Raw genomic sequence first — 202,818 nt, 5'->3', positions numbered from 1 at the left:
AATCTTTCCCAGTGTCTTATAAGCAGTAAATTTTAAGTTAGCATAACTTTTGTTTGTGAACTTTTACAGTTTTGAAATTTTAGTATTTTGTTTATTATCAGATTGTGTTTTCATTCTTCTATTTACAACATTTAATTATCACTAATTACTAATTAGTAGGTGTTTATTTATTAAAATTGAAAATTTGTTTTTTATTTTTTAAATCTTGGCCATTTGTATATCATGATATTAGTAACTCAAAATTGAATTAAAATTTTAATTTTTGTCACTAAATACTAATTCATAGGTGTTTGTTTGTTCAAATTTAAAGATTGTTATTAGGTTTTTAAATTTTGGTCGGTTATATATGTAGCGAATTATTAATTTTAATTTTTAAAAACTGTCCTTAGTTGTTGGTTGATACAAAAATATAAAATTCTGGCTAAATCTTACGGAAATAAACTCTGAATTTAAGTAATGTCTAAATCCATGTTTATTAAGTGGCGTCCGTTCAGCAGAACGAAATTGCCTAACTGTTTTTAAAACGAACATTTGCACTTAATAAAAAGAGGAAATGAATCGTTGAAAAAATGATTCAATACTAGAAAAACGAGGTTAGAGTTCCCATGTGATAAGAGTTGTTAAATAACCCGCAAATTCGATAAACAAGTTATAGTTAAAAGCATTGGAACTCATTGTTAAAATAGGGAGGAAAAATACGCCAAAGCTTGACAGCAAATAAATAACAATTTCATTTCAAATCAACATCAAAAACTGTTTGTTTATAAAATTAAAAGTTAGCTTATGTGGATTTATCCAAAATAAGCTACAACCCAACTCTTTGTAGGGAATTGGATCAGGAGTGTAACAGAAAGGTCCAGCAGTGTATTAAAATACTTAACTAGAATTCTGGCTAACATACTTTATTGATAACAATATATATACAAAAATGGGGGCGATAATATTACAATATTACATTACGTTAAATCATTTCTAAACTGACATCATTATCATATAAAATACACTAACTTCTTTCTCCACAATCACAATTATCAAAAAAACACAACACACTCACAACTTCGCCTTCCACGTAAAGCGACACATTAATCGAAAGGTACATAATAGACACAAACTAAATTATTCTGCGATGCGAAAATAAATAATATACTGGGTTAAATAATACAAAACTACATTACATGGCTGTACGTTTCACTGTCAATTAAAAATGGATGGTAATTCTATATCAAATTAATCAATTATCACAAGATTAAGGAAAAATATATTCAGTAAAAATCTGACGCATACATAGAAAAACTATGTCACTATTGATAATGTTTTTTTTTAGGTTTTTACTATATAGTAAAAACTGAACAACAACAGGAAATGTTATCGAGATATAACCTAAATTCAAAATTAGGGCGATGCGTATATACAATGTTTAACTATTTCAATATAATGACGCAATAAATTTGGTAATTCTAATTACCTTATGGGTAATTAGATCTGTCCTTGAATAAAAAGGTATTTCTTAGTTTTTATACCTCTTCGAGTAACTAATACATATAAATATTGCTTCTTTGCAATTCTCTTATTGTTAATAAATTTGTACGGCTTTTAACCGCATAGAATGGTAGCGAGTTTACACAGTTATTTGGGTTCACAGAACGAAAGTTATTATTTTGCCTGAGAAGGGGTTCTTTTATATTCTTTTTTTGTATTTTATAATGGGTTGGTTCTGGTTGATAGTGTTGATAAAGTTTGTAAATATTTTTGTTTTTGATACCCCCAGTTTTGCGGCGGAAATTACATCACGGCTGTCAATGCAGGTGATTTTGGCCATTTCTTGCCGTTCTTTGTGAACCAGCATCACAGCTGTTTTAAGGCTAGGAAAGCCTTTGCAGCGTAATTGATTGCGATGCTAAGTGCTTTTCCTACATATATAAGATTAACATTTGCTCAAAGTTAATGTTAAATTTTTCCTCACAAACATTATAATAAAACTATCTTGATTGTAAAAAACATTCACACAGTAGGGTCATGTGTGTTTGAGTCCACTACTCATATCATCATCTAAGCTAGGTAGTCTTCCTATGAAAGAAGTCTCGAACGTTTGCAAAAATCTGACAAAGAAGATTAAAAATTTCATTCTGGCTAAATTTTCACCAATACACAACTTAGGTCCAATAGAAAATGGAAGAGTTTTATTAGTGGAAGGCACATATTTTCCTTCTTTTAAATGTCAACTTGGCAAAAACAGTTCAGGATTACTAACCTTAAAACTATTTTAATTTCAAATATTTTTATTTTAAATAAATTTTTAACCACGCAGAGAAAACAAATAGAACTGTAAACAATACAAATTTAATAAATCATTTTTTTGTATTTAATCATCCTCAATGTGGAATGGACAACTTTACGGCCTAAACATAGAGTAACATGTATTACACTAACCCAGTCTCAAGTTGACTCTGACAGTTTAGAATAATATTGATTCTAATTGCCAATAATTTTACTGGGTGTAAGATGTTGGCTTAGCAAAAGTTACCGTTTATGGTGCCCTACTCAAGAGCATAACAGCATTAAAAATCGAACCCAAAACCTTATGTAGTAAAGCCGTTTTTAGCCAGTGGTAACATCGAACTAGTAAAGGAATTTTATTTACGTACAAACCCTTTTATTAGACAAATAAAAAATCTTATGAAAATAAATCTTACTCATGTAGATAATCTTTAATTTAAAACTTACAAACTGCAACCAAGAGCTAATTGTTGGGTAAAGGACGTGATGCATAAACAAGAAATAAAATTGTGAGCAAGTTAAACTATTGAAACGTTAAATCTAAATAATTTCCTCAATGCTGAAGTGTATTCATGTATTCCAAGATAAACTAAAGCACCCAGGCAAAACCCAACCGAAATATAAAAGGTTTAAAAAAGAGGAAATTCAACTAATAATAAATTACACAATGCTGTTGTTAAAAATAAAAAAGTTATACGCTTTAATACAATAAGCATCACAATTCTTTGAGCTTAAACAACCAGTAGCGTAAATAAAAGAGGAATATTAAATTTATCCCCACTACTCTACTGTACTTATCTACTTTAAAAGCAGTAACGTTATAACCCGATTACGTCACTAAATAGGTTTATGTCATTAAAAAAAGGATATGAAATTTTGTTAAACAAAATTTATTAATAATATCAAAATAAAGGAAAAAAATAAGTCTAAAAACATAAATAATATCGACAACAGAAAAGAATACGTGAAAATAAGGCTAAAAACATAAATAATATCGACAACAGAAAGAAATATGAAATAAATAACGCTAAGAACATAAATAATATCGACAACAAAAAGAAATATGAAAAAAATAAGGCTAAAAACATAAAAATTATCGACAACAAAAAAAAATACGAAATAAATAAGGCTAAGAACATAAATAATATCGACAACAGAAAGAAATAGAAAAAAAATAAGGCTTAGAACACAAATAATATCGATAACAGAAAAGAGTACGTGAAATTAAGTCTAAAAACATAAATAATATCGACAACAGAAAGAAATACAAAAAAAAATAAGGCTGAGAACACAAATAATATCGATAACAGAAAAGAGTACGTGAAATTAAGGCTAAAAACATAAATAATATCGACAACAGACAAGAATACATAAAAAATAAGGCATAGAACACAATTAATATTAATAACATGAAAAGTACGTGAAATTAAGTCTAAAAACATAAATAATATCGACATCAGAAAGAAATACGAAATAAATAAGGCTAAAAACATAAATAATATCGACAATAGAAAGAAATAGAAAAAAATAAGGCTGAGAACATAAATAATATCAATAACAAAAAAAAAAACGTAAAATTAAGGCTAAAAACACAAATAATATCAATAACAGAAAAAAATAGATGAAATTAAGGCTAAGAACATAAATAATATCGACAACAGAAAAGAATGTGTAAAATTAAGGCTAAAAACATAAATAATATCGACAACAAAAAGAAATACGAAAAAAATAAGGCTAAAAACATAAACAATATAAAAATTATAAGGCTAAAAACATAAATAATATCGACAACAGAAAGAAATTTCAAAAAAATATTGCTAAAAACATAATTAATATTGACAATAAAAAAGAATAAAAAAAGAGACTAAAAATGTAAAAATGATCGACAAAAAAAATCAGGAAAATAAGGCTTAAATATAAATAATATTGACCACAGATACGAAAAAAACAATATTAATAAATAAATAATTCGTATAATATAACCCCAATATAGCTCTAGTAGAAAAGCACGAACTGGTCACATTATTGAACGAAAGTCTCAACTTGGCAAACATCATTGGGAAGTTGTAGCAACATCATCAGAAAGTGGTGACAACATCATAATGGGTAGCAACATTATCAGAAAATGGTTGCAACATCATCAAAAAGTTGTAGCAACATCATCAGAAAGTGGTGACAACATCATAATGGGTAGCAACATTATCAGAAAATGGTTGCAACATCATCAAAAAGTTGTAGCATTATCATTGGAAAGTGGTAGCAACATCATTGGGGGGGTAGTGACTTTATCGGAAAGTGGTAGCAACATTATCAGAAAGTTGTATCAACATCATCGGGACGCGGGGGGTAGCAACATCATTGGAAAGTAAAAATTTCTGGAAGGTAACAACATCATCATTTACAACATCATCAAAAGGCATCATCTGGGGTAGCAACATCATCGGAAGGTAGTAGCAACATCATTAAAGGCAGCAACAATATTGGTAGGTAGCAACATAACCATAAGGTGGTAACAACATTTTCAGGGGAAAGCGACATTATTTGAGGGCAACAACATCATTGGAAAGTGAAAGAAAAATTATCGGGGGGTAACAACATTATTGGGGGGTAGCGGCATCGTTTAGGGTAACAACATCATCAGGTAGGGGTAGCAACATCATCGAGGGGTAGGAAAATCATCGGCGGGTAACAACATCATCAGAAGGCAACAACATCATCTGGGGTAGCAACATCAATAGAGGCAGCAACAATATCGGTAGGTAGCAACATAACCATAAGGTGGTAACAACATTTTCAGGGGGTAGCGACATTATGTGAGGGCAACAACATCATTGAAAAGTGGAAGAAAAATTATCAGGGGGTAACAACATTATTGGGGGGTAGCGGCATCATTTGGGGTAACAACATCATCAGGTAGGGGTAGCAACATCATCAGGTAGGGGTAGCAACATCATCAGGTAGGGGTAGCAACATCATCAGGAAGGGGTTGCAACATCATCAGGTAGGGGTAGCAACATTATCAGGTAGGGGTAGCAACATCATCAGGTAGGGGTAGCAACATCATCAGGTAGGGGTAGCAACATCATCAGGTAGGGGTAGCAACATCATCAGGTAGGGGTAGCAACATCATCAGGTAGGGGTAGCAACATCATCAGGTAGGGATAGCAACATTATCAGGTAGGGGTAGCAACATCATCAGTTTGGAGTAGCAACATCATCAGGTAGGAGTAGCAACATCATCAGGTAGGGGTAGCAACATTATTGGGGGGGTAGCAACATCATTGGCGGGCAACAACATCATCAGCAAGCAACAACATCATTATCATCAGAAGGCAACAACATCATTATAGGTAGTAGCAACATCATTAAAGGTAACATCATAACCATAAGGTGGTAACAACATTTTCAGGGGGTAGCGACATTATGCGAGGGCAAAAACATCATTGGAAAGTGGAAGAAAAATTATCGGGCGGTAGCAACATAACCGGAAAGTGGTAGCAACAGAATTGGGGGGTAGCAACATCACCATGGAGGGGTAGAGCAACATCATCAGAAAGTGGTAGCAACATTATTGGAACACAGGAGGATAGCAACATCATTAGAAGGTGGTAGTAACATTATTAGAGGTAGCAACATTCTCTCTACGTGGGTGGGGAGCGTAGCAACATCATTAGAAAATGGAAGAAAAATTATCAAGGGGTGGCAACATCATCGGAAAGTGGTTGCAAAGGTATTAGGGGGTAGCGGCATCATTGGGGGTAACAACATCATCAGCGAGGGGTAGCAACATCATTAGAAAGTGTTATCAACATCATCGAGACACAGGGGGGTAACAGCGTCATTGGAAAGTGAAAGAAAAATTTTCTGGAGGGTAACAACATCATCAAAAGGCAACAACATTATCTGGGGTATGAACATCAATAGAGGCAGCAACAATATTTTTGGTAGCAACATAACCATAAGGTGTTAACAACATTTTCAGGGGGTAGCGACATTATGTAAGGGCAACAACATCATTGAAAAGTGGAAGAAAAATTATCAGGGGGTAACAACATTATTGGGGGGTAGCGGCATCGTTTAGGGTAACAACATCATCAGGTAGGGGTAGCAACATCATCAGGTAAGGGTAGCAACATCATCAGGTAGGGGTAGCAACATCATCAGGTAGGGGTAGCAACATCATCAGGACGCAGGGGGGGGGGGGTTGGGGTTAGCAACATCATTAGAAAGTGGAAGAAAAATTATCGTCGGGTAGCAACATCTTCGGAAAGTGGTAGCAAAGGTATTAGGGGGGTAACGGCATCATTTGGGGTAACAACATCATTAGTAAGGGGTAGCAACAACATCAGAAAGTGGTATCAACGTCATCGGGACACAAGGGGTAGCAACATCATTAGAAGGTAGTAGCAACATCGTCATCTGAAACCTTAAAAAAAAGCTGGAAAGCAGTTATCTATTTCTAATTACAAAAAAAAAATAGTGAACATATTACCTTGTCGTTTAGAAGACTATATGTTACCTATCTTTCTCGATTCAAAAGGTGACATCATCAGAGGGTGACATCATCGAAGTGTAACCTAATCCGAAACACTAAATTGCATTAAACCTATGTAGACAAAATGACCTCGAAAAAAATTGATAAGAATTAAATATGTTATTTGGTACGGTTGTTTAATTTAATTAAAAATATACAAAATGAATAATTTAGTTATACGTATTTACTGCATGAATACCAAACTTTTATTAAAAAAAAAGGATAATATTAGAAAATAATTGAAAAAAATTATTAAAATAAACAAACAAATTGTAAGGTCATTAAAATAAAATTAAAACACCAACCAACAAGTCATTAAACAAATACAATACACAAAATAGTAGCCTACTTATCAATAGTAGGTAACTGATAAACAAATAGCTAACAAATCAAATAGCAGGCATGTAGATCCCAGCTGCTCGCACTCTAGTACGCCAACTAGCGGTCGACTTTGACGTCTACAGATCTCCATCTAGCGGATAGTAATATAGCTACGACAACTAAAGAGACGCAAACTGACGTGTAAACTGAAGCGGCGTAAACTGACGTTTAAGTCGAAGCGAACGACGAAAGCGACGAACAACGAACGAGAAAAAGCGACGAACGACGTAAGCGACGAACAACGAACGCGACGCAAACTAAAGCGACCAACGAAGCGTATGTTGCAACACGCGCACGAATTAGATTGAACGCAAGATTGACGACCCGCCTAACACAACTAGGCTGATCCTAATAATTGGTAATTTTTAGTATATATCTGTAATCAACAACACCTCAAATTTGACAAGCTGAGGCCTTTGCCTTTAGAGTTAGGGTGTAGGACTTTTATTAGGGAAAATGCATATAGAAAGATGTACACTCAAAAATTATAACTAATGTTATTATTAATTTAATATACATATATATTTATTAAAAAACAAATATCTTACTGTATGTTAAAGAAATCACCTTTTTGTTCTTCTTTTCACAACTTATTAAAACCTCAATTAACAACTACCTCTCTTATCAGATCATCATCAGATCCTCCAGATGTTCCTCTATTCTTCATCAAATTATTATCAGATCCTCCAGATGTTCTTTTATTCCTTATTGCATTCTCCAGGTTCACGAGATCGTCATCTAAAATCTAAAACCTTAAAAAGAAAGCTAAAAAGCAGTTATCTAAGTCTAATTAAAAATTAAAATTAGTTAAAATATTACCTTGTTGTTCAGAAGACTACATGTTACCTATCTTTCTCGATTCCTCATTAGCTCCTACAGATGTTCCTTCATTTTTCATGAATTCATCATCATATTCTCTAGATGTTCCTCTATTCCTCATCAGATCCTCCAGGTTCACGAGATCGTCATCTGAAATCTAAAACCTTAAAAAGAAAGCTAAAAAGCAGTTATATATGTCTAATTAAAAATTAAAATTGGTTAACATATTACCTTGTTGTTCAGAAGTCTTTATGTTACCTATCTTTCTCGATCCCTCATTAGATCCTGCAGATGTTCCTTTATTCCTTATGAAATCATCATCAGATCCTCCAGATGTTCCTCTATTCCTCATCAGATCCTCCAGGTTCACGATATCGTCATCTGAAATCTAAAACCTTAAAAAGAAAGCTAAAAAGCAGTTATATATTTCTAATTAAAAATTAAAATTAGTTAAAATATTACCTTGTTGTTCAGAAGACTACATGTTACCTATCTTTCTTGATTCCTCATTAGATCCTGCAGATGTTCCTTTATTCCTTATGAAATCATCATCAGATCCTCCAGATGTTCCTCTATTCCTCATCAGATCCTCCAGGTTCACGATATCGTCATCTGAAATCTAAAACCTTAAAAAGAAAGCTAAAAAGCAGTTATATATTTCTAATTAAAAATTAAAATTAGTTAAAATATTACCTTGTTGTTCAGAAGACTACATGTTACCTATCTTTCTTGATTCCTCATTAGATCCTGCAGATGTTCCTTTATTCCTTATGAAATCATCATCAGATCCTCCAGATGTTCCTCTATTCCTCATCAGATCCTCCAGGTTCACAATATCGTCATCTGAAATCTAAAACCTTAAAAAAAAGCTAAAAAGCAGTTATTTATGTCTAATTAAAAAATAAAATTAGTTAAAATATTACCTTGTTGTTCAGAAGACTACATGTTACCTATCTTTCTCGATTCCTCATTAGATCCTTCAGATGTTTGCTCATTCTTCATGAATTCATCATCAGATCCTCCAGATGTTCCTCTATTCCTCAACAGATCCTCCAGGTTCACGAGATCGCCATCTGAAATCTGAAACCTTAAAATGAAAGCTAAAAAGCAGTTATCTATATGTCTAATTAAAAATTAAAATTGGTTAACAGATTACCTTGTTGGTCGGAAGACTACATTTTACTTATCTTTCTTAACTCCTCATTAGATCCTCGAGATGTTCCTTCATTTTTCATGAAATCATCATTAAATCCTCTATGTGTTCCTTTATTCCTCATCAAATCCGCCAGGTTCACAAAGTCGTCATCTGAAATCTAAAACCTTAAAAAAAAAGCTAAAAAGCAGTTATGTATGTCTAATTAAAAATTAAAATTAGTTAAAATATTACCTTGTTGTTCAGAAGACTACATGTTACCTATCTTTCTCGATTCCTCATTAGCTCCTACAGATGTTCCTTCATTTTTCATGAATTCATCATTAAATCCTCTATGTGTTCCTTTATTCCTCATCAAATCCGCCAGGTTCACAAAGTCGTCATCTGAAATCCAAAACCTTAAAAAAAAAGCTAAAAAGCAGTTATGTATGTCTAATTAAAAATTAAAATTAGTTAAAATATTACCTTGTTGTTCAGAAGACTACATGTTACCTATCATTCTCGATTCCTTATTACATCCTCCAGATGTTCCTTCATTTTTCATGAATTCATCATCAGATCCTCTAGATGTTCCTCTATTCCACATCAGATCCTCCAGGTTCACGAGATCGTCATCTGGAATCTAAAACCTTAAAAAGAAAGCTAAAAAGCAGTTATTTATGTCTAATTAAAAATTAGAATTAGTTAAAATATTACCTTGTTGTTCAGAAGACTACATGTTACCTATCTTTCTCGATTCCTTATTACATCCTCCAGATGTTCCTTCATTCTTCATGAAATCATCATTAAATCCTCCATGTTTTCCTCTATTCCTCATCAGGTCCGCCAGGTTCACAAGGTCGTCATCTGAAATCTAAAACCTTAAAGAAAATGCTAAAAAGCAGTTATATATGTCTAATTAAAAATAAAAATAAGTTAAAATATTACCTTGTTGTTCAGAAGACTACATGTTACCTATCTTTCTTGATTCCTCATTAGATCCTGCAAATGTTCCTTTATTCCTTATGAAATCATCATCAGATCCTCCAGATGTTCCTCTATTCCTCATCAGATCCTCCAGGTTCACGATATCGTCATCTGAAATCTAAAACCTTAAAAAGAAAGCTAAAAAGCAGTTATATATGTCTAATTAAAAAATAAAATTAGTTAAAATATTACCTTGTTGTTCAGAAGACTACATGTTACCTATCTTTCTCGATTCCTCATTAGTTCCTCCAGATGTTCATTCATTCTTCATGAAATCATCATCAGATCCTCCAGATGTTCCTCTATTTCTCAACAGATCCTCCAGGTTCACGAGATCGCCATCTGAAATCTGAAACCTTAAAAAAAAGCTAAAAACCAATTACCTATGTCTAATTAAAAATTAAAATTGGTTAACAGATTACCTTGTTGGTCGGAAGACTACATTTTACTTATCTTTCTTAACTCCTCATTAGATCCTCGAGATGTTCCTTCATTTTTCATGAAATCATCATTAAATCCTCCATGTGTTCCTCTATTCCTCATCAGATCTGCCAGGTTCACGAGGTCGTCATCTGAAATCTAAAACCTTAAAAAAAAGCTAAAAAGCAGCTATATATGTCTAATTAAAAATTAAAATTAGTTAAAATATTACCTTGTTGTTCAGAAGACTACATGTTACCTATCTTTCTCGATTCCTCATTAGATCCTCCAGATGTTCATTCATTCTTCATGAAATCATCATCAGATCCTCCAGATGTTCCTCTATTCCTCATCAGATCCTTCAGGTTCACGAGATCGCCATCTGAAATCTAAAACCTCAAAAAAAAAAGCCAAAAAGCAGTTATGTATGTCTAATTAAAAATTAAAATTGGTTAAAATATTACCTTGTTGTTCAGAAGACTACATGTTACCTATCTTTCTCGATTCCTCATTAGATCCTCCAGATGTTCATTCATTCTTCATGAAATCATCATCAGATCCTCCAGATGTTCCTCTATTCTTTTTCAGATCCTCCAGGTTCACGGGATCGCCATCTGAAATCTGAAACCTTAAAAAAAAGCTAAAAAGCAGTTACCTATGTCTAATTAAAAATTAAAATTAGTTAACAGATTAGATTACCTTGTTGTTCGGAAGACTACATTTTACTTATCTCTCTTAATTCCTCATTAGATCCTCGAGATGTTCCTTCATTTTTCATGAAATCATCATTAAATCCTCCATGTGTTCCTCTACTCCTCATCAGATCCGCCAGGTTCACGAGTTCGTCATCTGAAATCTAAAACCTTAAAAAGAAAGCTAAAAAGCAGTTATATATGTCTAATTAAAAATTAAAATTAGTTAAAATATTACCTTGTTGTTCAGAAGACTACATGTTACCTATCTTTCTCGATTCCTCTTTACATCCTCTAGATGTTCCTTCATTTTTCATGAATTCATCCTCAGATCCTCTAGATGTTTCTCTATTCCTCATCAGACCCTCCAGGTTCACGAGATCGCCATCTGAAATCTGAAACCTTAAAAAAAAGCTAAAAAGCAGTTACCTATGTCTAATTAAAAATTAAAATTGGTTAACATATTACCTTGTTGTTTAGAAGACTACATGCTACTTATCTTTCTCGATTTCTCATTAGATCCTCCAGATGTTCCTTCATTTATCATGAAATCATCATCAGATCCTCTAGATGTTCCTCCTTTCCTCATCAGATCCTCTAGGTTCACGAGATCGTCATCTGAAATCTAAAACCTTAAAAAAAAGCTAAAAAGCAGTTATTTATGTCTAATTAAAAATCAAAATTGGTTAACATATTACCTTGTTGTTTAGAAGACTACATGTTACCTATCTTTCTAGATTCCTCATTAGATCCTCCAGATGCTCCTTCATTTTTCATGAAATCATCATTAAATCCTCCTTGTGTTCCTCTATTCCTCATCAAATCCGCCAGGTTCACGAGGTCGTCATCTGAAATCTAAAACTTTAAAAAGAAAGCTAAAAAGCAGTTATATATGTCTAATTAAAAATTAAAATTAGTTAAAATATTACCTTGTTGTTCAGAAAACTACATGTTACCTATCTTTCTCGATTCCTCATGACATCCTTCAGATGTTCCTTCATTTTTTATGAATTCATCATCAGATCCTCTAAATGTTCCTCTATTCCTCATCAGATCCTCCAGGTTCACGAGATCATCATCTGAAATCTAAAACCTTAAAAAGAAAGCTAAAAAGCAGTTATTTATGTCTAATTAAAAATTAAAATTGGTTAACATATTACCTTGTTGTTCAGAAGACTACATGTTACTTATCTTTCTCGATTCCTCATTAGATCCTCAAGATGTTCCTTTATTTCTTATGAAATCACCTTTAGATCCTCCAGATGTTCCTCTATTCCTCATCAGATCCTTCAGGTTCACGAGATCGTCATCTGAAACCTAAAACCTTAAAAAGAAAGCTAAAAAGCAGTTATTTATGTCTAATTAAAAATTAAAATTGGTAAACATATTACCTTGTTGTTCAGAAGACTACATGTTACCTATCTTTCTCGATTCCTTATTACATCCTCCAGATGTTCCTTTATTTTTCATGAAATAATCATCAAATCCTCCAGATGTTCCTCTGTTCCTCATCAGATCCTCCAGGTTCACGAAATCGTCATCTGAAATCTGAAACCTTAAAAAGAAAGCTAAAAAGCAGTTATATATGTCTAATTAAAAATTAAAATTATTTAAAATATTACCTTGTTGTTCAAAAGACTACATGTTACTTATCTTTCTCGATTCCTCATTAGATCCTCCAGATGTTCCTTTATTTCTTATGAAATTACCATTAGATCCTTCAGATGTTCCTCTATTCCTCATCAGCTCCTCCAGGTTCACGAGATCGTCATCTGAAATCTAAAACCTTAAAAAGAAAGCTAAAAAGCAGTTATTTATGTCTAATTAAAAATTAAAATTGGTTAACATATTACCTTGTTGTTCAGAAGACTTTATGTTACCTATCTTTCTCGATTCCTCATTAGATCCTGCAGATGCTCCTTTATTCTTCATGAAATAATCATCAGATCCTCCAGATGTTCCTCTATTCCTCAACAGATCCTTCAGGTTCACAAGATCGTCATCTGAAATCTGAAACCTTAAAATGAAAGCTAAAAAGCAGTTATCTATATGTCTAATTAAAAATTAAAATTGGTTAACAGATTACCTTGTTTTTCAGAAGACTACATGTTATCTATCTTTCTCGATTCCTCATTAGATCCTCCAAAAGTTTCTTTATTTTTCATGAAATCATCATCAGATCCTCCAGATGTTGTTCTTTATTCCTCATTAAATCCTTCAGCTTCACAAAATCGTCGTCTGAAACCTTAATAAGAATGCTGGAAAGCAGTTATATATGTCAAAATAGAAAAAATATTAATTAATTAGTTAACATTTTACCTGGTTGGTCAAGGGACTATAGGTTTCCTATTTTCTCTTTACCCCATTTTATCATCATCATCAGATCCGTCGGCTCCACGAAGTTGTCATCTAAAACCTTAGAAAAGAAACAACTAAACCGACGCAAACTGACAACTTTACAGCCAAAGCGACTCAAATCGACGCACGCAAACTGACAATGTTACAATTAAAGCGACGGAAGCGACGAACAACGAAATTGACGCAAACTGGCGTAACAACTGAAGCGATCGACGAAAGCGGCGAAGAACGGAAGCGACGATTGCGGCGAACAACGAAAGCGACGATTGCGGCGAACAACGAAAGCGTCGAAAGCGGCGAACAACGAAAGCGGCGATCAACGGGAGCGACGAACAACGAAAGCGACGCAAACTGAAGCGACGAACGGAGCAATGTGTTGCAACACGCGCACGAAATCAATTTAAAGCAAGACTGACGACCCGCCTAATCCAACTAGGCTGATCTTAGTCTTAGGTCATTTTTAGTATAATATCTATAATCATTAATATCTTAAAACTTTACAAGTTGGACCATAGCCTTCAAAGCTAGGGTGTAGGCCTTAGGTTATGAGGGAAACATGTAAAAGTTGAACAATGATAAATAAATTTAATATCTATTTAATATATATTTTTTTCGAAAAACAAGAATCTTACCGGGATGCTTAAGAAATCACCTTTTTGGTCTTTTCCTCACAGCTCATCAAAGCCTAAATTTACAACTACCCGAGGCCCACATCACACTATTCAATTTCTCTTTAAATCACCGTAGAATCGCCTAAATAGTACCTATTCCTCAGATCATCATCAGACACTCCCTTTCTGCGAGATCGTCATCTACAACTGCAAATATAAACTGGGGGCAGTTAAAATGTCTAGTTAGGTATTATTTATTGATACGCTTTTAAATAGTGTTGTTTAATAAATACGCGGACTGTTAAACGCAATACGCCAAACATTAAAACAACGAATGTATCGATACGCGCACGATCCTACCCCTAACGCACTGCATAACCAATTAAACAACACCATATACACTAAAAAAAAAAACTACTAAAAATTATAAAATAATCACTTAACTTGATTTGTTAAAGAAAAAGATGGCTTCGTCCTAAAGACGCTTTCGACATGGCTTAAACTCTCAACTTAGCTAAAACATAAAACAAACATCCTGAACACAGACTAACTTAAACTTAACGGCGGACAAGCCGATCCAAGAAGTCAAGTTGTGACGTCAGTTGTGACGTCAGTTGTATTCATCCGCAACGCATTATGCTAAAGGCGTATAAAGAAATAGTTTCTTAACTAATCAAAATATAAAAAACTAACAACGTCGTTATCTTACGAAACAATTTAAAATAGAAAACTTTATTAATTTTAAATATTTAATTAAATATTAGCTTTATAAACTTACTATTAAACTATATACCACATGTTTTAACACAAAACCTAAAAGCGCTTCTCTTAAATTCTGCGCTTCGCTAACTTCGGCGCTGATTGCCTGAAACGAATTACGCTTTTCTTCGGTAACATTTCAAATTTTCTTTACCACGACCTTACTAGTCGGGATTATTTTTGTTGTAATAATTATTATGCTTCGAATCTTAGATTTCAAAACGTGTTGTTATTGTGAATATTTTTATTATTATGTTTTAAATTATAAAACATAATAAATAGTTTTATATTATAAACGTAACAGTTTTATATTATAATATTAATTACTTAAAAAGGACTTTTTTTTTAAAAAACATTTAAAATAATTTTGTTTTGAAATTTTTTTAGTACAATCATTTAATATGATTTAAGTTTTATAACTAAATACGTAATATTTGATTTATTAATTTAGTTAATATTTATAATTAAGTAATGTTTATGCGTAACTTTATTTATTAATAGTTTTTAAAAATAATCAAATAATTTCGAACCATATTTTATTTATTAAATAAATCTAGTTTGTTTTATAATTTTATCCTAAAGTTTCAATAGTTTAAGTTATATTTTATTATATTTTGGGCAGGGTTCATATATCGTGATATAATCCAAATACTTATTGCAAATTTGTAGTAATATATATTTTGTTTATTTTACATTAGAGTTAAAACAAACACAATGTTAGAACTGTACGAAAAGTAAAGCAACGTTTAAAGAAGCCAGGAATTTGTTATGGATTAAACAAAAAAAAATTCGGTAAGTTTTGTAAATGATCTAATACTTAATAAAAATTGTGGTAATTAAATGTGCATGTTAACTAAATTTTCAAGTTTTCAAGTAATGTAAAAAATTAACAAAAAATTGTTTATAAATTTAATGATCCCAGTGAGCTCTTTTTGGTCTTTCTATAGCACCTTGATTGACTGTAGCAAAATGTACTTTGACTGAACCACTATTGTATTCCCCCTCGTAAGCCCCACTACCAGTACGTTCATTAAACTCTAGTTCATGGTAAAGTTTTGCCGCTGTTTTAATAATGTCAAGTAAAACGCTTCGACCACTGCTCCCCGACGCCCTCTCCTGTTTAATTAAAGAATAATAGCGCGCCTCTAGTTTGCTTAGATTTGTCTTATTAGAGGGTAGAGTTGGTGTTATTATTTGGTGTGTTGTCAGCGCTGCTGTTGGTCGAATAGAAGTCAAGCTTCTTTCCGTTGTTGAAGTTGTTGAGTTAATCACATTGTTCTAAATGGCAAAAAATTAAAAGATTTATTTATAAATGCTTTCAAATTTTTGCCTAATTTTTTTAAATTTTAACTGGTCAGATTTTAATGTCAAGTTTGTTAGTAGACGTTATGCGTAGCGACGCTAACTTGAAATTTTAAAAGTCAAATTTAAATTCTTGTTATTCTAAGGTCGGCAAGTTTTTGTTTTCAAAACAAATCTGACATTTAGATTTGAAGGTTTAAGAATTTTATCTTTGTTTTGGACAATTACGTTAAAAAATTTAAAATTAATTAAAAATTCCTTGCACGATGAGTAAAAACGCATGTTTATTTATAATCTTATTTTTAGATCAGAATGACAATTTGTTTGTTATATCTAAGATAATGCGGTTTTTGCACAAAATATTCTGCGTAGTCAAATGCATTTTGACAAGGTTACTGAGAGATTACATAATTACCGAAAACTTTTTTACTTAATAAAGGTTTACTGACAATCATATAATTTTATATGTCATTGACCAAAATACGTTTTCTTTTTACCACTTACTACCGCAACCCCTTGCTTGATAATACACTACATTTCTGAAAAAGGCTTGATCATAATTTTGATAAAAGGTCATTCTAAAAAGTTTGGTTTCGGTAAAATAATATGGAAGTCTATATATGGATATCGTTACCGGCGTTTTCTAATTTGAAACAACGTCCTATTGTGTGCAAATCACACATCAGCTTTCACAAATATTTTGCCACAAATATTGACTACATTATTTTGTTCTTCCCTAGTGAAGTTCAACCAAGATATCAGCCCGAGGGCACACAACAACAAAATTCTGCTAATGTCGTGTACAACAATTAACAGAACCTGACAAACAAATAACAACCCTAAATCTTTTAAACCAATATAGATTAAGGCAATATGAGTCAACTTTATGATAGATATTTCCAGGAATTTAATAACGAAATTCTTAGGGTTAATTTCATTTCCCACCTTCCTAAACAGAGTTATAGGATTAAAAATGATTTGCTAACTTACATTTGAAGATTTAGACTTGTTTTTTCCCTTCTTTCTGTTTCTTCGGCGACCTAAAACTAATCGCTGTCTGGAGTTCATGGTATGTCCAGGAAGATCACAAAATCTAAACAAAAAATTAAATTTTCATTTTTTTATTTTTTACGAAACTATTATTATTTGTCATGAATATATTATCAAGTCTTTCAAGGGTTCACCAAAATTTTGACAACTTCGTGGAATTGAATTTAATATAATAATTAATAAAGTTTTTCGAAAGCTGGTTACTTGTAAATTGCTTTTAGAAAATTATTTAACATCATATAAGAGTAAAAATTGTTAAACTCAACTGTTCAAGTTGTTTCAAGGAGCATCCTTGATTGCAGCAAATTTCGGTGATGTAAGGTCGATGTGAATTGTGCGGAGTCCACAACCCAAATCTTCCTTCTTGGAGGACTAAGACAAAAATAAACACCTTTATATAATCCATATATATATATATATATCATAAAGCTTAACAAAATGTATTATGTTTTAAGGGAATTTTAATTAGGTTACAATCATATTGCGACAAGTGATGTAGTAAAATCTATTTAAATGGGTAAAAGTGCAAAACCATCGGCCATTTACCAAATTTATATTACTCTGTTTACATTTATAACTTTAGTTTTAACATACATACAAAAAATTTTAAATTTGCAATGTATGTAAATACCTTAAATGAAATTTTAAAAATAAATTTATGCATACATATTATATTAAACAAGATATTACCTGGAGAATTAAAACCTCTTGCTCCGCATAAAAATCTTAAACCATCGATTAACCTTGAACCACATAAATGTCTTTTCTTACAGTTTGCCTCTTTCACTCCGTTACATAACACAAGTAAAATAATTATTGGTATTACAGTTCTTAGTGATGCAAATTTACATATTTTATTGGTGGTTAAAATAGCATGGTGCTTGTTTGAAGAATTTTTTCGAATAAAAGTTTGTCGGATTTGGTTTGGTTTGTATGGTGACTTGACCGTTGAAGAAATAAGCATTTTTTGTGTGTTTATTTTTGCCAGATTTAAAATGTTTTCTTTCATTTGATTTCATGTACTAATTGCGGCAAAAACTATACCTAAAACTTAAATAAATATTGTGTAAATATATTTTTTGTAACTACTTCTTTTTAGCAAATGTTTGCAAAACTGTCTAACATAAATGGCATCTATTTTCCCTTTAGCATTCGCCCATATATAAATTACATAACGTTTTTTTTCAAAGCACCAACAATATTGTTTAAAAAAAATAATTTTCCAAAAATTTAAATATTTTCAACAAAATTATTACATCAGATCACTTTGTTTACGAAGCACATCGCCAAGGCTACGTTTTTTCTTCTCTATCCTTACGTATATGAATGTCACGCACACGTTTTTGTAGTTTTATAGGCGGGATTAAAAGTTTAAGAAAAAGGACAATAAGGTGCTCTATAACAGACATCATCAACATATATAGCCGCCAAATCAGAATTAAATGAGGCACGCGCGGCACGCTTTTGTCGTGTATTAAATATCTTAAACTTGTTGTCATACTGGTCTTGTTTTGGCTTTTCATATTGCCAAAACTCGATGGTTTGAAAGTTAATCGGGTTATCGGGGAGTTGTTGTCGGAAAGCCCCATACATATCAACTTTATTAAAAATTTGGGACCAAAATAATATCATTGTGGGTATTAATGTAATGTCATATTAGTTTCGTAGAGGTCACGCTAAACTTGCTTCGTAGACGTTTTTTACAACGCGGCATGGTTTTGTTAAACTTTAACGCTATGCCAATTTCATGTTGTTCATAACAAACAAATACGGGAAGAAAAAATTTATCCTAGCCGCGTTATTTTAAATATTCTTGTTAATTTAACACGTCATCTTACGCTTATTTATGAGGCCTAGGGGGGAATAGTTAATGAATCACGCACATGTTTGTGTTAGTTTAAGATTGACTAATTTATTTATTGCATTGCTAAATTCCCTTATTCGGTCGCTCAGGTATGAGAGATTTGACTTCTGGTTCATTAAAATATTTAAAGAATTATATAAGAAATTTTCAACCTCATAATTCAAGGAAAATCGTAGCCTTAAGGATGGAGGACTTAAGAGCCCTTTCATTTAAACATGTCAATCTTTAAAGCCGATAATAAGGTATTAAACTTGTCCATCAATTTCATTTAGGGTCTTAGGCTACATTCACTTGTCGTATAAAGCCTCAAATAATTATTTTTTATGCAGCATCGATAGTAAGAAAAGGTCAATTTTTTATATAAATCGACTTAATCTGTCTCTACTTTTTCATCTTAATCCTATATCTCGTGCGAAGAAATGATTTAATGAACAATATAAATTTCCTTTTCTGTTGCGGTTCCGAAAAAAAAATTTCCTTTTGTTTTATCAACATGAAATTTTGGGAATTATGAAAATTAAATGAATTTAGGTCAACAACCAAACAACAAAACAATTCAAGGCAAACGCGTCAGGCGCAGTTACATCATGTGTTTTTTGCAGCTGAATCTTGGTTGTTTTTAAAATTTGCACCGTTATGGACTGTATCATGATGCTACAAAATAAATAATAAGTCTTACGATAAATGTTAGTCTAAAATTACTTGAAGCTTTTGATGAATCTACAAAATGTTCAATGCTTTTGTGAAGTTATAAATTTTAATCTTAAAAATTTTTTTCTCTATATTTAAAATGTGTTTTTTAAAAAAAAAAACTGTATTTAACATATCATTTTAGTCACCAATTCGACTTTTTATAACTTTAAAAATAATTTGCGATATCCAACAAGTGCTTACCTTGGCACAAAGAAAAGTGCTTACTTAGGTGTTTCCCCATTATTTTTCTATTGATTTTTGACGTCACACGGTTTTTGCAAAAAATATAATTTTGTTTAATGATTTAATGTATTTTATGTAACAGGAAGTGCTTTTAAGTGTAAACAAGGATATAGTTAACAGTTTACCAATGTTATATAATGTAAAATATTGCTATTTTTGAAATTGACATAGGATTTAAGTTCGAACTCTAAAAGCTAAACTCCGCCAAATATAATTCTATATGTTGAGAATAAATATTTCAATTCTTTTAGAGTTCGTCGAATTGTAACAGTAGAAAAAACATGTAAGTATGAAGCATTAGACTGCTAGGAACAGAAGCAAAACCTAAACATGGAACTTGATTCATGTGATCAGATCTTGCCTGGCGTTGGCGTCTTTGGAACAGGAATGACCACGAAGATATTAATTTGCGTTCTCAGATCGGCTGGATTTCAAATTGAAGCTTTATGGGGCAGGACAGAAGATGAAGCAAATCAAGTAGCCCAGGCTTTAAATATTCCTTTTTCAACAAGTAGAATAGATGATTTATTGTTAAACTCTCGAGTTGATTTGGTATGTATTAACAGTCCACCTTTTTTGCATTCCCAAATTGCGGTTAAAACTTTGGGGATTGGTAAAAATGTTTTGTGTGAGCGCCCTGCTGGTCTAGGTTATGATGATACATTAAGAATGCTTAACGCAGCAAGGTATTACCCTTCCCTAATGTCTCTAATGACATATCATTTTCGATTCTTGCCCACATTTCAGGAGATGAAACGACAAATTACTGACGACTACATTGGTGAGATTCTTGTCATTGAAGTTCGGGTTCATTGCGGTTTTTCATTAGACACATTTTATAATTGGACTAATGATAGTCGCATGGGAGGTGGTATTCTTACTCTTTTTGGTCATCATATTATCGATATTATCAACTACATAAGTGGACAGAAGGCTGTTAAAGTGCATGGTTTTATAACTACTTTTAAGAAGCAAAACAACAACATCCAGGGATTTCGGGAAATTACAAGCGATGATTTTTGTAACTTTCAAATGAAGTTGGACAAGGGAGCATGTTGTACTTGTGTTTTAAATAACAATGTTCCAGGTAAGTTTACATACGAGGTATTAGCAATAGGTACAAAGGCATGTCTCCTTGCAAAAGATGGGGTTCTATATGGGCAGCATAAATCCAGTGATGGAACGATTGAACAGGAGATTTTAGAACAAGATGGAAAGGATATTCCTAAAGGTTTCGAAGCCCTAATGCCGACTGAGGTATTACAGAATGCCCCTATTCCCCTTTACCAAGGAATGTTTAAGTTTGTTGATCGGTTAAAGCAGTCTTTTGTTAAGAAAAATGACCAAAAACATTGGGATAAAAATGTTTTAAACACTGCAGCAACTTTTGAGGATGCTCTTTACGTTCAAACTGTTCTTGAAAGCATTCGACGTTCAAGTAAAACAAGCGACTGGGAACAGGTAAATATTTAAAAATTTTATTTTATAAATTTATATTCATGTTATTCATGTTTTTTTACCTTTGTTAAGGTTACGGTTTCTACTGATGGGCTCTCTAAAGAAAACACTGGAAATTTATGACAGATAAAAGTAAAATAAGATCTGTTATATTGTCTTCCTTATGAATTCGAGTTTAATCAGGCCAACCAACAATTTTCGTGATTTTATGCCACATTGGTTGACCAAATTCATTTTACCAGATTCCCAATTGATATGAGATCCAAGAATTAAAGTGTGGCTATGTACCAGCATAATTATAACCACAAAACCACATTAAGAATGCCACAAGTGAAATTATGATTAGCTTAGTGTTATGCTTGCTAATTATTACACATTAAATATACTTGCCCAATTTCTCAATCTATCAGGTTAATTTAGAGCTTTGATTGTAGCAAATGTTTTAATTTATTGACACTTATTTTCCTAGCTTTTATAACATATATATCTGGAATAAATCTACTAGTTGCTGTAGTTCTAATTAATGTAGAATATTTATCTTTTATATCTTAACTGATGTTTTGTTTGTTGAAAATAGTTATGTAGATTTTATTAAGAGTTGTAACAAATTTGTTGCTTAATTTTTGAAACGTTTTTCTGTTTTAGAAGAATTTTATTTTTGAGTTGATTTGAAGCAGTCGAATTTTAAAGTTCTATGCAAAAAATGATGTAAAATTTTTTTAAAAAAAGGTTCTTAGTGATTTAGTTTATAAGTTTAGATGCGAGTGTATAACCTTGTTGATAAAGCGATGATGGTGTTAGGCTAATTGTTTTTTGCTTTAACTGGTAGATTGTTAATAATACCTCTGTTTTAGACATAGAACAGTACAATATGTTTGTACAAATATGCATACCCCTGATTGAAGTAGCTTATTTTAATTAAATTTTAATCAAATTTGAAAGATTTTATTGATATGTCTGTAAATACAATAAATTATATTCCATTTTAGTTGCAAAAATTATTTTATTTTGTTTAGTTTTTTGGGAAGAAATTTTAGTTTAAATAATAATTCGGATTTAAATTCAATATGTAAGAGTTTCATCTTAAAATACATTAAATTTTTATGGGTATCAGCAAACAAAGAGTTCATTGTCTACAACAACTTAAAACATTGTTTAACTTTCAAAGAGCTTATGATTGAAAAAAGTAAACTAAAGCTTCACCAAACATCTGTTACCTTTATTTTAAGTTATTGCGTTCCTTCAAATCCTTTATAGTCAGATTATAAGCTTCCCTTATTTGTTTAAAAGCGTACATGTCATAATATGGTATTTTTGTAAGCGGATCCACGTATCTTGCAAGTTTTTTAGTAACAGGACACAACATTTTTGGTGGGGGGCGAGATTTTTTTTGATTAAAACAATCTTCCAAAACAGTTTCATCGGAAAAAACTAAAAAGTTTCTTGATACAAATGTGGTTTCATTGGCAGTGCTTTTACTCGAAGGGTCTCTAAAAAAAGAGTATAAAATTAGTATTAGTTTATGTGAAGCAACATTTTTTTTGTATATATCTTTATCCTCGATGTGGGAAAGTCGAATGCGCGACTTAAACATAAAGTAAAATAAGTTACTCCGACCCAGTCTCGAGTTGCCTGTGGCAGTTTGGGATATTATATAGACTATAATTGCCCGGTAATTATGCTGCTGATTAAGTGCTGGCTTAGCAGGAGTTCATACCAATTATAGCTCCTTACTCAAGGGCACTACAGCATGAGATCAGTGGGGATTGAACCCACGACCTCATGTGTGGTGTAGCAAGAGTTCTTACCACTACGTCACGCAACATTTTACTTTTATTATTTAAATAACTACAAATTTACCCTTCCACATCTACAGTATCATCTCTTCTATTTGTGTTTGGCATTGATGTAGAAAAGAACTTGATAGTGGGCACATCAAAATGTCTTTTCTTCACCATCGTCTTTTTTCTACTTGCCTCCAACTTTTGAAAGTTTTCTAAATTACATAAAGGCAACACTTACAGTATTTATGCACCCTTTATGTTATCAAAGGTCAATTTAACTCACCTAAAGATTTTAAATTCTTTCTTTCAGTTTTTTCAGCCTCTGCCAATAATTCCTCTTGAGTTAATCGTCGGATCTAAAAAATAATTTAAAAAATAACTACCATTGAAGCTAAGAGTATTAAGTATTCATTTGTTTACCCCAGTTACAGCTTTCTTAGGTACATCCTTCTTCTTTTTATCAATTTCTTTTCGTTCCTTCTGGCGAAGATTGGTCATAAGAGAGTTAGTTGCTGTTGCTTTACGAGATGATTTTCGGCCTTCAATAAAAATTAATTTTAAGTCAGACTTTGCAGAAGATTTAGTTTTTTTAAGCCTAACTTTTATTAATACTTTCACATACTTGGGCCCTCGGCAGCTTGGTCTGCTGGTCTTTTTAAATCAACTGAATCTTTTTCTTTTGGTTGTTCATTAACTTCCATGCTTTTTGGTTTTGGTTCTGATGGTTTCTTCAGAGTTGGTTTTTTAACAACTGGTTCTTTGTATGCCTTTGTGCTCACTCCTTTTCGCTTCCGTTTTGGTTTTGTTTCATCATCGTCACTCACTAGTTCGTCATTCTCTGACCGATCAAAATCAGAGTCTACTTCATCTGCTGATTCCTCCTGATCAGAATGGAAGTCATTGTCAACTTCCTCCTAAAAATAAAAGCAAATTTGTAAAAAAATAAATAATGTTTATGCAAATATTACATTAAATTGTAACTTTATTATTATCTACCTCTCCAAATCCTCCATAAGTGGTTTTATAAAAGTCATCTTCTCCGAGTTCCTCATCTAAAACTCTTGACATCCGATTCCCAGCATTTCTTCTTTGATCTCTGGATGCTGCCATCTTTAAAATTTATCTATTTGTGTTTTTTTAAGTCCTAAACATACATTAATAAATTTAAAAAAAGTGGGTCAATGATTACATTATTGCACAACATCACAGCTTATATATATGTGAACACTATTCAATAAAGAGATGATTACATAGTTAAAAATACAACACGAAAACACTAATTAATAAATTCATTGAAGAAAGTTATTACAGCACATTCTTTCAGACATGTCATATTAACAATAAACTCTAGTTTTGAACTGCCAGGGCTTAAGTCTATGGGCTTAATTGTATCTTGAACAGAGGTTAAAACTTCATGTTGAACAGCACCAATTAAGTGTATATTTGAACAAGTGCAATTAATTGTCATGTAACCAGTAGTCAGAGCCTTTTTATCATGATATGACACATCTGCTTTTTTCAGAACTATGTTGGAGGTCATTTTTATATCACATCTGTTTAAAGACTGACAATGATCCAACCGATCCATGTAAAATAAACTTGAGCCACTGTTTGAAGGACCATGTCTTTCAGTGATAAAAGCCCATGCATTTAAAACTTCATCGGGACTCCAACTTATCCCATGTTTTAATCGCTTTTTTACAAACCATTGCTTTAAGAAAGAAGCATGTAATCTTGTTCTCCTTGAAAGATAAAGAACTTCTTCCGGTTGTGGGTAGGGAAACTGAAAGTAACTTCCCAAGAGCATAAAAATATGGACTGGATGACAATTCTCATCTGTGACATTGTTGTTTAGCATTGTTACCATACCTTCACTGGCAAGATTTAAATAGGGCATTGAAAAGATTGGCGATGAACACCGACGCCATTTTATGCCAGAATTCATTGGTGAAACATCAAAATTTATAGTAGCTATGTCCAAAGTATTGTCAGCATTAACCTCAGTAGCATTACTTGGAGTTCCACTAGTTGTTGGTGTTGGACGTTCTGGGATAACATAAACATTAGTTTGTGTGTTGATTGGCATTTCGAGGGCTATCTGATTATCACCTGCATAAGAAAAGTCTGTTTCTTTCTGTGGAAAACTATTACTAGGATTTTGAACATGTTCTGTTTTCAGACTTTGTACAATGCTTTCTAGTCTGGATGCAGTAGAACATTTTAGCTTCTTAGTCGATGTTTTCGTTAAAGTTATTTTGGCAGGAGGTTTTTTTTTAATTTGGGATTCAGAAACTTGCATTTCTCGTTTCTTTTTTACAGGTTCATCAACTGACAATTTATAAGGATCATGTGTGTTATTGTGTTCACCAGTAGACAGACTTACTGTCGACAATATTTGTAAGCCAAAGTTATCATCAATCTGATCGTCACTAATGCTTAATTTTTCCTGTTTAATGGCAATGAGATTTATGCTTTCAATGTTGTTTGCTTGTGTTTCAGTTAGGTCAACTTGATCAAAACATTCTGAATTTCCTGATGAATCTATGGCAAGAGAAATACTTTCTACAGATCCAGGCACAATCTTTGGAGAAGTACAGGCTGAATTGTTACCTGTATTTTTGTCAGAAATCTCGACCACGTTGTCTTCAGCAATGTTTATCTTGTCTAGGTTTAGATATGAAAGTAACTCATAGGAGTTTTCATTGTTTATGTCATTTGATTCTTTAGCTTTTTGGTCAACGTTTATTTCCAGATTTTCTTTTTTAACTTGGCCCAAATCTGGTAAAGTTTTATTGCTTGAATCTGAATTTTCTTCCACAAACATATCACTATCAGAACATCCTGGTGTAGTATTATTGGTTGGCAAAACTTCTTTATCTTCTGTAGAACACTGTTCAGTTTCAATAATTATATTAACATTTGTTAGTTCTGAAACATTAAGTTCACCACTGTGATCTACAGTTTCCGAAGTTTGAGTTTCTTTTAATTCTTGGTTTTTTGTAGGTTCAACACTTTTTGATGAAGTGTTATTCTTTGTTTCAGTGACTGCAGGTTCAAATGCTTCTTGTTTTTTAATATTTAAATCAGTAGAAATTATAGATTGTTTGTTATTATCAGTCTGAGTTAATTCCTCATCTTCATTTTTCTTGTAATGTTCTTCTTTGACATGACAAAGAAATTTTAAAAGAGTATCAGTCTCAAATCCACAAACTACACAATCAAATGGAATATCAATCTTTTTTTCTTTGGCATTATTGTGATATTCGATTCTCTTTTGTCGAGCTAACCTTCTCTCATGTTGCTTCCGCTGAAATTTGCTCTCGATCCTTCGTCGAGCAGCTTTACTTTTTAAGGATTTGAGAATTTGATTTCCATCTTTGGTTTTAATAGTTGCAGGAATATTATTGACAGACATTCTTTAAAAATTATAACCACATAGTTACTCTAAAACAAAATACTAAGGAAGTTAAATTATAATTATTATTTAGAAGTAATTAGCACATAATAGTAATATTAATATTAAGAATCAATTATCTCATTTATTTCATCACAGAAGTCCATATAAACTTGAATTTTATCGACCAAAGTCTTACGCTGCCTCTTGGCATCAGTAAATTTTGTGTCAACAATAAGTCCATCAATAGTCTCGAGATTTTTCATTAACAAAGCGGAATTTGACAAAACGTTTTTACGAATATCATCACGCGATTTTTCTTTCAAATTTTCTTGTATAAAACCATTCATTATACTTTTAGCATGCGTTTTTATTTCTTCTATGGTTTTACGAGTTTTTTCAACAGCAGAGTCAATCTTTTCAAATTTTTTTAATAGCATTTCTTCTTCTTCATCATATCTTTTACCGATTACCATTATTTTGCCGCTATTTTTAACTTTTAAATCTTTCAATTTTTGGTCGGAATTTTTTGATATTTCCACACCCTTGTAAATGAGTTTTTGGTTTACAATATTAATTTTTGTGTTTTCAAATACGAGTTCCATAAGAGAACGAACAGTAGATTCGTCGTCAACTGTTATTTTTGTTCTTTTTGCGCCAACACATAACATCAATTCCATTTTCAGATATTTTAGAATTAAGTCTGTTTTAAATCCAGATATTTTTTTAATTTTTAAAACAAATTTAAGCTTATACAAGATTTAAACAGTTAAAGGTATATATTTATAAAAACCATGCAATATTTCTGCTATTAAGCCTAAAACAGTTACAAAAATAACAAAAAAAAACAACAACAAAAATTAAAAACAAAATCCCCTTATCTGTCCGCAATCATGCGTCCCATGTTTATATTAATTATTTAATTATCCTCGTTTATCTCTATAAAATTTAAAAAGAAAAAGAAAAGGTTTGTGAATTTGTTTATTAATATACTTTTTTACAAAAAATACGATGAAGTTCATAAAACAATTTTTAATTGTCACTTTTAGTTAAAAAGGAATAAAATTATTGCAATATGCAAGATGTAACCAACCATGGTGGAATTGATGGCTTAAGTATATTAACAGTTTAACAGTATGTATTGTAAATACTGTGTTTAAACAAACAGCTTAGTAATACTATTAAAAATTCCACAAACAGCTAAAATAATTACAACGTTAGGCATGCAGCTATATGCTCTTATACGAAAATAATTTACGTTTCATAAATTGTTATTTCAAAGAGGTATCTACAGCAATAAGTAAATGTTAACAAAATTAACATTAGGATTGCAAACCTATTTCATTATTAACTTTGTTTTGGTTGTAAAAATTATTGTTATTATTGGTAATTCTTTCCAAATCGCTGTTCTGTTTTTTTAATATAAGAGGGGACTTTTTGTTATCTTTTCTGTTGGATCTGGGCTTTGGAATAGGTCTGTTACCACTAGAATCACACGAACCAACGGAAAAATCGCTTACATTTGATTCAGTGCGTCTGCTAAGGCTGCATGGACCTTCAAAAATAGAACCTTCGCGAGAGACAGGTTTCGAGGTTTCACCACCGTTTATCATGTTTAAATTTGTGGAATCTGCTTGCGAATATTCGTACGGATCTTGCCCAGCGATAGAAACCCTTTGTGATGGAACAACATCATCATAGGAGGATCGTTGGTTTGTCCGGTTTTGTTTTAATCCTGAAAAAGATTTTATGTAAGAAATATTAAGTGGCATATATATATATATATATATATATATATATATATATATATATATACACGTTTAAGAGGGTTTGTTTGTTCATCAAGTTTTATAAGAAAAAGTTTGTAAGAATTTTTTCCTTTTTATCTAGTCTACCAAAAAAGTGTATCAAAATTTATTTAAAATATACCCACAAAAGCTTACCTTTGTTGTTTTTATCTGTGACGGAATAAATAGGTGGGTTACGTGTGTTATACTGCTGACTGGCCTCGTAGTTGGGCAGCCTATTAACTGGGCTCACCGACTTGATATCTTCTTGCTTGTAGACAGTAACGCCCTCCTGCTTTAAAAGAAAACTATTTGTAAAAAATCACCGAGCTCTCATGTATTTAATTTTTGTTGTGTTTTTTTGCTTCCATGGCAACGGTTTTTGATGACGTTTGTAATTTATATGTTTAGACGTGTTGCTATAGCAATAGGTTCACGCTAGAAATACGATAGCAGTAATTTTGATTAACGTTTAAAAATACCTCGCATTGTTGAGGACTTGTTTGATCGGAATTTGTCTTTCTTTTCATTGCTTCTTGCAAGTCGGTGACGTCACATCCCGACAACTAAAATTAAAATGCTAAATCGTCACAACAAAACACTTACACAGGCAATCAAGTGAACACCTAAGCAAGGCCTTATCATGCCTAAGTTTTCCCAAAATACATTAAAATCTTGTATAAAAAATTATCATTTTCTAATTCACCCACCAAGCCTAACCCCGATTGTTGTATTTCTAAGACTTTCTTGTTGGAAGAGTCAACTTTAATACAATAAACATTATAATAGAGCAGTGATAACAAAATATTAGTATCAATATTTTGATTTGAAACATAGCCTACACTTTTTTCAATGGCTTCAAAACATGTAAGTAATAATATTGTCGCCAAATTGAGTTTAAGTTAAACACTTACCATTTCCACACAGGGAAGTTTTTGAAACCTATTTGCATAATTCTTTACAGGATAAGCTTCTACCCCTTGGTCGTCGGTATTATACTTTGTCGGAATATTACGTAACAATAACGACCCCCTGTTCAATGCTAGTTCCAAAAACATGTCCCTCCCTTTGATGACGTCATTGGTTTTTGAAACCATTTCGACTACGATTGTCGTTTCTAAATAAAATAAAATATTAAATGTTAATAGCTTTAAAATGGTTCCTCGCTTTAGCCTTTTTAAAGCATGATTTAAATACACCAAGCTTTGGATCTTTACAGTAATTAGTTCAAATAAAGGCAGACTTACAAATCCTATTTACCTGTTATAAACTGCTTGGCGACTATTCTCTTCTTACTAAGCATTGGGTCATAACCCAGTGTTGGATCAGCTTCATCAACGCAGAAAGTAAAAGGCAAAGTTTTCTTGAAGATTTCACCAACTTGGTAGCAAGTGTCTTTTTCGTCAACGATTTGTAAGAATTGGCCGCGTAAATTCATTGGGTAAATTGCTGATTTTTGTGCACCCCCTAACGTTCGAGATACTAGGCAATGAACAACCTGTGAGATAAATTTCAAATTAGTTTATGATATTTTAAACTTTAATCATTTAAAGTAAAAAGAAATTTCTTATTTAGCATTTGCCTATATATAAATATTTAAAAGATATATGTAAATTTTTAAAGGTGTTTTATTACACTGCCTTATAAAAATAAATTTGGAGTTTTGTTACAAATTATTTTTTGCATCATTGCCTACCACAAAAGACAAAAGATAAAAATGTGTTTTTGTACGTCAATATATCACGTGCGTACTGACGTCATTACGATTTTAAAAACGTATTTTAAGCCAATTTTGAAGTGCGTGTCAACCAAGAAATATATGGAAATTTTTGTTATTCATTTTAACTTGAAAATAGGTACAGTATGTAAATGAGGTTAATTGAAATTGTTCATAACTCTGAGCATAACGAACTTAAACTTACCAATCAACCTTAAAGAGAGAAGCAAGCGAAATAGTTATCCGCTTAAACAATTTTTTTGTTATCCATCAAAAAATAAAATGCAAATTAACCTGAATCGTTCGCGTTGAGCTTATCCGAAAATCGCTTTTCTTGAGAAATTGCACATACTCCCCCACGTGGCAGGAATCAAGTTGTTTTAGGACAGGATGTGACGTCATTTGTACAAGGTAAGTGACGTTGCTGTCGGTTGGTACCTCGCCTGCTTGCTCAAATATGTTTGGAAGTCTGCAAAAAGTTTTTTTTTTGCTAAAAAGTTTGTTTTTGGCACACATTGAAGCCTTTAATTATGATTGGGAAATCATATTTTATGTTTAAAACTCTCAATCCTAATTTAAATAGTATTTGGTTCATTAGAAATGCAAGAGTTATGTGTATTCAGAGCAACATTCATTATAATTAATCTTTTGATACAATGGTTTAAATATAAACTTTAAAATATTGAAGTGAATAGAAAACGCTTCGTAATACACTTTGCGTGGGTGGGATTCGATCTATTTTAAATCCTAGATTCATTCAAGTGACCCCAACGTTTAAATAACACATTTGTTATTAATAGGTGGGGGAATTCTTAAACACTTTATTCTGGTATTTATCGCGCAACTGTATACACAACCTTTTTATAACTTCGTTAATATATGTAAAATTTCTTACGTTGTAATATTGCCTTGGTAACATGCTGATACCAAGAAGTTTGAACCTTTACCAGATTCCACAAGTAACTTGTTTGTTTTACATATTCCGTGCAAAGCAATCATGTGTCCAAACGCCAAAATTCCCTAAAAACAAAAATGAAAAATTTAATAAATCAAGTTAATTAGGCGTAACTGAATAATATAGGTTTTCTTTTTGACAGAAACACACTTAAACAAAAGGTTGACACTTTATTTTATTAGTAGGGGATTTCAAGTTAATTCAGTATGACAATATTTACAAGAATTACTTTTCGTTTATGTCTAGTCTTATACAGTTTTAAAAAAAGTCAAAGAAATAATTGAATTATGCAAATATTTAATAGCGGTTTTACTTTGTTTTTGTGTCGTAATTTCTGTGAACCCGGTAATTTAAAACCCCTATCACGAGTTTAAGCAAATGCCCTCATAATTTAAACTTTGGTAATTATTTAATTTTTGAAGGAAACTTAGAATGGTTTCCGTTGACCTTTGGTCTAAAGAACTACAACTTGGGGAATGCTTTAACTTAATTAAATTGTTAGCTTAGACATGTCTTGTGGATACAAATGGCCCGTTTGACAAAACCCATGTATTTCGTATTCTTTTTGCTCTCTAAACTTATATCTAATTGGGCAAAAACTTTCACAAAACATTGACAATATAAGCTTGATTTTGACCAAACTTTTTCGCCGTTTTATTTAGCAGCAGGTTAGCGTCTGAAACTACAAACCTGTTGTCTAGATGATGATTGGGAGCCCCCACTCATCACAACAGCAACGATTGCGTTGTTCTGACCTTTCATGAAATAATCTTCGATGCTCAGTTTTTTTAGAGGAATCGAAGGTCGATGTTTGTCAAGTTTATCTTTGACGTCATCAATTGTTTTTTCTTCTACGTGGTTTTCGTGTAAAGCTTGAACGACAACCTAAAATATATTTAAATCAAGTAAAACCTTGAAATTACATCTTTATATAACAAGTTATCTTTTGTGATTTTTAACAATTATAAATATAGGTTATTCAACATATTGAAGTCATTTAAACTTGTTATTTGTTTTTTTTAATTACCTTGATGTTTAAATTTCCGTTTAAGTTAAAAGAATGTTGTGGGTCCATTGGATTTGTAACATTAGCGATCAGAACAGGTTCAAGTAAAAGAACTTTGTGCCACCATCGTTTCGGGAATATTGCGTAACTTGGATCAATAGGTTTCTTCTCGCTATAAAATCATTGAAAGTTATTCGACCAACGTTACACACATTTTGATATTTTGGTTAGTTCCCGCCCACTAGCTCTATTTTTAACTAGTAGGCTGGGTTACCATTACATTGCTTGTTGTAATATTGTCTCAAGAAATATTTTTTCGGGGTAATTTACATCACAAAGTACAGTTTTTTTTAAATCCCATGTACATCATAAGTTATACTTTAAAATCCCATGTACATTAAAATCCCATGTACATTACATTAAAATATTAAAATTAAAATCCATTAAAATCCCATGTACATTAAAATCCCATGTACATTAAAATCCCATGTACATCATAAGTTATATTTATTTAGCAAAAGAACAATATGTAAATCAATTAACCTCCATTTTTTAAATGTAATAAGACTTACACTACTGGTGGACGTTGTTCATTTTTAGATTTTTTGAGTTTGTGAATAAGTTTTTTGCAAATTCTTTGAGGTGGTTTGTGAGATTCCACTTTTTCTTCTTCCTCTTCTTCTATGATCAGTTGTACCCTAAAAATATAAGTTGTTAAAAAACTAGTTGATATTTTTAATATATTTGTTTACTAAGTAGGTTATCCACGTGATTCGTTTGCAGTGTTTTTTATTCGTTGAAAGCTTTCACCATATTTAATTTGTTTACCAAGTTTAACAGATGAGTCATCTTGTTTTTAAGTTTATCAAAAAACAGATTTAAAATATCAATATTTTCAAGTTTAAAATTTATGGTTGGTCACATTATTTTACAAGTGTTATTGGTTTTAGCACGTAGTACTTTTTTTAAAAACACATACGTAACAAAACCAAGAACTTTGTTGAATGCAAATAAAGCGGTAAAGTGGTGAACAACAAGTTACGTTCGCGATTATATTTATGGGATTATAGGGGCTTTCACAAATTTCGCAATTGTCTACCAACTGCTTCAGACAAGTTACACCATGCGTGAAATTCTTTAACTTAATTTGAGCGTTCAACTCTTTTATTATCTTTAACTTAATGATAAATCATAACTATTTCTAAATGCACCAACGAACGATTACAATATAATACATAACATTTTTGTGCAATTTATAAAAATAGAAAATTTAATTTAAAAATATATTAAATTGTGTTTTGGCAATGTTACCAAATATAGTTACTTACTTCATTGGGGTGGTGGCAGCAGTTTGGTAGTTAAGCAATTCTGCAATCGAGTAACCGCGTTTGCTTGGAGATATCAGGCCCTTGACTGGATCTAAAATTGAAGTAAAAATAAGTTTATATTATAAAATATCTAAAGTTAGGCGGTTGTAAGAAAAATGCAAATAAATTCTTAAAATTAATAAAGTATTATGCCAAGTGGTTTATTGGTAATACTACACGTTTATTATTTAATATATTGCGTCAGCCATTTCATGTCCTTTAATATATATAAATACGTAATCAATTTAAGTCACGATTTCCAAATCAAAATTTTAATTTCCTGATTAATATTTTTATATATTAATTAACAGAGATCAAGTAATGTCATGCAATTAAGTTGAAGGTTATTTTTATTGCACAATGAATAGTAATACCGCGATATAGTTTAAAAAGTTATTAATTATAGAATAGCATGATGTTTATACAGCTTATAAATTCGTGGTGAAATAGTGGTGTGATTTAATTTTATTTTATTTAATGATTCATATGTTGAATTGTATTTCAAGATAATTCTTTTATTAAACGTGATTGAATAAGTTTTGACATTTATTTTACAAATGTCAAAATAATGCCAATAAATTTTAGATTACGATTTTAATTCTTTTGGTTAATATTACTAAAATCAACTTCTGGTAATTGTTAAGTTTTTTTGCTGTCGTGTTTTATCAAATTAATTTCCTCTTTGTAGGAAATAGAGTTTAGTCTGTTTTCTCAGAACGTTGTTCAGACAATTCATTTAATAATTTAAAAACTTAGCAAAAAAAATGTCTGTTTCTAGGATTACCAAAAAAAAATTGTCCAAGTTCCAAATACTGATTTTGTTACTTGCCATTTTATAAAAATACATACGTATTAAAATTATTTTATAAATTCTCATTGGTTCATTATGGCTGGTTTTATATATATTTTTAAGTTGAAATATACAAATATGTTACCGTTCTCGACTTGCATGAATTCAACTTTACAGTCGTCTGGGATGATTACTTTTCGTTTGTTTCTTAAAACCAAAACTTCCAAAGCTTCAGTATGAGTTGTGACAATCTAAAACCAAAGATTAATATTTGGCTATAGGTACAAATAATACACGATATATATTTTTATAAAACTTGTACATTTTCAAAAATACTTGTTCATGTGTCATGAATTCCAAAGTTTAAGTTTTTATCTTATCTTTAAATTACCTTTCTGATTACTTGCAACCTTTCCCAATCCCCTATCATGACGTTATCGACTTTAAGAGCGCTTGTTGGAAATATGAGGTCTCCAACGAACGGAAATATGTCTAAAATGTTTTTAACTGACTTGAACACGTGATCGGAGGTGTAGTAGGGACACGTTCGAAGTTTTCCAGGGAAATTCTGCGGCAGGGAAATAAATTCATCCGCTCGATATTGCGAAAACGCTAAAACAAATGTTGCAAAATGGTTGATTTAAAAACCGAATTTTTTTTCAAAGTTTTATGTTTTAGATTACCTTAAGTAATTCTTTTTTTTAAATGCGTTGGATACGTCATTATAGTCATATGATTGTGGTAATGTGATAAGAAAAGCGTTACGTATTGTGCTTTGTGATTATAACGAAAACAGAACGTGGTTTATTTTAGTTTGTTCCCTTTTTCGAAACATTTTGGGGAATTTACTTACCACCGTTATCATATGGGGAAGCACATAGTTTGATTTCGTCAACTGTTACATCATTAACTAATAGTTGATCGCCTTTTGATATTCTAGAAAGATCGTTGGTGTTTACCGAGTCTACCTCAACCAGCGCCGGCAACTCAATTTTTCTTTCGTAAATGTCGAAAACCTACAAAATAAAATGAATAATTTTCTAATTTCACAGATATTCTTCGAGATTTAAGGTTCGTTTTATTACGGTTCAAATGGTTTAAATATAAGGGCGTTGAATTGCCTTACGCCCATACCGTCTCACAAAACTTTAGCCTACATTACATTGTGGGCAAATGAACTGTAGCGAAATTGGAATGTGGTTGATTTTTTCACATCATTAACTTTTGTTGATATTGTTAATGGTAAGAGGCGGACTTGGGTTAAAATATTTTTAATGGGTGGATTTTTAATGGGTAATAAATTTACTTTTGGTGCAATGTAAATAAAACAAATAGGTTTCTATTGACATATATATACGTGGTGCAATTATACTTCGAACTGGGAAAGTAAAACAATCAGAACTACATATAAAGCAAATATTTAAACTTGTTAATTATTAATGTTCTAACCTTAAGGTTTTAAATTTTATTTATTATATTAATTATATTAGAATACTTTTGATTATTTTTAAAAATTTATTTACCACATCGCTCCATTTCTGGCAGTTCGGGGATTCCATTTCGCTGTCCTTAAACGAAAATCTTGATACTTTAAAACTATAACAAAACGTTTAAATAAAACTATAACAAATGGTTATACACTACTTTATAATAACCGAAATCTAAATACAATAAATTTTTTGTTTTTACTATTTCCAGGTAAAGTTACAAATTAAATGAACACATTTCGATATTTTAAACGATTTCTTGTAAAAAAGAATTTCGCTTCACGTTTTTTTACGCTTACGTGACACTATCCACATTGATAAATAAATGATAAAATTTACAAAGCAAAACTATATAAGAAAAATTTTTGAGCACAAAAACTTAATAAATGTTACTAGTTTTTATGTCCGAATGTTTGCTGCATTCTAAATGACTATAATTTACTAAAAAAGTTGCTTTAAACTATAACTTTTTTAGAAATATACTTTTTAACTTTATTAGTCGATGAATATTAATTTAAAAAAATTGAACACACAAATATTATTTTTTATAATCGTAACAATTAAATGATGAAACATCGATTCAATTTAACAACACTATCAAAGTTAAATGACTCATCATTTGGTCATTATGTTTATCTAACGCTTGTATAGCTCACCCTTCGCTTTTTGGTGCGTTGTATTCTCACCGGTACTTATATATAGCCATTTGGGGCAGTCCCGCGTCGTTTTTCCCATTCAAAACAACACCGTTTTAAACGCTTGTACATGCTTCAGTAGTCCTATATGACGTCAAGTTAGTTTTTGCGTAATAATGTTGCCATACCCGTCACGTAGACAACCCACCGAAACTAAAAATTTTCCAAAAAAAACCTGGGAACAAAAGAACCCATAAAAATTGTTTTTTTTTAATTTAAATTGAGTTTTTAGGTAGGAAACCAATAAAAAAAATATATCAATCTAATAAATGATAGCACTTACATTTTATTTTTTTTTAATTAAAACAACCAAAAAATTTAGGCTTTAAAAATTATTTTTTTGATAGTTTAAATTACAGCAGCATTATCTTTTAAATGATTGTTACTAAGCAATATTTGATAAATTTATGACAAATTTGTAATAACGTTTTTTGATTATTTGTGTCGTTATGTCGTGCATATTATTTGTAGTAATTTTTTACAACTTTACACGATTTTTTACTACCTAGAATAAATGGACTTTCAGACAAATTTCATTGAAAATATTAAAATGTGATTAATTTATTTTAAATTCAAATATTTTGCTTTTATTAAATATTTGTATAGGCATTTAAAAAAATCTTAATGTGTACTTTTATTGAAAAAAAACTAGAATGTAAAGCAAGTAAATTTTTTTGAAAGATTTCCATTGAAATTGTAATATGGTAAAATTCCAAAAATGATTTTTCTTTTTTTGAAATGTTAAACTACGAAAGGTAATTCATTTATTTTTTACAATTTCTAAGTATGCAAATAAGCAAATTCCCGCGCAGGTAAATCATAGAGCTATGTAAATTAAGAGTAAATATTTTTTGAATGTTTATTTTTACAGCTATTTATACGAATTGGAAATTTTCAATTGAAATTGTGTTGATTTAAGAAAAATTAAAAGTAATTTAATAAAAGACAACGCCCTGCTAAAAAGCTTTTTATTTGAAGTGATTCACTTTTTTAACCCAAAACAACTTTTATGGTAATATTTACGACTAAATACAATTCCCTATATTTTTGCAAGGGATTATATCAGAGAATTTTAATAATAAATTTGTACCTGTGCTGTCTTTTTTAGGGTATAAAATTAAGCTTGGTTGGAACACCAGTTTTTGTTTGCTACTGCAAGTTTCGAAAGTATTGTTTGACGTTTAGTCATCTCTTATAAAGATTGAAATAAAAAATCAGTTACACCTAGTTACATAGTTAGCGCGTATCGCAAGACAAAGTCTTATGTTGTCCTTTAGTTAACCTTAAACCATTCTCATTATTTTGAAAGAGGAAAATGTGAAAATATAGCACCTATTGCGGTAACACCTGTTATGTCTATTTATCAACCAGGCCTAAATTACATCATTAACATTTGTTACCATACATAGTCTTATGTGTTAGCCTTAAAATAACCTAACACTATTTTTAACTTGATATAAAGAATGAAAAATGAGTAAATGTTGCACCTATCGCGGTCATACCTTTTATGTTCTTGTTTAAATAGATATTAACTTTTTTACATAGTTTATAAAGATTAACAACTTTATATAGAATTGTCGACATTAGCAAGTCCATTAGGGGAATATAATTCAATTGAAGGTCTTAAAGCCCACTTTGAACTGTCGATCCAAATTTTCAGTCTGGAAATTTTTGTATTATTTTGAGAAATTTAAATCACAATTTAATTAAATTTTGATCAAATGGAAAGTTTTATCTTACTTAAAAAGATTGCAGCATCATGCTGGCTTTTAAATCCCAATATAGCTTATTAAATGATATTATTAAAATAATGTAGTTTCGATACGTTTTTGCTAATATTAACTTTTATTATATGGCGAAATTATTAAACACGTTTTATGTTATTTTCATGTATTTAAGTCATAACTTTACATTGTGAATTGTTCGATATTACATTGTAAATTGTTCGATGTTACTCACAATTTTTTTAAATTTGATTAAATTTAAAACAAAAAGCCACCAGTGAGAATCGAACTCACGACCCCTGGTTTACAAGACCAGTGCTCTAACCCCTGAGCTATGGCGGCACATTACTGAAGTGCCTTAGATTTTTACTTAATCGAGATTTAGGATATTTGAGAGAATAACGAAAAAAGGAAATTGAGAGAATAACATGAATAAGAGAATTACAAAAAAAGTAAATAAATGAGAGAATTACGAAAAAAAGGGAAAACAATTTTAAACCTCAGTCGGTAAACAGCGTTAAGAGGGTAAGGATCTCTACTTTTGTTCAGCTTATAGCATTTTTATTGCAAGTTTAACCTTTAAATCTGGAACAAAATGCAAAAATACGACAAAAAAGTGGACGTAGTTATAATTGGAGCTGGAATTTCTGGATTATCAGCGGCATATCGATTAAAAAATGCGTCAAATAACTCTTTAAACGTGGTTATGCTGGAAGCAAAAGGTAGGACCGATTTATCTATTATAATAGTACGATTAGTTAAATACTTTAACGTGTTTAAACAGCACCTGACTTAATGTATTGTGGGTATATGGTGTTTGTTATAATGGTGGAAATGACCTTTATTTAGATAGAATAGGAGGAAGGGTGTACCATGAATCCCTGCCTGCAGCATCAGGTCAGGATGATTGGGATCTAGGAGGTCAATGGGTGTCAAGGTAAACATGAACATTATTTAGGATTTTTTTTGTACACTATAAGTGTCAGATAGTTGCACTATAAGTGTCAGATTAGGGCCTATAATATTGCCTATACTTTTCACACCGTGTTTATACTCTATGCATTGTTTGGTATTTAATTGATATATAACTATAAAACCTATTTAATAGTTAGTAAAATTATAGGATATTGTAATTGATGATTATTTCTTTAAATTAGCTCTCAAACATATGTGATGAACCTTTTAGAAGAGTTTGGTATGGGTATTTATCCACAATACTCAGAAGGAAGAAAAACAATGATCATGAAAAGTTTTGACGATGTTCGAACCTACGCCGGACTCTATCCTGCGCTTAGTATTTTTGAGCTGGTTGATCTTGATCGAACTGTAAAAAAGGTTTTTTGATTTAGTTATAAAGATTTAATTAACAATGTATTAATGCTGTCAAAAAAACTAAATCACAGCTTATAATGAGCACTAATGTTTTACTTTTTACCTTTGCTTAATGCACTAATATTTAATATGATTGTTTTATTTTCTTTTTTTGTTTACTTTTTAAAGATGGAATCACTTATTACTGAAATAATTCCCGGCAATCCGCTCCAATGTAAAAATGCTGCCAAGTGGGATAGAATGACTATTTTAAATTTTTTTGATGAATTTTGCATGTTCAATGGTAAGGCTCACAAAGTAAATTGAATCCCCTTTAAGTATAGAAACATGTTTATATGACAGATTACATATTGAATGGTTTTTAGCTACAAAGGAGGTGCTAGCCTGTGCAATGCGAACTGTATTTGGAGTTGAATTACATCAATTGTCGTTCTTTTATTTTCTGTATTACTGTTCACTTGCCGGTGGTATTACAAGATTAATTGACTCAAGCAAAGGGGATGCTCAGGAATTTAAAGTCGTGGTAGTTATATTTAATTTTTTACGACATTTCATCATTTATGTTTTATGCAATTTGTATTATCTAATTGTTTTATTAATTGAAAATAATAGGGTGCTGCTAGCCATCTTGTATATAAACTTAAAGATCATCTTGGGGCTGATGCAATTATCAAAGGAGATCCAGTAGTTTCTATAGACCAGGTTACAACATTTTTTAAAACGTAAACAAAACTAAAAACTGTCTTATTCCAATTTCTGTAAAGTTTGCAACTTTTATATAGAGTGGTGATAATGAAGTAATAGTAACGACCAAAGGGGGAATGAATTTTTCTACAAGAGTTGTTATTTGTGCAATTCCAATACATCTTGTGAATCAAATTCAATTTAATCCACAACTGCCTTCCGATAGATATCAACTAGGACTTAGGTCTCCTGTTGGTTATATGATCAAATGCATTGCAACTTATCAGACTTGTTTTTGGAAGGTAAGTTTGTTAAAAAGGTAAACATGTTATTACAATAATAAAAGGCATAACACACTTATATTACATGTTTTTTAGATTTGACATTCTAAGTACTTGTAGTAAAATGTTAACATCATGTTTTAAGTCAATTTTTATATTGAATGATTTCAATTATATTTATTAACTTTTAATTGTACTTTTGACTTTGTTTTAAAACTTAAAGGCTTTTCTTATATTGCTTGCAATTAACAAAACAATCTGCAAATAACCAGGAAGTCGTTCAGTTTATGGTATGAGTAATGGCGGAATTTAAACCTTATGAAAGTCCTGTTTGTTTTGCATTAATGATTAACAATAATGTTGTTTCAGCATGTTTAAGTCAATACATTAAAATATTATCACGTATATATTTACAGTTTTAGTTGACTAATAGATTGACAAATACATATGTAAATCGCTTTTACACAAAGGTGGGCACTAAACCGTTAATGCGTTAATCGTTAATTAACGAAGTTAAATTTTTCGATAAAATTTAACTTTTAAGTTAACTTTAAAAATCGTTAACGAACCTGTTAGCTTTCGTTAAATTGTGCTTCCGTTAATTTAAGTCCGTTAATTTAATATTTTTACAAGTTCACCATGGTAATATAAAAATATATATGTTTTATTTTGCCGTTTATTGGGTTTAATCGTTTCAATTTTAAACAAGTATGCGACTACCATCCAGCCGTTGTTATGTGGGCATTCTTTCAGTTTTTAAAACGTCATCTAAACTTACGTTCGTGTAGTTAAAATATCAACTAAGATAAAAACTGCTTTTTTTTAAATACGGTCGTTTCTTTATTTGTTTTATTTAAATTTTAACGTTAACGGTTATCGATAACTACCGTTACATTTTGTTTAATTTAACTTATTAACGTTAACGAAGTTAATGTACTATGTAACGAATTATCACTTAACGAAGTTACTTTCTCGGTTAACTGTGCCCACCTATGCTTTTACAACAGTATTTTGTTATCTATTGTTAATGTAATATAGCTGCAAATGTTTGCATTTTTGTAGAATACCTTGTATGTTATACCTCTTATGTTGTTATTTACAAACATTTTAAATAATCAAAACAATTTTCTTTTTTTAAGACTAATGGAAAATCTGGTGAAGCAACTATGACTTCAGAGAACAGCTGTGTTGGGCCACTTAGTTTTACTTGTGATGCAACAACATCAAAAGGAAATCCAGCTCTGGTGGCTTTTATTGGAGGGGAGCATGCATTATACTGGACAGAAAAAACCGTAACAAATTGAATATTATTATTTTTTTAAATATATATCTTTATCCTTGGTGTGAAAAGATGGAATGCGTGCCCTAAACATAGAGTAACATCAGTTACTCCGACCCAGTCTGAAGTTGCCTTTAACAGTTTGGGATATTATATAGATTATAATTGCTGGTAATTATGCTGCTAATTAAGTGCTGGGCGCTACAGCATAAGAGCAGTGGGGATTGAAGCCTCAACCTCATGCTGGTGAAGTAAGTGTTCTTACCACCACACCACGCTGCCGGTCATTATATTTGTAATCAATGTGTCATTTAAGCTTATAGAAGTATATATATGCATTAACATTTTTTATAGCAAGAGGAAAGAAGGGAGGCTGTTTTAAAAACTTTTGTTGCCATGTTTGGAGAACAAAGCAGAACTGAATTGATTCATTATACTGATAAGGATTGGTGTAAGGAGCCTTACAATGGTGGTTGTCCAGTTGATGTTATGCAACCAGGCTGTCTTTCTTATTACCACGAAGCAATGAGAAGGCCTTTTGACAGGTATATTTATTCAACTTAATGAATTTTGAAATCATTGGGAATCGAACCAAGAAATCATTGGGAATCGAACCGAGAACCTTGTGAAGTAAGATTGTAAATTCTTATCCATAATACCAGGATTTTATTATAACAAAAACATTTTAAAGTTAAACTTAAACACTATGCGCTAAAAAACATTTTAGCATACTCATTTAGAGCATAAATGTGAAAAAATTCTCTTTCAATATTATTATATATTTTTTTACTAAGGGTACATTGGGCTGGGACCGAAACAGCACAGAAGTGGATGGGTTACATTGACGGTGGAATAGAATCAGGATACAGGGAAGCAGACAAAGTTTATACTAGGTTAAGTTTAGAAAAAGGTGCTGTAAAATCTTTATCATTTACCAACGAGCCATCGAGTGTTTTCATTACAAAATTAAGTTCATCTTCAAAATATTCTTCTGTAATATATGTAACTAAAAGAGTAGTGCTTGTGAGTGCATTAATAGGATGTGGTTATTTTGCCTATCGTCATTTTGCGAAGAAAACCTGCTAATAATATTTCATATAATTTAATTTTGTAAATTCGCGATCAGTGTGATTTTTCAACGTACTTTATTCAGGATATTTGCTACTATAAGATTTTAAAACAGTTTTTGATTTTAAAGATGTATTTTTATACAATGCTGTTAGATATTTAAATTTCGTTTAACGTTTTATTTTTTAATTCACTGTAGATACTCTAATTTTAGTAATTTTAAATTATTTTTTAATTATTATTTAGTTTATATTGTACTATCTATGCTGTAAAGTTCTCGGTTACTCGCGCAATGGCTGTAGATATTTATAGAGATTGTTATTTTACTAATTCATTTTTAATTAAATCTTAATTTATAAATTTTTTTATTTTCTGCAGTTTGTTTTAGATCAGTTTAAATATATACAGCTCAGTCGTTCTATATATATTAAAGGTAGCCTATAACGTTGATCCCAAAAGGTTAATGGTAGAATAAACTCAAATTTTTATTCAATCCAGTTTCAGTTTCAAGGCAAAGCAGGTCAGAACATGTAAGTAAGAAATTAAATACAATCTAACATGACTTTAAAGTGGTTTGGTACTAAGCAGACTTAATAAAATTATATGTAAATTTTTATGTCAAAGTTTAACTTATATTTGCAGAGTGTAATATCTTTATAATTAAGGCAAAGCAGGATGATTCTTTTAAAGCAACTCTCATAGATATTATAACATATAAAATTTATGTATTTTAAGCCCTTATTTTTGGGTAATAAAACTCCAATTAAATATGATAAAATCACGATGACGATTGAGAGTGTTCCTTAAATAGTAAGTAAATAGCCTTAAGCTAAATCCTAACGTGTTCATACCTAGTTTTATTAACACTTGTTCGATTCAGATCAAACTACTAACAACTGCTTGAATATTGGAAAAAAGATTACAAAGTTAATGTATTAAAGAATATCAATTTAGAAGAAATGAATTTTTCAGTTATACTTCTTACTGCAGGAATAATAACAGCTTTATTAACAGAAACATTTGCACAAGGTTAGCATTTTTTTAACTTTAAAGTTTTATTGGGTAAATATGGATAATAAAGTTAAGTAAGTAACATATACTTAGCTTATCAATATAACCCAGTATTGAATGTTTATTATTTATTACCAACTTTATGTTAAAGCCAAAATGTGGTTTACAGTCCATTAGTTTAGTATATAAACATCACCAAGCTGAGTATTAACATCAAATAAAGCTTAATTTTATCGACTTTGCACGTTTAGGTAGTTGTCGCTTATTAACAACTCCTAGGAATGGTGTAATATCAGGTTGTACAAGAGGTAGCAGGAAGGGATCAATTTGTACAACGTCGTGTAAAGAAGGCTACACGCAAAACTCCTCATCGCGGCAATGCAGATGTTTTAACGACCTATGTATTTGGACGGGAAGAAATGCAATTTGTAACAGTAAGTTACTTACAAAACTAATGTTTTAAAATCGTTTAAACCGCCCTGTAACTTGTAGTATTTTATTTGTTATAGACCCCTTTGGTAAGCTATCTTATTATTACCCACTTAACGACATAAAACATTTTATAGAGCCAACACAAAACAAATTAAGGCTCGTTCTACCAAGTTTATTTTAAAATTAAACACTTTTTTAGAGAAAATCTGCACAAGACCTGATTTCGACGACGCAAAATTAACGATTGTTGACGAGTGGCCCAGAGGTTTTGCGGGATTGGTGCAGTTTAGAAATGTTCCGACCAAAATCATTGATGGTTGGTCCATAGTCCTTGTGTTTGATCGTGGACTTGGACCTGTGAGTTGCCAGTTCAATTCCACCCAACCCCCCTATTTATTACTAAAAAAAATACTAATTACGCCATGTTATTGCTTTTATAGGCTAGCCTGTAACTTACCTAACTTATTAATTATAGAATGCACAGTTATCATCTTGGGGTATGGAGCCCACCACAGTCTCTGTTACTCGACATGCATTTACGATCAACAACTTACCTCACAACAACAACCTTACTGCACAAGGATCACAGTTTTCTGCTTTATTTGTGGTGGACCAAGTCGAAGGAGGGAATCCTGAACGAGGTAAGTGTTTTTAAATGAGTTATTTCATATTTTGTATTATGATATAGTAAGTCTGTCAGGTATACTGTTTGCCTGTTGCTGTTGGATCCCATGTACTTTAATAAATACAATTGGAATGTTTTAAAGGGTACGTCGGTATGTATGATCATCGCATAGGCGACGCTACCTGCTATGTACCGCCCGATCCAATGCCGTTATTAAAAGAATTCCCCCCTTTTACAACACCCCCTCCAACAACTACAACCACCACCACACCTGAACCTACTACCACAACTCAACCTGCTATCGTGAGACGGGTAACCGTTCCTGAAGTACCAACAACTACTGATCCAGTCACAACTTCCATTCAACAATCTGAAAACGGACCTGCCAAGATTCTGATAAATTTTCAATTTAAAGCTCCAACTGAGTCTACCACAACTGTATCTACAATAACAACTGATGAAGTTACTACAACCAATTCCACTACGGTTGCCAGTACCTTAAATCCAGTTACAGTTTTAACCACGGAACCAGCTTCTGTTGAAACCTCAAGTGTTTCATTAGACGATGCACAAGTATCTAACAAAACTCAACTAATGGAAATAGATGGAAGGCGTTGCAAAAGTAAGTTTTTTTTACATGTAACTACTTTAACCTTGTTTAGATAAGGTTTAATTTTAAATTTTTCCATACTGCATTCTTAAGTAGTTATTTAAATGATGTACTATTAAGCCATAGTCAAGTTGTTTTATCATAGTCGCAAAACAAGTAACATGTGTTTACTTAATTGTTGTTTTTTAAGTGCAAACACATGAAAAGAAATACAGAACTCAGCAAGGATGGGTGGATGAGGGAAAATCGTTGTTTAGTGGCAATGCTGTGGTGGAAATAACTGAAGTGGTTGAGGATTGGCTTGTGGTTGTTGTTTTCGAAAAACAAGTTGACGAAGTACAGGTACACTCAAGTTGCATTGGTATAAACACTTTACCATCAACTTTTTTGCAACTATTTTCTTTTTATAAAATATTTTCTTTGGGATTTATTAAAAACTATTTTTGCCTTATTATCAAGAATAATGACAAAAAATTGACGTAACAAAATTTAACAAGGTAAAATTATGTAAACAAATTTTTGCTTATAGCAACAAGAAGATTGTTACTAATTATACATTTAAACGTTTGCTGCATAATGACTTAATTCACCAACAACAAATTTTGTGGAAGCATGATTACCAAACCAATACAAATTTTATTTGTCAATATTACTGCACTTACGTTTTAGGTTTGGAACACTATTGTGGATGGTTATGAGGAAGGTGGATTTATGTGGAAGTTTGGTCCTCATACATGGAACGATGAACTTCATCCTGGGATGTTGGACGTCAATTTTATTGCAAAGCTTCACACGATTAGTGAAGTTAACCCCGAAGGTTTGTAAGCAAGTTGGTATCAGCTTTATAAATGCATCTATGCCAAGTCTGTATAATGTTTACATTAAAGTAGCAGACTTAAACTTTGCCATATCATTTTGTTAGTGTATATATGTTAAGACTGTAAGATAAATGTATTAAAAGATTTACATTAAATGCCTTCAATTATTATATTATTTAACTTGCTTTGTTATACTCAACATAGCTTACGTTTACCTTTGCGCATCCCAATTTGAGAAAGGGGATCCTATTCACTGGTTCAATGGATTAGTTCCTAGTCTAATGACAAATTCAACGTCATCTCTATCAGCAAATGAACAGTCTGATGATGATGTGGAAGAGACAAATGAAGAAGAGGAAGAAGAAGGTAATTTATATTTTCTATCTTTCAAAGAATAAAGTTGATTTATCAGCATTTGCAATACAATTTTTGATGATGAAAGTGTGGACATTATTTAGAAATAAAACTATTTATCTTTTTACAGATAATTTAGTTAAAACACCTACAACCAGGGCACCAATTGGAACAACTTCTCGGCCTACTAATCTCGCAAGATGTAAAGGATCAGCTCCAAGTGGAAGAAAACCAATTAAACCTGGTCAAGTCAAGTTAAAGTGGAAACGTGGCAAAGGTTGTAGATGTTGAATGTATTGTCGTCTTACAAACACTATAAGTTATCTTTACACATGCTGTACAGATGTTAATATGTTAAAACAAATTTGTCATTATAGTTCTGGACAAGACGCCGTACGATTACAATGAAGTGCTGTATAAATCAATTCTCTTTTACGAAGCCCAACGAGCCGGTGCATTACCTCCCAATTATAACAGAATCCCATGGCGGGGAGATTCTTGTTTAAAAGATGGTTGTATTATTGGTACCGATTTAAGCGGCGGTTGGTTTGATGGTAAGTTTAAGTGCTTGAAATTTTGTTAATTATTTTACCCTGTTAGAGTCTCGACTTGCCATTTCCTGCGATTTTTATCATACTGAAAGTTAACGACCAGTAAATCTACCTTATATCTTTATTTTTGTAGCTGGTGATTACATCAAGTTTACCTTTCCAATGGCATTCTCCGTTACCACGTTAGCTTGGGGCGGTATAATGTTTCGCGATGCTTACACAGAGTCAGGAAATTTAAACAGGTTTCTCGGAGGTGTTAAGTGGCCTGTTAACTATCTTATGAATGCACATGTCTCTAAATATGAGCTAGTTGGCCAGGTTGGTTAAACAACATCAAAAGTGTATTTTTTCTACTGTAAAATATATTAAATTTAATGTAAATTATTGGCCAGGTTTTTATCGGCTTAGAGCCGTTGTAGTATATCGATTTTGGCATCAGTTTAGTGCCATAATGCTTTGTGTTCGATTCCCATTAGTTCGATTCCCATCACACTATTTTTTCTTGAGCCCGTCGTTAACTCAAATACGTAGCACATCTTTCCTGATAAACCCAATCAATATAAGAAAATCAAAGGAAAAAACGTACTCAGGCTTGTTTTCCTTTAAATGTAGCAGAATATTTGTTAATATAATTATAATTTTACTCATCATGATTTTTTACTATAAAGGTTGGAAACGGGCGAGCTGAGCATCGCTCTTGGAGCAGACCTGAAAAACTCAGCCCTAATAGACCAGTTTATACAATCAATCGTCAAAGTCCTGGTAGTGAGTTGGCTGGAGAGACTGCTGCCGCTCTAGCTTCAGCTTATATTTTATTGAAAAAGACCCATCGACCTGTTGCTAATGAAGCGCTGAGACATGCTAAAGAGCTTTACGAATTTGCTGATAAATACAGGTTAGATGTTTTGCTTTTAACAGAACATGTTTTGCTATTAAATTGACTTTAAGACATTTATTACTGGAGATAAATTTAAACCTAGTTAGTACAGGCAATTTGTTAATTTAAACTGATATAAATACAACTTCTTTCTATACAATTTTAACTTAAAAAATATATTTCAGAGGAGACTATCACAAATCCATTCCACAAGTCGCCGAGTTTTATTCATCCTTTAGCGGTTACAACGATGAGTTAATATGGGCTGCAGCATGGTTATACAAAGCTACAAAAAATGCGACTTACTTAAGTGATGCTGAAGCATTGTACTTGCTATCCGGTGGACAACACATTGTTGCCGGTGATTTTTCTTGGGATAATAAAATGGTTGGATGTCAGGTAATAATATAATTTACAACTGAATGTTTTTTAAACCAATGTTTTGTAGCATGATGTAATGATTAATACACTTGGCATTTTACTACATAAGGTTTTGTGTTTGATCTTTGTTGCTCCTTTGTTGTAGCGTCCTTAAAAATCAACAGGTCAACCTTAGGCAAAATTATTATTTTAAAATGTCAGGCTTGCTTCATTGATAATAAGTAGACACGAAAAAATATACAAATCCCCGAAAGAGCTAACTATTGTATAAATATATGATTTTAGGCATTGCTTGCTAATCTGACAGGAAAGGATATATATCGATTTGGTGTAGAAAGGTATATGAACAGAGTCATGACGCAAATGCCAAAAACACCAAAGGGAATGCTTTGGTCTTCCGAATGGTCACCAAATCGATATGCTGGTAAATTTTAAATTAATCTTTAATCTAATTTTTTGATTTATCTTAAATTGAAATGTATCTTTAGCTAATGCTGCGTTGATTGGACTTGCTGCTTCGCAATTAGAGCCTCCTTTACCTGGTCGTGATGTTTATATATCTTGGTCTCGTAAACAAATTCATTTACTGTTGGGTGATGATGGTAGAAGTTATGTTGTTGGATTTGGCAAAAATCCTCCCAAAAGACCGCATCATAGATCAAGGTAAAATAAACAAATTTGTTTTAAATATATTTTTAACTTAGGTGTTATTTACCTATCACCCAATAGTTCATCTACCGATTAGAAGACGGTATGTTCTTACCATTGAAAGCGTCTTATACAGTGCGCTGCAGTATGGAAGCAATGGTCTAACCAAGTACCTCCTGCTATGATATTAACATTTATTATGTTGTAATAAAAGACTATGTTATTTTAACAGCTTTATAATTTTAAAACCTTTAGTTCATGTCGTCCTGCGCCAGCTTCTTGTAGTTGGGTTGATTTCCATACTTCAAAACCAAATCCCTTTACATTGTACGGGGCATTGATTGGAGGGCCTGATATTAAAGGCAGATTCAGAGACAATCGTCAAAATATTCAGCAAAATGAAGTTGCTATTGACTACAACGCAGGTTTTCAATCTGCTGTAGCGGGTAAGTAGGTTTTTGTCAATTACGGATGTTCTAAATAAAACTACAATATAGATCATTATGGTCTTACCAATATATGTTTTTAGTTATTTAAATAAACAATTAAACATTAGTACAATACATCAATTTAGGTCTTAAGCATCTTGTTTTAAAAAAACGAAAATCAAAACCAACACCGGCCCAACAACGCAGAAGACGACCTACGAATCCTCCTAAAAGAAAACCAACAGCTAAACCAAAACGTCCTACTCCTACTAAGCCCCAAACTAGTTAGAATTTAATATGCCTAGAGTTATTATTGTATATTATTTATTTAAATACGTTGTGTCATGTTTTTATGTTATTGGAAATAAAGTTTTTGTCGTTTAATTCGATTACGCTTTTGTAAACGCCCTGTAAGAACGACCATTTATGCGTATGCTGCAACAAGAAATTGTGGTCCTTTAAAAATGAATTTATTAAATGTATTAGGGTAGTATTAGTAGTGTTAAAATACTTACAAATAAAAAAAAATTCGCAAAATAATGTTACAAAAATGCATACTGTCAAAAAAACGGGCGTGGGAAAATTTCCGTGATCACGTGACCCCTCTTAAAATTTGCTGTGTTCATATTACTCAGCATATATTTAATGTTGACATATTGCCACATGTTGTTTCAGTGACTTTTCTCAGGTATTAGGTAATGACATCATCAAAGAGTTTATATGTAAGGTTTAAAGAGTTCTTAACTGCATTTCCATTTGGATGTTTCGTGTTAATAACCACGCTTTTAGTATGTTATTATTTGCAACATATTTACCAAGTTTCGTCCTTGGAAGTTTGTTTGATTCCACATAGCATCTTATACAGTGGCGAAGGTAAGTGTTTATGGTTAGGTTAAAATGCGTTATGTTGTCTAATATGGTCTTACAATGTTAATTTGTGTATGAATGTGTCAAATCTGTCTGTTTGTGAAATATAATAGCTATTAGAGCCGTCTTAAAGTTTGGCATACCGAAAACGACAGACCGATATGTAATGTTCATTTTGAATGTCAAAACGTAGCTTACGTAAATACTAGAACTACTTTAATGTAGATAGTATAGGTAAAAGATGTTTTCTTTTAAAAGATTTAGATAGCCTATGCAATAAAAGATGTTTTATTTTAGTCTCTAGACTGCTGCTGTATGTTTTCTTTCATGGAAATGTATTTTCTTTGATTCTTTCCATATTTTTATTGCTGATGTTTGGTACTTTATCAGAGAAGCAAGCTGGCACTTTACGTTTACTGTATATTATATTCATCTTATCTTTTATCACTGCCATTTTATCAGTTTTAATTACACATGTTTTGTCTTTAATGGATTTTTATGCTGCTGGAACCAGAACGTAAGTCGATATTTTTTATATTAAAAGTATATTTGCATATGTCATTTTGTTTAAATTACTTTAGGTTTTATGCTGGTGTTGGTATGTATTCTCCTTTATTTGGGTTAATGGTAATTTTGTTTAAAAATACACAAATGAAGAAAATTGTCCTTTTATTCTGTATTGTACAAACACACTGGGTACCATGGATTGGTCTCGTACTCTCATTACTTTTGGTCCCAAGATTTAATCTGTTGTTTGGGGTGTGTGGATGCATTTCTGGAATTCTATGTAAGTTTAAGTTGCTTGGGTTATGGTTTTTATTTTAAAGAAACATTTTTATTCTGCAAGAAAATGCATTAATGGTTATTTTGTTTATATTTTTGTATTTTAGATTCTCGATGGCTTGGAAATTGGATTGGTTTACCCACTGCAATAATAACTAAAGTTGATCGATTTTTCTCCCCAATTTTTCAAAGGATACCTTGCGTTAAATATATAAGTGGAACTTCAGATAAATTACCCTTTTATCAGAGGGATATTGTGTAAGTAAATTACAATTAAAAGTTTAAAAAAAATTCAAGACAAGTTTTGCATGATGATATGTAGTTTAAAAAATCCAAAATAGTCAAAATGATTTTTTAATTGTTTTTTTATTTTTAGAAAAGAAAGACCACATTTGCACTTAGGTCAATTTCAGGAATCACCAATTATTTCACAGGCATCAGTTTCTCAATATAAACTACAAAAACTTCATAAAATGGGTTTTCCATTTGAAAATAGCGTAGTGGCCTTGGAGGCAGCTAATGGAAATATAGACCAAGCCGTTTCTATTTTAACAAATGGTCAAGTTGGGTCACACACAGTTGTAATTCCTAATGTTATCTCAAATGGTTCAGCAATCAAAAACTCATAAAATAAAAAACCTTTGTTAAGGCTGTTTTCTGTAGAACAAAACAGTTGTTTTATATTTTCCTAACTTAGTAGATTTTATTTTTATTAAAATACAAAATATGTAAAGCCTAAATGCAGTAGTATATTAAAGTACTTGTACATCATTGTTATAATTGTTTATTTTGTTTTTATTGATTGCATTGCCTTCTGTTTTTAATATTTAACGGGTGATTTGTATTACTTTTTTAATCACAAAGAATTTGATTTAGGTACCAAGTTGTATTTTAAAGTTTTTATAAAAGTGTAAAAATCGTGTTGCATATTTGGTGAATATGGAAAAGTTTTTAGAAAAACCTGAAGTTAAAGAATTGTTAGAAGTGCTTTCAACAAAACGGTTTCACATTGGCCCAGATCGTGTAGTGAATGGTAATTTTTAAAGCCACTTTTATATAAATTATGTGATTTTTTATGGCTAACAATGTATTTGTTTAGAAATAACAGTGTTTAACGATGTTAAAGACATTGGTCCTTTTGAAGCTCAATTTGCTAAATATGCATTTGAAACCTGGAACCCAAAAGCTGGGGATGTAATAGTTGCTACTTATCCAAAGTGTGGTAAGTATATTATTGGGTTATGCTCCGTCCTTATACTTTTTAGTGCTAAAATTTATATAAACAATTTTTTGTAAAAAATATGCTTACTATGAATGCAGATGCATGTTTGGACGATTTATATCATTGGGCTATTTAAAAAACTTTTGTTTTCCTATAAAGCATGGTGTAGACTAAAATTTGTAAACTTTGTTTAATCAAGGCACGCACTGGATGATGGAAATAGTTAAAAGACTTTTATACACTGAAGAACAATACAAATTTATGAAGGAATATTCTATTTTGGATCAAGGCCCTGGTACTTATATATTTTTTTCTTTTTATTTGTGCTGCTATTTAACTTATGTTGGATGTAGGTGTGTGATATTTTTGTTTGCAATTCAATTCCTATTTAAATTACTTTACATTTTGATTAGGAGTACAAGGTACAACTAAATACACTTTTTTGTTTGCATACCACCATTCAAGTTGTGTCTAACACAATGATTTTGCATTTTATTGTAGTGGAAAGGTTTAAACTTTTTGACCAGTTCGACTTTCCTAGTGTGTTATTTACCCACCAACCTGATTTTAACGTAAACATTGACAGATATGAAAAGCTTGGGGCTAAAGTAAGTAAATGTTACGTTACAGGATTTTAAATTTTTTGCTGTAATTTAAACTTTAGTGACATGTAATATTTTAAATTAAATGCTTTTCATTTAAACGTGTTGATCCAACTTTACAGCTGTAAGTCATAATTTTAAATTGGATATTTACTTGATTTTTATTATGTATAGGTTATCTATGTTTACCGTAACCCAAAAGATGTGGCAGTTTCCTTTTATCACTTTCATAAAAACTTCCCCAAAGGTTTGGTAAAAGATGAAAAACTTTTTAACATGGATTGGGATGCACTTTTTGCAAGCTTTATGGATGGTAAAAATATTTGTAGAAACTTGATTTTTTTGATTGATTTGAAAATTAAGGAATTAAGGATAATAAATTAGCGATATTAAAATTCAACAAAAAACGCAGATTTAACTTACTTTTAGGCACCATGAGTGGAATGGTTAGACCTGGCCAAATGTATTTCGATCACTTGTTGGGATATTACAATCAACGTCATAAGTCAAATGTTTTGTTCCTTTCATATGAAAGCATGAAACAGGTTCAAAAATTTATAAAAAATTTAAAATATCTGCAGTTAGTGCATTATCATACGTTATAAACTTAATATATTACCATTCAATGAAACATTATGTTGTTTTATTATTGGTTTAAATGTATTAAAAGGACGCTGAAGCTGCTGTCAGAAAAGTTGCCAACTTCTTGGGCTTAGAGAAAACTGACGATGAAATTCAGTTTGTGTTGGAAAAATCTTCAATGAAAAGTATGAAGAAAGCGCAAGAAAACAGTGCCTTGTTGAAATCTGTTAACATGATGCGAAAAGGTTTGTAGTTTATATCTAAAACTTTTTCGTTTGAACTTACATTTGTATATAAATAGAATTAAGATATGTTTAAAGTATGTTTACAAAAAGATTGTTGTACTAAAAAATTAAAATATAATATCCAACATTTAAAATAATTTTAAGATTTTGCAGAATCTGTATTATAAGCCTTCTAACAAACTGTTGTTATGTGTTTAAGGTATTGTAGGAGATTGGAAAAATCACTTTACCGTTGCTCAATCAGAAGAATTGGATCAACTTGCAAAAGAAAAACTTCAAGGAACAGATATTGAATTTGTGTACAGTCAATAAGATCAAGTAACATTTACATAATATGTTATGGTTGCTGGACATATTGTAATATTTTAAATAGTACTTTACTTAAATTTACCTGTTTTCTAAATTATCTGTAAAAAAGCTTACCTCATTCAAATTAAATATAGAAAAAATTAATCGAAATAGTTTTTATGTCTGCCTTTCGTGTAAATTTTTAAACTCATATAACTGTAGATTTGTACTTAGTATAATCAATTTATTTTTAACTTGTATAGTTTTACGTGGTAACTATGTAGTTTTAATAGTAGTAAATAATTAGAAAAGTAAATTGATTTTTATACCCTATCTTACATAATAATAAAATGAATAAGCTGGATAGCTTTAAATATTTCTAACCTCTGTTTTAACTTTTATATTTAACTCATATACTTGTAAATATGTACTTATTATATACTTTTTAATATTTGTCAAGTACTTGAATGTCAACTTGTAGTTGTACTTAAATCCTTGTAGTACAAATTTTCTCAATATAACTTACAAAAATTTTATAAAATTGTTTTTTCGTTTAAAAAAACAAGGTAGCTTTGGGGACAGCTAAGGAAAATATAGTACAAGCTGTTTCTATTTTAACAATTGGTCAAGTTGGGTCGAAAACAGTTGTAATGAGAACCTTGAAGACTTTTATTTTTAATAAAATTAAAAACCATGTGAAGCGTAAAATCAGAATTATATCAATGTACTTGTATATTATTGTTATTTTTTTTATTTTGCTTTTATTGTTTGCATTGCCTTTTGTTTTTAATATTTTAATGGTGTTTTGAATTATGTTTAATTACTAACAAATCTATTTAGGTTTCTAAGTCGTATTTTTAAGCTTTTTTGTAAAAGTGATTTTGTGTTGCTTATATGGTGAATATGGAGAAGTTTTTAGAAAAACCTGAAGTAAAAGATTTGCTGGAAGTGCTTTCAAAGAAAAAATTTTTTACTAACCTGGATCATGTACCTAATGGTAAGTTTGATGGCCAATATTCTTTAATAAATTTGTGATTTTTGTATGGTAATATTGTATTTTTTTAGAAATATCAGAGTTTAACAATGTAAAAGACTATGGTCCTTTTAAAGCACAATACGCTAAATATGCATATGAAAATTGGAACCCAAAAGCTGGTGATGTAATCATTGCAACTTATCCTAAATGTGGTAAGTGCTTTATGCTTGAACTTAATCAATTCTTGTATTAAAAAATATGCTTACTATGAATACAAATACCTGTTCGAATAATAACGATTATGTAGAAGGTAACTTAAAACACTGAAAATTGTCAATTAAATTTATTAAAGGCACGCATTGGATGATGCAAATAGTTAGAAGTCTATTATACACTGAAGAACAATACAAGTTTATGATGAATTATGCTGTATTGGATCAAGGCCCAGGTACCCTTTTCTTTTTTTGTACCACCATTTTAGGCACTTTAATTTTAGGTACAACTAAAATTTTACACTTGTTTGTTTGAATACCAACATTTAAGTTGTGTTTAACGCAATGATATTACAATTGTAGTGGAAATGTTTAAACTTTTTGACCAGCTTGAATTTCCCACCGTACTATGTACTCATCAACCTGATTTTAACTTGAACATTGACAGATATGGAGAGCTTGGAGCTAAAGTGAGTAAATATTATGTTACAGGATTTCAGATTTTAAGCTGTATTTTAAATTACGGTAACATGTACAATTTTTAACCAAACCTTGTGGACTGTATATTATAATATGGTAGTAGCAAATATCTGCCTGTTACAGTATTCTCACTCATATAAAGAGGTTTTTTCTAAGGGCTTTTAAATAAGATGTCATTATTAATCATCACATATATTAACATCAACTTATTTTTTAGGTTATCTATGTTTACCGTAACCCAAAAGATGTGGCAGTCTCCTTTTATCACTTTCATAAAAACTTCCCCAAAGGTTTAGTGAAAGATGAAAAACTTTTTAACATGGATTGGGAAACTCTTTTTGCTAGTTTTATGGACGGTAAATACATTTGTATTTAACAGTTATTTTTAACAAAACTAAATGCATTACTTGCTAAATTGTTTAATTACTTGGCCCAATACTATTAAATAGGTTGTCATAATACGTTTACATCCAAATTTTCCTAAAGTTATTCTAATCTAACTTACTTTTAGGCACCATGAGTGGAATGGTTAGACCTGGCCAAATGTATTTCGATCACTTGTTGGGATATTACAATCAACGTCACAAGTCGAATGTTTTGTTCCTTTCATATGAAAGCATGAAACAGGTTCAAAAATTTATAGAAAAAATTTAAAGAATCTGCTTTTGGTGGATTTGAATAAGTTTCGAATTAAATAGATTACCATTCTATGCAGCAGACCAGCAGCGTGGTGTAGTGGTCAAAACACTTGTCCTCACTACATGAGGTCCTTGATTCGATCCCCACTGCCCTCATGCTGTAGCACTCTTGAGTAAGATACTATTAATCGTATGAACTACTGCTAAGTCAACCTTTAATTGACAGTTTATAAATATCAAATAATAATTAATATTATCCCGAACTGCCAAAGTCAACTCGAGACCGGGCCGGGGTAACTGATGTTACTTTTTGTTTGGGTTGTAAAGTCAACCTTCCCATATCAAAGATAAATATAGATATATAAAAAAATAATTCTGATTTGTTATATTGTATTAAAGGACACTGAAGCTGCAATTAGAAAGATTGTTAGTTTCTTGGAGTTAGAAAAAACTGACGATGAAATTAAATTTGTGTTGGAAAAGTCTTCAATGAAAAGCATGAAGAAATTGCAAGAAGACACTGCTATGTTCAAATCTGTTAACATGATGCGAAAAGGTTCGTAATTTTATGTCTTTTTTAAAGTACATTTACTTTTAAGATAAGTTCTTTTTTGCCAGATTTTTTTGTAAGGTTAATTTACACACTATTACTATTTGTTTAAGGCATTGTGGGAGATTGGAAAAATTATTTTACAGTTGCTCAATCTGAAGCAGTGGACGCACTTGCAAAGAAAAAACTTCAAGGAACAGATATTAAATTTGTGTACAGTCAATAAGATCAAGTAACAATTATTTATTATATTATGGTTACAAAAAGTAATTTAATATTTTAAAAGATGTTATAACCAAATCTACCTGCCTTCAAAATTATTTTAAAAACCTACCTTATTCAATAGGCAATAAATTAGTTGAAATAGTTTCTATGCCTCCCTTTTGTTTCTGAAATTTTCTAAATTCATATCACTGTAGATTTGTAGTAGTAAATTAATTTATTTTAACTTTTATCTTATGTACTAATAAATTAGGTTAGGTGCTAGCTTAAATTATGTCTAACCACTGTTTTTAATTTTTATTTTAACTCATAATTTTTATTTTTAACTGTAATGTACTAATTAGATTAATGCTTAGTGATGCTTATTTGTAATTGTACTCTAATCATATCAGTATTAATTAATCATCTTATCACCTATAACACTAAACTATTAGATAATAAACAAACTACCTTAATAAAATACTCTATCGTATTTTTTTTAGTAATATTATCACATTAAAATGATTTTTTTAGCATTTTTAGGTCTTTTTAAGTGCACTTTTATTTGCATACTCTAGATAATCTTTACTATGCGTTAGTTGCTTCCTCACGAAGCAAATAAAAAGCATTTTCCAAAGTTCTTTTTATCCATGGATAGTAGTATCGTAAATCTGTGTATATCTCGATATTGTGACCTATTCTATAACTGGTTACTCCGGCCGAATACCAATTGCTGTTAAAAAGACATTGAATAAGAAACCCTTCTTCAGTTGTTCTTCGGTTTGTTTGTTGTTGAAAAGATTTCATTCTTGCGCATCCAACTATGGTTGGGTTGGTTTCAGTGTCTGTGCTGCTATAGCCTGGTGTTATTCTTCGTTTACAATCAGAATCTGATAAAATATCAAGATCGTAAACGTTTGTGAATCTCCACTGTGATGCTACTTTTGTTAACATATCAGAAGACCATTGCACAGCCCAACAGTTTGTTAGTTTATGCATAGTATTATCCCCAACACAAATTGGTTGCATTAGGTTCTGAACTGGCATTTCATTCCTCGACATTACAAGAGCAATGTCGTTTTTTAACGAGTAAGGATCGAATTCAGGATGTGTGAAAATAGTTCGAACTTTGGTGAACGATCGTGTTTTAATTTTATCAAACAATTCTGTCTGTTTTGTAAATCTGTAGATAATCATTGGATCTTCGGCTCCTTTGTTGCTTTCGTTCATAAAATTGTAAACACAATGTGCTGATGTAACCACGAATCGTTCGTTTATCAAGAAAGCATTGCAAGTCCTTCTTGTTGATTGCATCACCATGGTTTGCCATAACGAAGCAGTTGGTTTTATTCCTAAATATTTATGTACGGGAAAGTCAAACCTAGGATCTCCGCAATTCTCTTTAACAGCTGGCCATGGAACTGAGTTCCAATGCACTGAAAATCCGTTATTTCGATGTTGAGTCTTTGAAGAAGTAGAAAACGTTACTTGAACAACTCCTGTCATACTGTTAATAGAAAACCCAGAATCAGTTGATTTACATATTCTTATTGTTTGATCGCCCTCAATTAAAAGATTGTCGTGGCACTTGTATTCTGTACTTGAATTGCCTAACTTAATTTTGGAGAAGCCAATCCTTAATTTGTGCTTAGCCAAATTGGTTTTTATAGTCCATTTGCATTTCACAAAAGGTGGATAAATCATCGGGAAATTTGGAGAAGCAAAGTCGCCAGAATTTGCTGTTAACTTTCCACCGCACATGCAGTTACACACAGTTGTTTCCATAACATAAGTAAAGTTCGTATTGACCAGCCTTGGTTTTTCAAAATTATAAACCTTAACAACCCATTGAACTTTTGCTACTTGAGAATGCCACTGTTTACCGTTAAGATCTGGGCCTAGATAAAAGTCACCAACTTTGATATGATATTTAGATGAAGGGGATGTGTTATCTGCGCATGTTACAGCTTGTTCCGTGTCATTTGTTAAGCATGTATCTAAAGTAAGACGTTGGCCGTCCATTTTTAAACACAGTTCATTGGCAATGTTTTGAATGTTCCCACCACTATACCAATTCCACAGTTGAAATGGATTCTCGTTTTTACATTTTTGTAAAATCGGGTAAACTGTATTTTTTGTCGACTCGAGACATGTTTCGTTGATGTTTTCCCCCCTTAAGAGCATTTGGAATGTAATAAAATATGATTCTGAATGGGCGTCATTACATTGTGGTACTTCGTTATGTAACCATTCGCCACTTTCAGGACATTTAACCGAGTTTGGCCCCGACAATATATAACCTTCATTACAAGAAAAATAACAAGATTCTCCAGGTACTAGTCCACCATTTTCGTTGGTGCAATCTGCTGGGTTAACTGTGCCATGATACAGTTCATTTAAAGGGGGACACTTTTTTAGAACACAAGTTTCGTTTCCCCCTTCCCATTTTCCATTATCAAGACACATTCTTTGTTTTGAACCAAATATGTCATAACCAGGTTGACATTCTATGATTATTATCGAATTTACCACGATCGCACCATTTGTAAGACCAATGTAAGTAATTTCACTATGTTGCGAAGATGTTATTCTCATGCAAAAATCAACCGAACAAATTGGCTTAAAATGATTCCATTTTCCGTTTTTGCAAATCACTTTGTTGGTTCCATGTAATGCAAAACCATGATTACACTCGACTGTACAAGTATCTCCATGATTGCTAGCTTCTTGCAAACATTTTTCTGGGTAAACGTTTCCGTTTAATATATCACCAAATGGTTGACATTTTGGTACACACTGAGCTCGCTCGCCAGACCATATACCATCTTCTATGCAGGTTCTAGTTTGTGACCCAATAAGAACAAATTCAGCATCACACGAAGTGTTACAGTTAAAATTTAGAGGCAAATTGCCGTCTTCGCATGTGACAGGGATTGTTCTTCCATTTTGCGGTGGTATAATTGCTGGGCATATCACATCACAACTCGGTAAAGTACCGTTCCAAATACCACCTGTGCTGCATGTTATTTGACTATCGCCGACTAAGAAAGCATTATCTTTGCACTGCATGTTACAAACAATTCCCTCAGCAACAAAGCTATGTTCACAGGATTGTGGAAATACGCGCAAGTTTTTATTCTTTGGCAATTTTACGCATTGCTCCGTTCCAATGCATACTGGTATTTCTTCAGACCATTTTCCATTAGCCTGGCATACTGCATAACTACTTCCTTTTAATGAAAAATTGCTTTGACAAACAAACTGGCATCTCGTCCCTTCTATTATTAAATCCGATAAACATAAAGGTGGAAAGGTTTTACCTCCGTAGATGTTTTTAAGTGGGTGACATACGCCAGTTTTTCGAAATCCACAAATACCACGTACACCTGTATAATGTTCCCCCTTCCATAACGTCGACTTGTAATTTTCTTTCCGTATGTTTAAGCCAGTGCGAAATATGGGACCAGCGTCTAAATACGAATTGGTGTCAATTTGTTGGATGGAAGTAAATTGTGATTGAAAATTATCTCCGCATCGCCATTGCTGAAGTGGGTTGGTTGAATCACATTTATACGTCATCACTTTGCTTTTCGAGCCTACGTCGTCGATAAAATTAATCTCGTTTGTGTTGTTTGTACCAATGTTGTTAATTCTTCCACTTAAGTTGAATGCTAAAACCTCTTTTTCATCGAAAGTTAGACATTTTTCGTACATCACATTTTCCAAAGAAGAATGCGAACTCCAACGCCAGAGTTGATGTTTATAGTTGGCCTTACACGGTCTTTTAAAAACTAAAGAATTAGAGTTTGCCTCCAAACACAGTTTTTTTCCTTTAAACTCATTTACACTAAAAATGCTGAACTGAACATCAGGAATACAAGTAAATTTTGAACCTGACCATATTCCAATATTATCACAAATTCGATTTTTTGAGCCTTGTACTCGATATCCAGCATTACAGTTAACAGTGCACATTTCTTGGGTACATATTTTTGGCTTCAAATATCCATTTTCTACCGAAGTTATTTTCTCGCAGGGTTGATTGCATCTATACTGTGTTAAAGAGGTCCAATTAAGTTGTGTAGTGCATGTTGTTGTTACAGGTCTTGAGATTACTTTACCTTCAGTACAACTTAACGTGCATATAGTACCCATTGGCACTAACGAGTTAAGACATTGAGGCTCCAGAAATGTTAGATCGTTTTTCGATGGGTATTGTGAACAAAAAGGTTTGCATACGGATTGACTATCTGGGACCCATGCTCCGGAAAAATCACAAATTATGTTAATGATGTCGCTATTTTCTTTAAGACATCTTACACCACAAACTGTCCCTGCCTTTGACTCGTTTTTGCCACAACTTAAAGGCACCGCTTGGGCATAAAATGGAAGCCAAAGCATGGGACATTTTGAGCCTTGCCTCATTGAACATATTGATCCTATTTGTGTATCACTGTTTGGGTTAAATGAATACATAAGACTTCTTTTAGAGATTGCATTGCGTAACACTGCACCATCCCCATTTTCTGTATTAACTGTTAAAGAAAAATTACGGAGTTTTAGAGTGGTGACCAGTTCAACATCACAATCCCATTGTTGCAGAATATTCGTTCCGTTACATATCTCAGTTGTTAGATAAACACCTTCAGCAGGTTCTGAAACTGACATACACTTTCCTGATCTTGTATTTTTTATTAAATATTTGCCGTACCACATCCATTTAATATTTTGCGATGAAGAGAAATCTTCCCAATCGATCAAAACAACTTTTGATTCCTCTTCGCCTAAGCATAATGCACTGAATTCTACACGGTTAAAAATAATCATTGAATCTGGTTGATATACACAAGAAGCTAACCCAGGGCTCCAAGTAGTCAAGTTTTTGTTTAATGTACATAATGATGATTCGACTCCACTTATTCCGTAGTTATCATTACATGTCAAGGTACAAATCGTTCCTTCTGTGTATAAATTGGTGAATTTGCCTTCGTTATCAATACATGAAAATGTCCCATGTTCTCTTATGGGTTTGTTACAAGTTTGAATACAATTCTGAATTGGTTCTTGGTCCCATTCTCCATTTTCTCCACAAACTAGTGTTTTTGATATGTCCCCGTTTTTAGAAGTAAATGTATCTGGACATGAAACTACACATTCCGTTCCTGGAACTTGGAGTGAACTACTACATGTACCAGGCTGGTACTTAACGCTTTTATCGAGATTTAATATTGGACAAGAACGCTGACAAGTAAATTCGCCTTTCGACCATTGCCCGTCTTCTTGGCATAATTTAACACTTTGCCCCTTACCAATGAACTGTTCTTGACAAGAAAAAACGCATTCGCTACCTTGAATTATATCATCACCCAAACAAAATGAAGGTTGTAAAATACTATTTAGAGAGCGTGCTAGTTTTGGGCACCTTTTAACACAGTCACCAAACTGTCCAGACCAAGTTCCGTTTTTTTTGCATGTTATGCTTTGTTTTCCACGCCGTTCATATCCTGGCAAACATGATATACTGCAAGAAAATCCTATGGGGATTTTTGCTGATAAACACACAACATCATTCAGCATTGAATTTTCTGGAATATTTTCTGGCTGTTTGCATGGTGTTAGGCATTTAGTTGCCGTGCCCGACCATGTACCATTCGACAAACACACTCTGTATTGAGAACCAGTTTGTATCATATTTTCATCACAAGAAAAGGCACAAACTGTATCAGCTAAACAATCTTTAGATAAACAAGACGCTGGAATAACTTTTCTCTGATTACTGAAAGTGAACGCTGGACATGGTTTTTGGCAAGTCGGCTCAGGATTTGACCATTTTTCAGTTGATAAACACTCGCGATACGAAGGCCCACTTAACTTAAGCTCCTCCTGATGACAAGAGTAATAACATCTTGTGCCTGCAACCGGCCTGGTTCCAAAGTCAGTACATATTTCGGGCTCCACAGTTCCTCTGTCAAGTGGACTACCTGGCGGGCATGTTATTTTACACATCGGTGTCTGAGAGGTCCATTTGCTGTTATTCATACAAGTTATCATAGACGACCCCAGCAACTTGTAACCTGTCGAACATGTAAACTTACAGGTTGAACTTTCAGGGTGATTTACTGCTTTTAGACATTTTGTAGGAGATGGCTTCAAATGCTTGGTAATATGCTTACTTATAGAAGGACAAGCTGCAACACATTTAGGTACGTTTTCACTCCAGGATCCGTGCTTTAAACAAGTTGTACTTCTTATATCTGGGCTCACCATTTGTTTGTGAGGGCAAGAAAAATGACATTCAGCACCTAATAAAACTGTTTGCAAGGCACACGTTACTGGGCTTACCATAAGACCTTGTGTGGCTTGTAATGGCGCACATTCGCTTTCACTTATGGCTGTACATACACCAGTTCGATTAAATTGTAAAGTTTTTGCGTACCATTGAGTATGGATTGATATTGTATTTTGTTCGAAATTGTGTATAAACTTTAAATTTTCGTTGCTAAATAGCAAAACTTCGGTTTTTGATAGCAAAGAAAATAAGGGAAAAAGTTTGGAAATTGTGAGCCGAATAAACCAAGAACGATCTGGATCGTTGCAATCCCATCTCTGATTAGGATCTGTATCATCACATGGTTTTATAATTAAATGGCTTTCCATTTGCTGTATTTTTCCTGAAAGGCATGTACGGTAATAACCATTTCTTATCATTTTCTTATGATACCATTCCCATCTGTCCTCTGGGTTGTTAAGGTCGCAAAATTGATAGAGTTTCATGTTTACGCTTGTGGAGCTGATTCCACTAAGACACCAAAGTTTATTTGGTGGGGAACTTTGAAGAAGTAAAAATTGAAAACTTCGCGCGCAAATCGGTTGAGAATGACTCCAAAAACCATTTTCTAAGCAAGTTCGTTCATTTGTTTCCCCGTCTAATACATAATTTGGTAAGCATGTGTAAACACATTTACTTCCAACAACGCCTGGTGTTTTTTCACATGTTATTTTACCATTAACTGGTGCGTTAGGTGTTTTACATGTTCGCTTACATTTAGGCTGGATACTGCTCCAAATACCTTCTGCAGTACATACTCGAATTTTATTTGCAGTGAGGCTGTATATACTGTTGCAAGCATAAACACATGTTTCAGATATTACTTTACTTGTACCCACACAATTTAAAGGAAGGATTCTTCCGTTGGTCAATGAAGACAGCGAAGGACAAGAACGAATACACGTTGCCTTATTCCCTGTCCAAATACCTTCACTGAGGCAAGTTCTTGTTCTAGAGCCAACTAAATTGTAACCCGTTGGGCAATTAAAAGAACAAGTAAACCCTGGTTCCTGATTGGATTTAGAACAGTCTTCTGGTGACATAATTAAATTTTCTACACTTGTAATAGGTGGACAGTTTTTGATGCAAATAGGATTTACTCCCGACCATTTACCATCTGCTCTACATACCCTTGGAGTTGAACCCGATAATATAAACGAATCTTTACAGTTGTAGTTACATATTGAACCCTCCGTCTGTTGTTGAATGATGTCACAAGACGAAGGCGTTAATACACTATTAGGAGGTGGTGTAAGCGCTGGGCAAAGTTTGTGGCATGATCCAACGTTAGTATTTGACCACACGCCGTTTGCAGTACATACTGTTTTGAAGCCTCCAATCATTTCATATCCAGAGTTACAGTAGTATCTACACTGAGTTCCTATTAAAATGTTATTTTGGGAGTGACAGCCAGCTCGTAAGTAACCATGATCCATTGCAGGAAGCGAGGCACAATTCCCATGATTTTTAAACAAACAAATTGATCCTTCGTTGGTTTCGTTTCTGGCATTTATATCCCATGTAGAAGGAACTAATGATGTATTAAACGTATCTTTCTTGATAGAGAATGCCCTTGGTGTAGTACTTGGCATAAATAGCAATATATTATTATCGTAGGAGAATTGTTGTTGGAAGTTGATATTAAAACTACAATGCCATGGATGTGATATTGAGTTACATTTTTTTAAAACAATCGGTGAAAATCGATGAAGGTTTTCTGGTGCAAGGCATTTTTGCGTAGCAACGTTTCGAATTTTAGTGTTTTCAAGCCATTCCCATTTCAATTTGGTGTCACCAATCAAGTTACAATCTGATTTTGTTACCCAATCACTTTCCATGTCAACTGCGGATAAACACGTCAGCGAGGCCTTAAATTCGATAAGAAATTGATTTTTCTTGCTACACTGCATCATGGGTTCATCCCATTGACCGTTACTTAAACACGTAATTGTCCGAGAGTAACCCAATGCGTATCCAGGATCGCAAATGACTGTGCATTCGTCACCTTTCGTGTTGTGGCCTTGTGAACAACGTGGGGGTTCAATTGTAGCATGTCTAGGCGGGGCTAATCTTGGGCAAAGTTTTCTACATTCTGCTAAAGGTCTACTCCAAGCTCCGTTAGCTTGACAAATTGAAGCCTCCAAATCTTGTGGAACAGCAATAAACCCTACATCACATGATGCTGTGCAAGACGTGTCAAATCTTACACTGCTAAAGGAGCATTCTAATGGAACAATACGCCCATAATCAGGTGCTGACATAGGCGAACAGACGTTAGGTCCAGAAATTTGATTACAAGTTGGAGCCGAAATATCCCAAGATCCTGAATTGCAAGTTGCCTTTGAATCACCTGTTAAGTAGTAGTGAGTGTTGCATTTAAAATGGCAAGTTTCTCCGTGAATTCTTCCCTTTGCAATTGTGCAATTACTAGGATATAACACGCCGTTGTTTGGTGCGTTTAGCGGCGGGCAGTATTCCAAACATTCAGGCACTTCTTCGCTCCAAACTCCATCGTCAAGGCAATAAAGAGTTCCTGTCGCACCCTTGGCAAGTGTACGAAATACGCCAGGTGAACAAGTAACTTCACATGCAGTACTTGACCATGCTGCTGTACTATTGTTAATGCATTTCAAATCAGATACCAAACCGTGTGCTGAAAGTGTTAATTTTGGACACGTTGTTCTTCTACAATTAACATCTAAATGGCTCCATACACCGAGGTTTAAACATGTAACTTCAGTTGAATTTTTTCCAGAATTTAGTGTGTAACCTTCATCGCATATGGTATCACAAGTGGTGCCTATGTCTACGGAGGTATGGCACAGATAAGGTGACAAATTTGAACCAGTTGATGTTACAAGCTCAGGGCATTGGCCCAACGGTGTTAGCATACCGCATACAGAGCCCTCGTTCCCTATTGAATTAATCGAAATCCAATTGACCGAATTCGACAACTCAATTTTTTGAATATCAATTGATGTGTGTAGGTTGTTTTGGTGCAAATAAAAATTTGTATTTCGAACCTTTAAAACTGAAAACCCGTTTACTATTTCACATTCAAACCTTTGTTTATCATCAGCTGGATTGCATTCCGTTAATTGTAATTCTGCGTTAGCTTCAATCTTCTCAACACCAAGACACCAATAAGTACCAACATGACGAATCAAACCAGTGCTTTCTTTCGACCACCTATCCATTGAATTATTGAACGCACAATTTTGTTGAGACTTTTTCACAGCAAAATATGAATTTTGGTGCTTGTAGTATGCTACAGATATGCAGTTATTTTCGTCACCTTTCTTGGTTGTTAGAAGAAATTGTTCCTCAATCACACATGTAGGAAGCGCATTACTCCATTGACCATTCGATAAACACACCGCTTCGTTTTTGCCGACAAGTCGTTTGTTGACATCACATTCAAAAATACATTTTTGTAGGTTAGGTAAACCATCTGATTGAAGGCATGCTGATGGGTTTATTGTACCATTAGGCAACGATAATAAAGTTGGACAAAAATGTTGGCACGTGGGGCTGGAACTGTTCCAAAGACCATTTTCTTGGCAAGTAATAGAAGATTTATCTATTGGAAATATGCGCATTGATCCAACGCATGTGAAAGTGCAAGTCGAATCCATTGGAAAACCATCAACGTCGCAAGTTACTGCACCGTAAACGGGACTATTAGGCTTCGCACATGCTCTTACACAACTATACGATGTATCATTCCACGATCCATTTTCATTACATTCGATAATGCGTGAGCCTTTTATTGTGTAGCCTTCTGTGCAAGCTAAACCACACTTGGCGCCAACTTCACTCATTCCTGTTGGGTTTGGACACGAATCTGTTGAAGTTATTTTCAAGTGTAATGGTATAACAATTGGTTGACATTGGCGCCTGCAGTGTGGTTGTTTTGTACTCCATTGCCCGCCTACTAAACAAGCAACATTAGGCTCGCCATAAATTGAAAATCCGATATCGCAGTGGAATGAACATATGGAGCCGGAACGAACATATGAATTACTTGTACAATGCTCTGGTGAAACACTTCCGTTTCTTATGCTGTATCGACTGAATGCTGTACATGATTTAACGCATTTTGGGGAAGTGCTCCCTGTGTAGACGCCATTTAAACACGTTACTGAGGACTTCACTTCATTTATTTCATACCCAAGACTGCACAGAAAAGTACATTTTGTACCTGACCGCACAGCAGCTGTAATACAGGCTGCAGGTGACCAGCGCCCATTATCCATTTGCGTTAAAACAAAACATTTTCCGTTGTTGGTGATACCAAATAAGCTGGTCGTCATTTTTGTATCTATATCATATATTTGCCATCTGGTTAAAGGTGTGGGAAATGATATTGCTAAGACGTTCTGGCTGGTCGGGTAACCATACCACAGGTATAAATCGAAGTTTTGCAGCTTTAAGGTGTAATCTAGGCCTGCTTTTTTAGGCCAAGACCATTGTTGTGTTGGATCAGAAATATTGCATTTTAAAAACACCAAGCTTGACATGGGTTCAACTTCAGTAAAACCGATGCATAATCCGTTTTCTGCATTTTTAATTAAACTGCCACTTTCGATGGACCAAAGATTTGAATGAGTTTCTTTACAATTATCGAATTTAATTTTAGCTGGCAATCCACGTACTGAAGATAAGCAAACATGAATGTTGTTGTACTTCATCGTTATCAAAAATTGGTTTTGAAAATCACAAGTTGTGTTTGCTGACCAATTGCCGTCTTCTAAACACGTAATTCGTCTTGGCCCGTTGTAGCCGTATAATAACTCGCAGTGATATTCGCAAATGTCACCTGCAATTTTTTTGGTCATTGAGCAGTCTGTTGGCGTTATATAAGCGTGTGGAATATTGGGTATCATCGGACATGTTGATTTACAGTTACCTATCGGTTCAGACCAAAGGCCGTCTTCACTACAAATAATGTAAGTCGACCCTACTGATTTATAGCCTGGATCGCAGTATAGTTTACAAGTTGAATCCTCTACATTTCCAGTGCATAAAAGCGAGCCGTTTTGAGGTGGCAAAATTGGGTGACATTGCGATTTGCAACGTGGCGTTGGATAATCCCATTCTCCGTTATACAAACATGTTAAAATATTCACCTCAGCTGATTCTACATACCCAGTGTCACATGAAAACGCGCAAGTACCTGGGCTTGTTGTGAGTGTACTTGAGCATGATGTAGGATATATCATTCCGTGCAGGGGAACATTTAGCGGCAAACAAGTGTGGCGACATTGTGGTGGAATTTCGGACCAATCGCCGTTTCGATCGCAGGTTCGAATAGTTGCTCCAACAAGTTGTAATCCAGGTTGACATGTGTAGGTGCAAGCCATTCCATCAAAAACTACTGATTGGGTGCAGGCTGATGGGTGAACTACGGCATTTGGAACATGTTCTAATATTTTACATTTTCGTCTACAAACAGGAACTTCTTCTGTCCATCTGTGTATTAAAATTAAGGTTTAAATGAAACTAAAAAGTCTAGACTTTTAATTTTTTTTTACATAGCTGCTAATTTATTAAAAGTGCACTTTGAGTTGACGAAACTATCTCTTAATTTATGAATTAAAACTACATATTAACTAAACAAATTGGATTTACCTCCCGTTGTTGTCACAGGTCGTCGAAATTTTTCCCTCCAATACCAACGAATCATCGCAAGAGAAGGTACATACGTCACCAACTACTAGTTGCGAAACCGGCCAATCAAAACATTTTCTTGGTTGTACAAATCCGTTGCTAGGTGGGGTTAGTAAAGGGCAACTTCTTTTGCAATCGGCAAGCTCAACGTCCCAGTTACCATCTTCCATGCAGGTTTTCGTTGTAATGTCAGTAGTTTGAATATATCCCTTTTTGCATATCATAGTACATCTATCTAACCATCGCAGTGGTTCAGGACTATCACCGCCTCCTGTACATTTATAAGGCCACACTGAGAAAGTAGTGTCGATTTCAACAAATGGACAAGGGTAATAGCACCAGTCACTTCTTATCCAGGAGCCGTTTAAACACTGGGCAGTGACAGGTTTAATTAAAAGTGGGTGGTTACATTTAATATCGCATTTTGTTCCATGTTCAAAACTGTTGCTAGCGTTGCATTTTGAATTTAGTATTTCCAACTGATTTTTTACTTCGGGTTTTTGCTCGCATCCTTTTAGCTTTGTCCCGCCGTGGATTGAAAGATAATTTGGTATGTCAATATGTTGGCCGAGGTTATAAACAGGTGGTAAAGTTTGTTGAAGAAAATCTTCCACCGATACAGAACGGGCTGTCAAGCTACCTTGCTGAAAAGCCAGTTTACCTGGATCGGCGACAAAAACTTTATTTTTAACCAATTCACGACGAACAGTTTTAACCATCGATGGTAGATCAAACACCGCTTCATCAGTTTTGTAATCTGTTTTATTATTGCTGGGAATGATCACGTGTTTGATAACGTAGTTGTTTAGGTTGGCAACAGAACGCCTTTTTCGCTAAAATATAAAATGAGGTTAATCACAAAATACATTTTCTAAATTCTATGCATAAGACTTACTTAATAGTGTTTTAATATATTAATTTATTTACTTTTACATTAGGTAGCTCGTTGTTTTGAAATAAACCGAGAACTTTAATGTCCGAAATAGGATTGTTTGAAGATTGGTAGACTCTTAACATTTCTGGTTTCAACCTATTTTCAATGATCTCTTTCGTTTCGTTGGAATTAAAATTTTCGGCCATTTTAGACAAATCCATTTCTAAAAAGTATAGTAACGTATATAAGCCATATATAAGTAATTACAATGCAAGTATATACAATTACCCTTACCACTTGTAGACTCCACTGTCCATGATGCTTCTATTTCAGCTGGTGGTTTAAATACTTCTATCATGGTTTCTTCAGCCAACATTGGAAGAATAAAAACCGAAGCCACTACGCCAATAACAATCAGTATTACTAAAGGTAACACAAAAAAATACCACCTTGATTTTATCAGCTCGATCATCAGCCTTCGTCGATATAATGGAGTTAGAGTTTTCAGCATTGCTTTGATTTCGTCGGGTTCATGAAGCAATGCCTTTCGCCTGGCATGTTTATGGTGTTTTCTGTTGTGCAGCTTTTGATCTGAAACTACAACTTGTGCTGACGATTCACTTGATGTGATTTGGCTGCCTTCATGTGGGTTGTCAGGGTTTAATTCAGCATCTATTAGACTTGTGTCGATGTTGCTGTCAAACGTGGGATTTGGCTGTGATTCGGTTCCACTGTTCCGCCTCTCCTTAATATGACTTGATCTTAACAATGATGATCTTTTTTTAGGTACTGGCGTGCTAACCAACGACCTGCTTGTTGCTATTTCTGTGTTAGAATCAGTTATAAATACAACGCTTTTAACCCCTGGCTCTTCAGTGCTTTCCCAGTCTCTTAACAATGTTTCTTGTGAAACTTCGCTGGAACTTGGTTGAATGGTTATCACTTCGTTGCTTTCTTCTTCAACAACTTCAATTACATCAAATTCTTGCTCCATTATTGGTAATAAAACTCTAAAGTTAAACAAAAATACATTAGTCGTTTACTTGTAGGGTTGTGCTTAGTTCTTATTAGTAGTTACAATTTTTAAATAATTCAATTTAGTTTACATGTTTTACCTACCCAAATATGCAGCATTTAACCATCAAAAGCGTTTAATATTAATGGGAGTATCTTTTCACTTCAAGCAAAACTTTAAGGTTGTAGGTTCAATGACAGTTTAAAAAATAAAATGTTTAAAAATTTCCTTGTTTTTTAGTTTAACTTTTTGGATTATCACGTCATAAAATATTAACTATTTACTAACAACAAGTGTTTATATACATTGGCATCACGTGTTATAAAACATAAAATTGGTATATTTTAAAAAATGGGTTATTTTAATATTTGCTTTTAAAGAAAATGGGTTTTAAAGAAATAATATCTTTTAAAAAAATGGTAAATTATATGATAAAATCAATAAAATGTTGTATTAAAAGTTTACGCAAAATATAGTGACGTCACGAATCTCGCTTGGTTTCTTGAAATCGCATGAGCTAGGGCTTTAGCTCGATTTGGGTTTGAGAAAACCGGGGTTAGGGTTCCCAATAAAATTAATCTATTTAATCGAAGATACAAAACTTTAGATTTCATATAAAAAATATAAAAACGCGTTATTTGCGTTTTCTACGCTACGTAAATATATGGGTTAATATGTTTATTTATTATTAATACCTGTTATTAATACCTATTATTAGGAATATACCAATATATTAAAAGGGACGTTGTTAATTTGTTTTATTAAGTGTATACGCGTTATTAATTTTGGGACAACCGACTTTACAGACTAAACAAAAGAGTAACTTTTTAACGTGAAACTAACCCTAAAAAACAAGTTGCTTTTTACGTGTTAAATTACATACGATCTTCTTAATGAAGCCTCCTACACTTAACAGTTTATGTCGTATAGAAAATTTAAGGCCAGGCCCTATAACGTACTCCCATAAGATATTTCAATAAGGGACTAACAATACAGTCAGGGTACGAATTAACGTTTAAAAAGCGATTCGCTAAAAATAAGGTCCCATTTTTAGAGCAATAATTAGGTCATAATTTTCGTTTTTTTATAAGGTCATAATTTTTTTTTTTAGGTCATAATTTTCGTTTTTTTTTTTTATATAAGTCATAATTTTCGTTTTTTTATAACACTTGACGCGTTGCATTGCATTTTTAAAATGTAACGTTTTAAAAACAATTGTTAATTTTTCGCACAAAAAACGCGTCATTTTTGATTACTTTAAGGCCGTGTATTTGGGATTACTTTAAGGCCGTGTATTGCCAAAACATGGAAAGTTAATGTTATTAAACGCCTTATAGTAACCTACATTTACGCAGGATTATGTTGATGTGATTAAATTAGTTCGAAACCGGTTTAAAATAGCTTCATTAAAAAAACATTAATATACACAAATGTTTTATTATTGCCTAAACCTTTTTTGTTTGATACGCTATTTCTAATGTATTTGTAAAAAACGATTCGCTAATTTTAAAAAACGAATAACTTTCAGCGAATAGCGACCCGTTATTTCGCTCCCTCGTAGTATAAAAAGCTAAGACTAGGTACTAAATAAAAACTTCGCTTTTTAAATATAAACCAACCAAAAATCATAAGGTATTGGTCATGTATTTAATAGGTAGGTAACTAGACTACTTAGAAAATAAAACACTATAATGTTTGATCCATAATACTTAATTACAAAAATGAAATAACCTAAAAAAAATAAACACCATTAAAAAAATTAATAATCATACAAAATGATGAAAGTAAAAAAGAAATAACAGTGATTCTAAAATAGTACGAAAAGTGCAGCAATAATGAACTAGGAAGCACAGCATAATAAGATAATGAAACAGTGTTCTTCTTTTTGGCTTTAACACTAAGCTATTGAATAAAAGCATGCAATAAAATTATAAAGAACGTAATTTTATCCCAGTTTTAATGAAGGATTGACTAATTCTCTTTTTCTTTGTTGTGATAAAACTCGGTTGCCAGATCTTAATCTATAGTCTGGGTTTGTTCTGGTGATAGTTTCACCTACATTTTAAAAGGAAATTATTTAACCAAACATAAAAACATTTATTAAGTACAAAACAAATACCTATTAACTAAAAAATTAGTTTGCTTCATGAGGTCATGTGTTTTATTCCCCACTGCCTTAATAGTAAAACTTTTAAGTAATGTTTACCTGAAATAAGATTAAATCTGGGAGGCTGTTTTCTGTAGTGAGAAACCCCAGGCCCCCGTTCTTTTCCCAAATCATTATGACATTTATAACTTGAGTGATATGAAAGTTTGTCACCAACATTAACCGACTTTAACATTTGAATTCCATGAACATTGTTGTAGCAGTTTTTGACTTGTTTTCTTCTCATGTCTTTTACCTAGATTAAAGGAAAGTTTAACAGTATTTAACTAATTTTATTTACATTAAACAAAAGCCAGCACCTTTTTTTACCAAATTAAATTTAAAAATAAATAAAACATTTTAATTTAGGAATTTACACAAAAATAATGATTACAACATATAATAAATATCATATAAATTTAAACAGATTTCAATTACAGATTCTCCAGTTTTAGGTGGGAACATAACTTCCATGTTCGTTTTTGGAAACGTTCTATCTCCATCTCCTATTTTCCACTGGGATGTAAACATGGAGGGACAAGTGGGAGGTCTTCTTACCCCATCTAGTGTTCTACTTCCATAAAAATACTAGAAAAAAATAAATTTGGAGTTTTGACTAAAACATTAAAAAAAATTATCAAACATTTAAATGTAGTAATTTAAAGGCTTGTTCATTAAAAAAAACATTGAAAAAACAATTAAACAAACTTAAAGAGCACAACAAAATTGGTATCAAATTACGTTACTTATTGTTTACTGGAATTTAGTACTAAGATTAAAGCGCTTACATATTGATATAAGGTAACATAATCTAGTCTAGGATGATTTCTATGCAATGATAATGTAGTTCTATGCATTGGTCTGGAGCCTCTGTATGGAATTATGTTTGGTTTTCTTGACCTTTCTGTATAAGATTTTTCACTTATCACAGGAATGTGTCTTGAAGATTGTGTTCTTAAAGTTATAGCACTTTTCCCTGACCTCCATGGGCCTTCTGTTACAACATCATTTGGTTTATAAAACTCCATTTCCTTAAAAAAATAAACATTAAATTTTGTTTCATATAAACGTTTAACATACCAACAGAAATCCTTCAAGGCCTGCCTTGCTTGTTTAAAAAATTATGACATTTAATAAAATTAATATTTATATTTTAACATTTCGGTCCCAATTCTACACTTTGAAGTCTAAACAATAAAAACAAACAACGCAACGAAATGACGAAACGTACCTAGAAAAAAAAGATTATATCCTGTTTTCTTGATCATCAGAACAAAACAAAAGTCATGCGATCTATACAAAATACTATTTAATTATTGTAAATGTTATATAGTAAGAAAATTACCTGCTTTAGTGCTTTCTTGACAGTTTATATCGCAGCCTAAAAAAAAAAAACGCAAAACCTTTTAAACTAAAAAAAAGTTTTGTTTACTTCGTTGTCCGGATTTTCAGGGCTACCCTTAAATTGTTACATATTTTTGTAAACAATAAAACAATACTAAACCGTTATTAAAACAAATTCAAATATGTTAAAAAATATATATATTTTTATTAAATAAATTAAATTCAATGCAGTCATATTAAATTTTTTGAAGTTTTAAAAATAAATTGGCAACCTATGCATAAAATTACCACGCGCGCATGTGGTATTTATGCAAGTATAAGTCAGTTACGTCGCCATGTAAAGGTTTAATTAAAGCGTTTTGCTAGCTTATTTTTAGCTAAAAAGCTAAATATAATGGAGAATATTGATATTTTAAAAGTAGAAGATGCTCTATGTCCAATTTGTTTGGATGTATGTATTGAACCAATTACGTTAATTTGCAATCACGAGTTGTGTAAAGAATGTTACGACGAACATTTTGAAAAAGCCGATTTTCGCTGTCCTTTGTGCAAAAAAAGACTCAGCACATGGGCTAGAAAAGCAGCCGCAAGTGGATCTTTGGTTAACGCTAAAAAATGGAAACTAATTCAGGATCAATTTCCGGATTTAGTACAAAAACGAAGATCAGGTGAAGAGTCGTTTGATTTGTTATTGCCTCGCGCAAAAAAACACATTGCCCAACCTGGTGACGTATACAAAGAATATGTGGAGTTAAAATCAGAATGGGATAAAGATCAAAAAGTCTTAAATGATGAACAGGAGGAAGCTTCTTATAAACTAATTCAAGATATTCTTAAAGAAGAAAATTTGGAGAGAGAGCGAAAAGCAAAACTACAAATTGAAAAAGACTTACAACTTGCTAAAATTATGAGTGAAAAGTTAAACGAACCAATATCCCCAGCTACTGCCAATAAAAAGTTACTACGCTCCACAACTAAAAAAAGAAAATTAAAACGCCTTAAAGAAACTCCATCAAAAAAACAAAAAACTTTGGAGAAATATTTTTCTAGTCCGGAATCCACAAAAAATGAGAAGCCTAACAAATCAATTACTCAAAATGATGAAGACATTAAAAGTATTGTTTACTCTGAAAACAGTCCATCTTCCAAGTTAACTAATAGCTCACCAAAACAACAATGTTCCAAAGAAATTTTATGTTCTAGCCAGTTGCATAACATAGAATTGCAGTAATAATGTATTTTGTTTTATTGTTATTAGATATATTGTTTCGTTATTTCCCACTGTTTTGTTTTTCTTGTACATTTAATTTAATTTGTGAATTATTTAACCTTTGTTTTAAAAATTTTAATAACTTAATTGTTTGCAGATTAATTTTCACTAACTTTTTCACCTACATTTGTGTTTATTCATGTTACATTGTTTTCAAATTTACTGTATATATATATATATATATATATTTTTCCTTAAAATGTTTTTTGTTAAAGTGTTCTTATTTTGATTTATATATTTTCTATAGGAAGATTGTCAATAATAATCATGGTAACAAAAAGAAATAGTAATAGAAAAAGGAAGCCAAAAAACGAGAAAACCGAAGTGGTTCAAGAAACCAAAACAAATGAAGTGAATGAAAATCAAGTTGCAAGTGATAAAAATGAAGTGAAAGAAGATCGGCCAGCTGAAGAAGCAGATCAGGAGGCATCCGATGAAGAAGTTGTTGCTGATGAAGTGTTTGAAGATTGTCCAATTGCACATGATCAAGTATTATAAAATTTTTAAAAGTTTTTCTATTTCATCAATTTAGATTTTAGATTTACATAATATCACGTTTTACATAGTAAACTTTATTTTTTAAACATAAGGCATATTTTAACAGTTAAGGCCATACTTATAAGTTATATCTTTTATAGATAAAAGCTGCTGTCGATGCCCTTCTAGCTGTTCTTGAAAAAAAGGGAGCTTTAAAAAAAGAAATTTTATTTCGAACAAATAAAATTCACATACAAATTACCACACAAAGAATTCCTAACAAAAAGAAAAAAACAGTTTTGATGTAAGTATTGTTTTAGCATGTTTTAATAAATCTTTTTTAATTATGTTAAATCATTTAATGAACTACACTTTAGTGTTAATGAATTTTGGTTACAATTGAACTGTGATTAATATTCTCCAGACCATTGCCCCATCCTATATATTCAACCTCATCAGAAGTTTGTGTTTTCACAAAAAATATCGACAAATTAGACAGTGAAAAATCCTTAGAATATTTTGAGGATGTTTTTAGAAATCGAGTTGGATTTGTACCAAAGGTAAATTAATTTTTATATTTAACCTAATGTTTTATATGTTATATTTCTTTTAATGTATGCTTTCTCTTAGATTATCCCTTATAGGTCGTTGGTTAAGGATTACAAAGCTTACTTTCAGAAAAAGCGACTTTGTAACAGTTTCGACATATTTTTTGGTGATAAAAGAATTATGCGACTATTGCCCTCAAATACTGGAACCTGCTTTTACGTAAAGAACAAGTAAGATTGCAAATACTTTCTGTCTTGGTACACATGACAATTAAGGTTAACTTTTTATGTGTCTTAATCCTTATTGCAGAGAACCAATTCAGATTGACTTTGAAAGAAATTTAAAAAAAGACTTTTTAGGAAAGCTGAGTAGCACAAGGTGGAAAATGTCAGGTACTTCTTTTCCTTAATAAAGTTACAATGGTATAAAAGTTTAACTGCAATAATGACTTGTTCAATTTTTAGGCCGTGGCAATTGTAGCAGTTTTCCCATTGGTCACACTGGGTTAACTCCGGAACAGATAACAGAAAACGTAGAAGCTTGCTTAAAACAAGTTCCCAAACAAATGATAAGAGTAAAAAACATAAATTTCTTTCTTATATAGTATGTATGTTAACATATATTTTAAAGGTTTTATTTGTTACAAGGGTTGGGACAATGTTAGATTAATTCAAATCACGACTGCCAATGCACTTGCTCTTCCACTTTACAAATGTGAGAAGATGTCAAATAGTGTGGATGTTAAGGATCAGGAGGAAGTGGATTACATCAGAGAGCTAAGAAAGAGAAAGCATCCAGATGATGTAAGATTTTTAATTTTATTATCTTGAACTTGATAGTACAAAAGTTTGCTTAGAAATTTAAAAAGGGGCTCCAAGTAGGGCACTATAAATACTCTGAACTTCTACTGAGCCACCAACTAATTGACATATTAATTATCAGGCAATATGATCTATAATATCCCAAACAACGAATGTCAACTTTCGACTTGGTTGGAGTAACAAATGTTGCTCTTTGTTTGGGTCATGAAACATTTTACTTAAGATAAATAAATAAACAAATATATTACTACTAACTTGTAAGGAAAACTATGCAGCATAAATCACAAGCAAATACATATCAATTTCCCTGTAATTATACCTAAATATTTTCTATCAAGGAATGGTTAATAACCAAAGTTCGACAAAAAAAAAAAAGAAGACCAGAATATGGTGATGTAAAAACACAAGTTGCGGCAGAATAAACTTTTTTACTTCGTAAAACTTCGTGATTTATGTGAATAAAGTGAATGGAATTAAAGGGGCAGACTGTTGTTTATTTGTGCTTATTATTATTTTAACATTCTGGCTGTTGAAATACGGAAAAAACACACACATTTAGATGTTTTAAATATAGCAGCAAAACACTGATAACCACTAACAACATGTATATGAAACTAACTATATTTTACAAGACACCTGAAATGTTATATTGCACAAACATTATCTCTTAAGGGCAAGTTGGACTCCTTGCTGTTCTTGAATTTGTATCTTTATTTCATCATTCCAAATCAAATTTAAAACTGCCGTAGGAACCTAAAAATAACATTTTTTGGTAAGGACGGGAGAGCTAAAAACATGATCTACAATTAGTTTGTTTAATGTACCAAGTTTGCTTCTTGTAAAGTCATTTCTTCTTTGTCAATAGTTTCTCTAAGTGCAGTTTCAAGTGTAAATATCGCCCATTCAACATTCAAGTTATCGCGAACAAATTGTATCAAATCTTGGACAGTATTGGTTGCCATAAAAGTTCCTTGAAAACAAATTTTTAGAAGTGTAAAAGTCCTATTCGTTTTTATGTACTTAAATTACCAAAGCACAAATACCAGAACAAAGTTTGTGATAGTAAATTACGCTAGCCTAATTACTAATATACAAAAATTAAAAAGACAACTAGAATAATAACAACTTACATTGGCAGTGAAATAAGCCTTTTAGTATCAGTAAAAAATATGCTATTGTGTACCTTGTAAAATACAACCTTCAGGAAATTTAACTCGAATAATTGTAAAAAGAAATTTCTTCTTTTGTGTCTTGCCTTCTCTCATTGCTTTCGTTCGAAGTTGTTGACTTAGCTCAACTTCTTCAGATCTTAAATTTAAACAAAAATAATAAGAAATCTATTTACTTATTGTTGTATTGTCTACCTTTCATCAGCTAATTGCTTTACTTCTTGCGATGATAACTCAAAAAAATCATCGGATACTTTAACTTTGGCAATACTATCTGACAATTCTAATATCTAAAAAAGTGTAAAAGAAGTTAAATTAAAGTACTAGAAATAATTTTATATAAACACATTACTTATATAATCTAACCTTTATAACTTTTGGTTTAAAGTAATAATATTACCTGGGTATCTCGATATAGAGTTGGTTTAATTGCTTCTGTTGTATCCAAGGTTATCTTTGCCTCTTCTAACATATTTACATCAACATTTGTCATGACAAAAATCATCTCTAAAATATTTATGTTAGTGTTTCAAATGTGGGTACTAAATTTTCAACAAATTCTATTTTAATATTGTAATTATCTGTTGTAAGGCCGCCTTTGGAAATAGAACCCGGAACCTTAAGTAGTGAATCCAAGTGTTCTAACCACTACACCCTGTTGCCAATCATTTACCCAATTTCAAGGATGATATTACACTTACCAGCACCCTCCATCATTCTTTTAAATCCAATTGCTCCAAGGAATTCTTCACAACCTTCTACAACTGCAACTCTGTCACTAAAAACTTTATTATTCCTCCTGATTCTTAAATATTTTTCCTCATCGGGATGTGTAATCACATTGTCTACATACCTAAAGTAAATTAATTAATAGTCAAAGATAATTAAATATTTTCAATTGAATAAAATGATATAAATATACTTTAAAATATTCGTTATTGTAGCTTATGTAAAATACAAGACAAGAAATTATAAGGTTTATTAATGTACTTGTGTAATGTACGAACAGCAATATCTATTTTTTCTTTGTTTTTATTTAAAGTCCTGATCATTAAACAGGAAGCTTGTACTCCATCTGATGATAGTTGCTGTACAATAATACCCTCATTATTAATTCTTAATTACTTACAACATTTAATTGGCTATTTCAACATTTTAATTGTGATATTTGGTTATTGTATAGCTTGATTGATTCAATATTATCAGAATAACGAACCATTATAAGGTTTTCATGTATGTGTTTGATATAATCAGATTTTTGAATAATTTCTTTTCCAAAAGGAGAATGAAACTTTAGACTGCTTTCTGCTTGGCTTTCAACTATAGTAAACAACAAAATAAATAAAAATTGTGTGTAAACAAAATGTAACTAAATAAAATAATAATTTTAACCTTTTTTAATTGTAGCTTTACTGGATGTAGCTTCTTCCTCCTAAACATATAAAAGAATAAAACTTAGAGAATATTTACCGACATACAAATCATATAAACTCTGCTAAGCCTTACACCTAATCAGCAGCTTATAATCTCTAGCAATTATATTCTAAAATATCCCAAACTGGCAAAGTCAACTCAAGACTGAGTCAGGGTGACTGATGTAACTTTATGTTTAGGCTGTGAAGTCGACCTTTTCACATCAAGGATAAATAAATATAAAAAAAACAACTGTGTTGTTAATTAAAAGCTAAACAATGTATATACCTCTGTTTTTTTGTTTCGAATAACTTTTGGTACGACAGTTTTCGTCTGTTTTGCTTGCTGATCGTGCCGAGCCATTGCTGCAGAAGCAGCTTGTACTTGAGAGGCTGTCATTGGTTTGCTGCGGACATTTCCACTAGACTGTGCATTGCTTGACGATTGATACGTTCTAGAAATGTCAAAACATAATTGAGTCACATATTTGAAATATTTAAATAGTATTAGATCGTTTTATCAACAGCACTTTTTTTAGATATATCTTTATTCGATGTAGGAAGGTCGACTTTACGACCTAAACATAGAGTAACATCAGTAACCCCGACATAGTCTCAAGTTACCTCTAGCAGTTTTGGATTTCATATAGATTATAATTGCCCGATAACTATGCTGCCGATTAAGTGCTGGCTCAGCAGGGGTCATACCGTTTATAACGTCCAACTCAAGGACGCTAGAGCATGAGAGCAGTGGGGATGAAACCCTTGATCTAATGTAGTGTAGCAATTGTTCTAACTTTGGTAAAACACAAACAGTTTACATTTATTGACAAAGCTATAACAATTTTTTTTATAATTTGTGTATTTCACCTCGTGTCGTCGGTTAATTTATGTCCTTCCCCAGCTTTTGCAAACTTCACGTCTGTTTTTAATCCTTTAAAAAACTTCTTCATAATTGTTTAGCACTACTGATGCTTCAAACAAGTTAAGAATAAGAGGCTTTAGTTCAATTTTACTGCATAACCGAAAGCCCAACCCACGTAAAACTGTTAAAACAGATGTTTTACGTGCTCCTCGTGACGTAAACAATAACAAAACAAAGTTGAAGGTCACGTGATGGTAAGCGTCAATGCAAAAACCGCGAAAATTTCTACAATGTAAATTTATTTTTACAGTTTTTTGTGTAGGCTAAAGTTTGGTTAAATTAATTAAAACTACACCGTGTTTGCTCAAGATAGATTTACTAAAATCTTGTATAGCGCCATCTTGAAAAACAGCTACATTTATTAAGCTTAGGTTGCTGTGAAATAGAGAAAACAATCTGTTTGGTTTAACTTGCAGCGCAGCTACTAGAAATTTCTCTGCAACATTGTCTAATAGTGGGCCATGTGTATTTTAAAGGTATTGTATTTAGGAAACCTCTTTATTACTAAATCATAAACAGTTTGAACATATATTAAACAAAAATGGCAGCAAACCGACGAACTGTTTAACGTAAGTTGTAAAAAGCGTATATCTTTTAAAAGCGTATACACTGTTTGCCTGTTTACTGTCTGTAAAAGAATTTTAAGTTAAATATTTTTTTGAAATTAATTTAAAACACCAGAGCAAATATTTTTATTATAAATTTTACCCCAACCTTGTTATTAGAAAGTTAAAATAATGTTTAATTAACAAAATTAGTTTAAATCGGTAATTAATTAGAAATAATGAGTTTCTTTTAAATGTTCTTAAAACTTAACAATTGAAGTTTATTTAAACATACATTAATATTTTATTGTTAATAGTGTTTAGGTTGTTGTAAATATTGTATCATTAATGTGTAAATAATTCATTTAACATCATGCCAGTAAAATTTCGTGGCACAAGTGAATATAATTCCACCTACAAGTGGTCACCTTCATACCGGTCAGCAGAGTTCCAACCTACTGTGCAACAATCTCAACCAGATGCTGGGTTAAGATCTGATGAGATGAATTTGCTTCTGGAACCTTCTTTTTCCAAGAAAAAACAAGTCCCGCATAGGCGACCAGAGTTGCAGAATTGTTTAGTATGGTGGGAAGATGAATTTGTCCCAATCGTGGAAAAGAAGAATGTAAACAATAAAAATAAAACCTATGTTGTTAAATCAAAACCAGTTGGTGTAAAGACAAGGGAAGAAGAACAGAATCAAAGAATTGAAAACTTGAAAAAAAGTTTATCAAAGACCTACAACAAATTTGAAAGAAAAGAAAAAAGTCCTGCTCAAAGTCCTGTTGAGCCTCAAAAGTTGGTAATCAAATCACCAAAAGAGAGAAAGTTTGTTAACAACATGGAGAAGAGAGTTGTTAAATCACCAACTAAAACAAGGAAATTATCTCCAAGCAAGCATGATAAAAATACCAAGCGCACAAATGGAGTTACTAAACCAGTGAAATTAACCGATTATTCATCAGACTTAAAATCTGATAGCCACCCAGAAATTCAAAAATCAACAGCACCTAAAGCAAATCACATTCCTTTAAAATTTCGATCAAATCTCCCTATTCGATCTGCACATATGAGTGAATACCAGCGAACCTACAAACCCCCAACACGCTTTGTACCATCAGCTCCTTATATATCAGCTGCAGATGTTGTTTATCATTCCTCCGCTGCTATACCTCCACACAAGAGTCCCAAAATGCAGTTGCGCACTGAGTATGAATCAAATTACGAACCCAAATCTCCACTTCGTAAATCTTTGCCGGTCTATACATCGCCTGCTTCACCATCACTAAAGATGAAAGTTAAAAATCTTCCAACTTCTCCCATTCCACAAGCACAACAGAAGTCACCTATGAAACGATCCAGGTCGATGTACGCATCACAATACAAGAATAGGGAATTTCCTGTAGAGACTGTAACACAGTTAAAAGGAGATGCTGAGCACAACAAGCAAAACCGAGACATGTCCAATTTTGACAGGGAGCATATGAGTCAAATAAACTCGCCAAAGAACAAATACTGGGATGTCTCTTCTACTGATGATAGCAATTTTGCTGGCAATGAACAACATAAAGAAAATGATGTTGAAGAGATTGAGGTTGATGAGAAACAACGTGATAGAAGTGCTGTTACCAAGGCAACAAGTGTTGAAAGTATCAAAGGATCAGATTTTGATCGATGCTCTGTAGAATCTGATGAAGCGATGGAAAAAGATTCATTGGACGTTCAAATTGATTGGAAAAAGAAAAATGTTCAGGATATCGAGGATCTGAGACCAGTGGCTCGAAAACTGGCCTGGGGTGAAGAATCTGTTGAAAATGATGCGGATGATGATGCAACATCCACCGTGACTCTTACAAATGAAGAAAATGATGTCAATAATGTTCTAGAAGGAAGACTTCCAACACCACAGCTTAAAAATCTTGGAGGAGGTCTTCGTTCGCACCATGATCTTACAACACCTTGCAAGGGTGGTGCATTATTAACCTCACCTCCTCAAAAGTCTCAATCCAGTTCCCGTACTTCATCATTATCCCGATGCTCAACAGCCACTCTTGTCGATTCATTAGACTTACCACAACGACCAAAACCTGTTGTGATGAACAAAACAAAAAGCGCAGAACCTCAACCCAGAAAGATGCAAGAAACTTTTTTGAAGACGACTCCTCAGATTTTGCCTTCAAAAAAAGCATCGCTACCACGAAGAATGGTTAAGTCACCAAGAGCTCCTATACAAGGTACTTTAAGAAACCAAGAGTTTCAGCATTGTGGTAGAAATGAAAGGCCTTTAAGTTGTAGCAATGTGGATAATCTGTCTATGCTGTCGGCTCGTTCCGCTGCATCAGCAAAAGACCTTCTTCAAAGATCGTTGTCAAGAAGTGCTTTTTGGTCCCAAAAGTAGATCAGGTTAAAGTGATGTTTTTTTTTGTTTAAAGAAAACATTTTAAAATAAATAAAAAATATAGTTTTTTGTAGTATTTCTTATACTTTGTACTTCTTATATTCTGTTGTTTAAGATAAAACTAAACTGGCTTGGTGGTTTTAGAATTTTATAGTAGAAATCCATATTTATATGTGATGTAATAAATAGTTGCCTGTTACAGTTGTAAGTTGATAATATACTGTATTTGTTTTAATGTTTTTATTAGGTTTTGTAATTTTTTTTTAAAAGTACTTTGCACCAGATATAATTTTTAAGTTTATGTTAAAAGTCTTTTTAAAATTGTGATGTTTTATAGCATAATTTGAGATATTTGAATTTTATGTTGATTTTAGTCATTTAAGCAAGCTTTTATTTTAGTTTAAACTGTATATCGTACTAACATTGTATCAGAATGGTTTTATGTTTTTTAAATTACTGAATCAGGACCAATTATAAGCAAAATTATTGTGAGTGTTGTGATTTATCATTAGATTTATTTTTTTATTTTATTAGGTTTCTCAAAATTTAGGTGTTTATAAGTGTAAGGGGAAAATTGTTGGAAAAGTCTAAAAAACCGAAATAAAATGGCAGAAGATTCAGGATCTGGTGAGGGCACCCCTTCTCGTCCAAGTACATCAGTTACAACAGATGAAAAAAAGAAACGTTTATTCTTTAAAGAGATTCGGTGTATGATGTATGGGTTCGGGGATGATCATAATCCGTATACAGAATCAGTTGAACTATTAGAGGAACTTGTGATTGAGTTTATCACTGATTTAACTCACAAGGCCTCACAAGTTGGAAGACCTGGCAGAGTCCAGGTAGAAGATATTGTTTATTTAATACAAAAAGATCCCCAGAAATATTCAAGAGTAAAGGATTTGCTGACGATGAACGAAGAACTTAAAAAAGCAAGGAGAGCATTTGACGAAGCAAAATTTTAACAAAAACATTATTTAACTTTAAATAACTGTCTATATATATATATTATACTGCCAAAATTATTTGTTAAACATTGAATTATGTTAAATAGCTTAGCCTATACTGTTAGTTGTTTATTTTTTATTAACTTATGTGTAATACCTTTAAATTAAAAACTAGCTAAGCCATTTTCCAATTTAACTAAGCCTACTTTAGGTTGGGCTAAGCTATAAGGTTACCTTGATATATAAAAGGTTAACAGATTATAAAAATCTCAATTATAATTAATTGGTTGGTGTAGGTAATTTCACTATTAGTACTAAAATGCATTCAATTTTTTGTTATTTTAAAATTTAAACTTTTTAAATTAAATTGTTAAATTAACATGCAATATTTTTTTATTATAGACTTTTACAAAGCTTAGTGAAAGATAAAATAAATTAAAATGTCTTGTGATGGAGATGAAGTGAATGGAATGCAAACTACGGATTCAGTTCGAAAACATATTCAACGCCAAGTCAACTGTCTCTCCGATGACAGTAAAATCACAAGAAAACGAGGTTTGATTGATCTTCGCAAAGAAACTATCGCCAAGCGGTTAGGAGGAACTTTACTTCAGGATCTTGCAACTGATTTATTAAAACCAACATTAAAATGTTTGTCTGATTCGTCGGAGATAAACCGAGAGCTTGCTGTCATGTTTATTGCCGACTACATCTCAGTCATTCCATCGCCCGATGATATTCTGGTTTATCTTATCCCGACAATTGTTCAGAGATTAGGACAACAGGAGATCACCGAGCCATCTGAGGAATTGCGGCAACAAATTTTAGACAATCTTGTTGCACCTTCTTTAGAGTTATGTGGAAAAAACATTGCTCCATATCTGGATGAGATGATTCAGATTTTGCAACGAACAATAATCGATCCATTTGCAGAAGTAAGAAAGTCAAGTTGCAGGATTGCTGGAAATTTAGCTAAAACTATCCCTCAGCATTTCCATATGCAATCTGAGACTCTTATCAAACCTTTAATGATGTCAATTACTCACCAGCACTCAAAAGTAAAAGAATATGTTTTTTAAGTGCATTATAAGTATAAAAAACGTTAAAAAATTTGTTGTATTGATATCTATAGTTAAGTTAAAACACACTCTGTTTATTGACTTATGTTTAATAATATTAAAGGTTAGAATAGCAGTAATTGAAGCAACAGCAGATGTGATTCAGTATGGAAACGGGAAGAGTGTGGACGATGTAATCTCCCACCTTGCTCAAAGGTTTTTTGATCCTTCAGCACAAGTGAGCAAATAAAAACTTTAAAACTAATTTTAAGTGTAGTCAAAAAACAAAATATATCATTTTGTATGCTTTTATTAGGTTAGAATGTGTGCTACAAAGATGATTGGAAGGTGGTTATTGGAGTTGCCAGATCGATATTCATTCTTTTACAAGTTTATTCCTCTTATACTTACAAGCTTCAATGATGAAATGCCTGACATAAGGTAACTAATGCCGGCAGCGTGGTGTAGTGGTAAGAACACTTGCTACACCACACATGAGGTCGTGGGTTCAATTCCCACTGATCTCATGCTGTAGCGCCCTTGAGTAAGGCGCTATAAACGGTATAAACTCTTGCTGAGCCAGCACTTAATCAGCAGCATAATTACCGGGCAATTATAGTCTCTATAATATCCCAAACTGCCACAGGCAACTCGAGACTGGGTCGGAGTAACTTATGTTACTCTATGTTTAAGTCGCGCATTCGACTTTCCCACATCGAGGATAAAGATATATACAAAAAAAAAAAAAAAAAAAAAAAAATGAAATCATAAATTTTGTCTCCTAAAATTTTGAATTTTTAGTCAATTTAATTTGATATTTTTAACAGAAAAGAAGCAAGAATGTTGTGGCACAAAGCTGGTATACTTTACCAAGAAGAGAATGAAAAAGATTTGAAAGATAAACTAGATTTCCAGCAACCGCTACCAGAACTTTATCCTGCAAATGGTTGGTTTTTTACATATTGATGATTGAATTGTAATACTTTATTGATTGTTATTTTGTGTGGTTTAAAAGGCTAAAACCATAATTTTATTGATTTTTGATTGTGTTTGACTGCATTTGAAATTTAAAATTAAATGTCAGTAGCAGAATGGATTAATTGATAACCTAATCAAATCCATTTTCAGTTGTCATATCGATATTATATATAAATCAATTTTAAATGTTTTTAATACCACACATTTTAAACAATTTTATAAAAAAAAAACAAGCCGGCCATATTTTTTACACTTGAGTACACCACATTATTAATTATTCATAATATCTCTTTATCTAAGTGGAAAGACCCTGTCTAGGATGTCGAGAACTAGTCCAACGTAACCTCAGCAAATTAATGTCGGCCATCATTAAAGAATTAGGAGATTGGATTTCTGAAACTCGAATTAAAACAGCTCAACTTTTGTACGAGTTATTGCTGAATGCTGAAGAGTATACTACACAACATTTGCAGCCTTTGAATCAGGCTTTATTAAGAGCTTGTGGTGATGACCAACCTCTTGTAATAAATAGTGTAAGTGTAGTTTTTTCTTTATGTAAAGCTTAGATATTAAAGTTTAGCGTGCCTAGTAGTTTACCCGCTCTTTGCTTATTTACATTTGCTTGTTTTGATTTACCTGTGCAACACAACTGTCATTGTTTTAAACATAAATTGTTTATTAGACTTCATTATTTGTTTAAATTTCAGGCATTGAAATCTTGTAACTTGATCGGTGCATTTGTTCAACCAGAAGTTTTTTGCAAAATCATTTTACCATCAGTTCAACTTAATTCCGGATCACCTGTGCCTTTGAGGGTAAAACTAAAAATTATAAAAACCAAGAATTTTGAAAATGTTTTTGTTTACAAATTTACTAAAAAGTGTTATTAATTTTTTAGATAATTGCATCAACATTGCAAGGTTGTAGTGATAAAATATTGGGAGAAAATCTGAATGATGTCATTAAAGTTTTAACCGATCCAGAAGTGTGTCAAGTTTCTGAGAAGGTATGCTAAAATTTTAACTACATTAAGTTTCAAAACATATCATAAAAATAAACCTAAAAATTTAACTTAAAAACTGTCAAATTAATACTGAACTTTATTATCTAAAAAGTAAAGATAAAATATTTATGTTTCTGCAGAGTGAGTATCATATTGCCTTACTTGATTGTGTGTCTTCCATCACACAAGTATGTAGTGAACGAGTTGATTCTGTAAGCTTGGATTTGTTTACTGTGGTTGTAACAGTTCTAGCTTTAAGCAATGATGAAGACGTACAAGCAAGGGTGAATAAAATACATTTTTGTTGTATAAAAGTAACAGTATTTTATTTATTGATTTTTAATATGTCATGCTCTTAATTTGTCAAATTAATTCTGGCATTTTTAACATATGGTCAAATTAATAACTAATTTATAATAAAAGCTGTTCTATTGCTATTACAGTGTGATACATGCTTACAAGATATTGCAAATATACTGGAGATTGAACCTCAAGAATTATATTCTCGACATACAAAACAAGTTCTTAATTCGATGAAATCAACTTATGAGGATTGGACTAATCACTCAGTTGAGCAACTTATATTTGAGGCCCTGCTTTCCAGATGTGGTAAATTAATTTAAAAAAAGTTTCTAAATTTTGTAGAGGTTTTATCTTTTTTGTATTTAGTAATTTGTTTGTGATATTGTAGGTAGTGTAGTGGGTGAAGTATTGGCAGAAGTTATGCCAATGCTTGAAGCGAATTTAAGAAAAGAAAAAGATCCCGAATTAAAACTTCGATTCTTCACTTTGCTTTCTAAATTACTGATGAATGCAAATCAGACTTTTGATTCAAAAAGGTAAATCTATTTTAAAATGATATAGTTAAATTTACCAACTTTTAATGTAATTTCGTTCTAATTTGAAAGTAAATTATAAACTACATTTTCTAAATTTTTTTGTTCGAAATTAAAGAGACTTTTCTTCAACCCATGTTGAAACCATGATCTCAAAAATGATATCACCAAATTTAACTTGGAAAGCTGGTCGAACATGGGGAGCTGTGAGAACAATCGCCATGGCAACGTTGTGGGCACTGTTGCGTAGTGGATTGGTTGACACACAAACAGCTTGTAATTTGTTCCCAGTCTTGCTTCCTCAGTTAAAAACAACTTTGGAAGATGATGCAAAATCAACGAGACTCACAACTGCTAAAGTGTTAACTAGGTATTAAAGCAAATATGAAGATGTGAAAGTATATTTAAAAATGATTTTTCTCTTTAATTTATTAATACTAAATTAATAGAGTTTTTTGGGCTTGATTTTAAATATGTAATTCACTTTGTTTTTGAAATATTTTTGGCTTGATTTTATTGCCTTTTTTCTTACATCTTTATTTTTTTTAGATTATTGAATATTTGTGGAACAAGTTTGAGTACAGATGATGTTTTGCATCAGTTTTATTTGGATTTGTTGAAACGAATGGATGATTCAAGCGACGAAATTCGAGTTGCAATAACTAAAACTTGGTCCCAATATTTTAAAGTGAGTGTTCTATTTTAAAAGGGCCCTAAAGAAGCAATTGCTGGTACTTTATTCCTTGTTTAAATATTAAACTTTTTTACTAAAAAATATTGTTATGCAGTGTTTTAAAGGCAAGTATGATGAGAGTTTGTATAGAGCCCACTTAGAAGCCATGTATGGTGGATTGTTGGTTCATATGGACGATCCAGACACCAATGTACAACTTGCAGTGTTGGGTAAGAACAATTTGTTATATTTCCTTTAGTTAAGCCAACCTCTGTTTTATTGTTACAACTTGTACTTTCCCAAAGTAATCTGCCCATGAACATACATTATTGTTAGCTTAACTTTGCATAGATGTAACATCTATATTTTTGTTGGTAACTGTAGGAAACATAATGTTTTTATCTTGTAAGGCTTCATATAGTAGGTGATAAAGGAGCCTGTTTTAAGTATCATGATTAAAAAATGACAAAAAGTTCGCAATATGCGAATATTTGTTGTTTTCCGGTGATGGTATATTTATCAAATATTATAACACGCTTATAACATTAGCTGTTGGCAAAATAAACATACCTCTTTATTCACTTTATCTAATTAGTTTGTTTATTGTTTCAACAGAGGTGCTAAAATGTGGTGGCCAACTATCTCCACCAATATTGATACAAGAAGTCAATAAAGTTAAACATAAACATAGAACAACAGCCTACTGTGACCAATTAGCTGATTATATCTCAAACTTTGCAAAATCTAATTGAAGATCTTATCTATAAAGATCTTATACTCTACCTGATTTATTCAAAATTTTGGACTACTGGTTTTACTGTGTTTTGTTTTTTACTTTTTGCTAATTTAATTTTTCATGGTTTTAATTTTAAAATGATAAATTAGCTGTTAAGATTGTTTTTTAGTTGGCTTTTTGCTGCTTTTGTCATGTAATCATTAGTTCAATTTTTGTATTAAAAAAACTTTGTAAAAATCTTTATTTGCTGTTAGCTCAAGCTATTGCCACAATTTCAGCGTTGACCTTTTTGGCATTCTTCTTGTTTGAATCTGAGATAGGGAGTTCGATCCTGGCTGACAACCTCAGGCAAATTTTTCTCTGATAAAACTTCATAAACTTTTTTAAGTATCTTGTTATTAGGTGATTGAAATTTAGATTAATATGACATTTAGTAATATTAATATGACCTAGAGTAATATTTATATCATAACATGTTATAAATCCCTAATCTTTAGTTGTCTTTGGCACTTTTTGATGTTATTATTTATAATTTTCAAATGATAAATCTTCCGATTAATTTCGAACACCTTAAGGGTCCTACTTTAGTCTGCTTTTATGTGTAAGCAGTGGGGATCGAACTAGAGGACCTCATGTAGTAAAATCGGTATTATTAATACGCTCTTAACGCATTTTAAAATACGTATTAATAATATTGACAGGATGTTATTGTGACTCAGTTGGTCTGGAAATTTTTTTATTTATTGCTTTGCTCTTGTTAATCTATGTATAAAAAACCATTGCTATAAATTGCAACGTAAGACAATTGGGTAACAATCAAGTTAGCAACAGCCCTTATTGCGACACAAATAAGTCACGCGACCGCCGCGAATTATCGTACGATTATGACAAGACAAGAAATAACTTTCTCAATACTGCAATACAACAGAATTGCTTAGTTTATCGATTATTGTCACTGCTTGGTGAGCTTGCATTGAATCAGGCTTTTACTAAACAGGCAGGCAAATCTGTTATAAAAAATATTTGTAAAAAAGAAAGTTAATCAAAAAATTCGCTTGTCAAAGTTAATCAATAACTAACATACATCAAAAACCGGAAGTAATTTCATTTTTCGTTCTTTAAAAAGTTGAAGTTGTTAGTCTGTTAGTGCGCAATTATTTTGCCAGTTAATCGTTAATTGAATGTGCAAATAAATCGTATCAATTGGTGTCTAATTCAAATAAGGTAATTTTTAACATTCAAAACAAAGTCCAAAATATAACTTCAGTCAAGTCAACACTTTATTACTTTAAATATCATGCAAAGCTTTTAAAAAGCATCAGATTAAGTAGTTGTTGGGTTGGTTCTCTTATTAATATAGCTTTTATTTTACAGGCGTTATATATTTAATTTTAAACCTAAAATAAATTATGAAATTTTTGCTGGTCGCATCTTTACTTCTAGTTGCTTTTGCAACATTCACAAACGGACAAATTGCTTATAAGGATTGTGGCTCTGTAGTTGGCCAAATTTTAAGTGTAAATGTTTCTGGCTGTGCTTCTAGTCCTTGTAACTTGAAAAAAGGTAACAGCTACACTGTTATGGTTGCTTTTGCATCACAAGAGCAAACTGATACTGCCGAGGCTGAAGTATATGGAATCATCTCTGGCATAAGTGTTCCTTTTCCAATTGATCATCCAGATGCATGTGACGGTTCTAGCGGTCTGAAATGTCCTCTCAGCAAGGGCCAGAAGTATCAATATATATCCACCTTAGCTGTCAAGGAAGCATACCCTGATGTTAAGGTCATTGTAAAATGGCAACTTACAGATAAGAAAGATAGTGGCAATGTAATCTTCTGTTTCGAAACACCAGTTGCAGTTGTTGGTTAAAAATAAAAATGTTTTGATTTTGCAAAAAGAATGATTTACATTATATCTTTTCATAATTGTAGCAGTTAATATTTAAATGATCATACATTCTTATTATTGTTAAATTTTTCAATTCAATAAAAATCTTGTATTCATATGACTGTGAATGTGTGAAAATTCAACATTATATTTCTTGTTTTTTGAACTCCATCACTAATATAATAAAAATAATATTCTAAAGGCATCTTTGAATTCTGGTATTAAGTTAAGTCAAACAATTAGGACAGTACATTAGCCTAAAACTAATAGGTTTAAAGCACTAATCTATCTAATTTATGTCATATTTAATTTTTTTTATTCAAATCCTCCGAGGATAAAGCAATTTGAAATATTTTGCATGGTTCAATGACGTCAACCGTAAACAATGTGTTTGTGTACGTGCTGCGGTTTTTGTTGACAAAACTCTTCGATTTAACCACTTTTTCTGGGGTAAGTAAGACAATATATTGCTTAAAAGTGTTCTAAATTACTAGATTATTTTCTAAAGTAAGTTATATAATCAAAAAAAATGAATACCCGCGTTTCTTTTAGTTTTTTTTAACCAATATGTCTCAGATAAAAATTTAAATTTATTTCTCAATAGTTACAAACAATATCATCGTTTTGTTTTTAAACTTATATTTTAATTGTTGGTTTAACTAGATTTCACATAAAATTGAGACTAGTTTAATGGTTAGACTAGTTTTATCTTATCTTTAATCTGTTGGTTTAGGTATATTAGTGAGTCAAATGTTTTTAAGATTTTGGCAGAATGCATTATAACTAAGCTATTTTGTTGAAAAATATTACATCATATTTCTTCTACATGTTTTTAGAATTATTATGAGTCCTTGTGTTTTATATTCATAGACATAAAATATGGTAAATTGTATGAGGTTTATATTTCCTATCTTTAAAAGATGCCCATCTTATCGATTTTGCCAATGGGTTTCGAATTCCAATTACTCTAAACTGACGGACAAAAATCTTTATGAAATTTTTTCCTCGTCTATTGGAAAGAATTCTGTCTCTATTTCATCTGCAGTAAAAGAGCAACACGATCATGATGAAAGTTACCATAGGAATTTACATCCTAAAGTTGTGGTATGGCCAAACTCGGTATCTGATGTACAGAGCATTGCAAAAATTTGTAAAGAGCACAGAATAGCAATGGTGCCATTTGGTACAGGAACAGGGTTGGAAGGAGGAGTATGTTCTGTAGTTGACTCCGTTTGTGTTAACCTAACAAACATGGATAAAATTAGAAGTCTTAATCTCAAAGACTTTGATGTAAAAGTTGAACCAGGGGTCACAAGAAAGGGATTAAATTATGAGTTAAGGAACTCAGGTCTTTGGTTCCCTGTTGATCCTGGAGCTGATGCCTCATTATGTGGTATGGCAGCTACTGGAGCATCTGGAACCAATGCGGTGAGGTATGGCACCATGAAGCAAAACATTCTCAACCTCGAAGTGGTTTTGCCTGATGGTTCAATCCTTAACACGGGAGGTGAAAATCGGAGATGTACCAAAAGCTCTGCGGGTTACAATTTAACTGAGCTGTTTTTAGGTTCTGAGGGAACTTTGGGGTTCATAACAGCTGCTACATTAAAGTTACATGCAATGCCAGACACGTCTATAAGTGCAGTATGTTCTTTTTCTTCTGTTAATGATGCAGTGAGTGCTACAACTGAAATCATGCAGTGTGCCATTCCTATTGCTCGCATTGAGTTTCTAGACAGTGTTTCAATTGATGCTGCTAACAAGTTTAGTAAGTTGGATAACAAGGTGGCTCCAACTTTATTTCTGGAATTTCATGGAACTGAATCATCCACACAAGAGCAAGTATCTCTGGCAGGAGAAATATTAAAATCCAATGGAGGTTCTGGATTAAAATGGGCAGAAAAACAAGAAGATAAAAATAAATTGTGGCAGGCACGGCACGATGTTCTTTACGCGTTATTAGCGTTACGACCCGGGTCGAAAGCGATTTCTACTGACGTATGTGTACCAGTATCTCGTCTTTCTGAAGCTATAAATCACTCTGAAGAAACGTTAAAGAGTTTAGGAATAACGTATTCAATCTTAGGCCACGTGGGAGATGGTAACTTTCACTGTTTATTAGCAGTAGACTATGAAAGTCCAGAAGAAATTAATTCGGCAAAGATAGCTATTAACGCTATAGGAAAAAGGGCGATTGAATTGGAAGGCACTTGTACAGGCGAGCATGGGATTGGTATTGGTAAAAAATCACTATTAGTTAATGAATTGGGTGAAAATGGAATAAACGCCATGAAGTTAATCAAAAAATCGTTTGATCCTCTAAATATCATGAACCCAGGAAAAATTTTGTAAAATTAATTTAACGTTGATTTTGGGATCTTCTTCAAAATGTTATTAAATATTGCTTGCACTTTTCAGTTTTAAGATTTTTTGTAAATATTTATATGCAACTACTAACTTCATAATTTTATTTGTGTTTTAATTTATATTTAAATATGCACAAACGTGTATTGGCGCTCTAAAAGATGTTATTTACTTCATAGTAAAAAAAATAAACTAAAATTTGTTTTTGCTGTAAACTAATTAAAAAGGATTAGTTGAGGTTTGAAAGGTTATGTAGTTTCATAAATATGACTAAATTTATTTTAAAAATAAAGCGTAAATAATTTTTGATTCCTTAATTGCCAAAAATCAATTACTAATAACTTACTAGTTCATCGCTTTTGGCAGCGGTATCGGTTAACATGAATAATAGTAAAAACACAGTTGCTCATTTTCTAGAAAATCGGCCGATAAAACTATCGCATACGCATGAGCTAAACTGCTTGCGAAATTTGAATCAATTGTGGCTATTAAACGTAAACTAAGGTTATATTGTGATGTTCTTATCCTAGATGATAAAGATTATTCAGTCAAGTCATAAAGGTTCAAATACTGAGGGTTTGTATTTTCTAAATACACAAATTTGTTGAAATGGCTGCACTCTTCTATTTATCATACATGCACTTTAGTTTTAATATGCTACAGGCATTATTCTTTATTGGTATGTGGTATCATTTTAAAACCTATTCTATGTAGAAGAACGTAAATTAATGCTGATCATCTTAGATTTTAAAATACAACGATAAACACTTAAAGAAAGTTGTGGTAAAACTGTCAAAATTTTTTTTCTGAGAACCTTTGATAAATAAACAAATCATAATAGCTGCAAACATTTTATTGCAAAAAAGCACAGTCTTTCATTTAGCCAAAAAATCTACGATGCAAATATATATATATATAACATATTTATTTTTTATGTAATCAAGTCACTTTTTATACAACAGCAAAATACATTTTTTTTAAGTTTTTTGCATGCATCTGTAGTCTTTGTATGCCGACACTTTGGAAAAATCCATTTATGTAACATCCAGTGACGTATACTTTATGTCATTGTGGATTAATCATTTCATGATCAATCCTTGGTACGAGTTTATTCGGGTTTATCAAGGTCAAGACATTGCAATACAGCAGCTGCTTTATTCATGTAAGGTTTATGCGTTCGGACCGGTCAAGCAACCTTAAAGCAATTAAAGACGGTCTCACAAAACAATAAACTGCGCGATTTTATTAATCAACGACCACGTCGTCATTTGCCGCAGTAAAACGCCTCTAACCAGTTTACATGATGCCTGCAACACGATGTCAACGACCAACAAAAGGAACAAACCTAAACATTGATTATACTTATAAACTCGTACCTATTTTATTGCCCTTCTTCGTAAACATAATTATCTTATTTTTGGGTATAAAAGCCCATTGTTTTTACTGTTATAAAAAAAAAGACTCTTGCAAACAAACCTTACGTCAGACGCGTTCGTCTACCTTTGTGGTAGACGAACAACCACAGTTGTCGTTATTATGTTAGTTGAAACATTGTAGCTATAGCACGAATGTAGTTTTATTAATTAGTATTTCGACGCAGTTTTTACGTAGTTATTAAGTTATGCCCGTGTTATATCTTTCGTTGTACGTTAAATATAATATGTGAAACAATCAAATTACTTACGTTATATTTTTATAACTCAGACAAAAGTTTACTATTTATTATAATGCCAGATTTAACCAACAAACTTAAAATATTAAATAACTAAATTCAAATAGTCAGATTCATCATAAGACTTCAGTAATGAAGGCTATGGTAGAATCTGTGGTGACCCCAAATCAACAATAAACAAGTAACCTAACCAATAATCAATAAATAACTACATAAACAACAGTTTGAATTAAATAACCTCTACATCATCATCAAAGGGTTGAAAAGACCACCCTTTGTACAAAATTTTAAATAAATATTTTTTGCAGGAAAACAAAATTTTGAAATTAAAAAAAAAATTAACGTTTCAGTAGTGAAGTCTCCATTTTGAATAAAAATTGAACAAAAAAGCGTTAACTTACTTTGAAGGAAAATAAACATTAATATAACTTCAATTGTTAGGAAAATTTTTTAGCTAAATTGAATATTATTTAAAAATATATTTTTCAATTTTCATGCATTTTTATTGCAAGATTTTTTTAATTAACATGTATTTTTTAATGCGACAAATACTGACATTTTGTATCGTTTTCCTGTGAATCATCTTTCGTGTCAATTTTCACATAAGGACCACTTCGAACTGGGGTGCTTTTACACCCATGTTTTGGGATCCAAGTCATCTGATGTTTTTGTTTTAATCTTCTTCTTGCATTTGCAAACCAAGTCGAAATCTAAATTTGTTTTTTGTTATTTGTATTTCTCAAAACAACGATACAGTAAACTGGTGAGTCATCAACGCTAATTAGTCACATCCTTTTGGTTAGAATGTAGTAAAACTTTTTAATATAGTGGGAGAATATATACTTACATTTCGATAACAAATCTTACCTGGGTTAGTGTCATCTTAGCAATAATTGCCAGCATAATTTTTTCGTCCCTTGTTGGGTAGGGGTTGTGCTTATGGTCTTGTAGCCAATTTTTCAACATTTCTGAAGATTCCTTGTTAGGACCTCGCTTATACAAGTTAATTGGTTTGGGATGTTGATATTCATACGAAACACTTCTATCAAAACGACAAATTTTTTTTTGCTTTTTATTAAGAACATCTGAAGGAGATTTTTCTTTAAAAATTTGTGTTAAAATGGCGCTTAAAATAAGATTATAAATTTTAGTTTAAAATATACCTGTTGTAAGTTTCAGGGTTGTAATTAAACTTGGGTTCTGCACAACTTTCGTTTGTATAATACCCAGGTGAGTAATTTACATCCGGCGAAGTGCTGCTATATCCAGGTTGAATCCAATAATTATTGTCCCCTCCTACTTCAAAGTTACCTTCCTAAAAAATATGGCGGATATAAGTCAAAAATTTGATTTTTAATATTGCATTTAAAGTAGTTTTACGTTAAAGTCTTGTTGTTTACGTTAAAGTCTTGTTGCAAAATTTTGGTTAACAAATTTTTTTTTTTTTCTTGGATACAATTTAAAAAATGTTATTGAATATATTTAATATAATATCTATATTTGAGTGGGCGCAGCTAAGCCCTTTGACTAAACAAAATGTCGCGAATTGAATGCCGATTTGCCGAACGAATTATTAAAAGGAAGTGTTTTACTTATACTTTTTAAGGTTAGAAAAATTTTTTATAAAAATTAAAAAATGTTTAAAATTGCATTTAATTAAAAAAATATTTTTGTTTTTAGAAATAGAAAGCAAATTACCGATTTTTATTGTTAAACCCTACTTGCAACATAAAATGTTAAAATTAAAAAAAATATATATATTTTTATTTTATGTTTAGAATAAATTTATTACAATATAAAAAAAGTTTTTTTTTAGGTAAACGTTCTTATGCTATTTATGCAATAATGGATTGCAGGGAGAGTAGGCTGTAAATAAAAATACAAAATATGCGACATTAAACCCTTCTAATACTTTTATAATATTGGTAACATAAATTTGCAGAACTATTTGCGTTAACCACACTTTTATTAATAAAAAATACCAAATTAATTAGTTTTTTGTTAAAGCAACTTTAAGCATTATCTTATCAAAATTTCGATAACTTAAGTCCTTGAAAAAAACCTTACGGTTCTTTACGGTCTACGTCGAATTTTTTTATTACTTTTTACAATTCTTTTAAAGATGTATATATATTACAATTCTTCATCCCCTTAATATATACACCCGAACTTCATTTAAATTGCTTCTAAACTACATTTAAATTGCTTCTACTATAATGCTTATCATCACTTTACAAATGTAAACATTTAAAATATTACATATTTTTCTTGATCCATTAACAGCTCTAGCATCCTCGAGTTTATGGTCCCAAAGTTAAACTAACAGTGATCCAAACATTGTTCTTTATATTTTCACATTGTTTATAATATATAGCATTTAAACAGTCTTATAAGGTTTATACCTCAATACCACTTACATGCACTTTTGTATGTTTAAAACTATATGTTTATAATATCTCTACTATTATAAACATAACTTTTTTTACTGTTCTCTTTTTCATTACATTGACCAGCAAGTGAGGTTATTGGAGTAAATTTTGTGATGGATTCCTAGAAAGTGTGATGTGTTTTGTTCTGGTAGCCATTTTATTCAGTTCAAAAGGTCGTCGTTATATCTCGCCCGGAGAAAATATCTTAAAAATTTGATACTTACATAAGCAATGTTTTTGTCGTAAAAATTCGGAGTTACGTAACTTGAATTCTCGCACGTGTAGTAACTTGAGTGCATATTTAAGTTCACAAAGTTCAATCTAAGTGCAGACAACAAATACAATAAATAAATTAAAATCCATTACTATTGCGGCAAATTTAATTTATTTAATTTTTACTGTCTATTCTAATAATAAATAATTACAAAAACATATAATTTTATATAATTTTTTATTATTTTTTCGTCATAAATTTTTTTTATTTATTATTAATTAAACATTTTAATAAAAATTTCTGCATTTGACAAAAACATTTTTACATAAACTAACTTCATTATTATTTATTTTAATTAATTCCTTTTTTTTCTTTAGATTTTATATTATATTTTTTGTTACATAAGCTTTAAACCCTTTTTTCGTTACGGAAATTTTTTTAACTATTCGCGCAAAAAAACATGTAAAAGAAATAGAAAAAATCAAAGTAAAAAGTAGTTTATCGGGTTTGCTTTTAGAGGTTTTATGCTTAAATTTAATAAAAAAAAACGCATTAAAATTTCGGGTACATATATTTTTATATAATTTTATGGGCGCAATTTTCCAAACATTAAAGTCGGTTGGAAATAAAAAAGTTTTACAAAAAAATGTCACAATGTCAAATAATAAAATATCACACTGTCAAATAATCGTATTGTTTTGTATGTCTTTATTACGGTTTAGCTACATGTTAATTTATATTCTTAAACTAAGTTTCGTTTTATTTTTAACACATTTTTACACTAAAGCCACTATTTTTGACAAAAAATTAAAACAAATTTGTTATTTTTAACAATTACTTTCTAATAATAACACCTGGTCACAGACAGTGAGTGCATAGTGTTATTTTAGTCCAAAGATACAAATCTAAAACGATGTTCATCTTATCAGCAGAATAAACCGGTATACTTTTTATGCATGTTTGACTTTTGCTTATTTATTATGATATAGAATAGGATAAATGTAAAAATTAGGTTTTAAATTCCACAACAAATTATAAATTCATATTCTGTGTTGATTATTTTTGATAAAATTTTATATTTTGTCTTGATTAAGTATTTACAAAACAAGAAATTTAAAAGTTGCAAAATTTTAACAACAATCAATTATGTTAAATATGCTGCCGATGGCAAAAAACCTTTTTAGCTTAACGTTAAAAAACTCATTTTAAGTCACGGATGTTTGTAGCTTATGTAATATCATAATAAGCTTATCAGGTCAACTAGAGTTTTTGCTTTGAATCAGAGCTTCTATTTGTTTGATAACAATCTCATGCAATGTTATGTAGGTCCATATTAAGAAAGTCTGTGTTTAAAAAGTCTGAAGTTACGTAACCAATGTATAACAATACGTGGAAATATGTTTAATAGACTTTAAACTACAAACACTGTGGTTTAGCTAATTGCTTTAAGCGAAATGTGGCTGTAAAAGAATTCGCTTATAAAGAGCACCTGTGGTTCCAAAATGTAATCCTGATAAATTGGTTTGTGAATTTACAAAATCTGTTTTATTGAAAACTTCTACTTTTTGTTTTTTTGCATATTATCAGTAAGTTTATTAATCCGGCAGCGTGTTGTTGTGTACAAAACACTTGACTTGACTACAAGAGGTCTTTGGTTTAATTCAAACTGCTTTTCTGCTGTAATGCTCTTAAGTAAGGTGCTATAAACGGTGTTACCAAAACATTGTTATTTCCAAATATTAATTACATGACTTTATATTGTTTTAAAGTCATGTTTACTTATATTTTGTTACAAAAACTTATCAACTTGATTGCTGTAAATTTATTATAGTTCTGTTTTAAAGTTTTGTTAGATTTTTGGGTTGCTGTTTTAAATATTTTGGAAACACTACTTATCGACTCTGAAAACAAACGTGTTAGCAATTCGATAATCGTTAAATAATTTCTAAACTTGATGAAAATATACAATAAAGCTCTCCAATTTTGCTTCGGGTCATTTTGTAAACATATGTAGTCATCTTTAAGTGAACTAGTTGGTACTTTGTAATGGAGGGTGCATTGTTTAAATGGGAGGGATATCTTACAGGTTGGAGTTTGCATTATTTCGTTTTGCAGAATGGCTCTCTTTCACACTACCAAACAAAGGTAACTTTGCAAAATAAAGCGTCTTTGTGTTATATTGAATTAATAATATTAAAGTACAGAGTATAAAATGATGCATAGCTGCATCCGCCCGCATGTAAATGAGCCTACTTCCCGCATCCGCGATTTTTTGTTAATGTTTAAATACGTCAACATACTACTTTTCTTCATAGTTTGGAATATTGGCGTTCCACAACTATCTGCATTCATAATTTAATACTATTCCATTAAGTGTACATGTCTTGCTAAAACTGTTAATTACTTTATATATATTTATTCGAAAAAAGGAAAATTTCAACAATGCAGACCCAGCAATAGACACCATAAACATGGGATTATGTGAAATAATAGTTGACCGAAACACGCTTTTACAATTTGAACTCAAAATAGCTGCTGACTCTAAAATTTTGTATTTGAAAACTGAGAAACCTGAAGAGCGCGCCACTTGGATAAGAGCATTGGGTAAACACATTTCTTTTTTCTATATTATTTCGTCCTCCATTTGGAAAGGTTAACTTATAGAGTACTATCAGTTGCCCTGACTTAATCTTGTGTTGTCTTTGGCAGTTTAACTTATTATAAATTAAAAATGCCTGATGTTTAAGCTGCTGAATAAGGGTTGACTTAGCAGAAGTTTATACCATTTAAAGTGCCTTATTCAAGAGCGCTACATAATGAGAGAGGTAGAAATCCAACCCAGGACCTCGCCACATGTTCTGCCCACTACACCACGCTTATTTGTAAAATATTTTGTACTATTTGATTATTGCTTGTGTTGAAATCATACATTTGTGTTTAGGTTCGGCAAAGGCGTGTTTGCTTGGCTCTTTAACGCAAGGTCTGATACCTGATGAACCAATTAATGAAAACCACCTAGTACCAAATGGTCATTCGGATTTACCAGAACCTAGTGAAGACCAAATATCGGATGAGGAATCTTCAAGCGAAAGTGATAATTACAATTCAGCACAGGAAGAAGAAGATAAAAATGCAACACATAGTGGGAACACTGATAATGGTAGGTTTTTTTTTTAATTATATTAGCCTATCATATTTCAAAAACTTTAAGTTTAAAGAAAACTTATATTTCTTGATACACATTAAATGGTATTATTTTGTACCAGGTTTATTTATATATTTAAAAAAAGGGTTTATTTTTTAACACTGAAAACCTTATATATTACGGTATGGCATCAGTGATTACTAAAATTGAGATCTACTGTAGCTTTTCAAAGTTGCACAAATATAATTTGCTGCCTTTGTTGCATGATTACTGTTTAGTTGTATAAAGAATTTAGAAATGTATTTATTTTTTTTTATTTTTTAGAACAAAGTTTAAATTCAAGTGGCTTACCCAAACTTGATGCGGAGTTTATGTCTAAATGTGATAGAGTAAAAAAAAATGTAAGTTAAATATAGCCTAATGTGTCAAAAGTTTAAATTTAATAATATTAATTATCATCAATAAAACTTTATTAATTATTAGATTAGCACATTGCAACAGGATATGCAAACCAACAACAGCAGCTTAACAAATGAGGGGTTTTACAATTCATTGGATACCGTTGACGATTCTCTACAGGACCTATTAGGCGTTGTTCAAGCACTAAAATCTAACGCTATGTTACATATTACTCAGCCAGAGAAAAACATAACCAATAGTGTAGAAAAACAGAGTGATATAAATGCTTCGGAAAACATTACAGACTTATTAAGAAATACTGCAACTTTCTTCAAGACTCGTAGTACAACATTTGCAAATGTAAATGAGCAAACAGTTTATAATCAAGGTGAGGGTCTAATACCAGTGACCACTTTATTGGAAGCCTGTATTTGCTACCATGATTTTTTTGATCGGTTTGGAGGAACAGTTTTGTCACCGCTCAAAAGTGACCTGGTTGGAAATATTAACAAAATAAGAAAAGTTGTGGAGACTGACCCAGACAAATTGATTTATTTACAGGTACAACATAACTTATGAAATTTTGAATTTGTGTGTTAATATTTTATAAATTTGTTTAAAATTTCTTTTTTTTTTAAGGATCTTATATCTTATGAATTGCGATTAAACCAAAACACTGGCCCAGACACGGCGACCCAGGCTTTATTATGGATGACAAGAGGACTTCGTGTGATGGGAAACTTTATTCATTATCTCTTGTCTGATGACAGTTCAACAAAGAAAGTAACTGCAACATCGTTTGTGGAATCTTATTCAAAATTTCTAGCCAAACACCACAACTGGATGGTGCAGCGATTATTCAAGTATGTGTTTATGTATGTTAAAAATGTATTAAAAACTTGGGTTTTTTTTTTTATTAAATTTTGTAATTGGTTTCAATAAGTACACATCCAGCATTAATATTACATGGTTAAAATAGTTTTTTTTTAATTAAATTAAAATCATTGATTATTAATAAATAGTAAACTACAATAACTTAAACAAATCTATGACCAAAGCCTTTATAATTTATATTTTTTATTTAAACCAACGGTATATTAATAAAAATTAAATATAACTTGAGACTATTTGTCACTAAACTTTTTGTTAAAACGTTGTTGTCATATGGCCTATATAAATATTGATATATGTCAGATGGTATCACTATGATCTATTGTTTATTGAAATTAGTATTTACTTTTGTTTTTTCATAAAGATATCTAAGAAAAATTTTATTTGTAAATTTAAAAAAATTGTAATGATGTTAAGCTTGCAAATTGCATAACTTTGGAGTTTAATGTTAGTTATCATATTACCAATGGTTTAAATTTTACTATTTTATTTTTTACAATATCACAAATACTGTTTTATAGAGTTGGAATGAAGATGCTACCAACCTATGATGCCTTTGTAGAATGTATGACAGAAAAGGAGGATTGGGAAAAAATGGAGTCGGAAAAAGAGATTATTTATGAGAAAGTTCATAATGATGGTTTGAGGTATGGTGATAGCATGATTGAATTAACAGAAAATATTTGCAAACTCTTCAAACCCCTTAATATGGAGGTGTAGAACTATTTCTAATGTGAGAAACTAGTTTTTATTTCCTTCTTCATTCATTTTAACAAACTTTGAACTATCTAGTATATTTTATTGTAGCTGTTACATCTTTTTTAAGTATTATAGTATTATAGTGACTTGGTTTATTTTAAAGTTAAATTGTATTTGAAATTCAGGTCTTGTATTTATGTATAAATATCATGTTATAATCATATGCAATTTATCACCGTATCACTTAGATTTGTAGTACATTTTATAGTTATTATTGTTGTAGCTTATAGCTACTTAGTAACACTTATTTTTTATTAATTTGCAATTTTTTATTAATTTATGAATGGCAGTAATGTTTTTAGTGATTTACTTGAAGATTTTTATAAGATCGTGTAAAGTGTGTATTGGATGTTAATTATGTTAGTATAAGTTTCATTTATAATAACAAAGCATAAGAATAAAGTTTAATTCTTAATTAAGTAGTGTTCTCTTTTGCAAAATTGTTTTTTCAATTTTTCCGATACATAGGTCGTTTCGCGATAACAGTCTATGAGTCTATCTATTGACATTACCATTAACATCTTCGCTATCTTTTCTCCTTTGCCAAGTGAAGAGTAATATTGGGGTAAGTTTTACTTGGGGAGATCTTGTTCTTGGCGGGGAATTTAAAAACGTCTGGAAAAATAATTTTGCTGTTAAAATTTAAAGCATTTCTAGTTTTTTACTACTCCATTTGTTACAACACGTTTAAAATCCCCTGCCGAAGTTGTCAAATATAATCAAAAGAAGATGGCTCTGTTACGTCATACATGAGGATGTAAGCATCCACGAATCTCACCCCAATCGCGTCCATGTCCCACTCCTGGATCGAATCTTTGGGATGTTGTGGATAAAACCAAAATCTTTAAAAACAACGTTAACTATTTCGCCATAGAATAAAGCTTCTTTAGTGTAGTTAACGTAAGTCATACAAGTGGTGGAAGGACAGCGGGATTTTATCTTTTCGTTGTTGTTTTTTTCAGAACCATAATTCTTGTTTTTAAGGAAAAGATGTTGTTTAAAACGATGAATAAATGCAGTTTTACCGACGTTAGTCTTTCTTAACAAAGCAATCTTAATGACAGGATTAATTTTCTGCTAATTATCAAATAACGACCAATTGTTATCCATAACTTAAATTAACTTACCATAACTTACCGTATTATTAATAAATAAAACTATTTTTTGGTAGTGTGGTAAACCGGTCATGGCATCGGTCTACGAGCCAAAATGTTTCGGGTTCGACCCCCACCAATGCCACACTTTTCGCCCTTGAGTCCGGCGTTCACGGATAGCTCAGACACGTCCCAAACCGCACACCCTTACCCGATAAAAATATCAAAAACCTATCCCCTAATATAAAAAAAATAATTAAAACTATTTTTTGAATTGCATTTACAACTTATTTGGCTTTACCGTTAAAAAGCGGTCGTGCCTTTTTTTGCGAACGTCTACAATTACTATTTCTGTAAAAAAAATTCAACAGTGTGACGTCATATATCGTCAAAAATATTTTATTAGACCCAACTTTTTTAGTTTATCAGCAAACGCAAAACTAAACGTTTTTTTCTTGGGAATTTAATATTATCAGCGCCATTTTACATTCCCGGATGTTATCGAACAGGCACGACCTTCAGTTATTCAATTTTTTGATTTTGTGATGTAAAAAATAACGTTAAACTTAATTAAGATGAATAAAAAACTTGATTTTAAGATTTATATTTAAAAAATAAGAATATAGATGTGTTGAAACACTAACAAACGTTGGATTTTGATTTTTAAATTTCAGAAAAAAAGAATAATATAATTTACTATTACTAAACTAGGTTTGTTATAAAGCATAGGAACTTAAAATTTTCCATTAAGCGAGGCGCGAGGAATGTGACGTCATAATTAGTGCGCCTCCCCGAAAAATTCCTTTACCACGTGATCCCGGGTTATTGCAACGTTTCAATTAAGTTAAAACGCGCTAAAACTGAACAGAGAGTTTGTTACCAAATAAGGTCATAAAATGCAGCTGGATCCAGCTTTAACGTCGCATTCTTATCCAATTAAGCGAGAGAATGTAAACTCGGGTTGTTGCATCATAATCAGAGATGTCTAGCGAACGCGTGTAAGGTCACGTGACTTAGTGTTTCGTGGCAAATTTGAATTGAAATCGGAATTCTAGTTCTTTCCAGATTGACTTTCGAGGTGAGTAGGCGTGTTTTTGTTAGTGGTCTATATTTAAAATTTTTAAAGTATATCGTTAATAGTGGTGAAGTGTGGTATACAAAAGCAGTTATTAATTAAATAAATTAACTTTTTATTACTTAAGTTAACAAATATTATAAGTTTAAAATGTTTTAATTTTTTTTAGAAAAGTTGGTGTAATAGAACTCGCTCCTGTGAGACATCTTGCAGCCAAGTTTTTAGGTTAACTTTTATTTAGTAATATAAAAAATATTTTTATTAAAACTAAAATATCTCAAAATCATTTTAAAATGGTCATAAAAAATTGCAAACCAAATTAAATATTGGTTTGAAGTTATCATACATAACAATAAAATATTTTCTTGTATATATAATTTAAATTAAAAACTCATGAACATTATTAAACCTGTGTTGATGCGCAGGTACTTCCACAAAGTAGTTTACAGAGGTATTTAAACTTTAAAATAATCGTAAATTTGCCATAAAAGTAAATTATTTGGCACACGAATTTAAAAAATGACATAATTTAAAATTTTGGCATGAAGAATATAAAAAAATTGAATATATTAACAACATTTGGCACAAAAATGGACATAATTTAATACTATTGGCACAAAGAAATAAAAATTGGCATAACTTAACTTTCTGGCACATTTTGACATATCATAAAACAAATATTTGAAAAAAATAGTAGGGTTTAGTGTCAATTACTATTTACTAAACAATATTTTATATGTAGAAGAAAAATGAATTATATTTGGCTTATTGGAGGAAAAAGATAATGGAGGAATGGAAAATGGATGGAATCAATATAAGTCTCCTTTGCAACTAGCAAAGGGGAAGTTAAGCTATAAAAAAAACTCAGGACCCGAAGACAACTTCGAAATGGATTGGATCATTTTACAAACTCAAAAAAAAGTCTCAGGACCTTGTGTTTAATGTTAAGATGAGGTCTGTAGGGCTGTAGGTTTTCACGTGCCTGTTTTTTATATGTACTGCATAAACAAGCGCTTTAAAAGTTTTCACGGATTAAAAGTTTGTAGTATCACGTGTCTGCTTTTTAATTTGTGACTGTTAATCAACTCATAATTTTGCGCTTTAAAAGTAGTATAGTTGACACAGTCCCAATGTGTTTAGGTTTTTGTGTGTAATCATAATTATATTAAACAGGACTGTTTAATGGTTTTTTAAAAGTGTGGCCTATAAAAGTTTTTGGCTTTGTAGAATTTATTTTAGAATAAGGTTTTTATAAAACTAGGCTAAGTGTGTGTTATGTGTATTTTATGCAAAAGAACTTAAAAAAGTCTCAGGACCTCGCTTCAACTTGACGAACTCAAAAAATAGTCTCAGGACCTCACTCAACAAAAGGTGGGCTGTAGGGCTGTAGGTTTTCACGGGTTAAAAGTTTATAGTATCACGTGTGCTTTTTTATTTTGACTGGTAACAACTCATAATTTTGCGCCCTAAAAGTAGTATAGTTGACACAGGCCCAATGTGTTTAGGTTTCTGTGTGTTCATAATTATATTAAACGGGACTGTTTAATGTTTTTTAAAAGTGTGGCCTATAAAAGTTTTGCGCAAGTAAAAGATAAATATATTTACATATATAGAAAGATAGATTTTTAAAAACTAGGCCTATGTGTGGTTTATAATACTTAAGTGTGTATTTTATGCAATTCACTATTTTTTCGCCCTATGTTATATTTAAGTGTGTGTATGGGTTGGAACCCACCATAAATTAGTTAATTTTGTGGGCGGAGCCCAATGTAAAGCAATATTAAATTTTGTGGATGGAAATCCGAATAAAAAAAGTTATAAATTTTGTGGACGGAGTCCAAAACAGCATAAACAGTACACACTAGTTTAAACATGCAGAAAAAAACACAAATTTTTCCAATTTCTCTCTTTTATTTTTTGCAGGCTTTTCTTATTTTCTTCTGCTTTTAAACCTAGTATTTACCTCCACAGGGCCCTCTTAAATATTTGTTTTATTTCTCTACAGGGGCATTACTAACCAACTTAACATTTTTTTCAGGGGCCTTTAAAAAACTAAAACCAAACTAACCCTTATTTTACAGGTTTTTTTTTTCAGGTTAGATTACCAAAAACAAATTTAAACATTTTGTTTTTTATTTTTAGATGCTGGTTGATTATTTCGAAGAGTTCGTCGATTTGTTTTTGGCCAATTTTAATTTGTTTTTTATTTTTAGAGTTCCTGTTACAACAAATCTTCAATCTAACCTTTTTTTATTTTTTCCTGCAGGGTAGATTACCATAAACAAATACTAACTATGTTCTTTATTTTTAGATTCTGGTTGATGAGCAAAAGTTTGTATAAAACTTTTTTAATGTACAATGTCACCAACACAAAACAAAAAAATAACATATCTTAAATTTAAATAATACATTTAACACTAACACAATCAAATAATTACAACCACACTAAAAATATTTGTAAGCAGTATTCTTATCTTGAATATTTTACAGGAAAAAAAATTGGAGCATACAAACCGTTTTTGCCAAGGGTCCAGCTTTTCCTGTGGGTCCAGCCATTCCGCTTTGCTTTTCTTGTGGGGCCAGCCAACTTGCTTTTCTTGTGGGGCCAGCCATTCCGGTTTTCTTGTTGGGGCCAGCCATTCCGGTTTTCCTGTGGGGCCAACCCTTTTTGTAAGAGGTCAAAAAACTTTTTCGACAAGGTTTTAACAATCTAATGTACAGAACAAAATTAAACTGTACAAACGAACCAAAGACATCAACTGTTTGGAAGTGTAAACTCTATAAACAGAACTTCTGTATATAAAACTGTACATAAATTTTACAGTGAAATTTTGCATTCTTCATGCTATAATTGTAAATTTTGTACATTAAATTCACTTTCTTACATAAAACCTAGTTTACTTTTCACATGTAAATTGTATTGCAATATTTTTTGTACTAATGTAATTTATTTCGTTACTTTGATTATCACTGTATTATGTTATTTATTTTATATTAAGTGTAATGTGTTTTTGCATTTCGTTTTTCTTTATTTTTTATGCTTTCTTATATGTTTAATGTATTGTCATTTTTACTCTTTACCTTTTGTGTTATGCAACTGTTTTACAATGTTGAAATATAAATAGAAAAAAAAGAGTTATTTTTTTTATACCTCTGGCTATCCTTTACTGTCATAAATACTGTTTAAAAATTAGTCCGATTAGCATGAAAAATAACTTAAATTTGTCCCTTTACATAGAAAATAACTTAAATTTGGCCCTTAACATAAAAAATAACTTAAAATTGGCCGATAATATGGAAAATAACTTAAAATTGACCGATAATATGGAAAATAACTTAAAATTGACCGATAATATGGAAAATAACTTAAAACTTTGTCCAATAACATAGAAAATAACTTAAAATTTGTCCCTTAACATGAAAAATAACTTAAAGTTGGCCGATAATATGGAAAATAACTTGAAATTGTCCAATAACATAGAAAATAACTTAACATTAAAAATAACTTAAAATTGGCCGATAATATGTAAAATAACTTAAAACTTTGTCCAATAACATAGAAAATAACTTAAAATTGGCCCCTAACATAGAAAATAACTTAAAATTTGTCCCTTAACATAAAAAATAACTTAAAATTGGCCCCTAACATAGAAAATAACTTCAAATTTGTCCCCTTACATAAAAAATAACTTGAAATTGGCCGATAACATGGAAAATAACTTAGAATTTGTCCCCTAACATGAAAAATAACTTAAATTGGCCCCTAACATAGAAAATAACTTAAAATTTGTCCCTAACATAGACAATAACTGAAAATTGGCTGATAATGTAGGGGTTATTTAAATTCTAGCTATTATTTATGTAGTTATTTATTGATTATTGGTTAGGTTAATTGTTTATTGTTGATTTGGGGTCACCACAGATTCTACCATAGCCTTCATTACTGAAATCCTATGATGAATCTGACTATTTGAATTTAGTTATTTAATATTTTAAGTTTTTTGGTTAAATCTGGCATTATAATAAATAGTAAACTTTTGTCTGAGTTATAAAAATATGACGTAAGTAATTTGATTGTTTCACATATTATATTTAACGTACAACGAAAGATATAACACGGGCATAACTTAATAACTACGTAAAAACTGCGTCGAAATACTAATTAATAAAACTACATTCGTGCTATAGCTACAATGTTTCAACTAACATAATAACGACAACTGTGGTTGTTCGTCTACCAAAAAGGTAGACGAACGCGTCTGACGTAAGGTCTGTTTGCAAGAGTCTTTTTTTTTATAACAGTAAAAACAATGGGCTTTTATACCCAAAAATAAGATAATTATGTTTACGAAGAAGGGCAATAAAATAGGTACGAGTTTATAAGTATAATCATTGTTTAGGTTTGTTCCTTTTGTTGGTCGTTGACATCGTGTTGCAGGCATCATGTAAACTGGTTAAAGGCGTTTTACTGCGGCAAATGACGACGTGGTCGTTGATTAATAAAATCGCGCAGTTTATTGTTTTGTTGTTAGACCGTCTTTAATTGCTTTAAGGTTGCTTGACCGGTCCGAACGCATAAACCTTACATGAATAAAGCAGCTGCTGTATTGCAATGTCTTGACCTTGATAAACCCAAATAAACTCGTACCAAGGATTGATCATGAAATGATTAATCCACAATAACATGGAAAATAACTAAAATTTTGTTTTCTAACATGAAAAATAACTTAACATTTGTCCCTAGATATTTAAAATAACTTACAATTGGTTGTTTAACAATGAAACTAACTATAAATAGTTTATATTGGCTGAAATAAATTAAAAATTTTCAAATTTCCCACATTTTCAAGTACCATGCTAAATAGAATTTCCTACTATACCTATATAAACTATTAAATACATTTATTAACAAGTATTTTATTTATACAAAAGCATACAAATTAATACATTTAACTTAAGGCTATGTCAAATAAACAAATTCATATTTCAAATATTAATAAACAAATTCATATTAAAAGTCAAATAAATATTATGTTTGAAAATTGAACAGCACAAATTTTAAAATTAAAGAAAGAATGTTAAGAGCCCAACAGTTAATTAAATATAGTATTGCAGCCCACAGCAAACTAGTTAATGCCAGAAAAGTGTATTAAGAGGTATATTTACATATAACGAAAGTGTATTTACAATGTGTTTACATGGTGGTTTAATGAATGAATTATTTAAAAAGCCTATGTTTAATGAGCCATACCAACATTTTCGTTTATCTTCAATATTCGATGTTTTAAGAGATTCTAAAAAGCTGTATATGTTAAAATAGATGCCTAAATTAATAAAAAATGGTAAATTTTATGATTAAATCAATTAAATGTTGTATTAATAACGTTTTAAAGTTTACGCAAAATAGTGTGACGTCACGAATCTCGCTTGCTTTCTTAAAATCGCATGAGCTAGGACTTTAGCTCGATTAGGGTTAGAGAAAACCAGGGTTAGGCTTTCCAATAAAATTAAATCGAGGATACAAAAATGTGTATTTATTTTGTAACGGCAAGTCGAACGTAAGCGAAACGGCAGGTGTCATCGCCGGTATGTGTGAAACTTTTACGCGATTTTGTTCTGTTTTTATTTTAATTTACAGCTTGTTTTAAACTTATTAATGAAGTTAAATTATTTTAAATTTAATAAAGTTAGCTAAGCATTCTTTGAATATTGCGTTATTTGTCATTTTTTAAATCTGTCTAACGTTTAGTTACAGATTATTTTGTAGTTTTAATTAAATGCTTTCCATAAATGTGGTGTTGCAAACTTGTCAGCTTGTTAACTATCTATTAGACTATTTACGATTTCGATAAGCATTTTAGTTATGTATTTTTGGTAAGTGTTTATCGTATAGTTTCTAACAACATTTAACAAAAAAATGTTTTTTTAATTTTGCAGATTTAAATTTTATAGGCAGTTAGGAGACAATGGTACTTTGTTTTTGTAAAATTAAATAGTGGAAAATCGGACACCCAGAATGTCAACACAACATGTTCTAGCTAAAGCTGTGTTCGATAATATTGCTGAAACTAAAGACGAACTAGAATTTCATCGGGGAGATATTGTTACTGTTCTAGAACAAAACACTGCTGGGTTAGAAGGGTGGTGGTTGTGTTCTTTAAAAGGTCGCCAAGGCATCGCACCAGGAAATCGTTTACGAATATTACCTGTGACCTATAACCATAACGATGGTGAAGACACATACGATGTTCCTCCGTCACATCAGTGGCTGAGAAACAAGATTATGGATGGCGAAGATGAAGAGTATGATGTACCACGAAGTCAACTCCAGTTATTAAATTACAACCCCGACTCTCCTTCTGAGATCTATGATGTTCCTCGTGGAAACCCTTGGGCCCAAGAGGACGAGGTTTATGACATCCCTACTGCATCTCTGCGCCAACAACAGCTAGCTAATGAAGAGCAAGATGTTTACAATATTCCGAACAATCTTAGTGTTGTCCCAGATCCTATGGAGTTGTATGATGTGCCTCCAATCGTGTCACGGGGTCCTCAGAGAACAATTGAAGATCCGGATGAGGTATATGATGTTCCTCCTTCTCGACGAAACATTTCTGGTTCTTCTATGATTAACGTTCAAGATCCTGAGGAAACCTATGATGTTCCTGCTACAAGAATTATACCACAGCCTGTTATGCAGAGACAGGAATCAAATGAATCTGATGTGGTGTATGACATTCCACAATCTAACAAGCCAAAAGCAAGAAGATATATTTCATCTGGGTTAAGCAGTTTAAGAAGAATGAGACGGGAAGTTAGTGAGGTGGCACAAAATACATCGTCCATTCCATTCGGAGATTTAGAGTCGATACCTTCTCAAGCAGAGGAAGTAGATTACATTTATGATGTTCCACCTCAAGTTAGTAGAGATAATACCAAACCAACTACAGAAGAAACTAATCAAGATGAGGTAGTCAATACATTGTTAAAAAGACTTTCTATTAACATACCTGAACATGTAAACAAAAGAATGTCAACAGCTTCACGAGATTCTTACAGCAGTTTTATAGACGACAATGTCGCGCAGTATAGTGAATTAAAAATAACTTTTGATGAAGCAGCTGTGCAGTTAATTGAATTGAAAAAACTTCTTGAAGATTCAGTTTCAAAACTTCTCACACTTGTCAAAGAAAACTGGCGAAAAAGAGAAAACATTGCTGCAAAAATTCATGAAATCCAAGTCTCATTTTTGGACGTTTTTGTTGCCGTGAACAAGTTTATTGTATTTTCTAGAGGTGCAACAGCGAATGCTTGCAGTGTTGGCTTAGAGGGAGAAGAAAAATCTCCTAAGCATGTTCAAAATGGAATTAGAAAACTCCTCGTGCCTTTGGAGGAAGATCTTGAGATGCTCAAAAGAGCACTCTCGGAGTTGGAAGAGGAACACTGGGATATTGAAAAATTAGCTGTTGATGACAACAGCGATGACATGCCTCCTGATGTTGTGGACAGTTTTGTGATGACATCCAGAGCTGTATCGGATGACGCAGCACAAATGGCAATTTACGTGCACAACCATTCTAAATTTTTGTTTAAATCAGAACCTGAATCCAGTGTTAACGTGTCACCTACAAAATCGATAGTCAGTAATAGAGAAACTCGGCCAACGGAAGAGGTACAAGCACTTCAGGCAAGACCTTTACCTGCAGTACCACCTGTAAGTGAAGTAAAGCCTGTTCCTAACACAATAATGGCAGGGGAAGAAGCTTGGTTGGATGATTATGATTATGTTGCTCTGCAAGACAAAGAAGAAGTGGATGAAACAGAAACTAAGAAAGAGCCAGCTTCCAATCCTATCACTGGGCTTAATAAACGCACAGCACAACTAATTGCATTGGAACGAGAGATTAAAGAAAATGCAACTTTTACTGCTAATGTTAAACTAAGCAAAGAGGACAAAGATACTCTATACAAATTAGGAATAAATGTACCTGATCTGGTGCAAACACTTTCACAGTCGATTGACAGGTTAATAAATGCCGTTGATGGCGGGAACCCACCCCATTCGTTTGTAGCATTAAGCAAACAAGTAATTTTATGTGCCCATAGACTTGTTTTTGTAGGTGATTGTATTCACCAGCATGTTAAACTACCCCTTGTCCAGGAAACCTTAAAAGCTCAGTGCTCGGATATGTCTGCCACACTTAAACGTACTGTAACTTCAACCAAGTTAGCAGCTTTACAATGGCCTTCAGTCCCCGCTGTTCAAGAAGTGGTGGACCGAATGTTTGAGATTGCAAAATGCGCTCATCAAATTAAAATTACAATGTCAAGTGTTTTAGGTGCGTAACTATTTAATATTTGACTAATTATTAACTGTATGTTGTTGTTTAAACCTCTGTATGCTATTAAATTGCAGGTGTTTTTTAACATAAGAGTTCGACAATTATGCTTTATTTTTATGTTTTTTTGATTAACTTTTTAAATATATTAAATCATCTGTTAAGAGCTGTCATAAATTTTATTTTTAAATTCATTGGTTCATAGTTGCACATTTTTATTAAATTTTTAATGGTTCTTAAAATAAGTTCGCCTTTTTTTTTATTTGTTTTTGATTTAATTTTTGTGCTTTTTAAATTTCAAAACACTGCAGGCCTTTTAAACCTTTTTTTTTGTTACAAGACCTAATCAATTGTGCTTTTTGTTATCGTATTTATCCAATATTGTACTGTGCTTAAATAATTTCCTTATCTGTAATTGCATTGTTGGTTATAATAGTAATTTTATGTGAAACACAAGTCAAAAGGATTGAATTTTATTTTATGTCAGTGTTTCATTTAAGCCTTTAATCATTTAATGGTTCTTTTTATAACATTATGTTAGCAATTTTGTATTGTTGTTATTTTGATTTTTAAACTATTGGCACACTGCAGTCTTATTGTTTTTAAACTTTTTAATCAAGTTTTTCTTGCTTTGACATAATACTTATTAATTTTCCTGTGTCATAAATAATTTTTTTTAATCAAGAATAATATTAATGAAATTTTTGTGGCCTAATATATTCAGTTTCCTTTCGTTTATTTTGATATCTCAAGTAGTAAAGTTATAGTTATTGTATTTTTATGACAATGTTATTCTAACATTTAAATTTATTGTGCTAGTAACATTTTTGTTGGCCTTTGTTTTCGTGAGTAACTTATAAGTGCTTCACTAATCTTTCATGTACTTTCATAAGATTAGACTTGAAAAAGTTTGAAGGAAGACTTTCTAAATAAAATTTTGAAATAACTTTTAAAAATGGAGCCTTCGAATGGTTTTTCAGAAGAAGATGGATTTCAAGACTCGGCAAATAATTCAATGCATCATCATGACTTGGCAAATTCTATCAAACAAATGCTAAAAGTTGGAAACCATTCAGGTTGATATGTTATTTATTTTAAACTAAGACTTTTTAAAATAATGGAAATGGTTAGTTTCGATTTACAAATTTTTTTTAGGGAGTTTAAAAAAGTTTGATTTTTAGTTCAACAACAGAATGGTCATTCTGCTTTATTAGATGGGTCAGGAGATGCTGCCCAATCTAACCAAGCTATTGACGAACAAGTAATTTGTAATACACTATATTTATATAATAGTATTACCACATTTAAGTGAAATTTTTTTTAATATTTTTTTATATATATTGGTTACATGTTAAAATGTGATTTTATTTAGAACGAATTAAGTGAATCTTTGTCCAAACTTAACTTATTGCAAGGAGGTGAACCAGGTGCTTCAACAAACACAATAATGTAAGAAAAAGTACTTTATTTGCAGTTGTTTAAATTTTAAAAAAAGTTTAAAATACTTTTAAAAATTACTTTTAATTTTATTGAAATGTTGATAAAAGTTATATTCTTGTAGTTGCTTCTGTTTTAGGTTTATATTTAACATGGGCCAGTGGTTAAATTTAGTTACAAATAATTAGATTTAGGATGTTATTTGAGTCAATTTTGTATCTGTATAAATACTGACATCCTGTGCTGAATATAATGTTACATGAGATATATTTAGTTTAATTTCTTTGTTTTATATATAGACTTGAATATGTAACCAACACAACAATATATATATTGGTACATTTTCACAAATAATGAGTTTATATCAAACACTCCTAACACCATATTATACTTTTTCATTTTTTTAAATTATAATTTGATTTTGATTTTTAGTGAGTTGGGCAAAGTTGAAGATGGAAAATGTGTCCAAATTTCCAAGGAAGAAACTAAAATTATTGCTAGTCTTAGCACTGAAATTGGCAGCCAATCTTCAGCCAGTAATAAGGTAAATAAAATGAATTTTTGGACGTTTTTGTAAAAAACATCTTTTATTTTGGAACAGGCCAATTTTGTATTTGTATAAACATGTTGCATTGTATAAATTTTTTAGTTAAGTTAGTTTTTTAATAACAATGTACTATTGTGTTGTTTTAGGTTAAAATCAGTACAATCACCAAGTTTGAATGGGAAAGAAAATATTATGCTGGTAATCTGGTATCGGTAACCAACAACTACATTGCATATGGTATTCACCAAGGTAGCTTCAAAAATTGTACTTCAGTTACTATTTTGACCTCACATTTTTGTATGGCATTTAAGTAGACCCTTCAGTGTCTAAAATTTGATTTGTTTTCATTCAACTTGGAAATATTTATGTTTTTTTTTTCGTGTACAGGTCGTGCAGCACCTTCTGTTCGAGTAATAAACCGTGTCAACGCTTCTGACCGTGTTTTACTAAAAGGATTTTCAGGATTTGTTTGTGATGTTGCATTTGCTCACAATAGTTCCAACATGATTGGAGCATTGGATTGTAAAGGAAATCTTATTATTTGGTCGCTGGATCAAGTTGGTGGAAATATGACGTAAGAATCAATAAAGTTTTTTAGTTGTACAAGTTAAATAGTAATATGGTCGTTACTTTAATTGTCAAAAAATGGTTGCAACTTTAAAATTATATTTGTCCGTGATAATTTACGTTTGCACCACAAACAGTTTTATGTATTTTATAGGCCTATAAACTCAACATATATATCGTCCACCAGGCTCCATTATATATAAATATTTAGACCAATAGCATGTTAAATAAAGCTAATGTGTCTAGAAAAGATAACTTTAATTTATGATAACCACCTTTTATAAAATTTCTAAACAGTGCTGAGAAAAAAATCCACATTCAAGCTGATGATGAAATGTTAAAGGGAACCACTTCTCATCGATTTGTTTGGATTCCTCACGTTCAAACAGATAATGACAGTGCAGCAGAAGATGAGTCAAATTATGGATACAAGTCTGATAATCAAGAAAATGAAACAGCAAGAATATTTGTACTCACTTATTCTAATGTGGTAAGTCAAATTATCATTACATTTTCCAGAAAGAGATCTGCAAGATTATAATTTTTTTGTTATTAATTACAGGCAGAAGTATGGGATCTTGATATTGCTTTAAATTCAATTGAAAACTTTGCATCAACAGATGTTAAAAGATCAGATTTAACTCATGCTTATGTTAAAGTGGACGGTCATACAGATGTAAACATATTTTTTGATTATTTTTAGAAATATATTTTTTTTTATTATAACTTGCCTGTTTTTGCAATTAAAAATATCATTGCTCATTAAAGGCCAATTATTAATGAAAAATTGAGTCATTAATGAATTGATTATTTGTCATTCAGGAAATAACTGATTGTGAATTATCTCCAATTGGTAATGTGCTGGCTTCAGCGAGTTGTGATGGCTTTGTAAAGTTCTGGCAAATTCAAATTGAAGACAGATCACCACCAACGTAACTTTATTTTATATACTGAATAAATAAAAATACTGTAATCTAATAAATTATTATGTGTGGTGGGATTTCTTAAACACCCTTTTTCTTAAAAAATTTCTTAAAAACAAAATGTTTTTTACATAACTGGTTTTTGACTACATTTTGTACAAAAAACATTTACCCATTGCACCGCAAATGGCTGTTTTTGTTTAAATTAAACATAATATTGTTTATAAGGCCCCTATTACACATATATATAAGTTTCTAATTTTAAAGTGATTGAATAACCAGCCAATTATAGGTTGTTTACAATTTCAACATTTTTAAACTTGTTTTTTTAGATGTTTGCATCGTTGGAAACCACATAATGGGAAAGCGGTTTCTTGCGTCAAATTTTGTGATGATAAAAAGCAATCTGAACTAAGGTTTGTTGTTATAAATAACTACCTCATAATATACCATTATTGTTACATAATAACAATGTTTGAATGTTAAGTGCCTCATTTAAAAGTTAAAATATTTGACATATTTTCAAGGTAAAGGGAGGTCTTGTAAAACTACTTTTGTTCATTAAATTTTATTCTACACATGCATGTAATTTCGAACAATGAATATTGATAATATACATATTTAAATACATAGTTTTTTTAATTTAATTTTTTTGATTTTTAAAGTGTTTACTGGAGGTTTTTACTAACTGGTTGTGAAAGAAATAGTGAGCTTAAATTATGGTGCACTGTCTCATGGAACTGTTTGCAAGTAAGTTCAACTAAAACTCTATTTTTTTGGAGTAATTATCAATATATAATGATGCTTAATAGACGATGTGTGTGTCCATTTTATAAGACCACAAAATAAAAAAACTGTCATTTGCGGTTCATGGGTAAATTATCACGTGCAGATGTTAGTTAAACATAGTAACCAGATTACAAAATTAAAATCCCAATTGTAGGGTGGGGTATTATCTAGTTTTAAGAAATAAATCTTTAACTTGTTTAATATTTTAAGGTTATCAAGTTTGCGCCATCCACTCCCGCTCATGCTCCTCCCGAGTTTAATGTTGTTCTTCACACTTCATCAGATTTTCTTGTGCTCTCTGATATACACAGAAATGTAAGTTTAAATGAGAGGAGCGTTTTGTTTAGGTTTGAATTTAAATAAAAGTTTTGTTAAGCTTTTCATTGTGCGATTACTCTGTTTTAAACAAAAATTGTAAGAGTACCTTTCAAATATAAAAACTCGTGTTTTTTTGCAAATATTTATTGTTCAATAAGGTATTATATTTCAAAACTTCACTTTTTGAACCAGCTTTGTTCCTGTAACTTCTAATTTAATTTAACTTTAACGTAAAAGTATTTTATTTGTTCTTCTAGGTGTTGTATGTGATGCAGTGCAAGAGTAAAATTGAGGAGGGACAAGCCCAGTTAACTTCCATTGCTCAATACCATCTTACATCTCCTCTTCTTAGCATGGCATTCGTGGAGGCAAATCCTTGTCGATTCAAGAGCATCCTGGAGGAGAAGAGCAACATGGAGGATAATAATGAGGAGGAGGAAGAGGATCTCTCGGATGAAGAAGAAGATGCTCTTCCTAAATCACAAGGTAGCACAATTTTTTTTTAATTTATAAAATTGATTTAAAAGTCGATTTTTAAACTTTTTCTATATGTTTTTACAGATGAATCATCAAAGGAAATGGATCCAAAATTAGATGGTGTGCTGATCAAAGTTATTGCAATTCAACCCAGGCAAGTTACTAACAAAAATATAGATAAATCTTATTTTTAGTATATATTATATGTTAAAGTTTACCTTTTATTTACCAGGAGTTTGCAAAGTCTTGATGTAAGGTTCTTTCCCAATGAAGGGATTAGTGATTACCCTTCTCCACTAAGTACCTACAACACCATCTCTGAAGATATAAGTAAGCCTTATTATCACTCTTTCAACTTACGTAGTCAGCACTGTTTACAGCTTGTTATAATTATATTTCACAGCAATATGTTAACTCTAGGAGTCATATTTTTATGGACTTTGTAATAAAAATTCCAACTGTTGGTGTGAACTTAAAAACAAATACTTAGTGAATTACTAAATGCTGTTATGTTAATCTCATGTGTTTGTATATGTTTAGAAGACATGGTAAGCATAAGTAGTATTGAGGATAATTTACAATCAACTACAGAGGAAAGCTCACCAGATAAAACTGTGCCAGAAAAACAACAATCCCCAGATCTCACCCATATACAGGTACATAAAATATCAGAGAAAATAACTTGGTTTTGCAGGGCTTTTAGCTTATAAAAAATGTTTTTGTAGTTATTTTGTACCTCATATTTTTATGTAAAAATACTTGTTTTAAAACTTTAAGTGATTTTTATGTCTTTTTGAAATTGGTTTATAGCATGAGGAGGAACCCCGGCCCAAATCACCCACCCTTTTAGCCCCACATGGTGGTGAATCAGCCCCCGATGTTACCCGATCAACATCACCTCCAGTTTTGCTTACCCCAGATGCATTTATGGGGTCTCTTAAGAGCGTAAGTTAGGCAAAAATGGGTTAATAATTTTTATAGAATTAAAAAAACTTTTTTTGTTTTTTTAGAGCGGAAATTTTAACGAAAGTCAGAACACAAGTTTCACTGCTGTCACCCCATTTAGTAACAACCCTCCCTCACAATATCAATCAATTCAAGACAACAATTTGCTGCTTGGTAAATATTCTTTAATTAAAAACACTTTATTATGTCCAAATTATGTTCTATTATTTTTTGCTTTTTACTCTAGGAACAATCTTGAATCCACTTTCTTCTCTTGGATTAAGCTCTTCTCCAAACTCCACAATAAACTCCCAACCTCCTCAGCAACAACAAATGGAACCAGAAGAAGAGCAAGATGATCCGGCTGAGTTGGATGTCACAGCAACTCCCCCATCATCCCCTGTTGTTCCACGATCTACATCTTCTCCCCCCCCTGTTTCTCAGATCCTCGCATCTTTTGTGAAGTCACCGGATCTTATTTCTTCGACTTCTACACAGGAGCCAATGTTGTCCAATGCAATGCAGCATCAAGGTATTCTAAAATAGACCTCCATTCTAATTATAAATTATTGCAATGTAAAAATGTAAATAATGTGAGAAGGGCTACATTAATTAAAGTGGTTTTACATCAGTTACATTTGATATTTTAGCCTTTTCCTAAATGTTTTTATCAGCTACATTACTTTCATTGCAGTATTTAAAATATTATGTAGATTATTTGGTGTGGATTTTTAAGAATTAGCTACACCAGCATATGCTTTTTTTGGCTTTAAAAGTTTGTCATGGTAATTTTAAAAAGAAATAGTTTTGAAAAAGTTACATACACATTTTGATAAAAAAATGATTTCTTTTTCTCCAGGGTCACATTCATCTTCCATTGCATCAGTGGACAACATTCCATCGATCCACCTCTCATCTGCATCATCTTCAGTTCAACATCAATCCTGGCCCAAAGCTCCTGATGTTACAATGTCCCGACCATTAAGTGTCAGGTTGTTAAACATTTGGATTTTTTTAACAAAGCTCTTATGTAATAAAGAGTGAACCTCAGCAACTAGCCCCTAATTATTTTTTCTTTTTGCTTGAACTGTTTAAAAAAAATTAGCAGGGATTTCTTTTCATTTCTGATTTTTAAAATGACTTTGCTATTTTAGGTCCCCACCACCAAGAAACAATATTGTTCAGCAAAACATTGAAGTTCGCCAACGTAACGAGCCACCAGATGTCTCTGTAGAGCTACAACGAGAACCTTTGGTTCAAATTAATCCAACAGAACCAATCCAACAACAAGCTGTAAGTTTTAAGTGCCAAAACAACTCTAATAAAAATCTTGCTTATAATTTTTTGTTTAAATTTTATTCCAAACTTGAATGGTTATGTCTTTAAAAATTTTCTTTGATTTTTGTTATTATTTTCAAACAAGGGTGTGTCTCGTGAGCAGGAGATTATAGATATTCTTACAAATATAAAGAAGGATCAGATTGCCATGCGAGCTGACCACCAAAAAGATTTACAAACTATTCACAAGAAGCAGAATCAGTTGCACCAAATTCTTAAAAATCACGACAATGTCAATAAGAAATCAGAACAACAAGGTTTAAAATACATTTTAAAACGTAAAAATTAATTGTGATATTAAATAACTTAGTTTGGTTGTTATAATGTGATTGTAAAATGTACCCAAGTTTAAAATTTTTGCTTTTTTTAAGGTGACCGAATTGAGAAAAGTATGAAATCATTGAACGATTTGCCGCGTAAACTATCCACTGATATTAAAAACATGCAGACGAGCGTAAATGAAGTTACAACTAACAAGCTGGATCGAATCGTTAAAAACGAAATGAAGAAAACAGTGTTACCAGGTAGAATAACATTTAATTTTGATGTTTTTTTTATGTTGTTTTTCTACTTGATTGAAATGTGATATGACTTTTGCTTAGGTGTAGTTCAGAGTATGGACCCAATAAAAGATCAACTTAACAACACAGTGTGTCAAAAGCTTACTGCAGTTGATGCTGTGTTGAAGGAAAACATTGGAAAAATGGTTAAATCCAAGGTAAATACAAAATTCAAAAACATTTGGTGTTAAACAACTAAAAAATACATGTTTTGCTTAAAAATGTTATTGTTAATGTTAAAATCAAATGAGTTATGTTAAACTAATTCTTAATATGTGTTATTTTTAAAAGTTATTCCGAAACACTAAACAAAATATGGAATGAAAACCTTACAGAGAAAAATCATAAGTAAAAGTTATCACAAATGTTTGTATTTTTTTTACCAGGAGGTTACAGATAATATTGCCCATGCAACAGCTAAGGCAGTTCAAGGGGACATACAAGCAGCATTACCTGACATTTTCTTTCAAACTGTTATCCCTTCTTTTGAAAGAAGTAGCCAACTTATGCTACAGCAACTTTCCACCACCTATCATAGAGGAATGGAAGAACGTAAGTAATTTTATACTAGTTTTTTTTAAATTAACTTGTTAGCCCATTTTTCGGACAACATCATGATTGTCATAATATGGTAGCAACTCTTAACTAATCTTTGCCTGCAGTAGTTTATCAGCTCCAACAACCAGCAGTTTTATTATTGTAAAGGCATATAAGACATCGTCCACTAAGCTCCATGATGTTTAGATGTTGCAATTTTTGTTTAGTTGTAGGCAAATTGGAGAAAAGTGTGCAATTTCGCCTAAAACCTGATCAGGATCGATTTCAATCTCTTATCAAAGAAGCAACAGATGTAACTGCAAATTTACAAAACATTTCTAAGAAACTTACAACTGAGGTCACGAACCATCTTCAAAAAACTGTGAATGAACAAGTTGAAAAAACTTTAGCAAGGTAATTTTTTTAAGAATTTTTAGTATTAGATTGATGGTATATTTACTGTTTTAATAATTTTGTTGTATTTTTACTACTTAGATGTGAGGAAAGAATTATAAACAGTGTCCAAGAGTCCATCAAACAACAAGAAACAACATTTTCAGAGCAGCGAAGAAGCATTGAAAACTTAGTGCGAGACATTGTGGTTCGAACTCTTGACGAGCGCTTGCCACAACTGGCGGCAGAGAACTCAAATTTGACTGTGACATCACGAGTAGGAGGACAAATAGGGGGAGCTAGACCGATCTTACAAAGACCAAGTGTTGTTGATCAACAGCAACAGATTCTGAAAATGTTGCAACAGGGAAATGTTAACACAGCTTTCCAGACTGTAAGTTTAGTCAAACTTTGTAAAAGGGTTACTACTATTGTGCTGCAAAATTAGACGTACACATGCACTTTTGCAACTAGCTTAGTTAACATAGCAATTGATTGCTACACTACATGTATTGTTAAATGGTTTTAGGCACTCACAGCTGCAGATTTAACCCTAGTGATGTATGTATGCGAGACTGTTGATCCTGCTGTGGTGTTCGGTGTATCTCCTTGTCCACTACAACAACCAATCCTACTTTCTCTTATCCAACAACTGTCCAGTGACCTTGCTACAAAGACTGACATCAAACTCAAGTAATTTTTTGGCTATTTTTGTGTTATTCCATTTGTTTTAATTTACATTTTAGGTAAAAAACTGACTTCCTGTCAGGTTATTTGCAAGTTGAATGAAATTTTAACTCTGTAATTAATATAATAACTAGATACTTACAAGAAGCTGTAATGAATCTGGATCGGAGACACCAAGTCACCCAGGAATATATGCATAGTGTTTTAAGTGCTCTGGTACAAAAACTACAATCTTGTGCTCAAGGTCCTCTGGAAATTCCATCCATTGCTAAAGATTTGAAAATGCTGGCCATGGCAGCCCAATCATTAATGAAATAGATACCTTGGATGTAAAAATTCATTTTTATGAAAGACATTTAGTTTTAAAGCTGGTAGACTTATAGCTATTTAAAAAAAAAAAAATCGTCACACTTTCCTGTGTTAAATTTCGAAGCTTAAAGCATTTACACATTAATTCCATTAATTACATGGCTAAAGTGTTCACTATTAGTAGCTTACTTGATTATGTATTTGTTCTTATTCATACCTAGTCAATTGTATTTTTTAGGGTTGATTTTTTCAGCAGTTCTTTAACGAAGATTTCTTTTTCGCCTTGGTTTTATTTCGAACTTTTCTTTTTTATCATTTCATTTGTGGCCAAAATGCCTTTTATTTCTTCGTTTAACATTTCTTTTATTCAATAAAAGCTCAAGTTTAGAAAGGGGTTTCAATTTACACTAGAAATTGTTAAAAATGGAATGAAAATGAGTAAAAAACTTTGTAAAAGGGGGTTAAAAGTAGTAAATTGGGTAACAAAATACACTTTTCTTTATTTACATATGAATCAATTCAGCGAAAACCAGATAATGTTGATTAAAAACATATTTTAATTTTATTTGTGTTCTCAAAAGTGATCTTATATGGATTGCAAAGCATAATTAATATAATAATTATTGCAGGGTTATGTAATACATTTATATTTTTGGAAACGCTGCTAACCATGACAAAATTTAAAATAACATTAGTAAGCATTTTTAGTTTCTGCGATATAGCAAAGCGTTTACTTTTACAACAGTTAAAGTCGTGTTGTTGATCTTTAAAAGAGTTTAAAATGGGATTTTTTCGCAAATTATTGTTCTGTGCAATATTATACATTGCTATTTCTTCGTTGCTCGGCTGGAAAACACTTTATTCGTTAAAAGTAAGACATGTAAAATCCATTGCATACGATAATTCAGGTATATACATTTAAACGTTGTTTTTAAGTGTTGTTCTTTGTTTAATCTAGTTTGATAAATATTTTATTTATTAACCAAGGTATTCTGTATTCTGCAAAAAATATAAGAAAGGCCTTTTTGGATGAATATCCGGATAAAATCTTACATGAAAAAAATTTTCCACCTTTGCCAACCAATACTGGTAAGCTTATTATTGAAAAAAATAAAGCAGTTATTTATTTCTGAATATTTATTTTAAGGTGGTTTACGGGGTACTATCTCCTTATTGTATGTTTCTGTAAATGAATTTTTGGGAATATATCATGCTGAACTTGAGACATTTGGATCTACAGGTGAATATATATCTTTATTTGTAAGTTTATTATTGATATTTATTAAATATTTGTGTCTTTGCTGTAACTTATATAAATGTTAACATTTATCACTAGGTCGCCATTTCCTAAATGTTTCAATTCATGTTCTGCAAGGTCGTTTAACTGAGTCCAAAAACTACATGACCCCAGCTATACATTATAGTCCAGGTTACATTTATATCATAACCTCCTATAAAAAATATTAATTACTAACTATTGAGTTGGGGTATGTATGTACATAGGCTATATATTAAACAATTGCAAAATAAATAAAAAATTTGATATGAAGCATAAAGGTAGTAAGTAAATTTAAAGAATCATAAAATACACATGTTACCTATTTTTTAATATTCTTAAATCATTGTTAGGTGAAAGTACTGTGCTAAGAATGGGAGAAATTTCAAATTTAAAACTTGATAAAGGAACAACGTTATTGTTGTATAGCCGCGGGTATTTGCCTTTGTCAACTGGATATCTGATATCCGAGAGTCTTTTTATGCAACATGATATTTTACTTGTTATTATCACCATCGTGACATTTATTCAGGGTGATTTTTTTTGTTCTATTTATTTTTGAAGTGTAAAGGCTATGACCTAAACATAGAGTAACATTTATTACCCTTACTCAGTCTTCAGTTGCTCTGCAAAGGCTTGTACCTATTGTAGAGCTGTAAGTGGTGGAAATTAAACCCCGGACATCCTGCAACTATTTAAACTTAGTATTTAATGTATTGTTTAACTTAAAATGTTGCTTTTTTAGCATACTTATGGCAGTACTCTTTTCTATGGGTTTCACTAACTGGAAATCTTAATTACATTTGGAAGAATGGATATCAAATGTTGCTAAACCTTCCTGTTCAAATACAGACAACTTTTAAACAATTGTGGAATAAAATTTCAAACTTTTTTATATAAATAAATATTTTTCACTAATTAATTATGCTTCCCTTTTGTTATTTAATTATTATTGAGATGATCAGAAAAAACTTGTTTTTATATTAATTTTATTTATTTCCTTCTTCAGTGTTTTGTTTTATTAATTATAGCAATGACAATAAATAAAATTCAGATGAATGCAACAATTCTTCTTTAAATTATAATTTATTTCTGCAATTTTTGTTTTAATGTTGTTATTTGATTAAATAAATTTTAAAAAAATGGCTTTATTGAAACTATTTTTTTAATTTATTGAATAACCTACTCGCATTGGGATTATAAATAACATAATTATGTAATTTCCTTTTTTAAATTGCCTTTGTTGATAGTTGATTGCAAACTTCCTTTTAAAAAAATTTAAAAACTGGGTAAATATTTATAAATTTGATTATTATTGGCAGGGTCATAAAGTTAAGTAATTAAAAATAGAGCTAATTAAAATTTTTTTTTAGTAAAATATATTTTTAGTACTCTCTTTGGTCATGTTTTAACACAAAATTTGTAATTGGTCATATCTTTTTTAATCAGAAAGTGTATTTTACTTAAAAATTTCAAAAAAAAAATTAAATTTTAAAAATGTGGAGGACCCGGGCATCGATCCCGGTACCTCGCGCATGCTAAGCGCGCGCTCTACCATGTGAGCTAGACCCCCGACAATAAAACCACTGCGAATATGACATAGTCAATGGAGACTCAATGACCAACAATGCTAAAACATTGGCTTATACACGTTTAAAGCACAATAAACAGTAATTGCAACGTCAAAAAAACAATAAACCAACATTTTTAAGGATTCTTCACAGTTTTGAACCTGTTCAGTATAATAATTCAACGCCAAAGTTACTTTTAAAGGTATTTTGCGCCTTTTAATTCATTCAACGATAAAGTTTAATTTTAAAGATGGATTTGTACTAATAACCATATCGTGAAGTTGCTTGACGTTGTTATCACATTAAAAACTTTGTAATTAATTGTCTTGACCCGCCTACTTCATTACATGATAGGGTTGTTCGTGTTTAAAATGAATTTTAATGGTTTTATTTGGGGTGCAAGCTAGTGTACGGTTGTATGTGATTTCTGCGCAAATTTAAACTAATATAGCTTAATTTTAAGCGTTTAAAGGTTTAAAATTGTTAATTTTCTTGATATTTTAATAAATATTTAAAAATATATTTTAAAATGTGTTAAACTAGCTGTTTTTAATGATACATTTTATTCGCCATTTAAATTAGGCTTAAAAGAATAACAGCGGCGACTTTTTACGTCATTACCTATCTTTTAACCTTAATTTATTCTAATTGGGTGAAAAACGGTAATCCTGTATATTAATTGGATAAAAAACGTTCTAGTATTTTGGTTTCAAACTAAACCAATTAGGAAGACGCTCTGCTGCTAAGGCTTTATGACGTCAGGAAATATCGCACGACGTTAATTGCTAATTGCGATCGGAGTTTTGCGAAACAGGGAGAAGGTGGACAATATGGCCGCTAAAAAGCGTATTTTAGGCTAATTTTAAGCGTTTTGAAGCAAAAAGTGGACAAAAAATTGTGTTTAACAATTAAAATAGTGGACAATTAGCCAGGACAAAGTTTTTTGTAAGCGCAGTTGGCGATTTACCGAGCTATAAAAAAGTCTTAGCCTAGGCAAGCAAGCAAAAAATTTCAAGTCGACATTTTTTGAAGTTTTAAAGTTTTTCCTTTACCAACTAAGGTAAGGCTATAGTTTAATGTTTTTTTTTTAATAAATATTAACTTAATTATATGGTTTTTAGTTGTTTCAAGTTAAAAAAGTGCTTGTTTCGATTTAAAAATATGATGAGGTCGTGAAACTTAAAATTCTAGCCAAAAGTAAGCAGGCGACCTATTTAAATTAAAGTAAAAATAAGTTAATATACCCCAACTACTTTTTCTAACATTTTTATAACATTTTAGAGATGAAAAAACGCAAAACCTAGCAAGGAAAGGAAAAAGTCAAAGTTTCAAAGACGCAGCGCAAGTTTTTCGCAAATCAAGTCGACGAATGATGGGAAAAATCAGGTGATGTAAATTGTTTTCTTTATATTGTGCTAAACGATTAAACATTCTAACTTATAGCAATTTCTTTAAAGTTTTTAAAAAGCGGGCGACTTAATATTTTTTTTATAAAACTATGAGCTTACTGGTAAATTATACGATTGCATTCTTGGCGCTAATTTATTTCGAGTCGACACATTTGTTGGTTTGTTGTTGTGTTAGTTTGGCAGTTATGAGTTGTGTGTTGTTTTTGTGTTAGTTTGGGAATTAGGGGTCGTGTGGTTTTGTTGTTGTTGTGTTAGTTTGGCAGTTATGGGTTGTGTGCTTTTGTTGTTGTTGTGTTAGTTTGGCAGTTATGGGTTGTGTAGTTTTATTGTTGTTGTGTTAGTTTGGGAATTAGGGGTCGTGTGGTTTTGTTGTTGTTGTGTTAGTTTGGCAGTTATGGGTTGTATGCTTTTATTGTTGTTGTGTTAGTTTGGCAGTTATGGATTGCGTGGTTTTGTTGTTGTTGTGTTAGTTTGGCAGTTATGGGTTGTGTGCTTTTGTTGTCGTTGTGTTAGTTTGGCAGTTATGGGTTGTGTGTTGTTGTTGTTGTGTTAGGCTGGCAGTTATGGATTGTGTGTATTTGTTGTTGTTGTTGTGTTAGTTTGGAGTTATGGGCTGTGTGCTTTTGTTGTGTTAGTTTGGGAGTTATGGGTTGTTGGTTTTGTTGTCGTATTTTGTTTTTGCATTGATGGAGTTTAAAGTTTTTATTTTGTTGGTCTTTGTTATTAGTTGTTGTTGGTTTTAGCGCCAAAAACGGAATCGTAAAATTTTCGGTAAACTAACTTTATGCCTATTAATTTGGGGCGTTTTTTATCAATTTATATTTTTATATAACAGTGTGACATTGTTTTAAACACTTAAATTTTTATCAATTGTTTACATTATAGTATAACAATACTTCATATTACATTTTTACGTCATAGTTATTTCTAATGTAGATACAATTACCGTCTAATAACTGCTACAAATTTTAAACCTTTTATTTCCTTTATGTTGGTATGGAGCCTATAATGGTGTAATACAACGATGTTGCAATATGGTTGCCCGATTTGCTTAGCCTGTCCTAGAGAAACAGCAACGAACTAAGATCTAAAGCCTAAAGACGCGTGAACGTTCAACGTTGGTACGTACTTATAAAAAAATGAACTCTATTTTAATTAAACTAATGATTTTTAACATTTTTTGCCAAACATCTTTAACTGTTTAAAAATATAAATTTTTGACATATCATAGTTTGTTGCTTAGGAATATTTAAAATAATGTTTAAAATTCCAATCTAACAAATTTATTTTTTATTTAGGTACAAAATCAACTGGTCCAACAACATATTATTTTGTCATTAAACTAATAGAAATTTTTTTCTTTAATATGTAACATTTTTAGAATCATAATTGATCATATTCATAAACTATTGAGTTATGACTTACAACAATGCCATAATTATTTGTCCCTACATAATTATACTTTTATACTTTAACACTTATTTTGTCATATCCAAACAACTGGTCCAACAACATATTATTCTGTCATTTAAATAATGGAAAGTTTTTTTCTTTAATATGTAACATTTTAGAATCATAATTAGTCATATTCATAAACTATTTAATTATAATTAAACTAACTCTGCCGCGATATGTCTTACAACAATGCCATAATTTTTTGTCCCTACATAATTAAACTTCTATACCTTAAAACTTATTTTGTCATATCTGAAACGCTATGACCCAGTTTTAAAATGTTGTTAATTTCAAGATTAATAAAAAATTATTTTCAAAAATAGATCAAGTTTAAAAGCTTTCTGAATCTTACAGAAGATGAGAGCAGTAAAAGGGAGAACAATGGGACAACGAAAGGGTTGTGGAGGATGTTGCAAGAAAGACAATAATGGAACCTTGACAAATTGGTGAGAACATAAAGTAACAATGTTTAAAAAAATTAAAAAATGAACACTATTTTAATTAAACTAATGATTTTTAATTATTTTTGCAAAACATCTTAAACTGTTAAAAAATATAAATTTTTGACATATCATAGTTTGTTGCTTAGCGATATTTAAAATAATGTTTAAAATTCTAATCTAACAAATTTATTTTTTATTTAGGTACAGAATCAACTATTCCCACAACATATTATTTTGTCATTAAACTAATAGAAAGTTTTTTTCTTTATTATGTAACATTTTTATAATCATAATTAGTCATATTCATAAACTACTCAGTTATAATTAAGCTAACTCTGCCCCAAATAGGTCTTACAACAATGCCATGATTATTTGTCCCTACATTATTAAACTTTTATACCTTAAAACTATTTTGTCATATCTAACTATGTGACCCAGTTCTAAAATATTGTTCATTTCAAGAATAATAAAAAATTGTTTTCAAAAATAGATCAAGTTTAAAAGCTTTCTGAATCTTACAGAAGATGGGAGCAGTAAAGGGGAGAACAATGGGACAACGAAAGGTTTGTGAAGGATGTTGCAAGAAAGTCCTTGACCTTTTGGTAAGAATGTAACGTGATAATGTTTAAAAAAATGAACTCTATTTTAATTAAACTAATGATTTTTAACATTTTTTGCTAAACATCTTAAACTGTTAAAAAAAGTAAATTTTCGACATATCATAGTTTGTTGCTTAGCAATATTTAAAATAATGTTTAAAATTCCAATCTAACAAATTTATTTTTTATTTAGGTACAAAATCAACTGGTCTAACAACATATTATTCTGTCATTAAACTAATAAAAAAAATTTTTCTTTAATATGTATATAACATTTTTTGAATTATAAATAGTCATATTCGTGAACAATTAAACTAACTATGCCCAAGATAAGACTTACAACAATGCCATAATTATTTGTCTCTACATAATTAAACTTTTATACCTTAAAACTTATTTTGTCATATCTTAACTCTATGACCCAGTTCCAAAATATTGTTAATTTCAAGATTCATAGAAAATTGTTTTCAAAAATAGATCAAATTTAAAAGCTTTCTGAATCTTACAGAAGATGGGAGCAGTAAAGGGGAGAACAATGGGACAACGCAAGGTTTGTGGAGGATGTTGCAAGAAAGACAGTAATGGAACCCCTTAACATTTTGGTAAGAATTTAAAGTGACAATGTTATATAAAAATTAAAAAAATTAACTCTATTTTAATTAAATTAATGATTTTTAAAATATTTGCCAAACATCTTAAACTGTTTAAAAATATAAATTTTTGACATATCATAGTTTGTTGCTTAGCAATATTTAAAATAATGTTTAAAATTCCAATCTAACAAATTTATTTTTTATTTAGGTACAAGATCAACTGGTCCAACAACATATTATTTTGTCATTAAACTAATATAAAGTTTTTTTCTTTAATATGTAACATTTTTAGAATCATAATTGATCATATTCATAAACTATTGAGTTATGACTTACAACAATGCCATAATTATTTGTTCCTACATAATTATACTTTTATACCTTAAACTTATTTTGTCGTATCTTAACTCTGTGACCCAGTTCTTAAATATTGTTAATTTCAAGATTAATAAAATTTGTTTTCAAAAATAGATCAAGTTTAAAAGCTTTCTGAATCTTACAGATGATGGAAGCAGTAAAGGGAAGAACAATGGGGACAACGAAAGGTTTGTGGAGGATGTTGCAAGAAAGACAATAATGGAACTTCTAAACATTTTGGTAAGAATTTAAAGTGACAATGTTTTATAAAAATTAAAAAAATGAACTTTATTTTAATTGAACTAATGATTTTTAAAATTTTTTGCCAAACATCTTAAACTGTTTAAAAATATAAACTTTTGACATATCATAGTTTGTTGCTTAGCAATATTTAAAATAATGTTTAAAATTCCAATCTAACAAATTAATTTTTTATTTAGGTACAAAATCAACTGGTCCAACAACATATTATTCTGTCATTAAACTAATAGAAAGTTTTTATCGTTAATATGTAACATTTTAGAATCATAATTAGTCATATTTATAAACTATTCAGTTATAATTAAACTAACTCTGCCCCAGATATGTCTTACAACAATGCCATAATTATTTGTCCCCACCTAATTCAACTTTTATACCTTAAACTTATTTTGTCATATCTTAACTCTGTGACCCAGTTTTAAAATATTGTTAATTTCAAAAATAATAAAAAATTCCAAGAATAATAAAAAATTGTTTTCAAAAATAGATCAAGTTTAAAAGCTTTCTGAATCTTACAGAAGATGGGAGCACTAAAAGGGAGAACAAGGGGACAACGAAAGGTTTGTGGAGGGTGTTGCAAGAAAGACAATAATGGGACCTTGACATTTTAGTAAGAATGTAACATGACAATGTTTAAAAAAATGAACTCTATTTTAATTAAACTAATGATTTTTAACATTTTTTGCCAAACATCTTGAACTGTTTAAAAATATAACTTTTTGACAAATCATAGTTTGTTGCCTAGTAATATTTAAAATAATGTTTAAAATTCCAATCTAACAAATTTATTATTTATTTAGGTACAAAATCAACTGGTCCAACAACATATTATTCTGTCATTAAACTAATAAAAAGTTTTTTCCTTTAATATGTATATAACATTTTTAGAATCATAATTAGTCATATTCATGAACAATTAAACTAACTATGCCCAAGATAAGACTTACAACAATGCCATAATTATTTGTCCCTACATAATTAAACTTTTATACCTTTAAACTTTTTTTATGCCATAATTATTTGTCCCCACATAATTATACTTTTATACCTTAAAACTTATTTTGTCATATCCCAAACTCAGTGACCCAGTTTTAAAATGTTGTTAATTTCAAGATTAATAAAAAATTGTTTTCAAAAATAGATCAAGTTTAAAAGCTTTTTGAATCTTACAGAAGATAGGAGCAATAAAGAGGAAAACAATGGGACAATGGAAGGTTTGTGGAGGATGTTGCAAGAAAGACAATAATGACCTTAACATTTTGGTAAGAATGTAACATGACAATGTTTAATAAAAATTTTTAAAAATGAACTCTATTTTGATTAAACTAATGATTTTTAAATATTTTTGCCAAACATCTTAAACTGTTTAAAAATATAAATTTTTGACATATCATAGTTTGTTGCCTAGCAATATTTAAAATAATGTTTAAAATTCCAATCTAACAAATTTATTTTTTATTTAGGTACAAAATCAACTGGTCCAACAACATATTATTCTGTCATTAAACTAATAAAAAGTTTTTTTCTTTAATATGTTACAGCTTTACAATCATAATTACTCATATTCATAAACTATTGAGTTATAATTAAACTAACTCTGCCCCAGAAAAGTCTTACAACAATGCCATAATTATTTGTCCCTACATAATTAAACTTTTATACCTTAAAACTTATTTTGTCATATCTTAACTCTGTGACCCAGTTTTAAAATGTTGTTAAATCTAAGATTAATAAAATTTATTTTCAAAAATAGATCAAGTTTAAAAGCTTTCTGAATCTTACAGAAGATGCGAGCAGTAAAGGGGAGAACAATGGGACAACGAAAGGTTTGTGGAAGATGTTGCAAGAAAGACAATAATGGAAGATCTTGACATTTTGGTAAGAATGTAAAGTGGCAATGTTTATTAAAGAATAAAAAATGAACTCTAATTTAAATGATTTTTAAAATTTTTTGACATAATATAGTTTGTTGCTTAGTGATATTTAAAATAATGTTTAAAATTCCAATCTAACAAATTTATTTTTTATTTAGGTACAAAATCAACTGGTCCAACAACATATTATTCTGTCATTTAAATAATAGACAGTTTTTTTTGTAATATGTAACATTTTAGAATCATAATTAGTCATATTCATAAACTGTTCAGTTATAATTAAGTTAACTATGCCCAGATAAGACTTACAACAATGCTATAATTATTTGTCCCCACATAATTATACTTTTATACCTTAAAACTTATTTTGTCATATCCCAAACTCAGTGAATCAGTTTTAAAATGTTGTTAATTTCAAGATTAATAAAAAATTGTTTTCAAAAATAGATAAAGTTTAAAAGCTTTTTAAATCTTACAGAAGATAGGAGCAATAATGAGGAAAACAATGGGACAATGGAAGGTTTGTGGAGGATGTTGCAAGAAAGACAATAATGACCTTAACATTTTGGTAAGAATGTAACATGACAATGTTTAATAAAAATTTAAAAAAATGAACTCTATTTTGATTAAACTAATGATTTTTAAATATTTTTGCCAAACATCTTAAACTGTTAAAAAATGTAAATTTTCGACATATCATAGTTTGTTGCCTAGCAATATTTAAAATAATGTTTAAAATTCCAATCTAACAAATTTATTTTTTATTTAGGTACAAAATCAACTGGTCCAACAACATATTATTCTGTCATTAAACTAATAAAAAGTTTTTTTCTTTAATATGTTACAGCTTTACAATCATAATTACTCATATTCATAAACTATTGAGTTATAATTAAACTAACTCTGCCCCAGAAAAGTCTTACAACAATGCCATAATTATTTGTCCCTACATAATTAAACTTTTATACCTTAAACTTATTTTGTCATATCTTAACTCTGTGACCCAGTTCTAAAATATTACTAATTTCAAGATTAATAAAATATTGTTTTCAAAAATAGATCAAGTTTAAAAGCTTTCTGAATCTTACAGAAGATGGGAGCAGTAAAAGGGAGAACAAGGGGACAACGAAAGGTTTGTGGAGGGTGTTGCAAGAAAGACATTAATGGAACCTTGACATTTTGATAAGAATGTAGCATGACAATGTTTAAAAAAATGAACTCTATTTTAATTAAACTAATGATTTTTAACATTTTTTGCCAAACATCTTAAACTGTTAAAAAATGTAAATTTTCGACATATCATAGTTTGTTGCCTAGCAATATTTAAAATAATGTTTAAAATTCCAATCTAACAAATTTATTTTTTATTTAGGTACAAAATCAACTGGTCCAACATCATATTATTCTGTCATTAAACTAATAGAAAGTTTTTTTCTTTAATATATAACATTTTTAGAATCATAATTAGTCATACTCGTGAACAATTAAACTAACTATGCCCAAGATAAGACTTACAACAATGCCATAATTATTTAGCCCTACATAATTAAACTTTGATACCTTAGAAATTATTTTGTCATATCTTAAACTCTGTGACGCAGTTTTAAAATGTTGTTAAATTTAAGATTAATAAAACTTTTTTTCAAAAATAGATTGAGTTTAAAAGCTTTTTGAATCTTATAGAAGAAGGGAGAAGTAAAGGGGAAAACAGCGGGGCAACAAAAGATTTGTGGAGGATGTTACAAGAAAGAAAAAAATTACACCAAAGAAAATAGAAATGACAACTTGTGATATAAAGAGGTAACAATTTACTATTATTTAATTTACCATTTTTAATCTTTCTTAGGTTATTAAAATTGCTGTACAGAAATGGCAAACTTAATTTGTCAATCTCCAGTAAGAAAATTAAAATTTAAAACTTCACACTTATGGTTAAACTTAACGTTTATCTTATCAGATGATCAAGAAAGTAAAGAACTGAATTTCTACGCAATCCGAGGCAGTGTTCGATAAATGAAATCAAGCAAGGAAATCCTATGAAAAAAGGTGATGTTGATTGTTTTTTATTGCACTGATCTAATCAATTAAATTATTCCAATTTAATAAATTAACATTTATGGCTGGGGTAATTTAAGTTTTTTGATAAACATATAGATGGGCTAGCAGGCATTTTATATTTTTTGTCTTCACTTAGTTTTAATAATTTCAATTTATTTAATTTAAAACAATTAACTTATCACAAACTTTTGATTATTTTTTGGCAATAAATTGTTTTGTTGTGCATGTCTACTGTAGACACATTTTGGGTTTTTGCTGCGTTAGTTTGACAGTTGTAAGTTGTGTGGTTTAGTTGTTGTTGGTTTTCGATTTGTATGGTTTTGTTGGTTGAGTGGTTTAGTTGTTGTTGGTTTTCGATTTGTATGGTTTTGTTGGTCTTGTGGTGTAGTTGTTAATGGTTTTCGATTTGTATGGTTTTGTTGGTTGAGTGGTTTAGTTGTTGTTGGTTTTCGAGTTGCATAGTTTTGTTGGTTATGTGGTTTAGTTGTTGTTGGTTTTCGAGTTGTATGGTTTTGTTGGTTGTATGGTTTAGTTGGTGTTGGTTTTCGAGTTGTATGGTTTTGTTGGTTATGTGGTTTAGTTGTTGTTGGTTTTCCAGTTGTATGGTTTTGTTGGTTATGTGGTTTAGTTGTTGTTGGTTTTCCAGGTGTATGGTTTTGTTGGTTGAGTGGTTTTGGAGTTGTGTGGTTTTGTTGGTTGTGTGGATTAGTTGTTGTTGGTTTTCAAGTTGTATGGTCTTATTGGTTGTGTGGTTTAGTTGTTGTTGGTTTTCGTATTGTATGGTTTTGCTGGTTATGTGGTTTAGTTGTTGTTGGTTTTCATTTTGTGTGTTTTTGTTGGTTATGTGGTTTAGTTGTTGTTGGTTTTGGAGTTTTATGGTTTTGTTGGTTGTGTGGTTTAGTTGTTGTTGATTTTCCAGTTGTATGGTTTTGTTGGTTATGTGGTTTAGTTGTTGTTGGTTTTCCAGGTGTATGGTTTTGTTGGTTGAGTGGTTTTGGAGTTGTGTGGTTTTGTTGGTTGTGTGGTTTAGTTGTTGTTGGTTTTCGAGTTGCATGGTTTTGTTGGTTGTATGGTTTAGTTGTTGTTGGTTTTCGAGTTGCGTGGTTTTGTTGGTTATGTGGTTTAGTTGTTGTTGGTTTTTCAGTTGTATGGTTTTGTTGGTTGAGTGGTTTTGGAGTTGTGTGGTTTAGTTGTTGTTGGTTTTCCAGTTGTATGGTTTTGTTGGTTGAGTGGTTTTGGAGTTGTGTGGTTTAGTTGTTGGTTTTTATGGTTATGTGGTTTAGTTGTTGTTGGTTTTTGAGTTGCATGGTTTTGTTGGTTATATGGTTTAGTTGTTGTTGGTTTTCGAGTTGTATGTGGTTTAGTTGATGTTGGTTTTCCAGTTGTATGGTTTTGTTGGTTGAGTGGTTTTGGAGTTGTGTGGTTTAGTTGTTGTTGGTTTTCCAGTTGTATGGTTTTGTTGGTTATGTGGTTTAGTTGTTGTTGGTTTTCGAGTTGTATGGTTTTGTTGGTTATGTGGTTTAGTTGTTGGTTTTCCAGGTGTATGGTTTTGTTGGTTGAGTGATTTTGGAGTTGTGTGGTTTTTGTATTGTATGGTCTTGCTGTCTGTTGGTTATGTGGTTTAGTTGTTGTTGGTTTTTGAGTTGTATGATTTTGTTGGTTGTGTGGTTTAGTTGTTGTTGGTTTTACGGTTATGTGGTTTAGTTGTTGTTGGTTTTCAAGTTGTATGGTCTTGTTGGTTGTGTGGTTTAGTTGTTGTAGGTTTTCGAGTTGCGTGGTTTTGTTGGTTGTATGGTTTAGTTGTTGTTGGTTTTTGAGCTGTGTGGTTTTGTTTTTGCTTTGACAGCGTTGTTGTTAGTGTTGTATTTTGATTTGTATAGGTTTTTGATCGGAGGTATTGTTTTGTTTTTGTTGTTGGTTTTATCGACAAAAAAGCATTCAAAATTTTGGATAAGTTAATTTTTGTAAATTAAATGAATTAAAACTAGTTGAACAAAGTTAAGACCAAAAATATATCATCATTACCTTAAATCTTTAGAAATAACGATATTATTTATTCTTTTGCAAAATTATTTGGAATTTAAATTCCACTTGCTAATTATCTATATTTTTTGAGGTAAATTTCCTACTGTGATGTTGCAATTTTATAATCCACCTCCAAAGTGGTAAGTCGATCCAAAGAAGCTATTTCTTATGAAGAAATTACAACCAAATAATTGTAAATCAGTTAAAATGTAAGCATGCTAAAACATGTGTCTTGAAATGTTTTTTTTTTTAACCCATGTTTTTAAAGAGTTGCTACTTTTTCTTTGCGTAATATATTATTTGTATATTTAATAAGAATAATTTTAAAGTTTAATATCTTCTACAAAGTTGTGTAAAATTTTATTTAAATTTAAAACATTTAAAGTGTCTTAAAACAATAATAATTGTTAAATAAATATTGGACATTTCTTTTACTTCAAAGTATTATTTATTACTTAAGAAAATCAATATTTAATTTTAAAATTGTAATTTTCTAATCTTACAACATATGTTAAGATTAATCATGTTTGATAGTAATGTAAGTTGTTTAAAATATTTTTAGAAAACCATCTACATGAATGTGTGCACTATTGATTGACAACACAATCCAAAACAAAAAAATTGCCAATCGTATTTAGCTTTTCTTTTTTTGCCTATTTCGTAAGGTAAGTGTAAGTTTATACTAAATGTTGTACAAACAACTGCTTTTAAATAACATATAAAGTAAATATGATTATCATTTCTGTTCTTCGCCGATTTTTGGACTTTACCCTTTCATACATAACATATCTGGTGTTTTGTATCTAAAAAAAACTACTTTACTAAATCCCGACGGTTGCTTTTATTGCACTGCATAGTGAATTACTTTTCGCCAAGAAATAGAAAAAACAGGACAACGTTATAGTCAAAAAAAAATCAAACTGCAAAATAATAAATATATCACAAAAAAAACAATAAAACACTTAAAAATGAAAAACAAATTGCATAATAAATATAAATCTTTATGTCACATACTAGCTTTAGGTTGCTAGTTAACAATAAGCATTATAGCACCAGTGACAAAGTTCTATTCTTTTAAAACAAGAAAAATCAATTGTCTAATTGGCAAAATATTTGCTAGTACCGATGTATCACACAATGACACTTTATAAAGGTGGTAAATTAAAAAAAACTAAACAAATAAATAAAAATTCTAAGATAAGAGAATCTAAAACGTTTGAACACCGGTTAACTTTCTTATTTCTTCCCAAGTTAACCAAAAGCTAAGCGACCACGGAGCCATTCTAGACCAAATTGGAATAAAACCTTTGTACAGGGCAAAAAAACCCTCTTTATTTATAGTCCTTAGTAAGCAATCAATGGATGACTTGTAAAACAGTCCGCGACCATTTTTATCACGCGGTTGGTTCATAATTCTGGTCTTTACCACATCTGCTGGTGTGCCGAGGGTTGCTGCAACCAACCCACTGCAACCACTTCCCATCATGTGCACAACCCAGTTATCCTGAAGTGAAGTGTTTTTTAACAATGCTTGTTTAACTGTGTCATAGGTTGCTAAGTCACCCATGTTAACAAGAGCAGCACGCTGGACATTTGGTACCCACCCAACCCATAAACCCCTTATGCCCCCAGTTTTTACTGTTGTTCGTATTGCATGATACACACTCTTAACCCTAGGAGGCTTTCCCTCCATTTGCCTTCTACCATCCATTTGCATTTGTACTTTAACTAAATCCATTGGACTTGTAACAAACTGGCCAATTGAACCAGCCAGAAGACCACCGATGGCAGCCTTGTAAACAGGAAATGAACCATCATTGTTACGACCTAAAACATTTTCCCGCAACTGTTCATAAACTCCCATTCTAACCCCTGTGTATATAAGGTGTCGATACACAGCAGGTGGTAAACCCTGCCATAGTTTTAATAAACCCTCCTCTTTTACTATACCAATTGCAACTCCTGTCATGCCACGTTTAACAACGACTGATGTGCTACTTCGTGCTGCTAATTCACCTTGCAGTTGTAATCTCGTCTTGGTGAGATCCAATGGAAAAGTGACTGTTTCGGCCACAGTTGCTGCAATTGCAGATGTGACATAGTTTATAGTGATATTCTGTAGGTGTTCATTCATTTTTTAAATCCACTATAATTTAACCTAAAAAAAATCTTTATTAATACATGACACATTATTTGTTAAAAACATTTCGTTGACCTTTTAAAGTTTTCTATAACAAAAATTGCGCAACTAATTGTTTTTTATTAATTTTAATGTTCTGACTTTGACGATGCATTTCACACGTCAAAAATTTCAATAATTAGTCTATAAATAATATATATAGAATGTCAATCTGTCAGTAAATATACGCTATCTGGCTATCGTGAATTATTTATTGTCTTCTAATACAACATTCTCGTATTACAGGGCAGCATAACACGAGTGATCGCAAGTGCCTTTAAACAAACTTTGCACCTGAATTCTTCACGACCAATCAGCGATCGAATCGGTCAAGACAACGCCTACGTAATCGTCCACTCACTGATTATAGAAATAGAAAACTGTATAAACACAATGTAGGTTTTAAGTTGGGTTTTTGATTTAAATTTTTATTTTTCGTAACTTAAGAATAAATTCTCTTAATTTTGATATCCTAATTGGCTAAGTTACAAATTTAGAAAAAAATTATTAATAAAAATTACGTCATTTTTTGTTTTTGTACTTGTTGGCAATTTTATCCTCGTTTATGCAAACACTTTGCTTAGTAAGCAAATATAAAAGCGGAACTCGACAGATAAGAATCAATTTTATATCTGGAAGTTTTAGGTTTAGGCGTCTGGCGGAATTAAACAGTTTAGATACGTTAAGACTAAATGAAGAAGCGTTTATATTTTTGTATGTAACTTGAATTTTTATTTTTTTAAAGGCTCACTAACCACTAACAGACAGACAGACTAATAACTAAGAACAGACTGACAGAAGAAGTAAAACAAAATGAGAGGAATTTTTTTTATTGTTTTGGTCTTTTTGGTTGCTTTTCTACAAACAACAAATGGAGAAAATACTACAATATCAAGTACACCACCAATAACTACAACTACTGCCGGGAATTCTTCAACCATTGGCACAGCTAACCATGAAAGTGAGTTTTTTTTTGGTTTTTTGCGCATTGATAAAAGTAAATAATAAATACGATATACAATTAATATTACAACAATGCGACAGGAAAAAATGACAAAATCAATTTAATGATTTAAAACAGTTAAACTATTTATAATAGTTTTAAGTAGAAGTCAACTGCCCAATAACATTTTTACTGTAATAACTGTTATAAGCAAGATTACATAGATGTTGGAAATAAATTTTTAAATATTCAATTTACTTAACAGATAAACTTTTTCTTTGAGAATTTTATGTTTAATTTATTTTTTAAAAAGTTGAACTTAAAATGTTACTTTAATGTTCATAATAATGGCAAGGTTTAAATCATGTATTTGATTTTATCGTTTTTTTTCTTATTTCTTTATGTGAAAAGGCCTTCTTCATGATCTATACATCAGTTACTCTGACCCAGTTTAGGATATTATTGATTATATTTGCCTTATAATTTGGTGGTGATTAATTGTTGGCTCAGCAGGAGTTTATAGCGCCATACTGATGGCCACTACACCATGAGAGCAGTGAGGATTGAACCAACAACCTCATGGAATGAAGCCACGTTTTATAATCACTATACAATTCTGCCGGTTGGCTATTCCATGCTACCATTACCATTGTTTATTGTATATCTATTTTTTTTCATTTTCAATAATGCTAAAAAAAACTATTGTTATAGCTTCAACTGTTAGCAATGCTACCGATGGCTCAACAATAACACCAGGAATGGAGGGTGATAATTCAACAACAAAACCAACAACAACAACAAAACCAACAACAACAAGCACCACACCTTCAACAGCCCTGACCACTGAGAGTAATTTATCAACCACTACACCTAACTCGACAATCACCACAGAAAAAACGACAACAACAACAATAGCTGTAGTGGTTCCACCTTCTAAGGGTTTTGATGTTGGAAGTTTCATTGGAGGTAAAATTTGTAATTTTTTTATTTGTATAGGCCATACATAGTTGCTTATTTTATGGGTGTCAATTTTCGATACAGTACCTCTAGAACTATATTATTAATGTTTAAAAGAAATTTAAAATCTTTTTGTATTCCAATTTATTTATAAAATTCCTATTTACACAATGTATATAAATATCTAGTTATACTGGTTTTAATTTTTTGGCTACATGTTGTTATGGAATGAACACTTGGCTTTGCTATGTAAGGTCCTGTGTTTAATTCCTGCTGCTCCCATAGACAGCATCTGCCGAGCAAAAACCATTAGGCGGGTTTATTGTTGGCATGCTAATGTTAATTTAAACTGACAGGGTAACAAATGTTACTCTATGTTGAGGCTTTTAACTTAAACTGTTAAACTGTTTCCATAAGAGAAATAATAAATTCTTTTTAACTTAGGTATGGTGCTGTCTGCTGCCATTATTCTAATTATTGGTCTTGGCTGCAAATTTTTCCGTAAAGAGAAGAAACCAGACTACAACACTCTTTAAGTGTACTTGGCTGCTTTTACAATAAATCTAATTCGTTTTTCCCTATAACCAATTATTTATAAAAGAAAATTTGTTAATTTTTTCTGTTAATTTAAAAAAATATAAATCTGTAAGTTTTTTAGATGTAGAATGAATATTTGCAATAACTTAATTCATATATCATGCAATAATTTTGTTAATGAGTTACTTTTAATGCCACTGCAGTAACTTTCATATTATGTAATCGCACTTTGGCATAATTTGCCATTTTTACTTAAGTTGCTTTATTATGTTATTGGTGTCTGTTTTGAACTACGGTGTCTTAAGCAAAACCTGAACCCTTTTTTTCTACAACAATTCGATATTTTATTTGACAATTTCTTTTTTGCAGTTGCTGTTATTTTGCACGAACTAAGTTCAATTTTTAAGGTAAATTTGAAACTGTAATATTAAACCTTTGAACGCTTTTCAATCCTTTTCCTAAAAGATCTAGTTGGCTAAAGTTGTTAGTTATTAGAGTTTAGCATTTTATTCAGTTATATAAAATTTTTGTTATGTTGTGTGTTTTAATTCATGTTAACATAAATATTGTTTATGATGTTTAGGTAGGTCATGATTAGATTTATCCTTTAGGTTGACTTTATGACCCAAACATACAGTAACATCCCTTACCCCCAACTAATTTCAAGTTGCATTTGTCGGATAGGGATATTTTAGTAAAGATTATAATAGACCGATTAAAAAGCTGCTAATTAATTGGCTCGGCTGGAGTTTATAGTGCTTTACTCAATGGTGCTACACCATTAGAGCAGTGGGGATTGAACTCAAGATGTCTTCCAGTAAAGCCAAGTGCGCTGGTCATTTTAAATTCTTTGCCATATGTTGCCTGGTAACTTAATTGTAAGTTGGTAATAGGAAAAGGTACACTACAAATTTGTGTCCTAGCTCGCCATCACTTGTAGGTAGTGGGGATTAAACTTGGTATATAATTTGGTAAAAACCATTACCTGTAACCTTTAGGCCAGGTCGCAGGGTTTAAGTGGCGTTTGTTGGTTTAGAAAATTTGATGGCATGTTTAGTTAACTTAATAGATTTTTAATAATTTCCTGCCATGATAATTGGTGGCGCGACTTGGTACACCTTTTTTGGTTATCACTTTTGTAGATCGTGATTCTTGATTACAACTTAATCCACCTGACGAGAATATATTTTCGGATCGTATGGATTGATTGACTACTAGATGGATAGAAGGATCGAATGGGTCGGATGTGTTAATGGGTAATCTGAATAGGTGAGGGTTGGGGTAAGGGTTTAATTCATAAAACTTCTTTGTTAAATTAAATATCCGTCAAATATGCATTTGAATTATCTAATATCTATTTAATATATATTTGATTAAGTTAATAAAACTCGATCCATTAATCCGTTCAATCCGTTGATCCGTCAAATATATATTTTTGTTAGGTAGATTAAGTCCGATTCGTGATTCTTTAGAATATGACGTCACTTTAAGTTGTCTTGCACTAAAATCCAATTTTATGTTTAAAGATAAAGCAAGTAATTTTGTTGATTAATTATTGTATTTATAACAAAACTTAGCCGTAGACTACCACATGATAGCAGTGAGAATCAAACCCTTTACCTACCGTATGTACGTAATAATGCTCAGCTCATCTGTGCACATGCGTTTTTTACCGTTTGTTATTTAAAAATAGATCATAGTGAAAGGTTGTTATTCTTTTTAAACAAATTTGTAAATTGTAACAATGATTATTCGGGTACAATCTAGTGAGGGCACGACAAGAATCGAACTTGCTAACGATGATATTATGGGCACTCTGTTGAAAAAGATTAAAACTCAATTTAACTTTACTGATCAAAATTGGAAGTTATATAAAGAACGAAATCGACAAAGAGAAATAAAGCTCAACTCTAGGACTAAGCTAAAAACTGTTGGTTTAAAGCATGGGGATATGGTTTATCTTCATGTATTAAATGCAGGTGAAAGACCTGCCTCATCTTTGTCACATCTAAACAGCAATGGTTTATTGTCGAGCAAGAAAAGTGACGTTGAAGAGGATGAAATCGATAAAGTGCTCTGGAAGGAAGAGGGAAGAATACAAAGAGCAGGTGCCAACAAAGGAATGTTTAAACTTGATGATTTAGCTGTAGAACCGTGGGATGAAACTTACTTAAAAGAAAAGGAAATTAAGTTTATGTCATTCCATGCTTTCATGCGCAAGCAAACTTCAGGTGTTGATAAAGGAAAGTTTTTTAAATTTGAAAACTTTAAAGCTGCTTCAAAATATAATGCTGGGGATGGAAAGATATCTGTTGTTGATATTCCATCAGCTGTTACTTTAAACCGACAGAAATATCGACATGTTGATAATATTACCTTTGAAAATCGTGAAATAGTAGATAGATTTTTAAATTATTGGAGGGCAAGTGGCCATCAAAGAATGGGTTATTTGTACGGACGCTATGTCCCCCATCCTGATGTACCTTTGGGTATTCGCTCTGAAGTCTGTGCAATATATGAACCTCCACAAGAAAGTACTGCTAACTCCCTCCTTCTTCTACCTGACTCACATGAAGACATAGTTGACATGATAGCCACCAAACTGGGAATAAGAAAAGTTGGTTGGATTTTAACTGACCTAATTGCTGAGGATACAAAGAAGGGAACAGTTAAACACGTTAGACATTCTGAAACACATTTTTTATCTGCTGAAGAGTGTATTACTGCTGCTACATTTCAAAATAAATACTTAAATCCATGTAGACTTGCTTCTAATGGGCAATACGGATCAAAATTCACCACTGTCATTGTATCTGGTAATAAAGATTTAGAGATTTCGTTTGAAGGGTATCAAGTCTCTAATCAATGCATGTCATTGGTAGCCGATCACTGCCTATTACCCACTATTGATGCTGCTGAATTGGGGTATGTAAGAGAGAGTACACCTGAATTGTTTGTAGCAGATGTTTACTATACTGAAAAAGATGAATATGGAAATGAAATTACTAAATTGGCTCGTCCATTGCCTCTTGAATTTCTTCTAACAGAAGTAATATTCATATTTTAATTTTTTAACACGATACTGTTAATGACATTTTTTTAAAAATCAAAACTATGTTCTAAACAGGTTCCTACAGCTTTTACAAAGGATGCCCAATACAGCTGCAGTTCAAATGCTGCTGAGTTTCCACTTTGTAATCGTGCTATTGTCGGACATTTGCAATCCCTTTCCGCTTTATCCAAATATTTGGATCTGTTCACTAATGAGAAGTTTGTTAATGCCATGTCAGACTTTCATGTGTTAGTTTATCTTGCAACCAATGACACAATTGCTCTAAAGGTAGGTTTTCTGTTTATGTATATATATTTAAAGATGGTTTTATGCTTAAAACATTATTTATCTTTACGCCACACATGAGGTCGTGGGTTCAATCCCCACTGATCTTATGCTGTAGCACCCTTGACTAAGGCGCTATAAACGGTACGAACTCCTGCTGAGCCAGCACTTAATCAGCAGCATAATTATCGGGCAATTATAATCCATAATATCCCAAACTGCCACAGGCAACTCGAGACTGGGTCGGAGTAACTGATGTTACTCTATTTTTAAGTCGCGCATTCGACTTTCCCACATCGAGGATAAAGATATATACAAAAAAAAAGTTACAATTTCCAGGGTGAAATGGACATGCTATTAGAAGCAGTAAAGAAACAAGACAACCAGCTTGCTCTACAATGGAGTCAAAGTTCCCCAAATTGGAGTACGCTCCAGGAGCTGATGAAGCACACAAGTCAATCGATGCACGGAATGTCCGGGAGCAGTGACCATCAGGACATGGATGCAGAGATGAGGGAGGCGATCCAGAGGAGTTTGCAACATCACTAAATTTACATTGAGTATGTAAGTTTTTCCATTTTAACTTTTTCAGACATTCACAAACTTTGATAAGTTATATTAAAGAGTTTATAAATATTTTTGTAGAGAATGATGCAAAATCCGGGCATTTGCTTTGACCTTAAGTTAATTGCCCATACCCAGTTCGTTCTACATAGTTCTATTTATTTTACCATTTAACTTGCTTAGCTTTGGGTTTTATTTTGCTGAGCATTTTTGTCCACTCAATATATGAAATAAAAGTTCAAAATTGGCAATACATATTCTACTAATCCATTTCTTCTAACTAAGAACCAAAAATCAATTATTTTAAACCAATTTTTTAATGAAAAATAATCACCAAAAAGCAAAACAATTTTGTTCAAACACAAACACACACAGTAAAGAAAGTTGAATATTTTCGAAACAAAAAAATGTATTTTCTAAATGTCAACAAATAAATATCTACACAATTTTTCAAGGTGTGCACAACGCAGCACCAATTCTTTAATTTAATAAACACTTCCGGCAAAGGACAGAATAACTTAATCCAATTTCTATAATTTAAATGGAAAGAACAGAAAGCAAAGAAAAATAAAAACAAACAACATAGAAAAGCAAAATAATTTCCTTAAAATATTTTGAAAATCTTTTTTGGGTTGGCATATATTATATTGTGCAAATATAATAAACAAAATTTTACTATACAACCCTATTAGAATTAGCAAAAAATTACCAAATATCTTACCAATTTATTAATTTTAGAATCCTGTATTTTAGTTTAAATGAAATTGCTATCTAAGTAAGGCACTTGAACCAGGTTTGTTGAACACAAATCAATCAAATTCAATAATTCTTATTTTTTGCTAAAAATCAATTTCCGCTAACGAATAAATGAAAAGATAAAAGAATAATAAAATACTAAATCAGACGAAGTGAGGCCTTCACTAAGAATTATTTCCTATATGAAGACTTTGAGATATATTATAGGCTAGCTGGAACAATAAAAATATGTTTACAGCTGTATTAGTAGCGGGTTTAAACACTTAAAATGTGTATCGAAATTTGTTTTTATTTTCTACGTTTAGGCGACGAAGGTTTAGAGTCGTGGCCTGATGGCCGTTTTCTGGAGGGTGAATTTGATCGCCCTCTGGTGTTTAATAGTTCAGCTCGTCTTTGGAATTCTTCGGATAAAAATGCAGTGAGGTCAGGGTGAAAATCTAAAGAAAAATTACATTTTTAGAACCTAATACAGGAGCCCTATTGGTAGCCTCAGTTGGTAAAAATTTAAACTACTTTAGAGTTATTATGATTCTTACTTTGTTGGCAGTTTCTTGTTTGTGAGGAGTTAGGATTTAGTTGTGATTCGCCACCAAAGCTTATTCCGGCCATTGCTCCATTAAGGCCTAAATAAAAGTCAATAAAACATTAACTATGAAAGGACACACCCACTATTAATAAACCCCTTTATTTATTTACAGTATATACTTACGACCATTGTTATTCTATACTCTTTTATATTTTATAATATAATACTATATACTGACATTATGAAATAGTATACTCTACTGTGAATGGTTGGGGTGTATTAAAAGGGTATTTAACAGAGGTCTATACTGAATTGTACTGTTTGAATAGTTACCATTTTCTGAAACAGCGTCTCTAAAAGTTTGCAATCGATTGTCTTTCTTCGATTCCTGGTTTCTAGATAATGAAGATGAAGGTCTGATAGCCCAAAGTGGCGGGGGTGGTGAGCGGCCACATAAATACCCGATTAAATCTTCGCGGCTGTAACAACATTCAGATAACATGGATGACAAAAGCACTTATACAGCAAAATTGACAAATGTTGTGTTTATTGAAAAATGTTGTGTTTACATGTCAGCTTTTACTTCCTATCACTTTAAATATAGCTACACATACTCTCACATTACAAAGGTTAAGATTTATAAAAATAGAAAATGATGTAATCTGTGATATCCAAATGAGTCAAACAACAAAGCTTTACCGAATATGTCTTCTCCTTTTTTTTGCCCATAACAAAAGTTCTTTGTTTCTTCTATGGTATCCACATTCAGATGCAAAATCTGACATTGTTTTACAGCCATCGGTGCCATCTACAAACAAAAAAGTTCACATCTTTTGGTTAAATATAATGTAGGACAAAAACATTTATATATTTTTATTTGACAAATAGATTATTCAAATTAAAGTATTTGATATTTAGTTTTACCTCTGTACATATTTGTGGCAAATTCAGCAGCATTTTGAAATGAAATCCACATTTCTTCCCTACCCTGGGCACGATCTATAAATCAAAAAAAAATAACATTAACTTTTGTAGCCCATATATTATTAGTTTAAAAATGTAAGTATGGTAACCTTGGTTTATACCTTTGTAGAGTTGGGCAATAGCCGATGCAGTGTTCTGAAACGAAAGCCATAGTTTTTGTTCCAAATCTTGATGTTCGCTTGCATATAAACTATCAGCAGTAGTATCACTTTCAGCCTGTATTACAAAAAATTACAAGGTAAAGTGGGGACAAATATCTAAACACAAAGCAGGAAATGTACATTGTCATTAGGTATAGGTTTAACAGGCAATAGTAGTTATAATTGGCCTATAAACAATAAACTAAAAAGTTAAGCTAAGTAAGGCATTTACCTCTCTTATACATTGGTCTTCCCAATTGCTAAACCATTTTCCAGGACTATGTTCTTGTAGTTCCTTTCCACTGCTATGACCATAATCCTTTTTGTTGGGTTTTTCGTCCATTATATTAGACGATGCCCTGGGTTCTGTCCGTTTGTCAAGGGCTAGGCCAACAAAATTTACTTCACAGTTAAAGCCACCAAACCCTAAACCACAGATTTCTAAGCCACTATGTTCTAAATGAGTAAATTGGCTTGTTATATACCTTAAATACATAAGGAATTTACGAATTATTTTGTTTGTGAATAAAAAGTTAAAATAACCTTACATTTCTACTTGCTATAACATTCCGACGAGGTCGAAACTTACACTATTCAGTTGTTGCAGCTAAGATAACTGTTCACTGTAACGTTAAAGCATAAAGGATCTATATAGGGTGGTTTTAAGCTTACCAACGCGGGGAGAAATCTTTTATTTACCTAACGAATGCAAAATTGCAATAGAAAGTTAACTATCAGTTAGCTAAGTTTGCGCATGCGCGATTTACCAGCTGATCAAAACCAATGATGCGATCATTGCGAAATAAAGAGAAAAAATGAATCCTTTCACGTCATAGTTTAGTTAAAAAGTAATAAAAAGTTTAATTTTTGTTAGGTATAATAAAAAGTTAAATTTTTGTTAGGTAAAAATTGCCTATTTTTATAAATCATTTTGTCATACTTTTAATTTGAAACCATAGCAACGAAACCCCTCAAAAAAATTTGATTAAAAAATATATATATTCAAAAAGGAATATCTAATAAAAACGTTAAAAAGTAATAATGGAAGATAATTTTTATGAATTAACGCCAGATCAAGAAGTGGAAAGGTTGACTGACGAAAACAAAAGTCTCACTAAGGAAATAAGTCGCATATCTTTTGCTTCAGTTCGCCAAACTGCAGTGTCGTTAACCAAAATTCCTAATCAGAAGGCTAGGAGTACATTGCTAACCAAGCCATCGTCAAAGACTTCTAACAGCGACCTTGAAGTTGATTTAAGCGGTACTTAGTGAATTTTTTGGTATAAGTTAACAATATGTGCTCATAAATTAACTTTATTTTATGGTTACTTCACAGAAACTAGCTTCAGACCTCTGCCATTTCATCGCACTGATGCAAGGTCAGCAGTTCCTAAATTTAACGGAACGGCAGACAGTAAAGTTCAATTAAAAGAGTACAGCGTTGATTTATCTAACTATGCCATTAAAGCACCAGCTGATGATTCTAAAGATGACAATGACGAACTTCTTCAAAGCTTAATTACATCTCAAAGTTTAAAGAAAACTGGACACTTTGAAAGTATAGAGATGCGTCCACAAATTGTTGAAGACAGTACCTCATTTAAATCTATTGGGTAAGGCACTATAGTTTTCTATTTGATAGTGCTAACTAAATACCAGTTGTTTTGCGTGTTATATATTAAAACCTTTTTTTAGTTACAACAAGCCAATAATCACCAGAGAAGTGTGCAAGAGGCTTATTGGCGAAATTGCATTTCAGTTGGATCGTCGAATACTAAAAAAAGTCTTCTCCCATCGCAAGAGATTGTACGGGTTTACAGTTCGTAATATTCAGGAAAAAATTGACGAATATTGCTCTGATTACTCAAAAGGTACACTTGATGCGATCAAGCAAGCTACGTTGACTAAAAAAAAAAAATATGTAATGCAAATTTTAAAGAAAAATTGTGGCTACAACGAAGCTTATCATCCAATATTTTCGGAAATGATTGTCAATAAATTTGGAGTTCTTAAAATACCAGAGAAAACTAATTACGGAATGTACAAAGACAAAGAATTTCTACGTTCTATTATATTGAAAACTATAGAGAACGAATCAGATTATACTTATGATACTATGGTTCTTTTAAATGGGTTGGTTTATTTGTCTGAATTAGATAATAAACCTATATTTATGTGGTAAAAATATGGTTATTTCTTTTGGCAAAACTAAAAAAACTTAATAGTTATTATAACAATATAATTTAAAGTATTATTTTTAAAATAAAAGTATGCAAATGACATGTAATTTTAGAAAAGAAAACATGTTATTTTTAAACATAGACAATGACGTCACGAGCAATTTATTCAAGCGAAAAAAAATCTAGATGTCAGTCACGTGATAATTTGACAATCAGTCAGCTGACTGTTTACTTTACCTTTAGTTTTTTTCAATTAAAATTGATAATAAAACAACAATTATTGATACAATTTAGGATTTAAAAGTAAAATTTTAGTTTGTTTTTAGCATATGGTATTGCTTAATAGCGTTGAGGATAGTTTAAAATTTAAATTTTAGCGAAGTAATCAAAGAAAAGCAGATCTAGTAATTTGAAACCAAAATTGTTCGTCTGTCTGTTTGTGTCAAATTGTAAACAGCCTGACAGTTGTAAATTTATTAATTGTTTTAATAACATAACTTTTTATTATTCTGTTACTTTATTTTTGATTTCAAAAACAAAAAAAATTACCATTTTTAACTTTTTAAATTAGTGACTCTTCTTGGTTTAGTTTAATGCCTGCACCGACATTTAAATAACTTTAAACTCTAGTTTTTTTTTATCAAAGTTACAGCTGTTATCGTGATTTAATAAAACTTTTTATTAAAATTGATAATGATGTTCTAACATTGGATTTTGGATTAATATTTTGTTGAAAGGATTAAAATGTCACAAGTACATGAACCTCCACTTCAGCAGTTAAGAATAACAGGTAGAATATTTCATACTTTACTATTATACTTAGGTTGTGTGAATATAAAAAAATTTGGCTTCTTTAACTACTGCAAGTTAAAATAGATCCAGTGAAAATATGTGCATTGATTTTTGCTAAGTTAAATGTCTTAACTAATAAAGGCTTCTTAATAAATTTGTGCTAATTTTTGAGTAATTTAATTCATGTGTATGCAACAAAATGACTATATCTACGGTTATTTTGCTTCTACTTTAACTTGTTTTTCATGTACTGATCTTGTAACAATTATTTTATCATATATATATAGTTTTGTTTTGCAAAAACTGATTTTTTATTGTTTTAGTTTTAAGAGGAGTATTAAAAACTTTGCCGAATAATTGGATATTTGGGGGAACAAAAACTCCTGACTCTTATGTTAGTGTGAGTGTTGATTCAAACCCACCAAGAAAAACACAAATCGCGACCAAATCAAGTCATCCAATATGGGAAGAAACATTCAACTTGTAAGTTTCTAATCTTTTAAGCTAAAGTTTTTATTAAAATGAAATAATTGGATTAAACTTTTAACAATATACTCATAGCTTAGAATTTCTGATAACCATTTGTGTTACACTGTATACATTTTATATATAATAGTAGTTGAATTTAGTTAATCATATATATAGTTGTATTAAATATTTAAAAACCTATTGCCCTGATACAAATGTTTAAGCATTACAATTTATACTATTATACTTTTTTTTAATATTAAGCTGTATAAATTTATAAAAGTTTGTATTTAAGTCAAATTTTTTTTCTGTGTAGACTTGTTAATATGAAAAGCGTTTTGGAGATAAAAGTGTTCAGTTATAGTGCAATGAAATCTGATTCTCTGATTGGTTCGTGCAAATGTGAAGTGGACAGTCTTCTTAAACAATGCAATGGCCGGTGTAAGTTGATAATCATATGTAAAATACAAAACTTATATTTCAATAAAAAAGATGTGTTAAAAATATTAAACTACCCTTTACCTAAACATTAAATTTTTTTGTTAAAATATGAATAGTAACTTAAAATAAATTCTAAACAAAAAATAAGAAATCTTTTTAGTCCTACTTGCAACGATGGTTTTATATAATATGTTTTTACTACCTTGTAATGGTTGTGATAATATAGGATAGTGAATTCTATAGATTTCATGGTCTGTTTGCGCACATGACTAGTCAATTATTTACATAAAACTTTTGTCGCGTATGCTTGTTAGTCATTCTAAATATTTTACTAATTAAAGCACAATTTTTATTTCTATTATTGCTTAGTAACAGCATGTGTGCAATTAAAGTTTTGTAATAAAACTTAATATTTTTTATTTTTATTTTGATCAAATGACAGCCTAAATCATTCATCCAGTATATATTATTATACTTACCAAATTTATTTCTTTTTGGTCTTAAAAAATGATTTTGAAACGTTTTACCGGTTAAGTGGTAATTAATGACATAAAATCTATGTTGTAAGTTCTGTCATGTATTTAAAGGATTTATAGTCACCACTATTATCAATCAATCATAATTACTCATTAATACATTTTATAATCTGCTGGTGATGCCATAGTTAAATCCTTATTTGTGTTATTGAATTAAAGGTTAAATAAATTTTGAATGGATTAATATTCAGTACAGAAACTTAATGTTCTAATCCACTTCCCTGGTTAACCTTTTACTATCTTTTGTAAAGAATAGAGTTTAAAATATTCTATGAATAATGCATTGATTTGGATTGATTACTATTTGTCAGTTAGACTTGTTTAAATGTAATATATAGACCGTGAAGTTATCTTTTCTATTTTTACAGATTGTAAACAAAAAACTATTTTATTCTACTAGAATAGTTGAAAAATGTAAAGGTTTTAAAAATTTATAAAAATGGGTTTATTACTATTTTAATTTTTATGGTTTAACTATTAAAAACATTTTTAATACCTAACTTTATGTAACAGTGGTGAAAATGGACAAGAACTTTCAACTAACAAGTGATAACAAATCACAAAGTAACGCTGGGGAACTTCAAATGCAGTTTGACGGTCTTGACTTTACAAGTAGTTACACTAATTCCGAACCACTTACTAATGGAGTAGCAGGTAATGTTGTGATTACATAACTTTAATATTTCATTAAGGTAAATGCTTAGTTGCTACAAACTTACCTTATTAGTTGTATAATTGCATGGATTGGTAAATTATAAAGAACTTTGTTTTAAAATATGCAATTTTAGAGGTTTTATTTACTGCAGAAAATGATCAGTTTTTGATAATTTAAAATGCATGTTATTGAATAATGAAGTCTCGTTTTTAGATCATCCAGAAGAACCTGCTTCTCCTCCCCCAATTCCTCCAAGAGTTATTCGTCCTCCTCCTACAACTCCAGGTGAGTTTTATTTTAAATTATTAAACTGGTGAGTTTGATTTAAAATTTTTTTAAATATATAATTAATTTTGATAATTTGTATACATCAAACTTTTTTTAAATCTGTGATATTGTTATAAAAGAAAATGCAGTCTAGACTTGTTTAAAATAATTATTTTGTGTTCTATTTTCTATCCTTTTTATTTCTTTTATAAAACTAATGTCCAGTTAATTTATTCCGTGTTTAGGTTATTTTTTAATTATAATAATTTTCACTGTTATAATAATAGTAATTTGTAGTTAATTAAAATAGTCTTGTCATAAATGGTTAAATAATAATTTAGCGAAATTGTAAAAGTTTTACAAAGCCCTTAACTATATCAACAAAAGTAACAAAATAGTTGTTATATGTAAATAAGGTTATTGTAAATATTAAAACATACTTTTGTATGTGTTTAGATGGGTTGAATGTTTAACAAATTTAGTATAAACATTTATATAACATTTACATATTTAATTCAATATAAAATTTCTTTTTAATAAATTGACTTTATAATGTAGTGCTTGTGTCTAAAACTAGTTTATTTTTTCCTAGATCAATATTTTATATTAGAATCATATTTTAAAATTACTATTTGTTAAATAACATAGAGTAGTGTTTTGTATTATTGATTAACTTGTTTTGTTTCAGTACTCTCTAGGCAATAACAATAACATCCTATTTTTAAAAACAAATTTATTGAGCTTCAGATTTAGGTTTTGAAATCATTTTTAAATCTGTTTTTGTGAATTTATTTATTTGTAAAACTTTTCATATGTATTTATGTTTATTTAGATTCAAATTCATCTGGCTCTGGAGGGACATCAAGTGTTGAAAATGGACATTCTGCCGTGCCAAACAACCCGAGAGTTAATGGAACAGAGTAAGTTACATTTTAATTTTTTTTAATGTTGAAAATTATGTTTTTGTCATTGGATATATCAATCTATATCAACCTATATAGTGTATAGTATTAGGTAACAAGCTAAATTACTAATCCTAGTGCGCAATTGTATGATTATTACTTAAAATTAGATGGTTGAACTTAAAAATAATTGTTTGACGCATTATGATTAACTGTTCATCATATGCAGTATTTTGGCATTCAGAATTTAAAATTTGATTTTTAAAAATTAAGTCGAATGTACTTAAAATTATTTAATCAATAAATTGAATTGCTTATTAAAGTGCATTCATAAAACAGTTCAATAAAGATAGGGTAGCTTGTAGATTGTATAAGTTAATTATTAAACTATATCAATAATATATTAAACTGATACTGTAGTGTATATCAAGTTTATTTACCAGGAAGAATATTAAAAAAAAAAAGAATTGCTTAAATTTTTGTTAAAAAATTATTGATAATTATTTTTAGCACTTTACTTGTAATAAACTAGCTTAATATTTTGAAATTTTAAGTAAAATGTTTTTAAAATTGATTTTCAGTGCCCCACCAGAACCCCCTTCTACTATTATTAACTCACGGGGCAGAAGAGCTCCCCCTGTTCCACCTTCACCAACCCCCACTCCTCAAATACCTTCGGCAACTCCTACATCAGGTAAAAGAAAAAAGTTTTTTAAATTTTTATAAAATTTTTTATAAAATAAATTTTACCCCTTTTTAGCCCCACCTGTACCCCCTCCCCCCACCACTTCATCATCTACAGCAATGACAACAAGAGGCCCCACCCCAGCTGGGGGTAATCAGACCCCACTTCCATCTGGGTAAGTTTTAAAATACATCAAGAATAAGAACTAAATTTTGTTTTGTTATTATTTTCAAATTTAGATGATATTGACTATTGAAAGTAAACAGTTTTTGTTTTCTGTTTTTTGCCGTTTCTTTTTTAATAGTTTTCATTTTTAAATCTTCAGCAAAAATCACATTTTTAACAAAGTTTTTGATTTTTGTTTGTTGTTTAACTAAAGGTGGGAAATGAGAATAGATAGAATGGGTCGAGTATATTTTGTCGACCACAACACTAAAACCACAACCTGGGAAAGACCCGAACCTTTACCACAAGGGTAACTGTTATTAAACTAAACCAACACTAATATGGCTTTAAATTGTTTAGTATAACTTAGTAAAAAATTGCTAACACATTTTGGTAATGTATTATTTCTGTCATTTCGTGTTTCTTTGGGTTATATCTGGTTTGTTTATTGAACTACAGTTGATCAACAATGTAAAAAAATCAACTTTTTATTTTAATATTTTTAAAATTTTTGATTTCAGTTGGGAGAGAAGGTTAGATGGTCGAGGTCGAATATATTATGTTGACCATAATACCAGGACAACAACGTGGCAGAGACCAACTCTAGCTCGTGTTCAAAACTTCCAAGATTTCAGGGATCACAGAGCCAATGTTATGAACCAAAGACAAGTATGTTGATTATAAAATCGCTAAAAAAATTTTATTTAAAGAAAAAAAAAATCATTTTAAGTTAAAAAAATATATTTTTTTTTAGGCTTTTAACCAAAGATATCTTGTTACTCCGGGCAACAATAATAACCCTGCCCCCTCACCCTCCACTACAAGCACCTCTGATACAACCCCTGCTGTCCCACCTCAACCTGATGATGGAATGGGCACACTTCCAAAAGGATGGGGTAAATTGGGACTTTTTTAATGTTATAATTACTTTTATCATGGTACAAGTTAAAAGTGTTGATTATGGCATCAAACCACAAGACGTAAGGCTTAAGGTTCGAACCTCACTATTGCCACCTTATAGAGTCCAGCGTTTATGAATAACTTAACCATGTAACAACAAAATAATATAAAACCTATTACCTTAAGGTGATACAAAAAAAAAGTATTTCAAAATTTAAATGATTTATTTTTGTTGTTTAAAAAACAAAATTTTGTGTGTTTTAGAGCGTCGAACTGAAGCAAACGGTCGTGTTTATTTTGTGAACCACAACACAAGAACAACACAGTGGGAGGACCCGAGAACACAAGGGTAACAATTTATTTTGTTTGTTTAAAATATTTTATTGATTTAAAAAACAAATATTTGAGAATATTCCTTCTTACAATGTTAAAAAAATCATTTAATGGATTTCGGGTATATGTCCGTTGTAAGATCGAAATTTTAGTTGTTGTAATAGGGTCACAACTTTTAACTAATACTTGTCTTCCATAATTTATCAGCACTACAATCAGCAGTTTTGTCCATTTTGGGGACTTACAAATGAAACATAAACTGAACATACTTATATATACATTGAACTAAACATACTTATATATATCATCCACTAAGCTTTATTATATATAAATAACATACTGACAAGTTGCTTTTTGATCTTTTAATTTTTATCTAAGTATTAATACTAATTTATTTTTAACTTTTTAGAATGGTGAACGAGGCTCCAGTTCCCCAAGGTTGGGAGATGAGATTTACAAACGAGGGAGTTCGATATTTCGTTGATCATAACAACAAGACAACAACATTTCAAGACCCGAGGTCTGGTTCATCCAAATCTACAAGGTAAAACAGTTATTTTAAATAAATGTTTGTTTAATTTTATGCCTGTTTAAACATTATACAATCATTAAATATAGCTTACTGATGCTTTATTATTACAAATAAATAATTCATTAGAATAAACAAAACTCCATTTTAAAAGTCTCATGTTACTATTTAGGCATACCTATACATTGTTTTTAGCTTAATTTATTATATATTTATATTTACTCTAAACTTTTACTCTCTTTAAGAAGAATTGTAATCTAAAATTTATATTTGCAGTCGTTCTGGGTCCTATGGTGTTCCTATTGCATATGAGCGAAGTTTCAAATGGAAACTTGGACAATTTAGATATCTTTGTCATGTAAGAAACCAACCATCTTATATTTTTCCCTTTTTTGTTGTAAAAAGTTGTTACAAATATTGTTTTTGTCTTCTAGTCGAATGCTCTACCAAGCCATGTCAAAATCAACGTTACCAGACAATCAATTTTTGAGGATTCCTTTCAACAAATCATGCACTTACAAGCTTATGATCTAAGAAGAAGACTTTACATCACATTTAAAGGGGAAGAAGGGTTAGACTATGGTGGTGTGGCAAGGTAAATCAAATACAGCATTAACTTTAATGTAATTTTTTTTTAACTTTACAGCATTATCTTTTATACAACATTAACTTTAATGTAATTTTTGTTCAAAGGTTTGTTTTACTAGAAGTGGTTTTTAGAACCATGTAGTTAGAATCTAGAATTAAATAAACAAACACATAAAGAATGGCTGAGTTAAATATTAATAACATTACTGTTTGTTATTTGTTAATTTATGTTAATGTCTGTACAATACACTGAAAATTTCTAATATTAAATCTCAATTGTTAATTTTTTATATCTTTATCCTTGTTATGGAAAAATAGTCTTCACAACCCAAACATAGAGTAGCATCAGTTTCTCTGACTTTGACATTTTTGGATTTTATTGATTATGATTGCTTGATAATTAGGCTGCTGATTAAGTATTGGCTTAGCAGGAGTTTATATCGCATATAAGGCCTTAATCAAGGGCGCTACAGCATGAGAGCAGTTGAAATCAAACCCAGGATCTCATGTAGTGAAGCCAAGTGTTTTGACCACTACAACTAACAATAATTGCTTCATCTGAATTTTATTTTTATTTTTTAGAGAGTGGTTTTTTCTTGTCTCTCATGAGGTTTTGAACCCAATGTATTGCTTGTTTGAGTATGCTGGTACCACCAACTACACCATGCAGATCAACCCAGCTTCTACCATCAACCCAGATCATATTCATTACTTCAGATTCGTGGGCAGATTTATTGCTATGGTAGGTGTTAAAGTTTTGATTAAATTAAAGTAAATAATCAAGGTTAAATTTAATTTTTTAACCACAAAAGCATGGGCAATCTAAAACAACTAAAAAATGATATTTTGGCGGTAATTTCAAGAATTCAAAATGCTATAAACTTTTTAGTTATTGATGATTTGTCATTTTAGCTCACTTACTAAAGCATTCTTGATACAAAATTCTGTAAATATAGCATTCTTCTCTATTTAATATCATGAACTTTTTTTAAACTTTTTAATAACTTGTGACTTGTTGTAGGCACTTTACCATGGCAAGTTTATTGACACTGGGTTCTCTCTTCCCTTCTATAAGAGGATGTTGAACAGAAAACTCACAATCAAGGACATTGAGTCAGTTGATGAGGAGTTTTACAACTCACTTGTGTGGATTCGGTCAGTTTAAATATAAATTTTTGCAATTGTCCAAATTAAAACCAAATGCCTGGGATTTACCATACGAAAGCCCATTTTTTTTGTCTTAGTAAATGACCGATTTTCTCGTCTAAATAAAACCAATAATCTGGTTATATCTCAAATAAAAAAAAGACAATTATCCCGTCTAAATTAAAAGACCAATATTCTGGTTATTCCTATATGAAAGACCATTTACCTGGTTTGAATAAAAACAATGATCTTGTCTAAATATGTAAGACAATTTGTTGGTTATTAACCAGCCATTAACAACATAAACCAAACTGGCAAATTTTAACAACCAAACAAAAATCACTAAACAGAATTTTTTTGTAATAGTGACAACAACATTGAGGAATGTGGATTGGAATTGGACTTCACGATGGACTTTGAAGTTTTGGGGAAAGTTGACACGATTGAGTTGAAAGAAGGTGGAACCGACATGCCAGTCACCGAGGAAAATAAAGAGGAATACATCAGGTGGGAATTAATTTGGCAATAATCATTTTTTTCCAGCTGAACATTTAAATCATTTTCTAATTTAACTATTACATCCTTTCGTCCAATTAAAGAGCCCAATTATTTAACTTCTAATAATTTTACATTTTTTCCAGGTTAATGATTGATTGGAGATTTTCCAGAGGAGCAGAAAAACAAACGAAATCGTTCCTCGATGGTTTCAACGAGGTTGTTCCACTTCAGTGGTTGCAATACTTCGACGAGCGTGAACTCGAGGTCAGTGGTTTTGATTGGTTAAGATTTTAACTGATAAAAAAGCAATAACTAACAACATTTTACCAAAATCTTTTATACTTGATCTTCATAATATTTCTTATAATTAAAGTATGTGCTTCTACTTTGGCTACACATATTATATTACCTGATTTTTGTTTAGTTAATGTTGTGTGGAATGCAAGAATTTGATGTGGATGATTGGATGAGGAATACCATCTACAGAAACTACACAAGAAACAGCAAACAAGTAAAATATTAAAAATATTTATTTAACCAGTTAAGTTCAGTCTCTGCATTTAAATTTGTTGTAATATGGTCGCCACTCGCAACTAATATTTAACTTGTGTACCACAAACTAAGTTTTATTTATTTAAGCCCTCAAGGGTTAAACATCTATTCACCAAGTTCCATTATATGTAGATTACCTTATTTAAAAATGTCTTGATTTTCTACTTTTGTTAAAGTTTTTTTTACCAATTATTAATGTTCTTAGGTGACTTGGTTCTGGCAATACATCAGGGAGATCGACAATGAAAAGAGAGCTCGCCTGCTTCAATTTGTAACTGGAACTTGTAGGATTCCTGTCGGTGGTTTCACTGAACTTTTAGGTAGGAAATTACTCAAAAAAGAAACAATTACCAATAAGTTATATTAAAAACTTTACAGAAAAAAATTAAACAAATTGGTATACTACAACAGTCAGTTGCATGTTTATTAAATATGCATTGCCTTTTGCCTAATTGAGTGTTTGTTTAAGAAAACGGTATGTTTAGTTTAGGGAGTGTTAAAACTAATTAGTTTACATTAAATTTGTTATTTAAAGGGAGTAATGGTCCGCAGAAATTCTGTATTGAGAAGGTTGGAAGGGAGACTTGGCTGCCTAGGAGTCATACATGGTAAGTTAAAAATTGTGTAGCACAAGATATTGTCTGTTTTATATAAATTTTGGCTATTTTCAGGATAATATTTATTTATTTTTTTTTTTTAGTTTTAATCGACTTGATCTGCCCCCTTACAAGAGCTACGAGCAGTTGAAAGAAAAATTAACTTTAGCCATCGAAGAAACCGAAGGATTCGGCCAGGAGTGAGGGGGGTTACCCTAACGTAGTACCCAGGATAACAGACCAACGGATTAATTATATGCAAGATGGAGGGCAGTCAGTCGGTCGGACACTTACAGACATTATGGCCGACTGTCCGTTTGCAGGTTTAAAACGGTGTACACAGATAGAATGTGTGACTGTTTATTTTATTCTTAATATTTAATTATTTTATTTGTCGAATTATGTAAAACTTTTCGATGTATAACAAGGGGTGTTAATATTTCAAAACACTGATTTTTAAAGGGATTAAAGTTATTATTTTTGATAGAAAGAGTTTGTTGAAAAGCATAATACATTATATTTTTGAATATTGTAAAGGATATTTAAAGACATGTTATGTAAAAATTTTAAACAAATTTTGTTATAAGTTTTAGATTCTTGTTTTGTCGTTTAAAATTGTAGTAGCATAATTCTTTTTGTGTAAGATGCACTAGCATATTTATATTTCCAAGCGGTTCTGTAAAGTAGTACAATTTATACAAAATATGAATCTTGTAATTTAAACTAAATGTTTTTGTTCCCTGTTTTAGTTGGCCATTTTTATTTTACAGCTAAGCTTGATATTATAGCAGTTTATTGAAATATTTAAAAATTCTTGATTGTTTAGCTGTGAAAAGAATATTATTTTGGATTAAATGTGTCTTTTTCAATCCATGTATGCTGTCTAATAGGAATATATTTTATTTTACATTTCTTTGTGGTTATCTAGTTGGTGGATTTTATAACTTGACAACTTTACTTCTTTTTAATCTATGATTGCTTCTACTACAGAATATCAACATTTTTATTAACTAATTTTACAAATTTACATATTTAATTGTTTGTATAAATTTAATAATATTGTTCTATATACTAATGGGTCGGAGGCCTTTTTGTAAACAAATTATTATTGAACAATAGAATGCACATTAGTAAGAAAGTGGTGTAAAAATTGTTAATTAGATCTATTTTGCAATTGTGAATCTTTTATCCCATTCTTGTTAATTGGTATTTTGTATAAACCAATAATGTGTGCAAACCTTTATTTGTCTTTGTTTTATGCGATATGTACAATAATAAAATCGCTTCAATTCCGAAATTGAGTAGTCACCACAAATAGCATTATTGACACTTGCTATTTGATAGGTTAAAACTTTTTTGACTGTGATGCACTGTTACTAACTTTTATGCTTTCATATGCGTATAAGGTGATGTAAGAATGTGCTAGATTATTACGTTGTAATCAACATCACCTTGCTAGATATTCGTGCAAGGTGATGTCAAGAACAGTGAGACATTTTGTTAATAGTTTTTAGTAAAGTAAACTACATTATATAAAACTTCTGTTTTCTTATTTTCAGACTTTTTTAAACAAGTAATTGCAATAGACCACTACTTTATTTGAAAGCACAACTGTTGTTGAAATATATCTACTAACATGGAAGAGAATATGGTACATGGAATACTTACTACTCCTGATGGCAAAGTTAAAGAATTTTCGTTTGAAATTGAAGGCAAAAGTTTAAAAAACACAAAAGATGCCGTATTAAAACTAAAGGAAATTACAGGTAAAACATTAACAGACATTATTACGGATGCTACCCAAAAAACTGGACAACAACCGGACGCTAAAAAAGCGAAAACTAGTTAAAGTTCCTCCCCGTGATTTTCGAAGTTGTACTCGTGGTTTTCAAAATCCGCATGTTTTTTCGGATCCAATAAATTGATATCCGTTTCTTCAGGATCCACGTCATCCAATCCATGCGGATTTTTGTAGTCCGGATGCTCGTCAGGTTTTTCGCCTTAAATAAACGCATACTATTTTTACTTGACTGTTTTTTTTGGTATACTAAAGTCATTTTTTAAGCCCCTTAAAAAGTTAAGAGTTGTTACCTTCATGTGCTGTAACAGCATTTTCAAGTAATTCTTTCTCTTCTTCTGCCCATTTCCGTCTTCTTTCTTCCTCTTCTTCAGGATCATCTATTGGATGGAGTTGATCGTGCCAACTAAAGTCATACTCTGCACCATTCATATGCTCATGTTTGTTCAAGTTCTAAAGTTAAAAGCAAAAATCATGTTTTTTGTTCAAGCAAGAATGTTTTATAAGAGTCATCAATGCATTTGTTTATTGATTACCCATAGCCTTATATAGTACTTTTTACAGTAATTTTAATGGCAGTTTCACGGGTAGTTAGGCTGTATAGTTAATTAAAATGGGTTAAAAATTCTACTTTACCTTTGGTCCAGTAATCCCATTTGATATTATGAAGTCCTGTATGTTCTTAACCGAAACTTTGTCTTCATACGATACCTATATTAGAAAAAAAAGTAAACAAATTGTTTTATTATGTGGTCTAAAAAGTTAACAATTTCCACTACTGTTTGTTGAGTAAACAAAACATAAGGGGTTGATCTTATTCACTGTATATCGTAATATAAATTCTGGTTGGTGTCACTAATGTAGTAATAGGTCATTTTTGTTAAAAGTTTTATTTTAACACATTTATCCATAACATTTCTTGCTTTGCAAGAATGTTTTGTCTAGGGTTCAGCTGTCTTTGGATTTCAGTTAACATAGAACTGTTTTTTTTAGATGTAAGTCTTAAATTAAACTTACAGATCCTTCTTTTGTGAACATTTTAAACGAGGGGTACTTTATGTGGACGTCAATTTCTCCGTCGTTATTGCCAACGTTCATTCTTCCAAACACAACCGTTCTGTTTCCTCTCATTTCCTTGGCAACTGCGTTCATCACGGGCAAAGCGGCATCCGATTCTTTTTGGTTGTCAATATCTTAATATAGAGATTTGAGTTGTTTTTTTGAGGTTTAAGTGTGAATTAATATACTTGCATATATCCTAAATTCCTAAACTCAATACATGTTGTATATCAGTTTGTTTTAATTAACATAGTCATAGATGTTTTATGCGTTTTGGTGTTTGTGTTGAAAGTCTTGCTTAACTTATTATCGTAGAAAATCCATTTTCTTAGAACTTACAATACATCATGAAGATCGTTCTTGTTTTATCAGCAATAAAATCAAGATAGGTTGATCCAACCAAGACCTTAACATCATAATCGTTCCAATCAGATGGCCTTTCTTCACTTCTGATATTTCTCTGTATAAAAAAGGTTTTAACAAAATATAGCTCTTCTATATTAAGTCTTATAGTACAAATGAGGACTGACTCTACAGCCTAATTTAAAAAAGAAGCTTTTTTTTTAAGGTTGTCATTTCTGACATTGACATCCTGTACGTTAATTGCCATTAAGCTGAACAGTTTGTTCATATTTCAACACAAATACGACTAAAAAAACACTTTCAATCACGTTAAAACTTTGAATTACAAAATGAAAGTATAAAATACCTAAATATTTTATAATATTGTATTATACCTGAATTCTTCCATCCACAACGTCGTTGGTGAACTGTACAAAAGTTTTGTAATTAAGATCTTTATTCCTTGGTATGAAACGGGAATGAAACTTGTCAATTTTTGTCATTCGAATGCAGGGCAAATCTTTTTTGACATCGATGTGGTAATAGGTGATCATATTAAGAACTGATTCTGTGCTTGGATCAATATGAACGAACACTACTTCATTCTCCTACAGTCAAAACAAACCAAAAAGTGAATGTTATATGGTATGGAAAAAAGAAGGATTTTTATGAAAAAAATTAACACTATAGTGTTATATTCAAACTTAAAAAAATAAATCAAATGTGCTTTAAGTTGGCCCATTGGCAAAAGTTGGTCCATTGTTTGATAAAATACTCCATAACTTTACAATTGTATTTACTTTACGTTGGAACTTTCTGGCAGCATCTTTAAAGTCTTCAAACGTATCTTGAAATTTTCTATCCTTGGATGACATAAATAAAAGATGCTGATACGTAACAGTGGGATCGTGAAGTTTCCAGCTATACTAAATTTTTAACATAAATATAATCGTAGGTTTAAACAAATATTTGTGACATTCATTCAGATATTGCTTGATAAACAAAGTTAAAATTAGCATGTTAAATGGCAATTCCAAGTCAACATATTTACTGTTTTTGTTCAGCCTAGAATAGTAAACTTTATAGATTTATTGATGTTAGTCATTCCAATTTTACATCTATAAATATCTAAATAATTTGAAGTAAATGCTAAATATATTCGTTTGGCAATAAGTATTTTACGTAGGCTAAGTCTATTACACATTCGATGTTTATTTGTTTAATCCTAAGGAGAAAGGAAAGTGGATATATTTCTAAATGTTATATATCGAAAGGTTATAAAGGTTATAAACCCGTTATTTTACTGTGTGGAGGGAGTTAGTAACCTTTATATTTAAAAATAAATATTAGAAGTATGATGGAATGTTGTGTAGGGCAAAGTGTATTGATTTTAATTACATTACCCAAGGTTTCCTGAATTTATAACATATAAGGAACACATGTATACTATCACGTACGTCTATGGTTTTGATATAAAACAACCAAGAAACAACCAATACTTTAATCTTAAATATAAATATAAAATTAGCTGATACAACCATATGTTGTGGTTGGATTGGAGGTTGAAAATGTATATACAACTAAGCAGTTATCGAATGTGGTTGTATAAATAAATAACCTTGTGTTTGTATGTGAACCGTTGGCGCATATTTTAAAAATACTGACGTATGTATGTTAATATGACTGCAACTGATGCGCTTCGATCAATGTTACTAAATAAGGATTAGATTTCGCGTTTGTTTGGGTTAGTACGACGTAATATTTTCTCCTCAAAGCCGAAAAAAGTTACAATTCGCGCTATTGGCGTTCCAGTCTATAAATCAAGATCAGGTCAAATGTAAATTTTTATTACTCACAGACCATAATGCTAACTTTGTGGGACTAATATAGTATAATAGGCGGCTCACAACAGGTGTTCATAAACTGCCTGTGTAGGTGGATTATTATGTGTTAATACGAGTCATATACTTACATCATGTTCGCTGTGCTTCATCACAATAGGTTCGGTCTCGAATTCGATAAACTGCAACAACTTTTTAAGATCGTTCACATCGCCCTTGTACACAGCCTTTGCATTGTCCTCAAACTAAAAATAATAACAAGGTTTTAATATAAGTAAATGCCTTTTTTTATGTGATAAATCTTTCATCGACTCCTGCAAGTAATCTTATTGTTTGCCCCTGCCATTATTAATAATTGCCAGCCTTTCCTACAACATTACGTCATTGGGATAGATTATGAGTGTAATTTACCCCATTTCCTGTGATGTTAAACATGTTTTTAAGACTAGCCACGTTATTATGTAACGTTCATAAAGGTCACGGGAAGCGGATAACCCAAAATTCATTTTTATTTTCTCATTTAACTTTTCGGTGTTTAAGAAAAATACGCAAAACCATTTAAAAATAAGATAATTTTTCACGTAGTTTTAACCCCTAGTTATTACTTTATTTAAACCCTTTTAAATGTCGAATATCCTAGCATTCTTTTCTCCCTCGGTAATGGTTGTAATATGACCCCGATTTGATCCGCAATTACCTTTTTAAAGACGCAAACTGTTCCGCTGACCAGTCCCAAACTTCGACCCAAACTGGCTGACGTCACGATCGCAAATCTGGGTAAAGTCATGCGGGGGTTGTACACAAAATATTCGCTCGCCTTGTAGAAGTTATCATATGCATCCTGTGGTGATTTCTAAGAATATAAAACCACAAATGTTACAGAATCATACCCACAGACAAAAGCAATTGAAGTGTGTAGGCTTCACATGATACATACACAGGTGTTTTTTCAGTAAAATGATACAACTTGCTATTAAGCAGGTGATGGTTTATATAACATTACACTGTAGTTGTTACAGCGGGCTTTAACTTACATAAAACTTTGTTATATAAAGCCTTAGAATTGGCTGTTTACGCTTACTTAATCACCATTTAATCTGGTATACTTACTCCTGGAAAGCAACCCACTATCACGCAAGTCGTTTCTTTTAACTCTTCCAGTTCTTTGGCGATGTTTATTGGAATGGGAACATTCATAGCTAGGTCGAGCCATGTCAGAATACTCTTTGATTCTCGCTTACCTGTTGGAAAATATTCAAGAGGTCAAACAACAGGAAGTTGTGTGGAATGAATTACTGAAATTTACCCGCAATTTGTAATTAAATTTATGGTAATTAAATCGTGCCAGACGGCTGCAACCATTTAAAAGTCTGCCGAATGATATTTAAATCATTTCATCTGGCAACATTTCTACCATAAGAATAATTTATTATATAAAAAATGATGTGTTATTGGTCTTAAAATTCAGTTAGTTTAACACGCTAAACTATTATGTTAAATTTCATAACACGCTTATTGTATAAAAACCCACAAATTAAAGTGCTTTACAGCTAAATGCCTTCGATCATTTTAGATAAGTCTTTTCATTGTGTATTAAGTATAACCTATCAAATATCGTATACTTATAGCATCAGCATATCCGGTTACCAACGATTTCGTCACTCTGTTTCTTTATGATGCCACTTGAATCGATAAAACATCACTTAACCTTATAGACAAGGGCGGTAGCCTAATACGTGCTGGTTCTCGCGTATGTTGTAAGGTTAGTATAAGCGTTTAAAGTCCTTAGACATTTATGTGAACTTAAGCATAACAATTCCCCACTAATTATGTGTAAATGCTTGTAATATTCGCTTTGAAATTAAGCAGTGAATAGGAAAATTGTCGTGTCATTATTAAAGCTAGATCGTGAAAGAGTTTTTTTGAATATTAAGTTTGAGCATACGGCGTTTCGCAAAGCGATTTGGAAAAAAATAATCGATATAAAGAGAAAATGACCACCGTCTGCTTCTATATAAAACCTGTCGACAGTTTGTTTTCTCAGAACGCTTAGCACAAGTTTGCTAAAACACAACTGCCCACAGGAGTTGCCTAACTTTTTAGAATTTGACTTTCAACAGCTCATTTTCCGCAGAATTTAGCATGTAAAGGCTTTATTAGATCTGTTATCACTTAGAGTAAGTTAAAGTGTGGGAAAGTCGCCTAATAGCATTTGTTTAGACTTTCTGTATATGATTTTGTATAGAGATTCAGTCAAGTGAAAAATCTTTTTTATAATACGGTGTAATTTAGTTTTAAACGTGAAAAAGTAAGCTGCAAAAAGATTTCAAGTCCGGTATAGCGCTTAAATAAACATTAACATACCTCGCGGCTAAATTAATATCTTGTTTATATATACGAGCGACACATAACTTAGGTAATAGCGGGGATATAAGCGTTTGCAAGCTGCGATCGGCCTTATCTAAATGTTAAAGTAAAGTCTTATTATGGTTCGAAATCTTAGATTTCGAAACATATTGTTATTGTCATTATATTTATTATTATTATTATGGTTCGAAATCTTAGATTTCGAAACATATTGTTATTGTCAGTGTATTTATTATTATTATTATTATTATTATTATTATTGTTTTTATTCTTTCTAGTCAGAATTTTGAAAGACGATAACTTTTGTTCTTTAAAACAAAAAGTTCTAAAATTTTAGTATGTTTGTTATTATCCCAACGAATCGCAAACCTCCTATTTACGACATTTAATTATCACTAATTACTAATTAATAGGTGTTTGTTTATTAAAATTTAAAGATTGTTATTAATTTTTTAAATCTTGGTCAATTGTATATCATGATATTACTAACTCAAAAATGAATTACAATTTTTATCACTAATTACTAATTAATGGGTGTTTGTTTATTCAAATTTAAAGATTGATATTAGGTTTTTAAATTTTGGTCGGTTATATCTTATTATATTTAAAATTTGAAGATAATTAAAAAATAATTCTTGTTTGTTTGTTATATTAAATGCTGGTTTGTTAATAAAAAATCAAAGGTATGCAATATTCTTAGTTAATGTTTACGGATATATTTTTTATTTATAAAATTTTATGTTAAAAATAATCAAATAATTTCGAACCATGTTTTATTTATCAAATAAATCTAGTTATTATTATGGTTCGAAATCTTAGATTTCGAAACATATTGTTATTGTCATTATATTTATTATTATTATGGTTCGAAATCTTAGATTTCGAAACATATTGTTATTGTCATTATATTTATTATTATTATGGTTCGAAATCTTAGATTTCGAAACATATTGTTATTGTCATTATATTTATTATTATTATTATTATTATTGTTTTTATTCTTATTTGACAAATTTTGAAAGACGATAACTTTTGTTCTTTAAAACTAAAAGTTCTAAATTTTTAGTATGTTTGTTATTATCCCAACGAATCGCAAACCTCCTATTAACGACATTTAAATGTCACTAATTACTAATTAATATATTTTATTATTAAAATTTAAAGATTAAATTTTCTGAAATTTTAATATGTTGTAGGTATTATTATTTTGTATGTTGCTGTTTAAAATGAAGATTTAACTCTAGCTAAATATCGTTTAATCATTATTTTAGTTTTTTTATAAAATAACGAATCAGTGTGAGTTTAACGCTTGAATAATTTAATAGCGTTCTGGTCGCCGTCAAAAATCGTCCTTTTCGCTGTCAATTGAAGTAAAAAATATTGGTTAAAAATTTAAGTCAAATGTTAAAGGATAAGTCAAAAATGTGTAAAATTTTTTTTTAATTGTTTTGTTATTATTATATTTTAATACTCGTTTAATTGTTTTTATTCTTATTTGACGAATTTTGAAAGACGATAACTTTTGTTCTTTAAAACTAAAAGTTCTAAATTTTTAGTATGTTTGTTATTATCCCAACGAATCGCAAACCTCCTATTAACGACATTTAATTATCACTAATTACTAATTAATATATTTTATTATTAAAATTTAAAGATTAAATTTGCTGAAATTTTAATATATTGTTGGTATTATTATTTTGTATGTTGCTATTTAAAATGAAGATTTAACTCTAGCTAAATATCGTTTAATCATTATTTTTGTTTTTTTTATAAAATAATGAATTAGTGTGAGTTTAACGCTTGAATAATTTAATAGCGTTCTGGTCGCCGTCAAAAAACGTCCTTTTCGCTGTCCATTAAAGTAAAATTGAATATTTTAACCATATTATTTGTTTTTTATTTTCAAAATAATAAGGATAAAATATTTAATTCTGAGAGAAACTCACGGGTTTATAAACGTTATAGTAGTATTTGTAAAGTTCCTATCGCATAACAGTAACCACCATTGTTAACGTAATTCCAATCAGACCCACGAAGTCCAAAATATAGGTCAAAGTATTTACCATAAAAATTAGATATCGATGTTCGTTCTCAAATTTTGTTTACTTGCGTATCATAACATAAAAACTCTAAAAATGTGTGAAAACTTACATTTTTTTGTTAATTTTACTTTAATACTACTTTAATTATTAAATAGTTTATCACTGATTACTTATTATTAATTTATTAAATATTAAATGCTTGTTTTTTATTAAAAATCAAATCAATATTTGGTTTTTACATTTTTATCGATTAAATATTATGACACAAATAATAAATCCTTTTTTTAATCCTTATATTATTTTGCAAATAACATTCATTACATAGTTATATTACGAGGTTTAATGCAAAAAATGCATTTATGTTTTGGTTTAACAAATTTGTATGGCACTGGTTATGCTCTATTTTCTCTTGTTTAATAAGTTTAATCTTTTTTGAATTTTAAGGTCACGGGACTGGACTAGTTTTATTTCTATTGTTCTAGGCTCTAACTTCCTATGCGTGGTCTTTATTGCGTTGGTCACGCTTTATTTAATCTTTGTTTAATGGTTTCTTTTCTTCTGAAAATTTTTACGGCGTCAAGACTGAATCCGTTTTTTATTGTTTTGCGCTGTAAATTCCTGTGAGCGTCGTTAAAAACTCTATCCCGTGGTTCGTGCTCCATTTGCGATTACCTAATAAGTTTTTTTGTTTAAATCTAGTTTAATTAATAAACCTACTAAATAAATTATATTTATAAAAAAAATCAAACAATTTCGAACCATATTTTATTTATCAAATAAATCTAGTTGTTTTTATTCTTATTTGACGAATTTTGAAAGACGATAACTTTTGTTCTTTAAAACTAAAAGTTCTGAATTTTTAGTATGTTTGTTATTATCCCAACGAATCGCAAACCTCCTATTAACGACATTTAATTATCACTAATTACTAATTAATATATTTTATTATTAAAATTTAAAGATTAAATTTGCTGAAATTTTAATATGTTGTTGGTATTATTATTTTGTATGTTGCTATTTAAAATGAAGATTTAACTCTAGCTAAATATCGTTTAATCATTATTTTTGTTTTTTATAAAATAATGAATCAGTGTGAGTTTAACGCTTGAATAATTTAATAGCGTTCTGGTCGCCGTCAAAAATCGTCCTTTTCGCTGTCCATTAAAGTAAAAAATATTGGTTGAAAATTTAAGTAAAATGTTAAAATATAAGTAAAAAATGTGTAAAATTTTTGTTTTAATTGTTTTGTTATTATTATATTTTAATACTTGTTTGATTACTAAAAAATTAAGATCGGTATTTTGCTTTTAAATTTAGTTTACTTTTATATTACAATATCAATAAGTGCGTGTTCGCTTGTTAAAATTAGGTTTAAATATACAAAAGTTTATATTTAAATTTATAATTTAATTAATAAACCTACTAAATAAATTATATTTATAAAAAAGAATCAAATAATTTCGAACCATATTTTATTTATCAAATAAATCTAGTTGTTTTTATTCTTATTTGACAAATTTTGAAAGACAATAACTTTTGTTCTTTAAAAGTAAAAGTTCTAAATTTTTAGTATGTTTGTTATTATCCCAACGAATCGCAAACCTCCTATTTACGAAATTTAAATGTCACTAATTACTAATTAATATATTTTATTATTAAAATTTAAAGATTAAATTTTCTGAAATTTTAATATATTGTTGGTATTATTATTTTGTATGTTGCTATTTAAAATGAAGATTTAACTCTAGCTAAATATTATTTAATCATTATTTTAGTTTTTTTATAAAATAACGAATCAGTGTGAGTTTAACGCTTGAATAATTTAATAGCGTTCTGGTCGCCGTCAAAAATCGTCCTTTTCGCTGTCCATTAAAGTAAAATATATTGGTTGAAAATTTAAGTAAAATGTTTAAGTATAAGTAGAAAATGTGTAAAAATTTTTTTTTAATTGTTTTGTTATTATTATATTTTAATACTCGTTTGATTACCAAAAATTAAAAACGGTATTTTGCTTTTAAATTTAGTTTACTTTTATATTACAATATCAATGAATGCGTGTTCGTTTGTTAAAATTAGGTTTAAATTAAAAAAAGTTAATATTTAAATTTATAATTTATTTAATAAACCTACTAAATAAATTATATTTATAAAGAAGAATCAAACGATTTCGAACCATATTTTATTTATCAAATAAATCTAGTTGTTTTTATTCTTATTTGACAAATTTTGAAAGACGATAACTTTTGTTCTTTAAAACTAAAAGTTCTAAATTTTTAGTATGTTTGTTATTATCCCAACGAATCGCAAACCTCCTATTAACGACATTTAAATGTCACTAATTACTAATTAATATATTTTATTATTAAAATTTAAAGATTAAATTTGCTGAAATTTTAATATGTTGTTGGTATTATTATTTTGTATGTTGCTATTTAAAATGAAGATTTAACTCTAGCTAAATATCGTTTAATCATTATTTTAGTTTTTTTATAAAATAACGAATCAGTCTGAGTTTAACGCTTGAATAATTTAATAGCGTTCTGGTCGCCGTCAAAAATCGTCCTTTTCGCTGTCCATTAAAGTAAAAAATATTGGTTGAAAATTTAAGTAAAATGTTAAAATATAAGTAAACAATGTGTAAAATTTTCGTTTTAATTGTTTTGTTATTATTGTATTTTAATACTTGTTTGATTACTAAAAAATTAAGATCGGTATTTTGCTTTTAAATTTAGTTTACTTTTATATTACAATATCAATGAGTGCGTGTTCGCTTGTTAAAATTAGGTTTAAATATAAAAAAGTTCATATTTAAATTTATAATTTAATTAATAAACCTACTAAATAAATTATATTTATAAAAAAAATCAAACAATTTCGAACCATATTTTATTTATCAAATAAATCTAGTTTGGCTTGTTTTTCGAAAAATAAACATAAGCTTTGGTTATTCGTGGTACACATGTCTATACTATTTACTTAAACGATGCTGGTTATATTTTGCAGATTTAATTTAAAGTGAATTATAATAAAACTTAATATGAGGATTCAGCATGTTTTAAGTGTTGTTGCTGCCTGCTTTGAAAGCATTTTTGGCGGCATGGTGATCGGGTGGCCCTTACTTACATTTGTGTTAGAAGATGAAGGGTATTACAGTTATCTGTGTGAAAATGGGACTGTATACAACACCACTACAGAAGAAATGATATTAAACACCACGGGCAATCAGACAACACCAGAAAGTCCAACTTGTGCCAATCAAGACGAAATTTTCAGCCTTATTTATTCTGTTATAATTGGTGCCATACTAGGTGGGTCGTTCTTCAACGGGCTCATGTTCAATAAGCTCGGGACTTGGATTTCAAGAGCTATTGGTATCGTTCTCTATACAACAGGCTGTTTGGTTGTGGCCACTTCGACAAGCGAACAGTCTTGGATTATATTTCTAGGAGCTGTCATTCTTGCTGCAGGTGGATCGTATTATTATATTTCAAGCATACAGTATGCAAGTCTTTTTCCTAAAATCAAGTCAACTTTGGTGTCAGTATTCACTGGTGTGTTTTTATCATCAGCCACGACGTTTTGGATCGTCTTACAGGCTCATAGATCTGGGATATCGTTCCACAAAATTTTTTACGCGTTTTCCTTTGTCGGCATCCCGAGCGTGTTTATCACATTATTCCTGACACCGCGAATGCATATTCCGATACAACCACCGAAGGATTACAAATACGGAATTCAAACACTCTGCTCCCAAAGTACGGAAGGAAGGGTGGAAGCCGAGGAAGAAGGTTTGACCCCAAACGATAAAGATGTAGCCACAGTAACGCCCGAGGCTAAAATCCCTTCTTTGTTTTCATGTATTCGCACCAAATTCTTTTTCTTCACGTGCGTACAAATATGGGCTTTGCACATGAGAAATATTTTTTTTATGGGTACGATTGCGCCATGGATCAAAAGTATTACACAAACAGATGAAGAACTTAACAGATACACTGATGCATTTGCGATCTTTTTATTTCTAAGTGGCCCTGCTTCACCCATTATTGGGGTTACAACTGACGCTCTTATTTCCAGGTTTCGAAACACAGAGGTATCCGACAAAGCAGCTAGATTAAAGGCCTATGCTATTTCTGGATTTATTGTCAGTACAATTGGACTTATTTTTTCTGTGTGTGTTACAATACCTAACCTGCCTTTACAATATTTCTCTTATGTCTTGTTTACTTTATTCCGCAGTTCGATTTACAGTTTTACTTGTATCTGTTTAGCTGGCCGCTTTCCGTCTCGACATTTCGGGACTTTGTTTGGGATAATTGGGTTAATGAATGCAGCACTTACATTTCTATCTGAACCTATGCTTAAATGGACCAATAACTCATTTGGGGGAAATTTCTTGGTTGTTAATATTATCCTATTAGCATTTTCTTGTCTTAGCTTTTCCCATCCAATATATCTTCTCATTGAATATCGAAAAAAATCGAAAAGTCAAAACTAAAATTGTTTCTTTCTACTCTTTCTACTACGATTTATTCTATCTATTAACACTTCGACATATATATTTCTGCATTTTTTGACTTTTTATGTGCTTGCCTGTATACATTCATTAAAAGCTTAAAAAAATACGTTGTCGTTTTAAATATTTATAAAATGAATAATGTCACCTATAATATGTTTGGTCAATGTTCTCCGCTCGGGCGTGTGAATAAATACGAAAACTTGTTTTATGTTACACGCGGATTTTATGATATTTTTTATTAATTTTCTGTAATTCTAAAATCCTGTATTTCCCATGTTTACCCATTGTAACTAATACGCTGGTTTACTATTCCTATAACTGATACACGCTAACAACTTTTCGTTTAAAATATCAGGTACAAGTAACATTGTAATACTTTAAGTTTGCTGGTTGTCGGTTTAATTTAATTTGGCCACAAATTTGTTATTTTCCTATGTTAATGCGCGGTCGATGGCTGATCAAATATTTGTTTATAACTCACCATAAAATACCGCATTGAATCAGCGTTTTACTTTGAGAATACTATGTTGGTTAACTTGTTGCCCAGATTATAAACTTATACAGATATAAAAAGGGAGTACTATTGGCATAACGTAATAATGTTTTAAATGTACAAAAGTTTAGTTCTGTTAGAATATTAAGTATACGTTTAATAAAGTTGTCTTCATTGCTCTTAGGTGTTTGTTTAAGTAATATACGACGATGGAAATTCAACATGTGCTTAGTATTGTGTTTGTTTGCTTGGAAATGTTTTTTTATGGAATGATAAGTGGGTGGCCGTTACTGTCAACTGTTTTAAAAGAAGAGGGATATTTTAGCTACCTATGTACGGGTAATGAAGCCAGTTCTATAGCACCTATACATACAACTGTACTGACACCTACAACAGAAAATATATCGCATACCAATGTTGGACCCATTCATCCAACCTGTACTAAACAAGACGAAATGTACAGTTTCTTATACTCAGTCATTATTTCAATTCTAGTCTTTGGTGTGTTCTTCAATGGAATTTTATTCAACAAAATAGGAACTTGGTTGTCCAGGGCTTTTGGTTTAACGCTTTACTCGGTTGGGTGTTTATTAGTTGCAACGTCATCAAGTGATACGTCATGGTTTTTATTCGCAGGAGTGGTTTGTTTAGCTCTTTGTGGTTCAATATTCTACATTTCGAGTATCCAATACAGCAACTTGTTTCCGAAAATTAGATCAACTTTAGTGGCTTTGCTAACAGGGGTGTTTCTCAGTGCTACTTTAACGTTCTGGATTATATTGCAGCTTTATCGTTCAGGATTTTCATTTCACAGTATGTTTTTTGCGTTTTCAGTACTTCCCATCCCAAGTATATTCATTACCTTGTTTTTAACACCTCGCATGTTTATTCCAATGGACCCAAATAAAGGGCACATCTACGGTATTCAAGCAATATGCAAACAAGCCAAAGAAGTTGAAGTAAACGATGAAGAAATTACATTAAACGGCCCAGAGATTGTCGTAGAAAAATCTAAAGACCAAGGCCCTTCGCTTTGGTCGTGCATCAAGACTAAGTTTTTTATGTTCACTGCTATTCAAGTATGGTGCTTACATGTACGAAATATTTTCTTTATTGGTAACATTTCTCCTTGGATAAGGAGCATAACAAACAATGAAGACGAGTATTTTAATTACTCAAATGTATTTGCGATTTTCTTGTTTTTATGCGGTCCTGCATCGCCAATTATTGGGGTGATAACTGACACTGTACTTTCTAAACTCACTCGTCAAAATTTTTCAACCGAAGTAGCAAGGTTTAAAGCCTATGCAATCTCTGGCACTATTGTAAGTGTGATTGCAATTTCTTTTAACATATTTATTCTAATACCATGTTTGCCACTTCAGTATTTTTCATTTGTGTTGTTTACTTTGTTCCGAAGCTCGATTTACAGTTTTTGTGGGATATGCTTAGCAGGCAAATTTCCTTCCAGATTCTTCGGAACTATATTTGGTTTAATCAGTTTGGTAAACGGGGCGTTGTCTTATGTTTCAGAACCGTTGCTCAGATTAACCAATAACTCCTTCGGTGGAGATTTTACTGCTGTGAACCTAATGTTACTGGGGGTATGTCTTATAAGTTTCGTAAGCCCAATATATTTTTTTCACGAATATCGAAAAAAGTCAAGACTTTATTAAAACACAGTTTCTCTTGCTAATATTGTTATGTACATTTATAATAAAATTGTCGGTAACTTAATCTTTTTCTTTTTTTAGTAAGTTGTGATCACTTTTAGTTATTTTATCAAGTCTAGTTTTACAATGACTGATCCATTTAAATTTGAACCAAAAAAAGTTTTCTAAGTTAAGATTAAATCAAAGTATGGACTTTATAATTAACTTAAATGACTTTTAAAAAATAGCAAGTTTAATTAAGAAACTAGCTTATATATATATATATATATATATATATATAAATCAAATTCAAAACACAACTTATATTAAAAATATTTTTGTTTTTTATTTACAAAAGATACACATCCGCTTTAAACAATTTATAGCAAACTTACCGTGATAGTCGTAAGCTTTTCCATTTTTAAACATACGAAGGGTTGGGGTTTGGTAAACTGGATATTCCTTGTGGGCTTCAGGATAACGCTCCGCATCCAAAGTCCCCAGATGAATAATTGATTTCTTGTCCGAAAGTGACTCTTGAACCTTTGCAAGTTCAGTTTTCGCTTTTGCGCTCTCCTTGTTTTTACCATCTGAAAATTTAAAGAATATTTAAATATACTTAATCAGAAAAAGGTAAATTAAAGAAATTTCGAAACTTTCAAACTTTTATCAACAAATCATTTTTATTTATATATTTCTTTTTGACGAGTATTAGACGACCCACTTTTTGCAACTACAGGTTTATATATAGTTTACACGCAACTATAAGTTTATTTTGATAAAAATAAACTAAGATTTTATTAATACTTTATTAAGGATGTACTTACAATATAACACCAGTACAAATTTGTACTTAGATAAAGCTGGTACAAAACTATGCTCGTCCAAAGTTAGAATCCCATTTTTTCTTGGAAAGTATTTGTCATCGTCTGCTTGAACATAATTCCAACTAAACAGAACGACGATAAGAACCCAAATTTGAACAACATTCATAATTAAGGTATATGGTAAACTAGTTAAACTTTTGTAGGTTAGAATTCCATTTTAACATGTGTTAGAATACGTGTACATATTTCACACTAACACGTGTATATATAAGTACTAAGTACGTTTGAAATAACAATGAGCATTTTGTTGTTATTTTAGATGTTTGTTTTAAAACTACGTTTTGGCTTACAGTTTTAACTGTAAATGTGTCAGTTTTCGAGCTAAGAGTTACAGTAGTTTTAAATTTGGCTTAAGCCCACAGAGCCTCGTGACGTCATTAGTACATTAATATTGAGTATATTGTAATTTTTTTTTTTAAATCATTTTTACATTTTATACAAAACTTACTAATTTTTTAAAAATTATTTTATTAAATAAATTCTTCCGTCGAGGATAAATTATATTACATCACAAATTTAAACACGGCTTTTGCCTTGAGGAGTGATAAGAGAACGTTGTTTATCTCGCTTTGTTAAAGGCAGGGTTCTGCATTACAGTATAGTTTTATATCTTAAATTTCTAAAAGGAATAGCTAAGAATAGAAAAAGTTTTATAGTTAAGTGTATTTTTACCAGTTTAAAACGTTTGCTATGTTAAATATATTAAAATATGGCAAAAGTTGTCTAAATTATGCATTGTACTTTCAGATAAAAATTATGTATATTCACATTATTAAGAAGCTTATGATAAAAAGGCCAATCTTTGAACAAAGTAATGGATGTAAAATTACATTTGATACATTGAAGGTAAGTTTTGGTTATTTATAATCGAAATATAATTGTTATTCATAATAAAAATATGTTAACCTTTTTTGTAAGTTTTGTTAAACCTTATATATTGGACCTTCCCACGTCGAGGATAAAATATAAAAATTTAAACTTAAAAAGATTTATTTTATTCGGATAAGTTTTAAAATTTATTTAAATTTGATAAAAATGGTGACCAAGATCACGTGACCACAGACGTGAGGCTCAAAATCACGTGACCACAGACGCGACGTATATTCACGTGACTTAACGCTTGTGGGGCGGACGGGAAGTAAGCCAAAGCAAAAAACTTGACGTATAATATTTTGTATTACATCTTCATGGCGATAATAGCGTTTTATTAAAAAGTGAATTTAATAATTATTTTATAAACCATATTTTTAAATGCAGGGCATCTTTTTGCCAAGTTATAAATATAAACAACATTTAAGTGCTTCACAACAATGCTACAGTTTAGAAGATAGGCATACTGTTCTTGTTTGTCATTAAATTTTACTTACTAAAATTTGCATAACTTATTTAAATTAATATTTCTAATTTTTACGCTTATGATTACAGAATGTCGCACAACAATAACATAGAAGTTAAATAACTTAAAAAGTTTTTTAGTTTAAATATTTACTTAAGTTAATCAAATTTTAAAAATGTTTATAATTTTTAACTTTTACTTAAAATATTTATAGTGACTTTAAGATAATGATAATATATAAAAGCAGTCTTGTCATAGTTTGTACCAGTTACATTATATTTTAACTTGCTTCTATTAATTTTTAGAACATTTTGAAAGGTGTGGCTCTTAAGACAATCAGCCTGAAAGTAAATCGCAATAAAAAACCTGACCCCATTTTATTTGATACAAATTTTTTGTTTTCGGTAAGTTTAAACAATACTGTATAAATATTATCACTGCGAAAGTTGTGTTTAATTAAACGTATTAGTGGTAAATGTATGATGTAAGTCACAGAAATTCAACAAAAAATGTCCAAAATTCTTTTTTTTTAGTTTCATTATAATTTTTTTACTGCAAGATGGTGCACGAGAGTCGCTTTATTTCAAATTTTATTTTTTGATTAAAATATGATTTTTAAATTGTTAAAAACAGATTTTAAACGTTAGGATGGCTTATAGTAGACTGTAAGTGCCTTTTTTGTAAAAAAATGCAAAAATATTTTTTTTCATTTTTGGCCAAATTTAGCAAAAACACCAAGGCTATATATACCCTTGTAGAAAATGCCAAAAATCGCTGTTTTGGGGAAAAAAAGTAAGTCAACAAAATTTGACAAAAACTTGATTTTAAAGACGTTAAACTGACTTATATTAAATTAAAAAGATTTTTTTGCCCCAAAATGTCAAAAATTTTTTTTTTTTGAATTTTTTAATTTTTTTTTTGAATTTTATAAATTAATTTTTTTACCGCAAGATGGTGCACGGGAGTCGTTTTTTTTTCAAATTTTATTTTTTTGATGAAAACGTGATTTTTTAATTGTTAATAACAGATTTAAAACTTTAGAATGGCTTATAGTAGACTGTAAATGCCTTTTTTGCAAAAAAATGCCAAATTATTATTATTTTTTTTGGGCCAAATTTAGCAAAAACACCAAGGCCATAGAAAATGCCGAAAATCGCTGTTTTGGGGGTATGGGGGATTTGGGATTTAGGGGGTGACCCCGAATATATTAGGAGGTGGGGGCACAATTTAATATTGTTTACTAAAATCGTTTAAACAAAGGTCATAATTTTTATCAAGTTTTTACGTTTATATTTCTAAAATTTATTAAAATTTTGACTAAACGGTCTTCTCATAATACGACCTGTACTAGTTGTGTTATATTTTCAAACTACTTTTAATTAATTTTAATATTTTATTAAGAAACGAATACCGCTGAACTTGGGCATGGAAGCAGTGGGAATCCAAGAATTAAATCAAACAACATCAGTTCAATTATAGTTAACCAATTAGATAATCTAAAACTCAGCAAGTAAACTTTTTATTTACAAATCAAAACATTGTCAGTTCGGTTGTGGTGTACTGCAAAGGTTTATGAACATCAATGCTGCCGTTTAATAGATGAGTAAAGATATATTTTCATTTGTAAAAAATCTAACGCTTACTTTTTGCAGAGTTATGCCAACAATCTAGCTCAATCAATTTACTTTGCATTTTGTGTGGCCTTCCCACAATCGTGGAGACAATTTATTAAGCCCCAATTTATGGAGACCCTTATTTCTACCATGACCGTTTGGATAAATGGAATAAAGCCTATTCTGGGAAAATATGAAAAATGGAATTATTTTGACCTGGAACCAAGAGAAATGGGAAAAGAGGAAAACATAAAAGTGAAAAGTATGAAATTTCAGGACTTTTAACAATAACCAACTTTTCGCAAGTACGTTAAAATTAATATTTGCACAAATTTTGAATAAGTTAACATTTTATTCCTGTTTCATATCTCTTTTGGTCTTGGATGTTTGTTATTATATCTTACAGTTCTTGAATTACCAATCGTATCAGTACTGATATATTAAATTATAAAAAGTTTTCGAACAACTACTTGAGTTTAACTTGCCTAATTTTTACTTTTTTTCAGAAATCTACGGACGAGACAAAAATCGTTGGAGCAGCTGCTGCTTCTAATACAGCTCTTTGCACAGAATCTATAAACTAAATTAACCCAATCTCAAGCACTTATTTTAAATATGTTTATTCTTCATATTGTCCATACTAATTACCTAATTGTTTTACCTTTTTTATAGTTACATTTGCAAAAGAATTAAATGTTAACTATTGCCTTTACTTTGTGCCCCTTTTACTTTGTGCTTTTTTACTTTGTGCTTTTTATCTTATGCTTTTTTTACGTTATGCTTTTTTTACGTTGTGCTCTTTTTACTTTGTGATTTTTAGTAGTACATAATAAAAGACGTAATGTTAACAAGGCGACTCTTAGAGCTTAGCTCTTAGAGCTTAACTCTTACAGCTAATTGGTGTTCAAAACTTAGGGGATTAAAACAACTCTTAGAGCTTAACTCCTACAGCTAATTGGTGTTCAAAACATAAGGGATTAAAACAGCTCTTAGAGCTTAACTCTTAGAGATTAACTCTTACAGCCAATTGGTGTTCAAAACATAGGAGATTAAAACAGCTCTTAAACCTCAACTCTTAGAGATTAACTCTTACAGCTAATTGGTGTTCAAAACATAGGGCATTAAAACAGCTATTGGACCTCAGCTCTTAGAGCTTAATTCTTACAGCTAATAGGGGTTCAAAACATAGGGGATTAAAACAGCTCTTAGAGCTTAACTCCTACAGCTAATTGGTGTTCAAAACATAGAGGATCAAAACAGCTCTTAGAGCTTAACTCTTAGAGCTCAACTCTTACAGCTAAATGGTGTTTAAAACATAGGGGATCAAAACAGCTCTCAGACCTCAGCTCTTAGAGCTCAACTCTTACAGCTAATTTGTGTTCAAAACATAAGGGATCAAAACAGCTCTTAGACCTCAGCTCTTAGAGCTTAACTCTTACAGCTAATTAGTGTTCAAAACATAGGGAATGAAAACAGCTCTTAGACCTCAGCTCTTAGAGCTTAACTCTTACAGCTAATTGGTGTTCAAAACATAGGGGGATCAAAACAGCACTTAGACCTCAGCTCTTAGAGCTTAACACTTACAGCTAATTGGTGTTCAAAACATAGGGGATCAAAACAGCTCTTAGACCTCAGCTCTTAGAGCTCAACTCTTACAGCTAATTGGTGTTCAAAACATAGGGGATCAAAATAGCTCTCAGACCTCAGATCTTAGAGCTTACAGCTAATTGGTGTTCAAAATATAGGGAATAAAAACAGCTCTTAGACCTCAGCTCTTAGAGCTTAACTCTTAGAGCTTAACTCTTAGAGCTTAACTCTTACAGCTAATTTGTGTTCAAAACATAGGAGATCAAAACAGCTCTCAGACCTCAGCTCTTAGAGCTTAACTCTTACAGCTAATTAGTGTTCTAAACATAGGGGATCAAAATAGCTCTTAGAGCTTAACTCTTAGAGCTTAACTCTTACAGCTAATTAGTGTTCAAAACATAGGGGATTAAAACAACTCTTAGAGCTTAACTCCTACAGCTAATTGGTGTTCAAAACATAGAGGATCAAAACAGCTCTTAGAGCTTAACTCTTAGAGCTCAACTCTTACAGCTAAATGGTGTTTAAAACATAGGGGATCAAAACAGCTCTCAGACCTCAGCACTTAGAGCTCAACTCTTACAGCTAATTTGTGTTCAAAACATAAGGGATCAAAACAGCTCTCAGACCTCAGCACTTAGAGCTCAACTCTTACAGCTAATTTGTGTTCAAAACATAAGGGATCAAAACAGCTCTTAGACCTCAGCTCTTAGAGCTTAACTCTTAGAGCTAAACTCTTAGAGTTTAACTCTTAGAGCTTAACTCTTAGAGCCTAACTCTTAGAGTTTTACACTTAAAGCTTAACTCTTAGAGCTTAACTCTTAGAGCTTAACTCTTAGAGCCTAACTCTTAGAGCTTAACACTTAAAGCTTAACTCTTAGAGATTAACTCTTACAGCTAATTGGTGTTCAAAACATAGGGAATAAAAACAGCTCTTAGACCTCAGCTCTTAGAGCTTAACTCTTAGAGCTTAATTCTTTGAGCTTAACTCTTAGAGCTTAACTCTTAGAGCTTAACTCATAGAGCTTAACTCTTACAGCTAATTGGTGTTCAAAACATAGGGGATTAAAACAGCTCTTAGAGTTTAACTCTTAGAGCTAAACTCTTACAGCTAATTGGTGTTCAAAACATAGGGGATCAAAACAGCTCTCAGAACTTAACTCTTAGAGCTTAACTCTTACAGCTAAATTGGTGTTCAAAACATAGGGGATTAAAACAGCTCTTAGAGCTTAACTCTTAGAGCTTAACTCTTACAGCTAATTGGTGTTCAAAACATAGGGGATTAAAACAGCTCTTCAAGCTTAACTCTTAGAGCTTAACTCTTACAGCTAATTGGTGTTCAAAACATAGGGGATTAAAACAGGTCTTAGAGCTTAAGTCTTAGAGCTTAACTATTAGAGCTTAACTCTTAGAGCTTAACTCTTAGAGCTTAACTCTTAGAGCTTAACTCTTAGAGCTTAACTCTTAGAGCTTAACTCTTACAGCTAATTTGTGTTTAAAACATAGGGGATCAAAAACGCTCTTAGAGCTTAACCCTTACAGCTAATTGGTGTTCAAAACATAGGGGATTAAAACAGTTCTTAGAGCTTAACTTTTAGAGCTTAACTCTTAGAGCTTAATTCTTACAGCTAATTTGTGTTTAAAACATAGGGGATCAAAACAGCTTTTAGAGCTTAATTCTTACAGCTAATTGGTGTTCAAAACATAGGGGATTAAAACAGCTCTTAGAGCTTAACTTTTAGAGCTTAACTCTTACAGCTAATTGGTGTTCAAAACATAGGGGATTAAAACAGCTCTTAGAGCTTAACTCTTACAGCTAATTGATGTTCAAAACATAGGGGATTAAAACAGCTCTTAGAGTTTAACTCCTACAGCTAATTGGTGTTCAAAACATAGCGGATCAAAACAGCTCTTAGACCTTAACTCTTAGAGCTTAACTCTTACAGCTAATTGGTGTTTAAAAAATAAGGGATCAAAACAGCTCTCAGACCTCAGCTCTTAGAGCTTAACTCTTGAAGCTTAACTCTTAGAGCTTAACTCTTAGAGCTTAACTCTTAGAGCTTAACTCTTAGAGATTAACTCTTACAGCTAATTGGTGTTCAAAACATAGGGGATCAAAACAGCTCTCAGACCTCAGTTCTTAGAGCTAAAGTCTTAGAGCTTAACTCCTACAGCTAATTGGTGTTCAAAACATAGGGGATTAAAACAGCTCTTAGAGCTTAACTCTTAGAGCTTAACTCTTAGAGCTTAACTCTCACAGCTAATTGGTGTTCAAAACATAGGGGATCAAAACAGCTCTCAGACCTCAGCTCTTAGAGCTTAACTCTTAGAGCTTAACTCTTAGAGCCTAACTCTTAGAGCTTAACTCTTAGAGCTTAATTCATAGAGCTTAACTCTTACAGCTAATTGGTGTTCAAAACATAGGGGATTAAAACAGCTCTTAGAGCTTAACTCTTAGAGCTAAACTCTTACAGCTAATTGGTGTTCAAAATGTAGGGGATCAAAACAGCTCTCAGAACTTAGCTCTTAGAGCTTAACTCTTACAGCTAATTGGTGTTCAAAACATAGGGGATCAAAACAGCTCTTAGACCTCAGCTCTTAGAGCTTAACTCTTAGAGCTTAACTCTTCGAGCTTAACTCTTCGAGATTAACTCTTAGAGCTTAACTTTTAGAGCTTAACTCTTAAAGATTAACTCTTACAGCTAATTGGTGTTCAAAACATAGGGGATCAAAACAGCTCTCAGATCTCAGCTCTTAGAGCTTAACTCTTAAAGCTTAACTCTTAGAGCTTAACTCTTACAGCTAATTGGTGTTCAAAACATAGGGGATTAAAACAGCTCTTCAAGCTTAACTCTTAGAGCTTAACTCTTACAGCTAATTGGTGTTCAAAACATAGGGGATTAAAACAGCTCTTCAAGCTTAACTCTTAGAGCTTAACTCTTACAGCTAATTGGTGTTCAAAACATAGGGGATTAAAACAGGTCTTAGAGCTTAAGTCTTAGAGCTTAACTATTAGAGCTTAACTCTTAGAGCTTAACTCTTAGAGCTTAACTCTTAGAGCTTAACTCTTAGAGCTTAACTCTTAGAGCTTAACTCTTAGAGCTTAACTCTTAGAGCTTAACTCTTACAGCTAATTTGTGTTTAAAACATAGGGGATCAAAAACGCTCTTAGAGCTTAACCCTTACAGCTAATTGGTGTTCAAAACATAGGGGATTAAAACAGTTCTTAGAGCTTAACTTTTAGAGCTTAACTCTTAGAGCTTAATTCTTACAGATAATTTGTGTTTAAAACATAGGGGATCAAAACAGCTTTTAGAGCTTAATTCTTACAGCTAATTGATGTTCAAAACATAGGGGATTAAAACAGCTCTTACAGCTTAACTTTTAGAGCTTAACTCTTACAGCTAATTGGTGCTCAAAACATAGGGGATTAAAACAGCTCTTAGAGCTTAACCCTTACAGCTAATTGATGTTCAAAATATAGGGGATTAAAACAGCTCTTAGAGTTTAACTCCTACAGCTAATTGGTGTTCAAAACATAGCGGATCAAAACAGCTCTTAGACCTTAACTCTTAGAGCTTAACTCTTACAGCTAATTGGTGTTTAAAAAATAAGGGATCAAAACAGTTCTCAGACCTCAGCTCTTAGAGCTTAACTCTTAGAGCTTAACTCTTAGAGCTTAACTCTTAGAGCTTAACTCTTAGAGCTTAACTCTTAGAGCTTAACTCTTAGAGCTTAACTCTTAGAGATTAACTCTTACAGTTAATTGGTGTTCAAAACATAGGGAATCAAAACAGCTCTCAGACCTCAGTTCTTAGAGCTTAAGTCTTAGAGCTTAACTCCTACAGCTAATTGGTGTTCAAAACATAGAGGATTAAAACAGCTCTTAGAGCTTAACTCTTAGAGCTTAACTCTTAGAGCTTAACTCTCACAGCTAATTGGTGTTCAAAACATAGGGGATCAAAACAGCTCTCAGACCTCAGCTCTTAGAGCTTAACTCTTAGAGCTTAACTCTTAGAGCCTAACTCTTAGAGCTTAACTCTTAGAGCTTAACTCATAGAGCTTAACTCTTACAGCTAATTGGTGTTCAAAACATAGGGGATTAAAACAGCTCTTAGAGCTTAACTCTTAGAGCTAAACTCTTACAGCTAATTGGTGTTCAAAATATAGGGGATCAAAACAGCTCTCGGAACTTAGCTCTTAGAGCTTAACTCTTACAGCTAATTGGTGTTCAAAACATAGGGGATCAAAACAGCTCTTAGACCTCAGCTCTTAGAGCTTAACTCTTAGAGCTTAACTCTTAGAGCTTAACTCTTAGAGCTTAACTCTTAGAGCTTAACTCTTTAAGCTTAACTCTTACAGCTAATTGGTGTTTAAAACATAGGGGATCAAAACAGCTCTCAGACCACAGCTCTTAGAGCTTAACTCTTAGAGCTTAACTCTTACAGCTAAATGGTGTTCAAAACATAGGGGATCAAAACAGCTCTCAGAACTCAGCTCTTAGAGCTTACTCTTAGAGCTTAACTCTTTGAGCTTAACTCTTAGAGCTTAACTCTTAGAGCTTAACTTTTAGAGCTTAACTCTTAGAGCTTAACTCTTAGAGCTTAACTCTTACAGCTAATTGGTGTTCAAAACATAGGGGATTAAAACAGCTCTTAGAGCTTAACTCTTAGAGCTTAACTCTTAGAGCTTAACTCTTAAAGCCTAATTCTTAGAGCTTAACTCTTAGAGCTTAACTCTTAGAGCTTAACTCTTACAGCTAATTGGTGTTCAAAACATAGGGGATTAAAACAGCTCTTAGAGCTTAACTATTAGAGCTTACCTCCTAGAGCTTAACTCTTAGAGCCAAACTCCTACAGATAATTGGTGTTCAAAACATAGGGGATTAAAACAGCTCTTAGAGCTTAACTCTCAGAGCTTAACTCTTAGAGCTTAACTCTTAGAGCTTAGCTCTTAGAGCTTAACTCTTAGAGCTTAAATCTTACAGCTAATTGGTATTCAAAACATAGGGGATCAAAATAGCTCTCAGAACTTAGCTCTTAAAGCATAACTCTTACAGCTAATTGGTGTTCAAAACATAGGAGATTAAAACAGCTCATAGAGATATTAATATTTTCAAAAAATATTTTGTAAACACGTTTATTGGACCCGTACGGTTCCAACAGAACAATTATTTTTCGATTTATTTTTTTAAAATTTTATTCAATAAATTTGTATTCAATAGCATTGGCAAAAAATCTCACGTGACCTAATTAAACCCAGAATAAAAATTTGCTGTAACTTTTGTTTTACTGAAAATTTTTGCGAAATGTTTTATCTTGAATGTTAGTTAGGCCAATGCGCGTCTAATAAAATATAAAATTTTAGGTTTTGAGACTTCATCAATTTTTAATAAAAATGTCATAATTTTTATGAATATTAATATTTTCAAAAAATATTTTGTAAACACGTTTATAGGACCCGTGCGGTTCCAACAGAACAATTATTTTTCGATTTAAAATTTTTTAATTTTTTTTAAAAAATTTGTATTTAATAACATTGGCCAAAAATATCACGTGACCTAATTAAACCCAGAATAAAAATTTGCTGTAACTTTTGTTTTACTGAAAATTTTTGCGAAATGTTTTATCTTGAATGTTAGTTAGGCCAATGCGCGTCTAATAAAATATAAAATTTTAGGTTTTGAGACTTCATCAATTTTTAATAAAAGTGTCATAACTTTTATGAATATTAATATTTTCAAAAAATATTTTGTAAACACGTTTATTGGACCCGTGCGGTTCCAACAGAACAATTATTTTTCGATTTAAAATTTTTTAATTTTTTTCAAAAAATTTGTATTCAATAGCATTGGCCAAAAATATCACGTGACCTAATTAAACCCAGAATAAAAATTTGCTGTAACTTTTGTTTTACTGAAAATTTTTGCGAAATGTTTTATCTTGAATGTTAGTTGGGCCAATGCGCGTCTAAAAAAATATAAAATTTTAGGTTTTGAGACTTCATCAATTTTTAATAAAAGTGTCATAACTTTTATGAATATTAATATTTTCAAAAAATATTTTGTAAACACGCTTTATCACGTTTATTGCACCCGTGCGGTTCCAACAGAGCAATTATTTTTCGATTTAAAATTTTTTAATTTTTTTCTAAAATTTGTATTTAATAAGCATTGGCCAAAAATATCACGTGACCTAATAAAATTAAACCCAGAATAAAAATTTGCTGTAACTTTTGTTTTACTGAAAATTTTTGCGAAATGTTTTATCTTGAATGTTAGTTAGGCCAATGCGCGTCTATTAAAATATAAAATTTTAGGTTTTGAGACTTCATCAATTTTTAATAAAAATGTCATAATTTTTATGAATATTAACATTTTCAAAAAATATTTTGTAAACACGTTTATAGGACCCGTGCGGTTCCAACAGAACAATTATTTTTCGATTTAAAATTTTTTAATTTTTTTCAAAAAATTTGTATTTAATAACATTGGCCAAAAATATCACGTGACCTAATTAAACCCAGAATTAAAATTTGCTGTAACTTTTGTTTTACTGAAAATTTTTGCGAAATGTTTTATCTTGAATGTTAGTTAGGCCAATGCGCGTCTAATAAAATATAAAATTTTAGGTTTTGAGACTTCATCAATTTTTAATAAAAGTGTCATAACTTTTATGAATATTAATATTTTCAATAAATATTTTGTAAACACGTTTATTGGACCCGTGCGGTTCCAACAGAACAATTATTTTTCGATTTAAAATTTTTTAATTTTTTTCAAAAAATTTGTATTCAATAGCATTGGCCAAAAATATCACGTGACCTAATTAAACCCAGAATAAAAATTTGCTGTAACTTTTGTTTTACTGAAAATTTTTGCGAAATGTTTTATCTTGAATGTTAGTTAGGCCAATGCGCGTCTAAAAAAATATAAAATTTTAGGTTTCGAGACTTCATCAATTTTTAATAAAAGTGTCATAACTTTTATGAATATTAATATTTTCAAAAAATATTTTGTAAACACGTTTTATCACATTTATTGCACCCGAGACTTCATCAATTTTTAATAAAAGTGTCATAACTTTTATGAATATTAATATTTTCAAAAAATATTTTGTAAACACGTTTATTGGACCCGTGCGGTTCCAACAGAACAATTATTTTTCGATTTAAAATTTTTTAATTTTTTTCAAAAAATTTGTATTCAATAGCATTGGCCAAAAATATTACGTGACCTAATTAAACCCAGAATAAAAATTTGCTGTAACTTTTGTTTTACTGAAAATTTTTGCGAAATGTTTTATCTTGAATGTTAGTTAGGCCAATGCGCGTCTAATAAAATATAAAATTTTAGGTTTTGAGACTTCATCAATTTTTAATAAAAATGTCATAATTTTTATGAATATTAATATTTTCAAAAAATATTTTGTAAACACGTTTATTGGACCCGTGCAGTTCCCAACAGAACAATTATTTTTCGATTTAAAATTTTTTAATTATTTTTAAAATATTTGTATTCAATAGCATTGGCCAAAAATATCACGTGACCTAATTAAACCCAGAATAAAAATTTGCTGTAACTTTTGTTTTACTGCAAACTTTTGCGAAATATTTTATCTTGAATGTTAGTTAGGCCAATGCGCGTCTAATAAAATATAAAATTTTAGGTTTTGAGACTTCATCAATTTTTAATAAAAGTGTCATAACTTTTATGAATATTAATATTTTCAAAAAATATTTTGTAACCACGTTTATTGCACCCGTGCGGTTCCAACAGAACAATTATTTTTCGATTTAAAATTTTTTAATTTTTTTCAAAAAATTTGTATTCAATAGCATTGGCCAAAAGTATCACGTGACCTAATTAAACCCAGAATAAAAATTTGCTGTAACTTTTGTTTTACTGAAAATTTTTGCGAAATGTTTTATCTTGAATGTTAGTTAGGCCAATGCGCGTCTAATAAAATATAAAATTTTAGGTTTTGAGACTTCATCAATTTTTAATAAAAGTGTCATAGCTTTTATGAATATTAATATTTTCAAAAAATATTTTGTAAACACGTTTATTGCACCCGTGCGGTTCCAACAGAACAATTATTTTTCGATTTAAAATTTTTTAATTTTTTTCAAAAAATTTGTATTCAATAAGCATTGGCCAAAAATATCACGTGACCTAATTAAACCCAGAATAAAAATTTGCTGTAACTTTTGTTTTACTGAAAATTTTTGCGAAATGTTTTATCTTGAATGTTAGTTAGGCCAATGCGTTTCTAATAAAATATAAAATTTTAGGTTTTGAGACTTCATCAATTTTTAATAAAAGTGTCATAACTTTTATGAATATTAATATTTTCAAAAAATATTTTGTAAACACGTTTATTGGACCCGTGCAGTTCCAACAAAATAATTATTTTTCGATTTAAAATTTTTTAATTTTTTTCAAAAAATTTGTATTCAATAGCATTGGCCAAAAATATCACGTGACCTAATTAAACCCAGAAAAAAAATTTGCTGTAACTTTTGTTTTACTGAAAATTTTTGCGAAATGTTTTATCTTGAATGTTAGTTGGGCCAATGCGCGTCTAATAAAATATAAAATTTTAGGTTTTGAGACTTCATCAATTTTTAATAAAAGTGTCATAACTTTTATGAATATTAATATTTTCAAAAAATATTTTGTAAACACGTTTATTGGACCCATGCGGTTCCAACAGAACAATTATTTTTCGATTTAAAATTTTTAAATTTTTTTCAAAAAATTTGTATTCAATAGCATTGGCCAAAAATATCACGTGACCTAATTAAACCCAGAATAAAAATTTGCTGTAACTTTTGTTTTACTGAAAATTTTTGCGAAATGTTTTATCTTGAATGTTAGTTAGGCCAATGCGCGTCTAATAAAATATAAAATTTTAGGTTTTGCGACTTCATCAATTTTTAATAAAAGTGTCATAACTTTTATGAATATTAATATTTTCAAAAAATATTTTGTAAACACGTTTATTGTTCCCGTGCGGTTCCAACAGAACAATTATTTTTCGATTTAAAATTTTTTAATTTTTTTCAAAAAATTTGTATTCAATAGCATTGGCCAAAAGTATCACGTGACCTAATTAAACCCAGAATAAAAATTTGCTGTAACTTTTGTTTTACTGAAAATTTTTGCGAAATGTTTTATCTTGAATGTTAGTTAGGCCAATGCGCGTCTAATAAAATATAAAATTTTAGGTTTTGAGACTTCATCAATTTTTAATAAAAGTGTCATAACTTTTATGAATATTAATATTTTCAAAAAATATTTTGTAAACACGTTTATTGGACCCATGCGGTTCCAACAGAACAATTATTTTTCGATTTAAAATTTTTTAATTTTTTTCAAAATATTTGTATTCAATAGCATTGGCCAAAAATATCACGTGACCTAATTAAACCCAGAATAAAAATTTGCTGTAACTTTTGTTTTACTGAAAATTTTTGCGAAATGTTTTATCTTGAATGTTAGTTAGGCCAATGCGCGTCTAATAAAATATAAAATTTTAGATTTTGAGACTTCATCAATTTTTAATAAAAGTGTCATAACTTTTATGAATATTAATATTTTCAAAAAATATTTTGCAAACACGTTTATTGGACCCGTGCGGTTCCAACAGAACAATTATTTTTCGATTTAAAATTTTTTAATTTTTTTCAAAAAATTTGTATTCAATAGCATTGGCCAAAAGTATCACGTGACCTAATTAAACCCAGATTAAAAATTTGCTGTAACTTTTGTTTTACTGAAAATTTTTGCGAAATGTTTTATCTTGAATGTTAGTTAGGCCAATGCGCGTCTAATAAAATATAAAATTTTAGGTTTTGAGACTTTATCAATTTTTAATAAAAGTGTCATAACTTTTATGAATATTAATATTTTCAAAAAATATTTTGTAAACACGTTTATTGTTCCCGTGCGGTTCCAACAGAACAATTATTTTTCGATTTAAAATTTTTTAATTTTTTTCAAAAAATTTGTATTCAATAGCATTGGCCAAAAGTATCACGTGACCTAATTAAACCCAGAATAAAAATTTGCTGTAACTTTTGTTTTACTGAAAATTTTTGCAAAATGTTTTATCTTGAATGTTAGTTAGGCCAATGCGCGTCTAATAAAATATAAAATTTTAGGTTTTGAGACTTCATCAATTTTTAATAAAAGTGTCATAACTTTTATGAATATTAATATTTTCAAAAAATATTTTGTAAACACGTTTTATCACGTTTATTGCACCCGTGCGGTTCCAACAGAGCAATTATTTTTCGATTTAAAATTTTTTAATTTTTTTCTAAAATTTGTATTTAATAAGCATTGGCCAAAAATATCACGTGACCTAATAAAATTAAACCCAGAATAAAAATTTGCTGTAACTTTTGTTTTACTGAAAATTTTTGCGAAATGTTTTATCTTGAATGTTAGTTAGGCCAATGCGCGTCTATTAAAATATAAAATTTTAGGTTTTGAGACTTCATCAATTTTTAATAAAAATGTCATAATTTTTATGAATATTAACATTTTCAAAAAATATTTTGTAAACACGTTTATAGGACCCGTGCGGTTCCAACAGAACAATTATTTTTCGATTTAAAATTTTTTAATTTTTTTCAAAAAATTTGTATTTAATAACATTGGCCAAAAATATCACGTGACCTAATTAAACCCAGAATTAAAATTTGCTGTAACTTTTGTTTTACTGAAAATTTTTGCGAAATGTTTTATCTTGAATGTTAGTTAGGCCAATGCGCGTCTAATAAAATATAAAATTTTAGGTTTTGAGACTTCATCAATTTTTAATAAAAGTGTCATAACTTTTATGAATATTAATATTTTCAATAAATATTTTGTAAACACGTTTATTGGACCCGTGCGGTTCCAACAGAACAATTATTTTTCGATTTAAAATTTTTTAATTTTTTTCAAAAAATTTGTATTCAATAGCATTGGCCAAAAATATCACGTGACCTAATTAAACCCAGAATAAAAATTTGCTGTAACTTTTGTTTTACTGAAAATTTTTGCGAAATGTTTTATCTTGAATGTTAGTTAGGCCAATGCGCGTCTAAAAAAATATAAAATTTTAGGTTTCGAGACTTCATCAATTTTTAATAAAAGTGTCATAACTTTTATGAATATTAATATTTTCAAAAAATATTTTGTAAACACGTTTTATCACATTTATTGCACCCGAGACTTCATCAATTTTTAATAAAAGTGTCATAACTTTTATGAATATTAATATTTTCAAAAAATATTTTGTAAACACGTTTATTGGACCCGTGCGGTTCCAACAGAACAATTATTTTTCGATTTAAAATTTTTTAATTTTTTTCAAAAAATTTGTATTCAATAGCATTGGCCAAAAATATTACGTGACCTAATTAAACCCAGAATAAAAATTTGCTGTAACTTTTGTTTTACTGAAAATTTTTGCGAAATGTTTTATCTTGAATGTTAGTTAGGCCAATGCGCGTCTAATAAAATATAAAATTTTAGGTTTTGAGACTTCATCAATTTTTAATAAAAATGTCATAATTTTTATGAATATTAATATTTTCAAAAAATATTTTGTAAACACGTTTATTGGACCCGTGCAGTTCCCAACAGAACAATTATTTTTCGATTTAAAATTTTTTAATTATTTTTAAAATATTTGTATTCAATAGCATTGGCCAAAAATATCACGTGACCTAATTAAACCCAGAATAAAAATTTGCTGTAACTTTTGTTTTACTGCAAACTTTTGCGAAATATTTTATCTTGAATGTTAGTTAGGCCAATGCGCGTCTAATAAAATATAAAATTTTAGGTTTTGAGACTTCATCAATTTTTAATAAAAGTGTCATAACTTTTATGAATATTAATATTTTCAAAAAATATTTTGTAACCACGTTTATTGCACCCGTGCGGTTCCAACAGAACAATTATTTTTCGATTTAAAATTTTTTAATTTTTTTCAAAAAATTTGTATTCAATAGCATTGGCCAAAAGTATCACGTGACCTAATTAAACCCAGAATAAAAATTTGCTGTAACTTTTGTTTTACTGAAAATTTTTGCGAAATGTTTTATCTTGAATGTTAGTTAGGCCAATGCGCGTCTAATAAAATATAAAATTTTAGGTTTTGAGACTTCATCAATTTTTAATAAAAGTGTCATAGCTTTTATGAATATTAATATTTTCAAAAAATATTTTGTAAACACGTTTATTGCACCCGTGCGGTTCCAACAGAACAATTATTTTTCGATTTAAAATTTTTTAATTTTTTTCAAAAAATTTGTATTCAATAAGCATTGGCCAAAAATATCACGTGACCTAATTAAACCCAGAATAAAAATTTGCTGTAACTTTTGTTTTACTGAAAATTTTTGCGAAATGTTTTATCTTGAATGTTAGTTAGGCCAATGCGTTTCTAATAAAATATAAAATTTTAGGTTTTGAGACTTCATCAATTTTTAATAAAAGTGTCATAACTTTTATGAATATTAATATTTTCAAAAAATATTTTGTAAACACGTTTATTGGACCCGTGCAGTTCCAACAAAATAATTATTTTTCGATTTAAAATTTTTTAATTTTTTTCAAAAAATTTGTATTCAATAGCATTGGCCAAAAATATCACGTGACCTAATTAAACCCAGAAAAAAAATTTGCTGTAACTTTTGTTTTACTGAAAATTTTTGCGAAATGTTTTATCTTGAATGTTAGTTGGGCCAATGCGCGTCTAATAAAATATAAAATTTTAGGTTTTGAGACTTCATCAATTTTTAATAAAAGTGTCATAACTTTTATGAATATTAATATTTTCAAAAAATATTTTGTAAACACGTTTATTGGACCCGTGCGGTTCCAACAGAACAATTATTTTTCGATTTAAAATTTTTAAATTTTTTTCAAAAAATTTGTATTCAATAGCATTGGCCAAAAATATCACGTGACCTAATTAAACCCAGAATAAAAATTTGCTGTAACTTTTGTTTTACTGAAAATTTTTGCGAAATGTTTTATCTTGAATGTTAGTTAGGCCAATGCGCGTCTAATAAAATATAAAATTTTAGGTTTTGCGACTTCATCAATTTTTAATAAAAGTGTCATAACTTTTATGAATATTAATATTTTCAAAAAATATTTTGTAAACACGTTTATTGTTCCCGTGCGGTTCCAACAGAACAATTATTTTTCGATTTAAAATTTTTTAATTTTTTTCAAAAAATTTGTATTCAATAGCATTGGCCAAAAGTATCACGTGACCTAATTAAACCCAGAATAAAAATTTGCTGTAACTTTTGTTTTACTGAAAATTTTTGCGAAATGTTTTATCTTGAATGTTAGTTAGGCCAATGCGCGTCTAATAAAATATAAAATTTTAGGTTTTGAGACTTCATCAATTTTTAATAAAAGTGTCATAACTTTTATGAATATTAATATTTTCAAAAAATATTTTGTAAACACGTTTATTGGACCCATGCGGTTCCAACAGAACAATTATTTTTCGATTTAAAATTTTTTAATTTTTTTCAAAATATTTGTATTCAATAGCATTGGCCAAAAATATCACGTGACCTAATTAAACCCAGAATAAAAATTTGCTGTAACTTTTGTTTTACTGAAAATTTTTGCGAAATGTTTTATCTTGAATGTTAGTTAGGCCAATGCGCGTCTAATAAAATATAAAATTTTAGATTTTGAGACTTCATCAATTTTTAATAAAAGTGTCATAACTTTTATGAATATTAATATTTTCAAAAAATATTTTGCAAACACGTTTATTGGACCCGTGCGGTTCCAACAGAACAATTATTTTTCGATTTAAAATTTTTTAATTTTTTTCAAAAAATTTGTATTCAATAGCATTGGCCAAAAGTATCACGTGACCTAATTAAACCCAGATTAAAAATTTGCTGTAACTTTTGTTTTACTGAAAATTTTTGCGAAATGTTTTATCTTGAATGTTAGTTAGGCCAATGCGCGTCTAATAAAATATAAAATTTTAGGTTTTGAGACTTTATCAATTTTTAATAAAAGTGTCATAACTTTTATGAATATTAATATTTTCAAAAAATATTTTGTAAACACGTTTATTGTTCCCGTGCGGTTCCAACAGAACAATTATTTTTCGATTTAAAATTTTTTAATTTTTTTCAAAAAATTTGTATTCAATAGCATTGGCCAAAAGTATCACGTGACCTAATTAAACCCAGAATAAAAATTTGCTGTAACTTTTGTTTTACTGAAAATTTTTGCAAAATGTTTTATCTTGAATGTTAGTTAGGCCAATGCGCGTCTAATAAAATATAAAATTTTAGGTTTTGAGACTTCATCAATTTTTAATAAAAGTGTCATAACTTTTATGAATATTAATATTTTCAAAAAATATTTTGTAAACACGTTTATTGGACCCATGCGGTTCCAACAGAACAATTATTTTTTGATTTAAAATTTTTTAATTTTTTTCAAAATATTTGTATTCAATAGCATTGGCCAAAAATATCACGTGACCTAATTAAACCCAGAATAAAAATTTGCTGTAACTTTTGTTTTACTGAAAATTTTTGCGAAATGTTTTATCTTGAATGTTAGTTAGGCCAATGCGCGTCTAATAAAATATAAAATTTTAGATTTTGAGACTTCATCAATTTTTAATAAAAGTGTCATAACTTTTATGAATATTAATATTTTCAAAAAATATTTTGCAAACACGTTTATTGGACCCGTGCGGTTCCAACAGAACAATTATTTTTCGATTTAAAATTTTTTAATTTTTTTCAAAAAATTTGTATTCAATAGCATTGGCCAAAAGTATCACGTGACCTAATTAAACCCAGAATAAAAATTTGCTGTAACTTTTGTTTTACTGAAAATTTTTGCGAAATGTTTTATCTTGAATGTTAGTTAGGCCAATGCGCGTCTAATAAAATATAAAATTTTAGGTTTTGAGACTTCATCAATTTTTAATAAAAGTGTCATAACTTTTATGAATATTAATATTTTCAAAAAATATTTTGTAAACACGTTTATTGGACCCGTGCGGTTCCAACAGAACAATTATTTTTCGATTTAAATTTTTTTAATTATTTTCAAAAAATTTGTATTCAATAGCATTGGCCAAAAATATCACGTGACCTAATTAAACCCAGAATAAAAATTTGCTGTAACTTTTGTTTTACTGAAAATTTTTGCGAAATGTTTTATCTTGAATGTTAGTTAGGCCAATGCGCGTCTAATAAAATATAAAATTTTAGGTTTTGCGACTTCATCAATTTTTAATAAAAGTGTCATAACTTTTATGAATATTAATATTTTCAAAAAATATTTTGTAAACACGTTTATTGTTCCCGTGCGGTTCCAACAGAACAATTATTTTTCGATTTAAAATTTTTTAATTTTTTTCAAAAAATTTGTATTCAATAGCATTGGCCAAAAGTATCACGTGACCTAATTAAACCCAGAATAAAAATTTGCTGTAACTTTTGTTTTACTGAAAATTTTTGCGAAATGTTTTATCTTGAATGTTAGTTAGGCCAATGCGCGTCTAATAAAATATAAAATTTTAGGTTTTGAGACTTCATCAATTTTTAATAAAAGTGTCATAACTTTTATGAATATTAATATTTTCAAAAAATATTTTGTAAACACGTTTATTGGACCCATGCGGTTCCAACAGAACAATTATTTTTCGATTTAAAATTTTTTAATTTTTTTCAAAATATTTGTATTCAATAGCATTGGCCAAAAATATCACGTGACCTAATTAAACCCAGAATAAAAATTTGCTGTAACTTTTGTTTTACTGAAAATTTTTGCGAAATGTTTTATCTTGAATGTTAGTTAGGCCAATGCGCGTCTAATAAAATATAAAATTTTAGATTTTGAGACTTCATCAATTTTTAATAAAAGTGTCATAACTTTTATGAATATTAATATTTTCAAAAAATATTTTGCAAACACGTTTATTGGACCCGTGCGGTTCCAACAGAACAATTATTTTTCGATTTAAAATTTTTTAATTTTTTTCAAAAAATTTGTATTCAATAGCATTGGCCAAAAGTATCACGTGACCTAATTAAACCCAGATTAAAAATTTGCTGTAACTTTTGTTTTACTGAAAATTTTTGCGAAATGTTTTATCTTGAATGTTAGTTAGGCCAATGCGCGTCTAATAAAATATAAAATTTTAGGTTTTGAGACTTTATCAATTTTTAATAAAAGTGTCATAACTTTTATGAATATTAATATTTTCAAAAAATATTTTGTAAACACGTTTATTGGACCCATGCGGTTCCAACAGAACAATTATTTTTTGATTTAAAATTTTTTAATTTTTTTCAAAATATTTGTATTCAATAGCATTGGCCAAAAATATCACGTGACCTAATTAAACCCAGAATAAAAATTTGCTGTAACTTTTGTTTTACTGAAAATTTTTGCGAAATGTTTTATCTTGAATGTTAGTTAGGCCAATGCGCGTCTAATAAAATATAAAATTTTAGGTTTTGAGACTTCATCAATTTTTAATAAAAGTGTCATAACTTTTATGAATATTAATATTTTCAAAAAATATTTTGTAAACACGTTTATTGGACCCGTGCGGTTCCAACAGAACAATTATTTTTCGATTTAAATTTTTTTAATTATTTTCAAAAAATTTGTATTCAATAAGCATTGGCCAAAAATATCACGTGACCTAATTAAACCCAGAATAAAAATTTGCTGTAACTTTTGTTTTACTGAAAATTTTTGCGAAATGTTTTATCTTGAATGTTAGTTAGGACAATGCGCGTCTAATAAAATATAAAATTTTAAGTTTTGAGACTTCATCAATTTTTAATAAAAGTGTCATAACTTTTATGAATATTAATATTTTCAAAAAATATTTTGTAAACACGTTTATTGGACCCGTGCGGTTCCAACAGAACAATTATTTTTCGATTTAAAATTTTTTAATTTTTTTCAAAATATTTGTATTCAATAATAGCATTGGCCAAAAATATCACGTGACCTAATTAAACCCAGAATAAAAATTTGCTGTAACTTTTGTTTTACTGCAAATTTTTGCGAAATATTTTATCTTGAATGTTAATTAGGCCAATGCGCGTCTAATAAAATATAAAATTTTAGGTTTTGAGACTTCATCAATTTTTAATAAAAGTGTCATAACTTTTATGAATATTAATATTTTCAAAAAATATTTTGTAAACACGTTTATTGAACCCGTGCGGTTCCAACAGAACAATTATTTTTCGATTTAAAATTTTTTAATTTTTTTCAAAAAATTTGTATTCAATAGCATTGGCCAAAAATATCACGTGACCTAATTAAACCCAGAATAAAAATTTGCTGTAACTTTTGTTTTACTGAAAATTTTTGCGAAATGTTTTATTTTGAATGTTAGTTAGGCCAATGCGCGTCTAATAAAATATAAAATTTTAGGTTTTGAGACTTCATCAACTTTTAATAAAAGTGTCATAACTTTTATGAATATTAATATTTTCAAAAAATTTTTTGTAAACACGTTTATTGGACCCGCGCGGTTCCAACAGAACAATTATTTTTCGATTTAAAATTTTTTAATTTTTTTCAAAAAATTTGTATTCAATAGCATTGGCCAAAAGTATCACGTGACCTAATTAAACCCAGAATAAAAATTTGCTGTAACTTTTGTTTTACTGAAAATTTTTGCGAAATGTTTTATCTTGAATGTTAGTTAGGCCAATGCGCGTCTAATAAAATATAAAATTTTAGGTTTTGAGACTTCATCAATTTTTAATAAAAGTGTCAAACTTTTATGAATATTAATATTTTCAAAAAATATTTTGTAAACACGTTTATTGGACCCGTGCGGTTCCAACAGAATAATTATTTTTCGATTTAAAATTTTTTAATTATTTTCAAAAAATTTGTATTCAATAAGCATTGGCCAAAAATATCACGTGACCTAATTAAACCCAGAATAAAAATTTGCTGTAACTTTTGTTTTACTGAAAATTTTTGCGAAATGTTTTATCTTGAATGTTAGTTAGGACAATGCGCGTCTAATAAAATATAAAATTTTAAGTTTTGAGACTTCATCAATTTTTAATAAAAGTGTCATAACTTTTATGAACATTAATATTTTCAAAAAATATTTTGTAAACACGTTTATTGAACCCGTGCGGTTCCAACAGAACAATTATTTTTCGATTTAAAATTTTTTAATTTTTTTCAAAATATTTGTATTCAATAATAGCATTGGCCAAAAATATCACGTGACCTAATTAAACCCAGAATAAAAATTTGCTGTAACTTTTGTTTTACTGCAAATTTTTGCGAAATATTTTATCTTGAATGTTAATTAGGCCAATGCGCGTCTAATAAAACATAAAATTTTTAGGTTTTGAGACTTCATCAATTTTTAATAAAAGTGTCATAACTTTTATGAATATTAATATTTTCAAAAAATATTTTGTAAACACGTTTATTGAACCCGTGCGGTTCCAACAGAACAATTATTTTTCGATTTAAAATTTTTTAATTTTTTTCAAAAAATTTGTATTCAATAAGCATTGGCCAAAAATATCACGTGACCTAATTAAACCCAGAATAAAAATTTGCTGTAACTTTTGTTTTACTGAAAATTTTTGCGAAATGTTTTATCTTGAATGTTAGTTAGGCCAATGCGCGTCTAATAAAATATAAAATTTTATGTTTTGAGACTTCATCAACTTTTAATAAAAGTGTCATAACTTTTATGAATATTAATATTTTCAAAAAATTTTTTGTAAACACGTTTATTGGACCCGTGCGGTTCCAACAGAACAATTATTTTTCGATTTAAAATTTTTTAATTTTTTTCAAAAAATTTGTATTCAATAGCATTGGCCAAAATTATCACGTGACCTAATTAAACCCAGAATAAAAATTTGCTGTAACTTTTGTTTTACTGAAAATTTTTGCGAAATGTTTTATCTTGAATGTTAGTTAGGCCAATGCGCGTCTAATAAAATATAAAATTTTAAGTTTTGAGACTTCATCAATTTTTAATAAAAGTGTCATAACTTTTATGAATATTAATATTTTCAAAAAATATTTTGTAAACACGTTTATTGGACCCGTGCGGTTCCAACAGAACAATTATTTTTCGATTTAAAATTTTTTCATTTTTTTTAAAATATTTGTATTTAATAATAGTATTGGCCAAAAATATCACGTGACCTAATTAAACCCAGAATAAAAATTTGCTGTAACTTTTGTTTTACTGAAAATTTTTGCGAAATGTTTTATCTTGAATGTTAGTTAGGACAATGCGCGTCTAATAAAATATAAAATTTTAGGTTTTGAGACTTCATCAATTTTTAATAAAAGTGTCATAACTTTTATGAATATTAATATTTTCAAAAAATATTTTGTAAACACGTTTATTGGACCCGTGCGGTTCCAACAGAACAATTATTTTTCGATTTAAAATTTTTTAATTTTTTTCAAAATATTTGTATTTAATAATAGCATTGGCCAAAAATATCACGTGACCTAATTAAACCCAGAATAAAAATTTGCTGTAACTTTTGTTTTACTGCAAATTTTTGCGAAATATTTTATCTTGAATGTTAGTTAGGCCAATG

At 30.7% G+C, this 202,818-nt stretch overlaps 34 protein-coding genes, 1 long non-coding RNA gene and 1 other non-coding gene across 47 annotated transcripts; 23 read left to right on the top strand and 13 right to left on the bottom strand.

Annotated features, from left to right (window-relative positions):
• Positions 1–15,618: 15,618 nt before the first annotated feature.
• LOC145759623 (uncharacterized) lies at positions 15,619–18,489 on the bottom strand. The gene is made up of 4 exons (XM_082573469.1): positions 18,013–18,489; positions 17,589–17,694; positions 17,263–17,365; positions 15,619–16,248 (listed from the first exon to the last, which is right to left on the bottom strand). Exons 1-4 carry the CDS (start codon positions 18,329–18,331, stop codon positions 15,880–15,882), a joined length of 897 nt encoding a protein of 298 aa, XP_082429595.1. The 5' UTR covers positions 18,332–18,489; the 3' UTR covers positions 15,619–15,879.
• Positions 18,490–20,381: 1,892 nt separating this feature from the next.
• On the top strand, positions 20,382–22,522 carry LOC145759327 (glucose-fructose oxidoreductase domain-containing protein 1-like). Its single transcript, XM_082573131.1, has 2 exons — positions 20,382–21,583; positions 21,653–22,522. The coding sequence occupies exons 1-2, from the start codon at positions 20,453–20,455 to the stop codon at positions 21,701–21,703; spliced, it is 1,182 nt and encodes a 393-aa protein (XP_082429257.1). The 5' UTR covers positions 20,382–20,452; the 3' UTR covers positions 21,704–22,522.
• Positions 22,523–22,611: 89 nt separating this feature from the next.
• LOC145758969 (vacuolar protein sorting-associated protein 72 homolog) lies at positions 22,612–24,569 on the bottom strand. Its single transcript, XM_082572671.1, has 6 exons — positions 24,361–24,569; positions 23,987–24,278; positions 23,785–23,903; positions 23,648–23,720; positions 23,441–23,576; positions 22,612–23,070 (listed from the first exon to the last, which is right to left on the bottom strand). Exons 1-6 carry the CDS (start codon positions 24,472–24,474, stop codon positions 22,800–22,802), a joined length of 1,005 nt encoding a protein of 334 aa, XP_082428797.1. The 5' UTR covers positions 24,475–24,569; the 3' UTR covers positions 22,612–22,799.
• LOC145758968 (uncharacterized) lies at positions 24,509–26,901 on the bottom strand. Its single transcript, XM_082572670.1, has one exon. The coding sequence runs from the start codon at positions 26,777–26,779 to the stop codon at positions 24,641–24,643; it is 2,139 nt and encodes a 712-aa protein (XP_082428796.1). The 5' UTR covers positions 26,780–26,901; the 3' UTR covers positions 24,509–24,640.
• LOC145758970 (BAG family molecular chaperone regulator 1-like) lies at positions 26,808–27,560 on the bottom strand. Its single transcript, XM_082572672.1, has one exon. The coding sequence runs from the start codon at positions 27,436–27,438 to the stop codon at positions 26,884–26,886; it is 555 nt and encodes a 184-aa protein (XP_082428798.1). The 5' UTR covers positions 27,439–27,560; the 3' UTR covers positions 26,808–26,883.
• Positions 27,561–27,721: 161 nt separating this feature from the next.
• On the bottom strand, positions 27,722–36,334 carry LOC145759492 (uncharacterized). Of its 3 annotated transcripts, none has more exons than XM_082573331.1 (15): positions 35,904–36,331; positions 35,234–35,396; positions 34,772–34,992; positions 34,526–34,631; positions 33,552–33,642; positions 32,796–32,921; positions 32,245–32,395; positions 31,908–32,102; positions 31,158–31,282; positions 30,557–30,731; positions 29,806–30,043; positions 29,460–29,662; positions 29,028–29,111; positions 28,702–28,837; positions 27,722–28,493 (listed from the first exon to the last, which is right to left on the bottom strand). In XM_082573331.1, the coding sequence occupies exons 1-15, from the start codon at positions 35,937–35,939 to the stop codon at positions 28,081–28,083; spliced, it is 2,463 nt and encodes an 820-aa protein (XP_082429457.1). In that variant the 5' UTR covers positions 35,940–36,331; the 3' UTR covers positions 27,722–28,080. The 3 variants fall into 3 exon arrangements, with proteins under 3 accessions (XP_082429457.1, XP_082429456.1, XP_082429458.1); XM_082573330.1 differs by having other exon boundaries at positions 28,702–28,840; positions 35,904–36,323; XM_082573332.1 differs by lacking the exons at positions 27,722–28,493; positions 28,702–28,837; positions 29,028–29,111 and adding an exon at positions 29,118–29,308 and having other exon boundaries at positions 35,904–36,334.
• Positions 36,335–38,555: 2,221 nt separating this feature from the next.
• Trnat-ugu (transfer RNA threonine (anticodon UGU)) lies at positions 38,556–38,628 on the bottom strand. Its single transcript has one exon. It is a non-coding gene; the product is annotated as a tRNA-Thr (tRNA).
• Positions 38,629–38,808: 180 nt separating this feature from the next.
• On the top strand, positions 38,809–43,282 carry LOC145759343 (putative flavin-containing monoamine oxidase A). The gene is made up of 10 exons (XM_082573151.1): positions 38,809–39,008; positions 39,136–39,223; positions 39,444–39,621; positions 39,787–39,901; positions 39,984–40,141; positions 40,231–40,320; positions 40,401–40,604; positions 41,723–41,875; positions 42,217–42,407; positions 42,657–43,282. Exons 1-10 carry the CDS (start codon positions 38,882–38,884, stop codon positions 42,946–42,948), a joined length of 1,596 nt encoding a protein of 531 aa, XP_082429277.1. The 5' UTR covers positions 38,809–38,881; the 3' UTR covers positions 42,949–43,282.
• A 523-nt stretch (positions 43,283–43,805) lies between these two features.
• On the top strand, positions 43,806–50,029 carry LOC145759189 (uncharacterized). Its single transcript, XM_082572955.1, has 17 exons — positions 43,806–43,959; positions 44,193–44,375; positions 44,573–44,730; positions 44,849–45,014; positions 45,141–45,620; positions 45,799–45,950; positions 46,278–46,425; positions 46,631–46,792; positions 46,911–47,057; positions 47,158–47,334; positions 47,465–47,649; positions 48,000–48,226; positions 48,394–48,607; positions 48,875–49,013; positions 49,078–49,252; positions 49,493–49,683; positions 49,812–50,029. Exons 1-17 carry the CDS (start codon positions 43,890–43,892, stop codon positions 49,952–49,954), a joined length of 3,117 nt encoding a protein of 1,038 aa, XP_082429081.1. The 5' UTR covers positions 43,806–43,889; the 3' UTR covers positions 49,955–50,029.
• Positions 50,030–50,327: 298 nt separating this feature from the next.
• LOC145759185 (uncharacterized) lies at positions 50,328–52,185 on the top strand. The gene is made up of 5 exons (XM_082572949.1): positions 50,328–50,538; positions 50,830–51,049; positions 51,114–51,319; positions 51,423–51,573; positions 51,692–52,185. The coding sequence occupies exons 1-5, from the start codon at positions 50,364–50,366 to the stop codon at positions 51,942–51,944; spliced, it is 1,005 nt and encodes a 334-aa protein (XP_082429075.1). The 5' UTR covers positions 50,328–50,363; the 3' UTR covers positions 51,945–52,185.
• Positions 52,185–57,485, top strand: LOC145759186 (sulfotransferase 6B1-like). 2 transcript variants are annotated; one of them, XM_082572952.1, is made up of 9 exons: positions 52,185–52,348; positions 52,415–52,537; positions 52,737–52,832; positions 53,039–53,145; positions 53,314–53,452; positions 53,569–53,684; positions 53,810–53,966; positions 54,166–55,251; positions 55,320–55,440. In XM_082572952.1, the coding sequence occupies exons 1-8, from the start codon at positions 52,255–52,257 to the stop codon at positions 54,276–54,278; spliced, it is 945 nt and encodes a 314-aa protein (XP_082429078.1). In that variant the 5' UTR covers positions 52,185–52,254; the 3' UTR covers positions 54,279–55,251; positions 55,320–55,440. The 2 variants fall into 2 exon arrangements, with proteins under 2 accessions (XP_082429078.1, XP_082429076.1); XM_082572950.1 differs by lacking the exons at positions 52,185–52,348; positions 52,415–52,537; positions 52,737–52,832; ... (2 more) ...; positions 53,569–53,684; positions 53,810–53,966 and adding exons at positions 55,583–55,678; positions 55,806–55,912; positions 56,140–56,278; ... (1 more) ...; positions 56,960–57,116; positions 57,224–57,485 and having other exon boundaries at positions 54,282–55,251; positions 55,320–55,442.
• Positions 57,486–57,899: 414 nt separating this feature from the next.
• On the bottom strand, positions 57,900–71,177 carry LOC145759593 (uncharacterized). Its single transcript, XM_082573441.1, has 4 exons — positions 70,472–71,177; positions 70,237–70,406; positions 69,271–70,142; positions 57,900–69,111 (listed from the first exon to the last, which is right to left on the bottom strand). Exons 1-4 carry the CDS (start codon positions 71,175–71,177, stop codon positions 57,900–57,902), a joined length of 12,960 nt encoding a protein of 4,319 aa, XP_082429567.1.
• A 1,649-nt stretch (positions 71,178–72,826) lies between these two features.
• On the bottom strand, positions 72,827–74,756 carry LOC145759847 (uncharacterized). Of its 2 annotated transcripts, none has more exons than XM_082573699.1 (5): positions 74,690–74,756; positions 74,133–74,375; positions 73,783–73,932; positions 73,405–73,600; positions 72,827–73,253 (listed from the first exon to the last, which is right to left on the bottom strand). In XM_082573699.1, exons 2-5 carry the CDS (start codon positions 74,370–74,372, stop codon positions 73,144–73,146), a joined length of 696 nt encoding a protein of 231 aa, XP_082429825.1. In that variant the 5' UTR covers positions 74,373–74,375; positions 74,690–74,756; the 3' UTR covers positions 72,827–73,143. The 2 variants fall into 2 exon arrangements, with proteins under 2 accessions (XP_082429825.1, XP_082429826.1); XM_082573700.1 differs by having other exon boundaries at positions 74,576–74,715.
• Positions 74,757–75,014: 258 nt separating this feature from the next.
• LOC145758900 (E3 ubiquitin-protein ligase rnf168-like) lies at positions 75,015–76,084 on the top strand. The gene has a single exon (XM_082572592.1). The coding sequence runs from the start codon at positions 75,083–75,085 to the stop codon at positions 75,917–75,919; it is 837 nt and encodes a 278-aa protein (XP_082428718.1). The 5' UTR covers positions 75,015–75,082; the 3' UTR covers positions 75,920–76,084.
• A 125-nt stretch (positions 76,085–76,209) lies between these two features.
• On the top strand, positions 76,210–78,773 carry LOC145758899 (ribosomal L1 domain-containing protein 1-like). The gene is made up of 8 exons (XM_082572591.1): positions 76,210–76,447; positions 76,597–76,739; positions 76,860–76,995; positions 77,066–77,214; positions 77,294–77,376; positions 77,449–77,558; positions 77,632–77,787; positions 78,144–78,773. Exons 1-8 carry the CDS (start codon positions 76,226–76,228, stop codon positions 78,225–78,227), a joined length of 1,083 nt encoding a protein of 360 aa, XP_082428717.1. The 5' UTR covers positions 76,210–76,225; the 3' UTR covers positions 78,228–78,773.
• LOC145758897 (UBX domain-containing protein 6-like) lies at positions 77,340–81,457 on the bottom strand. The gene is made up of 11 exons (XM_082572590.1): positions 81,257–81,457; positions 80,676–80,841; positions 80,367–80,406; positions 80,191–80,294; positions 79,965–80,062; positions 79,676–79,827; positions 79,375–79,481; positions 79,170–79,264; positions 78,989–79,113; positions 78,630–78,775; positions 77,340–78,558 (listed from the first exon to the last, which is right to left on the bottom strand). Exons 1-11 carry the CDS (start codon positions 81,337–81,339, stop codon positions 78,466–78,468), a joined length of 1,209 nt encoding a protein of 402 aa, XP_082428716.1. The 5' UTR covers positions 81,340–81,457; the 3' UTR covers positions 77,340–78,465.
• A 723-nt stretch (positions 81,458–82,180) lies between these two features.
• Positions 82,181–84,894, top strand: LOC145758979 (nuclear protein MDM1-like). Its single transcript, XM_082572690.1, has 2 exons — positions 82,181–84,259; positions 84,789–84,894. Exon 1 carries the CDS (start codon positions 82,230–82,232, stop codon positions 84,252–84,254), a length of 2,025 nt encoding a protein of 674 aa, XP_082428816.1. The 5' UTR covers positions 82,181–82,229; the 3' UTR covers positions 84,255–84,259; positions 84,789–84,894.
• Positions 84,860–85,219, top strand: LOC145759591 (transcription initiation factor TFIID subunit 13-like). The gene has a single exon (XM_082573440.1). The coding sequence runs from the start codon at positions 84,860–84,862 to the stop codon at positions 85,217–85,219; it is 360 nt and encodes a 119-aa protein (XP_082429566.1).
• Positions 85,220–85,609: 390 nt separating this feature from the next.
• Positions 85,610–90,710, top strand: LOC145758978 (dynein axonemal assembly factor 5-like). The gene is made up of 14 exons (XM_082572689.1): positions 85,610–86,259; positions 86,384–86,497; positions 86,576–86,700; positions 87,087–87,205; positions 87,538–87,770; positions 87,945–88,052; positions 88,136–88,243; positions 88,381–88,524; positions 88,684–88,849; positions 88,932–89,079; positions 89,195–89,446; positions 89,626–89,764; positions 89,865–89,979; positions 90,365–90,710. The coding sequence occupies exons 1-14, from the start codon at positions 85,642–85,644 to the stop codon at positions 90,499–90,501; spliced, it is 2,526 nt and encodes an 841-aa protein (XP_082428815.1). The 5' UTR covers positions 85,610–85,641; the 3' UTR covers positions 90,502–90,710.
• A 1,128-nt stretch (positions 90,711–91,838) lies between these two features.
• LOC145759423 (NPC intracellular cholesterol transporter 2-like) lies at positions 91,839–92,579 on the top strand. The gene has a single exon (XM_082573256.1). It carries the CDS (start codon positions 91,895–91,897, stop codon positions 92,354–92,356), a length of 462 nt encoding a protein of 153 aa, XP_082429382.1. The 5' UTR covers positions 91,839–91,894; the 3' UTR covers positions 92,357–92,579.
• Positions 92,580–93,127: 548 nt separating this feature from the next.
• On the top strand, positions 93,128–94,945 carry LOC145759365 (D-lactate dehydrogenase, mitochondrial-like). Its single transcript, XM_082573178.1, has one exon. It carries the CDS (start codon positions 93,254–93,256, stop codon positions 94,724–94,726), a length of 1,473 nt encoding a protein of 490 aa, XP_082429304.1. The 5' UTR covers positions 93,128–93,253; the 3' UTR covers positions 94,727–94,945.
• Positions 94,946–95,573: 628 nt separating this feature from the next.
• LOC145759411 (iroquois-class homeodomain protein irx-2-like) lies at positions 95,574–99,258 on the bottom strand. Of its 3 annotated transcripts, none has more exons than XM_082573238.1 (5): positions 99,064–99,258; positions 97,574–97,725; positions 97,278–97,449; positions 96,967–97,120; positions 95,574–96,083 (listed from the first exon to the last, which is right to left on the bottom strand). In XM_082573238.1, the coding sequence occupies exons 1-5, from the start codon at positions 99,136–99,138 to the stop codon at positions 95,956–95,958; spliced, it is 681 nt and encodes a 226-aa protein (XP_082429364.1). In that variant the 5' UTR covers positions 99,139–99,258; the 3' UTR covers positions 95,574–95,955. The 3 variants fall into 3 exon arrangements, with proteins under 3 accessions (XP_082429364.1, XP_082429363.1, XP_082429366.1); XM_082573237.1 differs by having other exon boundaries at positions 97,278–97,452; positions 99,064–99,249; XM_082573240.1 differs by lacking the exon at positions 99,064–99,258 and adding an exon at positions 98,670–98,997 and having other exon boundaries at positions 97,278–97,452.
• A 1,466-nt stretch (positions 99,259–100,724) lies between these two features.
• Positions 100,725–104,656, top strand: LOC145759583 (pleckstrin homology domain-containing family A member 8-like). The gene is made up of 7 exons (XM_082573431.1): positions 100,725–101,198; positions 101,483–101,657; positions 101,995–102,213; positions 102,523–102,599; positions 102,682–103,158; positions 103,237–103,460; positions 104,010–104,656. The coding sequence occupies exons 1-7, from the start codon at positions 101,100–101,102 to the stop codon at positions 104,206–104,208; spliced, it is 1,470 nt and encodes a 489-aa protein (XP_082429557.1). The 5' UTR covers positions 100,725–101,099; the 3' UTR covers positions 104,209–104,656.
• Positions 104,657–112,360: 7,704 nt separating this feature from the next.
• On the top strand, positions 112,361–115,472 carry LOC145758931 (enhancer of filamentation 1-like). Its single transcript, XM_082572624.1, has one exon. The coding sequence runs from the start codon at positions 112,433–112,435 to the stop codon at positions 114,761–114,763; it is 2,331 nt and encodes a 776-aa protein (XP_082428750.1). The 5' UTR covers positions 112,361–112,432; the 3' UTR covers positions 114,764–115,472.
• Positions 115,473–115,627: 155 nt separating this feature from the next.
• Positions 115,628–124,963, top strand: LOC145758929 (enhancer of mRNA-decapping protein 4-like). Its single transcript, XM_082572623.1, has 29 exons — positions 115,628–115,831; positions 115,937–116,016; positions 116,128–116,204; positions 116,625–116,736; positions 116,886–116,988; positions 117,127–117,313; positions 117,604–117,796; positions 117,869–117,982; positions 118,129–118,238; positions 118,562–118,645; positions 118,895–118,979; positions 119,229–119,333; positions 119,594–119,822; positions 119,898–119,967; positions 120,046–120,143; positions 120,354–120,469; positions 120,624–120,758; positions 120,824–120,932; positions 121,006–121,290; positions 121,618–121,750; positions 121,913–122,051; positions 122,182–122,353; positions 122,468–122,620; positions 122,699–122,814; positions 123,043–123,208; positions 123,421–123,607; positions 123,689–123,980; positions 124,116–124,279; positions 124,408–124,963. Exons 1-29 carry the CDS (start codon positions 115,711–115,713, stop codon positions 124,589–124,591), a joined length of 4,119 nt encoding a protein of 1,372 aa, XP_082428749.1. The 5' UTR covers positions 115,628–115,710; the 3' UTR covers positions 124,592–124,963.
• Positions 124,964–125,290: 327 nt separating this feature from the next.
• On the top strand, positions 125,291–126,948 carry LOC145759862 (sigma non-opioid intracellular receptor 1-like). The gene is made up of 6 exons (XM_082573717.1): positions 125,291–125,490; positions 125,570–125,671; positions 125,730–125,822; positions 125,919–126,011; positions 126,212–126,391; positions 126,604–126,948. Exons 1-6 carry the CDS (start codon positions 125,364–125,366, stop codon positions 126,756–126,758), a joined length of 750 nt encoding a protein of 249 aa, XP_082429843.1. The 5' UTR covers positions 125,291–125,363; the 3' UTR covers positions 126,759–126,948.
• Positions 126,949–139,614: 12,666 nt separating this feature from the next.
• On the bottom strand, positions 139,615–140,655 carry LOC145758981 (mitochondrial uncoupling protein 4-like). The gene has a single exon (XM_082572691.1). It carries the CDS (start codon positions 140,635–140,637, stop codon positions 139,711–139,713), a length of 927 nt encoding a protein of 308 aa, XP_082428817.1. The 5' UTR covers positions 140,638–140,655; the 3' UTR covers positions 139,615–139,710.
• A 683-nt stretch (positions 140,656–141,338) lies between these two features.
• LOC145759649 (uncharacterized) lies at positions 141,339–143,657 on the top strand. The gene is made up of 3 exons (XM_082573497.1): positions 141,339–141,643; positions 142,337–142,591; positions 143,027–143,657. The coding sequence occupies exons 1-3, from the start codon at positions 141,496–141,498 to the stop codon at positions 143,116–143,118; spliced, it is 495 nt and encodes a 164-aa protein (XP_082429623.1). The 5' UTR covers positions 141,339–141,495; the 3' UTR covers positions 143,119–143,657.
• A 945-nt stretch (positions 143,658–144,602) lies between these two features.
• Positions 144,603–147,240, top strand: LOC145759282 (nuclear protein localization protein 4 homolog). 2 transcript variants are annotated; one of them, XM_082573068.1, is made up of 4 exons: positions 144,603–146,168; positions 146,247–146,459; positions 146,796–147,016; positions 147,102–147,240. In XM_082573068.1, exons 1-3 carry the CDS (start codon positions 144,864–144,866, stop codon positions 147,003–147,005), a joined length of 1,728 nt encoding a protein of 575 aa, XP_082429194.1. In that variant the 5' UTR covers positions 144,603–144,863; the 3' UTR covers positions 147,006–147,016; positions 147,102–147,240. The 2 variants fall into 2 exon arrangements, with proteins under 2 accessions (XP_082429194.1, XP_082429193.1); XM_082573067.1 differs by having other exon boundaries at positions 146,796–147,020; positions 147,102–147,238.
• An 84-nt stretch (positions 147,241–147,324) lies between these two features.
• On the bottom strand, positions 147,325–149,882 carry LOC145759473 (HUWE1-associated protein modifying stress responses-like). Its single transcript, XM_082573310.1, has 7 exons — positions 149,659–149,882; positions 149,388–149,502; positions 149,227–149,301; positions 149,002–149,110; positions 148,636–148,781; positions 148,313–148,399; positions 147,325–148,213 (listed from the first exon to the last, which is right to left on the bottom strand). Exons 1-7 carry the CDS (start codon positions 149,767–149,769, stop codon positions 148,065–148,067), a joined length of 792 nt encoding a protein of 263 aa, XP_082429436.1. The 5' UTR covers positions 149,770–149,882; the 3' UTR covers positions 147,325–148,064.
• Positions 149,883–150,826: 944 nt separating this feature from the next.
• Positions 150,827–151,608, top strand: LOC145759934 (speriolin-like). The gene is made up of 2 exons (XM_082573784.1): positions 150,827–151,039; positions 151,122–151,608. Exons 1-2 carry the CDS (start codon positions 150,993–150,995, stop codon positions 151,606–151,608), a joined length of 534 nt encoding a protein of 177 aa, XP_082429910.1. The 5' UTR covers positions 150,827–150,992.
• A 649-nt stretch (positions 151,609–152,257) lies between these two features.
• LOC145760520 (NEDD4-like E3 ubiquitin-protein ligase WWP1) lies at positions 152,258–163,799 on the top strand. The gene is made up of 23 exons (XM_082574432.1): positions 152,258–152,396; positions 152,722–152,881; positions 153,183–153,307; positions 154,357–154,497; positions 154,712–154,783; positions 155,598–155,685; positions 156,249–156,361; positions 156,428–156,527; positions 156,732–156,827; positions 157,039–157,186; positions 157,272–157,413; positions 157,682–157,766; positions 158,160–158,294; positions 158,556–158,637; positions 158,714–158,874; positions 159,450–159,609; positions 159,889–160,022; positions 160,380–160,520; positions 160,655–160,775; positions 160,936–161,022; positions 161,269–161,383; positions 161,599–161,671; positions 161,764–163,799. The coding sequence occupies exons 1-23, from the start codon at positions 152,351–152,353 to the stop codon at positions 161,861–161,863; spliced, it is 2,625 nt and encodes an 874-aa protein (XP_082430558.1). The 5' UTR covers positions 152,258–152,350; the 3' UTR covers positions 161,864–163,799.
• Positions 163,237–178,785, bottom strand: LOC145760522 (protein disulfide-isomerase-like). The gene is made up of 12 exons (XM_082574433.1): positions 178,597–178,785; positions 178,165–178,359; positions 167,810–167,940; positions 167,397–167,552; positions 166,831–166,944; positions 165,659–165,784; positions 165,254–165,466; positions 164,856–164,976; positions 164,475–164,650; positions 164,094–164,168; positions 163,751–163,910; positions 163,237–163,659 (listed from the first exon to the last, which is right to left on the bottom strand). Exons 1-12 carry the CDS (start codon positions 178,760–178,762, stop codon positions 163,505–163,507), a joined length of 1,788 nt encoding a protein of 595 aa, XP_082430559.1. The 5' UTR covers positions 178,763–178,785; the 3' UTR covers positions 163,237–163,504.
• LOC145759226 (equilibrative nucleobase transporter 1-like) lies at positions 174,116–175,617 on the top strand. The gene has a single exon (XM_082573002.1). It carries the CDS (start codon positions 174,146–174,148, stop codon positions 175,601–175,603), a length of 1,458 nt encoding a protein of 485 aa, XP_082429128.1. The 5' UTR covers positions 174,116–174,145; the 3' UTR covers positions 175,604–175,617.
• Positions 176,324–177,932, top strand: LOC145759225 (equilibrative nucleobase transporter 1-like). Its single transcript, XM_082573000.1, has one exon. The coding sequence runs from the start codon at positions 176,327–176,329 to the stop codon at positions 177,791–177,793; it is 1,467 nt and encodes a 488-aa protein (XP_082429126.1). The 5' UTR covers positions 176,324–176,326; the 3' UTR covers positions 177,794–177,932.
• Positions 178,135–182,378, top strand: LOC145760523 (uncharacterized). Of its 5 annotated transcripts, XR_014286596.1 has the most exons (7): positions 178,135–178,769; positions 179,404–179,502; positions 180,298–180,396; positions 181,113–181,206; positions 181,394–181,502; positions 181,645–181,910; positions 182,112–182,378. It is a non-coding gene; the product is annotated as an uncharacterized LOC145760523 (long non-coding RNA). The 5 variants fall into 5 exon arrangements; XR_014286593.1 differs by lacking the exon at positions 181,113–181,206; XR_014286595.1 differs by having other exon boundaries at positions 181,394–181,910.
• Positions 182,379–202,818: the final 20,440 nt, after the last annotated feature.

The sequence above is a fragment of the Corella eumyota genome, chromosome 7 (genome assembly GCF_963082875.1).
Source record: "Corella eumyota chromosome 7, kaCorEumy4.1, whole genome shotgun sequence".
Lineage (NCBI taxonomy): Eukaryota > Metazoa > Chordata > Ascidiacea > Phlebobranchia > Corellidae > Corella > Corella eumyota.
Note: the sequence above shows the minus strand (reverse complement) of the source record. Positions and strands in the feature narration are given on the sequence as shown.

Bases quoted from the DNA above. Each gene is read 5' to 3' on its own strand.
- LOC145759623 (XM_082573469.1), bottom strand. From the start codon at position 18,331: ATGAAAGAAAACATTTTAAATCTGGCAAAAATAAACACACAAAAAATG. The intron at 17,695-18,012 runs GTAATATCTTGT...TTTTTGTCTTAG, and splicing joins AAGAGGTTTTAATTCTCCAG to TCCTCCAAGAAGGAAGATTT. The intron at 16,249-17,262 runs GTAAGTTAGCAA...TTTGCCATTTAG, and splicing joins ACAAGTCTAAATCTTCAAAT to AACAATGTGATTAACTCAAC.
- LOC145759327 (XM_082573131.1), top strand. From the start codon at position 20,453: ATGGAACTTGATTCATGTGATCAGATCTTGCCTGGCGTTGGCGTCTTT. The intron at 21,584-21,652 runs GTAAATATTTAA...ACCTTTGTTAAG, and splicing joins AAACAAGCGACTGGGAACAG to GTTACGGTTTCTACTGATGG.
- LOC145758969 (XM_082572671.1), bottom strand. From the start codon at position 24,474: ATGGCAGCATCCAGAGATCAAAGAAGAAATGCTGGGAATCGGATGTCA. The intron at 24,279-24,360 runs GTAGATAATAAT...TTTTATTTTTAG, and splicing joins CTTATGGAGGATTTGGAGAG to GAGGAAGTTGACAATGACTT. The intron at 23,071-23,440 runs GTAAATTTGTAG...CTCTTTTTTTAG, and splicing joins GATACTGTAGATGTGGAAGG to AGACCCTTCGAGTAAAAGCA.
- LOC145758968 (XM_082572670.1), bottom strand. From the start codon at position 26,779: ATGTCTGTCAATAATATTCCTGCAACTATTAAAACCAAAGATGGAAAT.
- LOC145758970 (XM_082572672.1), bottom strand. From the start codon at position 27,438: ATGGAATTGATGTTATGTGTTGGCGCAAAAAGAACAAAAATAACAGTT.
- LOC145759492 (XM_082573330.1), bottom strand. From the start codon at position 35,939: ATGGAATCCCCGAACTGCCAGAAATGGAGCGATGTG. The intron at 32,922-33,551 runs GTAAGTAACTAT...TTATATTTTTAG, and splicing joins GCTGCCACCACCCCAATGAA to GGTACAACTGATCATAGAAG. The intron at 31,283-31,907 runs GTTTGTAGTTTC...TTTTGTTTTTAG, and splicing joins AATCATCATCTAGACAACAG to GGAATTTTGGCGTTTGGACA.
- LOC145759343 (XM_082573151.1), top strand. From the start codon at position 38,882: ATGCAAAAATACGACAAAAAAGTGGACGTAGTTATAATTGGAGCTGGA. The intron at 40,321-40,400 runs GTTACAACATTT...ACTTTTATATAG, and splicing joins CAGTAGTTTCTATAGACCAG to AGTGGTGATAATGAAGTAAT. The intron at 41,876-42,216 runs GTAACAAATTGA...CATTTTTTATAG, and splicing joins TATACTGGACAGAAAAAACC to CAAGAGGAAAGAAGGGAGGC.
- LOC145759189 (XM_082572955.1), top strand. From the start codon at position 43,890: ATGAATTTTTCAGTTATACTTCTTACTGCAGGAATAATAACAGCTTTA. The intron at 45,951-46,277 runs GTACACTCAAGT...CTTACGTTTTAG, and splicing joins AACAAGTTGACGAAGTACAG to GTTTGGAACACTATTGTGGA. The intron at 49,253-49,492 runs GTAAAATAAACA...TAAAACCTTTAG, and splicing joins AGACCGCATCATAGATCAAG to TTCATGTCGTCCTGCGCCAG.
- LOC145759185 (XM_082572949.1), top strand. From the start codon at position 50,364: ATGACATCATCAAAGAGTTTATATGTAAGGTTTAAAGAGTTCTTAACT. The intron at 51,050-51,113 runs GTAAGTCGATAT...AAATTACTTTAG, and splicing joins TATGCTGCTGGAACCAGAAC to GTTTTATGCTGGTGTTGGTA. The intron at 51,320-51,422 runs GTAAGTTTAAGT...TTTGTATTTTAG, and splicing joins ATGCATTTCTGGAATTCTAT to ATTCTCGATGGCTTGGAAAT.
- LOC145759186 (XM_082572950.1), top strand. From the start codon at position 55,149: ATGGTGAATATGGAGAAGTTTTTAGAAAAACCTGAAGTAAAAGATTTG. The intron at 55,252-55,319 runs GTAAGTTTGATG...GTATTTTTTTAG, and splicing joins CCTGGATCATGTACCTAATG to AAATATCAGAGTTTAACAAT. The intron at 55,443-55,582 runs GTAAGTGCTTTA...AATTTATTAAAG, and splicing joins TGCAACTTATCCTAAATGTG to GCACGCATTGGATGATGCAA.
- LOC145759593 (XM_082573441.1), bottom strand. From the start codon at position 71,177: ATGGAGCAAGAATTTGATGTAATTGAAGTTGTTGAAGAAGAAAGCAAC. The intron at 70,407-70,471 runs GTAATTGTATAT...TATACTTTTTAG, and splicing joins GGAGTCTACAAGTGGTAAGG to AAATGGATTTGTCTAAAATG. The intron at 70,143-70,236 runs GTAAATAAATTA...TTTATATTTTAG, and splicing joins ACGAGCTACCTAATGTAAAA to CGAAAAAGGCGTTCTGTTGC.
- LOC145759847 (XM_082573699.1), bottom strand. From the start codon at position 74,372: ATGGAGTTTTATAAACCAAATGATGTTGTAACAGAAGGCCCATGGAGG. The intron at 73,933-74,132 runs GTAAGCGCTTTA...ATTTTTTTCTAG, and splicing joins ATGTTACCTTATATCAATAT to TATTTTTATGGAAGTAGAAC. The intron at 73,601-73,782 runs GTAATTGAAATC...CCTTTAATCTAG, and splicing joins CACCTAAAACTGGAGAATCT to GTAAAAGACATGAGAAGAAA.
- LOC145758900 (XM_082572592.1), top strand. From the start codon at position 75,083: ATGGAGAATATTGATATTTTAAAAGTAGAAGATGCTCTATGTCCAATT.
- LOC145758899 (XM_082572591.1), top strand. From the start codon at position 76,226: ATGGTAACAAAAAGAAATAGTAATAGAAAAAGGAAGCCAAAAAACGAG. The intron at 77,377-77,448 runs GTACTTCTTTTC...TTCAATTTTTAG, and splicing joins CACAAGGTGGAAAATGTCAG to GCCGTGGCAATTGTAGCAGT. The intron at 77,788-78,143 runs GTAAGATTTTTA...TTTTCTATCAAG, and splicing joins AGAGAAAGCATCCAGATGAT to GAATGGTTAATAACCAAAGT.
- LOC145758897 (XM_082572590.1), bottom strand. From the start codon at position 81,339: ATGAAGAAGTTTTTTAAAGGATTAAAAACAGACGTGAAGTTTGCAAAA. The intron at 80,407-80,675 runs GTATATACATTG...TTATATGTTTAG, and splicing joins TTCGAAACAAAAAAACAGAG to GAGGAAGAAGCTACATCCAG. The intron at 79,482-79,675 runs GTAAGTGTAATA...TAAATATTTTAG, and splicing joins AAGAATGATGGAGGGTGCTG to AGATGATTTTTGTCATGACA.
- LOC145758979 (XM_082572690.1), top strand. From the start codon at position 82,230: ATGCCAGTAAAATTTCGTGGCACAAGTGAATATAATTCCACCTACAAG.
- LOC145759591 (XM_082573440.1), top strand. From the start codon at position 84,860: ATGGCAGAAGATTCAGGATCTGGTGAGGGCACCCCTTCTCGTCCAAGT.
- LOC145758978 (XM_082572689.1), top strand. From the start codon at position 85,642: ATGTCTTGTGATGGAGATGAAGTGAATGGAATGCAAACTACGGATTCA. The intron at 86,498-86,575 runs GTGAGCAAATAA...TGCTTTTATTAG, and splicing joins TTTTTGATCCTTCAGCACAA to GTTAGAATGTGTGCTACAAA. The intron at 89,080-89,194 runs GTAAATCTATTT...TCGAAATTAAAG, and splicing joins CAGACTTTTGATTCAAAAAG to AGACTTTTCTTCAACCCATG.
- LOC145759423 (XM_082573256.1), top strand. From the start codon at position 91,895: ATGAAATTTTTGCTGGTCGCATCTTTACTTCTAGTTGCTTTTGCAACA.
- LOC145759365 (XM_082573178.1), top strand. From the start codon at position 93,254: ATGGTAAATTGTATGAGGTTTATATTTCCTATCTTTAAAAGATGCCCA.
- LOC145759411 (XM_082573237.1), bottom strand. From the start codon at position 99,138: ATGCACTCAAGTTACTACACGTGCGAGAATTCAAGTTACGTAACTCCG. The intron at 97,726-99,063 runs GTAAGTATCAAA...CATATTTTTTAG, and splicing joins ACGACAAAAACATTGCTTAT to GAAGGTAACTTTGAAGTAGG. The intron at 97,453-97,573 runs GTATATTTTAAA...TCGTTTTGATAG, and splicing joins AACCCTGAAACTTACAACAG to AAGTGTTTCGTATGAATATC.
- LOC145759583 (XM_082573431.1), top strand. From the start codon at position 101,100: ATGGAGGGTGCATTGTTTAAATGGGAGGGATATCTTACAGGTTGGAGT. The intron at 101,199-101,482 runs GTAACTTTGCAA...ATTCGAAAAAAG, and splicing joins TTTCACACTACCAAACAAAG to GAAAATTTCAACAATGCAGA. The intron at 102,214-102,522 runs GTAGGTTTTTTT...TTTATTTTTTAG, and splicing joins TAGTGGGAACACTGATAATG to AACAAAGTTTAAATTCAAGT.
- LOC145758931 (XM_082572624.1), top strand. From the start codon at position 112,433: ATGTCAACACAACATGTTCTAGCTAAAGCTGTGTTCGATAATATTGCT.
- LOC145758929 (XM_082572623.1), top strand. From the start codon at position 115,711: ATGGAGCCTTCGAATGGTTTTTCAGAAGAAGATGGATTTCAAGACTCG. The intron at 116,017-116,127 runs GTAATTTGTAAT...GATTTTATTTAG, and splicing joins ACCAAGCTATTGACGAACAA to AACGAATTAAGTGAATCTTT. The intron at 123,209-123,420 runs GTAAGTAATTTT...ATTTTTGTTTAG, and splicing joins TCATAGAGGAATGGAAGAAC to TTGTAGGCAAATTGGAGAAA.
- LOC145759862 (XM_082573717.1), top strand. From the start codon at position 125,364: ATGGGATTTTTTCGCAAATTATTGTTCTGTGCAATATTATACATTGCT. The intron at 125,491-125,569 runs GTATATACATTT...TTATTAACCAAG, and splicing joins CATTGCATACGATAATTCAG to GTATTCTGTATTCTGCAAAA. The intron at 125,672-125,729 runs GTAAGCTTATTA...ATTTATTTTAAG, and splicing joins ACCTTTGCCAACCAATACTG to GTGGTTTACGGGGTACTATC.
- LOC145758981 (XM_082572691.1), bottom strand. From the start codon at position 140,637: ATGAATGAACACCTACAGAATATCACTATAAACTATGTCACATCTGCA.
- LOC145759649 (XM_082573497.1), top strand. From the start codon at position 141,496: ATGAGAGGAATTTTTTTTATTGTTTTGGTCTTTTTGGTTGCTTTTCTA. The intron at 141,644-142,336 runs GTGAGTTTTTTT...CTATTGTTATAG, and splicing joins TGGCACAGCTAACCATGAAA to CTTCAACTGTTAGCAATGCT. The intron at 142,592-143,026 runs GTAAAATTTGTA...TTTTTAACTTAG, and splicing joins TGTTGGAAGTTTCATTGGAG to GTATGGTGCTGTCTGCTGCC.
- LOC145759282 (XM_082573068.1), top strand. From the start codon at position 144,864: ATGATTATTCGGGTACAATCTAGTGAGGGCACGACAAGAATCGAACTT. The intron at 146,169-146,246 runs GTAATATTCATA...TGTTCTAAACAG, and splicing joins TTGAATTTCTTCTAACAGAA to GTTCCTACAGCTTTTACAAA. The intron at 146,460-146,795 runs GTAGGTTTTCTG...TACAATTTCCAG, and splicing joins ATGACACAATTGCTCTAAAG to GGTGAAATGGACATGCTATT.
- LOC145759473 (XM_082573310.1), bottom strand. From the start codon at position 149,769: ATGGACGAAAAACCCAACAAAAAGGATTATGGTCATAGCAGTGGAAAG. The intron at 148,400-148,635 runs GTAACTATTCAA...ACTTTTATTTAG, and splicing joins AGACGCTGTTTCAGAAAATG to GCCTTAATGGAGCAATGGCC. The intron at 148,214-148,312 runs GTAAGAATCATA...ATTTTTCTTTAG, and splicing joins AACAAGAAACTGCCAACAAA to ATTTTCACCCTGACCTCACT.
- LOC145759934 (XM_082573784.1), top strand. From the start codon at position 150,993: ATGCGTCCACAAATTGTTGAAGACAGTACCTCATTTAAATCTATTGG. The intron at 151,040-151,121 runs GTAAGGCACTAT...ACCTTTTTTTAG, and splicing joins ACCTCATTTAAATCTATTGG to TTACAACAAGCCAATAATCA.
- LOC145760520 (XM_082574432.1), top strand. From the start codon at position 152,351: ATGTCACAAGTACATGAACCTCCACTTCAGCAGTTAAGAATAACAG. The intron at 156,828-157,038 runs GTAACTGTTATT...TTTTGATTTCAG, and splicing joins CCCGAACCTTTACCACAAGG to TTGGGAGAGAAGGTTAGATG. The intron at 160,776-160,935 runs GTCAGTGGTTTT...ATTTTTGTTTAG, and splicing joins TCGACGAGCGTGAACTCGAG to TTAATGTTGTGTGGAATGCA.
- LOC145759226 (XM_082573002.1), top strand. From the start codon at position 174,146: ATGAGGATTCAGCATGTTTTAAGTGTTGTTGCTGCCTGCTTTGAAAGC.
- LOC145759225 (XM_082573000.1), top strand. From the start codon at position 176,327: ATGGAAATTCAACATGTGCTTAGTATTGTGTTTGTTTGCTTGGAAATG.
- LOC145760522 (XM_082574433.1), bottom strand. From the start codon at position 178,762: ATGAATGTTGTTCAAATTTGGGTTCTTATCGTCGTTCTGTTTAGTTGG. The intron at 164,651-164,855 runs GTAAGTTCTAAG...CTCTATATTAAG, and splicing joins AACGATCTTCATGATGTATT to ATATTGACAACCAAAAAGAA. The intron at 163,660-163,750 runs GTAACAACTCTT...CGTTTATTTAAG, and splicing joins TGCTGTTACAGCACATGAAG to GCGAAAAACCTGACGAGCAT.